Source organism: Paroedura picta, chromosome 2, assembly GCF_049243985.1.
Source record: "Paroedura picta isolate Pp20150507F chromosome 2, Ppicta_v3.0, whole genome shotgun sequence".
NCBI classification, from domain to species: Eukaryota; Metazoa; Chordata; class Lepidosauria; order Squamata; family Gekkonidae; genus Paroedura; species Paroedura picta.
In genome coordinates this window covers 71,289,130-71,559,729 of record NC_135370.1, presented here as the reverse complement: position 1 = coordinate 71,559,729, position 270,600 = coordinate 71,289,130, and the positions used below count along the sequence as shown (strand labels likewise).

General features: G+C 43.0%; 1 protein-coding gene across 1 annotated transcript; it reads left to right on the top strand.

Annotated features, from left to right (window-relative positions):
- The first annotated feature begins 27,271 nt into the window (after positions 1-27,271).
- On the top strand, positions 27,272-168,205 carry LOC143828879 (uncharacterized). Its single transcript, XM_077319041.1, has 4 exons — positions 27,272-27,365; positions 167,631-167,717; positions 167,837-167,956; positions 168,090-168,205. The coding sequence occupies exons 1-4, from the start codon at positions 27,272-27,274 to the stop codon at positions 168,203-168,205; spliced, it is 417 nt and encodes a 138-aa protein (XP_077175156.1).
- The last annotated feature ends 102,395 nt before the right edge of the window (positions 168,206-270,600 follow it).

Below are 270,600 nucleotides of genomic sequence, written 5' to 3'. Positions count from 1 at the left end.
ATCATGGGTCAGAAATTTTCACAACCACAGAAACTCAAACCTGTATTCAGGAGACCGGGCCAGAAAAACATAATGTGGTCCATTTGCCCCAAACCTCTGCTTATCAGACTGAGAGCGATCACAGAGATGACAGTGATATCTATATATAGGGAATATATAGGAAATATATTTGTGTTTGCATAGAATGTAGACTTGTGGACTCAGACACACCCCTGCATTCCAAACAAAGGCTCAGGGAAAACAAAAGGCTTACTTCAAAGTAAAGTAAAGAGCGTCCAGCTCTGTGAATATCGCTAAACACCTCCTGTGCTTCACTGACAATAATGAGTCACACATTTCGACTGAGATGGGCCTGTTTAATATCACTGAAGACATGACTCACAAAGTTCAGATCAGTTTTGAGGAGGGGGCTGCTCATGGAATGCACAAAGTCATCCTAGATAAGTTCATACTAATACAGTGTTCTTACTATGGGTTCTCTGGTTCTGGTTACTGCTTTGCCATTCTTGCCTTTCTTCCCCCTGCAGAAAAGTCTCTGGAGTTTTTGCCTGAAATCCAGTCCTCCTGTCTCTCACCTATTCCGCCCCCGGCACTCAGCTGTAAAAATATCCCACACTGTAATGGAGACCTGAAGTCCCCAGTGCACACCAACAGATGTCTTGATGGGTGATGAAAGCTGGGACTATGGCGACGCTGGTGGAAATCGGCTCAGGTGCTTAGTGCCGTCATACATCAGCCTTCTGATAGCTACTTGGCTGCTGGCAAGGAGCTGCTTACTTCCTGCAACTAGAAGTGAAACTTGAGGCTCCCTGGTGGGGAGGGGGACTCTTTTATCACTCTGAGCTATGATGGGGACTCCAACAAAAGTGGATCCCAGGCCAGAGTGCCATTTCGTTATCTCTTTGCTCTTGTACCAGTGGACAGAATTTTTAAAATTCAGATGCCTCTCTCTTCAGCACATTTTCTTGGATGCTGATTTCTAACGGTGCTTGTTTCCAAGTGACTCTTGTTAGGATACAGCTAAAACATTCCATTTCTGTAGCAAGGCAGGGACATGTTCTGCCATCCTTCCTGTTCCTCCTCTGACAACCGAAGCCAATGCGCCACCCCGTCTGCTTTCCTTATGTTTGTCCTCAGCGCTCTGAAGTGTTCATGAGTTACAGTGTGGTCCTGAGCACAGCTACAACCTTCTCAGCCCATTGACTTCATGGCACTTTGCTTTGGAATGCACTGTTTGGGCTGATCTGGATTGCATTTCCATTTCCATTTCAACATGTTCAGGATTGGATTGCCATGCTCATAAAGAATGTCGTTTGCTTTGTGGCTAATTTTATTTTAATTCATTTAACACTCTAAATGCCATTTGTTTGAGAGCTGACACTGGAAATCTTATTCCCTGCTAGGGATATAAAACAGGTTTAACAGGGCCACTCAGTAGTCCTTCCAACCAAATAACATCATTGAGCACCAAATAGGCACAGGGTTAGAGTCAGGATGGAGCCATTAGATGCACTGCTTCCTAAAAGTACTTCGCACTTTAATTTTAGCCCAAGGGAATCACAGAATCTCCTCCTTTGTCTGCTGTGAAGGAAATTTCATGGAGGCTTTTTATGCACTCTCCAGAAATACAGTGTCACGCTTTCTGGTTGTAGGAGATGATGGAGCCCAGCTGTAGGCCACTGCAAATCAGGGTTATAAAAAGACTAAATTTTAAAGGATCAACATTAAAAACTATATATATAACCAACTATCAGTCTTAAATATGAAATAATGGAGGACATCGGCATCATTCTCTTCCGTATCATTAAGAATGCTGTGGGCAGGGTTTCAAGAGCTGAGGTCTGTAAAATATCTTCTTAATAGACGAGGACTAAGGTCAGAAAGATGATTTTCAAAGATAAATTTCAAATTTGTTTATTGTTGCTTACTTACTCCCTCACATGCACACAGTTACTTCAAGACACAACAGAACAACCAGGCTTCGTACTCTCCTGTTGACAGGCCACACTTGCCAGAAGCACTCCAGAACTCTCTCTAGATGGCAGTGATTCTAACCTTGGTATTTGTGAAAGGCTTATTATTAAGTACCATGGAGAAGAAAGCACACCAGCGGCATAAAATCAACAAACAGGGCAGCTATATGGTAACCACAAAGCCCTCTCAGGACAAAACAGTCACATGACAGCTAGCAAGAGCCAAACTGGAGAAAGAAATATATAGATAATATAAAATATTATTATTACATCTGTAAACTGCTCAGGGAGTGGTATAAATAAAACAGTAAGGCTAAGGGGGGTGGGGGGTGGGCTGAGTCCAGGATAGAAATAGGGGCCAACGATTGGCCCCTTGGCCCTGGACTGACAAGAATTCCAGCCAGTCAGGTGAGGGGCCAGTTGGAAGATGCCTTCCGATTTGTCCCTCACCAGGAAAGACCAGAGTTCCATCCAGTCCCGACCCTCCCACCGAGCCCAGCCAGGGACAATCTGGAGACATCATTGCCAGTCTGCCCCTGACCACCGCAGGGAGAGGAGGTCAGTAGGGCTGCCAAGGGAGATGAAAACAGAGGCTTGGACAGGATGCACCAGCTCTTTTAACCCCAAGGTTGTCCTAACTGTTATGCCCAACTGTGCTCCCTCCCCCCTCCCTTCAGGCCTGCTGCAAAGGAGCCTTTAGCAGCCTCTGACTGAGGCGTTTCTGAGAGCAACGCAGGGGAGTCTGAGGGCATGGGTGGGAGCATTCCTTTTGGGGGGGGGGAATTTCTCCTTCTGCCAAATGGCTGACAGGGAGGCCACAGAAAAGCCTCTTCTCACTTAAATACTGCTCTGGCCAGGGATTGGACACAGCCAAGCCATGCGGATTTCTTCTTTGCAACTCTTTGCAGATTTAAGGGCATTGCACAGCGTTATTCTGCAGACAAAACTGGATGCTGTTGCAGAGGTTCTTTTGTCTCCTGTTTCATCTGCACATCAACCTTGTGCAGTAGGCCTCAAGTCTTTCAATTCAACAACAACCTGTGTGGGAGGCCTTAAATGTTTCTTCTCTACCACAACCCTGTCCAAAATAGCCCTTTTTGCCTGGGGGGCTGATCTTTATACTATGAAGATGAGCTGTAATACCAGGAGCTCTTCAGGCCCCACCTTGAGGTTGGCTACCCCTGAGTTGGAAATATTCCTTGAGCTTGGGAGGTGGGACTTCAAAATCGTACAATGCCTCAGAGTCCAGCCTTTGAGGAGGCTGCGGGTGCGCTTCTGGGCCTGGGGGAAAGGCCACGCCGCTGCCCAAAAGTACACCAACACCCATTGTATTTACAAGTACAACAGGTTTGGTCCCTAACCATAACATAAAATGCAGCCCTCCCCCCCCCTCCAATCTCTACTGTGATATTAAATCCTTTTAAGCCACAGTGAACTGAAGAAACAAATGATGGTCTGACAGGCCAAATGGTTCAAGTCAGATGTTGAATGTGCTTTTTAATCTTACTTTTTAAATCTTACTTTCACTAAACAGGAAACTCACAACTACCTGCCCACGCACAGTGACCCCAATCTCAATCCCAGATGATTACTCCCACTCCCCAAGAAACCCAGAATCCCTGGCCTCCTGACCCCAAAGCAGTGATCAGTATTTCCCGGGGCATGCAAGATTCAAGACTCTTGGCAAACACCTTAATGCTCAGCCATTCTTCCCCTCCCTCCGTCCCTCCCTCCCAGCAGGATTCTTAAAACTCCAGGAGATGTTGCAGATCCTCTTGGGTCTGTTTCCACATAAAGCAAACTGACGGTTTCGTCAGGCCAACTGACACTGGGATAGACTTTCCTCTCAGAGGTCTGTGATTATCCTGTGGATGGAGGAACTGGCCCCAAAGGATGCTGTGAGGCCCCCTTGGAGGATCCCTCCTTGGACAGTGTTGGTCTCTCAGGTGCTAGGGGAGTTGAGCCCTTGTGTGCAGAGGCTGCAGACTTGACATGGTACTTCCTCATCAAAGTGCAAGACCAGGGCCACTCAATTGTCCACCCTGATGAACGACAGAAGGCAAGGCTGAAAGGAAAGGGAAAAGGCTCTGGGCAATCACAACTGCTGTCAAGTCAAAATAACTCTCTATCTTGGCAAGAAGACGGAGCATCCCTGCCCCAGGGCCAAAATCATGGAGCTACAAGCTTGTTCCTTGTTTAAAAATCTGTTTGTTTTTTAACATTCTTTTATGTGTGTGCATTTACTTCAGAGACTGTTGCCATGTAACTTTATGTCTCTTTATTGTGACGCAGGGTTCACCGTGGGCTCAGGCGGGCAGAATTGCTTTAGGATGCTTTGGGCTGATCCTGCGTTGAGCAGGGGGTTGGACTAGATGGCCTGTATGGCCCCTTCCAACTCTATGATTCTATGATTCTATGATTCTATGTTAGTTTGTGCTTGCTAAAAACAAAAATCACCCCCCACATACACACACACCCAAAAGAAATCCCTAAACAACAGCACTTACTACATAAGATCCAAATCCCACAAAAATCATTGCAGAGTTAGGTGCTTTGGTAACTTCATTTCAGTTTGTTTTATTTTTTGGATCAGGATTTTGTTTCTAGTTTGTTTGCTTTCTATAGCAGAAACCTTCATATAAAGAAATCTACTTGCTTAGGGGGGAGAGCCATTTCCCTTGGAGCAGGTGGTGGTGGTGGTGATCAAATTTGTATGCATAGAAAAATTTTGATGTTGGAAATGGGATCCTGGGATAATAGCTTTAGGCCAGACCAATATGCAGTTCAGTCATAAAAGGATCCCCTTCCCTGAGAGAACATGCCTCAGGTAGGAAGGTGTCCAATATGCTACTGGGGATGAGCAGACGGCTAGTACGAGTAGTGCCAGAATGAATGAAGCGACTGGGCCAAAGCCGAAAGGACGCTCATTTGTGGAAGTAACTGGTGGCGAAAAGACAGTCCGATGCTGTAAAGATTTGTATTCCATAGGAACTTGGAACATCAGATCCATGAATCAAGGCAAGGTGGATGTGGTCAAACAAGAGATAACAAGACTGAACATCAACATTTTAGGAGGTAGTGAACTAAAATGGACAGGAATGGGTGAATTTAATTCAGGTATACTACTGTGGGCAAGAATCTCTCAGAAGAAATGGAGTAGCCTTCATAATCAATAGCAGTCTTGGGATGCAATCCCCTAAATCAGTGGTTCCCAACCTTTTTATCACCGGGGACCACTCAACGCCGGGGACCACTCACCGGGGACCACTCAACGCCTTTTACTGAGGCCCGGTGGAGGGGGGAGGATAGTTTACTCCTCTACTCTCAACCACTGCCCTAACGCTCTCTGATCACTATGGTAATGTTTAAACATCCCTTCAAAATAAGATACAGACACGCCACAACAATGAGCATAAGGAACATTTTATTTCCATGGAAATTTTAACTCATGACAATGACAAATCAATGGGAACCCTGAGCTTGTTTCTCTGCAACGAGATAGTCCCATCTGGGAGTGATGAGAGACAATGACACCCGAAGTGTGTTGTAAAGGGCCGGGGGGGGGGGGAGGAATCCTTTGGGGCCCACCTCCAATTAGTCAAAGGACCACATGTGGTGCGCGGCCCACAGGTTGGGGATCACTACCCTAAATTACAGAATGATCTCAGTTCAAATCCAAGGCAAACCATTCAACATTACAGTAATCCAGGTCTATGCCCCAACCACTGCTGGTGAAGAGGATGAAGTTGACCAGTTCTATGAAGCCCTACAACACCTTCTAGAAGCAACACCCAAAAATGATGTGCTAATCATCATGGGGGATTGGAATGCTAAAGTAGGAAGCCAAAAGATAACCGGGATAACAGGCAAGTTTGGCCTTGGAGTACAAAATGAAGCAGGGCACAGGCTGGTAGAATTTTGTCAAGAGAATACAATGGTCATAGCAAACACTCTTTTTCAACAACCCAAGAGACGACTCTACATATGGACATCACCAAACGGTCAACACAGAAATCAGACTGACTATGTGCTCTGCAACCAAAGATGGAGAAGTTCTATACAGTCAGTAAAAACAAGATTAGGAGCTGATTGTGGTTCAGATCATCAGCTTCTTGTTGCAAAATTTAGGCTTAAATTGAAGAAAGTAGGGAAAAGCACTAGACCACTCAGGTATGAATTAAATCATATCCCCAATGAATATACAGTAAGGTGACAAATAGATTTAAGGAATTAGATTTGATAGTCTGAGTGCCTGAAGAACTATGGACAGAGGTTTGAAACATTGTACAAGAGGTAGCAACTAAAACCATCCCAAAGAAAAAGAAATGCAAGAAAGCAAAATGGCTGTCTGAGGAAGCTTTACAAATAGCTGAGAGAAGGGAAGTGAAAGGCAAGGGAGAAAGAGAAAGATAGACCCAACTGAATGCTGAATTCCACAGACTAGCTAGAAGAGATAAGAATGCCTTTTTAAGTGAACAGTGCAAACAAATAGAAGAAAACAATAGAATGGGGAGGACTAGAGATCTTTTCAAGAAAATTGGACATATGAAGAGAACATTTCATGCAAAGATGGGTATGATAAAGGACCAAAATGGTAGGGACCTCACAGAAGCAGAAGAAATTAATAAAAGGTGGCAAAATTATACAGAGGAACTATATAAGAGCGAACTTAACATCCCTGATAACCATGAGGGGGTAGTCACTGACCTGGAGCCAGACATCCTGGAATGTGAAGTCAAATGGGCCTTAGGAAGTCTGAGCAACAATAAAGCTAGTGGTGGTGACAGCATTCCAGTTGAACTATTCAAAATCTTAAAACACGATGCAGTAAAAGTGCTACACTCAATATGCCAGCAAATTTGGAAAACTCAACAATGGCCACAGGATTGGAAAGGTCAGTTTACATTCCAATCCCAAAGAAGGGCAATGCCTAAGAACGCTCAAACCACCGCATCATTGCACTCATTTCTCATGCTAGCAAAGTTATGCTCAAAATCTTACAAGCTAGGCTCCAGCAATATGTGGACCGTGAACTTCCAGAAATACAGGCAGGATTTCAAAGAGGCAGAGGAACTAGAGATCAAACTGCCAACATACGCTGGATGATGGAGAAAGCTAGGTAATTCCAGAAAAACATCTACTTCTGCTTCATTGAATATGCTAAAGCCTTTGATTGTGTGGAGCACAACAAATTGTGGCAAGTTCCTAAAGAGATGGGAATACCAGAGCATCTTATATGTCTCTTGAGAAACCTATATGCAGGTCAAGATGCAACAGTGAGAACCGGGCATGGAATTACTAATTGGTTCAAAAGTGAGAAAGGAGTTCGGCAAGGCTGTATACTGTCGCCTTGCCTATTTAACTTGTATGCAGAGCACATCATGAGAAAGGCGGGGTTAGATGAGTTACATATTGGGATCAATTTTGGGATCAAATTGGGATCAAGATTGCAGGGAGAAATATCAATAACCTCAGATATGCAGATGATACCACTCTAATGGCAGAAAGTGACGAGGAACTAAAGAGCCTGTTGATGCGGGTGAAGGAGGAGAGTGCAAAAGTTGGCTTGAAACTCAACATCAAGAAAACAAAGATCATGGCATCTGGCCCTCTCAATTCCTGGCAAATAGATGGGGAAGAAATGGAGATAGTGACAGATTTTATTTTCCTGGGCTCCAAGATCACTACAGATGGGGACTGCAGCAAATAAATTAAAAGACGCTTGCTCCTGGGGAGGAAAGCTATGGCAAATCTAGACAGCATCCTAAAAAGCAGAGACATTACCATGCTAACAAAAGTGCATCTGGTCAAGGCTATGGTATTCCCAGTTGCAATGTATGGCTGCACAAGTTGGACCATAAGGAAGGCCGAGCATGCATGAATTGAGGCTTTTGAACTCTGGTGCTGGAGAAGACTCTTGCGAGTCCCTTGGACTGCAAGGCAAACAAACCGGTCAGTCCTAGAGGAGATCAGCCCTCACTGCTCCTTAGAAGGCCAGATCCTGAAGATGAAACTCAAATACTTTGGCCCCTCTTCCTGGAGAAGAGCCTAATGCTGGGAGCGATTGAGGGCAAAAGAAGAAGGGAACGACAGAGAATGAGGTGGCTGGATGGAGTCACTGAAGCAGTCGGTGCAAATTTAAATGGACTCCGGGGAATGGTAGAGGACAGTAAGGTCTGGAGGATCATTGTCCATGGGGTCGCGGTGGGTCAGACACGACTTCGCACCTAACAACAACAAATACATTTTACTAGCAAGTTTTAAAGTAACTTTTAATTATATATATTTATTTTAATTATATATATATATATATATATATATATACATATATACATACATACATACATACATACATACAGGAACCTCTTGTGGCGCAGAGTGGAAGGCAGCAGAAATGCAGTCTGAAAGCTCTGCCCATGAGGCTGGGATCTCAGCAGCTGGCTCAAGGTTGATTCAGCCTTCCATCCTTCCGAGGTCGGTAAAATGAGTACCCAGCTTGCTGGGGGGTAAACAGTAATGACTGGGGAAGGCACTGGCAAACCACCCTGTATTGAGTCTGCCAGAAAATGCTAGAGGGCGTCACCCGAAGGGTCAGACATGACTGGGATGCATTGTATAATTTCCTCTGTTATATGCCTGATGCAAACCATAATAAAATTTCTATTCTATTCTTATTCTGCAGTTCAGTCTACAACTGTAGCCACTAGTGGTGTAATGAAACCCTCTTGACGTATGGTGCTTCTATTCCGATTCTGCACAGGCGGAAAAGGCTGAGAGGTTGCTCATAAGGACGAGAGGCTAATCCCTGCATCCACATAATGTCACTGCCAGGCTGGCGCCCTCCCAGGCCTGCTGTGGATTGGGCCCTCAGTAGCCTCATGCTAAGGGAGTGTGGAAGAATCTACATTCCCTTTTTCATTGCAGGGCTACTGAGGGCTCGATCCATAGTAGGCCTATGTAGACATTAAGAGCTGGGCACTCCCCATCCTACAGTGGCCAGGAGTGGGCAGAAAATGTCCCAGTCAGCTTTGCGATGCTGTGGGGCGGACCAGGGCCTTAAAAATCTTTTTGCAAGAACCTGCAAAATAATACACACACCCGCTGCCGCCCCCCCCATGGCAGAACCCCATTGGGGGACACATTTCAGTGGCTGACCAGGTGTCCTGCTGAACTGTGTCTTCCACAGGGATACAGAAAGCTGCAGAGAATGGAGCTCCACAGTAGCTTCAGTGCCCCAACTCTCATGCAGGAGCACAAATTGGAGGCGGATGAGGTGCCCCAGGCCAAGTATTCCCCCATGTGGGTGCAGGAAGAGGTGGGGCAACCTGCTATGACTAAAACTCCAGCCTGCAGCCTGGCATGAAGTGCATAAACGGTCATATTGAGTCATGCCCTTATGGGACTGACAGCACTTTAACATTCCAAGTGCTGATGTGACAATAAATGAAGGGGTTAAAATTCCTCACTAAGTGAGCAACACGCAGCTCCAGACATTCTGATTGGCCAGCAACAGCTGAGATGGAAGCTGCGTGCACCTTAGCTGAACATTTGCTCTGAGAAGAAATTTTAGTTTCTGCTAAAGGCCGAAAGCTGATCTACACAGTGTCTGAAGAGCTGGGATATATATTTCGGCAGAGGGAATTTGAGCAGTGAGGTGATACTCAAAATTCAGACCAAAAGAAGAGGGGAGAATCTAAGGAGAGAAGGAAGAGCCTTGACTAGTTAAAAAGGGGAAATCGGTGGTGAGGATTTCCATAGATGTGTAAGAGAGAAAACTTGCTTCATTCTCCTCAGTCATCAAAGCAAAGTTGGCATTTCTAGGAAGAGAAACTGGAGGTAGTAGTGTATGGTACCTGCCTTCTGAAAACCAGGGACAGCACGGGACAGTCAGCTTCATTTTATAACAAAGAAACCATGCTATAAAGACAGCTCAATCTCAGGGAAGCAAAGTGTGTGAAGGTTCTTCATACTTTGGTCTATCGAAATCTGTATTTGTTTACTGTGATTCACAAAGACATTCAGGGTCTCAGGCAGAGGTCTTTCACTCCCCCCCCCCTACTATTTGGTTCTTTTATATGAAAATGCTGGGAATGGAACCCTTCTGCATGCAAAGTAGGCGTTTTACCACCAGGCCAAACACCCCTGCCTAGTTAGTGTGGCTGTTGCATTTCATCCTGATCTCTTGATCATTGTACCTCAGAGTTACCAACCTCCAGGTTGGGCCTGAAGGTGTCCCAGTATTACACATGATTTCCAGGCTGCAGGGAATCAGTTCCTTTGGAGATTGCAGTATCTTTGAGGGTCAGCTCTATGACATTATGCTCTATTGTTCCTCCTCTTTCTAAATCCCACTCTTCCCTGGGTCTACCCCCAAATCTCCAGAAATGTCCCAGCCCAGAGATGGCAGCTGTACCCCCAGGTGAATTTTCAAACACAATTGTTATCAATTACATTTATTTCCTGTTCATCAAAAATACACTGCAATAGTAGACTGGATCCTCAGTGCCTTGCTCAGCAATTTAAAGCATATATATTCTATGTTTGTATATGGAAACATGGTTATGCCTGCTGGCTCTTCTCTGAACATTTGCTCTCACAGTGGACTGTTCATAGCAAGCAAGAGGTGTACAAGTGTTTGTACACAGGTTTTGCCTTGCAGGGGCTAATAGACGCACCCAATAATGACGCTGCCACCTTATTTCTTTGGCATGAAATGGCCACAGCCGTTTATTATCAAGACAAGGTGGCCACACATGGAAGCGGATATTGCCTTCTTGTGGTCAGCCGACCACAAGGCAGCCCCAATTGTTAGCAAGTCCCTCAACGGGTGATTTTGTCTGGAATCCTGCCCGGAATTCCTGCTAACATACGGGAGGTGGCCCCATGCAAAACCCGCTGGGCGTTTGCCTCTAGTGGGTATGCCTGCCACCCAGAAATGCGAGACTTTAAACTGGCTCAGCATCCACACGGCCCCTTATGAGAGCCCCCATCCAGCATATAGGCCAGCGCACAAGCTTGGCCCCATCCACAAACTTCCATTTCATTTGTATTCATAATATACAGATTTCTGCTGACATCTGTATATGTGGATGTTTCGAGGGGGGGGGGGGACAAGCAGACACAACCCTGCTTTCCTCTATGGACATAGAATGTCCATGCTTTCAGTGTCTAAACTGGGCTATTGGTTGCAGCATATGCACATGGGTGAACAACACATGGCAAAGATTTTGCGGTCTACTTTACAATATATTTACAAGAAGCTCATGGGCCCATCTGCTTCAAAGCACAGAAGGAAGTAACAATAAAAATTAAAATTAATCCCTTCAAAATAACAGTTGTATGTACTGGAAAACATATTATTTACTGATTTATTTTGCTTTTTAATTTTCATGTGGCAGAAAAGGCTGCTGTACTCTTCCACAGCATATGCAGCAGAAGAACAGAACCCCCGTTCAAAACTAGCCTACAAAAATGTTTTGATACAAAACTGATTAATGTTAAAGGATGTTCTTCTACTTTTTGCTTTTATTTTGCAAAAGACTATAAGTGCATAGCAACCCCCCCACCCTAATAACTGTTATGAGGTTTTCAGCACACAAGGGTCTAGTTTCAAAGGTTTTTGTTGTTGTTGTTTCCCTAGCACACAGAAGAGCTGTTCTGTTGTGCTCTGCTGGAGAAGCAACCACAAAAGCAGTTTCTTTAATTTTGAAAATCTATTTATAAATCTCAAAGGAGTAAACTTCCTTCTTGTGCAAAATCCCCTGTCAAGTTCCTGAAGTTCTCCTTTCATTCCAGAAAGCAATTGGAACAGAACCTGAGTCATAATGGAACTGAGGGCTCATAAACAGTGGAGTTGATGAAATCTGCTGATCTCAGAAACGCTGCAGATCTATTCAAAGGGCATTTTAGAGTTACCAATCATTTATTTAATGAATTCTGATATCTTAGCTGGGGGCAGGGAAAGGTCAAAGGGTGGAGCTTGGCAGACACCAGTGGGAGAACTCATAGGACACATTATCTGTTGGTTCCTTGCCTGGGGCTGGCATGTTAGATGGACTCAGTCTGTACTTGCATTGTCCAGGGATGTGGAGGACTTGCACTGTCAAATCAGTGGGGCAGTGCTGGGTTGCCGCAGCCCATCCTGCTTCGGCTCAAGAGCACATGCTTTCTTTTGTTCCATGCTGGAGAAAGCTCTGCATAAGTGGTGATTTGTCACCAAGCTCAACAATGTGGCTCCTTTCTATACATGCGTGGGCATCACAGGTGAAGCACATGGTGCTCCTGACCTATTATTTTTAAAAGAAAGAAAGAATAACTCCGGCAACCAGCATAAACCATGTTTTTTTTGCATAGAAAAATATGGCAGCTGCCCAGCCCAGAAAGCAAACTATGCAACCAAGCATTTATTGCCTTTCCCCCCCTGGCAGCCCTATGGGCTTTGTGCCACTATGGAGCATAATCCAAGATATAGGGCTCAGGTTCAATAATTTTACCCTGTTTTTTTTGTGTTTATTGTGGGGAAACGTTCATCTTGGGGTTGCCCATCTCCAGATCGCACCTGGAAATCTCCTGATATTACAATTGAACTCCCATTCCCCTGGAGAAAATGGCTGCTTTGGAGGGTGGACTCCTCTATGATATTCTAGCCTGCTGAGCCCCCCAGCTCCAAACCCTGCTCTCCCTAGGCTCCCCCCTCAAAATCTCCAGGAATTTCCAAACCCAGAGTTGAAAACCTGAGTTCATCATTTCAGTAATACACTCCTTCACATGCAGCCCGCTGGGTGACCTTGGGCTAGTCAAAATTCTCTCAGGGATGTTTTCACAGAGCTGTTCTCTTACTGGTCTCTCAGTTCCACCTAACTCACAGGGACTCTGTTGTGGGGAGAGGAAGGGAGAGGTGTTTGTAAGTCTCTTTGGAAATTCCTTTGGGTAGTGTAGAGCAGTGGTCCCCAACCCCCGGTCCGGGGACCGGTGCCAGTCCGTGGATCATTTGGTACTGGGCCATGGCTACTCCCCGGCTGCTGCCTCGGGGGCTGCCCTGCCACTCTGCCACCAGTTCACCTTTGGTGCTCTCCAGTGCTCGCCATGGCTGGGGCTCCCCCTCAGCGTGGCACTGCGCAGCTGCTGCTGGCAGCGCCCCCCAGCTAGCGGTGGGAAGTCAGGGGCACCGGCAGGAAAGCAAATGGAGCAGGGGCTCAGGCGGCAGCGGCGACGTCCCTTGGCAAAAGACTACCCCCCCCCCCGGGCCTCAGTAAAATTGTCAAGCGTTGACCGGTCCCCGTTGATAAAAAGGTTGGAGACCACTGAAGAGCACAGTATAAAAACCCAACTCTTCTTCTCAAAATCTAGTAACTTTTTGTAGCTGAGTTCCAAAGAGTCTGGCTACTCTAAGTCTTCCTGTTTGTAACTATCTGAAATAGGGTTGCCACCTCCTGCCAGTCACTTGTGGGACCAGCCAGCCGGAGATGAAGGAGAACTTACTGGGAGCAGGAAGCGAAGAAGCAGGAACTAAAAGTGACATGCCTACATCATCTGAAAGTGATATAAACATGTCAGTGAGGTCAGGGTTGAATCTATGGTTTGTGGGCAAAACCTCGATGGTAGAATTAGCTTTCTACCATAGAGTTCTGTCTCCAAACTGGAATGTGTCCCTCTCTTGGATGAACTCTGAGCTCCCTTTTGCTATGGAGAGCTTCTTTCATGGGTGGTACTTGGGAAATCGCCACCTATTTTCTACTACTGCCACCTATTTTCTTCTGCCCTTTCCCTGTGCTACATGGTCAGCTACCCACTGCAGCTTGCTAAAATTATCCAGGGAGCATTTTCTGATTCACAGACTGGTGTCTTCCGTTCTAATCCTTTGTTCTCTCCTCATAACCCTGAGGTTACTCCTAGTGGCCATGATAAGAGGGTAGCAAGGCCTTTTCCAATTAGTGGTGAACCGTCTGGCGTGCCCCCAGTACTTCCATATGCTCCTAAGTATATGGAACTGCTCTGTCTTTGACGCAGCTTCTCAATTTTATTTTATTTTATTTGCGCTTCCGCAACCCACTTGGCATGATACATTATGGGCAATGGCAAAAGAAAAGAAAAGAAACAGAGTCACTCTTTGCAGCATATTGTTTCTTCTTCTGCTGACTGCCACATGACTCCCATCCATTTCTGTCAGGGCAATCAGCCAAGCCAACGTTCTTCTGGCCACTGACTGCAAATTTAGCAGCTGAATGAGGGACTCTCTCTACACTCCTGTTCTCAGATACATTTTTTCCAGCCCTGTCATACTTCTTCCCCCTTCCTCCATTTCCGACTGCCGCTTTCTCCATCACTGTGAGGATTATGGTGGGTAACATAAATGAAAATGCCCTTGAACCCAGAATGGAATTAGAAGCCCTCTCACCACCTAAGAGGAGGCTATCGTTCATTTTGGATGATGGAGGGCTTTGAAGGTGAAAGGTAGCACCAGAGATCTGTTTGCAGAGATCGTGCTTACTTGTAGCACTGCAATGGGAAATCCAGTGGCACCCTCGTGTTGACAAATTAATAGTAGTACTTTGCATAGAAGGGGGCTTTGCCAAGTATGGACATTTGTCTAGGATCCACCAGGCAACTCTTGCATAGAATTACAAATGCTGTGGCTGTTCACCTTTTGCAAAACAAGAAGCTAATCATTATTTTTTGAAGATTGGTTTAATTTCATGTGGGCCTATTTGTGGCTGTTTGACGGGCTGATTCACCGTATTTTTCCCTAACAGTGCAGTTTAGCACATAACAGTAGAGATTTCTCCTGCAGCATTGGCCCTTATTCTTTCCTTCTGTGCTTTTTGAGTTTTTTTCTTTTAAACCAGTAATGTTATTTGCCATTGCAAGCTGACATTTGAACAATGTATTGTCACAACCACTAAAGTCTCCACTTTTGTTTTAAAAGTAGATCTCTAGCTCTTTTAATTCCAGAGCTAAAGGGGATAGGTGAACAAATTTACGGTTTTAACTTTGCAATGGAAAGGACTACAGATTTACTTTCCCTCCTCCAAAGGCAGCATATAAATTTGATAAGGGTAAGCCTTCAGTGATTTTGGCAACTTAGAATCATAGAATCACAGAATCATAGAGTTGGAAGGGGCCATACAGGCCATCTAGTCCAACCTCCTGCTCAACACAGGATCATACCAAAGCATCCTAAAGCATCCAAGAAAAGTGTGTATCCAACCTTTGCTTAAAGACTGCCAGTGAGGGGGAGCTCACCTCCTCCTTAGGCAGCCTATTCCACTGCTGAACTACTCTGACTGTGAATTTTTTCCCCTGATATCTAGCCTATATAGTTGTATTTGTAGTTTAAACACATTACTTTGCGTCCTTTCTTCTGCAGCCAATGGAAACAGCATCCTGCCCTCCTCCAAGTGACAACCTTTCAAATTCTTAAAGAGGGCTATCATGTCCCCTCTCAACCTCCTTTTCTCCAGGCTTAACATTCCCAAGTCCCTCAACCTATCTTCATAGGGCTTGGTCCCTTGGCCCCAGATCATCCTTGTCGCTCTCCTCTGTACCCTTTCAATTTTATCTACGTCCTTCTTGAAGTGAGGCCTCCAGAACTGCACACAGTACTCCAGGTGTGGTCTGACCAGTGCCGTATACAATGGGACTATGACATCTTGTGATTTTGATGTGATGCCCCTGTTGATACAGCCTAAAATGGTATTTGCCTTTTTTACCGCTGCATCACAATGCCTGTTCATGTTTAGCTTATAATCCACAAGTACCCCAAGGTCTTGTTCACACATGGTGTTACCTAGAAGCGTATCCCCCATCCAGTAGGCATGCTTTTCATTTTTCTGACCCAGATGCAGAACTTTACGCTTATCTTTATTAAATTGCATCTTGTTCTCATTTGCCCATTTTTCCATTGTGTTCAGATCTCGTTGAACTCTGTCTCTATCTTCTGGAGTATTTGCCAGTCCTCCCAATTTGGTGTCATAACTTATATAAATCAATCAGAAAGTAATGCAGTGTCTAAAAAAATCCTAACTTTCAGTGTTTCTTTAGCTTCGTTAATAATGCTAATTTGTTTCGAATGAAAGCACTTTTCATGTGTGTGTGTTGTTTTTTGGGGGGGGGAGGGGAGCAAATCTGATTGGCAGACGTAACAGTCATCCACTGCCAATCAATCAGATCTGATGAACAGCTCACATCTGATTGTCTCATTTGAACACAGTTAATTTGATTTTCAAGCATGTTCCATATGAGATTCACAGCTGTGTCATGAGTAATGAACTCAGTATACAGACTCTATAGTGAAAAGAGACCACAAAGCCTTGGGCGGGAAGTTTGTGGGAGCAGTTCCTCCTTTCCTTCCACATTGAAGGCTGAAATAAAAATTATCATAAAATATATTTCTTCTGACCTGATGTCTGCAAGTTGTTTTTCATAGCAAAAGAATGACAGGTCTATTTCTCTAAATTGCTAGGAAGTTTGAAATGGAAAATGTACAGAAAAAGTTTTCAAAAACACATACTGCTATTGGCTACTGAGATGCAGAATAATACACAGGGAAGAAATAAGGTGTTTCTGCTTTTAAAAAAGGATCTGTTCCATGAGGTAAAAGACATGAAAAAGAAGAATTGCTGTTATTTGACAAAAGGTAAGCTGCTTTCACACAAAGGTTTTTCCCCCCATTTGGCACTAAAATGTTTTTTTTGGGGGGTGGAGGGGGTATTTACACAATGTTGTCCACTAATGGTCCACTTTTTGTGTTTCCTCCTGATTTGTTGCAGTCTTTCCCAACTCAATTGTTACAGTCTTTAGAATGATAATACTCTAAGTGTGTTTCCATTCAAGGTGGACAGGAAGGCATGCATTTCTGCATTTCCTACTCCTGCCACCATCAATACCATTTTTCTTGCCTCATGCCCGACCCCTCCCCCCGCAACTGGCAACTGACATATACCTTTTCCCTTATATCTCAGCAAGGAAAGGAGCTAGAAACTCATACTTTTTTTAAAAAATGAAAAAGCTGGAAAATCAGAAGATCTAGTAGAAAAATATGTGAACTCCTGGATTTGTTTCTAAAAGTCCTTCAGTGGCAGGGAAGAGGATAATGGCTATGGAGGGAACTCTGACTCAAGGAAAGTACAATGAAAACTGTGGTATGTATGGCCTGTTGCCAATGACAATGTAGTAGAAGCCATGAACCTAAAAAGGTCAACATCAGGGAAATGAACTTAAGCCTATACAGGGTAGAAGCTACATGGAGACCTTTTCCGCACCAGGAATACAGCCCGGCACAGTGCTAGCCTGGTTACGGGGCTAATTTCTGAAGCAGAAATTAGCCCCGCAACTGGACGAGTACTGCTCCAGGCTAGATTCCTCGTGCGGAAAAAGTCAGGAGAATTGCTGCTGATGAGTAGACTTTTATACCCTGCCTACCTCTACCTTAAGGAGTCTCAAGGTGACTTACAATGGTCTTGCCTTCCTTGCTCCAGAATTCACCCTGTAAGATAGGTGTGGCTGAGAGAGTTCTGAGAGAGCTGGGGTGCGTCCAAATTCTTCCAGCAGACTTCAAGTGGAGGAGTGGGAAATCAAATCTGAGTCTCCAGATTAGAGTCCACTGTTCTTAACCATTTACGGTTGGCAGATCCCTCCTGACAACTGGTAGGGGATAGTAGGGACTTACCAGGAGGAAGAAGGAGGCTAAGCTAACATGCAGCAACCTGTTTACATCACTGCTCATGTAGAATCATAGAATCACAGAATCATAGAGTTGGAAGGGGCTATACAGGCCATCTAGTCCAACCCCCTGCTCAACGCAGGATTAGCCCAAAGCATCCAAGAAAAGTGTGTATCCAGCCTTTGCTTGAAGACTGCCAGTGAGGGGGAGCTCACCACCTCCTTAGGCAGCCTATTCCACTGCTGAACTACTCTGACTGTGAAATTTTTTTTCCTGATATCTAGCCTATATCATTGTACTTGAAGTTTAAACCCATTACTGCGTGTCCTTTCCTCTGCAGTCAACGGAAACAGCATCCTGCCCTCCTCTGACAACCTTTCAAATACTTAAAGAGGGCTATCATGTCCCCTCTCAGAGTGATGTGACCCAGAGTGATGTCAGGGATGTTGAGACAACACTTAGGTATTTGGGCAAACACTCTATGGTAAATTTGGGTTTTACCATAGAGTTTTGCCTAAATACCTGACCGTCATTTTGACAGTGTCAATGTGATGATAACACTCCCTCTTTTTTAGAGTAAGTTCTCCCCTCCTGGCCAGCTGATCGGTGGTGGAGTGGTGTGCATGGTAATGGGGGACCTTTGCCCTCACCAGAGGATGGGGTCTGGCAACCCTACAATCACTACATTATGATGACTTATTATCTATCCCAACAATTTCTTTATTTTAGCTAAGGGAATGTTGCTTTGCGGACTGTGCCATTATTATTTTAAAAAATTCTAAAGCAGGAAATGGAGAGGGGGGATGTGTGTGAGGGACTGCAGGGACTGTCACACATTTCTCCTTCTACATAGGCTTGCCCTGGGTTGCTGTCCGATGTGAAGCATGACAGGAAGTGGCAAATCCAGTTTGGGCGATTTCCCTCATTGCAAAGCAAATCTGGTGAAAACTCGTGCCAGCCCCTGCACAGCCTTGGGTTGCTGCCGAGGTCATATCAAAGCAGCACTTAAACCTGCCAGCAATGAGAGGCTGTCCAGGAGCAAATTCCTCATGTGGAATCAATCTAAGAGTACGCAAGGTGGAAAGACAGCATGATTTGAATAGAATCAATAATCTACTATATAGCATCTCATTTCTAAACAGATTATCTCTTATGCCTCATCTTTCTAATATAGATAATTTTGAATTTAGAAGGCCATTTACATTATTGTGTTACAATGCTCTTTCTTCAGCATGGGTAGAGGGAAAATTTAATAAGCTTCACCCCAGGAACGTACCTGTATATGTCCTGATGGTAACATTGAGAACACTGAACAGGTGATATTTGATCGCTGAATTTACAACCAATTGTGTCAAGAACTGCTGTATTCCATGTTGACTGACTTAAGGGCTACTTAAGGTAAAGGTAAAGGTATCCCCTGTGCAAGCACCGAGTCATGTCTGACCCTTGGGGTGACGCCCTCTAGCGTTTTCATGGCAGACTCAATACGGGGTGGTTTGCCAGTGCCTTCCCCAGTCATGACCGTTTACCCCCCAGCAGCAAGCTGGGTACTCATTTTACCGACCTCGGAAGGATGGAAGGCTGAGTCAACCTTGAGCCGGCTGCTGGGATCGAACTCCCAACCTCATGAGCAAAGCTTTCAGGCGGCTGCCTTACCACTCTGCGCCACAAGAGGCTCTTCAAGGGCTACTTAAACACAAGCCAAATTAAAGGAACTCCTTTCAGATAAAAATAAGAAATTATTATTGCCAAATTTGCAAGATTAGCAAATATATATAAATATAGAAGGGCTTAGCTGAACATGTACAAAGGTTAGAATGGATCTACTGGATTTATGAAGTATTCTGGGATTTTTAATCAATCTTATATTGCATTCTGCTGTTATGTATTTTGTACTGTTCGCCGACTGTAATTGATTTAGAAAAGAAAGTTATTTATTGTAGCAGAACTCCATACTGAAATAGGAAACTTAGAGAAAGGATTCTACCTGTCTTAGCTAAACTAAGATGACAAGAAATTGCTGAGAATACATCCTGCCCTTAGCAGTTAGAAAGAGAGAAGGAGGAAAAGGAGAGACTACCTGGAAGGAAGGAACCACTAAGGGTACCATTCTGGATAAACAAAGAGACAGAAGCCAAGTAATCAAGCAAGCAAGCAGCAAGCAAGCTGTATGGCCCCCTCTTAAAGCAACAGTGTATTCTATATAGGGAACATTTCTCATCTGATTTTTTTTGGGGGGGGGGGAGGAGATCCCCAGTCCTTCTCTTCTTACATGCTTGGGCTTTTTACCTCAGCAGTTACAAAGGGTGTTCATGTGGTTGCAGCCACCAATTCCCGATAATGGATAGGTCCAGATGTTACAGCTATATTCCTCTGTTACTTCTCACACCCTGTATAGAACTGTAACTGTATCCAAAGTATTTGCTCATCTCCTTCTCTATCACCGTCTTCTACAGCCAAGTTTCTCAAAATGGGAGGGTATCACCCCCAGGGAGGCATATGTGCAAGAGTTTATCTCCAACTAGGTATACATATGGAATAGCCAAGACTGCAGAGCAAGTCCGATGTTCATGTCTGGGACTATGAATAATGAAGAAAAAACCAACACAGTTCTTTCTTGATGCTTGAGCTCATGTCTCAGTTGTGAGGTAGACACAGAGGCCGTGCATGTTTCAGTGCAGCCAGACTGTGTAGAGATACATTTGACTTGCATCCTCTGGAAATGCTCTGACTGTTCCGCAAGATTGATCCATTAGGGCAAGTGAAATCATTCGACCTCTTGATCACATATATATGCCTGTCATGCCTGGCTGAAACCAGCTGCTACTCTTTTTTACATAGTGAAATGGAGCCCTGGCTCCAGATACTCCCCATTCTTCTCCACACTGAATCCAGATGTTTGCAGCCCAGCTATGGGTCTGAGTATGCTTCACTTTCTCATGGAAACAGTAACATCTGCTGAGACATTGAGACAAGGAGGAAGAGATGAAAAGAGAAAAAAGCATTGCACGCATAACTTCAAGACCGCCCATAACATTTGCAGTAAAATAACCCCTGCCTGCGCCTGCGTGTTTCTCTCAATCCAGCATTTAATACCAAGGGTCCTAGCTTGTAACACATCCTCAGTGCTGCTGATGCCCCTGTGTTGAAATTCCACAGATAAAGGCTAATCAGAAAAACCATTATTTTTGTCTATCCAGCCACCAATAACAGATTTTAATTATCTTCTTGGCATTGGGCCAAAGACTCTTACACGTGCGAAGAAGAAGATGCATAAGAAGTGCTTTGGTCAGCTTGATCTAGTATGATGAATGAGTCTGGTAATGGTAGCAGTGGGTAAGTTCAGTATCCAGAGAACAGAGAGCATGAGAGGCACTCTTTATCCTGAAAGGAACAGACAGTGGTTGTAGGCTTCTTGTACGTGACGAGCAGGACAGTTGTGTCTGCCTGCAGTCTCTAGTTGTCCTCCCACCACATGATTATCCTTGCTGAGGCTGTGGCAGGGGAAAGGGATTAGAGTGTCCTATATTTGGATGGAGATGTTGCAAGCCTTCTACTTTACAGCTCTCTCTGGGATTGGGTGGAGGGGAGAGGAACTTCTTGTGTGGCTCTATGCAAGGCTTTAAATTAATGCTAGTGATGCCCTAGCAAAACTGAGTGCTCATGAACAGAAGGATTGCGTCACCCTAGCAACCTCCCCACTGTTTAACTGCTACTACTGTTGGAACCGTGCCAACTATGATAACGTCTGCATACATTGTTCTAATGGTAATTACTCCATGGCTGGCATTTGGAGAAGCTGGGCTCTAGGGATGAACTCTAGAAGTGCAGCCATCTTGTGTTGTAATTTAGAAAGGGAAAAGCCAGTGTGATGGCGCCATAAAATTAACAAACATTGTGGTATGAGTTTTGTTGTTAAGAATTGATTTCATCCAGGGCTCTCAGCAGGAGGAAACTGGTGTGGAAAATATGATTAAAAATGATTGCATACTGAAAATAGATACTTTACGCAACTGTGATGTAACTGATATTCAGCCATTAGGGGTCAACAACTATAGTGGTGTAGCTGGGTCCAGCCATATGACTCAATCTTTGCTGGCCATCCCTCTGTTTATACCACCAGCACTAGCTGTGTCTGAGCAGTAATGGCCTCAAAGAGCAGTAACAGGGTCACTTATTTTAGAGACAAAGGGATTAGGACAGAGAGTTTTGTTCTTTTCCCTGGAGCAAAAAATAACTGATTTTTTTTCTGAAACAAAACTTGGAACATATCTCAGGTTTCAACTTGATTTGTTTCCTAGAGTTCATGCAATATTTTTCCCCATGTAAATAATCCTAGACTCCCTTGCGTGTGCTCATTGGAACATATATGACAGGCAGAAATGAACCTGACAATCACAGCTAAGACGGGGGGTAGGAGGCACACCCACTGGCATGCTAGTGCCTGCACCTCCCTCTCCCCCGCCGCGGTCCGTTACCGAGGGCTCCAGGGCCCAGTACCAGTCTGCAGCCCGGGGGTTGGAGAGGACTGCTCTAAGGCCTTCACAGAGACCTGTTTTAGCTGGATTTTATAGTGTTATATAGATTTTAAGAAAGGCAGAGATCAGGCAGGAGGGAGAAGACAATGGGATGATCAAACCTTCCCCAATTTTCTAAGCAGAAAACAGGGACTTGGAAGTTTTAAATGCTAGAAAGACTCCAGTAAGGGGATTCCTGAACATTACCAGGAGAACCATCTTGGTGTAGTGGCTAGGAGCCCAAATTTCTAATCTGGCGAGCTGGGTTTGATTCTGCGCTCCCCCACATGTAGCCCACTGGATAACCTTGGGCTCGCCGCAGCACTGACAAAGCTGTTCTAACCAGGCAGGAATATCAGGGCTCTCTCAGCCTCACATACCTCGCAGGGTATCTGTTGTGGGAAGAGGAAAGGGAAGGCAACTGTAAGCTGCTTTCAGGCTCCTTCTGGTAGAGAAAAATTGCATATAAGAACCAACTGTTCTTCTCTGACCTAAGATGACCTGGTCAGAGGTTGGAAAGATAAAAAGTCCTGGCAGCAAGGAGGAAGGCCTCTTTTGGGCTGAGTTCATCAGAACTGACTGAACTCTTTACTGAGGTCTGAGCAGGCAGCCATTGGCCAAGTGGTGGCCTGGAGAGTTGAAAGAAAATTCAGGGTAATAGAACTTCTGTAGAGATCTGTAATTTCTCAAGCTAAGTAACCTATCCTATATTTTAAGATGTAGTAAGGCATATATAGGAACAGGGACAGAGGATTTTGACATTTCTTTTGTAATCTACTCTGTGCTAAAGGTATGTCTGGTAGGGTATTTCCGGTTTAATAAATGCCTTATGACTTTGCATACTGGTAGTGATCCTCTGTGCCACAGAGACCTTTACCATCTAGGGAGCTCTATGAAGGGGGGAAGGGTAGTAGTTGATAAGCAGCTGTTCCTCCAAGAGTGTATGGTGGTAACCAGGGATTGAGACACAGAGAACTTGAAAGAGAAGCTGGGAATCCTGACCCTCTCAGTGGACAATTCCATACGAAAGTTAGGTGGTGGTGGCAAAGTTACCCAAGAAAGAGAGAAAGAAGACTCTTCAGGAGTTGGGAACCCACTGGAGTGGGCAGGATGGAATATATCTTGCAGGCCAGAGCAGATCCATTCTGCCATAATGTCTTTCATTTTTAATGGTTATTAATTGGTTGATTTTAAATATAGTGTGGCATTTTATGTTACCATTTTGAAGCCATTGTAAAAAGGCAGCCTAGAACTAAATGAGCAAAGCATTAAAGGTGCTGATGGTAATGGCAGATTACTTAGGTCATCAAATGGGGATGGAAGACAGCCAATCCAAAGCCTCAGGCTCTGCCCCTATAACAGTTGGCTTTGTCTTGAGGCCTTGGACAACCTCTAAGGTGCCCACTGGGTGTTAACTTTCCTCCCTATTGAAACAATTCACTATCTTACTTGCTTTGGAGTTAAGAGGGACAGTTACTCCCTCCCTGTCCTGCTATTCAGACATCTCTTAGCAATGGGTGACAATGCTGTGGACCTCTGGTCCTGTCACCTGAAAGCATCTGTGTTGCTAGTTCATGGCTGCATTCTGCATTGGGAATGGGCTCCTTGCATAAAAATCACATACCGAGCTGTGTGGCAGGAGACTGAATTTGAGTCTCCTTGCTGTCTTCCTAACAGTTCCTGACAGTTAGAGCAGTTTCCCAGTGGGGCAGGCTTCCTCGGGAGGTGGTGGGTTCTCCATCTTTATTATTGTTGTTGTTATTATTATTATTAAATTTATATCCCGCCTCCCCCCGGAGGCTTGAGGCGGGTCACATAAAACCAATCCCCTAAAACAATAAAAGCACAATAAAACATAATACAATTAATTACAAAAGTTAAGACAAGAATGGCAGCAAGATTCAATATAACAAACCCAATTCCACAACCCACTAAGAAGGGAAAGGGAGGGGGCAGATGACAGACGCAACCGTCACATTTGTGAGGGGGGCTAGATCTTCTTGCTGCCCGGCCTCAACTGAAAGCTTGGCGGAAGAGCTCCATCTTGTAGGCCCTGCGGAATGATGACAATTCCCGCAGGGCCCTCAGCTCTTCCAGGAGCTCATTCCACCAGGTCGGTGCCAGGACCAAAAAGGCCCTGGCCCTGGTCGAAGCCAGGCGAGCTTCCTTGGGACTTCTTTGGACATTTTTAAGCAGAGGCTGGATAGCCATTTGACAGAGAGGCTGATTCTGTGAAGGTGTAAGGGGGTGGCAGGTTACAGTGGATGAGTGATAGGGTTGTGAGTGTCCTGCATAGTGCAGGGGTTGGACTAGATAACCCATCTCTATGATTCTATGATTCTATGAAGTGACTCATTTGTGTTTTTTCATCTCTGCCTAAAATCTCCTCTTTACAAAGGACAGGGCACTGAACAATGTTTTGAGATTCAAATCTCTCTGTGTCTGTAGTCCAATATAAGGAACATGACTCTGAAGCAACTTACTTAGAAGTAAATCTCAGGGAACAAAGGGACAGTAGCTTTTAAATGTAGGGTGAGTGATGGCACCTTTTGTATTTCCTGTGCCTGTTTGAAATACAGACCTACTTTACTTGGCTATAGTACTTGCAATGATTTTAAATGCCTGTTTACCACTTCCTTTCGTGAAGGGATAATATTCAGACATGTGCATAAACAATAGGAGAGGCTTTATGTGTCTTTGGTAATGTTGTGCAAGAAAATGCCTTAAGGATATATCCAGTGCACACATTCTTATGCTTTGGAAACATTTGCTAATACTTGAGCACGATGAAATAGATCCCTTGAAAAATCTGGTGCCATATTTATGGGCTAAAAGCACAGTTTTTGCTCCATCAACTGAGAAACACAGACTACTGGGCCTGCAGCTGCTGCAGCAGCCCTGTGGTATGAACAACCGAAGACAGGAGCATAGGATAGCACAATGGCTGTCTGTGAACTTAGGTATTTGCAACAACAACAAAAAAAGGACTCTTTCAGGTTCAACAGAACCTGATTCAGACCAATTTAAAGCCAACTGAATCAGCAGATTCAGATCTGGGGCTGTCTGATTGGTCCCATTAAAGTCAATGGGAATTTTCACATTTCTGTCTTCTCCATGGCCCGGGGTGGGGTGGGGGTTTGAGTTAGAGGTTCCAAACTTTCAGTGTAGCTTAAGAACCCACTTCTCTAAAGACCCTCTAAAGACCCCCTCCAGGCGGTCCAATTGTCTCATTGTATCCTGATGTGGAAATAGGTTCTCTGTTCTACTCTTGTTCTATTGGATACAATGAAGGCCAGAAGGGGGCACCCAGTGGATGCCCTTAGAACTGGACCCTGTGATCCAGTCTTCTTGAAACTTGGGGGGGGGGGGTCTTCAAGCTACACTGAAACTTTGGAGCCTCTAATTCAAACCCCACCCCTTCCACCCGGCCATGGAAAAGATGGAAACATGAACTTTTAACAAAGTAGAGAGGGGAGCAGGAGATCTCTCACTCATACACACAGATCTGGCATGCAGATGCCACTCTCCAGGCAGGAGATTATGGGAATAAACTGGAATTACAGTTTATCTTCACACAGAGCAGTTTCCATCAACTCCCCTGGATAAAAAGGGATTCATGCCAGAGCAGGGGAGAACTGTGGCTTCATACCTGAACAATATTTGTGTGCCAACCTCCAGGTGAGAACTGGAGACTCACTGAAATCATGCCACAGCAGCAGAGCTTGCCTGAGTTTTCCAGAGAAGAGGGGATGCCTGTTTACTGACAAGGTGTGTGTATGTGTGAGTGTGTGTAATCTCGCAGCACACTAGGAGTCCCAAGGGGTTCCAGCCTCCAGGTGGAAATGGGAGACCTACTGAAATCACACCACATCTCAGAACTCCAACACAGAAGAAACCAGACAGACACCTTGTTACCCTGGCAAGGCCTAGCCATGTGACTACACACATGGCAACAGTGCAGAAGCACACTGCTCAACCAGCTCAGCAGTGGGCGGAACAAATCAATCATGATGTCTGGCATTGGCATGAAAAAGACAATTCATTTGCCTCGGGCAAGCCTCAGAAAGGAAGGGGGGGGTTGTGTCATGTGGACACCTCCCTCCTCCTCTCTCAGCAGGATCAGCACATGCACCAACCTTTAGCGCCCCAGTGGAGGAGCTCTGGGTGGCCTAAGCGCTGAATCCATGCTTCCATCATCACAGGCTTCCATACTCTCCCCACACAAAAAAAGAACAGTTAAAAGAAAGTTGAGGTGGTTTTTACAACCTCTCAAAATGGCTTACAATTTCTCTTCCTCTCCCCATGCCAGACCCTGAAAGGTTCCTGGAGCTGAGAACTCTCTGACAGAACTGTTCTGTGAGAACAGTTTTGGCAGGAGTTAGACCCAGCTGGCTGCACATTGAACACTGGGGAATCATACCCGGCTCTCCTGATCGCAGGCCACCACCTTTACCCACTGCACCAAGTGCTCTTCATAGTCATTCATCCGCTATCCTCACCCCTGGCTCCAACAACGTCCTTAACTCCTTGGGCCCCTCTGAGGACCCATGGTTTCTTGCATTTCTTGCAGCCTGTGGATGTTCAGCTACCTTTTGTGGAAAGCACTGTGCAGACCTCCCTGGTTGTGAATTGGTTTCACGGATAAGTGTCCCCAGTTTCCAAATGTAATGCTTTGGAGTTTGGCCAGTGAGCTCACACTGATAGACTAGCGATCTGTGCAAGCATAAAAGTATCCCTATTTCTGTTTCTCACCCTTCTAGTTCTGCTTACTATTCTCTTCTCTTCCAGGGTGCTTCAGCTTGCTTTGGGCTTGGCTTTGTGGAAAAGAAGTACAGATCTTTGAGGGAAGGGCTTCAGTTGTAAAGCCAACAAGCCTTTCCAAAATTATGGATTTTTGTTGAGTTCTCAAACACCAATGCAAATATTATTTCACAAATGAAAAATGTAATAATGGAAAAAGTCTCTCTGCAACATATTATCCCATTCTTTGCTTCTGTCAAACAGATTACTAGCTGAACAGGAAAAGGGAGCGCCTTCCTTGAGATCTCCCTTCCCTAAATGAAGGGGGAGGTTCCTTGAACACAGTAGCTGCGAGATTGATGTCCAAGGGTCAATCCTGCATGAGCAATCAGAACTACTACATACAAGGGAATATGCTCCACAGTGGCAAGGATAATCCATTGCCAGGTGCTGATAGCCCCTTGCTTGGTCATGGTAAGTGTCTTGGTTTTAAAAATATTCCCTCACCTTCCTCTTACAGTTCCTCCCCAGTAGCATATGTTTGCAATTGCAAACTCACATCTAGCTTATCCTAGGAAGGGTTGGGTTTTTTTTTTAAACACCTTCTGTCATTCCCCTCTGCAAACTCCCCTTCCCAACTTTATTTTGCGGCGTTGAAGTGGTGTCCCATTTTTCAAAAGAAGAGTTGGCCTCAGAACATCAAATTGTGCTCTAAAATACCAAATCTAAATATACTACCGAGACAGCAGACAGGTGAGTTAATCCCAGGTGGGAAAGAATAGCAGTGAGCTAATTTGTTCTGGAGACAACAATAGAAGTTCTGCTGCACACCCTTCTGGAAAAGCCAGTTGGGAAAATAAGAAGTAAGCCTGCAACTGCTATAAAACACTAAATTGGGGTCATTCCCTTTTAGGGGGCCACACTGGAAGATAAGCACATGTGAAGCTCACTTGCCAAAAGGATTTCATAAGAAAGCAGCACTAACAGACAATTGTTTAATGAGCAACAGATGGTCAGTTTCATTTAAAAAGTTGCCTTAACATTCCAACCCCTGCTGTATTTAAGTAATAGTTTTAAAAAATGAGATGCCCAGAAGATCTGACACTCATCAGGGTTTAATGGCCAATGCTTTGGAAAAATATAGAGAAGATAAATGCCTGACTCCCTTCTGCTCAGTTCCAGCAGCTGTATATTTTTGTCTCACTGGGCTGAGTTGAGCCTTGTGCATTTGCTTTCTGCAACTGTGCCAACATTTTTAAAAAAATTCCTCCCAACTTGTTCCTTGCTTCTTCCAAGGCTCATCACACAGATCTGTGTCAAAGGGGACATTCCTTTTCAGGTGAGGAGGAGGAATAGACTTCATTTCCTCCAGAATCTGTGGGTAAAGTGGGGGTTTTGCTTGCTTGTTTGTACAAGGGGATGTACATGTGCAAAGCAAGTGGGATTATTATTATTGGATTTATTACTCGCTGTTCCCGGTATGCTGGCTCATGGTGGGTTCCAGCATTAAAAACCCCACAATAAAATATAACTATCCCCAACTAAAATCATTCTAAGGCCAATGACCAATTAACCTTATCAACTGCCTTCTTGTGTAAATGTTTGGGAGGGCATTTGTGAAGTGGAGCTGATCTGTAGTGGGATTAAGGTCACCTTCATATGGAAGTGGAGAGTGGAGAACTGCATTGCATCATACCTTTGTAATCTCACAGTCTGCTTTGCTCCTCTTTGCTGCTTATGGCGTCATTTAATTTGGTATTACTAGTTTAATTGCATTGGTACTGACATTTAGTTTTGAGTTCCTAGTTCTATTTCATCATTTCTTTGGTTTTAATCAATAGACCTGGTCACCACAGGACAGGTCCAACCCACCAGATGCTTCTAAGGATGGACCTAGCCTCCAGGGTGGGACATTTCTCTCTTGCTTTCTCTCAAGACTCAACTATGGCTGGGGGGGGGGGAGAACGAAAAACTCCATCAGGAAGCCCATGTGCACCTGTCCCAGCCCCAAATGTTCTCTCCAGCGGACAGGTTTACTGTGTCTTGTCTATGGAATTCCCCTCAGGAAGCCAGGTTTACCTGTATGGTTGCCTGGACAAAGTCAGTTCCTGTGGCCAGGTCTACTCTCAGGAGGTCAGGTCTAAGTGCTTACTCCAGAGGCCACATCTATCATGCCTTGACCACAAAAGTCTATGGACAAGAGACGTCTCCCTCTGACAAGCTTCCATGGGAATTCCTAGCAACCAGGAATATCTGCCATGAGCTGCTATGGGTACAACTGAGCTTGGGTGAAAAGTTCTCCCCACTGTGGGAGACTCCTTTGGGGAAGACCTGATCTCTGGTGGCAAGGTCTACCAGTAATGGATTTCTAACAGATAGACCTAATCTCCATAGCACAGGTGCACCCACTAAGGCTCCTGTTAGGAGACATGTTTGCCAGAGTTCTACCCCTCAGAGATCTCCAGGTGCTTATGCCTGGTATTCTGGAGAACAGGTCTCCCCACTATAGATTTCATGAATGGGGCTCCACCTTCTCCCATGAGTGGGCAGAAGAGTGATGAATTTAGACAGTTTTTCCTCCATAAGGTGACTGAGACTAAAAGTTCAGTTGGAATTCAGTAGCTTGGTGGAGTTGTTGAGATATCCAGTGCAACTAGAGAGGTCCAGTGAAGCTAAGGAGGTCCTGATAAACACTGAGCCTGCAAAATGAAACTGGACATGACAAAACTATCAGATGTGACAATGATAGAGATGAGGTGGAGTTGGACAAGAACAGGGATAAGGCGCCTGAGGAGATTGTGGAGGTGAGTGTAGATAAGGATGTTAAGTTGGGAAAGGTTGCTAGGATAGAAAGGGAGATAAAAGCAACTGAGGTGTTTGAGATGAAGAAAATAGTAAGGATGTGGAGAAAATTTTATTGAAGGATAGTTTTGATGATGGATAGGTAGTGGAATTTCCTGAGGCATCTCCAGTGTGCCCAGTATATAAAGGACATTTTGGCAAGTTCAGGGCTTTAGCAAACCACATTAAAATAGTATATGGAGGTGGGGTAGTGATATATAAGTCTAGGTCTTATGAGTATAAAAGTGGTAAGGTTCAGTCTGTGTTTATCCATTAAAGTAAATGTAAAAGCAAGGATATAAGAGAGGTATAAGGTGCTTTTGGATGAGAAGATTGTGAGCTGTGGTTTAAAATGAAGAGTGGATTATCACAGCATGGAACATATAGGCATCCTGTAAAAGGGGGGGGGAAAGGAAAGAATTGAAGTGATTAAGAGGAAAGGTGAGCCTAAGTGAGGGCAATCTAAGGTATGTTGGACTCCCACAGAGGTTATGAAATTAAAGGAACTGGAGATGAAATATAGAGGTCAGAGGAATAGCCATGTGTTGATAAGAGTAGGACAAATAAACAGATATCAGATGAGACTAGATTTGTTAAGAAATAAAAGTAGGAAAAGCAAGACAGAGGAAGATGTACAGATTAATGTGCACAATATTTATGCATTTGGAGTTCCAAAAAATTATTCTGGGATGCCTTAAGTACATCTCACTGCTTTTCAAGGTACTATTATTTGTTTAATACCCATTGCAGCCTGTTCCAAGATGTTTCAGAAGTAGTTTGGCCTTGGTTAATAGAGGTGTGGAAGTTCCACTTTTTCATTTTGAAAATATTGTCCTTGGGCGATTTCACACCAACAGTGCCATTCTGGGCTGCCCCTGGTACAGGGCTGTGGAGCTGCAGCGTGCAGAGTCCCTATGGGGGACACATTTCAGTGCTGGATCATCTCCAGTGTGGAAATGTATCCCGCAGGAGGCACATTTCAGCAGGACACCCAATGTCCTGCTGACGGAAGTCCCCCTGGGAAACACAGTGGCAGTATGTAGGGTGTGCCCAAACTACTCAAAATGGCAGGTGTTGGAAAAAACTCAATTGCACACATTTTCACATTGGGCTGCCCTGAATTTGACTGTGTTAGACCCCGCTGGAAAAGATGAAATTCGGTTATCTGGGGATTCCTTCGCTGTGAAACAAGTGAGGGGGCAATTTAGGGTTGCTCCTGAAGAAGCAAATTTTAGTGTGGAAACAGACCTTCAGTGTGGAAACAGACCTGCAACACAAAAAATGGTGATAGCTACTTGGGTAAGGTGGATGGAATGCTGGGTTGTGACCTGGTCAGGTGGGGTTTAAATCTCTGGTAAAGAGATTATTATCTCCCCATCTCTAAAATGGGAATGGTGGGCATTGGCTTTACAGAGCAGTAAAAAAAGGAAACAAGTAATTTATAAATTCCAGGAAAGTGCTGCATGAATATTGCCTAGGATGTAGTAAATCAAGGATAAAATGAGTAAAAGAGTACGAGAGAAGAAAGGCTAAAGCAGACCTGACAAAGAATTTAAATTTTGTGTTTATTTACTACAGTTAGCTCTATTTTGACATCTTTAGTGGATATCACTATATCTTTCTACAATACTTGTACCTTTCTGCTATTATTTATTATTATAATAGCTGTGATTCCCAAAGTTGCAGCTAAGTCAGATTCTGTACTTGGGAGCCAACAACCTCTAAGGCACTTTAGAGACCAAGGAATGTTTCTTAAAATCCCATGTATAGAGCACTGGAAACTCACTGGTTTTCACATACAGGTTTATTTTAATGTAGTTTTCTTCCTTTCATTTCTTCCTTTGCCATGCCAGAGATTCTGGTAAATTTTACACAAGATCTGGTCTTGATTTCTGTCACACATTTTTGAAGCATATTACATAGAGGACATGACTGTGGTTGAGAAATACCATCCCGCACCATTTATGTATACTTATTCAATTTTTGAATAGCTGTGAATAAAATACTTTCCGTTTGTCAATGGAGTTAGGGATGAGAGAATAGCTGGTGTAGGAATGGTGTGGCATGGAAATTGATGCTCCCCACCACCACCCTTTGCTTCATGTGGCTTTCCTGTAACCTAAATGCCATCTGGCTAAGAAAAGGACTGCTCAGCACACAGTTCCATTGAGTAAGAGGCAGGCTTTCCATGCTGGGCAGAAATAAAATGAGGACAGGAAGAGGACAACTTCTGTGTTGCCTTGAGTAAATATGAGTAGCCTAGGTGAATCTGCTGGCTTAATTGTGGGTAGATGTGTTCTGCAATACAGTTGTAACTCTTTTGCTGATATGAGTGGCAGCCACAAGGTAAGTCTGGTAGCTCACTCGGGGCACTGATAATAATGTTTGCTGGCTTTCTTGGGCTGCACAGGGAGCTATTGCCAGGTTCCTAGCAGTTCAGAAGAAGAGTTGTTATCTCTGACCCTGAACATCAGATGTGTAGAGCCAGTGTGCCGTAGTTGTTTCAGTACTGGACATGGATCTTGGAGACCCAAGTTCAAATCCTCTCTCTGTCATGGAAGCTTGCTGTGTGACCTTTTGCCAAGCGTATGTTCTCTACCTAACCTGTCTGACAATGTGTTGTAAGGATAAAATGAAGGGTAGGAAAACAATGTAAATCACTTTGGGGTCTCTGCTGGACAGAAATGGAGGGTATAAATGAAATAAATAAATAAACAAACAAATGTCTAGAACTCCAGCATTAGGAAAATAGGCAAGAATGACTGTTAAAAAGGTGGGAACAGTCATTTTCCCTAGCTATCCTCCAGTTTCCCTCATTTACTATGCAGTATGCTTGTAACTTTAATAAGCAGACAACAGAAGTGAGGAGCAAATGTAGAGGATCAGTCAGAACTACTCTCTGTGTTTCTCAACAGGCTTTCTTGACTGCCTTGGAAGGTTTTCCCGAATGGGTAGGAGTTTAGATGATAGATGGATAGATTAGTGATATGATCATATATGGCCATGTTGACCCACCCCACTTCCCAGAATGGCTAATGATGGGCCTGGAGGGGGTGGGAATGGGAGGGGCCCCATGTGGGGCGTGTGCACAGCTATGCGTTCTAACCATATTCTGCACAATCATGACACTTTTAGGGTTTCTTGAGGCCTAAAGAGTGCTAAAAAAGTTGTGAAAGGCTGCACAACAGTAAGAATTTTAAAAGTTCTGTCTGATGTTCCAGATGAGAGTGGTATCCTTGGGCTGTCTGGCATTATGAATCAAATGTTATTCACAAGCAACATAAGGAAGGACTATTTCTTTCTTATACCATAGGATAAGACAAGGGCAAGAGAGTTGATGGCCTCTTGGTATCGTAATATTTTCCATTCCAAGCAAGTTATTTAACTAAAGCCAGAGCCAAATCAAAGCCCTTTCAGAATTCGTCACAGTGCAAAGCATTGTCCTTCTGGGTTCCAGGATAAATGAATTTCCTTTGCTCTGGAAAAGGCTGAACCACACCCTTTTACTGTAGCTGTTCCAAGGTCAGCTGTCATAGGGAAGAGAACACCAGCAAGCAAATCTCATACTTCAGCTTTCTCATTGGGCCAGTTTCTGGAGCCCAGATATCCTACACTCCATTCTCCCCTCACCTGCAGATGTAACTTGCTCCTAGGAAATGGTTGGCAGGACTCAGTTCAAAGTGAAGCAAGCAAAGTCATGAGAACAGAAAGCTCTGGCAGCTGCAAAGGGTGAAGAAGCAGACAGCTGCAAACAAAAGCAGTGTCAACTCTGTTACTGGGGCTTGTGAGATAAAATGTCAGCAGAAATGAGAGATGAAAGAGAAAATGACACTGATGAAAATGTCTCTACACCGGCTTTGCTGTATTAGCTATTTTATATTGCTCAGTGGGTTCCTGTTTCCAGTGTCTAAACCTACTTAATATGCTTTTGCTGTCTGTGTCACACTTAACATTTCTTTTAAGCCCTAGGGCTACTTTACATACCAGCTTTAGTTTATTTTTGTACACCCGCTGCCTGGTGTTACTTTGGTTATGACACTCCATTTAGCACAGTTTTATTAATGTAGATAGTTTATTTTTGGCACATGGGGAAAGCCAAACACTGGGGAGAGGAGTGATGGGGGTACACAATAGAAAACCACAGGATACACAACATGTGTCGGGGGTGGGGCTGCCTATGCTTATTTTAATAATAACTGATAGAAGAGACCATTATGTTCCACAATGGGTTGTGTATAAGGGTCAGACCTGAAGAAACTCCATTAAAAGAAACACAATCATTTTCCATCATCAAAGAAAGACTAATGCTTTTGTCACTGTGTTTTCAGTAACATATCATAAAATCATAGAGTTGGGACATCAAGGGTCATCTCGACCAACCCCCTGCAGGACACTCACAACTACCTGCCCACCCACAGTGACCCCGATTTCATGCCAAACTGATCCGTCCACCAAAAATCCAGCCTGTCCTGGAGGAAATTCACCTACCATCCCACAACAGCAATTAACAATCCCCTGGGTATCCAAGGAAGGGCCACAAGAGACAAACACGGGCACATCCCTTCCTGCCCACCACTCACATTCTGCCTAAGTTCATAAAATCAGCATTTCTGTCAGATGACTACCTAGCCTCTGCTTATTCATTGCAGTGGAGCAGCATGCTTAGTTTTCCCAAGTTCCGAAGTTTGATTCAAAGAAAATTAGTGCTAGGAGCAAGGCTTCATTCTTGCCCCACCTGTCATCTGCTGACCTGAAAGAGTCTTAATTGTACATTTGGTTCATTGGGAAAACCCATGAATATTCCAGAATACATATGAATTTCTACCATGAGCCATATAGTACCTTTAGACCAATTTTGTGAGGAAAAGAATACAGAGAAGGGGAAAGGGAAGTCCCATCTCTACATGCTCCACATCCTGGTCCAAATCAGGTAACACACAAATGGGAATTGAGGAAAACCCACAACTCACACCTAACCCTTCTAGTGTAATCTGTAATGTGTGCATTAAAACTTTGAAGACTGAACCTTATAGTCACCCTTATTTGTTCTGAGACAGGGATGGCCAAACTGTGGTTCTTCAGATGTTCATGGATTACAATTCCCATATGCCCCTGTCAGCATATGCTGGCAGATGTTCATGGGAACCCCTGTTCTATGCAGTCATGGGAACTTGAACTCTTGACAGCTCATATCTAAAAAAAATTGTTGGTCTCTAAGGTGCTACTGGATTTGAAGCTGGCTCCTTGACTGCAGCCCAACATGGCCATGCTCTGAAAACATCCGTCTGTATATGACTACTGTACAGGTAATGAACGCAGGTAGAAAAAAGTACATGACTGGAGTAATTAAAACTTGGCTGTGGGCTTTCATATAATGTACCACACTGGGCTTCTTTACCTCACTTTTCAATTGATTTAAAAGGGTGCAATTAGAAGAGTGTGTTTGCATTGCTAATCACCTCCCATTAAGATTAATAGTATTCTTTTATGGGTGGGAGACATTTCGGGGCCTGTTATTTGATTTTGGTTTTAACTGTAAATGTTCTTAAAAAATTAGTGTAAGCCACCTTGAAGTATAGCTTGTCTGGGAGTGGTGGGTAATAAATTAATTTTTAATATTTTATTATAAAAATTTAATAAATCAATGAAGCTGGATTTGATCCTGCATGGTGTTAATTGATCATCATCCATCACCAGAACAAAATCAACCAGTATATGAAGAATGGGCTACCATTCTTATATTAATTCACTCAGATTTTTCATGGGACTTTTTGTCTGACTAGTAGTATTAGCATTATTAAGAGAGTGCAATTTCAGAGGTGAGTGAATCCCAGAATCTGGACTGAAAACCTTGAACAGGGTGTGTGTTTGTGTGGGGGTGGTCCTTCAAAGGCAAAGAATTTGCAGAGTGGATGCTGGTGTGCGATGGAGCTAGTTTGATGACTACTACCTTAAGATACTGAAGGACTAAGGCATGAGCGAGGGAACATTAAAAATATTGGTGTCATTTATCTTAAGCTACTTATCGTTGCTTAAGAATATTTAGCATTTTAGGGGACCTACTTATCGTTCTGAACTTGTGAAAGATCCAAGTGATTTTGTGAAGTGCCTTTGGATTTGTTGGGAAAGACATTATTGTTTCGGATAAGACTGATTGTTTTGAGGTGAGGCGGGGGTATAAGTGAAAGGCAAGGTGCCGGTTGCAAATGGGCAAGAGATTCCTTGAACCCGCTTGTCAAAACCATAGAGTGAATGTAAATATTGAGGGCAAGTTAATGTGAGTTTGATCACTACCATTTGTAGTAGAGCAAAGAAATCAGATCACTTGCTTCAGTGTGTTAAGATTATTGCAGGAGCCAGGAAAGAACAATTTCTTTCTCTTAGCCACAAATTTGCAGTCCTGTAGAATTGGCCAGGTGCTTTATAGAGGATTACTGTCTTCCTCCAAGGCATTAGGAATTGGCTGCAGCCACAGGAAGGATAACAGACGAGCTGGACCAATAGCCTACTCCACGATGGAAAAGCCAAAGTTTGGTATAGGATAGGTTCCCACATTTTGTCATTAAAACAGTTTTGAGAGTATTTTGATAAATTTACTGATCCCACAAAATCAGTTTAGGGGAAACAGCCCTTCCTTTCATCTGGCTCTCTACCAAGTTGCATGCAGCAAGCCAAGTGAATGACCTCAAACATCCCAAATCCCCAGGCTGGACTTTCCAGAGTTCATTTCTTTCTTAACCACAAGACCATGCTACATTCATTTCCCAAGGGGAGGTAGCATATGAAGGATTAAGCTAAACCGACACAGCTCCTGATGGTTTGAAACATCTCTTTTGCAGCAACAGTAGGGCTGTGTTTATGTTTCTAGGTCATCTTTAAGAGTTCCAGTTTAAAGAACATTAGCAATTCTTAAAAAGAGGACTTAGTGCTATATAGATTTGTCTTTTCCCTTCCTTCCCACTATTATCCACAGCATTAACAGGGTCAGTCACTCAGAATGAAATATAAATTCCTTGGCTGGAAAGTATCCTAAATTAAAGCTATCTTTAACTCTTGCCCATAATTTAATTAGAAATGTGCAGTGTTCAGTGTTAAGCTGTCGCACGTGCAAGGTTTTGTCTTGGAATCCTTCAACTGCAAAGGGTGGTGACAGATTCAGATGGATGAGAGAAGAAGGGAATTGCACACACTGTCCCTGCTTTCAGCTGCCATCCATTCAGCCACATCTGCAAACAGGCCAGTGTGTGTGCATGATCTCTCTGTACAATCTGTAACCACTCAAAAAGCAAGGTTCTCAGCTGCACTATACATTCAGAACTCATAAAAGGCAGGGTCCAAAGTTACAAATAGACTATACACAAACACTGGTATATATCACTAGACTATACACATACGGGGGGGGGGGATGTCTGAATGCGCAGAGGACAGGCCAATGAGCACTTTCTTCTTGGTCAATGAGTGTATGAAGACTATGAGAACAAATTGTTTATCTTCTAGAGATCTGGATTCTAAATTGAGGTGGTTCAGCTCATCTCAGTTCTTAGACATTTATTTGTTTGTTTGTTTGCTTAATAATTTGATTTCTAGACCGCCGCTCCCAGTGAACTGACTCACGGCGGTTTACAGCATATATATCTTTAACCGCTCCTGTGGAGCGGATAAAATAAAGCCCTAAGGACTAATGGGGAGGCGCATGCCTGGTTCCCCTTCCTGGCGTCCCACCATCGCCCCGACCCCCTCCATGCATCTTCCCCTTCCCATGCCTCTTTCACCCCTCCTCGCGTATTCCCACTTCCGTATTGCCCCATCCGAAGCCAAGTCGGGTCACACCTTCCCGGACCCCCTCCTACACGAGGCAGCCTGCTCCCACGGGGATTGCACTCCGCCCACCCACTGTCCCGCCGCCTCTGCAGCCTGCCCCGGACTTCTCATGCTGCACTGTCGTGCCGCTGATTCCCCACAAATGCATCTGGAGTGGAAGGGTTTTGCTGTGTGTTTGTGTGTGTGTGTGTGTGTGTGGGGGGGGGAGTTCTCAATCCCACCTTCCTGCAAAGAAAAAAAACCCATTCAGCCCCACAGTGCTTTGTGAAGTGCTGTGGAGTCAACTAGGGCATTTTTTGGAGGTGGAAGATGAGCTAGGCCTAGAAGGCTCTTTCCTGTGTGCATGGGCCTGGCTCAGCATGGGTGCCAATGGCACCTGCAGCAGGAAAGAGAAGCTGAAAAAACCAGCATTCCCTTGCTGCGGGGCACCAGAGGCCCTAAAGTGGGCCAGGACAGGGAAAGGGATGGGACGGCAGTGACATCATGCATAAGTGGGGATTAGTCTCATTGCCATGTGAGCGCAGGCCGATTTTCTCGCCATGCCTAATCAATCTCAGTTACACAGTGAAGCTCCTTGTGTTCTGATGGAAACTGCTACCACCAAAGGGATTTTTAAAAAAAATCATCATAGACAATGATCAATCAGAAGCCTAACTGGCCCAGACACCCACATGGCCCTAGCTAATTTCTAAAATCATTTGCTGGGTACCAGGAGAGATGTCAGTGGGCATCATTGGGGAACCCTCGTATAAGAAGCGCAGAGAACCATCCACGAGTTCGCAAGTCTGTGAAGCAGGTTAGGCAGAGAAAAACCAGCTTGAATCCACTGGCTGAAAGCTGCGAAGGAGCTTCTGACAGACCCTGACTGAGGGGAGGGAGGTATTTCTGAGAGCATCTCAGGGGAGCCTGAGGGCCTTCCTTTTGAGGGTGGGGAACTTTCCCCTTCTGCCAAACAGTTGCCTGACAGGGAGGCCACAGAAAAGCCCCTTCTCACTTAAAATACTGCTCTGGCCTAGGGTTAGACACAGCCAAGCCATGTTTCTTTCTTCTTTGCAACTCTCTGCAGATTTGAGGCCACTGCACAGTGCTATTCTGCAGATTAAACTGGTTCTTTTGTCTCCTGTTTCATCTGCACAACAACCCTGTGCAGTAGGCCTCAAGTCTTTCAATTCAACAACAACCTGTGTGGGAGGCCTTAAATGTTTTTTCTCTACCACAATCCTGTCCAAAGTAGCCCTTTCTGCCTGGGGAGCTGATCTTTATACTCTGCAGGTGAGCTGTAATTCCAGGAGCTCTCCAGGCCCCACCTAGAGGTTGGCTACCCCTGGGTTGGAAATATTCCTGGAGGTTTGAAGGTAGGACTTCAAAATTGTACAATGCCTCAGAGTCCAGCCTTCAAAGAAGCCATTTTTGCCTACAGTTGGGAAGGAGTGGTGCAGGTGTGTCCCTCCTGGGCTATGGGCTATGGCCAGCCCTTCCCAGCAACTGTTTGTATTCTGGGGCACAGACAGGCAGACCAGAATCAGTCCTGTGAGTCTGGAAAGTGCAGGAAGATATAAATAAATATTTACAGCCTGAAACTGTAAATAGTGAACAAGTAAATGGCTGGAGACACATGGGAACTGACTTGACTTTTTCTAACCTTGGCCTGGCAAATAAAAAACCAGTATAAAAAAACCTTACTAAGGTCAAGACTGCTGTGCACAGAGAGTCTTCCTCTTAGGGTTGCCAGCTTCCCTGTGAGGCACTCTACCCTACCTTCCTCATTGGGAGTTTGCTATGGGGAGAGGAAGGGAAGATGATTGGAAAATGCTTTGAGACACCTGAGGTCTGCTGGGTCACTGCAGCCCATTCCCAGTTCTCTCAGACCTCTCACAGCCCCACATAACTCACAGGTTGACTATTGTGGGGAGACGAACGGAAAAGGTGTTTTTAAACCGCTTTGAGACTCCTTTGGGTAGTAAATAACAGGGTACAAAAATCCGTTCTTCTAAGGAGCAACCATGAAAGAAGCATGTGGGCACATAACATTTTATCAACATTGAAAAAATGGAAAAGAAGGAACAGGGTGGACACCTGTGTACTGTGACTACCCCATATGTATTAGGGCAGAGGGGCATTTCGGCGTCTGTGGCCTAATTCACACAAGAAGGGAAATGACGCAGAACTGGGGGGCATTGGTTGCCATGTAATCTTCCCCTAAGAAGAGTCTCCTGTCTGCTTCTCCCTTCACATATCTGAGGACATGGCTCTGGAAAGGTCATCTGTAACCACTATGCCACAATTGCCAAAGGTCAGTCCTCTCCCACACTCAATGAACATTCCACACCACAGGTTCTTGACACCCATATCTCCACACCCATGCCCTCATTTGCCACCACACCACCACAACCTCCCACACAACACACACATTCAACCCCATGCCCTTACAGACTGGCCAACTCCTCCCCTTCCTCTTCCCACTGCCAAGCTCTAGTGCCCGTTGTATTCTTGGAGACAACGGGCTTTGCCCCTAGTAATGTGCATAATTCAAAGCATATGAAGAATATCCTGCAGGGGGCATAGGAGGAGACGTATATTTAGCATAGTTAGAATAAGAACTTCCTTATATTTTTCAAATAATCACCTCCATGTGGAGTCTTTTGAGCATATTTATTCCCAGTTTGCTCCCAGAACAGACTAAATAAGTTAGACAGTTAGGTCTCTCTCTCTTGTCTTTTTCTATACAAAATTGTTTATCTTCTAAAAAAACTATTTTTATTAAGCAGCTTGATGCTTTGCTCTCTTTGCATGTAAACTCTGCAAATCTGCATCTGGAAGTTATAAGTCTCACATAAAATGCAGATTTTCTTAATATAATTCTGTTCCAAAGTATACAGTGCTTAAGTTCAATCACACATGGTAAATAGTCACATCATACTGCAAATCTTTTACATCAAAAACTTTCTACAGGAATCAGTGAGAAATATGTGGAAATACTTTAAGATAAGTACAAAAAACAGATAAAATATTCTTATTTCACTTCTGGGACAAACCCAGAAGTGATATTAATCCATCACCTGATGAGAAGATGGGGAAAAAATTTAAATCACCATCAAGTACTATAATGCTGTCACCCCCATGTCCCAACCCCCACTGTGTGGCAACACTTTTCCTTAAGTCTGAACCTCCTTCTTTGGTAGGCTCCTGCATTTTTGACTACTCTTTCTGGAGATCTGCCCTGCCACTCTCTGAGATCTGAGGACATCAGCTAGCTAACTACCTAAAACATTAGGAAGCTTAGCTAGTCACTATCTACCCAACACTCATTTTTGTTCCAGCTTCAGAAATGCCTCTCCTTTAAAGTTATTTCATTCCAGCCATCTTTATGTACAGAGAGGATGATAAAGGTCTGTTATATATGCACAGCTTGCAGATTTTCACAGTAGCCAAGTCATGAAGCTTCGATTCGAACTCTGTGCTTGCATTTTGCACTATTCTTTCTTCCTCCTTTTTTGTTTCTGAACTGTGGTGTATTTATACTGCAGCCGTAAAAAAAGAAAAGAAAGAACTTTTCCAAACTAGAGAGGAATGTTTTTGCTTTGTGCAGTTGCTCTATTGCAATTGAGCAATGGCATAATGCTACATCTTTCCATTCACGTTCCCAATGTTTGTGCATGCACTTTAGTGTTAATTCCCTGAATGGATGCTTTGTTCTGTGCTTCTTTTTTTGCAACTATTGACTGTTTTGCCTTGAGTTTCACTCCTTTGCACTTACTTGCTGGTCACCATCTTAGAAGTGCTGATGTGTGTGACCCACTAATTTAACTGCCATATCCTTAAAAAAAAAAAATTCTGGGGCCTTGTTCCAAGAGCATTTCCAAGAAAACTGCTTTTTTAACCAAGTCACTTTATAAGAGTATGTTGAGGCTTACTATTGAGTTACGCCTGCTAAAAGATACCTGAAAAAAATGAAAAAATGCTCTGTTTAAAAGGGAGGGAGCAAACTGAGGATCCCCTGAGACTTGAAATTAATTGCCTATATTCCTGCTGAAGCCAGTAGTTACTCTATGGATAAAAGGGCAAACAAGAATGCCTTGACTGAACTCTCACTTTTTTCAAGCTAGCTACTCGACCAGCTTTTATCAAAATATCCCAAAATATAAAATGTGAGATTCTCCTGCCCAAAGTTGCCATAAAAAAAGTCTGTGCCTGATATCAGTTGCTTCCCTACCTTCACTTAAAAGATAAAGAAACATCCCTGTTGCCACAGCTTGTCCCTGTAGTTTTTAAGGGTTTTGTGCTCCTCTAGGTTTGGGTGGGAATGGCAGCATTTGGCTGGATGCATTTCAGACCTCAAGGATTGCTCTGGAATTCATACAAGCTTGTGAAAATGGCCAAATATCCACAGAATGGGCCTGTTTGTAGACAAGATTTATAGTCACTTTTGGTCGAATATGAGAGATCTTTTATAGGCATCCTCACTTTGTCAGAACAATTAGCCCAGCTATCAAGAATCATGGCATTTGATATGAAAAAAATTCATGGCTATATTCATCTGAGTGAGCTGTGAGTAACAAAAATGCTCAGATAAACAGGAATCTCAATATCAATATGTCTCATTCTTAACCTGGCCCCAACTGCAGATACTTAAATCCATTTACTGGGGCTATGGAGAGGCAAAACAGATCTTTTAATAAACTTGAGAAAAATCTGAAATCTTTAAAAAAATGAGAGAGGAGTTAAAAAACATCAAGTGATAAAAGGAACTCCTGTACCTTCAGTAAAGAGCCAGTTTGCCAGTTTGGTATAGTGGTTAGGAGTGTGGACTTCTAATCTGGCATGCCACTTTTGATTCTGCACTCCCCCACATGCAACCAACTGGGTGGCTTTGGGCTCGCCACAGCACTGATAAAACTGTTCTGACCGAGGAGTAATATCAGGGTGTCTGTTGTGGGGAGAGGAACGGGAAGGTGACTGTAAGCCGCTTTGGGCCTCCTTCGGGTAGGGAAAGGCGGCATATAAGAACCAACTCTTCTTTCTTTCTTTCTTTCTTTCTTTCTTTCTTTCTTTCTTTCTTTCTTTCTTTCTTTCTTTCTTTCTTTCTTTCTTTCTTCTTCTTTCTTCTTTCTTCTTTTAAATGGATGCCCCAGTGGCATCCACAAAAGTAGTACTTTCCATTTAGTTTTCATCTACCTGCCTACATACCTACCTGTCTGTTTGTCCATCTGTCATCTATCATATATTTGTTTATGTTGAGGTTTATTGGCTGTCACTCTTGGCCAGGCTGCCTTGCAGCAGGTTACAATCATGATAAAATACAATCTAAAACAATAATAACCCTAATTTAACACCCTCCTGAAATATACTACAATAAATTTTAAGAAGACAGCCAAAAAAGATGTTTCTCAAACAAGCAAGTGAGAAAGTGCAAAGACTGATGGAATCGTCCAAGAGGGGGAGAAGAAGAGTGGGGGAGGCAGTGATCTTCCTAGACTTAGCCCCAACCAGATGCCTGGTGGAAGAGCACTGTCTTGCAGTTCCTGCGGAACTGTGTTACCTCTGGTTGGGTCTTCAGCTTGTCTGCGAGCTCATTCCACCAGGTAGGGGCCAGGCATACTTCATGGGGGACTGTTTTTGTCAGTACAATGCTGTAGAAGAGGGCAGGGTTCTTTCCATGAATGTTTTGGTTTTTAACAGAGGATGCATCAGAACCATGCTCAGCAACAACCACATGCATCTTGCATGATTCACCCAGGCATGGCTATTTCACCCGGGCCTGGAGCCAGATTGCTGTAGTGGTTAGGAGTGCTGACTTCTAATCTGGCAAGCCAGGTTTGATTCCCTGCTCCTCTCCCACATGCAGCTAGCTGGATGACCTTGGGCTCGCCACAGCACTGATAAAGCTGTTCTGACCAAGCAGTAATATCAGGGCTCTCTCAGCCTCACCTACCTCACAGGGTGTCTGTTGTGGGGAAGGAAAGGCAAAGCAATTCTAAGCTGCTTTCAGACTCCTTATGGTAGAGAAAAACGGCTTATAAGAACCAACTCTTCTTTTATTTACTACAGTAGCCACTACACAAAAGCCAGTGTGGTGTAGTGATTAGAGTTTCAGACCAGGAGACCCAGGTTTGAATCTGCAGCCTGCCATGGAAACTCACAGGGTGGCTTTGGGCCAGTTCTTTTCTCTTTCTAGCCTATCTCTCAGAGTGCTATGAGGAATGCAGGGGAAGAGAATGGCGAAAGCTGCTTTGAGTCCCCATTGTAGAGAAAGGCAGGATATAAATGGAGCCAATAAATAATAAATGTGGATAAAGATGGGTATGGATAAAATGTAGGTTGGGAAGGACAGAAGGAAGCAAAATACAGTGAGAACACAAGTGCTTTCAGGAGGAGTGAAAGAGAATATATTGTAGGAAGAGGAATACAGGGGTATGTACCCACCTCCTTGCAGGTTTCCCACCATGCAACTGGTCCTTACTTAGCCATGACTGTGCAATTTGGAAGGGGTGCTATGTGGAAGGAAGAAGCAAATAAAGGTAGGTTGACTGGTGTAGATGAAGGTGGAAACGGGTTGCCCTGTGAGTCCTTGCAGATTCCTCACCATACAACTGGCTCTGGCCCAGATGGCATCACACAACTTTAGCCAGTCTAGCCTGGCAACTCAAGAGTTCTCCCAAGCAGAGAGGAGGGAGAGAAAGCTGAAGTCAGGGGTGCAGATAAAGGTAGATTGGCTGGTGGGTGGAAGAAAGCTTGGAAGTGAGAAAGGATATGGAGTCCTTTGTACAATAGGAAGTAGTGGTATAGAGAAAAATTAGATGCCCTCCACACGTTCTTGTGGCTCCCACTCTTGTTTATATATATAGGGTTGAGCAGGACAAAAGTGGGTGATTGTAAGGCTTGAATAAGACATGCCTGATTAAGGGTTTGCTGCAATAAAACTGAAACATTAACTGTGCCTTGCTAAACAGAACTTTTCCATTATTTGAAATTGTAATTAAAAAAACTGAAAAAGATGTGTTTTTGGCTACGCAACATGAGCTTTTAGGTTAAATCATCTGTTAAGCATTCCATATGTCTGTATTGTGAGAACTGTGTTGAATTCTGAGAATAACATTTAGTCCACTAGTTCAGAGCAAAAAATATAGAAAGTATGAATTCCATCTCTACCCCATATCCTTTTTGAAGAGGGGAGAAGTTGTGTAGCTTGTCGCTGTAGTGTTCCAGCCCTACCTGTTTTGCCTGCCTGACTCCCAAAGCAGAGAATGTTTGTATTCATTAAATAAGTTGGATCACACACATTTTGGCATTTTTTTTGCCCTACCACCTGATAACTGCATTTTAGACCATCAAGTTCTAAGTGTACAACATTATGAATGACAGGTGATTGATGCTGTTGGCAGAGCAGATGCAGAGACATTTGAAATGTAGCTCTTTTTAAATGGGACATGGTGACCCAGGGGTATTTACCAGGGATATTCACCAGTGCTACACTCAATATGCCAGCAAATTTGGAAAACTCAGCAGTGGCCACAGGACTGGAAAAGGTCAGTTTACATTCCAATCCCAAAGAAGGTCAATGCCAAAGAATGTTCAAACTACCGCACCATTGCACTAATTTCTCATGCTAGCAAGGTTATGCTCAAAATCCTACAAGCTAGGCTCCAGCAATATGTGGACCGAGAACTTCCAGAAGTACAGGCAGGATTTCGAAGAGGCAGAGGAACTAGAGATCAAATTGCCAACAAATGCTGGATCATGGAGAAAGCTAGGGAGTTCTAGAAAAACATCTACTTCTGCTTCATTGACTATGCTAAAGCCTTTGATTGTGTGGAGCACAACAAATTGTGGCAAGTTCTTAAAGAGATGGGAATACCAGAGCATCTTATCTGTCTCTTGAGAAACCTATATGCAGGTCAAGAAGCAACAGTGAGAACCGAGCATGGAATCACTGATAGGTTCAAAATTGAGAAAGGAGTTGGGCAAGGTTGTATACTGTCACCATGCCTATTTAATTTGTATGCGGAGCACATTATGAGAAATGCGGGATTAGAGGAGTCACAAATTGGGATCAAGATTGCAGGGAGAAATAGCAACAACCTCAAATATGCAGATGATACTACTCTAATGGCAGAAAGCAAAGAGGAACTAAAGAGCCTGTTGATGCGGGTGAAGGAGGAGAGAGCGCAAGTTGGCTTGATGCGGGTGAAGGAGGAGAGTGCAAAAGTTGGCTTGAAAGTCAACATCAAGAAAACAAAGATCATGGAATCCAGCCCTCTCAATTCCTGGCAAATAGATGGGGAAGAAATGGAGGTAGTGACAGATTTTATTTTCCTGGGCTCCAAGCTCATTGCAGATGGGGACTGCAGCAAAGAAATTAAAAGACGCTTGCTCCCAGAAAGAAAGCTATGGCAAATCTAGACAGCATCATAAAAAGCAGAGACATCATCCTGCCAACAAAAGTGCATCTAGTCAAGGCTATGGTCTTCCCAGTTGCAATGTATGGCTGTGAAAGTTGGACTATAAGGAAAGCCGAGTGTCAAAGAATTGAGGCTTTTGAACTCTGGTGTTGGAGGAGACTCTTGCAAGTCCCTTGGACAGTAAGGCAAATAAATCGGTAAGTCCTAGAGGAGATCAGTCCTGACTGCTCCTTAGAAGGCCAGATCCTGAAGATTATACTTAAATACTTTGGCCACTTCATGAGAAGGAAGGGCTCCCTGGAGAAGAGCCTAATGCTGGGAGTGATCGAGGGCAAAAGAAGAAGGGGACGACAGAGAATGAGGTGGCTGGATGGAGTCACTGAAGCAGTAGGTATAAACTTAAATGGACTTCGGGGAATGGTAGAGGACAGGAAGGCCTGGAGGATCATTGTCCATGGGGTCGCGATGGGTCGGACACGACTTCGCACCTAACAACAACAACAACAACATTCACCAGTTAATTATCATGTGGAGTGCTATCACTGTCCACATCTTGAATGATCTGAAATAGTGCTCATCAAAAGGCCAAAACAGAGATCAATACAATTATATCATTTGCACATACAACTTGGATAAGAAGGGAAGGGAAGATGGAGTTTAACTCCATCTTTCAATGTATCCTTAATTTCCATAAAACATACCGGCCTTCCTCAGCTATTATTAGTTATTGGAAGGGAGGGGGAACAAAAAAGGAAACATGCAAACTATTAATGCCATTGTACAATCCTCAAGAGAAAATAGGTATTTCCTTTGTTGGGTTGCTAGAAACCATTAAACCAAATAAACTGATATTAACATGGAGGTTTCTTTATTCTTTGGCAAAATATGCAACCAGTCCCTCTGACTACCCCGTAGTTGATTATTTTAGTCTATAAAGGGCAAAGATACACAAGGCTCTGAATAAAATAATGTTTAATGGTGTAGAGGGGCTGCTTTCAATGTATGGGCTCCAGCTTGTAGGTAAATGGAAAATAACAGAAGACACAGACCAAGTTAATAGAGTTCTCCTTTAACAAGCCTGAGTAGGAAAAGAGCTTTCAAAGTATGGCATAGAGAATGAAGAAAAAAGGCTGGAATGTTAGTATCTGACTTAGGACACCCTAGATTATATTTTTGCCCTTACGTAAAGTTCAGTAGCAGCTTTAAAGGCCAAGTGGTTGTACTGTGGTCATACATCTCATCCAACTTAGACATATTTGCTATTGTATCCTGTGGCATATGAATGATAATACAAGAAACTTTTGGAAAACCACATGGTCCTGGAGAAGATACAGATCCATTCTTGGGTTGGAAAATGCTAGAGTGATCTGTGAAGTATTCCTTTGGGTACTGCTGCTTCTGGGAAACACATATGGCTGGTACTTGGAATGGAAGATGGAAGAGATTTGCATAGTTGTCAAAGACTTTGGGGATGAATTAAGTTACATAGAACAGCTTGAGTGATACATAACTGTCTTTGAAAAAAGAGAAATCTTGCTAGGCACTGACACAGAACAATGTGGAGCCAGAATTTTATATACCATGGAAGTGAGGCCATTGGCTTTTGCTTTGAGTGCAATGTTCTTGGCGGCTGATATTTTAAAAGCCAGAAATATCAACACAGTGTGGAAACAGTCTTTGGTAATCAGTTTGATAGTCTGTCATGCTTACTGATGATCTTTTCACACAACCATACTGCATTGGTTACTGACTAGTGGAGTCTCACAGAACTGGGAGTGTAGAGTCACCTTGCTACTTCTTCACAAGTTTTATCAAGGAATGCTTCTCCAAATTGGTCTGATAGATTAGCACTGCTTTGCCAGTTCCAACATCAGTTTATTTGATATGGCCATTGACAGCAATTTCCATTATACAAATATAAAATATACATTGACTTCTATAAAAGTGAGCGTAAGATTTGCTCAGTCACAAAAAATATATATATAATCTAACCAGTTATACATAAGAAAAATGTCAATCAAACAATGTAGTATACAAGAATATAAAATAAATGCCTGGCTATAAAAACTACATAAATGTTGACCATTGCTCAGTGTTAAAAGTTACCTGCATTCATGGATCCCTGTATAACAAAGCTTTGCTACAATGCATGAGACTCTATTGTGCCTATCGTCCAAAAGATATTTCAATAACCAACTCTCTGCATGGTGGGATAAATTTTCTAAGGGTTGAAAGCACATGAGGGGGGCACGATTAATCATTTCCTCTCTTCAGTATATAAGGGACAATGCAATAAAATGTGGGTGATTGCATTTGCCAAGGGACATATCTGCACTGGGCTTTTAAAGCTCATTGGGCTAATTAAAAGTAAACCATCTTACTCCGATTTCCACTCTGATTCTTGGTTGGGTTTTTTCTCCCATTTGCACAGCTATATTGTGACTCTGCATTCACACTACTTTTTCACCAGCATATCCAGGAGTTGATTTTCTCCACTTCAAGGAGGAAATATGGACCCACGATATTCAGATGCAGATGCCTTTGCCCATCCACCCCACCTCCAGCATGGACATTGTGCCGAGGTCTCTGCTTTTGGTTGGCTCCCAGCAGTAGCAGATGCTTTCCTTTCCAGTGCTGTCTAAAAGTTACAAGTCTTCTTTAAGTAATGCAAGAAGCAATCATACAATAAAGAATTAAAGATCAGCCCACACTGCTGGGGGGGGGGGAGAAACAGATTGCTTGGCTATTTGTTTCTTAAAGTGAGGAGGAGACATTGAGGATGAAAAGTTAGAGAAAACACCAGTAAAGACTTTTGAAATGTGTTTCCCTCCCCTCACAATAGTTATTTTAAAGAAAGTGTTAAGCATTTCCTTAACTTTATACAAGCACTGAATTGAAAGCCCTACTCCTGCTGGAAATTAGGCAACAGACCAATTAGAAGCTCAAACAGTGCCAGCTAGAGCTGTAAACAACCCCTCCCCCCCACACACACTTTAGCTAAAAGGCACCTACAAATGCTGGTACATGGCTGCCACTACCCTCAGTCAAGCAGGAAGGAGAGAGGAGACTGGCAATTGGAATGATTCAAGTGCAGAACTCAGCATCTGATTGAAAACTGTTTTGAATCTGAAAAAAGGAATGTTGCAGATCTGTTGCAAAATCCGTGTTCAGATCGATTAGAATTCAACATGATTGAAAGTGGAAAAAATTGTGAGTACAGACAGTTCCAAGCAGAGGAAAAGCCTTGATTTCATAAGGATTTGGTAAAATCTGCACTAAAGTAGTGCTGAGGGAAGGGCATTAAATCTTATCTTAATGCCCATCTGTGTTTTGGATTTGAGATTTTATGGAGATACTAAAGGCAAAGGCCTTTGTACCCAGGAATATAATGGGTGCTAGTATGCACACCTGCACTGTGGCCTTCCTGGGGACTGGCTACATGGCAAAAGCTCCTACCCACCTTTGGACCCTTGAGGCCCTGTCTCCAAACCTTAAGGAACTTTCCTGACTCAGGGGTCACCAAACTCCAGCTGTGGCCTGTGGAAATCTCTTGGAATTGGACTATAGAGATCAGCTCCCTAGGGGAAAATGGCTGTTTTGGAGGAGGGACTCTATAAGGATAACTCATTTCCAGGCTCCGGGAGATGAAAGGGCTTGCTTGGGAGGGGGGAAACTCTGTGGCAGAGATGTTGCAGGATGGGAGAGGATTTGCTGGGGATTTGCTGGAATTGCAGGTCACTTTCAGGCAACCAGGGATCAGTCTCCCTGGAGAAAAGCCCTGGCTTTGGATCCCCTGGAGGTGCAGGGATGCCAGGCTCCAGGTGGGAAACAAAGAGAAATGCTGGATTGCAGTAATTGCTAATAACAATAAACTTCAAATAATTCATAAACTTTTCACAGTTTCTTCCTCCAATGAAAATATTAAATAGATAGTAAGATTTGCTTAAAGAACTGAAAACCTTTCAGTCAGTATGTTCTTCAGTTCAGTTCAATATCAGTTGTATGTTATAACCAAACATGAAAACATTGGTTGGCAAGGAACTTACAAAGGGTTTCTATGTCAGCTTTTCTCAACTTTTTTGGCAGAGCGCTCTTTCCCTATTGACCTGTGTGTGTGCGTGTTTGCAGAGGGGAGTGCAACACAGCCCTCCGTCCCCATCTCAGGCAGCCATTTCCTCCAGGGGAACTGATTTCTGCAGTCTGGAGAGGAGATTTCATCCTGTGGGTTCTCCAGGTCCCACCTGGAGACTGGTACCCCTGACCAGTGGTGGGAATGCTAGTCTCCAGATGGGACCTGGAGAACCTACTTCTGGGGCTTCTCAAGCCTGAAGAATTTTTCAGGGAGTTCTCAATGGTAAAAAAAATTGAGAAAAGCTAACATAGAGGCAGGAATTGAGAAGCCCTCTGCAGGTTCTTTGCCAACCAATATTTTCATGTTGGATTGTAACATACAACTGTTTTTTATTTAGTCTGATATTGAACTGAAATGAAGAACATACTGACTGAAAGAAGTTTATTGTTATTAGCAATTACAGACACCCAGCATTTCTCTTTGTTTCCCCAGTGGACTGCACAGAAACCATGAAGATGAAGTTTTGTTATTGTAGAGTCCCTCCTCCAAAACAACAGAGCCTCAAGAGTCCAGGGTTGGGCAGGAGCTTTTGCCATGTAGCCAGCCCCCAGGAAGGCCACAGTGCAGATGTGCATACTAGCACCTGTTGTATTCCTGGGTACAATGGCTTTGCCTCTAGTATATAATAAAAATGGACAACTGTTAAACAATTAAGTAAAAATAACCACAATACATGCCACATAGGGTGCGTAGGAATCTTCATACAGTGGCACCAGGGTAGATGAGCATATCTTTTAAAGGCCTCTTTTTAAGGTATCTCTAATTCCCTAGAGCCTCTTGTGGCGCAGGGTGGTAAGGCAGCATCAATGCTGTCTGAAGCTGTCTGCCCATGAGGCTGGGAGTTCAATCCCAGCAGCCGGCTCAAGGTTGACTCAGCCTTCCATCCTTCCGAGGTCGGTAAAATGAGTACCCAGCTTGCTGGGGGGTAAACGGTAATGACTGGGGAAGGCACTGGCAAACCACCCCATATTGAGTCTGTCATGAATACTCTAGAGGGCATCACCCCAAGGGTCAGACATGGCCCGGTGCTTGCACAGGGGATACCTTTACCTTTAATTCCCTCTTCTCCCCTTGCCCACCATACATATTGCACGTTTCAGTGAGCCTCATTTTAGAGTAAGTTGACCAGATTTTAACATTGATAAAGTGGGACATCACTGACCGGGGGGGGGGGGGTTCTTGATTTAAAATTTGGTCTATATGGAGCAACAAAAAGTTGCATAGAACGCATAGAACGCAAAAATAGTATTGTAATATATATTTTTAATTTCAACATAAATACAATTTGCCAGGTACTCCCAGATGTCCCTCTAAAAGTGGGACAATCTGGTCACCTTATTTTGGAGGCTCATGAGCAGCGCATCAGAATAACACATCCTGTTGCTGTGGGCTTACTTCTCCACCATGGCAACTACTGCCTAAGGTAAGATATGGCTACAATTATCTAGAGCTTTAGTAGATCACTGTGGAGCAGCTCCAACATTTTTGGCTGTTCTTTTCTGATTTGTTTCTTCAGACAGCACTTAGTAGATGTCCAAATGAATAAATGAATACAGGTACAGCAACAGAATGTCTAGGGAAGGGCCCAGAGCTCAGTAAACACCATCTCCATTAAGTCTCAGGGACTGGAAAATAGCTTTTCCTGAGGGCTTGAAAGCTGCTATCAATATAATCATTGGAAAGATCATATATCCTGATCTCATTCTACAGAATCCTAAAGTTCCTTAGAAAACATATTGGGAGTTTTTCAATGAGAATACCAGTAACTGCAGACTACCATACAGGAGCTGTGGGTCATTGATACAACATCTTCTTGCCATGCAGAAGGTACCAGATTCAATTCCCCAGCATCTCAAATTTCAAAGGGTCAGATGAAAGTCCCCACCTGCGACCATGGAGAGGTGCTGCCAGTCTGACTAGACAATACTGACCTTGATAGACCAATAGTCTGATTTGGGCCACCTTCATGTATGTTGATACAAGTACAACCAATATCACCTTGCAATGACACTTGTGTACAATCCTGTCAGTATTTCCAAGCATTTCCAAGAGGCTGGCCAGTGCCCTTTGTAAACTGTTAAAATACACTTAGGTAGAGGTTTCTCCTTAGCTAAACAGTCAGTATAGACAAGATTCTTTGAATGCTGAAATGCAGGAAGTTTTAGACTATTGGACAGGTCTCTTTTCTGAGTAATGCCCTAAACCAGCTTTATATCTTTCTTCTTTTTAAGCAATAGTGGTGCAGGGTGATAAGGCAGCTGACATGCTGTCTGAAGCTCTGACCATGAGGCTGGGAGTTTGATCTCAGCAGCCGGATCAAGGTTGACTCAGCTTTCCATCCTTCCGAGGTCGGTAAAATGAGTATCCAGCTTGCTGGGGGGTAAAACGGTAATGACTGGGGAAGGCACTTGCAAACCACCCTGTATTGAGTCTGCCAAGAAAACTCTAGAGGGCATCACCCCAAGGGGACATGACCCGGTGCTTGCACAGGGGATACTTTTACCTTTACCTTTTTAGTTTCTATCAGAATACATATTGTACCAGATTGTATAGGGTCATGGTTTTGTAACTTCTGGACCTAGAGACCATGTTGCTTCTGTTGTGGAGACTCTTCCTCAACTGACAAGTGTCAACAAAAAGTTACAGAACAAAACACCTGGACTGCCCTGGGTACACAGTGTTCAGAGAAACAGCTCTTATGATAGATGACATTTGCCAATATTACAACTAGTTTCCTCAGAGAATCCTCTAGTAAACTCTTACAGACATCCTGGGTCCCACAGAGCACAATATTTAAACTAATAATATATGCTACATTGACTAGTGAGGGGCAGTATATAACTCAAATTAATTTAAAAATTAAGTAGATGATTGGATTAGCAGACATAGCTTTTCTTCTACAGATGTCCTATGATCAATAGTGCTTATTGCATGGCATAGCTCAAGAGATAACATGAAACTGTGGTATATTTTAACTTGGGGTAGTTTATGAAATGAACATTCAACTCACAGATAATTATTCTTTATTGCAAGATGGTGTGCAAGGGTGGTATCAAGAGAAAACCAGAATTTCTAGATCTATTTTGCAAAACCATAGTTAAGACTGATGGTGGTTAATGAGCCAACTGAAAACATGACTAACCCTGATTAATCTGAACACAGCCTATCAATATGTGCTATCTGAGGGAACTCAGGAACTGAAGGGAAAAGATAGCCATGTATATGGTAATTACAGAGGTAAGAAATGGGAAGATCGACAGTCCTCAGCATATTTTTTTGTCATGAATAGCAGTCCTGCTTTGCACTTGGATACCTCTTTTCTTACTTCCCAGAGTGGATACTTTCTATGTAGGGGAGACCATACAGGGGTCACACAAGCCACTTGTATTTCCCCTTTAAGGACACATAGCTCCTAGGGGATGACTGGAGCCTGACTCAAGAATGTAAACTTTCATCTCGTGGGATACATTCACAGTAGGAATTGCCAGTTTTGGCTGTGGATAGTCTCCAGTGCATCAACCCCAGGTTTTATGATTGGGCTGAGGGAGGCGGGACACTTGACGCTAGTGTCCATTTGGGCAGGCAAACCCTGTAATTTTAGGTCAACCCCAGTACCATTTGGAGACAAGCTCCCATTTCCTTAACTGCAAAAGCAAGTTCAGAGTGTAATTACAGGATTAAAGGCGTATTTTGGAGTAAAAAATGCACGATTTTGAAGAAAGGTTACACTTTCAGCCTATTTTTCAAGACACTCTCAGCCTGATTTAACCCTGTCAGCACCATCATGATTTCACATTTAACCCTGTCAGCACTCTTAATGTTTTTCACAGTAAGGGTAAAATAACTCAAGGTTAGCAGTTTTTGGCAAGAAATCAGCACAAGATGAAAGAGTTAAATAGTCTTTCCCCCACTGTATTTGTCTCATATATTCACAACCTCACTGTTTTTTTTTTAAAGGTTGTGGAAAAGTATCACAGAATATGGGTAACGTAATTCTGCCCCAAGATACAACAGAAAAGGTATTATTGTAATCAATAGCCACTTTGGGAAGAGAAAGGGTCTTTTCATTTAGCTGACACCTGAAAACTAATAGTCAAAGCTTGCAAAGTGGAGCCAAGCAGGTTTAAATTTTCAACAAAAGTCTAAAGTTCAAAGTCCTGACTTTTATTAGCCATCAGAGCAAATAGAAATAGATCCTCATTCTGACAGGAAGTCTCTGTAACAGCCGAATGAGGAGTACTCCATAATGTTTATTTGGGATCTGGTCAGGCAGAATATTTTCACACTGTAGAGCTATAATTTTTTAGGTTTAGGCCTTAAACTCTACTTAATTCATATATTCCTTTCTTTGTTCTTTCTGTCTCCCTATTACCCCTTAAAAATCTGAACCTGGCAGCATTTTGAAAGTTGTTTGAAAATTATGGACCCACTTGTGCCTGACTGGTACACTCAGTCGATGCCTTTTAATCAGTGATGTACAAACACTCCTGTATTCAAATTTCAGCTTGAGCGCAAATTGCACACAGCACTTTTGAGCTCTCAGAATATTTGCCCTTTACTGAGCATGCCAAATTGTTCTAAATTATATTGCAAATGTTTTCCACATGTGCACTCTGCTTTTTCACAACTCCCCCCATCCCCATGTCCATCCTAGCACAATTGATTTACAAAAGAGGTGCTTTCCATGGTTAGCTCAGGCTTGCTGGGGTGGTAATGGTGGTGGTAGGAAGATGCATGGCATTCCTGTATTGTATTCCAGATGCAAACATTTTGCCTGCCTGACACAATGTTTCTGTTCATTGAGAACTGACATTATGGCTTCCATGGGAGCTCTCATACACAGTTGGGTTTGGATTTCCCAGTTGGAATTCCTTTTAAACTTGTGGTGGGGTGATTCAGCCTAGGACAATCTGCCTCCCCTCCATGATGTTCTCCAGAGCCAAAACATCACAGGGACCCCATGTGTACTGAAACTTGCATTGGAACCCCTCAATGGAGCAAATAATGCCATCTGTGCTGTTTCATCTCAGGAATATGGTGTGGGGGAAGGCAAGGCCCCCATGGTGATTTTCAAAGGAGTTCCCACTGGAACACCAAGCCCAAATGTGTCTTTTCGCCCCTGTGGCAAACTTGTGGAAGCCATAATGTCTAGGAAAATATTGTAATTCTGAACATGTTCCAGAATGATAAATGCTGCTGGATGCGCAGGAGTAAAAGCAGCCTATAACTAAAGTGTAGTTGATTTTAAATGATAATCATCTGCCAATGATGAACCTGAGAGATAGGCAATCCATGCAAGTTTGTTGATACAACCTTTCTCAACTTCTTTATTGTTGAGAAACACCTGAAATATTCTTCAGGCTTCAAGAAAGCCCAGAAGTGGTGCAATTGTGCAGAATATGGCTGGGAAGCAGAGCAGTGTACATGTCCACCTGGGGCCCCTCTCTTTCCCACCCCCTCAGGTCCATCACTGGCCATTTTGGGAGGGGTGGCTAGGTCAACATGACCATATAGGGTCGTATCACCTGATAAATTTTCAACAAATTAAAAAAAATATTAAAAATTAATTAACTCCCACACATTCAGGAAACCCTTCGAGGGTGGTCAAGAACCCCCAGGGTTTCACGAAGTCCTAGGTTGAAGAAGCCTGTGTTAACATGTGCCAGCAGTGGCTCCCTGTCCTCCTGCCACGCATAATGATGCCAGCTGTGAGGTGCAAAACCTCTGCAAGTGTTATTTGCTTAGAACTGTGAACATATCATCAATGTGGCAATGTAGAGATGAAATGGACACTGTAATTTTCAAAATCCAGTTGTGAAAATGAACTTACCAGTATTTATAATAAAAAGGAGCAGATTAAGGTGAATTTAAGACTAGAACTAAGCTGTCTTCAGTATAAGGACAGCTTTGTCATTCTTTCTGAAAGAGAAAATACATCATATTTCTTCTAGTGTTCCAATTTTTCAAAAGACTGGGCAGCAAACAGTCTCCCCATTTTTGTTTTTTGTTTTGTTCCAGGTCCTAGTATTTCTAATGCTACCACATGGAATTTATATAGTGAATTTGATTTAAAAGTCATATTTTATAGGTAGTCTTTGCAGCCATTGAAGTGAAAAAAAAATGTGAGGAAAAAGGGGTTCTGCTTTATGTTCTGCCTCTTTATACTGAGGCATGCTCTAGCTTTAAAAAGGAGTACCAGAAAGGAATAATGCAAAGCATTGGTCTTTGCATACCAGGGTGGAACATGGTAGTGGTTCCCCAAAATAAAATTATAATGAAAAAGTGAGAGTGACTCTAAACACAAACAAATAGCTTTATTATATACAAAATAAGCAGGATGGAGAGTAAATTAAAATTAATGAGCTGGGTGCCCTTTTTGGTTGAGTAAAAAAGGGAACAGTTAAAATAGCAACTTCTGTGAGCTGGGCAGACACCTGTAGGATATGTTATTAAGAATAAAGTGATCTTATTTTTTGTATTCATTCGTTTGTTCGTTCATTCTATTTCTTGCATTTCTAGATTGCCCATCTCCTAAAAGGTCTCAGGGTGGCTCACAACAGAAGGATACATCTCATACAGTAAAATGATAAAACATCCTAAATGATAGAATCCTAAAAATGTGTCTCTATAAAAGCTACTTATTTGCTCCATCATTTAAAATATTCCTGATGTTATAGCAGTTTGAAATACCACCACTTTCTTCTGGCACAAATGTAATGCACTCTCTATGCAGAAGAAGACAATAGCTGAGAGTGGTGGTCCTAGACATTATATATCTTAGTAGGTGGGCTCCAAAAAGAACCACTATAGAAGTATTTGTTGGGGCTACACCAAACAGATTTCCCTTGAGTACCCAGATAAACTTCAGAATTGGTTTTAGATAAGAGTGCATTGTATAATAATATTGACCAATGAGAAAGACCCATGAGGATCAAAACGCATTTGGTCTGTTCATGTGCTCTTAGATCTGTGTAGTTTTAATTTCATTTTTAACATTATAAATATTCATTATAATTTTATATTGTTTTATAGCTCAACATTTGAGTTCCTGACTTTGTTAAGGTTGGGTTTCCATTCCCTTTTTGGTCTTGCAGCTCTTTTTTATAAACAGATGTATACATGTCTATCCAGTACCCTGAGCATTCACTGTAGCACATGAACAGGGATAGTGATGTGTTTGTATTTAGTTTTGTTTTGCATGGCCCAGTCTCAAACCACTTTTTTGATGTGAAACTTCTATAGCAGCATAGGGACAGTGAAATGAAATGGAAATAGACTATGGAAGGGGCAGGTCTAAACAATCTCCAGGGAAGCTATCACAGTGCGCGCACTTGGCTTCCGAGCCACGGCTGCTTCCCCCTCTGTTCTCCCCTAGAACCTGAGCAAAAGGGGGAAGACAGAGGAGGCTAAGAAGTCCTAGGGGCTTGCACGCGACCAGAACAGAGGCATCAGCAGCGGCGGTGTGTGAGCTCCCGACCCTCCATCACTTTTAAAACAGCACTTGGGGCTGCTGCTGAAGGCCTGTGTGCTGGGCCTGGCAGGCAACTTGGCAGCACTTCCTTCCTCCTCCTGCTCACCTCTGCCAGCGGGCAACCATCTGTGTGTGGCCAGACCCCCTCTCATCCCTTGCCTCACACCACTGTTTCCAGCTGCCTCCTCCCTCCTCGCTCTTTTGCTCAGGTACCAGGGGAGGGGTTATGTCTTGATGGCTGAGGGTGTTTGCTTCAATAGCTTTCCCCACCAGACCAGGCCCTGCAGACTCTCAAAAGTGAATAAGTTATGGGGGACAGGGGGCGGTAGTGTTCTGTAGCATGGCCATCTTTTGGGGAGATTGGGATGATGACATTTTACTTGGATCCTAATATATTCTCTATAACAGTGGCCCCCAACCTTTTTATCACTGGGGACCGGTCAATGCTTGACAATTTTATTGAGGCCCGGGGGGGTTGTCTTTTGCCAAGTGATGTCGCCTCCGCTGCCTGAGCCCCTGCTCCACTTGCTTTCCTGTCAGCGCCCCTGACTTTCCACCACCCTCTGAGGGGCGCTGCCAGCAGCAGCTGCACAGTCCCACGCCAAGGGGGAGCCACAGCCATGGCGGCCGCTAGAGAGCACCAAAGGTGAGCCAGCAAAAGAAGCTCGGATTATATAATTGGGAGGAGGGTTGAAGGGGGGGCCATTATAGGACAGGAGGTAAACCAGAGCTGCTTCGTAAGATGTTTCATGTATATATTTTATGCAAGAATCTGATTCTCACACCAATTTTTACCAGGATTTAGTAACACTTTGAATGCTTACAAAATATCCAGATTAACCTTTCTGAATACTCAGATACTTCTTTCTATTTTTATTGTATTTTTATATTAAATACTCTAAGAAAGATAATCTTGAGATTTATAATTAAGAAGAATTATTAAGTGTTTGGTGTAGTGGTTATGAGCAGAGGTTTCTAATGTGGTGAACTGGGCTTGATTCCCCACTCCTCCACACGCAGCCAGCTCTTCTTCCTGTCATTTGTAATGAGTTTCTTAACAGTTACTAAAAGACTCCCCCTTGAGGCAGCATGAGAGCATCTTTCCAGTACTGCATCATGCCTCTTCAGTCTGCCCATATGGGTTTTCATCTGCACCCCACCTCCAGACAATATTGTGTTTTGGGAGATATTTGAGATGTTTAGAACTGCTATCACGCACACATAGGTTAGTTTTTATTTGTAGTAGGAGTATAGTAATAATATAGGTTGGTAATATAAAATGATGGAGCTACTTAACTGTACATAATTAAATGTTATTTCTTGAAAAATGAATGGTTCAAATGACCCTTACAAAAGCTGTGAGATCTGTTATTTATTACTTGAAGAACAAGCTGACAGTGTTACAGGAAACTCATGTTAAAAGTCCCAAGGTAGCTTGTTAGAATGCTCAAAATTAGGTACCCTTTAATTTACTCAGAGCAACAACAAAAAATAAAGACATTGCAGTACACTGTTTAAAAAGGCTTTTCTGTTCAGCAGACATTAATCAACCTAGAAGGTCAATTAATTTGGAAATCCAGTTTTGTGGTGGACCTTACATCGTTCTTGATATGCCCTAAATATTAATTTAAGCTTATTATTTTAAGAAAAAAGAAAGTAAAAAAAAGTTTTGATTCCTTTCCCAGAAATCTAATTTTAAGTGTTTTTAATCCATTTGTGAATAATGAGTTGATAGGGTACGAATAAGAAAAATAATGGTCAAAATTAATTAAATTACTTGCTTCAACACTTGTGTTTGTATGCATACACATGAGCTGAAAAACTCTCACACACAGATGTGTTCTAGAAAAAGCTTATTTATTGACTTAAAGTGCTTGATTAAGACTACTAAAACACACAAACTGATATTGCCCAATATTCTGATCATATTCTTCTATCACTAAGAGTGTATTTTGACAAACCAGACTGAACTCTGATCACACTCTAACAACAAATGTAAAGCATATAAAATAAAAGTTTATTTTGTTTTTTGGGGTTCAGAAAAGGCCACTAATAGACTGGAGAATCAATTTCTGTTAGTATGTTTAAAAGAATCTGACTTTAGTGAATGCTTTCTACATTGGGTTGTAATAATACAGGCCACTTCTAAGGCAAGATTCAACTTGGAAAAACATGAAGCTGCCCTTCATCAGGTATATTGTTTGTCTTTGTATTGGCAGCTCTTGGTAATAAGAAATCCTTTTGACAACAAAATAATTAAACTTAATTTAAACTAGGTCCCTATTTGAATATATATAGCACCACCACACAATGCAACTTGCCATTAATGTATATTCTAATGTCGTAGGGTATGAACTAAATCTTAAAAAATTGTAAGTATTGTTAGTTAGCCTGGAATGAGCTGAAAATGATTTTTTAAAATGCTGGATCAAATGTACAACAAAAAACCTAAATATCCGGTGGGTTATATATCACCAAGGCCCGTTCTGCCTGGCAATGAGCTCACTGCCTCTGCAGCAATCTGTGTCCACATGGGGGACACATTTCAGCACCGGATCTGCTCCAGTCCTGAAATGTGTCACCTCGGGAAACAAAGCAGCGGCGGATTAGTATCACTGCGCAGAGGGCCTGCAGGGGGTTTCTTATTTTGCAAGATAAAAACCGAAAATGAATGCCCCAGTCTGTCCCATGGTGCAGCAAAGCACTGCTAGGCCGATTGGGACATTCTTTGCCCCCTCTGGGCCACATGGGCCTGCTGTGGGACATGCCCTGTTGGCCCCCACAGCAACTAAAGGGACATGGATTTTCCCACATTCCCTTATCCCGGGGCAACTTAGGGCCTGATCCTCAGCAGGCCCAGGAGGGGGCCTGACCAGTGGCTGTGTCATGTGGAAGTAGGCATTTGCCCCACTTCCATATGAACGTCCTCGTGGCCTTTTCCACCCATGCGGAATTGGCCCAAGTAGCAAGGCAAATTTTGCTGCAAACTTTGATATAACATTAAAAAATATAAATAAGATGACAGCACAGGAAACCCTGTCAATTCTCAGGCAGGTTAGTTTTCCAGCTCATATGTGTGACTGAAAAGGGACTCTTACTGAAATAATCTTTGGTTTTAAAAATATAACCAAATTCATACCTGAAAAGAGAGGACCAGGGAGGTTCAGCCATTCTTGTGCTTTTAGATCCGATGGCCCTTGCTCCTACTATAAGAGAACTGACCCTTGGGCTGAACGGGGGTGGTGGGAGTGACGGTTAGAGCACCTGTAGGATTGATTCACCATCTGTCTAATTGTGATAATTTGTAATTGCTTTTATGGGAAGTTTTATGGGTTTTATTGTATTTACTGATGTTGGACACTGCCTCGAGACCATTGGAGAACGGCAGTATAGAAATCTAAAAATAAATAAATAAATCTTTCATTATAAATTAATTATGATTGGTTGATGTGGAAACATATCTACTGGTGCAGTCAGGGAAACAGAAGTGAATATGGACATGACCTCCATCCCTTCCCCCTCCCTGACAGGAGGCCAGAAAGTGAACATGGGAGGCGGGAGCAGCAGGACAGCCTGGCACTGAGCATCACTCACTCCACTGCCACCTCCATGGCTCATCTTCCGCAGCCGGCCCCGCCACCAGGAGTGGGAGTGGATGAAGAATGTGCCTGTAAGATAGGTGGTGGAGGTGCCAGTGGAGTGAGCAGGGATCAACACTGGGCCTGGTCAGCTGCCACCACACCCATTCCTCCTCTACCCATGCCAGGCATTTCTCAAGGCCAGGGTCCCCAAAGGAGGCAGCCAGGGGGTAGGTGGCTGAGGCATTGGCAGGCTAAGCTATGAACTTGATGTTCAGCTTTGAAGATTCTTGTTCTATATGTTTTGTCTTTTTCAGTTAGCTTGTGTTTGATAGAAAGTGCGTTAAAATGCTCCATCAGTTATTCTAGCATTGCTGGTTCTTTAGTAAACCTCTGACATTTTTCATGTATGGTGGAGATTATCTCTGTTATGTACTGGTAATAATATAGTTGGTACACTGAAACCTTTTCATAAGAAACAATCCCCCCAAACTCCCCTCCCCCAGGAATTTACAAGTGAAGAAAAGGATACAGAAAAGCCCAATATTTTGGTATTTGTTTTATATGACATTAGAGCAGCCAGATTTATATTTGCAAAACCCTTGAAAAAGAAAAAATCCAACCCTAAGTTTTTTTCTAAAGTTTTTTTATTTACTTGTGAAATTGTGTGTTTTTTAAAGAAATTAAGCTTTCTCAAGTTTTGATTCAATATGAAAACAAGACTTAAATCATATGAAATGTATTGTTTCTTATCAAGGTAAATTTATTTGCTTAGCAGGAGGGCGTGTTTTTTCCTCACTAAAGGGAGGTGCAGCAATAATTTTGGAATAATTTTGGAATAACATAGGCCACAGCTTTTATTTACAACTCATCCTGGAGCATTGGCACGGCATGAGGAGGAATCCTGCAGGTACGGTCAGCCAACCGTAAAGAACCTGGTCTCAGGTGACTCCCTGGGACTCCCGCCTAGGCATCAGGCCAGAGTGGGATTCCCCTTGCCATCTGAAACCACCTTGGCTTAATGGGGATCCACTGTGCGTAAGCCTTTGTTTTGCTCCCCAGGGTGGCAGCCTGCTTGCATACGCACCATCTCTTATGGACACCCCAAACATGAGAGACTGATACTCCGACTGGTCTCTGCCAAAAATTTAGGAATCACATCTCTCCCCCGCCCCTCCCAGATGTTCATTGTGTCCTGACAACCATTGTCTAGGCAGTGTATGATTTTTATTTGCTTAACCTACAGAAGATAGCTTTGACCTGTGTGCTTGTCCTTCATCAGTTAGTGGTAAAAGCATGTAGCCATAAAAGTATTTTTCTCACACACTCCCATAGCAATTCTATTTTGCCCTTTCCAGCCAAAGTGGCTAAGTGGATGTCTGGACAGCACCCGGGGAAATTGTGACAGGCAAAAGAATTCAACATTCCAGCAAGTTAAATGCTTTGAAACAACTGAAGAGAAACATTGCTCCCACCAGCTTTGCCAAGTTTGTGTCACTAGATGGCAAGGTCAAGAAGCATCTTTACAGGGTCTGTCACCTTGCTTTCTTCCATCCCTCAGTGAACTTTGGGCAGTCCTTTTTGTTCCCCAACAAAAGAGATTTTAATTTGAAGCTGAAGAATCAGATCTCAGACAGGAAATGGTTTATAAGTCTGTGCATCTTTCAAAATTCATTTCGGCAAGCTGTGCTTCCTGACCCCAAGACAATGAAACCTCTGTGTTCACTGTGTTAAATCCCCTTTCTTCTTTCTTTTGTGTCAAAAGATGCCATGACTGCTCTTCTTGGAATAAACTGAATGATCAGGGAAAGTGAGACAAGGTTATAAACAGGTACAGTGACAATGTGATGTGGCATCACAGAAGGTCAACTGCTTCTGTGCAAAGTCTAGCTATTAACCCTTCAACAAACTATATGGAGCTGACTGAAATTAAATATTTATGCATGTGGCTAACCTGCACCACATGCATAAATATTTAATTTCAGTCAGCTCCATATAGTTTGTTGAAGGGTTAATAGCTAGACTTTGCACAGAAGCATTGGCTAACTTGCACCTGAGCCTCTTGTGGCGCAGAGTGGTAAGGCAGCGATATGCTGTCTGAAGCTTTCTGCCCATAAGGTTGGGAGTTCAATCCCAGCAGCCGGCTCAAGGTTGACTCAGCCTTCCATCCTTCCGAGGTCGGTAAAATGAGTACCCAGCTTGCTGGGGGGTAAACGGTCATGACTGGGGAAGGCACTGGCAAACCACCCCGTATTGAGTCTGCCATGAAAACGCTGGAGGGCGTCACCCCAAGGGTCAGACATGACTCGGTGCTTGCACAGGGGATACCTTTACCTTTACCTTTAACCTGCACCAACTGCAGGAATTTGTGGTCTGACCATTAAAAACATGAAAGTTTACCTCTCCAAAGAATCTAATTCAATGTTTTTGCATATACGAAGGGTTTTTTTCCCCTGTTGAAATAACTGCATTAATTAGGGATCAATTTTTTTCTCTCCAAAATTTTGGCTTTGGTTCCTTCTGCAGATGTGATTGTAGAAAGGGTGCTCTGATGGTGTAGCATTGAAGGAAAGCTTTAGCTCAGGACCACCAAGCTCATTGCTTACTCACATCCTCAGTCTGATCCTGAAGTGTGAGAGAGCTGTGATGACCAACACGGGGCATTCTGTGATGAGCCCCCTACACACTTCCCCACTCTGAAGTAAACTTTTCCCTCTCAAAAATAAAATTCTGTTCCCTTACTGTCTGAACTACCCAAGTAGTGTGGTATCTTTGTTTGAAAACTAATAAAGCTAATAAAAACTAATAACAGCCTCTTGTGGCGCAGGGTGGTAAGGCAGCAGAAATGCTGTCTGAAGCCCTCGCCAGCACCCATGGCAGCTCCCGGAACGTGGAAGAATCCACGTTCCCTTACTGCGAGCCTTCCAAGGGCCTGGGTCGGGCCAGGGCTTGGCGGTGCCCGGGATGGTGGCAACATCAGGCATCAGGCGTACGTGGTCTGCCTCAGCATTTTACACACATGTGCAAAATGCTGGGGCTGGAAAAGCCCGATACACGGCCTGGAGGGAATCCAAACAGAGATCACTCTCATTGTGTGTTCTTTAGTCCATACCAGAAAGAGGTTTCAGGGTAGACCTGGATAACCTTACCCTTCTATGTATCAGTGGAAGAGCTGCCCATGAGGCTGGGAGTTCGATCCCAGCAGCCGGCTAAAGGTTGACACAGCCTTCCATCCTTCTGAGGTCGGTAAAATGAGTACCCAGCTTGCTGGGGGGGGGGGTAAATGGTAATGACTGGGGAAGGCACTGGCAAACCACCCCGTATTGAGTCTGCCATGAAAACGCTGGAGGGCGTCACCCGAGGGTCAGACAAGACCCAGTGCTTGCACAGGGAATACCTTTACCTTTAAAGCTGGCTGTCCAACCCTGTTACTGACAAATAATTTGGCTTTTGGCTCAGCCCTGAAAAAACAAGGGACGGTGTAGGAGTGCTCTTATATTAAAACCTTTGCAGAATGTCATTTGAGACAATGTTAAGATCTAAAAAAACCCCAAGATTTTATTTAACATACAGGGAAAAGTTGGACGGAATGAGGAGATAAAACTTTGCTGAACTTAAACCCAGGCTTCAGAGAGGTTTATAGCTTTATCTTAGTGTTCTAATTTTTCTCATGGTCCTATTATGCATGGCGGCAGCCACACTGGGCTGCTGCCATTCCCCAGATATGCACAGCAGAAGGGCTCCCCCAACGCACACTGGTTGCCCCGTTGCAGCGGCCCCGCATACACAACGCGGGGCCAGAAGTGCCAAGAGTGCTCTGCTGCCATGGCATCACTGATGGGTGGGGGGGGGATCAGGGCCACCACTGCACAATGGTGGGGAGCAGCATGCTGCTCTCCCACCATGGTGGGGGGATGCCCCTCACAGCTCTGCAGAACCGCGGAGCTGGCAGGGACGAGAGGCATCCCTGCAGGGATGCCGTAGGTCAGGTGAGGAGCCAGGCCCAAAAGCCTTGCTCCTCTGATTATGCACTGGTCTAGCCTGACCTAGCCCTCGCCTACGCCCACGATGGACGCAGGAACACAGAAGAATCCGCATTTCCTTAATGCTGGTCGGGCCTGGGTCGGGCCAGGATTGGGATTGTACGGTTATTCATATGTTATGGACTGTTTCATGTATTGTTCTTATGTTCCAAGTAAACTGCCCTGAGCCTCCGGGGAGGGCGGTATATAAATATAATAAATAAAATAAAATTTTCTGTGGAGTACATCTTGGCTTGGAGGGTCAAAAATGGGAATACTGGAGGCCTATACCAAACAAGGCATCAGGATCCAAAAAGTACGCCTGCAACTAAATGGAAGTCTTGTCATACCTTAAATACTTAGAGATTTTTAACCTGCTAATTTTGTGGACTAGAGTCTTCCATATTCATATAATGGGGCTTTACTAAGCTGGTTATGAAGAAACAAAGTCATAACCAGCAAGATAAAAGAGATGTGAAAATGTAAAAAGTACAGGTAAAACATGACAAATCAATACAAATCCAATTTTAAAAGAGCACAGAGATCATTCAAAATAATGGGGTTTGGTGACCAGATAACGTCTCCCTTTTAGTTAAACTAATGATCATCTTTAATAACTGAGGAAACCCGACCTCTAGATAAGTTCTTGGGAAAGGGCTAAAATTATTGATACGTTGTCATTAAATTGTCTCTGAGATACTAACAGTGCAGTCCTACAAAGACTCACACTCTTAAAAGCTGATTGGCTTCAGTGAACACAGAAGACTGTAACTTTGATTTTTATTCCACTGTAAATCCTGATCACCTGAGATCAAGTCCTTAAAAGATAACTGGATGAATATCCCCATTAAATAGCACTGTGTTTCACAAAACTGTGTTTCTGGCATTTTAATAATACTTTGTTGAATCAGGATTGTTTTGTTTGTTTGTTTGTTTGTTTGTTGGTAATAAGACTGAATTTGACCTAGAGATTTTTTTTAAAATATATTAATATGAATGGAAGATGTGACAGAGGTAATAATTTGGGAAGGATACAAAGGCTTTTTAAGGGATTTATTTGTAACTGAAGCATTTTAAAAAAAGAAGGAATAGACAAGATCTGAAATCATAAAAAATTAAAAGCATTAAAGGAGAAATTACATAAGAAATACAGTGAAGCTACTGTGAATTTGCTTAGGCTTGCTAAACCATATCTTGAGGCTTTAGACAAAATTCACAAGAATATGCTATATGTTAAACACAAATTCTGTAAATTTGGTGACCTGCATGAAAATTATTATCCACTAGAGTGAATAATCAAAAAGCAAAAAGGTTAAAAAACAGCCCCATTTTTTTTAAAAGGTTATTTAACATCTCAAACAGAAGAAATAATGCATGAATTTGTGAAATAGTACAAGAATCTATATATAAAACCTAAAAATATTCCTCATACTACTAAAATTATTTTAATACCAGAAGAAGGGACAGATGAGACAGGAATAGGTTTATACCACTTAATTTCACTTCTGAATTATGATTATACTAGTAATAAAGCCCGCTGTATGACCAATACAGCGGGGCCTAGATACTGACAGTTTTGCGGGTGCTCCGTGGCGGGGTCCTGACGGCGGGGCCTCCCCCGGGCGGAGGTCTGACGGCGGCGGCTCTCTCGGGCTGTCTCGGAGACTCGTGGCAGCAGCAGTAGCAGCACAGCAGCAGTGATTTTGCAGTAACAGCCATTTTGAGCCGCGCGCGGGGCAAGGAACCATCTTCTTCGCGAAGCCTTCTTTGCGATGCAACGTCGCTGCCGAGGGCTCCCTTGGCTGGCGGCTTGATGCAACGAGAGGCGCAAAGCGCCTCTCGCCGCATCAAGCTGCCGGGCAGGGAGCCCCCGGCAGCTGCGCTCCGCGCGGGTAGAAATCATATATAGCTGTTCTCAAGCCAGGCTATCCCTATTAGGCTCACATTCAACCTCTTTTGAAATTAAGGCTGCCCCATTTCAGCATCGCTATTTGCATTGAAGCCGTTAGCAATAGCAGGGGTTGTCAATTCTTCATTATCATGTTTTTGGATCAGAATTTTGTTGGCAAAGTTTAGATATGCACAGTGGGGTGAAGTACCAAGTAAAGACAAAAACAGTTTCACTTGGAAGAGAAACAAACTTTGTATAGAAAGAGGAGAGAAGGGAATCCTAATTGTCTGTTCTGTCCTGCATTCAGTCTGTTCTGGTGGCAAGCAGGGAGGAAGTGTGCTCAAAGGAAGTCTCCAACTGAACTAATCAGGATACAGAGGAGATAGTTTGAAAAAATATCAGGAAACTCCTCACATAAATATGCTAGCTACACTTCTCCTCCAAGGCCCCTCATAAGATATTCCTTATATTCTGTTCAACTATGCACACTACTGATCTTGCATATTCCAAAAAAAATTGCTATATTAAAAAGTGAAAGTGTTCTTTAGGTTATGAGGCTTAGTTTGGAACTCTATACAATCTTTGGGTCTCTCTCTCTTATGGTTTCTGTTAAGACAGAATGCTAAAAATGCTTCATCAAACCTACCTGTCACCTATTAGGCTTGCCAGAATGTACCAGTAAGTCAGCAATGTATGTTATAATTGTAGGGGACTATGTGTTGATGGTGGAAATGTATAGGAACTGAAAAGATATTGAAAGATAGTAGCTATAATGTTAACAAGAAAATTAGGGGTAAATACTGTATTTAATACAGAAATATTCTTGTTGAATGACATAGATTTAATCACACGGAAGATCTGAATAACTGTTCTGTATACAATTTCTGCTGGTAAATTAGAGTCTGCAAAGATATGGAAGCAAAACAAAAATCCAATAAGAATGGAATTTATGGGAAGAGTGTGCAACTTTTGTTTTTTTTTGTCCCACCTACCTCCATCCCACTTTTCAATGACTGGACAGTTTTCATTGTTAAATTACTCCCACTGCCCTATCAAGATGAGTGATTTCAGGTTTTTAAAAAGGCATTAAAATATCAATATAACACGGTAGTATTTTAATGATAGTTTAAGTAGAATTCCCAACTTTCATGTTTAAAACAGCAAGTCTTCCCTCTCAGGGATATAAGGAAAAAGGCATATCTCCACAAGGGAAGAGACTTGCTTTTCTTTAAAAAAAAAAAAAAAAAAAGGAAGCTGGGAATTCAGAGAACCTGCTTAAACTATTATCACAACTCTACAGTGCTGTATAACTATTTTAGGGTAACACTTATGATAACAGCAGAACCCTCTCTTGAGAATCCAGTGCCTGTGGGGTCAACTCCGAAGAAAACTTAAAATAACTTGAATGTGAGTGAAAAGTCTAAGTCGAGGAAGAATAGAAGCAAGCCTTACCTAGATGCTGTTAGGAGTGGAATGTCTTGCACAAAGGCCTTTTTTGAGCACTCATGTGGATTTTCAGTTCCACGGTAACATTTCTGATATATGTGCTACTCCTGAAAAATCAAAAAGAGATTAATGTCTCCCAAAAATGGACATCTTAAGATGGAATTGATGTGCAAAATGAGTAACATTTAATTTTTATGGCTTAGCAAACAGAGTTATTACATTGCTCTCCAACTGCAATCTAATAATTAAACATTTAGTGAAGAGATCACCCACAGACCTGGCTTTGACCTTGTAGCAACACAGGTGAACGTCTTAGGCTAGTCTTGTAAGATATATTTCAGCATGACTTTTGAATACCTAAGAATAACCTTGAGAGGCTGAATTCCTGTAAATTCCTGAATTCCGGTAAAAGATCAGACCATTTAATTCAGTCTTTCCTTCTCATGTGCTGATGGGCATATGCAGCTTCAAGAAGTCCTTGGACTCTCAAGAGCAGCCTCTAGAATGCGCTGTTGCTCTATTGTACAGAGAAAAGATGGTCCCTTTTATCCCTCTTGCAGTGCAAATAGGTTAAGCAAAAACCAGAAGTAATTCATGTATTTATTAAATGTCTCGAAATACTGAATATCAAGGGGAGTGCAAAACAGACTAAAATTAAGCAGAGTCATTTACATTTGTGCAGAAGACCTGGCACACACTGTGTGTCCTGTGATAAAAGTGCATACTCAGGGAGGTCATGTCTCAGTGGTAGAACTCCTGCTTTGCATGCAGAATGTTCCAGTTTCAACCCCCAGTATCTCTTTTTAAAGGGTGAGATACAGTGTGATGAAAGATCCCTTCCAGAGACCCTGAGTAGTAGCTTTCTATCTAAGTAGACTTTTAATAAAGCGATCATCTGATTTGGTATCAGGTACCTTCACATGTGGAGCAACATAGCTATATGTGGACCGGTGCAGGCTTCCACAGCCTCTGGGGAATCTTTTACACACATTTGCTGCATGTGCTATTGTCCAGCCCAGTTCAACAGAAGGATATGTTGATTCATAGCCATTTTTTAAAAACATGAAATGCTGCTCACCAGTTATTCAAGAAATACAATGGGGAGTTGGATTCCTTACAACATTTCTCCTTCCCTGGGATCAGTGATACCTTATTTTGTACAAAAAGATCTGTGGACATACCGTGCAAGCTCTGCGTTCCCTCTGTAGGATTCAGAAACACTGTATGGAGACCCTGGTGCCATATGTCTGCATTTGTGCTGCAGGTGGCCATCTGTGACCTGTGACTGGATTGCCTAGTTAGTGATGTCCAGTTCTCTACTCATTTTATACATACTTTTTGAATTCTGAGAATGTTAATTGCTTTTAGCCTGGGAAATTGTAGGGTCTAGCTGGAAGCAACACTGGGAGTTCCATAATGCCAGTTCCCTGATTCGGCTCAAGACTAGGAGTTTAACTCTTTTTCTCCTTAGCATTGTCTTTTCCTGAATCTGACTTGTAAAGTTTGCGTTGTACACTGTGTTAAGTTTCTCTCAATGGGGTAAATGGCAGCTCTGCATGGTCATTTCACGTTAGGAAAAGATTTGGGTTTTTACCTTGCCTTACCGCTGAGGAATTCAGCCTGGTATGTTTAGTTATCCCCTCCTCATTTTACTTCAAAACAACTCTAAGAGGTAGCCTAGGCTGGGAAAGAATGGAAGGTCTCCCAGTGATTTTCAATAAGAACAGGGATTTTAACTCAGATCCCCCAGATCCTAGTCCACTGCACTGTACTTGCTCCCTGCTCCTCCAGAAGCAGCCACCTGGGTGATCTTGGGCTCAGCACAGCCCTGTTAGAAGCTATTCACATAGTCCTGTCAGAACTCTCTCAGCCTTACCTACCTCACAGGGTGTCTGTGTGTGGAGCGGAAGGGAAGGCAATTGTAAGCAGCTTTGACACTCCTTTGGACAATGAAAAGTGGGGTATAAAAAACTACTTTCCTGCTGCTGCTGCTGCTGCTCTCCTCCCTTCCTTTGCACTGTGGTCCTGAACCAAATCAGGCCACCAACAATGGCTGTTTACGAAGGGGGGGGGAGAGAATATCCACTCATGGATCTTCCACTGTCATCTAGCTATTTATGCCCTTAATTACTCATTTGATTGCTGCCCATCAATTCTGGAACGTTTTGTGTATATGTGCATGAACAGTTGAATGCTATACGCCCAAGTGGCTGGCATCTATATGGGAGAAAGCAACTACACAAAATGTTTACAAGAAAGCAGAAAAGTGACTGCAGAAGAATACACATAGTGTATTCATATCCATTCCAGTTCCAGGTTTTGTTGGGCTCTCAGCAGATGTGCCTCCTTTTCCAACAACCCATCTGCTTACGTGTCCCTTACCGTCCACTCATATGCCCTTTCACCACCAGCACTCAGGGCCACTTGTGCCACATTCATGCCTCTTCCCCAACAGCCCTGGCTGGTGCAGCTTGATTCTGAAACTGCTGGTTTTGTGATGATGGTGTGACAATTTAAATGTGCTTAAATTGAGAGCCAGTTTGGTGTAGTGGTTAGAAGTGCGGACTTCTAATCTGGCATGCCAGGTTCGATTCTGCACTTCCCCACATGCAGCCAGCTGGGTGACCTTGGGCTCGCCACGACACTGATAAAATTGTTCTGACCGAGCAGTGATATCAGGGCTCTCTCAGCCTCACCTACCTCACAGGGTGTCTGTTGTGGGGAGTGGAAAAGGAAGGCAATTGTAAGTCACTTTGAGACTCCTTTGGGTAGAGAAAAGCGGCATATAAGAACCAACTCTTCTTTAAAAGCTTTGTGACCAAGAGTTAGAGTACGGGTATGCATAGATTTTCTCCAGCAAATGTAAAGCAGCTTGAGGGATGTTTTCTGATGAGAACACACTGATAACATCTACAGGTCCCCCCCCCCCCGACTGAGAGATTGAACCTACCAAGGAATTGTCAAGTTATTGTTGAAATACTGTTCTATTTATTCTAGTTGGTATATTATTGTTATTGTTATATTGATTTTGATAGTTTTCTATGTAAATATTCCAAAATGTTTTATGTAAACCTGCCCACAGACATAGGGAAGGGTGATATAAAAATCTAAATAAATAAACAATACATAAATAAGGGAAAGAGTTAAATAGCTGCCATGCTCTCACTGCCCAGTGTTCCTCTATAATTTTGTGAAAAGAAATCCTCATGACAAATAATCACAGAAACACACACAATGTGTAACCCTATTCTTATTGGTGCATTTATGCAGTTATTGGATTTACAAAGTAACTAGATAGTGAACAACCATTTGCCATTTTGAAGGGAAAAAATTTCAACTGACAAATGCACCTTGTTCAAACCTCACTGGGAACATTTGTTTTGGACTCCTGAGGAAAAACAGATTTTAAAATCGCAGCAGTGATGCAATTGCTTTTAAATTGCTCAGACCCGAAGGTAGGATTTTATCTATGGCACAGATTTTGTGGATTTTGTTGTTGGGGTTTTTTTTATATTGTGGAAAAAGAAAAAAAGCTTCACAGATTTGAGAAGATCAAATGAAACACAAAGTCCTCAAGGGTTGTGCAGAAATCATTATTTCAAAGAGAAAGCTGTCAAGATAAAAATCACACTCTGTGTTTGCTTATCGCTGCTAGTGAGGTACCAGATTTCTTAGTCTGCTGGGAGTTATGAAGGCCAGAGGGGGAGAAAGGAAAAGAAAAAAAGGAATAGAACATAATGTGTACGTGAAATGTTGCCTATGTTCCCTTGGATGTTTGGGATATGCGTTCCCCACCATCATTTGCTTCAGCTGTTGTCCCTGTTCAGTAGCTCATCAAACCTAGGCTTTGTAGTATAGCATTGACATATTCTGTACTCATCCAAAATTGATCTCTGTTGTTGCTTAGGCAGCATGCTCATTCATCCCCTTCTCCTCACACTATTTCCAGATGGACTTAAATGATTGGGCCAGAATTCACAAAAGGGTGTGTGGGGGGGAGGATGTTGGATTTGGGCCATTTGTCACTTTAATATCAGATATATTAGGAAACCAGGAAGTCTTGTCCATTGCATCCAATGAACAAGCAGACTCCCACCTACATCTGGGGTTCGGGTTGCCAGTCTGCGACTCACTGTCCTTGCGGGAGGCTGCTCGCCAGTGATGTAATGGTGATATGACCCAGAAGTGATATCATCGCATCACCGGTGATACTCCAGCGTTCACCCAAAACTCTTTGGTTTAATCAATCCTTAATCAAGTGATGATGTCACTTCCAGGTCATTGTGACATAGTGGAATTCAGATGCCATCAATCATCTCCCATTTCCCCTACCATTTCCCCCTTTACTTTAAGTTAAGTAGTGGATGGAAGGGCCAGTGGGGAGCAAAAGGTCTCCTATGAAAGCAGGAACTTGGAAAACCTGATTGGGATGAAATTCTGAGGAATTGCACTCAAGGGATTTTTCACCCAAAATTTCAGGCAGGTAGGAGAAAGCATCTCTGTTCTATAGGCAGTTAACATTTTTACTTGTACGGCAAAATAAAATAAGTAGCTAGTCTAGAAAATTTCTGATCACTCCCAAATGTCAGAAATCATTCATAGTGATCAGATTATATTGCCAAACATTTGTTGGCTTGCTGTGGTGGATTGTTCTGTCTGTGGCCATTATTCAATGCTTTTTGACTGAACATTGGCAATACACTGAATTTTAATGGCCTGCCATAGCTCAGGGATTTGGAGGTTGAGTGAACTGGAACCTATTGACTTGCTGTTTGGCTACAATATCCTCAGTGAGAGGGAAGGCTTTAGGTAAGTACCCTTCACTTCCTCCCTATATCTCCTCTGTGACGGTGGCAGACACGTGTAACTTGGCGTATGTCTCTTTTTCAAATTTGAAGGGATGCATATGTGTGTCATATTGTAACAGTTAGAAGAAGAAGAAGAAGAGTTGGTTCTTATATACCGCTTTTCCCTACCCGAAGGAGGCTCAAAGCGGCTTACAGTCGCCTTCCCATTCCTCTCCACACAACAGACACCCTGTGGGGTGTGTGAGGCTGAGAGAGCCCTGACAGTTTTATCAGTGCCGTGGTGAGCCCAAGGTCACAAGGAGCACAAGGGAGAGTGAACTGCCAGTTCCTCCCTCTCATGCCTCCCTTCCCACCAGTTTTGGTACTGGAACTGGGAAAAGGAGTGGGGCAACAGACTGAGGTAAATGATTGGGATGTGAAGCATTTCAGCACCCCTCTTCCATGTACCTTTTACTGCTAAAGACACACCCAGATACATGAACATGGTATAAACAAGAATGATGGATCTGTCTAGTTTGGCCTTCAAATAGTGTCTATAAACAATAGTCTTGCTTCATTAATACAGAGTCCATATAGTCAGGGTATACTTCTTCATATCCCTCCCTATATACTTAGCAAAACTCTCACCCTTGATGATACTTTAAACAATTTTACTTTATCTTTTGTATCCATCAGCTCCTTTAGCTTGTGACTCCAGTATACGTTAATACTGTTGTCAATCAAGAGTTTATTATGGCCGGCAGCTAGAAACAGGATTCAGCAAGGTGTGTGTATGTTTTAGAAACTGAGTGAGAGGCAGAGTGAGAGAAGCTTACCTGCTGTCAGCCTTAATTATGTGTTGACCAGCTTTGTAGTGGAGAAGAGAATCATGTATTGTACAGTCTCTGGGACAGCAAGATGTCAGGGCTGGATGGTTTCAGGGGAGGGAGCGAACCAGAATAAGAAAGCCAAGAGAGAAGACATAAAAATAGCCTGCAGGCCTGTTAGTCACAGGCTGTGGGACTAATTGGGATACACCCACAATGCTGTTCACTCACTTTTCTGCTGAGATAGGCCCTTTTCAGCCTGATTGGCATTCATATGGCAAGGATTTTAAAGAAACGGGGGGAGTATTTTAAAATAATAATTGTAGCATGAGTCTGTCTCCTCCCTTACCAGAGGCTGAAGCATCCCAGCAATATAACTACTACACTACAGTAAAGGTTGAGCAGCAGAAGATGAAAGACGTCATATTGCCCTTGTTGTGTCTGTAGTTCTGCTGAGGATCAAGATTGAGGTCCCAGGCAGGATTGCAAGCCTGCACTGCAATTGACCAACGTGTGGTTAGATCCCATCTGCCAGTGAAACTGACCAATAGCATGCACTGGTGGGAATTTCTATTGTGTGGATTTTGTATACAAGTTGGGATTGGTTGTGGGTTTTTTCAGTTGTGCTTTGGTCCTTGTACCATAGTGCTGGGATCATAATAAAGAGCTGAAATGAACTCCCAGGGTCCTGGTCTCTGAGCCCACGTGGATCTGATAGCCCTCATCTCCTCAGCAAGAAGACCACGTGACACTTGCAGGCTTGTAGAGAACTCCAGAGAAAAGGTCAAGTTATCAGCTAGCTATGGCACCTTTTCATTTTCTTGAGGTTCATGGGTTTCAGCTTCATATAAAAGACAACTGTGAATGGAGCTGGAGGATATATTGAAAGTTTTAGAAGCAGTTAACCCTCTTCCATGGAAATGAATGGCAATTTTACCACTGACTTAGCAAATGACACCCTGTTTCACATCCCTGCATGCCACAGATGGATGCTGATCACCTTGAAGGAATTGTAGACCTGTTACCATAAGTAAATCTGTAATAAGAGCCCTGACAGGTTACATATGAAATGGTTCTCTCCTCACTCAGAAAATCACCCATCTTTTACATACCAGAAGAAGAGGCTTCTGGAAGCTACAGAGGAGGAAAAAAACATTTGGCTTTTGTGATGGAGCATGACCATCAGCAAAGGCATCGAACATATTTCAGATGCTCACGCTTAGAAATCAAAGTGCAGGGAGAAAATCACTGGGTAGACTGATTCAGTGTTGGAGGCAAGAGAGCAGTCCAAACAGATTTCAGATGGACAAAAATGGCTCTAATTGGAAAGAAAAGGATACTTGATTGAATGGCTTGCACACATAAATCACAGTAATCAGTGAGATTTTCAGCATCAATAAAGGCTTAATATAGAAGAATTAATTGTGAATATGTCTACAAAGCAGTTGGATTTGGGCTTCTGGATTCCTGGATACAGACACGTGTGTGTGCAAAGTGCCATGAAGTTGCAGCCGGCATATGTCAATGGGCTCAACAGTTATGAGGGAATTTTTGCATCCCAAATTCCCATAGTTATAAATTGTATTTTTTATTTTACTGAGTGTTGGTTTTAAATGCTAATATTGTTGTGAACTGCCCTGAGCTCACTTGTGGGGAGGGAGTGGTCAAGAAATTGAATAATAAATGAAATAACCTTTAGCCAGCTTTGCCATTTAGGAAATAAGAACCATGTTGAACCAGATCAGAAGGCCCATCTACTACAGTATTCTGATTGAATAATAGTAGGGCTGACAACTCTGACTTGAGAAATTCCTGGAGATGTGAAGTCAGTGCCTGGTGAAGGCAGAGTCTGGGAAGGCAATGGAACTCAGTGGGGATGTGGTACATTTGAGTCTCAGCAGCCTGAGACTAGGGTTGGGCACTTTGGCGTCCAAAGCAGCCATCCTCACCGAAGCAGCCAGTGCTATGTCCTGAGAAAATGTGGGGGGCGGCATTTAAAGCAGTGGTCCCCAATCCCCAGTCTGGGGATCGGTACTGGTCCATGGATCAGTTGGTACCGGGCCACGGCTCCTCCTCCCCGGCTGCTGCCTCGGGGGCTCCTCTGCCACTTTGCCGCTGGCTTACCTTTGGTGCTCTCCAGAGGCCGCCATGGCTGGGGCTCCCCCTCGGTGTGGCACTGCACAGCTGCTGCTGGCAGTGCCCCCCAGCGGGCAGCAGGAAGTCAGGGGCGCCAGCGGGGAAGCAAGTGGGGCAGGGGCTCAGGCGGCGATGGCCCTTGACAAAAGATTACCCCGCCCCCTGGCCTCAGTAAAATTGTCAAGCATTGACCAGTCCTCGGTGATAAAAAGGTTCGGGACCACTGGTTTAAAGACGTGCAAAGCAACTGGGCCATGAGAAATCTCGTGCTTCATGTACCCTTTAAATGTCCCACCTTTCTCAGCTAGTGTTCTCTATTGCCTGAGAAAGCATGTGTGTGTGTGGGTATTTAAACGGCTGATCTACCAAACAGCTGATCTATCAAGAGAGAGCTGGTGCTCTCTCTTTCCTCTCAGCCTTCCCACCAAGCAGAGCTGTCTTGCAGTGGGGAGGGGAGGCAGACAGCCCTGTGCCTGCCCTCCTCAGTGTTTAAAGAGCCAACTGCCACCTATCCCTGGGGAAGGGAGACATGGGAACCACACACCTGCCCTTCCCAGGATGTCTATGCGGGGAATTCAGACCTTTTCAGGTTCAGCTGAATCAATTTGGATGAATCTGAGCCAGGGAAGGGGACTTCATGCCCCTTCACATTAGCCTTAATCGACTCAGGCTGAATCAGAAACAGTTCAAATGTGTCCCCTGTGCCCATGTCTAAGTAGAGGTATAATATATGTGCTTGAGGGGGCGTGCCAGACTTGAGGGGGTGGGGTGGCAGGGAGAGAAATACTGAGGTCCCCTTCTCTCCCACACACATGCCTATGAATTCTTTCTCTGCCCCCACAAAAGCCTTCCCATTGTCAATGGTCCTAGCTGCCTACATTGCCTTCAGCCCGTCCCCTGATAACACTGAGATCACTGTAGCTGGGAGCACAGGCGATAAGAGCATTTGCAAGTGAAGGAACAGGGGGTGTCAGCTGTGGTGGGCCCTGGTACCCCACTTGCATGGAGAAGATTTCAGGTTTAATACCTGTTATAGCCAGTGGGGGGAAAAATCTGAGGTAACATGTTACATGATTATTAATATTATTATTTTGCCTGAGAACCTGAAGATCTTCTGCCTGTAACACAGACTTTGCTGAACTAAATGGATCAATAGTGTAATTTGGTATTAGGTACCTCTGTACATGTCTGTTTTCAAAGCAGTCTGACAAGCTCTTAGAGGATATCTTCCACCGGATGACAAGCAACAATATGCCAATATGTAAAGTGATGTTAGTTGAGTCAAAAAGAAAATCTTGACTTTAAATACTGAGTGCTGGAATGTGAACTGGCTATCATTAAGAAGGAAAGGGAACTTCTGGTCAGGGTGCTCAATGAGAATGTATTACTCAGCGAATAGCAACTGAAAATGGCAAAATCCATGGCAAGGATAATTATAAAAGTAATCTAAAACAAACCTGTAATATATTTGTACAGATCTGTGGTGTGGCCACATACGGTCACTCCATTCAGATTGCCCATATCAAATAGATATTGTAGTGCTGTAAAATATACATAAGAGGGCAAAACTGTTCACAAACATGGCTATACAAATACTCTCCTATATAAACTAGTATATTTAGGTTCTTCTCCCTGATACCTGAAATTCTGCATTGGAGTTTCAGAGTGAGTATCTCTGCAGTTCTGATCAGCTGCAAAGCCTGTTATCCACTCAAGGAAGATGTAAGTCAATCGTAAGTCAAGTTTAAGGTATTGTTTCTCACCTTTAAGGCCATTTGTAGTATGGACCTGGAGTACCTAAGGGACTGTCTCGCTGCCTATATCACTCAAAGAGCTTGACACTTGGATAATACCTGGCCCCAGGGAAGTACATCTGACCTCAACCAGGGTCAGGACATTTTCAGTCCTGGACCCTATCTGGTGGAATGAGCTCCTGGGGGAGATCCAGGCCCTGTTGGAACTGGTGCACCAGGCTTCCACCAGGTTTTTGCTGGAGCCAGTGATAACATCAATTGCCCTCCAACAGAAAAATCCCATGGAAAATTGCAATTATGGTTCTACTCCAGTAATAATAGGATTGCACTGATGACCCTGCTGAATGGAACTTAATGATAAATGTGATTTTAATGTTGTAACGTTTATATTGTTATTAATTATGTGATTATTTTTACTATTGTGCACTGCCCTGAACATGCATGGGAGGACGGTATACAAATTAAATTTGTAACTGCTCCTGCGGTATTAAATAAAAGGGTAAGGGCAATGTGGGATGAGAAAGGGCGGGCTCTGTCCAGGATAAAAACTCGGAGGGCCCAATCAGGAGGCGCGAAGCTCTGAGTGTCCATCCAGGGCCAAGCAGCCAATGCAGCTCCCCATTGGCTGCTTGGCCCGGTCTTACCTGGCCCGGCCCGGCCCGGCCGGGGAGTCACCACCCAGACACAGAAGGATGGCCATGCAGCGAGTCCTCCACCCGGTCTCTCCTCCCACTAAGGAAAAGAGCAGGGACGCCACGTCAAAGACAAGGCCTTGTCTTTGAAGTGGCATCCCTGCTTCTTTCCCGCCCCAGGTCCCTTGCTCAGGAACCTTCTGCCGGCCCCAGGCCACCTTTGCAGCATCCAGGATGCTGCGAGGGTGCCCCTAAGACCGGCAGAAGGCTGCGCCACCCCCTGCCGCCGCCACAAGCCTTTCTCTCATAGCATTATGTGATTCTCTGTATAACAACCCACTATTTCATATGGAAACAACAACACGCAATTTTTAAAAAACTGGTGCTGCAGCAGCCACGGCAAGCATACTGTGACCTGGAACTGGTGAGGTAACTGTCTGTAGAACATTCTGAGCCTCTGGAAGGTCTCCCTTTTTGACACCTGTAAATGGTGAGAACAACCTTAAAAGATACTTTGGCTTTGTATGGTTGAACTCGAGTTCTGTGTAACACATAAGCCCCAGGCTGCTCTAGCTGCAGAAACAAGAGTGATCTTTCCATGCAGATAGAGACATTTGATCTACATGTCCTGTTGCAGGATTAAACATCTTCAGAGACCCGCTCAGTATATTCATTACAACCACTGCTGAATTTATTGACAGCAAGCTTAACAGAGTCAGCTGTTGGGTCGCACACCTGGGGAGAACAGAGTCTGGCCTATGAGATTAACATGTCGGTCACCTTGCAGCAGACACTTCTGACCTTCTGACCCCCCAAACTTGACTCTATATACCCCAGTTTCGATGGAATGTAAACACAACCTGAGCCCTCTTTCCCCTCTTCTTTATATCCGCTGAGGGTGCTCTCAGAGTGTATCAGCCATTTCGTTGCCTGAAAAGTAATTATCCTCGGCTCCCACATGATAAATAAAGACCCCTGTGAGGTTTGTGCTTAATGAGGCAGAGCAACCTGAAGCTATTCTCATTGAGAAGCAGGAGTCAGGACAACCCCCCTAGCACTGAGAACCTCATTTTCCTGGGATGACGTCTCATTAATCAGCATGGCCTGGCTAGGGGAGGCCAAAGGTTGAACAGAGTGGAGAGGAATCAGTAAAAACCCAGCAAATAGCTTCCAGCCTTTTGGACAGCTCACATGTTTCATAAGGAAGAGACCTGGGGGGGGGGGGGCAGGCAGGGGGAGTCACACACTTGCAGGGGAAACAGTTTGCCTCCTAAAAAGTTAATAGCACTGTAAAGTGCTATTAATGTTAATGGCTTTTGTAAAGCAGCAGCTGCACCTGCAAGCACAAAGGTCTGATGCATATCAAAATAAGCTACAATATTTAGCAGGGGGAGAAAGTAGGTATGCTTGTTTTAAATTAAAGAAATGGGTTGATTGGCCTATTTTCTTTAAGTATTTTTGAACTATGAGCCTCAGAATATGGATTTCCTACTTTCAGAGGGCATGTTTTCATATTCAAACTATATACATTTGTGTGTGGTTTTTTGTCACTACAAATTTCCATATAAGCCAGGCTGTGTATTTGCATAAGTCTGTATATTTTTAGGTTATGAATCTTATTACCAAAATCTTGACACAGTCAGATGAACCTCCACTTCCCAGTATTTTGCCAGCCAAACTAAACATGCATTACATGAAACCACTATACACAAAATAAGAGTTATCATACCTGTGAGAATATGGTGCTGTGCAGTTGGAAGATATATATCCTATGAGCTCCAGTGTGGGGATGCAGTTCAGTAAATATCTAGTATATAAACTACAGGTTCCATTCCTGGTTGTTCCAATTAAAGGAGCTTAGATGATACGTTTGGGATAAGGTTCTGCTTAAGATGCTGAAGGGTTGTTGCCAATCTGGAAGATAGTTCTGGATTGGCCATTACTCTGACTCAACACAAGCTGCCTTATGATATATTCTTAGCAAACCGAGAATGTTCCACTGAAGTCTCAGCACTGGTACAAAGCAATGACATCTCTTCTTGCTTAGCTGGATCTTGACTCTACCACCTTACACCAAAGCAACTATAGTCATCCACTCTGGTGTTAAAGGAAGACTGTGTATTTTGAGAGCCTTAGTTTTGTTCCAAGGCCTGCCCAATGGGTCCTGAGCTTTTACCATTGGCATAGCCTTTATAGGCTAGATCAGGGTTATAGCCAGATAAATTCACCATAGAGTATAGTGTACATGTTCACATCTTGCCTTGCTGTAGGCAGATGCAGCAAGCCCAGATTCTAAAGCTGTTTAGAGTAGTGAGCAAGCCTAAGCTAGAAACATTTAGCAGGATCACAGAATGTCACTGCTCTGGCTATTGGTTCTAGCCAGGGGACTATAAATAATTGGTCAGGTTCCCGGTGTGCTGCTGTGCCAAAAGACTGCTGGTGGCCAGGAGAAAGCTAAACTGAACTGCAGCGGTGTTAGCAGCTGTTCAGCTCTGATGGGACCAGCGTGATGTCAACAGGTGTGGGCTCACCTGTCACCTCCTCCCATCTCACTGCCAGATGGGTCAGTATATACTGTTAGACTAGAATTTGGATAAATTGGTTATCTTACTGTCTCAGCTTCCTATCCGTAAAACAGCAACAACAGTATCAAGACTATTGCAAGGATAAATACTTCTCATGTTGTGTTATATAAATGTCTTTTTAAAAAAGGATTCCCTGTTGCCATATAGTGAAGTTTGCTGAATTCTTGTACTGGCAACAGGGAAATCCAGATGTCTGCCTTGGGTCTTTGTTGGAAAGGCCTATGCCAGCTGAGATAGACGGCCAAGGACAAGAGCCAGCTGTGATTTTTGCGAAGGCCAAAAGAGTTTTGGATGCAAGGAACCTATGCTAGTGTGGCAAATGCAGCATGGAGACTTCTGAGCTCAGAGAAAGTAGAGTGATGGAGTCCAGCTGCTGAGATGCCCCAGGATGGGAATATTGAATGCTCTCAGAAGAGCTGTACCTCCTGCCATGGCCAACAGCACCTCAAGGGCAGAATCTAGCGTGCAATTGGAAGGAATATCATTTGTCCAAAGGAGATAATTCTCTAACAATTTAGAAGAGAATATGAGCTGGGTGTGGGCCGAAGGCCAAATGTCTGGGGTGGCCAAGCTTAAAATCTGATTTAAGAATAAATTACACACTACACTAGAAGCTGTTCATATACTGCATAGATGGAAATGAGAAATAATGCTGATCTCTGTTTATATGACAGCTCCAACCCTAGATACACCATATTTTCCCATAAGTAGTTGTCTAGTTTTGCAAATGAAAAAGGTACCCTTTGCTGAAGCCATGCAAAGTATCTCCTTGCCTGGTATCTTGTAAATCTAATGTTTAGATCAGAATTCCCAGGACTATTTACATTTCCAATGCAAAAATATCATAGAAACCAAGACAACAGCTGGTCTTTGTTTTCATGCTTGGTATAAAAATATTTGCTCTGTTTAGTGTGTGTTGAAAATAAATTTTCTCTCAGGTACGCTCCCGACCCCCCCCCCCCCCCGAACGTTTATACAAAATGTTATAGATGTCTTTATGGTATGACTCCTCACTTTCTTGAACTAGCTGAGTATGTATTAAACATATTCTTTATTGTACTGGGCATACTAGTCATATAGTTTAAAATTACTTTTTAAATACACATGTAGCCTTTCTACCAGTTTAAGTATATATGAGTACCATCACGTTGCAACAGATTATGAAAAGCCCAGCTGAGTTTGTCTTTCCCTTCCTCTGCAGAGTCTTCCTTGGTGGTTGGTCAGATAAATAACTTGACATTCTTTTTAAAAAAATAATAGATTGTACTATTTCTTTCAGTTTACTACAACTTGCAGATACTTGACTGTGCTTAATCTTGGGTCCAAATCTTTCAAGGCAATTATGGAAAGTAAATATGGGCCTTACCCAGTTGATCCTCCACTCTCCTTCCAGTCATGGTAGTGATTTTGTCCTTGTCTCTTTTATTTCCTGCCTCCTTGTCCACTCCCCTTGTGTCTGGCCCACAATTCCTACATTTACACTACTCATATACTGGTGTGCTGCTCTTCCTGATTCCCTTTCTTACAGGACATGGCACTAGGGCCCATGATGTTGTTTCCTTCCTTTCCTTACATTGCATGGTCCAAATAGACCCTGTGTTTTCTCTCAAGCTCTAGATATGGGATTTTACCTGATATATCTGTACCTTTAGGGATACCACCTGGGGATCCCCTGGAATTATAACTCATCTCCAGACTAAAGAGATCAGTTCCGCTGGAGAGAATAGCTGCTTCAGAGGGTAGAGTCCATCACATTATACTCCACTGAGGTCCCTCCCTGCCCTAAATTCAGCCCACTCCTGGCTCTACCTTCAAAGTCTCCAGGTATTTCCCAGTCCAGAGCTGGCAATCCTATATAGTATAGATCCACATATGAAAAGTCACTCTTTATAAGGATGTGTGAATGTAGCCAATCATTTGGCTATTATACTGCACAATCACTTGTTATCATAACAAAAAATGGGGGCAAACAACATGATAAAAGTAATACCACTTAAATTAGTTCTATATCTAATATCTGGTTTAGTGGATTTAGAGGCTGGAATTTAAAATACTTGATACAGCACTTTTCTGCAAGAATTCTGGTTTTCACAAATTTTTATGAGTGAGAAGTAACCTGTTTCCAAGGTCTATAATTGCTAGCTCACTAATACTAACAGTGAAATCTGATGCAGAGTTAATCCAGTCTAAACTCATTGATTTCACCATTCTTAAACTAGAGTCCCTTACCGGTGGCCTGGCCGCCAACTACCTCCTCACCACCGACATCACGTTCAGTACATCCACCCCCCCAGCCCTCTCTACCTGCCGCTGCCCACTAGTGCCCATTGCATTCCTAAATGCAATGGGCTTTTCTGCTAGTACTACTTATAAGAAAAATGTCTGAACTTGAAATTTGACTCAGAAATCACTTTCAACTTTACTGCCAGAAGGCAGCATGTAAACAGATGAGGTCAACTTTACTAGGCCTGTCTAGAGAATTTGAATTTTGCTATATTATAAAATATTTTTAAAATAAAATTATGAGATAAAATTGAATTTTGATAAAATCCCAATCCTGCTCTGACTGTACAGCCAGGAAGGCTGAAGGTCTGAAGAAATTTCATCCATTACTTTCTTTTTAGAATGCGTGGGGGGGGGATTCCCTCCATCCTACCTACTACCATTTCAGATAGCAAGTTTATCCTCTTGTTCTGCTGTTCCATCAACAGCAGATTGGAACTTCTCCAGGTATGTAAGCAAGAAAGAGAGGAATATGCATTAGTAGTTGTTCAAGAAACCAGTGAAAAACATTCCGGCTCCCTGCTCCCTTTCCCTCCTTGGACAGTGGGACCCAAGGGCATTGGGAAGGAGGTGGGATTTTGTTTAGTTTATTACTTTCTCCTGTGACAGCTGACAAATCCCACAGGCCCAGGAGGCAATCCATCTTTCATCTGCCCATCAAGCACTTGAAGCAGACAATGACACTGCGAGATTTCTTTCTCTCGCTCGCTTTCCCCCCTCCCTCCCTCTCTCCCTCCCTCCCTCTCTCTCACTCTCTCGTGTGCTGTTTGGGACTTGGAAAAATTCAATTTCCTTCCTGCCTTCCGGCTTCAGCACAGGCTCTTGTCTGCTTTGCACCTGCTCCTTGCAGCTGCAACTTAAGACTCTGGTGAAATACTTTCTGTCCTGCCAAGCAAAGGGCTATGCAACTCCTCCCCCCTCCGACCCGATAACATTTCATTTAATATTTGCTTTGCTGCTTTCTTCATTAACACCCTTGTTCCTAGCCTCCCTTTCTCCCAGGCATTTGCCTCCTAGCCCTCATCTGTGTTCATGGTTACTGTGATCTTCTAGCATCAGTTCTTGGGGCCGTCGCAGCTTGTTCTTTCAGTTCCTTCCCATTTGCCCCCAAGGTAGGATTATGTTTCCTGTTGAGCATTTCCTAGGAGGTGCCTTAGAGTCGTGATTTCCAATAAGAAAACCAGGCCCCAGCCTTTCCCCCCTCCCCTGCTTTGCTATATGCCAGTTTGCATCAGTAACCTCAACAGTGGGACCGAAAATTTCTTGCCAAGTACCCCAAATACTGCTGCTGACTGTTTTTGTTCATCCCTCATTAAACAATGAGTGGTGGGGTATTGCAAGGCGGCAGCAATGGGAGGGGACATCAGTGTTTACTGAGTATGGACAGAAAATGACCGCATGGATAGGTTTAAGCTAATATGAGCAACCTGAACTGCCTGCCAAAAACTGTCTGTTCATAATGGGTGAGCAGGACTGGGACCCATGCCCAGGGCTACAACTGCTGTCAAGAACACCCCCCCCCCAAAAAAAAAAAAAGACTGGCTACTATCTTGTTCTTTGTGGTCTCTTACTTCCCATTCCTCTGGTAAAGGTGCCACCAAATACATAGTTAGTGGACCACATGTTTTGCTGGTTACCAGGAAGTCTACAAAGAGGGGGATAGAATTGTAGGAGTCCTGGCCACTTTAGGGACCGACGGATTTGGCTGTGTATGATTTGCATTCATATGACATCGGGGTTAGCTCTGGCTGTGTGAAGGAGGCCAGTTATCAGTGTACTTTGGACAGACATATTTCACAGTGGCATAAGAATATGTGCTGTTGTAGAACTTTGGCTTCTCCTTGGCCTGTTATGCATGTATCAGTTTTCAGTTGAGTCAATTTGCTAACCCTTTTAAATCATCCTTAAAAAAAACATTTTAAAAACATTCCCATTTATGCATGAGCTGTGATACAGCATTGGTTTTACCCCCCACAATTATGCACCTTTAAACGTTCCTGTGGTAACTCTGGGAGGGTGATGAGAGTTTGAGGAGGGAATTCCATTTCTAGGCAACTTCATTCACATTCCAACTAATGTTGTCTGCAATTAGCATGTCACTTGTAGCCAGTATATTTAAGACAGCCTGGGTCTGAGGAAATCACGCTACAAAGGACTGATTTTGGGGGAAATCACTCTAAATTGGCTACCAGAGAGCCACCTGGAGTTAAAGCAAAATTAAAGCTTCCTTCCTAAGAAAAAGCCACACAGAACACCCAGGCTGTCCTCAGGCTATTACAGGCAACGGGAGACTGAATCAAATTGCATGTTCACCTGATGGCTGACACTGAGGAAGCAGAAATCAGCAGCAGGTGCCTCGAGCCCCCCCCCCCCATACACACACACCATGGTCACTGATCAAAGGCAGAACTTTGTAGTCTCAGGAGCATTTGCAGAAGGCTGTGGAGGAAATGCATACCACAGGGTAATTTGGCTGGGTTGCCAGGGCAAATGGCATGTTCACATGATCACTGACAAAGGCAGAGTATCAGCAGCAGATGCTCGAGCTCTGATTGGTAGGCGAGGGACTGCAAGCAGAAAGGGGGAGGAGACCAAAACATGCTGACATTTATGCATCAAAAAAAGACCATTCTCAATGCCATAACACAAGAAAAGTTGCTGTAAAGATAGTTTCAGAAGCCTCACTGCTAACATGCTGCTGGAACTATGGCCAGTTTTTGCAATGGAAAAAATGAAAATAACACGATGGGTTTCACACTGTGGAAATGGTGCCATGTTAAGAATTAAAAAATAAGACGTTGTTTTTGGCAGTCTTTTTTGCGAGTTTTCTGTGATGCATAATACACCCTTGTACCCAGATCCTTCATAAGTGTGTTAATACTGCAAAAAAATCTATCCTGGCAACATTTTTCAATCCATTACTACTTTTGAACATTCAAAGCCAAATCTAGTGATAATAACAATAGCCACAACAACTTGATAGCTTGAGTCGCCTGTCTTGATGCACATCAGCTCTGTCCACAGGTTCTGTCATTTCACCACCATTTCCCAGTGGGTAATTGTTTTCCATGCAGTATGCTGAGGATTGATGTGCCTCCAGCTTCAGTAAACGCGTGCTATTGTGAGAAATGATGTTCCAGTGAATGTGAGCTATTTGACTGTCTCTTCACTTGCACTATGACTAAATGGAAGCAGCTGTAGCTGGAGGGAGGGCTGTTGATGGTTCATATCACACAATCTGGCATTTCATGGAAAGCGTCTCATGTTTTCATTTGGGAAATCTTTTTGCTTCCATGGTTGGAAATTTTGAACAAATTTAATTTTGCATCATGGGAAAAGATGCCCTGAGGAAATATTGCCCCTCCCTGGGAAGACTCAAGCCTTTTCTTGCTCTGTCTCCAGCAAGCCCAATTTGTGCTCAGATTTTTTTTCATGTTTCTACTCTACATATTTGAAACGGGAATAATAGAGAAGAAAAGAGGCTTTTAAAAAGATGATCATATGGAATAAAGGGCTTTAAAAGAGTAGCAGAAACCTCCAATCCTTCAATTTAATAAAGAACGTAAGTGTTTTTCTTCAGTGTTGCACTGAATAGTTGTCCATTTCATTTGGGGAAGCTAAAGGGGAGAGGCAAATATCGTTCCTGGAAAAGCAAATGAATGTTTTAACATTACATTCTTACCGTCTATTTTTTCTTTTCCACTGCTGCTCTGACAACATTTATTTCTGGACCATCTTCTTGGGAATAGTCCCATGGTTAATCCTTGTCAGTCATAGATCACATTGTGGATATGATGAAGTTGTACTACTATATATCCAATCAGATTTGGCTATGAGACATCACTAAGGTCAAACAACGCCTGTTCAAGAGTGAAGATATTGCTTCTTAAACTACTGCTGTTCTCACTCTGAATATTTTGTACCCGGGTCAAGAATTATTAAAGTTGATTTCTTTAAATATATATCTAATTTTAAAAATTCCTTCTTTATTAGACATATATTTAAAGAAATCAAACTAGCGACTGTTATATGGTGTTGAAGCTGGCATCCTGACAGGCAGGGTTACCATTCCGCACCCAACAATAAAGTGAAATGCTTATACAGATGCCATATTTTTGGCATTTTGTATGACATCGCCAAACCCAGCATCCATGCAGCAAACCAGTAGCTGCATCCTCCATTTTAAAGCTCTAGCTGGGGAATCACCTAAAGTGGATTCCCCAAACTATGTAGTACGAGCTAGAGGAGAGTGACCAGCAAGCCACACACCAAGGAAATGTTCCCGCCCTCATGTCCGCCTCCCTCTCCCTTCCCCCGGGGACGTGTTTTGGTTTTTCAATGTGCAGAAGTGCACATTTTATTTATGTGCAATTAAAATTTATGCTGAATCAATAAATGAATGGTCCTACAATATGTAACTAAAAGTATAGAACTCTATTCTCCATACTCTAATTTGATGTGATATCTAATGTAGTACTATATTTCTATATCTATTTTAATACCTTTTTAGGCCACTTTTCCTTCAAGTCCCTTGCCCTAGATAGATCTGTCTGGCCTCAACCAGAGCCAGGGCATTTTCAGCCTTAACTCCTGCCTGGTGGAATGCGCTGCCAATGGAGATTTGGACACTGATGGGCCTGTAAAATGATGCTCTTCCACCAGACATATGGTTGAAGCCAGGGCAGTCCAGATGTATGTTGGGCTTCCCTCCTCCCTCTCCCATATCCCCCTACCTTAGGCTTTCCCCCTGTCCTCTATTATTAAAATAACTGTGAAATTTCAAGCAAAACCTGTGTCAGTTTAATGGAATGGCAGAAAGACAGAGGACTTTACAAATTTTATTGTATTTTTAATGTTTCACTGAGGTATGGTTTTAAATGTTTATTGTTGTAAACCAATCTGAGCCCACTTGCGGGAAAGGGAGATCTCAAATTAAATTATACATAAATAAATAAGTAATCATGACACCATGCTGGCTCTAGACTAGTGGTTCTCCACCTGGGGTCACGATCCCTTGAGGGGTCATTCGGCCCTTTCTAAGGAGTTTCCAAGCAGAGGCCACGGCAGCGGCAGCGGCAGCAGTAGCTGCGGTGGCAGCATGGTGCTGGCCTTCTCTGCAGTACCTCGGAGCTCACCGAGGCTGCACAGAGGCCAGCACCATAGGAGCGGCTATGGCAGTGGCCATGGCAGCATGGTGCTGGCCTCCTCCATGCCATCTTGGAGCTCACCGAGGCGGTGCAGAGAAGGCCAGTGCCACAGTGAGCAGGAGCGGCGGCGGCGCACGTGTATGCATATCACCAGCACTGCTGTAGGGGTCACGGCACTATAGGTGGTAGAGAACCACTGCTCTAAACAAGCTTCCAACAATAGTGGGCAACCTCCCACTCTCACCGTACCATCCAACTTCTAGCTTGATGGAGCAGTTGGAGGAAAATATTGAGTATGGGGAGGAAGATGTCATGCAACATTGAAATGTCACTTCTAGTGGGAAAACTCAAAAGTGAAATCAGGCCATGTGATAATCTAGGATTTCCTGCAATCTTTATGGTTTTTACCTTAGCGACTGGTACAATTCCTAGATCATTGCATGATGCAGTGACATTGCTGATGCTCCCCTTCACCAAGCCATGCTCCCAAATACCCTAGCTCTGTGGTCCCCAAACTTTTTATCACCGGGGACTGGTCAACACTTGACAATTTTACTGAAGCCTGGGGGGGGGGAGTCTTTTGTTGAGGGATGTCGTGGCCACCACCTGAGCCCCTTCTCCACTTGCTTTCCTGCCGGCGCCCCTGATGTTCTGCCACCTGCTGGGGGGCGCGGCCAGCAGCAGCTGCACAGTGCCACTCTGAGGGAGAGCCCCAGCCATGGCGGCCGCTGGAGAGCACCAAAGGTGAGCCAGCGGCAGAGTGGCAGGGCAGCCCCCGAGGCAGCAGTCGGGGAGGAGAACAAGGAGGACCTGTGGCCTGGTACTGACTGATCGGACTGGGACTGCTGCCCTAGCTAGCTCTCTGTCTGTACTTTGAGAAGGAATATATTTTATGAAGGCTTATAAAAATCAGTATTGGTAGCGAATACAGGAATAAATTAGATTAGTCCTTATGTCATTGTAAAAGGGATTTCAAAAGGCTTTCTTCCCCATAGGGGATCACAGACCAAAGATTCCATTGAGCAAAATGTTCCACAGAAAGGGGCAATTGCAAAAAAAAAAAAGTAGAGTCAGACTTCAAAGATGTTCATAGTTGATACAGAAAAGCTAAATTAAGATCTCATTAAAGACACTGCAAAATGCAAACTTTATGCATCAATTTTGAAGTGATGATTCGATTGCTCCATCATGCTCACAGACTATGCAGCACAAGAAGAAAGAACATATGATCACTGGGTTGGTTCAGATCAATGGGACTACCTAGTCTAGGACTCGTTCCTCAAAAAAGTACCTCTATGAAATAGTCTAGGAGACTTGGGAATCATGAATAGTATGATGAATTGTATTCATGATACATGATGAACCAAACATATGATAGCCTCATCCATTAACTCACATTTCACCACAATAAAATTTTAATAGAGTGAGTCATCCCATAGTGCAGATATATGATAAAGCTCCACTGTTAATTGTCTTCAAGTTAACTCTCGTTGTTTGGCAAGAAAATAAATTGTAACAGTTCAATACTGTATTTACTAACTTCAGCTTCTAAGGGATAATAATCTATTTGCTCAAGAGGTATCAGTTCACTTGTGAAATCTGGTTTCTGTCTACGATTATCTTGCTTTTCTCCAATCACAGCTAACAAGTCAGAAAAAGGTCATATGAGTTGCTTGAGGTTGCACACAGAGTCCCTGGGATTAGAACTCAATATTTTGCTTCCTGCTTTATTTCCCTACTGAAATCCTAGACCACACAGTCGTTTCAATGTATATTGGTGTGGTACGGCCATGTGTACTAACCAAAGAATTTCTACCATGATACACTGGGTCAGTTCAATTAAAAGAATAAGGAAGTTGGCTGCACAACTAAAGCCAACAGGGTGCTTAAATTTACAAACCAAGTGTATACATTTATTTGCTTATCATACTTCTTGAAAACCTTAATTGAACCTTGAACAGTGAACTTCATATGAAGTGGGAAACAGAACATTTGAATTCTGGATAATACACAATGTCATAGTTCTGGGCTGTTACTCAGAAAAAACCTCCGTGGTTTCTTTGGTGTCTACATTTGGTCCCACTTCCCCATGGATATCCCACCATAGTATTTTAAATTCTGAATTGTTCTTATCCCCTCCTGTGGTTATTACACATTTTCCATACCTTTTCCTCACGAGATCTGAATGCTTCTCTCTACTGCCCAGTCCTCTCAGGTGTATGCTTCACTACTCATTCGTCCACCCAATGTTGCTCTTGCTGGCCATAACCTCTGCCTGTTCTTTTAATATCCCCCAACCTTCACTACAAAGTATGACTATATTATTAATTGTTTTTTATGGTAACGTTCTTCCCTCCTGCACAGCCCATTTCCTGCAAATAATGCCCCCCCCTCCTTTTCCCGGATACTGTGCTCCCAGCATGGAAGACCTTGCACAATAGTCGCTGCAGAGTAGTCAAAAATGTTTTATAAGAATATTTATTAATGTAAAAATTTACATGTACTTCTGAATGCAGCACTAGAAGGAGACTTCTCCTTTCCTAACCCTTCAGTCTAATGGCTTGTTCTGGCCACAACATGCCAATATCTAGGGATTATTTTACATTCCATAGAAAGATAATACCAGTTTGCACTATTAAAACTTCATGTGGCTGAATATGGTATCTTTCATGAAGATAATTCAGAGGGTAGTCATGTTGGCCTAGTAGTGAAATAGTCAGATTCAAGTCCAGGAACACCTTATTACCTGGAACTGTAAACAATATGAAGAACTTCCTTTGAAATCTGATAAAAATGGCTTCAGCTTTCAGAGTAAGGAAGAAAAAAGTGAGTAAAACTTAATGTGTACCATTTTAGAGGTGTAGATTTCTAAGAATATAGAAGTTAGAAAGCAAAAACTAGAATCAAACTTTGGTTTGGGGGTTTATATTGGGATTGGGATGGGTGGTTAAGGAGGGTGGGAGGGTAAAGGTTATAACTTTGTTTTCTTCTTTTATTGTATTTTTATACCTGTAAGCTGCTACGAGCCAGCTGGACTGGGAGCCGTGGCATAAAAGTAGAATAAATAAATAATATATATATATTGCCTAAGGTATAACTTTTCACCATATGGCCACACAGCAGAGGTGAAGTCCTACTCTGCACAAGCTACATAAAGAGTTGTGCTGGATACCCAACTTTGTTCGATCAGATCTAAATCAGCTCTATTTTAAAACTATTTTTAGCTGTTCGACCATGGCGGGCATCATCTCCCCATGTATCCCATCCGTCTAACTACAGACCACTTCCCAAAATGATGTTGTTTACACATTCATCACTATGCTTGAATTTCCTTTGTAATGTTTCATGGTCTCAATGTTAGATAGTGGGATTCCATATTATGGGCAAAGAGTATCTACCATTGTATTAAATGAACTGCATCGTTCTGAGGGTCTACAGATTGAAACAATTAGGCAGTCTCAATTCTATATATAACAACAGCCAGGCATGAATTCATACTGCCCAAGAGCTAGACAGATTAAAATTGTATAGATGTTTTAGATGAAATCAGACAGAGATACCACAATGGGGGGTGGATAAAGCTTAACTCTAAGGTTGTCCAAGCCAGTCCACACCCTATATCCTTTCTCCATGAAATAATCTACCCCTGCTTTTCTCTACATTTGGATTATATAGTGAGGACTGACTCACAGCATCTGAAGACATGGGCCCCATTGTGGAATTTTTGTTAGTTTTTAAGGTGCCATGAGACTCCTGTTTAGTTTTTCTGCTTTCCTCTGCTCACAGCAAGAATGGATACACAATAATGCCCTTTGAAATTCAAGCAAATTCCTAGAACTGAAATCCTTTCAGCTCCTTGTGGAAAAAAGTTAACAAAGGGCAGATAGCAAGATTTTTATTATATAATTAACACTGTTTTTGTTTTCAGAGCCACATTACTGAAATGCTTTTGGCTCTTAGTCCTTAGACCAATTTATTTTGATATGGTCTGAGAAAAATCCCACAGTCTGCAAAGGTACTTCAAGGAGACTACTAAAGGGCATGTGTTTGGAGGATTAAAATCTTTGATAAAATGTTCCAGAAGTTGATCTATTGTCCGGTCCTTGGCAATTTTTTGAATGTCCACATCTGGCCTTGATCTCAGATGCTAGCATCTGCAGTTGGACATTAACATCTGCTTCCCTCCTCCCCTTGCATTTTTGGCAGACCCTTCCAGCAAATGGCCCCTTCAGCAGGAAGCAAGTGAAGTCTTCTCCTCATTCCTTGGCTAATATAAAGTGTGGCTGGAGGGTCTGGCATTTCCTACCTGTTTGCATTAAGACAGGAGCATGACTGATCTCTGTAGGCAGCTATTCGTAGACAGGCCTGGCAGCAATGACTGGCATTGTCAAGAACCTGCAGTGTCCCACCATGTGCCAAAGTCACCCCATTTCTCCCCCTTCCCAGCCAAGACAAACTATCCTGCCTTAAAGACCAGCTGTTCCAGCTGTGTCTTCTCATTTTTCCTGCCTGAAATCCTGTAAATCTCGTAACGTGGAACACATCTCAGTCATCAGTGCAACCAGACCAATACTTTTCACCACACTGGAAATCAAGCTAGATGTTAACTTTTATAAAGATCTGGGTCATGGTCTCATTTTGGGCTCCTCACAGCCTCTTAGGAGTTGCAGGGAAGGGCTGTTTAAAAACAAAGCAAGGTCCATTTGGGACAGGAAAAGCACCATTGGCGGGGAGGACTCCTGCCTCTCTCTCCCCTCAAGTTGTCCTCCATGCTGGGGAAGAGTGATCTCCCTGTTTGAGCTGTGTGTGCAGAGAATACTCCATGTGGGATAGCGTAAACAGTGCTGGTTTGATGAGTAGAAATGGCTTGGGAGAAGCAGGAGCCCTCCTCCCCTGACATATGAGGATATTCTGAGCCCAAATGGGATCTGCTTTGCTTGTAAAATAGCCACTAACTGGAACTAGCAGATGATGAGAAAAGTCCAAAGCTAATGAGAAGGAGTGGCTGATAGTGATGGCACCACAGTTTGAAAAGGAGAAACTTGCAAAGACAAATTTATAAGTTCTCTTCATTTTTGAAAAATGAAATGGGCCAGGTCTGGTTTGTAAAACCACATTTCCCAGATGCCCTGGCCTCTGGATTGCTGCCATTGTGACATTCAAATTAGGATTTCCAGTCCCCAGTTGGGGCCTGGGGATCCTCTGGTTTGGTGCCTTTAACACCACTTCAAAGCTTTAAGAAACCATGAAAAATCTGCCCCCCCCCACACACACATAAAACAGGCAAGGAGCTGAGAGAAAAATCATGTTTATACATCACCTAGATGTGACATAGAGACATTGGTGATATGGGGGGAGGCACTCTGGATTTTGGGCAAAACTCTATAATAAACATCTAATTCTGCCATAGAGTTTGTCCAAAAACCAGAGTGTCGTCCCTGATGCCAATGTCACTTCCAGGTGATGTAGAAAACTTGCTTTTCTCCAGGCTTCTTCACTCCCTACTCCCTACTTCTAAGTTCCCCCTCTCCCTACCTGGTCTTACCTGGCAACCCTATTCAAGACTGTACAGGAGAAAGTAGGTAAACTTCTAGCCAGATCTCCTCACCACTGCAGCTGTGCTTTACTGACATTTCCAGAGCAGAGTCTACAGGCTGCATTAGGACCACCATGTTCCTAATTAAATCTTTGGGAGCAATGCAGCATCTGTATCCAGAGTTTAGTTTGGAACCAAACAAGACATTATCTGACTAGGAGAAGAGCCTTGTTTTCCAAACCCAATTTTGAACAGAACTAAGGGAAATTCATGTGTAATCCGCAGCAGCTGATAGCAGGGGGGAAGGTGACTCTGTTGACAGCTGCATCAGCCTCTATGTCTATCATATCGGCAAAACCCAAACATGTCTCCTTGGTTCTAAATGCAGCAGAAAACCCTCTTTAGTCAAGTTGTGTGTGTGTTAGAGTTGCCAAACTCCAGAGAGGCCTTGAAGTTCTCTAGGAATTACAACAGAATTTCAGTCTACAGAGATCAATTCCCTTGGAGGACATGACAGTTTCAGAGGATAGATGCTAAGGTTTGGTAGCCCCCCCACACAGAGCTCCCTCCCCTTCCCAGACTCCATCATGCCCAGATACTGCCCCCAATCTCCAGGAATTTCCCAAAGTCAGTTGGCAACTGTAATGTGTGTGCCCATGAAAACATGAATTTTACTCTTTAGATATTACAGATCACAAGATATAATAGTGTTGCCAGCCTCTGGGTCAGGATATCTTCTGGAATAACAGCTGCTTTACTTGTAAGAAAGTGGCAGCTTCACAAGGTAGACTTTATGGTCCCCAAATTCTGCCCTCCCTAGCCCCTGACCAATGTTCTGGACTTTTCCAACCCTATGTAAAAGTCAAAGAGTACTTAGACACGGGACATTTGGGAGAAATGGAAGGATTTTACATTCCTTTACTATGTATGCCTTTACTTCAAATCAACATGCCAGCTATAATACAAGCTTCCCTTCAAATGAAAACAATGTGCAGCTTTGTAGTGCCAGCATGGGATAACCTATTGGCAACCTGGCCAGAACTGATTTTTGTGTGTGATGTTAACATAGGAATTTGTCCCACATTCTACATATTTGTTGGGAATCATCAACACCAGGATAATTTGGCAGACTCTAGATGGGTGTGTGGTGTATAGGTGGCTTGTTGAGTGCTGACAATTAGTTACTCCTATCAGAAACATTCGGAATTTGGTGAACAGATGTTAAGTATCTAAAGGTAAAGGTAAAGCACTGGGTCATGTCTGACTCTTGGGGTGATGCCCTCTAGTGTTTTCATGGCAGACTCATGTGCCAGTGCCTTCCCCAGTTGTTAACGTTTAGCCCCCAGCAAGGTGGGTACTCATTTTACCGACCTCGGAAGGATGGAAGGCTGAGTCAACCTTGAGCCGCCTGCTGGGATAGAACTCCCAGCCTCATGGGCAGAGCTTCAGACTGCATGTCTGCTGCCTTACCACTCTGCACCACAAGAGGCTCTATCTACTGAAGCCTAGATTGGTGGTAACATTTTGCAAATGATCTTTTCCAAAACCAAATATGCTCATTTTATTCCATTTTACCTAGAGGCTACTCTGTTCCTAATTTCAGACATTTTTCCTGGCCATTGTCCATGGCAGTGGTCCCCAACCTGCAGGCCACGGCCTGGTGCCGGGCTGCGAAGGACATGGCGCCGGGCCGCGGCTCCCTCTCCCCGTCCCCCCCCCCGCAGTAAAAAACTTCCCAGGCCGCAAGCTTGCGGCCTGGGAAGCTTCTTACTGCGGGAGGGCAGGGAGAGGGAATCAGGGCCGGCCGCGCCCCTGTGGGCGCGGCCCGATGCGTGGGCGCGGCCCGATGCGTGGGCGCGGCCCAATGCGTGGGCGCGGCCGAGCCCCGATGCCCTGCTGGTCCCCAACCTCAGAAAGGTTGGGGACCACTGGTCCATGGCATATTCAATGTGGATTGTGCTATAGGAAGCAATTCAGAGAGGTGTGCTTAATTATTGCTGAAATCAAGAGAACTCAGATTCGCAGTTATTCTATTAAGGCATACTTACGTCTAATTGTCACTGAATTGTAAAGTTTAATCAGAATAATAATTATTTTTGTTGATAAGGAAGGAAGGAAGGAAGGAAGGAAGGAAGGAAGGAAGGAAGGAAGGAAGGAAGGAAGGAAGGAAACTAGCTACAAAGCTTCATGCAAAATCAAAGTGTCAATGTGTGACCTTTTTGATTTGGAATTTTGAGAAGGAAAGCATAGTTGATGCCTTTGGATGCAAGTCTACAGATAGTAACACTGAGAATCCATCTGAGAACAAAAATCACCTGTTCAGGTGCCAGCAGTAATGACAATGTCCCAATGACATTATTATATCATTCAGTGTTCAGGATTAGCCTCACGTGTGCATACCAATAAAACAGAGATCCTGAGGGAAGCCTGGCAACTGACTATCCAAGGGTCAACAGCCCGGGAGGCAGACTGAGCCAACCAGGCAGTCTTAGTGATTTTGGAGTCCCAGAGAAAACTCAAGGATGGGGTCCAGAATTACTCAAGTAACATAGAGGGGGTGGCAATTAGTTGTAGGGCTCATCTGTACTTCATTTGAGTCTCAGGCAGTTCAGAGGATTAGTGTTAGGTGGGGTTCCAGGCAATGCTGGTGGGAGGTTTGTAGAAGGCAATGTGTTGGAAGAAATATTTTAAAAGAAAAAAATAAAGCCTTGTGTACTTACAAGAAGTTCTTACCATACAATTCATGGTGATTTCTAGAGCTACCAAGAAATGAGAATGGTGCCTCTAGACACACCCAGGAATGTTATAGTAAGAACTTCTCGTAAGCAGACAGGGTCTTATATTTCTTTTTAATCCCCCCCCCCCGGATGATTAACTCATCTATTCAGTCCCAGTTTCCACCTACTGAACACGTGAGGCCTCCCACCATAAATAGGCAAATAGGAACCTTAGCTTTAGGGCTTAAGGGTAGCAACTTGGGCAGCTGACTGAAAGGTAGTGTAGGGCCTACTAGCATACTCCCTCAGAATGGAGCTTGGATCAGCTGTCCCAGAAACTGATCTTGACTTCCCCTTCAAAGAATATTGCTGTGTCAGACAGGATAGAATCATCAGCAAGTTAAATGTATTTTAACATTTTGTGTAGCTGCTTTTGGAGTCCTTTGGATAGAAAACTGGATTAGAAATTAATAAAATATATTAAATAAATAATTTAATTTACTTTTTCATATCACTTTTTAGCACATTTTATACTGCAAGAGCCTCTTGTGGCGCAGAGTGGTAAGGCAGCAGACATGCAGTCTGAAAGCTCTGCCCATGAGGCTGGGAATTCAATCCTAGCAGCCAGATCAAGGTTGACAGCCTTCCATCCTTCCGAGGTTGGTAAAATGAGTACCCAGCTTGCTGGGGGGGGGGGGGGTAAACAGTAATGACTGGGGAAGGCACTGGCAAACCACCCCATATTGAGTCTGCCATGAAAACGCTATAGAGCATCACCCAAGGGTCAGATATGACCCCATGCTTGCACAGCGGATACCCTTACCTTTACCTATACTGCATAATCTGTGAATGCTCCAATAGCCAATATGCTAATTCAGGAGTCTACTAAATGGCTATGTAGGTTTGTCCTTATCCTTGCTCCAGAAATTGTAACTGGTCCAGAATGCGGCAGCCAGAGTTCTCACAGCCACACCCTGGAGAGTACATATTAGACTTGCTTCCCTTTGGCCAAATGTTGAATCTACTGAGATCTCAGTAGATAAAAACTTTAAAACCCCACAAATCAACTGGCCTGGATGGGATTCCTCTCGACTTGCTTATTCACTATGCAGATTGGTGGGTAGAGGCCCTTGGACATTTGTTTACAAAGGTCAGTCAAATGGGACAAATCCACATGCCATGGCTAAATTCTATCAGAACTTCAATATATAAAAAAGGGGAAATTGATCTCCCTGGAAACTATTGTCCTGTTAGTTTATTGTCAACCATAAGTAAGCTCTATGTGAAATATATTTCTTCTAAACATACAAACTGGACTTCCAGCAATCATATCTTAGGGCCAGAGCAAATAGAGTTTAGGAAGGGATATACCAGCCTTGATCATTGCACTATCCTAACTTTCTTAATTCAGAAATATATGAGATCAAATAGGGGCAAATAATTTGCCCCTATTTGATCTCGTATATTTCTGAATTAAGTTTTTATTGAAATAAAAACAGCTTTTGATTCAGTCCCCAGAGAAAAACTGGACAAAATGAGCAAACCTAAATATTAACCAGTGCCGTACTATTTTGGTTAAAACAGCTCCATTATAACTACTGCAAAATTAAATATTTTGTGGAAAGAAATTTAAAACACCAAAATTCCTAATAAACTAGGAGTGAAACAAGGAGTGAAACAAAATCCTTGTGCCACATTTATTTAACCTCTTTTAAAATTATTTGCTCTTCCATTTTGACAAAGTTAATGATCATCCCCCTTTAGTTGGCAAAAGACCTATGTCACTTCTTTTATATGTGGATGATACAGTAATCTTGTCTAGAACTCGAGTGGGCATAATCCAATACCTTTGATAATTTACAGATTAAAAATAATCAACTAAAATAAAATTTGACAAATAAGATTATGGTATTTTCAAAGAAACGCTACAAGTTTCATTGGAAAGTAAATGGTAATCATATAGAACAGGTAAATCATTTCAAGTACCTAGGCATAAATTTTAGCTATTTTAGCAACAGATGAGCAAATCATAGAGAGAAAACCATCAAAGCTGCAAAAGGCCAAAAATCTCTTTTAGCCGAGTTTTACTATCAAAAAGACAACAAAAATATTCCAGCAGCCTTCAAAATTTATAGTGCTAAACTATATTTTAAATGTATTTGTATCATTTTATGACTTTATTTAAAAGACTTTAAATAAATTTGTTGTTGTACAGTGCCAAAATAATTCTTTGGATCCTGTATGGAATTCCAATGTGGATGGAAGTGTTTATCAGCAAATTAGGAAATATTCAACCTTCCTTTTTCAGAAATGTATTAAGATTTCCAAACTGCATGGCAAAACCACACACTTGTCACAGAACTTGGCCTGCAGGGTGTAGAAGCCAGAGCTTGGTTCCAGTCCATCAAATATTGGTTAAAAATTCATCTTCATGCCCATCCAAGTAGTTTGCTAACTAACCTTTCCTGTGGGGATGCATTTCAGTTTTGGAGCTGATCTGGTGCTGAAATTTGTCCCCTGTGGGGACACTGAAAGCTGTGCAGCATGCAGTTTCTCAATACCATACCCCAGAGTGGCACCACCAGTGCAGAATCAGCCCCAGTGTGCAAGAAGAAGAGGTTATACTAAAATTAATCTTACAGAGATTAGAATGATCTGGATGATCAGTTATTAGTTTCTTCCACTAGCAGCATATGTTCTCCTTGATTTTGGGATATTCCTTTAACATACAAAACTATGCCCTTGTATCTCCAAATTCTGGTGGCGTATCCATTAAAAAGAGCATTTCTATTAGCTTGCCTAAACATCTATCCCTCAAATTTGTTTCGAGGTAGATTCTTGCAGATTCCTTTTCAGGAGAGATATTGTTTATGTGGGTGTAACATCCCTGACAAGCTACACCACATAGTCTTGGAATGTCCTGTTTGTTCTACATCACCGCTTTTTTGCTGATTATTTGAAGAAATTAAATCTATCTGTGTTGATGATAAGCACTGGATGAAAGCTGTACTGTGAAGGAATCAGCAATAATTGTAAAAGTAACAAAGTCTTTGTTGGCAATTTGAAACAAAAACCTTTCCACTGTGGATTCTGTAACTGTAATTGTTTACATTTTAGTTTTTTATGCTTTGTCTTTTTTATGCCAATAAAGGTACTCTGACTCTGACATTTGGTTTGTGCTCCAACAACTGCACTCGCTCCCAGTTGAATTCTGGGTCACGTTTAAGGTACTGCTACTTACCCATAAGGCCAACTGTGGTCTGGGTCCTGCGTATGTGAGAGAGGTTTGCTTCTCTATTTATACCTCCCAAAGAACATTTTGTTCTTTTAATACAAACCAGTTTGTGGCCCCTGGCCTCAAACGGGTATATCTGACCTCAAACAGTGCCAGGACATTTTCTGTCCTGGCCCCTACCTGGTGGAATGAGCTCCCAGAACACATCTGGGCACTGCTGGAGTTAGCACAATTCTGCAGGCCCTGCAAGATGGAGCTTTTCCATCAGGCTATTGGTTGGGTCTAAAGCTAACATCTACTTAACTATCTATTTATGGCCTAACCCATTCCACTTGTCCATTTAGCTATTCTTCCATTAGCTCCCAATTCAGACTAACCTTGGGATAGTTTAACAGTCTCAGATGCTCTACAGAGGAATTGCTTGTGTTTTGACCTGTGTCATTTTAAAACTAATGTCACCTTATATTTTATTGTTTTGACTTCTGTATTTTACACTACTCTGTGCACTGCCCTGAGCCGGCTTTCTAGGAGGGTGGTCTAAAAATCTAATAAGTAAATAAGTGAATGAATGAATGAATGAATGAATGAGTGAATGAATGAATGAATGAATAAATGAGAGGTGGACTCAACCACAAAATAGCCAATGTGAATGGCAGATCCCTTCCCCAGATGCACACAGAAAGCCCAAGTGCAAGGGATATAAAGAATATTTTTTTAAAAACTGGGAAAGAAGGCAGTGAGAGAATAAAACCAACATTGTAGTGGTCATTTCCCATGAAACAATATTATTTTAATCTATACAACAAACTAAGTATCTAATGGCCAATTAAGAACCCCACTGGACTGGAGCTCCTATATTCTGAAAATCACTTGTTGGGCACCAGTAAAGTGTCAGCAAACACCAGGATGCCCACAGCCACCATGCTGGGGACTCATGATCTATTTCCAAGGCAGCCTCCTTGCTTGCTAGACAGAAATAGACTGAAGCAGTCATGCTATTATAACATGGCTGGCTCATCTCATGAGTGTACATGGCACTCATGGAGATCATCATTCAACAGGCAGGTCACATAGTTCACAAACTACTTGAACTTGTTCCCTTTATGCATTGCCTTCAACTTGGCTACCATAGGTAGACTTAAGAGCTTCCAAATGCAGAAGTTATTATGATAAGGGTACAGAGGTCCAGAGGCCCCATTCCAGGTTGCAGGCCTCTCAATTTGGCATGCTCTATGACAATTTAGCAATCACATAGAAAATTTTATTTCATGATTCATGAGTTTCCATTTATCAAATAAGATTGGAGAAGTGAGCTCTTGCTACAAATTTTGTGTCCAGTCCAGAGAAATGAAGCTTGTCTCTGGTGCATTGATGCAACTGTATATATTTTGTTCTTAGGACCTATTGCTCTACTTGGAGGGAGTGCAATATCTGCCCCACTTGCTAGCTAAGCTTTCCAACCTGGTTCTAACTCAGAGGATCAAAATCCCACTGGACAATATTCTTAGAAATTCTGACCTACCATGAAGTGAATGAACATGTCCAAAGCGATTTCAGTCTCACCAAGCAATGACATTTAACAGTGTTCCCAAAATATGTGCAGATGTTAAAAATGCACATAATTTTAGATAAAAGCAAGTTAAGATTAGTCCAAAATAACCAAAGTAGAAAAATGTTTTCCTTGAAGATTTGGGAAGCAGCTGAGTGAAATGTCAAAGAGAAACAGGTTTTTCATTTTTGTTGTGTTTTTGTTTTGGTTTGTATGAGCCAGCTTGTTTCTACCCACTCCCTCTGTGTTAACATCTGTTACACATATCATTTCTCCATGCAGGTCTTCTTTGAGAGATTTGTTTCCTCCTAAAAGGGAAAGTGACACATTCCTTCTCTTCATTCCAAAAAACAGGATCCAGATATATATGTAGGCTCACGAGTGATTTGGAGGTTGACTGACAAACAACTCAAATTGAGTCCAAATGTTCTCATGTTCTAATTTATTTTTAAAGAAGAAACAAAAGTTTCACTAACAAATGGAAATAGTCCCACAATAATTCATTCTGATGAAACTTTTCAACAGCATTCGGCTTAAGAATGAAGAAACTAAGGCAAGGTTTGTTAGAGGGGGGAAATGTGCAAAAGTAAAACAAAGGATTGAAATATCGGAGTGTGCATCACTCGGCAAGGTCACAAGTAGCAGTCATGGCCTGGCTATTTTGGGCAGCTGCTAAGAGCTAAGGTATGCAGACTTTAGGCAAAACTCCTGGTTAGAGTTAGGTATGAACCAGGAGAATGTGATTTTGTATGATTCTTGGTTTGTGGTATGTCTGGTTCGTGAGCCATGAACTGTCATGTTCTTTTAGGCACCAAATGAATGTCCCACAGTATGCTAGAGACATCAACCTCACAGGGAACTCCAATGGACTCTTCCCTACTTGTTTTCCAAGGTTGGTGAGGACTGCATTTACAGGGTACAAGTTACAGCATCCTGAAGAAAGTGACCTTAGGAAAGTGGCTTCTGGGGAAATTCATGAGTTTATAGAATAGACAAATAAGCTGTCATGGAATGAAAGTAATCAGTTCAAACTTAAAGGTAGAATGTGAAAATAAATTAACATACAGTATAATGAAAATGGTTAACAGGTCCCAGAGATAAATAGGGGAAAAAAGCAATTTGGATTTGTTTGTATTCACTTGACATTGAATTGCATGGGAAACATTTGGCCACAATAAAAATGTTAATGTATACATTAAGAAAATAACAGGCAAATAGATAGTCAATTGCTGACAGCAGTTAGCTGAGATCTTGCCCTTTTGCCCCCTGCCTGCCCTCTCAAGCATGGAAGCATCTAGAGGTATCATCTACTTTGAGCATTTGGCTGCCTGTGTTCACAGACCTGAAAGTGTATGTATATATATATTCCAAACTATATTGCATTATACTAGTCATAGTTGCATTGTGATCTTGTTCTAATCAGTTGTTCCAGTTTCATCTGCCAAATTAGTAAGGGGAAATCAGGTGTGTGTATTTCCTCATATTAATGTGTGTGAGAAAGAGCTTCAGGTTCCTCAGTAGGCGGTGGAATACTGGCTCATCTAAGAAGCCAGAAAGTGTTGGTACAAGCGAAAAGTAATCACTTTTATGAACAAGGGGACCTGATGCCTCCCGGTGACTCATTAAATGACTTGGTCAATGACTGGAATAACTGGATGCTGGCTGCCATTGACAAGATCACACCCCAACATCCTCTCCATACCCACTTCAAGCAAACTCCTTGATATACCAAGAAGCTACACATGAGCAAATGGGAGCTGAGATGACTAGAGTGAGTGTGGAGGAAGACTTGTAATGAAGCTATAAGAAACTCTTATAGGACACTTACGAGAGCCTGTGAGATGCCAGTGAAGGTGACTAAAAATGAGTTTCATGTAACTTCCAATGCATCCACAAGTTCACACCTGGCACAGTTGTTTAGGGTAGTTTGATTACCCTCCAGGTATGAGTATCCAGGTATGAATATCCATCTTACCTCCCTCCCCTCCCTATAATTAGTGGGGGGTGGGGACAGGCTTTCCGTCATGTTGGTAATTATGTTTTAACTGGGGGTTTTAGTGGGGATTTTATGTAACCCGCCATGAGCCAATTCAGGAGTGGTGGGAAATAATAATAATAATAATAATAATAATAATAATAATAATAATAATAATAATAATAATAATAATAATATAATTTCTTACCACTCTCCAAGATGGGCACCCAAATAGTGGCCAATTGGAAATTAGCTGTGAGGCATATGTAAACTGTTTCAGTGAAAGTCTAGCTGTTCTGCTCTGACCTTCCCCCTACACTTTATATAGTAAGAGAGTTGGAGGCCCCTTGGCCAGCTTTGGATAACTTGTTTGACAGCTTCAGGTGGCTCTCACTGATCAAAGGGAATAGGTTACTAACTTCAGTGAGACCTATCACCTGCTCGTTAGATCTCTATTCTTCTCAGCTATCCAATCTGAGTGATGAGAGAATAGCAGGCTCCCTTTGGAAGAGTATAAACCTTTCCCTGTTTACCCCTGTAAATGTGTGTGTGCGTGGGGGGGGGGACTGAAAGAAGAGTCCATCTTTGGACCTACATGATCTGACCAACTATTGCCCAGTCTCACATTTGCATTTATGGGAAAGGTGGTTGAAAGGGTTGCCACAGTCTATCTCACAGCTTTGATCCTCGATCCATTCCAGTCTGGGTTCTGGCCTGGTCATGGGGTGGAGATGATCCTAATTGCACTGATGGATGATCTCCATTGCCCGTTGGACAGAGGCAGGTTGGCACTGCTTGTGATGTTGAATCTCATGGGAGCGTTAGACATGGTAGATTTCGTGCTCACTGCCTTGCCAGTGCTGGGTTACAAGTGAAAGCCCTCTAATGGCTGATCTCTTTTCTCCAGGATTGTGGCCCAGACAAAATAGTGGGAGACAAAATAGTAGCCAACTGGAAATTAGCTGTGAGGCATATGAAAACTATTTCACAAAGTCTTATATTCCCACTGTGAGTTTCCACCCACACTTAATACACTCCCCTGTGGAGTACCGTAGGATGTGGTGTTGTTCCCTATATTATTTAATATCTTTATGCACTCTCTCACCTAGCTGGTCTGGGGATTTAGGTTTGGATGCCACCAATAAGCGGATGACAACCAGCTGTACTCTCTGATGGACAGCTGCCCAGGGACATTCACTAGTTGTCTGGAAGCAGTGATGGTCTGGCTCAAGCAGAGTCACCTGAAATTCAACTCCTCCAAGATGGAGGTCCTGTGGGTGGGTAGGAAAGGATCTGGAAAGGAAACATTCTTACCTTTCCTAGAGGGTGTGCAGCTAACAGTACTCCACTAGGAAATTAAACATGATTCTCAATGCCTCCTTCTTTGGAGGCTCAGATCATCAGAGTAGCTCAACTGGTATTTTACCATCTCCGCCAAGCTATGCTACTAGTGCCCTTCATGACCCCTGGCTACATTGATCTATGCAATAGTTATCTCCAGATTAGATAAGAAGATTAAATAACCCAAGGATTTCACTAGCCGTGAGTAACATGACTGGTGTTTAGACTTCATAATGCAGGCTACATCAGCACATGAAGTGATTCCTCTGGAGAAGACCATGGTACAGTGGTACAAACAACAGGGATGTAAAAGGCTTGCTTGCCCCTACTTGCTTATTCTTGGTGTCACTGAAGCTGAGCCAGATTTTTTTTCAAAATGTTTGTGATACAGAGAAACTTAAAAATCAAATTAACCCTCAGGCAGCATAATTTTTAGCAACTGTGTGCTCAATACTGAGAGCAGGTTACCCCTGGGATACCTTGGCAAGACAGATTTTTTTGTTAGCATACTTGTATATAATTAGGGTTCTGTAGTACCTTGATAGTGAAGTGGAAAGCTTCAAATGGAGTAGATGACAGTGCTTTTAGTGTGCTTGGACTATTTGTTTTTCAGAGAAGCTAAGCTCCTCTCAGAAAATGAAAATCTAGATAATCAGTTCTATGTTGCTTGCAAAATACAGCACTAAATCTAAATGTGAGAACTATGTGAGAAAATTCAAATGCTAAACAGTCACTGTTCTTTTCCCCAGCCAAAAAAAGGAACCCAACCAACTCATAGTGTGCACCTGAACCCATTATCCCTTCTAATGTATAAAGTGAAAATTGATAGCACATTGTACAGTGACGGATCCTTATGGAATATAATTGCTCAACAGGAACTCTACTAAAGCTATCAGCCGTAATTCACTTTTCAGCTTGCTGGACCTCCAGCCCTCAGCAGTGTTGCACCCGTTTACATTTCTTCCCATTAAGATATTTCATCAGCTTGCCCTTACATGGCTTGAATTATTAGCACAAGACTAATTTTCTTCTACATGTCAGTCCCTCTCTCAGCTACAGGGAACAATATTGTGCTAACATCATGGAAGGTGAAACTGTTAAAACATGCAGTTGTCCAGTCTGACATATATTTTCCACAAGACATAATTCTTTGCAATGCAAGTGAACACCTATCCACTAAAAATATAAAGTCCAGACCTATGTGCTATTGTGTTGGGGCTTTTATGAAACCAGACTATTCAAAGGTAACTCTGTCTCAAAGGAGATAGAGATGAATAGGAAAGTTTATGGAATGCATTCCACATAAAGAAAACCTCAGGAGAATGGTGGGGGTGGGGTGAGGACATCACAGGAAGATTAATATGGAGAACTTATTTCTGCAATGTGTGTTATTCTTTCTCTATCTGACTTGTGTCATTCCTTATAAAAACTTTGATCTGCTCAATAGAGACAGGATTATTTTTACACAGAATAACTGTATACTTTACGTTGAAATTAAAGCCATTTCGTTCAATGGGGCTTATGTCTGAGTTAGTGTACTAGTCAATACCTGATTGTCTTATACATAGCTTCTGTAATGACTATTTCTATGGCTTTGATTTATACTTTTGTTTTCTGGCTGTGAAGCCAGATCCATATTTCACACCAAACACTGAGCAGATGAACTTACTTCTGCCTAGACCTTACACTGGGGAAGTGCAGAGAATATTTTACTCAGTTTTGGTTTGGGCCAATTTGTATCACTATAGTTTTCATTTGGATCCTCCATTACTGTTACAGTACATTTTTGGAGTCACTATTCTATTTGTGTGGTGTTTACATTGCTTTCAATGGGATTACATTTTTCTCCATTCCCCTTTTGTGCCCCAATCAATTAGAATGAAATTCCCATAAAGTGGTGGGTACCCTTCAACCAAGACATACCCCTCCTCGACTTTTAGACAGGTAAGAGAAAAACTCCATATTCTAGAGGCAATTAAACCTCTACTTTACAGAAAAATTACTTTTAAAAATGAGTATCTTCCATCTGGATTCCCTTAGTTCTTCTATAACTTCCAATTGAGGGTTGTTTCAATGAATGGCTACTCCACATTTTTTGTTTTATGACAAAGTAAAATACACTTTTCCTAATTTTTTCTTCTTCAGAAGACATTCATGTTTCTTTTTATATGGGTCTCTTGGAGACATATGATGTCAGGCTTCTGTTTTTTGAGCTGATTAAAAAATTTTATAGCTTCATAAGTCTAGTCCATTGATATTAACAGAAATTATTCTGAATTGATTCACTTCATAGAATCATAGAATAATAGAATTGGAAGGGATCTTCTGGGTCATCTAGTCCAACCCGCCGCACTATGCAGGACACTCACAACCCTATTGCTCATCCACTGTAATCTGCCACCTACTTGAACCTTCACAGAATCAGCCTCTTTGTCAGATGGCTATCTAGTCTCTGTTTTAAAATGTCCAAGGATGGAGAACCCACCACCTCCTGAGGAAGCCTGTTTCACTGAGAAGCCACTCTAACTGTCAGGAACTTTTCCCGGATGTTTAGACGGAATTTCTTTTGAATTAATTTCATCCTATTGGTTCTGGTCAGATTCATTTGAACTCTTTTTGAAAAAGGCTTCTGCAGATTCAGTGGATGGCAAAAGTCATGGAAATACTAGAATGCATAAAGCTTGATATATCACTGAAAGGGAAAATCACAATACACCAGCACACATACTTTGGCTATATCATGTGATCCGAAAGCAGTGATTGTTATATTTGTTGTGATGTTCCATGTAATTACCGCATGATGTTTTATGTAAACTGCCCAGAACGATAAGGAAGGGTGGTATAAAAATATAAATAAATCTAAATGTAAAAAATGGTAAAATCGTCTGTCATGAAGATCACTTGCTGTAAGTTCTTTTAATGCCAATAAGGGCTTGTTTATATGTATGTAAGCTTTATAGTTGGTCTGGCAAATTGCTTCATTATTGAATCAGGGCTGGTCTGACCACTATGTCATGAAAATAAGTTGCACCAGGCATCATATTATCCTATTTTATTGCTTTCATTCTGCATTTCTATGTGTCATTCATGTATTAGGTTATCTGTACTGTTTCTGTTCTGTTTTATGTGAACCGTCCTGAGCCTTCGGGGAGAGCGGTATACAAATATAATAAATGAATGAATGAATGAATGAATGAATGAATGAATGAATGAATAAATACATATTAGCTTCTTTTAAATTCTTGCCTCAAGAATACAAATGTCTCCAAGGTCAACAGTTCATTTCTTTCTAATATAATTCCATCATGTTAGATTTTTTCCTGTTGGTACAAGGATTTTGTTTCCAAGATTAAGGGAAATGGTTCATAAACATGAAAAAAAAATCTTAAAGTCCAGACAGATGTATAGATTTACACATAAACATTCAGAGAATATGGTTTTCTGAATAACTATTTGGGATCTCTCAGAATGGGGGAAGGGAGTTTGCAGCAGAATGAATAGTTAAAAATTATATATACATCACATTCCTGTGTAAAAAGATGTATATCATAATACTGAAGAGGATTATGAATTTTATTGTGAATATTGCCAAGAGACTATGCAATGCTTTCTAGAACAGAGGCTGAGAATCATTTTGCTTGAAATGCATTCAGCATGTTTAATGAAGTCCAGTTCTGGCAGTTTTAAAAATCTGATTAACTATATTGGACAAATTTGAATTATTCCTTGGAAGTACTTTTTATCCACATGCTGGATATGGTATCCACCATTCAAATGTATTGCAAGTAATGGACTGTTCTGAATTATCCCACTTGCAAAATGAATTAGTGGGCTGCCATTGATGACGTGGGTGGCAGCCGTGCGTGGGAGACAGGGCACGGGGTCCACACCTTGGTAGACTGAACAGCTTCCTTCCTGCCCGCCCAGTATGTTGATGTTGGGTATCTGTTAAGGTTTCTAGTTGGTTATGTTCTTTTTGTCGCAGCTGCAGTTTATGCACCCTTTTGGCAGGGAGTCCAGTTTGTGTACTGGACTCCCTGGGGGTTAGGGGGCCTCCTTAACAAGACTGACAGATACATGAGTGTGGCCTACCCAGCTGGGAAGCCAGGGGCTCATAGCCAAGTATCCTAGGGATACCTAAATGAGGTGGATGCCTGGTGGGCCCCACAATGGTCACTTCCCTGGTGAGGGATTCCGGATGAGAGGACCTGCTCTCCCTGCTGGGATGGAGCGGGACTCATGGCATCCTGGTTCAGCCTTCCTTACTGTGCTGGGCCAACTCTTCAGGGGGGGGGGAGCATAATAAATGGCTGCAGCCATATTAATGCCAAAAGGATTTGTGTATTCATTGGCAACAATGCCACCCTGCTAATCAATGGCTTGATATGTTGTAGATCAACATTTTGTGCTTTTCCCCATTTATAGTTTTGTTTTGAACTGTGGTACAGTTGACCCTGCTTGTAGTTTCAGAGCCATTTAAATTCCATCCTCAAAAGGATTTTGCAAATGTGTCTTCAGCACAGTAACTACTGACAAATCAAAGGTGTCATGCAGCTGCCTTAAAGAAATCTGAAGTCAGAAAAACAAAAACAGGAATCACAAAGACAACATTGTGTATTAGTTTCCTCTCTGTATATTTAATGTTAACACAAAGGGTCAACCAAAACGGGGTCCTAGGTAAAATTACCCGCTTTCTGCCTGTCTTCATCAGTAGTTGCTCTTCAATATATAGTTTCCTTATAAAACTAATAATAATAATGTGTATCTGGTTGGCTGATGCTCATCACAGTATAGGGTTTTCAATAGGTGCGCTACAGGGTCAGCCGATTGTGCTGCCACTGCGCCACCCATTCTGCCTCCACACCACCTGTGCCATCACTGTGCTGCCAGAGCTCCTGCCTTGGGTGGTGGCAGCAGTATGGTGGCAGCAGTATCCACGGGCCACGTGGATGCAGCATGGGAGGTGGCATTGGTGGCATGGAGGTGGCACAGAGGCAATGCCCCTCTTAAGAAGTACTCCGGGAGGGGGAGGGAGGGCAGGAGTCCTAGGTGATTGTGGAAAGGCAGGCCAGTGGGATGGGGGAGGAAAGAGAGGAGAAGAGGGCACAATGGGAAGGAAGGACTTAGTAAAAAAACACAACATTGAGACTTAATGGAAGTTGAACTGACACAGGGGTGGGAATCCACCCCTCTCGCTGGGCAGGAAATAGATGGGGGAGGGTGGGAACAAAGGTGGGCAAAGCTGCTGAGTCTGTCATGACTTTCCCCACCATATATTCTTTTCCCTAGTTGTTCGCTGGTTACTAACCGGTGGCTCACACCTTTTATAGTGGTAAATCCACTTTCCTGGATTACCGCATCACAAGTTAAAAATGGTGAAATTGCAAGCCAGCTGCTGGGCAGCCTCTGGATGTAGGTGATATCATGTGGAGGGAGCTGAATATTTCTCCAACATTCGGAGACTGTCCAGCTACATTTTGCAAAGGTGGAAATTCTCCTTGTGTTAGTGCAGGGGTTTTTTTTCCTAAGGAAATGTGAAAAATAGATCCATTGTTTCATTATTCTGGCTGTTCAGTAGGTTGAAGATCTAGTTTTAAAGATCTTTCCCAATTGATAAAGCAAATACTGAATATAGAGCAAGTACAAAGGTATAGAAAAGCTAACATTCTGATTGAAGGTAGAAGCTGGACTACTGCAAATCACTCTATGTAGAACCCCCCCACCACCAAAAAGAACTCCAAACCATGTAAGGTTCTAAGTGCTAAAGTAATATTTTATTATTATTTTATTTATTATTGGACTTATATACTGCCCCTCCCTGACCTGCCAACTCAGGGCAGTTCACAACAATAAAATACAATTAAAACCGAACCAGAAAATAATATAGAATAACCCCAACCAATCCCCCCCCCACATTGGCTAGAAACACCACCTCCCACCTACAGTGGGGTGGTTCAAGAGGGAGCCTGATTGATGTTCCACCACCCAGCCTCAACCAAATGCTTGGCGGAAGAGTTCCTTTCTATGATTCTAAATACTTAAAGAGGGCTATCATGTCTCCTCTCAACCTCCTTTTCTCCAGGCTGAACATTCCCAAGTCCCTCAACCTATCTTCATAGGGCTGGGTCCCTTAGCCCCAGATCATCCTTGTCGCTCTCCTCTGTACCCTTTCAATTTTATCTACGTCCTTCTTGAAGTGAGGCCTCCAGAAGTACCATGAGAGTACCATGAGACAATACTTGCCTTTTTGAACTCAAAGAAGAACAGATATATTTGAGATAAACAAAGAAACAAAAAACCTCACCATTGTCAAGAAATCTCAACTTTTAAAGAAAAAGCTTGAACACCTCTGAAATACTTGTTACTAAGATCTCTAAATGTAAAATGTCTGGTTTGTATATCAAAACTTGATTTCCTCATTCCAACTAACTTTCCCTCTATGTATTGTTTATTGCTTGTTAGCAATGCCTCAGTGTCACTCTGACAATAGGTTTGAGAAAAGAGTCCTTTTTTTACTTTCCAATTAAATTCTAGAGCTGAGTTAAAGCCAAAAGATATGTCAGTGGGACTGTCAGCTTCATTTTATAACAAAGGAACCATACTACAAGGGCAGCATAGTCTGTGAGGGATCAACTTTATTATTTTGGAGATAAAATTATCTTAGAGTGGGGAAGTGTGGGAGGATCCATCATAGCTTCAGAAGCTGCAGGTTGTCTACACAGGGAGCCAAAGGTTCAGTCTAAGAGTCAAGGGAAAAGAAGAATATGGAGTGCAGTATACAAGGCTTGGGAGCCAGGGCAGGATACGGGAACTGGATGTTAAATCCATGGGTTCAGAGGTGGACACAGACACTGGAAGTGTTTTGAACTCTTTATTAAGACCCCAGCATGTTATAAGAAGTAATGAGCTAAACTGCAAACTGAACCAACCAACCCCTGAAAACCCCCGACTTATATATACAAGCAAATAATGGATCTTTCCACCAGTGCACAAGGTTGGTCAGTTTCAGTTTGAATGTACTGGATCCGGCATATGGGATCTAGTCACACATTGGTCAATTACATTGTGAGCTACAATCCTGCCTCAGACCTCGAGCTCAGTCCTTGGGAGATCTACAGACACAACAATGGGTTCCTAGCTGGAAAAGCAAACACAGGTTAAACAGGACATGGTACAAGAAGGTAGCATAGAGTGGACCAACTCACAGAGCCAGTCACAAACAAGTTTGCTTCAATACCAAGCCTTGCTCAGGGTGTTCCTTTTAACTGCCTCCTTTTGCTGACTCATACCCAAAGCTAAGGTGTTGCTTCTTCCTGGTGGATTCTTTATCCTCCTGGTGTAGGTCTTTGCTGCTTTCTATCAGCATCTCAGTCCTGCTACTGTAAAGACTCTGCTCCAGGAATGAACATTAATAACTGTGTCATTAGTGGAGAGCTCCATCTTCTCACCAAAGCTGTCAAATGCTTCTTCTTTCATCTGCACCCCACTGGTTTGGAAGAGTCTGGTGGAGACTGAGGCTCTGGCCTCTATATCCTTTCTGTCATCCCTTGCCGGAATGAACAGTCTGGCTGTAGCTGGGAAGCTTTCTTGCTTCTGTTGGGTCTGTTTCTCAACCCAGCTGCTTGGGTGGGCATTCTATTGATGTAGGGCCTAACTTCCTCCAGTTTGTCCTCTGAAGGTGACAGATGGCTGGCACATGACAATTATTCTCTGGATCCAATTCAAGATGTCTCTTAATAATCTACAGAAGTGCTTCTCCCATTACAACTCACCAGTCTTTCTTTGGTTAACATCTAGGGGCCTCTTGCAGGTGCCTGGCTCCAGGATTGCTCACTTAGCTGTCATCAGGAGAAGGGCCTTCTCAGTTGTGGCCCCTATGTTGTTGAATGCACTCTTGACTGGCATCTGTGCCCTACTGAATTTGCTTAGTTTCCGCAGGGCATGCAAAGCTGAGTTATTTAGGTTGGCCTTTGGAGGGTAATCACATTTATGGTTATGGTTATGGTTATGATTATAATTATTATTTATTAGATTTGTTTCTCTCCTCTCCCTGGAGGCTTGAGGCGAGTTACAGCATAAACCCCCCAATAAAATCATACAGTAAAATCCATAAAACCTCAAATACACTATAATACACAAAATAAAACAATAATAGTTTTAATAGTGGTATGATGATAACCATGTCTTTAAATATTTTGATTTTTAATGTTAATATTTAATATTTGTTATTTGTTTTTATATTGTTTTACCTTCTTGGTTTTAATGTTATAAGTCACCACAAGATCCTTTGTGTGAGTGGCAACTAAAATATCTAATGAATAACTAACTCAAAATAAAAATTACTGGAAATATACCACGTACTCTGGTCAGACTGGAAACAAATTGCTGGTACTGTACTGAACAAACAAGATAAACAGAAATCATGTTATGAGACTAAGAAATATTGTTTTAGAAGGAAATCATTCAACTTGTGGCCCATCAAAAGCCAAATGCTGTGTACTGGGCAGGTAAATTCCCAGGTGCCTAAGTGTCTTTTGGCTGCCAAGAAAAATAAGTTTACTGAGTGATAATGGATGACCATATATGGCAAATGGACCGAATCTGGTCTAATGACTCATAGACCAATCCAAGAGACACTGGTTCTGGTCCCCTGGTTATTCTGAGGATGTGTGAGAAACCTGTACCATCCCTTTATGGACCAAGAGATCTGATACAGATGGCCAAACCTCCTTGCCTTCTATTGCTATATGGTATTCTCATGGAAGAAGACCATTCTCTTTGCCTTGTTTCCCCACCTAGCTTCAACATTCTCGGCCTTTTTTTAAAAAAAGAAAATGTTATTTGCTCCATTGTAATTACATATTAATTTCTTAGCAATTGAATTCATATAACTACTTCCAAAACAAATCTTCTGGTGCAACTAGATTAAACTTAACATCAACATTCTGGGCCTTAACGGTTCAGAAGGATGGCTGAGGAAACAATCTTGGCTGGGTATTACAGCATATGAGAAGCACAGAAAGTGTCCCAGGCAAAGTCTGCGATGTAAGGAAAGACAAAACACATAAGACCTGCCTTCCTGGGCCAGATCCAACGCCTGTCTCATCAGGTATACAGCAGCTAGCCAGATGCCTCAAGGAAACTCACCTTTAGGAACGTAGGAAATATCCATGCCCCACTGTTAGTTACCAACATCTGATAATGACAGATACACAGAGCTTCCTTTTTATTATTAAGAGAACACAATTCCCCACTGGAACACTGCCAAGGTCATTGGAAGATGCTAGCCCTACAGATTGCCCAGATTCTGCATTTGTTCCCATGACATGTGTGGGCAGGTAAGGATCTGATGCATATGCTCAGTTTTTATTTTTATTAGCATTATCAACTCATATGGACATGCCAAATACTTACTTTTTAATCAGTTTGGTATGACGTTGTACCGGATGAATGGAAATACAGGAGCAGGGCTGAGTTTTAGAAAACAGCTAACTGGGACGCCACAAGGTGGCGAAGAAAAGAACCTTAAACAGGAACTGGTTATAGCACACACCTCTCTGCTTTGGCAACCTATCGCTCTGTCAATTTCTTAGGAGTCAACGGAGTGCATGTTGCTCACACGAAGTGAACATTGAATGGGAAATGGTGTCCTGTATGCACAGCTACAGACTTGAGCCACGTGAAATGCTGTTCTTGGAAGGCTTGTTTCTGTCTGGGAGAACTGAAGAGATGAGAAAGGAAATGTTCTGGGAAGATGATCTGGCATCCCCCCCCTTCTTCCTCGTTTCCTTCCAACTTTTCCCCACATATGCATTCCAAAAAGTTATACACCAGATAGAAGCACTTGCTGGTTGGCTGAGCACTGCACAGACCATCTGGGAACTTTAAAGCCTGCAGGATGTGAGGTGAGGCTGTGCTGGAACTTGAAGCTGAGCTGGTATCCTGTGTCTAAATACCAACACAGCTGTTTGGGCCAGGAAAGGGGAAACCCCCAGAGGAGCTAATGCAGGGTCTCTTCTTTACGGAGGAGATTATTTCTGAATTATTGAACTGTTCGTGACTTCTTGCTTTGGCCCGTGAAATGAGATCCCCTGTAACAGAAGGTAGTGCTTGTAGCTCCTGCTGCAGCCGACTCAAAGGATTTGGTTTTAATAGCCACTGGACATGTGTGTCTGTGTGCACGCGCATGCACGTAGTGAGCATTTAAATGACTCAAGATGCAATAACTGAATATATGAAGCTGTCCTTGGAAAGGAATCAATGCACTTAAAAGGGAAAAGACAGCCTTGAAGACGGCAGCTTCCCAAACAGAAACTGTTTGCTGGCTTTCAGCACTCTTCTGAGCATTCCACAGGGTGTGTTGGAAGTGTAGTGGTTTCCCTAACAGGTGAACATGACTGGTGGGAAAATTAATGTATACATAGACTGATCTTCATATATATATATATGAATACACACACACACATTCGTACACAAACACACACATGCACAATCCAGCGAGAGACAGAGAATGCCAGAGGTGATTACAGACCAGGCAAAGTTCCGATCTGCAGATCACGATGTTTTTATACTTGTGTATGGAAAACCTTGTTAAAATTCTCTCTGCTCTACATTACAGGGAGCAAATCCAGCCCCCAATGGATACCAGTATGCTGGAAGGGAACAGCAGCAAGACTTAATCTGATCTTTTGTATTGCTGCCTTAAAACATGTTTCACCCTCTTGAAAAGTGCATTGGCCAAAGAGCTCTTTTTCCTGATGCCACTCAAGGTAGTCTGCATACTGCAAACCGTTTTGACCTGATTTGGGTTGGCTTGGTGTAACAATAGTCTGTTGATTTACTGTGAAGCCGAAAGTCATGGACAAAATGGCATTATCTCCACCTGGGTAAATTCCTGCATGTCCAGATCATAGGTTGGATACACATAATTTGAAAATAGCGGCTTGGGTCAGGAGAAAGAGCTGAAGTCAGCTGATGCTGGATGAGAGACTGCCTAAAAGAGCAAATACCCCACATGGTGTGTGGGATGCAATCATGATGGCTAAAACTTGGGGATTTCTTTTTTAAAAGAATGGTTTGATTAAAAGATCCAAATGGAATGCAAGTAAATATGTTACTGTTGACAAGAGAAACTGTATCTATTCAGCATCTTACTCTGGTCTTTTCAATAATGCCGACTCACTGAAAATGGTTCTTAGGACTGCACTGAACTGCTATCTAGCTATCCAAGCCATTGAGTTAAGAACACTGTTAAGCGTAAACCCAGGGCTAAAATATTGTAACATATTAGGACCTACATTTATTTCTGCTTACTTGATAGCCCATCATGGATGTTAGAATCAACTGAAGAGATGACCTTATGCCTGATACCTGAATCATCAACTGAACCAATGTAGATTATTTGAACTATTATTTTATGCTTTCTCATTGTTTGAGCTTTGTATATATTCTGTTCCTAAGCTACAAATGTTCCTATTTCTCCCAACACACAGCATGGATGACAGAAGAATCCTGGTGGCCAATTAATTCAGCTTCCCTCTTTACTGGCATTACCAGCTTGTGTGTTCATCAGCCCAACTACTTACCTGTCTGCATTGCAAGAAGAAAAATAGCTGTTTTTTTTTTTCTGGCCTGCTTTTTACTACCTGAAGGAGTCTCAAAGTGATTTACAATCACCTACCCCTCCTCTTCCTCACCCCACTGACTGCATGTAGAGGAGGAGGATGGAATCACACCTGGTTCCCCAGATTAGAGGCCCCCACTCTTAACCACTGTAGCAAGTTGGCTTTACTCAAGCTTAAGTAAAGGTAAAGGTATCCCCTGTGCAAGCACCAGGTCATGTCTGACCCTTGGGGTGACGCCCTCCAACATTTTCATGGCAGACTCAATACGGAGTGGCCTTGCCAGTGCCTTCCCCAGTCATTACCGTTTACCCCCCAGCAAGCTGAGTACTCATTTTACCGACCTCGGAAGGATGGAAAGGCTGAGTCAGCCTTGAGCCGGCCGCTGGGATCGAACTCCCAACCTCATGGACAGACAGCTTCAGACAGCATTTCTGCCGCTTACCACTCCGCGCCATAAGAGGTTCCTCTTAGTCAGTCTTAATATACAAGCTTAGGCAGTCTTAATATAATAATAATATTTATTCTTATTTCCCACCCTTCCTAGTAGCTCAGGGCAGGTTACAATATATTAAAATAATCTGGTCATTCTGGTCATGAAGAATGGTGTGTCTGGACCCTGCATTGACCAAAATGGCTGATGGATTTTTCTGAATCCTCACATCCCATTCTCATACCTCTGCCCATCTTTGGTACACCAAGCCAGTCATCTTAGTGCCAGGATTTCGGGCTTGATGCCCTGACCCTTGGTCATGGTTCCATATACATGGTCCCATATACTGGGACTGGGACCCTGAGTCATTGGCAGGACTCTTTCTATTCATTCCCCCCTCACTGTCTGCTGATGAATGCCACATCAGGAACAAACAGTGGGCCTTTACAAGGGCTATGCCCCTCAGTTCTTTTCAATGAGCAGCTTCCAGCTGCCTCTGTAAAAGGAAATGAATTGATTCAGGAATCTATCCACCAGTATGAGGAATATGAGAGAGTGGATGAAAACTGCTGTTTCTCCTTCCTTTCCCCATTTCTTAAAAAATAGCGATCCCTTACAATTTGGAAGTTTCGTTGTCGTCACATCAGACGGCTGAAGTTACACATTTTCATCAGTTTTGCGCCATTCTTTGTTTTTTTAACAGATGAAAATCTGTGTGAGGGGGAAAGCCTCTGCCTTTATTTTGCCTCTGGAACAAGAAGCCTCCTCTGTGGTTTTGCCCTGAGTCTCTGTGTGGGCCTGAAGATTCCTGGTGGGATAAGCCATGTATAAATTGAAACAATGAGAATTTAACTTCAAATATGACACAGTGAGCAACTATCTACTGTCTTCGACACCAAGTACAATTTATTCTCCGGGGGCTGAGTGTTCTGATTCCAGTCCAAAGGAATGTCAACCACCAGACATATCATTTCCAAGGTATATTTCAGTATTAAGCAAGTACAGGGGGAAAAAAGACAATACAGATGCTTTCCTTTAGGATTTCTTTCCAAATAGCTTATGGGAGAAGTAAGTCTCCAACTTATTCCAGACAAGGTAGGTAGGAATGTCAAAAGATTGACTTCCATCCTACATTTTTCTATTCCCCCCTCCCCCCTCCTTTCGGTGTGATGCTTACATATTGTGGCTGGTGAACATTCCTGGGAAACTCTTCAAAGGCCTCTTGGTAGAAGACATGTAATTGCTATTCAGTAACCAAATGAAAATTTATATGATAATTACCTTTCCAGAAATACACCTTGAACATGCCTCGACTTCAGCCCTCTGATGTTTTTACCCAGAACACGAAAGAGGGAAAAATTATAAAGAGTGAGATCAATAGGAATTTCAGGTGGCCTGAAAACTTATTGATTCTATGTTTAGAGCTCAAACAGTGGTTTTAGTCCCTCCCCCAGAAACAACTCAAGCATTTATTAGACAAAAAGTGAGAATAATCATGCAAATGTCAAGAGAGAGCCAGTAGGGTGTAATGGTTATCATGTCAGAATAGGATCTGGAAAATCCTGCCTTGAGGTCCTACTTGGCCATGGAAGCTTCCTTGGTTCCCTTAGGCTAGTGTTGCACTCTCACCCTAACCTACATCATAGAGATGTGAGAGGAGAGAACAATATAAACTTCTTCCAATCCCCATTGCAGAGAAAGGTAGGGCATACATGGAGTAAATACACAATACAGTTACAAAAATTCAGTCATTTTCTGGACCACAGCTGGAGATTAATAAATACAATTTTTAATTGCCCACAGAATTTCTTACAGTGATGGAAGTAAGAAACCTTCATAAAAAAACCTAGTACGATCTATCATATCTGTTCACCGAGCAGGAGTTATAGGGGGTCCTGTTCCCCTTTCATTTCAGGGGATAGCTTTTTAAGAAACTAATTCTAGAGAGCTTTATTCTTCAAAGTCCATTGCGGGTAATGAGGTCAGAAGGGTGTAACGGCGCTTCAGATTGCAAAGGAAGTAGCAACATGGGAATGAATAGTTCTGCTGAGTAGGACTAAGTCTGGCTGCAAAAGGACAGAATGTCAACCAAGACCTGTGCAGAAGAGAATTGGAGCAGGAAATGAGTTGATGATTAGAGATATGGCTCTGGATTAGACCATGAAGAAAAAGACAGAAGATATGCCTTTATTATTTATTTGTATTTATTTATTATTTAAATGTATATGCTGCCTCTCTTGAGTCTGTCATCTTGGGGCATTGTGAGAAATACATTGTGAGAAATACATCTTAATCACTAAACATTATAAAGCTAAAATTGCATGCAGCCAACTCACTCCCAAACTTATTGGCCCTCCCTTGGGGTATGCCACCAAAAGAGAGAGCGAGCACTCTGACAATGAGGGCAAATCAGGTCAAATGGCAGACCCCCAGAAAAAGCTTTTACCCTGGGAATGTTTACTCATGAATATGGGCCAATCAGTTCAAATTGCACTCTTTAAATGAAGGCCAGTTAGGTCAAATCACACTCTGCCAACGAGGGCCAATCAGGTCAAATTGCATGCAGACAGCCAGGAAAAGCCTCTACCCAGGGAATGTTTACTCATCAGTAAGACAGCCAGGATAGTTTAGCCCCAATCAGGAGGGCCCTCAGCCCTGGTAGTTTAGCCCCAATCAAGAGGGAGCTCTCCACCAGGAAAGGCTAATAAGGAATCAGCTCTCTGACTCCAAATTCCTGCTAGTTTCAGAAGTTTGTTGGGTAGAAAAGGAGCTGGCTAGCTACCAGTTACCCTGGCCTCTTTCAACGTGGAGGACAACGTGAGCCACCTGCTGATGAAGCCTCTGTGTGCCATCTGGAGGAGGGGCCATGGGAGGCCCAGAAATGCCTCCCTGCCAGCCCTCTGGGACCCAGGACAGCCAGGAAATGTGAGTAAACTGGGCAGTAAAGGTCCTCAGTTTAAGCTCTTGGTCTGAAAACTGGACATCACAGGACTGGGTGCAATTGCAGCAAATATCAGAGGGGTAAAGACACTGCACAAATGGTGTGTGGGGGTTTTGTTGTTTGTTTTTGGGTGAAGGAAGCATTTGAACAATGAAAAGTTCATGGATGAACGTGTGGCAGATACAATGAAAGCTTTGCAAGGCTGCCAATATATGTGGAACAATATGCCAGTTTCAACTTCCAGCTTCAACTGGTTCCAATTGCAGCAGCCAGAATTTTAACTGGATTCTGCCACGCTGTGCACATTAAGCCAAATTTACACCAGTTCCATTGGCTTTCAGGATGTTTACAGGCTCTAAATGGAGTGCTGGTTTTATCCTTTAAAGCCCTAATGATTTGGTCCCCAAGTGCCTGTAGGACTGTCTCCAACCATATATTTCTGCCTGTAGCCTCAGGTTACCAGAAGGGGGCTTGATGTGAGACTCTGCTGCACTGTTTGTAGCAAACCCTTGAGAAGGCCTTTGTGGCAGCTGCTCCTGTGCTCTGGAAATTCCCTTCGGTTCCCTCACAACATGCTTCAAAGCACCTTCTAAGATTTACTTATCCTGGAAAGACTTCAAGTGCAAATGTTGTGTTGCCTCTGCTTTGATTGGTTGTTGTTAACTGCTGTGAGTTCTATGCCATCATTTGGGGGGAGGGGGGCGGAGGAGTTGGAGTGCTCTGATTTGATTGCATTTTATTTCATGTTTCAGGGGCATGTTTAGTCCAGAGAGGCAGCCAATAAACAAACATTTGTTTGACAGAGCAGCATATTTTACCTTAAGCCTCATTTCTAGAAAAATGCGGTTGCAACCCTAGTTCAGAAAGTTCACCTGGCCTAGACTCAGGCCAGGGCTTTTTCAGTACCAGCCCCAGCCTGGTAGAATGAGCTCCCGGGTGAGTTGAGGGTCCTGACGGAGCTATTGGAGTTCTGCAGGGCCTGTAAAATGGAGCTCTTCCACCAGGCCAGGCTGGTTAAGATCTGGGGTCCCCCCTTGAGCAAATCAGATTGGCACGACTCCCTTAACCCCCCCCCCCATGGTGTCATCTGTCTATTTGAGCTGGGGGAGGGAGAGTTGGCCGCTGCTGTCTGGAATTAGCTATGTTTTAGAAGTAATGGGGTTTCATGGTTTTTTATGGTGAGTTTCAGTGTGGGATTTATACACTGTGAGCCACCACGAGCCAGTTTTGGAGGAGTGGCAGGATACAAGTTGAATCATAAATAAACAAACAGATAAATAGAAATAAATTACCCTGTTGTTGTGTTTCCAACCATAGGCTGAGTGCTTCCTGATTAAAGAAGGTGCTGAGTAGGGCACTGCACCAGAGTACTGGCTCTCTAGTATGTTGTGCGGTTCCAACTATTCTGCCCTGAAGGCTGAGAGAGCACATGCCCCAGGCACAGAGATGGGCCGCTTGCCTTGAAAGCAGAACATGATTAAAGGTGCTCTTTATAGGAATCTTCTGTTTGAGATTTGGTCGGCTGAGATTGGGAATGTGATGCAATCATTGTTTGCAGATGATGAGGAAATCTCCCAGGTCCAGACGGATACTCTGCCTGAAATCTCCTAAGCCAGTTAAAGATCCTTGCTGGCTCTCCATTCATTTTAATAGCCATCCAGCTGGGGTGTTTTGCTCCAAGCAGTTTTGACGGGAGATGAAAAGGCAATAGTGTTATAGGAAAGGAGGCAAAATTACTGTTTCCATCTGGTACCAAACCAGACTAAAAGCTGTTCTGATAATTGAATTAGCTAACTTGCTTGGACCATATGTGACACACTCCCCTCTGCTGGAGAGAATTAAAACTGTCCCACATTTACCATCCTAATAGCTTGAGCTATGGAGAATGGAGTGGAAAGAGAGTCAAGTCAAGGACTGCTGTGACTGAACAGAGCTGAATGGACAAAAAGGACCACTGCTGCGGGCTTCTTTAGGACCAAGCGGGAGTATGAGAGGCTGAGCTTAAAATATAACTTGAGGGAGGGGAAGATTCTCAACAAGTTTCTGAGGCTCGTTCCTCAGTCTAGGAAACAATACAGTTCAGTGCCTTAAGACAATTGGTTGTGCTTCCTTTTTAATGACTTGCTATGAGCAAAGGTGTAGGTATTCCTGAGGAAGAGTCACATTTTGCCTGAAACATATGTTTCCTCCTTCATTCAGTAGCCCTGACAGAACTGGCTAGGCAAGGAGTTTCATTCTAACAGGGCCATCCCTTCTAGGCCCCGTTGACTTCAGGGGCTGTAGAAGGGTGTAACTCTGCTCAGGATGGCACAGCATCTGTGTTTGGAGCTGTTAACAGAAACTGTCTCCATAACTTCAGGTTTTGTTCTTCAGAACCACAAGGACTGGAGCCTTATTGTTTAAACAAAACGAATGCACAGATGTCTTTGCCGATTCTCTTTTAGAAACCATATATGTAGATCAAGAACAACAATCCTAGGTCCTTCAGGTAAAACATTTGATGATAAGCAAATCAGCAGCATTACGTGATGGTGAGCTCAAAAAAGTGAGCTTCCTCGGATGAAAGAGCCTGCATCAATCATTTCCAAGCCAGGTACAGCTTTTTATAAACCCAGAGCTCCTCCAGTGCCTGCTGCTTCTCCCCAGCCCTCCCCCAAGTCACATTCTTCATGTTCCAAGAGGTCATTAGCTGTGGCTGATGGACCTTTCAAAAGAGAACAAGATCAAACTCTTTTTCTGCAGATAACTCTTCCCAAGCTTCCCCACCATGACTTCCTGCTGTGATGGATGGGAATGGTCGTTTTTTAACCTTCTGGTTGGTGTTGACATCCAGAGCACAGGACAATGAATGATGACTGCAGGAAAATCCAGTGTGGCTCTAACATAGCCACTGTTGTATGCACTATGCACATATGTATGTGCCCGTGTATTCGGGCTCGAGTTCTTTTGTTGCCCCAAGTATAGCAGACCCAGGGAGTGCTGATTTGTGGCAATCAGGTTGCCTCCTCCTGGCTTCCACACTGCCACCAGTTGGAACGAAGAGCTACGAAGTGCTGTCAGTTCCTCCAGCGGTTGCCTGTGGGTGGTGATGACAGCACAGATATTACTGGGAAGTGATATCAGGCAAAGGTCATGCAAATTGCCTCCTCCAGGCCACCACTGGCTGAGAGAATGATGTTTTCCAGCAGTGCTACAAACACCTTTGGAGTTAATCTTGGGCCCAGGCAGCATGAGTATGAGAGGTGATGTGGTATATAACCTACTCCAACCAGCTTCTTCTGAAAAGTTTTAGTACAGTGGCTGTTATTTTGTACTCTGTATTTTACTACCCAAAGGAATCTTAAAGTGGCTTACAATTGCCTTCCCTTCCTCTCCCCCCAACAGACACTCTGTGAGGTAGATGAGGCTGAGAGAGCTCTGAGAGGACTGTGACTGACCCAAGGTCACCAACTGGCTACATGTATAGAAGTGGGGAATCAAACCCAATTCTCCAGATTACAGGCTGCCACTCTTAGCCACTGCACTAAGCTGGCTCTTAAGACCAAGACAAGTCAGTTCTGGGTATAAGCTTTCTTAATGCATGCTTCGTCTACATTACTGCTAATGGGAAAAAGAGAAGGCCCTGTGGTGTGTTGGCACCATGTGAAGCTGCCTTATACTGAATCAGACTATGGGCTCATTAAGTTCAGTATTGTCTACTCTGACTGGCAGCAGCTTTCCAAACTCAGGCAGAGATCTTTCACATCATCTATACCTCGGTCCTTTTAGCTGGAGATGAGCGCTTGACCATCTTGAAAGCCAGCTTGGTTAAGAGTGGCAGCTTCTAATCTGTCTAGCTGGGTTTGATTCCCCACTTCTGCACATTCAGCCAGCACCTGGTAAAACTGTTGTCACAGAGCAGATCAGTCAGATCTCTCTCAGCCCCACCTAACTCACAAGAAAGGGAAGGCAATTGTAAATCGCTTTGAGACTCCTTCAGGCAGTAAAAAGCGGGGAATAAAAAATAACTCCTTCTCTTCTTCTGCATGCCAAACAGATGTTCTACCACTGAGTCACAACCAGTCCCTAATTTGCCCTAAGCCTCTTCTCTTGGGCACATGTGGCCACTTTTGTTGCTTGGGCAATAAACTGGCCTGAGGAGCACTAAATTGACCCTAAGGCGTCCAGCAAAGACAAGTTGTGAGAAAATGATCCTAGGTCATTAAATGAGGTTATGGAAGAGGCATCTGAGCTTGTGGTGTGTTTTACAAGGTTCTCCAAACAAACTGAATAGCAAACATGGTAGAATTAGGGAGCCTGTTGATCATTGCAGCATCACAAAGTGGAAAGTCATGCCACCTATGATATCAGGAGGTTAACAAACCAACAAACAAGAAGTAGGATGAGGGGAGAGTAGGAAGCAATTTCCCCTGAAGCCACCTGTGTCTCCTTGAGGAAGCCAACCTTGACCTGAAGCCTCATTTAGAAAATGGATTAGAAAACCCTACAGAAGGATATAACATGGGGAGATTTCTGCAGTTAGCTTTCTTTTGACCCCTGCAAACACCTGGATACATAGTTTGTTCTACTGCCACTATCAGCTCCACCTTTTAGATAACATCATACGATCACCCATCTACAAGTTTTAAGGTGATTTTCCTGTTGCAGGTGTTAGTGATGCCAGGACTTTCTGGATAAGAGTCAACTACTAAATTCTTACTCTCATTTTTATCACCCTTTCTCCATCTCGAATGAGTGCATTGGGGGCGCTTTTATGGTGGAGGACACATTGCCTGCCAGTTCTCAAAGCTGAAATAATGAGAATCAAAAATTAGCAAGATAACAAAATCATGAAAATAGCACCTGCTTGAAGGCACATGCCTTTTGCAAGGACTGTTAGATAACATATCATGGGCACAGCTAACCTCTTACTACCACACAAAAACAAAGCCTGTTCATACTGGCTCATTTAACTCACTGGTTGCTAAGCAGAGTACAGCTCCAGGGATTGGTAGAATCAACTTATTCTTGGATAAGGTGACCAGATTGCCCCAGTTTTGGAGGGACATCTGGGGGCACCTGGCAAATTGTACTTATGTTGAAATTTAAAAATATATGTTGCAATACTATTTTTGCATTCTATGAAACTTTGTGTTGCTCCATATAGACCAAATTTTTAATCAAGAACACCCCCCCCCCCGGTCAATGGTGTCCTGCTTTACCAATGTTAAAATCTGGTCACCTTATTCTTGGAGCCTTCAGATATCTGGAGTGCCAGACCGATCTCACGCGTCTCTAAGGTTATATTTAGGCCCAGAAATAAACATGGGTCAGTTTTTGGACCCGAAGTGCCCTTGAAATCAAAAAAGAAAACATTTACTTCTATAGTTGTTGAATATGCAAGACCTGCAGTGTGTATAATTTAGCAGAATATAAAAGGTGTCCTGCCGGGGGCATTGGCTGAGATGTATATTTAGCATAGATAGGAGAGGAACTTCCTAATAAGTTTTAAATCATTTCCTCCAGTGTCCTGATTGGCTCAACAGGAGATTTCCTGCTTTTTAAGTGCACTTCTTCCATGCAGAACAGCATTTGAAAAGAATTACTACTGACGAGACCTAACAGTTAGTTAGGTCTTTTCTCGCCTAATTCTATACATAGTTGTTTCTCTTTTGAATAAAAAAGTATTTTATTCTTTAAGCAGCCAGGTCGTCTGTGACTGTCCCAATATCATTCAGTGAGCTTCCATGGCAGAGTAGAAATTTGAATCGGGTCTCCTGAGTATCCATTTCCTAATATGTTTAAATGGCCATTGTGATTCAGAGAAAGGGGAATTTTTTTCACCTTTTTGTGTTTCCCAAGCTCAAGGGGGTGGGGGGGGGGGCTGGTGTTTGAGGTAGAGGCACCAGACATGTAATGTATCTGCAGGAGCTTCTCCCCAAAAGAACACTGAAGTTGCAAATATATTGGACTAAGCCATCCAATTCTAGGGGCACCCAAAAAGTTGCCACATTTGACCTCCGCTATTTCTGATGGTGAAAACAGACCAGAGAACTGGATTTTTTTTCTCATAATAGGAAATAATGGAGATTGGACCCCCTAGACCTGGACCCCCTAACCCAGTGGTCCCCAACCTTTTTTAGGCTGGGGACCGGCAGGGCATTGGGCCGCGCCCGCAGGGACCGCGCCCGCGCGGGCCACGCCCACGCTTCGGGCCGCACCCGCGAGCCGCGCCCGGCGGCCGCGCCCGCGGATCGGGCCACACCTGCGGGCCGCGCCCGTGGATCGGGCCGAGAGGGTGCGGCCTGCACGGGCGCGGCCCGGCCCTGATTCCTTCTCCCCGCCCTCCCGCAGTAAGTAGCTTCCCGGGCCGCAGGCTTGCGGCCTGGGAAGTTTTTTACTGCGGGGGTGGGGGGGGGGCGGGGAGAGGGAGCCGCGGCCCGGCGCCATGGCCTTTGCGGCCCGGCGCCGGGCCGCGGCCCGCAGGTTGGGGACCACTGCCCTAACCCAGTTTTTTTGTAAATTGAGGGGTTATTTTAAGGAGAGGCTCCTAGAGCTATGCTGCAACTCTGGTGCCTTTATATCACCCCCCCCCCAAGTAAATCCACATAGAATTGAATGGCACCATTGAAAAAAATGGCAAACTCCCCCTTGAAAAGCCAGGTTTGCAGCTGTTACTCAACCAGCAGTGACCTCAGAGAACCAGGTAGCTGCAGTGGTTTGGAGTGCTTATGTCCAGCTTTGGCTGGTGTGTCAACTATGTCCATTTGTTGTTTACTCAGATTTAGCCACTCTGATCCATGTTTTAGTTACATGTATTGCAATGCACTCTACTTGGGGCTACCCTTGAAGAGGAGGCATGTGCAAGGAGAAGATGATTTGGACTGAATTATCTATAGTGTACTTTTGATTTGGCTGAATGGATTCAGCTACACTGAATCAATTTGGTTCCATTTGTCTAGCTCTTATTAGAAGTCATCAACTAAAGTTTATATTTTTCCTGGGTAGCAGAAAAATAAACATTAGCACTTTGTGGCCCTGTTGGGTACAGCACAGGTACAAAATTACTCAGCAGAATGATCAAGATGAATTTTGCTCAGATCTTGCCCTTTTGCCCCCTTTTATTGAATGCCACAAGGTAGAAAGGCAGCTGATACATGTTTCCAATAAATAAATAAAGTTAAGTTCACCTGATAATCATGCTTTTATTGTACTTCTTAATATGTATACTTTTGATTCACAAGCTGTTGAAAAGTCCTTTCAATATAACTTAAGCATGAACTAACAAACCCAGCATGAGTGTTTGGTCTTCTGAAGTGTTGTTGCAGTTGTCTGCAACAGAGAAAAGGAATCTCTGGGCTAGGCCCAACAAACAGCTCAACTATAGATGACTTCGATATATCGTCACGGTGCTTGAAACTATTAACAATCATCCTTCGAAACAGAGTGAATCTCAGCACATGGAGCTCCTTCCAACTTGGAACTCTCTGAAGGAAACTTTGGAGTCAGTTTTCTAAGGATGGTCAGTGACCGGATCTTCTCTCAGAGAAAACAAAATAATCCTTGCTTCTTCTTTTTTTAATTCAGCGCTTCCCTTTTTAATGGTTCCAATTTCTAGTCACACGGAACGTGAACTGCAGAAACAAGGAGGAGGAAGTACTGGTGGGGTGGATGGGGAGACTTTAAATGAAAAACTTCCTCTGTGAGGACTTCAAGGCTCCAGAGACTGGTAATGGGATATGGAGCATTCACCTCTAGGTCACAAGTTCCAAACTTATACAGCAGTTAACAGAGTTCAGGGGGGGGGGGGACAGATTCACTCTGTCCTTTGGTCATTACTTGGGTAGGTCTGTCTCCTTATGGGAAGATATAAAGGGGGGGTGGTATTTGTCTTTCTTGATATTGGCTGTCTCATAGACATGACTTTATAACATTTACATAACTAAATGAGTTTAACATTAATCAATTTATGTCTGAAGAATAGTTGCAGCACTTGAAAATATGCAGTTGCTCGAAGGCATTTGGTGCAGAGAATTCACAAGAGCAAATGGGTTTTAGTTGATTAAAGAGATGGATCGTTATGATTCCGTAAAGTTCAAGTGCAACTCAGAGATTACTGAACTGTGCAAACATGAGGTTGTAACAAAACATGACGAAGGAAACAAGGGGATGTTGCTTCAAATGTGGTGAGCTCCCCTTCCTTTCTACAAATGTCTTGATGTCTTTGTCTAGTGGATGTCCACACCCTCATCAGGTTTCACATGATTATCACTGAAAGGGGCAGGAGAACACAAGGGACACAAAGTAAGCTGTATTAGATATTGTGGAAGAGAGGAACTTGGAGCATAGGGCCAAATATAATCAGACTGAGCTTGAGAAATGGGCAACTTATGTGTTAACTATTATAAGGATTTTTTAAATTAAAAAAAAACCATCTCTTAACTTTTAAAGATCACAAAATAATTTACAAAATAAATCTAAAATGTAAAGAAATAAGCCATATATAGAAAAGACAGAGCAATACCAAGAAAGGCCTCAAAAGTATCAAGCCTCTAAATAGCCATTAATGAAGCCTGCATGAGGAAGAAGAATGTTCCACAAATGGGCCACGATCACAGAAAAGGTCTTGCCTCAGATTACTTCTTGCCCAACCTCAGAGGGTGAATACAAGTGAAAGAATCTCAGATGGTGGCCATTAAGAATGGGCAGGCCTATATGGAAATATGTGGCACTTCAGGCACCTTGGTCCCAGGTTATTTTGGGGTTGGGGGTCAAAATCGGGATTTTTTTGGAAAACATACTATTATTTCAGTTAGTATTTCTATTTTTATCCCACCCCTCTCGAGCCAATACAATTCTTTTAATGTTCAGGCTAGTGAGTTCTGGTAACAGTCTGGATTTCAGAAGTTTCCAAGATCTTTCATTAAGAATGTATCATGCATGATACATGTTATCAGAGCACAGAAAGCTGTGAAGTCAGAAGATCCCACACCTCCCTATCCTCATAGAAGGTACTACATGCTACCAAAGCCATCCAATACAAAATATAAGTTTCCTTAAGGAGGAGTGAAACACCAACCAATAACAGGATGGCCTTGATGTTATTAACCTTCATGTACTCCATTACTATTTTCAGACACAATTTTTATCTCTGTCTGCTGTCTCTTACATTTTTATCCTACCCTACCTCCCAAAGACAGAATGCCCCTGTGATAGTATCCTCTCTTTTACCTGGTTCAGACTTCATCTTTTTTAATTTTAAACCCTCATCTTAATATAAAGGTTTTCATTTTAATTAATAATATATTTATATTATGTGCAACTTCCACATACACAAAATGGGCATAACAACTATCTTCCTTGAGTCTTTTTGAGGATAGCGGGCTATGAATACTGCAAAATAAAACAAATGTGCCAATAGACATATGATAAGTCAACAAAACTATACAGTGACAATTAAAGAATAAAATTTGATTGCTAAACAATCTCTAGTATGGTAGAAAAAATCCTCAATATTCCAGATAACCAACTGTGTCTCATCTATACCTCAGTGTAACTTAACACAGTTCTACAGAACAAGGTTGCTTGGTGTAATGGTTAAGAGTGGCAGCTTCTAATCTGGTGAGCTGGGTTCAATTCTGTGCTCCCCCACATTCAGCCAGCTGTGTGACCTTGGGCTCATCACAGCACTGATAGAGCTGTTCTGACCGAGCAGTAATATCAGGGCTCTCTCAGCTTCACCTACCTCACAGGGTGTTTGTTGTGGGGAGAGGAAAATGAAGGCGACTGTAAGCTAATTTGGTGGTAGAGAAAAGTGGCATATAAAAACCAACTCTTCTTCTTTATAGGCTAAGAGGAGCCTAATCTGATATTCAGAGCCCCAGAGCTGTTGCATAACTAAAAGCCAGGCTGTGGGAAATCTCATCCTCCTATGAGATGGTATAGCAAGCAAGAACTGTTTAGAGGAGGGTGACTGGTACATATGCTCAGCATGAGTTATATGTCTTATTCTTTTCTCCACCTTTTGCAAATTTACTGTTACTACCCCCTTCCAGTCCTTGGTCAGTTTCTAAAAACAATAAAAATACAATTTCAGTCCGGTTTCCTGTGAACTATGCACCTTTATCCCATTCAAATGAAGAACTCTGTGTTAACCCACATGTATGAAATCCACACAATTCTTGGATTCTTGGAGCTATTGAATCTTCAAATGAGAAATCAGAACCAACAATTTCATTATGTCTCAAATTGATGTTATTCCACTCAGTAAGTTTTGAGTGCCCTGGATGACCCAGGTTGAGTCAGGTTAGCCCGGTCTCATATTTTCTTGGAAACTAAGCAGGGTTTGCTCTGATTAGTAATTGAGTGGAGATCACGAAGGAAATCTAGTTTTACTATGCAGATGCAGGCAATGGAAATTGCCTCTTTGTCTCTTGCCTTGGAAACATTAAGGGGACACCATAAATCAGTTTCTAGCTTTCCACCAGGTTTCCAATAGTGCAGGGCACCATGGGAGACCATCCAGAGCACCATCTCTTTAAATTGTTACCATACTTGCAGCTAGGGGTGGGGCTTGAATACTAAGTAGTAATAATTTATTACTTAGGTACTCAGATAAATACTTTATATATTTTTGAAGCACTTTTCTTTTCTCCTGGGAGTGTGCACTGTGAGCTGTCCCAGGTCCCGCCCATCTTGATTCACTCCTAGCTAATCTGGATTTATAATAAAACAGAGAAGCCTCTTCTAGGCCTTCTTCTGCTCAGCACCTTGTGAACTTGCAGCATTGATAGAAGCAGGACAGACACACAAATATGACTTACAGGCAAAGAACACCTCTGGACTTCCATATGTATATGGAAGCAGCATAATAACAGACATATTTATTTAACAGCTGTGGCTGTACACATACAACCAACTGCATTTTTAACTTCTGTTACTAACTATTCGAGAGGAGGAAGAGGTTGTACTCAACCTTCCCTGCTAAGCAATTGGTTGTTGATATGAATCTTTCTGAAAGGTCTCTGGTTAGAACTATGTAACACAAGATACTTTGAAGCATTTTACACGGAATCAGTGCATATCTTAGAAATTGCTACATCTACACATGCACAAAAATGTAGTAATTCCCACCACTACTACTGTGTGCCACTATTTGCTGCCACCATCAGTAGTTTTTAAATAACTAATTACTGATATGGGGGAGCCTTTATCACTTACCAGCTGAGTGTCCCTCTGATTCTGAGTCCAACCACTTAGACTTTAATGGATGTTGAACTGTCTAGATCTAGAGCTTGTGGGGTTTCATCCAGAATAAATTTTCCATTAGCGGAACTGTCTTGCTTCCTTCCTCCCACCACAGCCCACTGATCTCTGTGAAACACTGTTATTGGGAAACAGGACTCTCTGAAGTACAAATTTTATTTAATTTACTTTATACCACACCTTCCCCACGCCAATGGTCATCCAAAGTGGCTGACTTCATCTTCCTCTCCTTCATTTTATCATCTCAACAACCCTGTGAGGCAGGTTAGGCCCAAGGTCACCCAGCAGGCTACCATGGTGTGCTGAGGATTTGAACCTGGATTTCCCAGATCTTAATCTAACCACTGCACCATGCCTTTTATCCACATGAGGATGGTTGCTCTAGAAAAGTGGATTCAACCTATGTATCCTTCTATATCCTCATGGGAGATATACAGTATTTGCTGACGTATAAGACTACTTTTCCCCCCTGAAAACATGCCTCCAAGTGGGGGGGGGTCATCTTATACGCCGGGTGCACTTCAGTTGGGATAGACATAGCTGCCCATAGTGGCCCATAGCACTGTATTTTGAGTGGAAATGTTGGGGGGCCGTCTTATACGCCCAGTCGTCTTATACACCGGCAAATACGGTAGTCTGTTTCCTCTCATATATGTAAAAATGGTTTATTTTATTTTCATATTTGTATGCCACCCTGCCCTGAGGGCTCAGGCAGCTCACAGAATTATATAGAATACTTTAAAATCTGTCCAGCTAATTTAAGTTAAAAACAAAGTCACCATCTTCTCTCTGGTAGGAGGGGGTGGGATATAAAGTGCATTGCTGATGTTAAATTCCCGCTATTAAATGGCAGATGTTTTGGCAATGATCTAAAATTGTCAAATGCATTCAGTAGGGAGGCCAGATATTGTTAGGGTCAATTTTATCAGTATTATTTTATTCAAAATAAATTTATTTTTTATTTAGGTCTCAACCATACGCATGGTGGAACAACTCTGTTTTACACGCCCTACACAATTGTTTAATGTCCTGCAGGGCCCTGATCTCCCAACAAGGTGATAGATGAAAAAAAACTGGCTATGGTTGAGGCAAACTTGATTTCTCTGGGGCCAGGGATCTCGAGCAAATTCTGCGTGCTTGATCTTATATTTCTTGCAGAGGCATGCTGGAAGAGGTGGTCCTGCAGGCAGAAAGGTCACAGATTGTTTAGGGCTTTAAAGGTAAGGACCAAAACCTTGAACCTGATTTGGTCCTCAACTTGGAGCCAGTGCACCTGGGAGAGTACCAGTTGAATATGTGCTCTCCACTGGGTCCCTGGAAGGACCTGAGCAGCTGCATTCTGGACGAGTCAGAGCTTCCAAATCAGTTTCAAGGGTAGCCCTGCACAGAGCAAGTTGTAGTAGTCTAGGTGGGAGGTGACAGTTGTGTAGGTCACAGTGGGTAGATCAGATGATGACAAAAAAGGTGCTAGCTGCTGGTGAAGATGGTAGAAAGCCTGGTGGGCAACATTTGTGACTTAGGCCTCAATCAATAAGGAGGTGTGCAGAGTCACACTCAGACTTCTGATGGTGGCTGAAGTTGTTAGTTGGTCTCAGTTAAGAGCTGGAAGCTATACTGTCTCACCTGGGGCGTGCTGACCCAGCCAGAGAACCTCCATTTTAGCTGGATTTAACTTCAGATGACTCCATTTGGGCCAGTCCACTACAGCTTCCAAACAAGTGATCAATGCATTTGGGGTTGCAGATGGATGGATGGCCATCAACAGATACAACTGGGTGTTATCTGCATGTTGGTGATACTTAGGTTTCTCAGTGCCAGGTCTGATACTGCAACCACTGTATGACACCACGTCTCCTTAGTAGTGACACTACTGGCGAAACTTTCCTTAACAAAAGAAGAGCAAGATCTCGTGCCACTCTCAAAATTTCCTACAATTGTAGTGCATTCTTTTCTTTGCGGGCGGGGGCGGAAAGGATCCTGCATGAAGCTAGAGGTATAAATACCAACCTGGAAAAGATGTTTGATGAATTATTGCCTGTTAGCTTCACATGTTCTGACAATCTTATGTATGTACATATGGATAAAGTGCACTTGAATTGTTGTTTGCTGTGATAGAATAAGTATAATCTCTGAACAAAAAGGAATAAAATGCAGCCAAGGGGACTGCTTCACTATATAGAGCTATGCAGTGTCTGTTCTGTAAGGGCAAATTGTCATGAACAAAGACAAACAACATGATTGCTCATTGGGGTAATTCAGGAGAGAATCATGTACTTCTTAGTGTTTCCACACACTTGGCATATAATACAGATGTTTATTTGCTACTTTTCTCCACATGGAGGATTGGTATTAGAAATATAGCATAAGGAGATCGCCAAGATCTCCTCTTTCCCTTACCTTTGAGAGATGAAATGGATCTTTGTGGTTGGCAAGTTTCCTACTAGTGTTTGGCCCTGCCTGACTCATTTGTTGGTAGCAAAACCCGATAATCCTATTCTGTGCCTCGAGATTGGGCACTTCCTGGGCATAATTTGTCATCCCACTACCTTTTAGCCAAAGATCTGTTTTTCAAATTGCTTCAGAAATTCTTTTTAAAGTTATGCCAAACATGTCTCTATGTCCACATTTCTCTCCTACCAATGCTTAAAAAAAAAGAAAAGCAACACATAGACCGTTTATGCACTGGAGGTTTCATGCCAGGCTGCAGGCTGGAGCTTTAGTCGTGGCAGGTTGTCCCACCTCTTCCTGCACCCACATGGGGGAGCATTTGGCCTGGTTTATCTCATCCGCCCCCGATCTGTGCTCCTGCATGGGAGATGGGGCAGTGAAGTTCTCAGTGCATAAACGGTCTTAGGGATGCAGATTCAGATACTGAATAGGACAGCAACCGCAACAAGCCCATCCACAGTAACTGAATGTGTACAGAAATAACAGGTTTATCAGGAATGTAAAAACTCTAAAAGATGATCTGGAACATCAGTGGAACCAGTGGAAGCATGCACAAACCCATGGCTCAGAACTCTTCAAGTTCTTTATGTTTTGCTGCAGAAGGGACATTGCCTGTTTCTTTATTCCTATGAAGAACACAAAGCTTGATAGGTGTTTTTCAGAACTCACAAAGGCATGTGAAATTTTATAAGAAGGCTTACATCTGGGACAGAAAAGCTTGACTCTCCAACATTACTTTGGAATGTTTCCCTTAGACATTTTGGAATGAAGAAAAGAAGAGCAGAAACATATCCATAAAACTAAAGACCATTATTCTTTCTTTTTTTAAAGTGGGGGGCGGGGGAGAAAAATCCAGAGTTTGGACTGAATTTCATCCTACAAAGTCTCTTTAACATGAAAATCATGGGAAGGTAATCAATACCCCAGTTGGACAACATTGCACATTGTTTCCTGTCTGTGTTTTGACTGTCTTGCTCTAATAAGCTTCCAAACCTAACAGAAGGTCAACAAAAAGAAACAAACTTTGGGCAGCCTGGAAAGCTAGTATTTCTGCTACCTTTCCTCCTGAAATAATAAAAAATATTCAAACCACAGCTCTAGAGACTTCAAATGAAATCCACAAGAAGTTGTTTCTAAGCGGATTCTAGAGGTCGGTTGCATTAGTTCAACCACAAGCCACTGGGGTAGATAGAGGCATTGCTGAGAAGAATTTTATGCTCTGAGTTAGGCAACAGGTCTGTCTAGGTCTTTCTTGCTCGTCTGTAAAGAGCACCAGTAATGAAGTTTCCTTTCCTAACACTTACTTTATTAAAATGTATATCTGATGATTCTCATGGTGATTGAACTGCAATCTGAAAGTAGTATAATAGAAGGAGATATAGTGATAGAACGGCACATTGGAAGACCCCAGCATCCAGCCTATAATACAAGTGTGCCTATATTGGTTCTATCCAGCCATTTGATTGTTTATGATAAGTAGCTGACCTATGGCAACCCAATAGGGTTTTCAAGACTTTCAAGAGTAGTTTGCTGTTGCCTACTTCTGTGTAGCGACCATGGACTTCCTGGTGGACCTCCGTCCAAGTTCTAATCAGGACTAATCATGCTTAGTTACAGTAATCTGATGATACAGGGCTAGCCTGGGCCATACACATTTGGACAAGAAAGGTTTTCTAGTGCTCTAAAAACACCCTAAATGTGCTCTAAAAATGCACACTTGAACACCACCAACAAGGCAGAGGAGGCCAGCTACCAGTGCAACAACAACACCACTTGTCTACCTCCTAAAGGGAACTCTCAGAGGCGGGGACCAGGAAAATGCCCTGGTGTTGTCTTATACAGCATATGCATACTACTTTCCTCCACAACCAGTCTTAAATGTGTCACAATTGCCTTGGAATATGAAAAATCTGCAGTTTGCATAATTAAGCAGAATATAAAGGGTGTCCTACAGGGGGCACTGGATGAGATGCATATTTAACATAGATACAATACGAACTTCCTGATGATTTTCAGATTATCTTCTCCAAGGTCCTGATTGACTCAATAGGAGTCTTCCTCCTGCTTCCTCCAGAACAGAGTTATTGTACAGAAAAATAACTGTAGCTAGTTACATCTCTCTTTTTCTATACATGTTTATCTTCATAAATGAAACTATTTTATTCTTCAAGTAGCCTGCTGTTTTGCTCTCTGTGCGTAGTCAAACTCTGAGAACAAATGAATCATTTAAAAAATATTCACTGTCTCGAATTAATTATTTTGATTACTTGCAACCACCAATATGATTACAGTAATTCAGCAGGGGGTTTGTTTGTGCACAGTTTTTCAAAGGACCATAGGAATGGCAGTTACCAACCATGTTAGTTATTTGGATTTTGAAACACACACACAACTTTTTTAAAGTCCATGATTGTTCTACTCTAGTTCACATCACTATTGGGTGGCTGTCACACCACCAATAGCGAAAATTGCTTTGTAAATTTACCTGTAAACTGAAAGATTTATTAAATGCAAGTGTACAGTTGATAACTATGCAAGCAGAAAAGAAGGCACAAAAAATCACAATGCATGCACAAAATAACAGAACAGAATATACTATTTCAGCTAGCAAACACCACAGCTACTGTGCAGCCATAAACTGCCTCACAAGTAGCCTAGCCATTGACATTATCATAAGCGATTTATAAGCAGGCTTTATGTTGGCTGCCTCAGTGTATTAAATAAGCCATCTTGGTATAGTGGTTAAGAGTGGCAGCTTCTAATCTGGCAAGTTGGGTTTGATTCCCCTCTCCTCCACATGCAGCCAGTTGGGTGACCTTGGGCTCCACACAGTACACAGAGCTGTTCTCACAGGCTAGTCCTGTCAGAAGCAATCTCAGCCCACACTTACCTCACAGGGTGTCTGTTGTGGGGAGAGGAAAGGGAAGTCGATTGTAAGCCATTTTGAGACTCCTTTGGGCAGTGAAAAGCAGTGTATAAAAATCAACACTTCTTCCTTTATTGTAAAGATGGATTTGTTCTAACATATGACAGTTCCATTGAAAATTATCTTACACCTTACTTTAAAATGTACAGTATTCTTCACACAAAGAAAAGGTCATTTTCAGTGAACTTTGTCTGTGAATGAGATGGTGTTTTGAAATAATGGGGTAATGAGGGGATGTTTTCACCAACTTGTGGGAGAAAGGACAAACCTGTGACCACAACAGACAGGATTCAAAATGTGGCATGAATTCATCTTGGCTTATTTTGCCCTGCTTCTTACAGTGAAAGCAAATAAAAGACACAAAGTCCAGACAGCTGGGTCCCTGTCACAGATAATCACTTCCAGGTGATCCATTTAAACAGCCATTAAACATTATTAGAGTTAATTCTACCCCCCTCACCCCCAATCTCTCCCTACTACAGGAAATGTACCAATTACGCAGATTTCCGGGTTAATTAATTACTGTTATCATATCCACTGAGAAAGCACGTGTAAATTCTCTTCTCACTGATTTCCTAAAAAAACAAGAATTTAAAACAATGCTTAAAAATAGTCATACAGTTTATAACCAAAACTTCACCACTGTGACACTGGTTGGACAGTCAGCAACCATTTTAGGACTATGTAAGAGATAAGAAAAAAATTCCTCTATTTCTTTATGCTTTTCTCACTGTTGATTTTGTAGATTTATTTATATTGCACAATTTTCATATATACTTTCAACAGTGGTGTGTATCCAAATGTCCACCCACTTTATTGAACAGGTTACATTTGCTTATGTCTCTTGCTGCAGCCTACTAAAGTTTGTTGGGGGAAGGGTTGTTAATGAACCCTTGGGATGGGGTTGCCAACCTGCAGGTGAAGACTGGTGATCTTCCAGAATTACAACTGATCTCAGGATGACAGATGTCAGTTCCCAGGGAGCAAATGGCTGCTCTAGAACAGGAGTAGTCAACCTGTGGTCCTCCAGATGTTCATTGACTACAGTTCCCATGAGCCCATGCCAGCAAACGCTGGAAGGGGCTCATGGGAATTGTAGTCCATGGACATCTGGAGGACCGCAGGTTGACTACTCCTGCTCTAGAGGGTAGACTCTATGGCATTGCACCCTGATGAGCTCCCTTCACTCTCCAAATGGCTGCACCCCAAAATCTCCAGGTCATTTCCAACCTAGAGTTGGCAACCCTAATTTTGGAACAGTGCATGAGATAAACTGAGGGTTTGGTTACCCATGGTAGTGGACTTCACCCTGGACTAGAATGGCATCCTAGTGCCTCTACAATCAAGATACTTTGGACATTTGATTTGTTCTAGGCAAAAGCAAAGTCAGGCCAATAGCACAATGCTTGTTAAAGAGAGCAACAGTCGACATGTCATGACCAATGGACCTTGCTCATGAACTCTGTGTCCCTGCACAAGCACATACCTATCTTCAATCAAGACAAAGAACATCCTCCTTCCCGACAATCCTCTCTATGTCAGCCATTGCATTGCTAAAGTGCTAACTGGCAGACCCTCATAAATACTTTGTTCTCCCCAGGAACCCCCTTCATGACCCCACCATCATGCCAGCCTGCAAAGAGTTTTGAAGAAGAAGAAAAGTTGGTTCTTATATACCACTTTTTCTCTACCCGAAGGAGTCTCAAAATGGCTTACAGTCGCCTTCCCTTTCCTCTCCCCACAACAGACACCTTGTGAGGTAGGTGAGGCTGAGAGAGCCCTGATATTGCTGTCTGAACAGTTCAGTGCTGTGGTGAGCCCAAGATCACCCAGCTGGCTGCATTTGGGGTGCGCATAATTAAACCCGGCTCACCAGATTAGAAGTCCACGCTCCTAACCACTACACCAAGCTGGCTTTTTTATTACTCTCATCAACTAGATATTAGAATCTAACCCCAGATTTTTCATGTTGGGTCGCATGCCTCTTGGAATACATAGAAGGGGGAAGACTCATTAGAGGTCAGGGGCTGGTATGACTTAAAAGTTCAGAGAAATATTGTGCAGCCCTTAGCAGAGTCATACTCTTTTAAGCCTATTGACTTCAATGAACTTGGTGGTGGATGGATACTGATTTATGGCCACTTCATAGGGCAAGAGGTGTCCAGAGGTGATTTGCCATTGCCTGCCTCTGTATCATGCCCCTGGTAGAGCTCCCAACCAAATACTAGCCAGGGCCACCCTGCTTAGCTTCCAGGATTTAGCTAGCCTGTGCTATCCAGATCAGGGCTTCAATGGAAGTGAGAATGGTGTAATTCTGTTTAGTATTTCCATGAGAAAGGTCCAAATTTTGTGACCATTGCCATTGGGCTGTCTTAGAAGAAACTTCCCCAAAAGAAGTACAGTCTTGGTGTTCAAATGTAATTGCAGTGGCTAAGACAGGAGGGAAGGAGTTAAATGAGTGAGTGCGAGTGAAAGTTTAGGAAAAAATGCTGACATAAGCGCTTCCCTGTGGATCTGGTATTTATCTGTCCATGCATTAATGTACACACAAAGCTCAACGTTTCCAGGTTGATGGCTCGGCAATGTTATACATCTGCAGCGAAAGGTTAAAGAGCATCATAACACTGCTTGGAGGAGTTTAATAAATGGACCCCTGCTTCCCTCTTTTAAAGCGTTCTTTCCCAATCTTTTAAAGGTAAACTGGGAGTGGAGTAGGGAGGGGCTCAGAATCCTTAATAAGCATATCTCTATCTTATGGGTGGTGTTTAATGATCCCATCAAGGGGGACATGGGAGGGGGTGAAATAGCCTGAAACAAAAGATTCAAAGAGAAGGAAAAATAGGCTGTAAATACCAAATAAGGTAATTTCCATTTGGTTCCACAGCTTTGGCAAAAGACCAAGCTTCCACCATAGCCAATCATGGATTTGTAGCATCAATTCAAGATTAAACAAACCTTGAGGGACTACAAGTTGCGGTTTAGAGCAAGTCTGGGAGAAAAAAAGAAAAATAATAATGTGTCGATGATCCTTGTCAGGATTTTAAAATTAGCTGTCTTTGCTTGAGATCTACTTTGGGGCACAATTTTTCCAGCCTTCACAGAAGTATCAAGACAAAGCTGCACTTTTAGAAAGAAAACATCAGAAAGTGCAGTCAGTCTTTTTGAAACAAATCAGTGTCAAAATATTAAAACTAGCTACCGTCTCTCAGTTGCATGCCTTCTAAGGCCTGTTCATTGGGTAATGTACCAGAATATTAAACAAGCTAATGTTGACAACCAATGCCATTAAGGTGAAGTAAGTAGGGATGATCAAATGCCTGTAGGCTTGACCCAGGCTTTACTCACTGGGTCCAAACAGGGATCCAAGCCCACAGATAGCTGCTTAGCTGTTCATGAGAGGACAGATCCTGATCTTCAGGTTACACTTTGCATACTGGAAGGGGATGATGCAGAGTGCAGCAATTGGCCACATTCTCTCCCCCCGTTCCCAGACCTGCCACAGCGGCTTTCCATACAGCCCCCGGCAGTTTCAAAGATCCCACGGTGACATGCAAGTTGGAGTCTGTCATTGAAGCTGTCTCATCCTTGCACAACAGCAGTTGTAGCATTCAGACATAACAATCCAGATTGGTTGCTGAACTCTCTTCTGTGCAGGTGCAGAAACAGTTGCGAAGTAGGAGTTGGAGCTTGATGGACCCAGCCACTGGACAGCCAAAGAGCTCTTTGGAGCCGTTCAAGCCTTACTGCAGTGGAATTAACCTCCAGACACCTGCATCACGCTAGTTTGCCTGCTAAACTGACTTGCCAAGAGCCTTGCAGCATCCATGACGACAAGCCATACTCTTACAGTGGAGCAACATTCCTAAGCCAAATTGGACTGCTTGCCCAAACCACAATAGGCCATGATGCAATAGCACAAGATTAATTGCAGTGCATTTCAAATATCTACTTGACAGAAAATGTGGGCATCTACCAATATTTAAATAGATATTAGCCATATAATTTGTTTTGTAAACTGGAGCAATTTTGCTTTTGGGGTTATCAGACTGCACTACATTTAGATATTTTGAATTATCTCCTTCTAGCTCGAGGACTGGCTAGAATGAATATAATTTTAGGCTGCTAAATTAATATAATTGTAGGGGGTTTTATCCTGGCTTTATGTCATAGCTTGTTTTTTAGCTATTGGTTCCTCCTTTTTTTTCTTTTTTCTTTTGGCATTGTTTTGCTTTATGAGTCATCCTGAGTGGGTCTCTGGAGCAACAACTAAATATTTGTCCACTAACTAGAAGATTTTAATTTCAAATAATTGTGTAAGCATTAACTGGCAAAACAACATCACTATGATGAGAAAGTGCCACTGGTGACCCCAAAGTCCTGGGAGAAAGGCCCATATTTTTCTTTTTTTGAACTATATCTTGATTGCTGGCCATTCATTTGTGTCCATTGAACTTAGTGAGAGACACTGGAAACCAAAGCATAGCAATGCTCTTTCTAAACTGTATAAATAAACAGCCACTCATTAACAAAGGAAGCAAGAACCCAGAGGGTCTTATACTGCCCACTGCCCATTTTAAGATTACAGATTTTATTCAGGATGTAAACTTCTCTGCTCAGGGGTGGGGGATTAAAAGGTACATTGAAGCAGACTATGTGAATATAGTCTTTTCCTTGGTTCTATTTCCTTAGCCCTTTTCATATATCCTTTGTGGCTAGAATGAACGAATGGGGGTGGGATCATGGGGACAATCCGAGTTTCTGATGCATTTGTTTATTGGACTGTACATATACAGCTTACACTTGATGCATTCATTCATTGGACTGTATATATACAGCCTATACTTGTATGCATGCATATAGATTTTTTTCCTTGTAATTGGGAAACCTAGTTTTACACTGTATTTTTTTCTCATCACATGGAATTTCTGTGACATGCACTGTTAGGGTCTATAGTATGTTCCAATAAATTTGTGTAGGTAGGGGATCAGAACTTGCCAACACAATGTTTCCCTTTGAATGTACACGTTCATTTTAGCAATGCAGGAAGGGGCTTTTGATAAGAGCATTTACCACATTCAAATCTGATTAAAATCAATGAACTGGCAAATAGAAAAGTAGAAAGATAATGGTTCATATTTTTACTTTGAAGTACCATACAAAATGGATGCCATGCAGTTCCTCAGAAATAATGGAATACCTACAACGAAGCACTTCTACAAGCTCAGAATTCCAGTTTCAATATAACTTACCCCTTGGAAACCCAAAAATAATTTGTTGGACCTATGCCTACATGATGAGGTTAATAATCACAGCTCAATTTAGATCAGGTCTCTCTGTGGTTTAGATCCGATATCTCCAAACATCTTTTTGGCCCACCTCCCCCTCGTGGAAGGCAGAGAAGGCTAATATCCTTCCAGAAGCATTAAGCAAAACTTCAAACATGCTGAGACTCATGACAAAATGATAAAAGCTGGCAACTCTGAAAACTCCGTGACATTTCAGGCTGCAGCTGGGGAGGTTTCCCTGGAGGGAAACATTTTAAAGCAGTATACACAGCTGGTGAGGAATTAAAAGGGAGAAAGACCAAACAACAAACAAACAAAATCATATCATAATCTGAACTGCCTCAGGTTCACAGAAGCACATTGCAGAAAGAATTGTTACATTAAATGTGAGGCAGGAGTGATTCAGCTTCCAAGTCTGATGTTTGACACCCCTTTACCCGAGTTTTAGTTATGACCATAACAGAAGGGCAGCCTTTCTGGATCATACTAAAATCCATCTAGTGTAACATTCTGTTTTCAAAGGCAGCTGGCCAAATGCCTCTGGGATATCACAAGTAGGGCATGAATGTAACAACTCACATTTCTTTTGGAACAAAACATTGGACCTACAGTGAGGGTTTCTTTTCATAAGTGTAAAAAGGTATGTGTGTGGGGGAGCCTTTTGGTGTTGCTTCTTGACAGGCCCTCCTAGTGGGATGGTATTAACAGGATGGGAGGTACTAACTTGGATGAGCTGTGGGCAACTCTCTTCATGGACCTATATACCACTGATACTTTGGAATGGGACAGGGCTGACCATCTGCTCCCTGTCTCTGCCAGTGCTTCAATAGAGGAGAGAATCATGGAAGTTTAAGAAGAGGTACCAGCTGTCACTGCTGGTTGTCACAGGGTCTCAGAGGGAGGAGGGGTCAAGCTGGCATCTCATGACAGCTCAACTTGATGTCTGCCTTGTAGCATTGTTATGTTGTGGACAACTTCTTATTTGTGCTCTTACCACCACTTTTAGCAAGTGTGAGGTGTAGTCCTAATGGCCTAATAAACATCAAAAGCAGGAATCAAGGGGAGTTCCCACTGATCTGTCACCTCTTAATCACTGATGCGAAGACAGAGAGTCAAGAGAGAAGAGAAGAAAACTGATGATGGCAACCTTTTTTTATTGTAACAACTAGCAAGACAGCCCATTGCAACCAGGAATGCATTGGGCGCTAGGACCCAGGGGACACCGGCAGGTGCAGATCTCTCTCTCTCTCACTCCCTCATAACCATATGAGGTTATGAGGACTCATTCGTAACTGGGAATCAGGACTGGTTTGCAGTTTGGGGTTATTTTGCAGTTTGGGGCTCGTTTGCAGTTTGTCTCTGTCTCTGTCTCTTCCTCACAGCAGGAGCCATAGCAGGTAATCAGGGCTCGTTTGCGGTTTGGCAGGGTTCTCTGTGACCCAGTATGCACTGGTCAGAATGCCTACAAAGGTGGTGGCATTGGATTCATGTTGGTTCATAGATTGTAGCTGAATCATGAGCTGAACCATGAATCAAATGAAACCAGAACTTTTATTTGTGAATTGGATTGGTTTGTGCCACAAACCCAGTTGAAAGGAAGCACAGTCCTTTTCAATAGGATTTGCAAAAAGCCTGAAAAACAGCTGAGTGGCAGGGAGCATTTTGTGCAATCTTTTTAAACCTTAAAGTTTATTTTGTGCAATCCTTTTAAACTTTAAAGGGACTGCTCAACAAAGCCTGAAACAGCTGAGTGGTGGGTTGAGCACTCAAATGTTTTGCAACTTTCACCCCACTGCTCCACTGATTTTCTGGCTTTCACAGGGACATGGAGTAGTTTTGAACCCCTACTTCCGGGTCTAGCCACAAACTTTCATGAACCTCCATGAACTGCTTTAAAAGTTCATGGAAGTTTGTGATGGTAGGCCTGTCATGAAAGTTGGTTCACAAATCATGAACAAGGCGAAAATTTGTGATGAATTTTGTTTTGTTCGGTTCAGTTCATGCCCATCCCTACTCACATCTGTTTGCTACTTTCCAACACAACTGAGTTCATCACAAAATCTGCAGCATCCCTGTGTCTCAACTATTTGTCATTAAGCTGTGGACAAAAGCAAAGAAAAGCATAAGGAAATGGATGAACTGAGGCTTGGACATCTGCTTACTTGAACTGGAGAAATCTACTCCCAAGGCATGAGAGTTCACCAAAGGACAGGTTCACTGATAGCATGAATGCTTAGTCATCTGCCAGTTTGGCTCATGTCCTAGCTGCAGGTAGCAGTCATGGGAGCCAAACATTTAACACACTGTTCATCTGCATCCAAACAGCTTGAAGGTATCCAAAATAACAACCACACATGTATAGTTACATACTGCTTTGTTGCAGCTGCTGCTTTGCCTGCCATATTTTCTGCTGATGCCAGCTCCAAATTATAAGTTTGTGTGAAAAGAAAAAAAAAGTGTTCAACATTTTTTTAGTTGAGAGAAACAGCTTCATTATTCCTATGTGACATCTGAGCATTCTTCAATATCTATCAGTTGCTGCTGGGCTCTCCATACTTGTGTGTAGCTTAATACAACTGTAGTTTCTTCTCTTCCTAGATCCACAAAACAGTTTTTGAAAGTTTTACCTGGCCACAAGAGCTGGGTCTCAGAGCTTTTGCAATATTCCTCTTCTGTCACGCAGTGATCACATTCACAAGTAAAAGAAATGGTAGCTGAACTGTCTCGATGGAGGAGAAATTGGCAACCATGTATCCAATGTCAATCATTGTGCAGGCACAAAGAGAGGCAAACAGAAAGTGATTCTTTTTTAGAAAATGGCCTGACCATGACCTTGAGATGAGTGGAATAAGTGCCTTTTTCTTCATTAATCGACGAGATTAATTTGACTGATGGGGCAAGGGCAACAGTTAACAAATATAGCACAATCTAGCCATGACCCTGTGGAATAAAGTAGCTGCTGTGTGGGCATAGAGCTACTCTGCCCTGCATTCAAGGTAAAAGCCTTTCCCCGGAGGATTGGCAAACATGGATATGCGGGTCAGGTGAGGGTGTAGTGGGCTATCCAGTTGTTGTGATTTTACTGCCATCTGGAGTTTTGTATGGGTATTAATTTTACTGTTTTATGGGATTTTAGATTTTAGGTAGGTAGGTAGATGGATGGATGGATGGCTGGCTGGCTGGCTGGGTAGGTCAAGTGCTCTGAGCCAGGCAGCTGGGTGACCGAATGAGATGGGTGCCCATTGGTTACCCACCAGCTGCCTCCTGGGGTTATGAACCCTGGAAGCAAAGACCTGTCCTCCCAGCTGGGAGGAAAAAGGCTCCAGGGTGCCCTCAGAGCAAACAGGAGCAGCCAGATGGCTGATGGGAGGCTCTCACCTCATGCCATGACAACCCTACAGCTGGAGGTTGTTACAATAAAGCTTTGGCCTTGTTAATGCCAACTGGAGTCGTGTTTTGCTTGCCAATATGCCCACCTGCAAATCAATTTTTTTACTGGTGATAAAAGCAGTTGTTAGTTCAGGAAACTGAGGCTGCTAGTCACCAGATGTGCACTTGGGAGCTTGATTCTTTTCTTTCTGTTATTAATTTCAACAGGTACTGCTTCATTACTGGATTGTTTTGTATGGTTTATTTCCCCCCCTCAAATTTTTATTATCCAATTCATAAAAATACATTTAACCATCTTGAAAAGTAACATGTTAAGAGATTATATTACATTTATTTGTTGAAGAATATACAAAAAAAAATCATTGTCTCCTACTCAAAATTTCTGTCCATTCCCATTTCCCCTTATAAATCATAACCTATAGTCATAAATCCAATTTTTAAAAATATACTCTATCCATAAATTCCATTTTGTCTTAAAGTCCAGTATTTGTTTATCTTTGACGTGATTTGTCAGTTTCTTCATCTGAGCGATCGCTAACAGTTTCAACTGCCAATCAAATATAGAAGGTTTCTCCTTTAACTTCCTGTTTTTTGCCCATACTATCCTTGCCGCCGTCATCAAGTATCTAAATAACTCCCCATATTTTTACCTTTTTCATTTACCAGAAAACCTAAAAGTTAAGCTTCTGGATTTAGAGCTACGGAGTCCTTTTAAGATTTTTGAAATTTCTTTATGGATATCCTGCCAAAAATGTCTTGCTCATTTGCAGGTCCACCACATATGAAACATTGTCCCTTTTGTTTCCCCACATTTAGTTTAATTGTTTAATTTTCATAATTCTATTTTATTATCATTTCACCTTCGGTTTCAATTGAGACCCTGTTAGGTTTTTGTAGTCAGTATCTTCATAGTTTTCCATCCAAACTGGAGAACAGTCAGGGATATTGTAGCATTCCCTGAGGAATGGTCACACTGGCAAATTTCAGATTGATGGAAAGAAAGGGACCCCTATTTTTGAAGAAGAGGAGTTGTTTCTTATAGGCCACTTTTTCTCTGCCATGAGTCTCAAAGCAGCTTACAATTGCCTTCCCTTTCTTCTCCCTGATATTACTGCTCCGTCAGAACAGCTTTATCGGTGCTGTGGCGAGCCCAAGGTCACCCAGCTGGCTGCACGTGGGGAGCGGGGAATCAAACCCGGCTCACCAGATTAGAAGTCCGCACTCCTAACCACTACAACAAGCTGAGACACTGAAAAGCACCTATATTTAAGTCTCCCAGATAACGGATAAGGAAGATTCCAAACAGTAATACAGACAGTATTGTAGCCACTTAAAGCACAATAACATAAGGAAATTTTGACAAAGAAAATATGTTTGGAGGCACAAAGAGAATAAGGTATCTACACAGGCAGGCAGCAGAGGAGGAGCTTGAGGTAGGTCTGCTTGAACGAGGCATAATGTTTGGAGAGCAGAAAGCAAGTAGGGGAGTGCAGACTGCAAGGACAATGTGGCATAGCACAAGAGGCAGCCAAAGTCCCCCACCCCATTTGCTTCAGGACTGGGAAAGGTCACATAGGTAAGTAATTCTAGAGGCTACAGATTCAATTTGAGACAAACAGAGGCAGAAACTGCAGTAACAAAAGAAAACAGAACAAAATAAAATCATTTCCCACTCTGTCATAGGCTGTATAGATAGGGAATCTGGTTGAGGTTAGGGCATGGAAGATATGAGGGGCCCCTCCAGGTTAAACAAATGGGTAGGAGATTACTCATTTTTGATTTTTTTAAAAAACTGTTAAACAATTATCAGATGTTGTGCACTTTGGCCACTGAAGCAATGCGGGGGGGGGGGAGCGCACAAGTCAGCACACGCATGCAGGCACAGAATTCCACCACCCCTTAAATTACTATCTAAGAGGTAAGGGGTGTTGTGTTGTGTATGTGGATCTGCCAAGGGCTGAGCTTGAGGTCCAGGGCAGGATCCAAACAGTCATGGAAGCAGCTAATGCACTGCGAGACTTCCCACTGCAAGAGCCAATCTATTTAAATGAATCAGGCACAGATGAGACCTTTTGTGTACATAAGTTGGGGTGTTCTCAGGGGTTTCCAGTCTTCTTGTTGCTTCCTTCAACATGTACTCACCATTTAGATCAATAAAGAGCTGTTTGTTTGCCCAGTAGCCTGGCATTCTTTCCTACGAACTCACATATTTTACAAGGCTGATGTAAACCTTTACTTATTATGTGGTATAAAGCCACATAATATAACCAAATCCAAGTACAGCCCTTTGAACCTAGTTATGCATCCCTTCCTCTCCACCATATAGCTTTCCTCTAAATGGGAAATGACATGGTGAGTTCACATGTCTAAATAGGTGGTGGGTTCAGTTTGTATAGAACACTCCAGTTTTCCAGGCAGTCTTTGGAATCATATATACTTCCATTCAGAAGAAGTAGAAGAAGAAGAATTGGTTCTTATATGCTGTTTTTCTCTACCCGATGGAGTCTAAAAGCAGCTAACAATCTCCTTCCCTTTCCTCTCCCCACAACAGGCACCCTGTGAGGTAGGTGAGTGAGAGAGCCCAGATATTACTGCTTGGTCAGAACAGCTTTATCAGTGCTGTGGTGAGCCCAAGGTCACCCAGCTGTCTGCATGTGGGGGAGTGGGGAATCAAACCCAGCTCGCCAGATTAGAAATCCACGCTCCTAACCACTACAGCAAGCTGGCTCTCAAAATCTCTTTTTCTCCCATTCTAATGTATGTGTATTACTTGCCATAATTTGGCTCCTAAAATAGAAGATAATCAACTATAGTGGTGCTTCTGAATAATAAACTATTTTAACAAGGCCTCTTCATACTCTTCCTTTATTTCTTGGTTCCAATTGTAAACACAAAAATAAAAGTAGGATGAAGCCAGAATGGAATCTAGATATTGCACTGTTTATTGTATTGATTGATTGATTTTTACCCACCACTCTTGATTAAAGTTGTCTCGTGGCGGCTTACAATACAAGTCAAAGAAACACAGTATAACCCATAAACCCCATTAAAACATTAAAACATTAAAACATTAACAGTATCAACCAAAATAGGACAATGTCAAAGATGGTGGAATAACTTCCTAACCCCAACTCTGCTGTTTTCAAGGACATAGACTTTCCTCAGTGGTTTTTCCTAAATAATATAAAACAATATAAGTGAAAGATACATTCTTAAACAATACAATTATTCAAAATCTAAAAAATTACTTAATAGTGTTTTTCAAACATATGTTCCCACCTCTCTGGCAGTTCTCCAGTACCTTTCAAGTGCCTATGGCCAGAATATACTGTATATACTTGTGTATAAGCCATGTTTTTCAGCATAGTATTCACACTGAAAAAGTGCTCCTCAGCTTATATGCAGGTATATACAGTAATTGAAATAACAGCCTGCTCCCAGGCAGCCAATCATTACATTGCTTCTGCAAACCTCCTGCAAGCTGAAGCTTGCTTGCTCTGGCTGTTTGTAGGACAGCAACGGTTTGACTGAGGGACTCTGATCTTTTTTTTTTCCTTTTGCCTTCACTTCTTCCAAACTATTATTTTGGTTTCTGTGGGTGAGGTGGGTTTTGGAGGTGCTTTGGGATTTACTGTTTCTCCTAAAGTTTATTTCTTCTTTTTTTCTGAGGGGCAGTATTGTTTGCCTTTTCTTCTTGGGGTTGTGTTTCTTTTAAAAGTTGATTTTTACAGTTCTTTATTTCAATGTTCAGTTTTATAATTCTTTATTTCAGTGTTTTGTTTGGGGGGGGCACTGCAATTGTAGTTAGAGTAGTCCATTCTCCCAGTTTGGTGGCTGTTGTACGAAGTTGCCAACTTCGCGTACTGTTGTTCTGCTCTGGTTTCCTAGACCTCTTTTGCACTTACCAAGCTAGTTTACTGATTTTTCTTTGAAATAAGTATTCAAAAACATTTAATCTACTGGTGCCTCAATTAATGTAAATTTACTAGTAACTTCTGCATTTCCCACCCTTGGCTTATATGTGAGTCAATAAGTTTGCCTAGATTTTTGTGGTAAAATTAGGTGCCTCAGCTTATATGTGAGTATGAAAGCTGTCTGAGCTCGAATCTAGCCCAGTCAGGGTAACTGCACCCTGAATGGGACACCCCTACAACTCATGCCCTCGCTGGCTGCCCTCTCACCTACCCAACAGCCAGCCCGCACACCACACTGCCTGCTGGGGGCGATGCTTCTCTGCTGGCCCAACACTCCTTTCGCCCATCGACACCACAAAACAGCAAGGACTGTGGGTGGCTGCACCACCGAGCCTGTGCTGGGTGCCACCGTGTGACGCCCATTCAGAAACGGTGGCCTTGTCACCTGCCCCCCAAACAGAACACTGCCACAAAGATGCTGCATGCACCACCCTAACTCTCAAGCCACTCCTCTGCCAGAAAACGTGGTATGCTGCCTGCCCACTGGCCTTGCAAGATGGCGATCACCCCCCACAGCCCTGCGACTGCTCTGTTGCTTTTCCCATTGCGCCACGACTACCGCAGCATGCAGGCCACTCTGCCTGCCGCCTCCCCCGCAAACAACCACCCCCGCTAGCACCCCTTGCATTGCATACTGCAGTGGGCCTTCCTGCTAGTATATTATATAACTTTGATTCATTGACTGAAATACCAAAAAGAGACATTATATGTTAGGCTTGTATTAGAAATAAAATGTATAGACTTATCTTAACAAGAGCTTCACCCCCCCCCCCCCGCCCCCCATGGATAAGTAAAAACTTTTTGTTTGGATTACCCCACTTTAAAGACATCAGAAACATACCCTAGATATACAAAAAGTTATGATGGGAAAATACTTTTAAATGTTTTGTCTTTTGAAAAGCAAGTCAAGTCAATATAAGAATGCCAAATAATAACCAGTTGGGTGGTTTCTTTCTTCCTTTTGGTCTTTTGTATCAAGATAAAAGGTTATATGGTTTCTTTTTAAAAGTAAATATATTGTAGCATGTATTACAATATATCTATAATATTCTAACATTTAATGACAATATTGCAGTAGATGGCATGGAATTTGAAGCTGTTACAAATGGTAATCTAAATTTTATTAGACTTTAAAAAATTTAAGTATTCTTTTTATTTGGATATATTAGGTATTAGGGAAAGTAGAATGTTTTTGTTTTCTCTAAATCTGCTTTCCCATTAAGATTGTATTTGAAATGGGACAATTTAAAGAATTGTTATTAAGTGATAAGAATAAGGGATATAAACAAAGAACATAGCAATCAGTATTATAATACAAGTTTTAGTATATGCTGTATTATTATTTTCTATGTTCTTTTATTTTGTCTAAATAAAATTAAATATATATTCAAAATTAATTTCTGGCATGTAAATCATATTCTCAAAAGTCCATATCTTGTATTATTTTGAAACATATTCTTGTTTTTTCCCCCATTCCATATAAATTCTTTTATCTGTCTTTGCCACTCTTTCAGTCTTCTTTCATCCATGCATATGGGTAACATTTGGAACAAAGCATTGAGTTTTGGCAGCACATGCAATTTAATTGTAGATATTCTTCCAAGTAATGAGATTTTAAGTTTTTTCCATGCTAATAAATCTGCTTGAATTCAATTTTCTGAAAGCTATTTTTTAAAATATTATGGTATTGCCTAGTCATGCTTATTCCCAAATATTTGTAGTTGTTAAGAGCAGTGGCTTCTAATGTGGCAAGCCAGGTTTGATTCCCTGTTCCTCCACAAGCAGCCAGCTTACTGGACCAGAACCAGCCATAACAGATTAAAGAAGCAAATAATATCATTCAAAATTATATAAATGATAAAGATAACAGCAGCATTAATTTCTCATTATTTTTATTACCTACATGTTGAAAACTGAATTTTTAAAAATGTACAATGGTGTGTATCTGAGGAAGATCAGTATGATCAAAATACATTGGGTCTGAACTTATTGGCATTAGTGCTGTACACACTGCAATGCTTTATGTGTACCCAATAGATAAGATATTCTTTAATGATTTGTAAACATTTTGAGCTCTAAGAATTGTTTATGTTTTTCTATATATGGTTTTCTCCCTAACCTTCATGGTTCTCAGGTGGGTTTTTTTCTTTCTCTTTATGTTATTATATCTTCTATTTCTAACACATCTAATAGGATTTTAAGTTGTTTAATCTCTACAAGTAATCATTATGATTGTTTTTATGTTCTTGTTCCAATCTCTGATTTCCCCCCTGTTATTATCTTAGTTTGTTTTATTCTTTCTCACTTACTACAACATCTTTTTCATGGAGATGCTTCAGATTGATCCTGGGGTCTTCTGCATGCAAAGCAGATACTTTACCTGTGAGCCACAGCCCATTTTCAGCTTCAATGTATATTGTTGGAAACCCTAAAAAAAAGTTCAAGTTTCTGATCATATATACCAGATCTGGAAAATTTGCAAAAAAATGCTTACCTTACCATGTATACCAAGAGAATCATATGAAATGGGCTCTCCCAGGATGAGATGGAAGAGTACCAAAATCAAAACAACTGAAAAGAGTTTTTGAAACGATGGTTAAAGCCTGTCTGTGTTATACACACAGAGTATTAATTGCATTGCTCTCATTTGTGATTTCTGGACTATTGAAAGGAAGAGACCAAGCTTTGAAATGAGTTCAGGAAACTGTTTCCAGAGTATTTGTGAAATATGACTGATGTAATGAGGAAACATCAATGCAAAGTTTGTTTAAAAAAATCCGGAGAGAACTAAATGTTTCCAGTGTTTGTGGTTCAAATGGAACAGAAAATGCAATTGAAGGAAGAAGTAAGTCGTGTGCCTCTCAATCAGAGGAGACCTTTCATTCTACATTTAATCACTTACCTTACATGATTTTTGCCTCAGTTTCCATTTTGTAAAATTCCATAACTTCAGAACTACAAGAGATGTGATGATTTTCTGACAATAGGGTACCTCTAAGCACCCTCAAACTATTCTGGAAAAAAGACGCTTGAAAGAGAATAAGGAAAGCTTCCAGGAAAATGGTGTGAGGACTGTAGCATGTATTAAATTGAAAAATAGTTTAAATTAATACAATGGGGAAGGTCTGATATCTTCTTAGTGCAACAGTTTTCCTCAGTACTCTCACAGTGGCTACCTCAGCAACTGTTAGAAATCCTTCTGGGGTAGATCAAGAGCATTTTTGTAAAGCATTCTTTGTTCAATACAAGTGGCTCTGTTCCCCATTTAGCATCTGACTATGGCTAGGGAAGCGGTCATCACCTCTGCTGTTTCTGAAAACAAATGTTCTTGACTCTTCCTTCCCTTTTATTGCTCTTGGCACAATAGAAAGGTCATGTTTGACAGGCTTGCATCAGTTCAGTTCTGTCCTTACTGAATGATAAATGCAAAGCAGTCCCTACACATACACTCTCAAAACAGACAGAACACACATGCACACTTGGTGGTGCCTCAGTGGAGGAAACTTTGGGTGTTAACAAAGAATGACTCCCTGCAATTGCTTTGGGTTGCTTTGGCTTGTGTGGAATTTCAGAATCATCACGGAAGGTTGATTTATTCCATGGTCACATTGCTGAGTTTGAAGGAGGTACAAGGAAGCTCTCCCTTCCTGTTCATGAACAGCTGTGCTCCTCAGGGAGCCATCTAAAAGTTACTCAAGGACCCTTCAAACTCACCAGAACTCTATTGGATGTGGTGTTTATAACTGACCTATGCAGGCTGCCACTGTGTGGTCTGAAGCTATCAACAGGGTTATGAACAAAGGAAGACAAATGAATCAGAGAAAGAGAGAGAGAGACTGACCAATGTTCTGTTTTACCCCTTGAGGCTGCATAAACAGGCTGTCATCAGATGTAGTTTGCATATCAAACCTTACCCAATAAAGTTAATGGGACAACTTGTTGAACTGCCTTTTCCATTGGGAGCATTCTTGTTCCTTTTGTTCTACAATTAGTTTAGAGGTTTAGGCCATCATGGATGTGCCTAATATTACTTTTCTAAGAGTAATAACACACTAAAATACAACAGCAACAGCCAATTTCACTTTGTCTTCTCTGAACATAACTGTCCCAACATTCTTAAATTCTTTGCCATTTTTATACTTTGGCATCTATGTATACAGTGTTTTACTGCCCCCCCTTGGTTCCCAAGTTCACATCCCTAGTGCCCCCCTTACACACATATCTCTGGTGTTGGGTCTACTGCAAATTCAAAGCACTATATTGCCTACACTTCTTTTTGGGCTGTTGCACAGTGGCCATGTTTTAGTCTGGGAAATACATATATATATATATATATATATGTATGTACATATGTATGTGTATGTGTATGGGTGTGTATATATATATATGTATATATATATATGTATATGTATATGTGTGTGTGTGTGATTTGTAAAAAAATCATTCGTAAAGGCCACTTTGAGTACTCATTGGGGGGAAAAACAGATGGGAGAGAGAGAGAGAGAGAGAGAGAAGCAAGCAATGAAAAATCCCATGAGCAAGTAGGAAAAGGCTTTTCCAGGCTCCTAAAAAATGGAGACTTTGGGGGAGGGTTGTCAACCCTGGGTCAAGAAATTCCTGGAGATTTGTGGTGGAGTCTGGGATGGACAGTCTGAGACCCCGGAAATGTTCTTCTGCCAGAAAGCCAAATCCCACTTTCACAAGTGAGCAAAAACTTGGCATAAATTGTACAGGGTTTCTGAAGCTAGGGGCGGTGGCATATAGAAAGTCTAGGCATTCACTCTTTCAGGAGCATAAAGATCTAGTTTTAATGAATGCACCAGAAAGGGGGAGGGATAGTGTGTGCAATCCTGTTTATTATTCTGCACACATTGGATAATGCACTTTCAATGTGCTTTTGCAGCTGGATTTTCCTGGGCGAAACGGAAAAAAAATACTTCTAAAGTGCTCTGAATGTGCATTGTCTAATGTGTGCAGGATGGGAATCTGACTTCAGTACACTGTATGAATATCGGATCCTCAACTGTCTCTTCTGCATTAAAAGTCCATGAGTTGCAAAATCAGGCCTTTTCTTTTCCTGCAAGAGGAGCTATGAGATTATATTGCTCACATAAGCAGGACACTTGCAGGAGCAGGTCTTTTATGCTCACTAAGGCTGCCATGCCAGCATATTGTTAGAACTGACTCTTTGTTGTGGTTGATGGTGAAGACATAGTTGATGAGATGGGTAATGTTTAAAAAGGGCTTGACGGTGGGAAAAGGAGGCCTTGCTCTCTTCACATAGTTAATCTCCTTCTAGAAATTAATGCTGAAAGACATTCCCACATTCCTGTAAGTGAAGACAGGAAGGATGGGAAAAGGAAATGCTAGCCTACATAGAAATAGAAAGTATTCTATTGCTGTGTGCAGCAAATCATGTCTCAAATGAAAAACAACCCACCTCTATAATATATGCACACTGCTCTTCTGCACAAAGCAAAAACATTTTACCCTTCAGTCATATCCAAACCAAAGTTGAAGTGTAATTACTAATGAGGAAAATACAGACGCTATAGTGATAAGGCCCAGAACAGGATGCTCCAGCCTAGTCTGAGCTCATCACCTTTCAGAGCAATAGCAAACTGCTTCTGAGCATCTGTTGTCTTGAAAACCTCTAAGAAGTTGACATAGGTTGGCTGCATTTTCCACCACCACCATAGTGATGGGAATTAAACGAGTTCTGCAGCAATTGTGTTGCAGTGCAGGCCTTCTTTTCAATATAATGCAAATCAAGAAATACTTTCACTGCTAGTGGAAGCAAAATATCTTAGATCCCAGATCCCAGTGTTCCATTCCACTAGCACAACAGCAGCTCCTCCTGTAGGAATGACATTAACATTTATGCAGGATTGGGTTTTTTAATTGATTTTCCTCTCCTGCTGTAGATTTCCTTTTTAACCCCCCCCCCCCAATTCGTGGTGGTCCACTGACACACAGGAACACATCTTTGAAAACATAGTTGGTGCAGTAGGAAGGGGAAGTTTCTTCTGCAGACATGACTCCTCTTCAACTGCTTACTGTCCATGCTTAAGTACTCTACTAGTGACATAGAAAAGTCCAATCTTGAATCAGCTTTTTCACATAAAGTGATGTTCTGATCCCTCCTCCTCATTCAATCGGGTATATGTTTACTGTGCAGGAGAAGTGCCATGCATGTCTCTCATGTGTCAGCTCTTGAAAATGTACTCTTTTAATGTGATTTTTTTAAGTGGCAGGAAAAAAAGATGTAACAGTTTGTCATTGGAATGGAAAAATGGAGAGCTTCCACTGTTAATAGATTGGAAAAGATGTTATTTGATGTGATAAACATTTGGAAGAAGTTTTATTGTCAGGAGACTAAAAAGACCCACCCATTAACTTGGAAAAGTCAGGACCAAACAATCTGACTATTTCACTGAAATTAAACATAGGGACTTAGTCAGTGAGCCAAGGGCTGGGGAAACACGATCAAAGTCCACTGGGATTGTTGTTTGTTTGACTCTAGTCACAGCATTTCAAGCAAAGGATTGCACTTCTGAAAGCAAGTTTGGCTAAAGTACAATGAGTTTTGGTATAATTCCACAGAATTTGGTCCATTGTGTCTTTGTTAATGTGCAGATGATATGCAGTGTCATCTGGTATTGCAGTCTGTTATATTGCAGGCTGTCATATACTGGCTGATGGCTTTTGGTCTTGGTCCCAGAAAATACAAATTCTGAGACACAAATCAATTCCATGGCAAGCAGTCTAATGCCCTCTCCTCTGTGGAATCCCACTTTCTTTCTAGGCTTTTTTTGTGGGGGGGGGGTAAGGGGGAGGGATGGATGTCTCTTCCTTTTTGTGTGATATGCAAGCTGTACATCAAGGGTGGAACTTCTTTTGCCAGTCATTTGGATGTGCTTATACAGATGGCGGCATTTTTGTTGTCTCTAGACCAGGGTCCAGTGGTCTACAGATGCAGAATGAGGTGGTAGAGATATGATGATACAACAATGTGAATTTACCACTGGGCTTTAGTTGAAGGGGCCACATTTTGAACACTTTCCTACATTTTCCTGTCCCGATGCTAGGTTTTCATTTTCTGGGATTTTTTAAAGCAAAAAATATTTTTCACAAGCAGCCACTCTACCAGCTCATGATTCTGCCACCTCATTTCGCTGCAGGGGGTAGACCAGACCTGAGAGAGCACCTAGAAGATGGCAAGTGGCAGTCAAGGCACTGTATTAGGGCAATTCCTCACAGAGAAATCGATGTACAGTCTGAGTGCATTCATTCACCAGTGCTTGCTCAGCTGCTGTGGTCCTTTGTCAGCTAGCCAGCGGCTACATCAACCTTCTAATCCTCTCCCAGATTTACAATTGCCCTCTTTGTTCTTCCCAGTACATTCTGTTTGTTGCAAGGCTGACGCGCCGCCTGGGATGCGGATGCTCCACTGTCCTATTATCTTATGCCACAGCTCGTTTATGCAAAGGCCTATAAAGATGATTATTAAAAGCCCTGTACAGAATCAAAGAACTTCCAGATGGAAAAGGCTAAAAGGCTTCTTAGCTCATCTTCCATAATCATGTCCCATCTTCCCCTGGGTCTTGCCAGGGTTGTTCCCTTAACTGCTTTGTTCTGGCTAGTTTCAAATGACTCAGCTGGTGTTGTTTTAAGAGACAGTGGCAACAAATTAGGAGCATTTTCCTTATATTTTCTTTCATTTGGTGTTGCAGTTCCTCAGTCAATTTGTGCTCATCCCTGATTCTCTTCCATCCTAAAAATCCCTCAGCACCCTTACAATGCTGGTTTTATTTTGGTTTTGGCTTTTTTGCTTTGTCACGGTTCTAATAGAATCTCTACCAGAATCTCAGATTCTATGCTACACTCCTTCAAATGAAAAAAGTAGGTTTTTACATTTCCTTTTCTCCACCTTAAGGAGACTCAAAGCAGCTTATAATCACATTCTTTTTCTCTTCCCATACCAGAAAAGTCTGCAGCCACAATGACAGTGTAGAAGATGAAAAACTGCTGCTGTTGAGGTATTTTATTACCACCGTTCTTTTCCATGCTATTTGGCAAGTGGTGGCAGTTAAATACAATATTAAAACTCAAACATGGACAATTCATTATCTGCTTTGATGCTCCTACTGTGCAGCAGCTGAAATGCTGGTCTTGGACTAGTACTGGGAAAACTTGGGTTCAAGTCCCCACACGGCTATGAAGTTCAATGGGTGACCTTGTCAGTCACTCTCAGTCTACCTGAAAGGATACAATGTAGGAGAGAAGCAAACACACCTCACTGTTCTCTTTGAAAGAAGGTGGGAGGGACATTTATAAACCCAAGGACAGAAAGAGTCATAGAATCATAGAAGGATTGGAAGGGGCCATACAGGCCATCTAGTCCAATCCCCTGCTCAATGCAGGATCAGCCTAATGTATCCATGATGTATCTTTCCAGCAGGTGCTTGAAGACTACCAGTGAGGGGAAGCTCCCTGGGCAGCAAATACCACTGCAGAACTACTCTGACTGTGACTTCCCCCTCCCATATCTAGCCGATATCATTATACACATAATTTAAACCCATTGATGCAGGATTTATCTTTTGCTGCCAACAGGAACCTTTCCCTGCCCTCCTCTAAGTAACAACCTTTCAAATACTTAAAGCCAGCAAATACTTAAAGCTATCAACCTTCTCTTCTCCAGGCTGATCATTTCCAAGTCCCTCAGCCTTTCCACATGGGGCTGGTCTCCAAGCCCTGGATCAGTCATTTTCAACTTTGACTACTGAGAAACCCCTGAAACCTTCTTTAGGATTTGAGAAACCCCAGAAGTGGCACTATCATGCAGAATATGATTGGGAAGCATAGCTGTGTACATGCCCACATGGGGCTTCTTCCCTTCCCATCCCCTCCAGGCACATAATTGGCCATTTTGGGAGGGAGGGGTGGGGCAACATGAACATCCATGGCCATTTCACTTGAGAAATGTTTAACAAATATATATGCATTTGATCAAACTGATGCAGTTACTCTACACACAATAAGCCATTGTATGTATACCATTTGGTGACACTGACTGGTTTCAAAATGGAGAAAGGAGTGTGCTAAGGTTGTATTCTTTTCCCCTTCCTGTTTAACTTGTATGCTGAGATCATTATGGGAGAGAGTGAACTCAAAGAACCAAGCACTGGAATTAAGATTGGAGGGAAGGAATGTAAATAATCTTTGGTATTATGATGACACCACCCTCCAGTCAGAAACTAAGGAAGGCCTAGAACAGCTGATTACAAAGGTCAATGAAGTAAGAAATTTGGCCTTTTCTTTAATATTAAAAACAAAAACAAAAATAATGACCACTGCAAAAAACAGACATGTCACAATAACAATTGATGGTGAAGAAATCCAGTGTGTTCAAGAATTCATTTTTGTTGGATCACAAATTGATATGAGTGATGATTGCAGTATGGAATTAAAACGTCAAATTGCTTTGGGTCACTCAGCAATGATGAACTTGAACCGAACATGGAAAAGCAAGGACAGAAGCCTGCCTACCAAATGTAGATCAGTTAGATCTATCATATTTCCTAAAGCCACTTATGGCTGTGAAAGTTGGACAATGAAAAAAATTGGAAAAGAAAATAATCTATTAATTTGAACTCTGGTGCTGGAGAAGGCTTCTGTGGGTTCCATGGACATCAAAAGTCAGAAACAAGGAAATATTACAGCACATGTCTGATGTATCAATGGTAAGCAAAATCACGAAACTCTGGCTCACTTACTTTAATTTCCAGTAATGGACAATAACATTAAATGATGTTTCTGATTTTAATGTTATCTGGATAATTACCTGTGTATATATTACATAGACTAAATTCCTTTGTCCTATATAGTAGAAAGAATATGGCATAAGTGGAGAGTGTCCAATGCTCAATCAACATGATGGTGTTTGTGGTATATACTACTCCACTGAGCAACATTTGAATCCTTTTCCTAGTGTAAGGAATCTTTGTTCAACTTAAGTGGTTCTTCCTCTGATGGAAGAGCCACAAGATAGAGGAAGGCCCTTTAGACTATAGAAAGTACTCAAATCTTAAGTAAACTAAGGTATAACAGACATTATTTGTTTTTCTAGGGGACAGTACAGTGACGTGAGAAGGGCTTGTGGGTAAAATTTATCTCCATACTAACAGTGGCCATTTAACTAAATGATACCTTTAAGAATAGAAAGATGGTTGGCATAATTAGACAGCAGGTCATGATTGCAGACAACCTATGAAATAAAACCTGAAACTGGATTCATATGTGAATGATTTTTTTTTTGAGGTGCTTAACATTCTGATAAGCACTGTACAAAAAAAGGTTAACCAAAGTTCAAAAGGAAGAGAACAAAGGGCAGCACAGTTTGGACTGGAAGGCACAACCTTTTGGCCTGAAACTTATTTTGCATTCAAGATGTTTACAAAGGCATACAGTATATAAGCAGAGCTGTAGAGAGAAAAGGCACTCAAGTGACTGGAATGGAAAGCAGGGAAGTTGGAAAGCAGAGCAAGCTTTGTCCATGGACAAATGGAACTAAAGCCCTTGTGTCCCCAGTTCCAGTCATAGGAGCTAGAGAACTTATTTTTTTTACTGATAGGCAACATGTAAAGACTGGATATAGTACTGGTTACGTGGTAAGCTGCTTTAAGTTCTGCAAGGTGGAAAGGCAGCCAATACACATTGTAAATAAATAAAAACAAAAGCACTACAGATTCTTGCAAGGCATTTCTTCTTCTTTTTAAGAAAATGAAGCATCTGGGCAAACCTGTTGCTTGAAAAGAAAAATGACTTACAAGGAGATATAGATCACACACTTCACATATGGGAATGAAAACAGCAGTAAAAACATATTTGGATAACAATTATCAGGCCCCTGCTGTGGGGCATACTCTGATCTGACATCTTAATCAGGTTTACACTCATCCAATATAAGAACAGAACAAATAGCCAGGAGCTTTGAATAAAAGTTGCTCACTCCACCCACTCCAAGCAATTAAATTATTAGCTAGATACTTATGTTGATTTATGGTTTGTCCTTTTCCAAAAATTAAGCCTAAGTTATAACCATTACTGAACATCACTGATAGTAAAAAACTGATTTTGGCTGGGTTCTTTGCATGTCTCATAATGAACATCTTAGTTAGCTCAGGACAAAAAATGTCTAAAATAAAACCTTCTTACATACTAAAAAATGAAACTATTTGTCACTTTCTGTTGCAAACGTGTATGTTGCCCACACAAAAGTGCTTAGTAGGTTATTATTGCTTGTAAGGTTTCAATCCCCCTTCAAGGATCGCTGCCTTGTTGTGGCAAGGGGGCTTGCGTAGTTCAGTGAAGCTATGAGCTATACCGTGCAGGGCCACCCAAGACGGACAGGTCATAGCTGAGAGCTCTGACAAAAGGTGATCCACTGGAGAAGGAAATGGCAAACCACTCCAGTATCTTTGCCATGAAAACTCTATGGACAGTTCCAATAGGCATAACGATATGACGCTGGAAGATGAGCCCCTCAGGTCGGAAGGTGTCCAATATGCTACTGGGGATGAGCAGACGGCTAGTACGAGTAGCGCCAGAATGAATGAAGCGACTGGGCCAAAGCCGAAAGGACGCTCAGTTGTGGAAGTAACTGGTGGCGAAAAGACAGTCCGATGCTGTAAAGATTTTTATTCCATAGGAACCTGGAACGTCAGATCCATGAATCAAGGTAAGCTGGACGTGGTCAAACAAGAAATGAGAAGACTGAACATCGACATTTTAGGAATCAGTGAACTAAAATGGACAGGAATGGGTGAATTTAATTCAGATGACCATCAGGTATACTACTGTGGACAAGAATCTCGCAGAAGAAATGGAGTAGCCTTCATAATCAATAAGAGAGTAGGAAAAGCAGTCTTGGGATACAATCTCCAAAATGACAGAATGATCTCAGTTCGAATCCAAGGCAAACCATTCAACATCACAGTGATCCAGGTCTATGCCCCAACCACTGCTGCTGAAGAGGATGAAGTTGATCAGTTCTATGAAGCCCTACAACACCTTCTAGAAGCAACGCCAAAAAATGATGTACTTATCATCATGGGGGATTGGAATGCTAAAGTAGGAAGCCAAAAGATAACCGGGATAACAGGCAAGTTTGGCCTTGGAGTACAAAATGAAGCAGGGCACAGGCTGGTAGAATTTTGTCAAGAGAATACAATGGTCATAGCAAACACTCTTTTCCAACAACCCAAGAGACGACTCTACACATGGACATCACCAGACGGTCAACACAGAAATCAGATTGACTATGTGCTCTGCAGCCAAAGATGGAAAAGTTCTATCCAGTCAATAAAAACAAGACCAGGAGCTGATTGTGGTTCAGATCATGAGCTTCTTGTTGCAAAATTTAGGCTTAAATTGAAGAAAGTAGGGAAAAGCACTAGGCCACTCAGGTATGAACTAAATCATATCCCCAACGAATACACAGTAGAGGTGACAAATAGATTTAAGGAATTAGATCTGATAGACAGAGTGCCTGAAGAACTATGGATGGAGGTTCGCAACATTGTACAAGAGGTAGCAACTAAAACCATCCCAAAGAAAAAGAAATGCAAGAAATCAAAATGGCTGTCTGAGGAAGCTTTACAAATAGCTAAGGAGAGAAGGGAAGTGAAAGGCAAGGGAGAAAGAGAAAGATACACCCAATTGAATGCAGAATTCCAGAGAAAAGCTAGAAGAGATAAGAATGCCTTCTTAAATGAACAGTGCAAACAAATAGAAGAAAACAATAGAATGGGGAGGACCAGAGATCTTTTCAAGAAAATTGGAGATATGAAGAGAACGTTTCATGCAAAGATGGGTATAATAAGGGACCAAAATGGTAGGGACCTCACAGAAGCAGAAGAGATTAAACAAAGGTGGCAAAATTATACAGAAGAACTATACAAGAGTGAGCTTAACATCCCTGATGACCACAATGGGGTAGTTACTGACCTGGAGCCAGACATCCTGGAATGTGAAGTCAAATGGGCCTTAGGAACTCTGAGCAACAATAAAGCTAGTGGTGGTGACAGCATTCCAGTTGAACTATTCAAAATCTTAAAGGACGATGCAGTAAACGTGCTACACTCAATATGCCAGCAAATTTGGAAAACTCAACAATGGCCACAGGATTGGAAAAGGTCAGTTTACATTCCAATCCCAAAGAAGGGCAATGCCAAAGAATGTTCAAACTACCGCACCATTGCACTAATTTCTCATGCTAGCAAAGTTATGCTCAAAATCCTACAAGCTAGGCTCCAGCAATATGTGGACCGAGAACTTCCAGAAGTACAGGCAGGATTTCGAAGAGGCAGAGGAACTAGAGATCAAATTGCCAACATACGCTGGATCATGGAGAAAGCTAGGGAGTACCAGAAGAATGTCTACTTCTGCTTCATTGACTATGCTAAAGCCTTTGATTGTGTGGAGCACAACAAATTGTGGCAAGTTCTTAAAGAGATGGGAATACCAGAGCATCTTATTTGTCTCTTGAGAAATTTATATGCAGGTCAAGAAGCAACAGTGAGAACTGAACATGGAATCACTAACTGGTTCAAAATTGAGAAAGGAGTTCGGCAAGGCTGTATACTGTCGCCTTGCCTATTTAACTTGTATGCAGAGCACATCATGAGAAATGCGGGATTAGAGGAGTCACAAATTGGGATCAAGATTGCAGGGAGAAATATCAACAACCTCAGATATGCAGATGATACCACTCTAATGGCAGAAAGTGAAGAGGAACTAAAGAGCCTGTTGATGCGGGTGAAGGAGGAGAGTGCAAAAGTTGGCTTGAAACTCAACATCAAGAAAACGAAGATCATGGCATCCGGCCCTCTCAATTCATGGCAAATAGATGGGGAAGAAATGGAGATAGTGACAGATTTTATTTTCCTGGGCTCCAAGATCACTGCAGATGGGGACTGTAGCAAAGAAATTAAAAGACGCTTGCTCCTGGGGAGGAAAGCTATGGCAAATCTAGACAGCATCCTAAAAAGCAGAGACATCACCCTGCCAACAAAAGTGCGTTTAGTCAAGGCTATGGTATTCCCAGTTGCAATGTATGGCTGCGAAAGTTGGACCATAAGGAAGGCCGAGCGTCAAAGAATTGAGGCTTTTGAACTCTGGTGCTGGAGAAGACTCTTGCGAGTCCCTTGGACTGCAAGGCGAACAAACCGATCAGTCCTAGAGGAGATCAACCCTGACTGCTCTTTAGAAGGCCAGATCCTGAAGATGAAACTCAAATACTTTGGCCACCTCATGAGAAGGAAGGACTCCCTGGAGAAGAGCCTAATGCTGGGAGCGATCGAGGGCAAAAGAAGAAGGGGACGACAGAGAATGAGGTGGATGGATGGAGTCACTGAAGCAGTAGGTGCAAACTTAAATGGACTCCGGGGAATGGTAGAGGACAGGAAGGCCTGGAGGATCATTGTCCATGGGGTCGCGATGGGTCGGACACGACTTCGCACATAACAACAACAACAAGGTTTCAATGCAGTGTACCATAGACTGAATCAATTATATTAACTTCAGATTGATTAGAAAGTGGCCCCCTCCAACTATCTAGGCAACATATTTCTTCATTCTTATACAAGAGGGAATGTCTCCTTTAAGACAGTCCCTACGGCAACCTATACATGTGAGCAATAAACAATGTAAGGTCTAATAAAAACCTTTCTGTTTAACTGAAATATGCACTACAAAAGAACAAAACAAATTATACAAAACTTGTGCACATGTGTATGAGGAATCAGCCCTTCACAACTAGTAAAATGGTAAAATGCTTAGAGAAAAGGAGAAACACTTGCCAAATCAGAATTATCCTGATAGCTAAATCATTGGCTGGACAACATCCTTGTTTACACATATATGCTGAGTCAGTTTCACTCCTTGTTGCATATCCTCCCTTCTTCTGCTTGGAGAAATTAAATAAAACCATGAAGCACTAGGGGCTTTCCGCACAAGGACCAATTTTGCTGAATGTCTGCAGTATGCAGAAACGCTATATTTAATAGTGAAATTTCGTCATTCTGCATACCTTTAATTCCAGTGGAATATTGAAGTCCCATTAGCGCTGTATTCATTCCTCACATGTTTCTGGTCTCGCTGGAATCTCTACAAAGGAAGTGATATTTTTCCGCGCTTCTTCCCAGCCCTGGCCGTCAATCAAACAGCCAATGAACTGTTGTGTTCGTGCTCCCAAAAAGCTCCTTTCCCTTTAAAAACTGGGTTTTTTAAACTGAAACACACCAGTTGCAATGAATATTTGTTCATTCATTGTCTCAGAAAGACCTTTTTTGCTGGCGTAGGATCTGGTGCTTAATCGTTTACACGCTCTTCAAGTAAAAAAGAATCTTCCCCCCATGGGTGTGATTTGTGGCACAAATTATGGCCAGTGTCAAACAGGGGGCTATATTGTGCTTGAGAACTTTAAAGACACTTGGGGCCATTTCGCACAGAGCTCAAAGTTGCTATTTGGTTGCTGTTAGCGAAATCGCTACTTCAACTAGCGAAATGTAACTAGCTATGCCCGTAACGCACAGCTGCGGTTTTTGCGGAATTTAGCACTTTCACTTCTCGTCACTTTCGTAACCCACAGGCTTCCGGTTCTCCGTCTTTTCGCTACAAAGGAGGTCCCTTTTTAGCGCTTCTGGCCTCCCGTGCCCGTCAATCAAACTGCAGGCACACCTTTGACCTCGACCCTAAAGCCGGACTTGTCTGGGTTCCCTTTTTTTTAAAAAAACCCAGGAAAACCCGTAGCAACGCGTTATCGTCAAATCATTGGCGCCCTTGGAACGTGTTTTCTATTGTTTTCCATGAACCAGAGGTTGATGCATTGATATGTTTGATAGGTTAATCCCCGCCCACAGTACACGCCCACAGGTTACCTGCTTATATGCACCTGGGCAGACACGCGGTCGGCCTCTCTTTGTTTGTGTAGCCTACTGCCCGCAGCACAGGTTAACGTTGCAATGGAGAGGATTATTTTTCAATTGTTGGCTCAGATGCTTGCGGTGGTCCAGCGTATCCGCACCACTGTGCAGCATAGGAGGGCTGCTTCAGAGGAATACCGAGAACTTATTGCCAGAGCGATGACCAGCAGTACAAGACGTTCTCAACGGGCAACCATGGCGGCAAAGAGGCACTGGCAAGCTCTGGCAGAGGTCCGGTTCCCCCCACGGTTCTGGGTGGACGAAAGATCCTCTGACTGGTGGGAAAATTTTGTGTGGGCTCGCTGGGATGATGACCACTGGATTGCCAACTTTAGAATGTCTAGGGGGACATTTTTTGAACTCGTGGAGGCTCTACGTGGACACATGGAGAGGCAAGTCACTGGCATGCGGCGCCCCGTGCCAGTGGAAAAAAGGGTGGCGGTCGCATTGTGGTACTTGGCCACCCCTCAGTACTTCCGGACAGTAGCCCAGCAATTCGGACTCGGAGTCACTACGGTTGGCGATATCCTTAAGGAGTTCTGCCTTGCCATGGAGGCGGAATTGTTCAGCAAAGTCGTGTGCCTCGGAGACCGGCTTGGAGCGGTGAGTGTCATTCTATCCCCTTTGCCCTTTAAATTTTTTTTCTTGTTTGACAGGTCAGCAACGAAGACGCGATACACCCCACGCTGACATGCCATGGCTTATATTCTTTTCTTTCCCTTATTCCAGAGTATGGACGGGTTTGCCAGGCTTGGATTCCCGCATTGTTTTGCGGCCGTCGATGGAAGCCACATCCCTATCCGTGCCCCCGGGGGAAGCATAAAGGAGTACGGGAACAGGAAGGACTTTTGTTCTGTTCTCCTGCAAGGAACTGTGGACTTCTCCGGCCGGTTTATCGATGCCGAGGTGGGGTGGAGTGGCAGGAGGCATGATGCCCTTGTTTTCAGGGAATCCAACCTCAGGAAAGCCATGGACGAAGGGGTCTTTGTTCCAGGAAACCCCACCGCCACCATTGAGGGCGTGCGTGTTCCGGCGTTGGTGCTCGGGGACGGAGCCTACCCATTACGACGCTGGCTCATGACTCCCTACAAGCGGCCAAGGACAGACGTGCAGAGCCACTACAACCTCAGTCACTCCCGGGCAAGGAATGTAGTGGAGCGTGCCTTTGGACGTTTGAAGTCCCGGTTCCGTTGCCTGATGTCCCGACTCCATGTGCATATAGACAATGTGACTCCGCTGATCATCGCGTGTGTCATTTTGCACAACATATGCGAGGACAAGGGACATAACATCCCCTTCCCTGTGGATGAACCTGATCCTGTAGTCCTTGAGGACACACAAGACATCCCTGAAGCAAGGAGAAAAAGGATCTATGCTGAGGGGTGCAAGGTTCGGGACGCCATAGCCACCCACATCTACAGAAACAGGAGGCGTGTTTAATTGTTTTTCCTACTCTGTTGTTGAATAAAGTTTTGTGTTCTTTGTTTAACCTTGTCTTGTGCGGTTTGTGTACTTAGCCAGCAAAAAAACGGGGATTCTCTGGTACAAAAGCACTTTGACAGCCCTAAATGCTAACTCCCCACTGAAATTGACAAACACAATACGGAAGCGCTGAACGGGGAAAGTTCGGGGAGGCGGGTAGCCAGGAAGTATTGGCGACCCCTGTCAAACCGGAGGATCAATCCACTTATGTTCCAAGGAATAATTTTATTGGTGGGCAGCTTTGATACATTTAAAATAGGGGTGGTCGATCGGAGCAACGCACGTTCGTTCCCTAACCGTCATTCCGAAGATGCCGAAGCCACGGAAGGGCTCCTTCTGGCAGCGCGCCGAGGCTGAGGCACTTCTGGAGCTTGTGCTCCAATCGAAAAGTGTTGGCCGCCTTATGGCCAGCACCCACTGCCACACCAAGGGTGCTTACCTGGTGTTGGCATCAAAGCTGAGGGAGAGGGGCTATGTCCGGACCTGGGAGCAGGTCCGGACAAAATTTAAGCGAGTGAAGCTGGACTTCCTCAACAGTCTGGAACAGTGGGGGGGGATCCCGCAGCCAAGTGGGAGAACGGTCTTCCACGACCAGATGGTGAAAATATGGGAGAAGGCTGGGAAGCCCCCCCTGGAAATGAGGAGGCATATGGGTGAGTGCTGCCCTCGTTGTGTTTTGCCCTTAAACATGCATGGAATGACTAGCTGCCTCTTTCCCCTACTGTCCCCAATGAAATTCGATAAAGTATTTAGATGCTGTCAACCCCCTCTGACTTAGCCCGCCAGTACTGTAGAACCACTTTGGTTATGCGCTTAGACTCTAACTGTGGTGTGTCCACCAGCTGTGTTTCATCTCTGGTTTGTGTGCTTTTACTTATGATTTGTCTTTTTCTTTGTCCAGCCACACAATCACCATCCAAGCTGGCAAAAGCACCTGAGCGTGAGGAGGGGGAGGAAGAGGGACCTTCCACCTCAGGACAGGCTGCAGGTGAGAGTTTTATGTCTGTGAGGGAGACCCATGTGTGTGTACCCCCATGGAGCCATATGGGAGCCTGATGTGATGCTTCCATTTGAAGTGTGATCAAATTCTTTGTTTGATTTCTATAGCAGAAACTATGGAGGCAAGGCTGCGTGCCATGGAGGCCAGGGTTACTTCCTTAGAGGCTGAAGTGGCAGAGCTGAAAGGGGAGATTGAGCAGCAAAGGCAGCAGAGGGAGGCGGAAGAACGTAGGTTATGTTCCCCACTGCCCAACTCTTCTCACACTGTGGCTAAGGTCACTAAAAAGTGTATGCATGTAAACTAAAAAAATTGGAAAATATGTGTGGCACTAATGTGTACTTTTTCTCCCTCCCCACACAGTTAAGAAGAAGGAGGACGAAGACCTCTTCCGCCGCAAAGTCAGGGGGACCATGGGACGGTTGTGCAGGAGAGTGAGGGAGATGGAAGGGGCTGGGGAGGGGAGCAGTGGGACCTGAGTTTTGTTTTCTGTTTGTGTTTTGGGGTGGGGGGGTTGGGGGGGTTCCTAGTTACATTGCCCATTTTTCTATCCCTGTTAAATATATGAATTTGTTAAAAAAAAGTTGGCTTTCTTGGAGGGTGGGGGTGGTGGTGGGGGGGTCCAAGTTGCATTCCCTTATTTTTTTCCCCTGTTGAACTGTTTTTGAAAATAAAATATTGTTGTAAATTTCCTGAAAAAGACTCCAGTGTGACTCCTTACACTCGCACACCTTTCACCCCAAACTCCTAAAACACCTTTAACCTTTAAAACACCCTCCAACCTCCAACCCACACAACGGTGCCAGAATAGGCACAATCACTAGAGAGGGTACACAGAGACAGAGTCAAAAATATAAACTTTATTTAACAGACAACAGCAAACACAGATAACTAGACAAACTGGCCCAAACTAGGAGGGGGAGAACTTCTCCGCGGGTTTAACGACTCTCTTCCCGAGAACAGTCCTCCTTCTCGTTTGGGTCGAGGCATTCTGAGACGGGGTGGGTGGGGTGGGTGCTGGAGGTGGTGGGGGAGGTGTGGGTGTGGGTGGGGGGACGTGCACTGTAATCTGAGGAGGGGTGGCCGCCTCCATAACCGCGACCGCCCTCTCCATCAGCCTCCTTATCATTCGAACCTCCTCCACGCTTTCGCGTAGTGATTGGTTCGAGTCTCTAAGGATGGCACGGAATTTTTTGCCCTCCTGGGCCACGAGGGAGAGCATCGCCTGGTCTGTTGCGGCGGCACGCCTGGACTCCTCCTGGCAGTGCTCCAGGATCCTTTCTCCCACACTAGTCAGGACGGAGACGCGCCGCAGCCTGCCGCGTTCCCTCGCCAGCCTCTCCTCAGCTTGGAGAGCACCCCTAGGTGGTGAGCCGGCTGGCTCGTCGTCTTCTGAGAGGACCTCTGTTGGCAAAAAAAAAAGAGAAACAGAACTGTTAGTAACATCGAGACAGTCAAAACCCACCCTGGTGCACATGTTGGCCTTTCTTGGTTACATATTGTTAAACCAAGACTCAGAACAATGCCAGGGGAGCACATGGTTATTGTTTGTTTGCCCATGGTGGCCTTTCTTGGTTACATGTTAAATCAAGACTCAGAACAATGCCAGGGGAGTACAAAAATGAAAAGGAAGCACACAGTTATTGCACACAGACATTGTCCTGCAGCCATGGCTCGAAAGGAACAGTTCATGCACGCTCACCATCTTGTATCTGTATACGCCTGCGCACGGCAGGAGGTCCAGCCACCCCACGCTCCTCCTCCTCCTGCGTCCCGGGTATGAAATCTGAAAAAAGGGAAAAAAAACATGATTTAGGACCAAAGTGTGGCAAAGCAAGCTTCACACCCTAAAGCAGCAACGTTGAGGGACTCTCTTCTGTCTCTTAGCAGTGCTGCTGCCCTGCACAAACAGAAAAGCACAAAGCAGTTAAACCCCCCCCCCCTTATTGCAACTGATACTTACCAACATTTGTTGACGCCCCGGAATCACTGTCCTCTGCCACCGCTGCAGGGGACTCGAGGACCACCGTCCCAGGCATCTGTGTCTCTGTGGACAAGAGCAGAAAATAGTGAAAAAGGAGCAAGCATACAACCTGAACCACACAGCAAGGTCCCAAAGTAGTGGCTAGAGCACTGCAGAAGGCCTATGGCTGAGGCATGCTGCAAAACTGTTTGGGTTGTTGGTTAAACACAACCGTTTTAAAAAGCCACCCAAAGCAATCCACAAACATCCAAGCATAGCATGCGTTGCAACGAACAAAAGGCATACAATAGTGAAATAGGAGCAAGCATACAACCTAAACCACACAGCAAGGTCCCAAAGTAGTGGCTAGAGCACTGCAGAAGGCCTATGGCTGAGGCATGCTGCAAAACTGTTTGGGTTGTTGGTTAAACACAACCGTTTTAAAAAGCCACCCAAAGCAATCCACAAACATCCTAGCATAGCATGCGTTGCAACGAACACACGAGAAAACGATGCCCAAACGTCAGAACACACATTTGCTCAAAATGAAATATAAAATAAAAAGAAAATTACTTACCGGAGGCAAGGGGCGTTTGCTCAGGAACCTCCTCTGGCTCCCCAGGAGCGATGGCCATCAGGTCCAGCGTGACCGATTCCGCGGCTCGTTGCTGGACGGGGGGTGGAGGCCGAAAGCTAGACGAGGTGCCCTCGCTGGGATCCTCCTCAGCGGGTGGTTCCTCGACCGGGGCAGCCGGCTTCCGAACCACCTTAAGGCTCCTCCCGACGCGCTTCGGCCTGCCGGCTCCTTCCCCGTCTCCGTACAGCGCGCGCTGCTCCTCAAAGTAGGGGCAGGTCACCTTTTCGTTGCCGGAACCCTTATTATGGTTCACGGCACGCATGTACTCCGCCCTCATTGTCTTAGTTTTGGACCGGCATTCCAGGCCGGTCCTGTTGTGGCCCAGGGCACGCATCTTTATGGCCACTTGCTCGAAGACCTCCCTATTCCTGTGAGAGGACTGGAAGGCGTCCTGGATTTTCTCTTCCGAGAAAATCGCGATCAGGTCCCTGATCTCCGCGTCCCTCCAAGTTGGCCCACGGCCGGTTGCAGGGACGGACGAGGCTTGCGAAGAGGATTCCATGGTGCTTTCGCTAGTAGCTGAGCAAAATGGAGGTGCGAGGTGCAGGGTGCTACGGATCATATACCTTCCCGCACACAAAGACAAAGGGACTAGCCGGCTCCTGATTGGTGGAGGGCAGTAGGGGACACGCACATTGGCCACATGAGGTCACATGTCACGTTCAAAATTCCTCGCGCGGGAACAGGATCTGCTCCTAATGGCCAGATTGGCGCCTTTTGTTTGACTTCTCGCATGCGCTGATTCGTCCACACGCGGGAAGAGCAGTTTGAACATGCAGCGGGAGCCATTTTAGTGAAATGTCCGCCATTACAAAAACAAATGCCGGTGTGAAACCGAGAGCAAGTGCAGCGGTACGCGACAGTTCCCCAATAATATTCACCAACCAAAGCATAAATCAATAACATGTAACTGGCGAACGTTCGTTGGCATGGTCAGCGCACAGTTTTTTAAAATGAACGGTGGACGGCGACTCCGCTTGCCGGAGGTCTAGCCGCCGATGGAAGGGGTTGTCCGCACCCAAGCACAACCACGCACCCGGAACCACACAAAGACCCACTACATATAAACCGCCCCTCATGCTAGAATCATTTGTATTGAACCCCTCTAAGGTTAACAGGAGACTGCGAGCGGCGAACGTTCGTTGGCACGCTCAGAGGAAAGTTTTTTAAAATGAACGGCGGACGGCGACTCCGCTTGCCGGAGGTCTAGCCGCCGATGGAAGGGGTTGTCCGCACCCAAGCACAACCACGCAACCGGAACCACACAAAGACCCACCACACATAAACCACCCCTCATGGTATCACCTCGAATCATATCTATTGAACCCCACTAATCTAAACAGGAGACTGCGAGCGGCGAACGTTCGTTGGCACGCTCAGAGGAAAGTTTTTAAAAATGCTCCCCGTACGTTGACTCCGCTAGTACTGGCCGAAGGTAGACGGGGTTTTAAGCTTTGGGCAAATGTTTGGAACGTGACGGTGTGTGCCACTGTGCTTTTGAAAAACTATTGTGGTGTCCGGGCAGAATTTCCGAAAGTGATCGTGCTTGAAAGCCAGTCGTTGTCTCGTTGCCTCGTAGATCCCCGCTCGCTCGGAGAAAAAAAATGGCGGACAGTTCGCCGGAAGTTAGGAGGAAAGGCTCGGGAGGAGGGACTTTGAAGAAACCGCAACAATGGTAACGCACAAGTCAGTGGCGCTATTGTCGCAGATTGGTTGCAGGAGTGTATCGCTATCCGGAGGGTGAATCCACTTTTCTGGATTCCCCTAGAAGCGCTACAACGAAGCGCTTTTTGCGGTTCGGTTGCAGGACTGTTGCAGATTGTGTACGACGTCGTGGGTTATGGCAAATTTGTAGCGTTTCCAATTGGCAACCATCCTGCTACTTTGAAGCCGTGCGAAATGGCCCTTGCAGTAGGGAGCTTTGTTTTACTGTTAAGCACTTCTGTAGACGGACTTTAGCCGGAGAAGCCTCGTTCGTTCGTTGCTTTCGCCGGTCTAAGGGGAAAAAATGGCGATCGCGATTCTAGAAGTTTGGGGGTGAGAGCGAGGGAGGGACATTCTTTCTACCACTACATTGAGAACGCACATGTTTTTTTTGGATGTTGTTCTCAAGAGCGTAGGGGTTTTTGTAGGGGGAATCCACTTTTCTGGATTTCCCAAAAAGCGCTACAACGAAGTGATTTTTGTGGGAGTGTTGCAGGAGTGTTACAGATTGTGTACGACATCATGAGGAACATTGAATTAGTAGCATTTACCAAAGGTAATACTTCTGCTACATTTAAGTCATGCGGAATGGCCCCTAGAATAGCTGTAAGGTCAGAATTTTTAAACTATCATTTCTTATGGAAACAATTTGGTTCAGATAAATAAAATATTACTTGAAATTCCAATGTTTTCTATTGTTAATGGTCTTTCTTAATTTACAGTTCAAGTTTTGTTTTAATATTTTATATATTTATTATTTATTTATTACATTTATATACTGCTTTCCGCTCAGGGCGGTTCACATGAAACATAGGAACAATACAGAGAAATCAATAGCCATGAATGACATTAATAAAAGTAAATAACAATAGAATGAAAGTACAGTAGAATAGTAGAACAATAGTGAGAATAGTAATTCATAACTGTAGCGTACTGATGGACCCATGGTTGGTTGGTTCAAGTGATGAGTTTCATAGGAGGTACGCTTGGGGGCCCAGTGGATGGTGTTGGTTCTAATCGACCTCAACCAAATACCTAGCAGATTTGTGAGCCCTGCAGAATTACTGAAGTTGTAATGATAATAATTAGAGTAATTAGAATATAATTCAAATATATAACTCTCAACATGCTCCTATCTATAGATATTTAAATCTAGAGACTGGGAGCATGAACATTTGGGCCAGATCTTTCTACACACTTGAGCAAAGCCCAATGTTGGCAGAAAAATCAGGAAAAACAATTAAAAATAACAATTAAAAATGATAATAGCAATGGCCATAACTTTAAGAAATTAATGCCTTTTGAGAATTCAACAGCTATAACTCACTCAAGCCCAGTGATGGCCAACTGGTGATGAACTACTATTTGGCAGCAGATATTGACTTGAAAGCTATTGTAGAATAGTTGCAAAAGTCTCAAACTAGAATATGAGAAACCCAAGTTTGAATCCCCACTCTGCCATAAATAGATGACCAATCACTCACTTTCAGCATAACCTGCCTCACATGGTAGCTGAGACCATTCTGTACGGCAGCAACTGTGCTGGGCTAATGCTGGTTCTTTGCAATCCTATTCTTTCCAGTCCTGCTACATCCTATGTCTTCATGGGGACCATTTTTGCCAGCACACCCTATCTACCCTGGATTTCTGCCTCCAGACAAGGAAACCGGGGTGGAAAGATGGGAGTGGAGGCCATTTTCTTTTTTCTGTTGAGGAACATGTTCCGACACAGAAAAAAATGTCCCAGGCAGTTTGGTGGCACAGCACAGCACCGTGGAGCCACCTAAGGCAATTTGTCTCCCTTCCAGGATACCATAGTCAGCCCAGGTCATGGGGAGGAGCCAGGCCTAGAAGGCCTGTGGCCATTTCTGCACATTGAAAAAAAAATAGCATTATGCCATTTGAATGGCGTAGCATTATAAATTATCATGCCTTTGGCCATTCCTTAACTTTTTGCTGTGTCACTTTCGTCTGCTGCCATTTCACGCTTCTTACACTCCACATTGCCTGCTGGAAATGGAGAAAGTACAGTAGAATAGTAGAACAATAGTGAGAATAGTAATTCATAACTGTAGCATGCTGTAGCATACATGCAAATCTCTTCCACCTGTCAATCAATCCTGGCAACCAATCCACTTTCTCATTGTTTTAAAGGGCCTGCGATGCCCATAAATTTTTAAAAATTCAATACTCCTCTGTTTAAACCCCTATGCATCTAATCATAAATGCATAGTGCTTTTTGAATGCCACCCTTTACGCAATCATGTGTCTTGATACTTTAAAAAATAATCTTGATCCTGATTTTTTGGGGGGGACTTTAGAGATACATGCTTTGTGTCACAACGTTGGGAGAAAATTATTTCTGGTGTTACCTGCATGCTTGTCCACCTATTCATTGCTCCAGGCTGTTCTTTGTTTTTTTTAATGCACTTCCCATCCCCCGGAAGAAGAGAGAGGAAGGTGGGTGTGAGGGTGGTACATTGGAGGCGGAGGTAATGCTTCTTCACCTCCACACATTTCTTTGGCTGGTGGCCTGCTGGTCACTCTCCTATAGCTTGCACTTTATAGGTTGTGGAATCCATTTTATATGATTCCCCAACTTGCGCTTCAAAATAGAGGATGTAGAGAGCAGTTTGCTGCTTGGATCCTGGATGTTGGTGACGTCATGTGGAGTGGCTGGAATATAATGATTACCTAAGGTAAGCACTTCACTACATTTAATGGTGGCCCTGAGTCTTCCCTGGCAGGCATGTAATGCAGAATGGCCCTGAGTCTTCCCTGGCAGGCAGGTGCTGGCTAGCCTTTTTCACTCATGCAGAAAAGCTCTGAGAGGACAAAATGGATAAGGGGAGAACAATATAAAATTGTTTGAGTCTTTATTAAGTAGAAAAGCAGAATATGAATGAATTAAACAAATAATACATAAACTGAAGGCTAAGCAAACAGGTGAAGATAAGAGGATAAAATATCAATATTTTGGGTCCCTATCAGGGTGAAAGGAAGAAATGAAGAAAACAATAAGGCTGAATATTGAGAAGGAGATTAAAAGTAGGTTGGTTGATAGATGGGGAAGAAGGAAGAGATGAGAATATGTGGGGTTTGCCATGAGGTGGGAAAGAGGAGAGGGAGGATCAAAGTGAATATGAGGTACCCCTGAAGTCCTTGACAGTTCCCCACTATATTTGCATAGGTAAAATTTGATTCTTCTTTTTAAAAAGTCAGCATGTATAATCAAATTTAGTGACTTCTACTTTTCTAAAAAATAAAGTTACTACAACATCCATACACACCTTAGGAGAACTGCATAAGCCTGTTAAGTAGGGTTGGTTTATAAAAAAAATGCATATGTTAATTATCATCTGGTTGCTATTTTCACTTTTGGTATTATTTATTCTACCAACTCTGGAAAATGAGTTGCTCAAAGCAACTTCTGCTTGGCTTAATAAACACAAAGAAAAATTGCATGGCTGATCAAAACGTTGGCAAGAATATCCAGTGATTACTGTAATGTGGATAAGTGATGAAAGGGTTTTGATACTTTTTGTGAAGTTAAACTGCCTATATGCAAAATTCAAACTCCATTGAATCTTCCCATTGACTTTAAACACATCAGAATGACCATGTACCAGTTCACTCAAGAATAAGGCTCCATAGGGTAAGAAGCCTAGTGTTGATTAACAGGTAGGGAATACAGTGCTGGCTATAACCAACTTTGAGATCTCTCTCCCAGTCTTCTGCTGGTGCTGTCACATCTATCTGCTTCTTAGAAATGAAGCACCAAAAAATTAAGAAGTAGCTGCTCAGTTAAGCATCCCTGTATATTAGGAGCCAGGTGATGTCAGAGGGAGGGAGAGAGAGGTTGCATTTTTCTTCCCCCCTCCTGACGTCATTGTGATGGTGTGAAGAGATATTTGCACGGGCAATGGTGCATCCAGATGGGAGTGCACTTTCTCCGTTCAGCTTCCTTCCCTCTTTTGTTTCCCTGCCAAATCATGGGAGGCTTTTTAGGGCTTTAAGGGGGAAAATGATAATTGCTATTTGACTATGTGTAATAACATTATAATGTTCTATTGGCAACATCTACTAGTTCCTCAAATACTTTGGCCACCTCATGAGAAGGAAGGACTCCCTCGAGAAGAGCCTTATGCTGGGAGCGATTGAGGGCAAAAGAAGAAGGGGATGACAGAGAACGAGGTTGCTGGATGGAGTCACTGAAGCAGTAGGTACAAACTTAAATGGACTCCGGGGACTGGTAGAGGACAGGAAGGCCTGGAGGATCATTGTCCATGGGGTTGCGATGGGTAGGACAGGAATTTGCACCTAACAACAACAACAACAACAACAACAACAACAACAACAACAACAACAACTAGTTCCTCTAAATTCTCAGCTTTCATTTTTTAAACAAGACTCTGGCAAAGAAAAGACCTAGAGACTTACATATTTTTAAAAAGAGCTGTTAATTCAGAGGAATTAGTAAGACCTAGCAGTAGATTATCACAAGTGGGAACCTGCAAGAACTTGCAGGAAGCATTTCATTGCCCCTTTCTCCTTCCTGAAAACCTCCATAGCATCTCCCCTTTCCAGCTGCCTCTTTTTCTTCTAGGGTTGCCAACGTCCATGTGGGGCACGGGGATCTAAATTCACAACAAATCTCTCAATGACAAAGATAAGGTTTTAGAGTTGCCAGTTTTAGGTTGGGAAATTCCTGGATATTTGGTAGTGGAGCCTTACGAGGGTGAGGTTTGGGGAAGAATTGACCTCGGCATGGTATAATGCTGTATCTACCCTCCAAAGTAGCCATTTTCTCCTGGTGAACTCATATTTGGAGAGCAGTTGTAATTCCAGGTGATCTCCATCTCCCACCTGAAGGTCAGCAACCCTAATTTCCTTATGTGGAATTAATGCAAAGTGGAAATAATGCAAAGTGACATCTACATATTAATAGCAAAGTTGGCCAGATCTTTGGATACTTAAATCTGGTGACTGGAGCTGTGAACGGGCAAGACAGATCTCTGTAAAGGCCTGAAAATGACTCCAAGTCTGCAGAAAAAAAATTGATTTTTTTTAACCCAAAATTATTTTAAGAACAAAAAATGATAAAAGAAGCACTTCTAGTTTTCATGAACAAATCTCCCCCCAGTAGCTGTTGACAGGCAACCACAGTATTCCAGGCTAGGTTTCTGAGGAGGAAAAGTCAGGGGGAGCAGGAAATACTACAGCACATAAAGCCTGATCGATCACTGGTAAGCAAAATCACAAAACTCCGGCTCACTCACATTGGCCATATCATGTGATCCAACTCAACAGAGAAAGCAATTATGCTAGGATTGATCAGTGGAAAAAGGAAACCAGACTAATAAAGAACACGGTGGTTGGATACGATCAAAATGGGCATTGCTCAGAATGTTACACATCTAAAAGAAGCAGTGAAAGATCGGAAATCATGGCTGCAGTTGTGCCATAGGATCGCCAAGAGTCAGACTCAACTGAATGGCTAACATCATCATCATAACATCACCAGTATTTCTTGAGGCAGGGAGACAGGTGCCTGTATCAGTACTTAGCTTCCCTTTTTTTAAAAAGCCTGTTTTTGTCACATGATATGCTTTGATTTTAGATTATAGATTTCACTGTTCATGGTGGATTCTAATTTCTATTTTAAACAGTTGTCATGTTAATAGCATTCATTCACTTTTTTAATTCGCTGTGATTGTAAACTGCTCTGAGTTAAAGCTCATTTTGTAAAAAAGTGGCATGGAATTGTTTGAACAGGATAATCTCATGCTGTGCCAACATTTTGTGATATTTGATTTTTCATTGTGAATGTTGCCATTTGGGATTGTCTCTCAGTTAAAGTACTTGTCAAATAAAAATCAGCAATTCATTCTTTTATTGGTTTTGTGTTTGCTCTCAGCTATTGTTCTCCCTTAATCTGTTGCAACTTCAACGGAATTTTTAAACCCCAGAAGGATTTCTTTACCAAACCATCTCAACACATCAGGACTAATGGGATGTATAAGATAAATTAACGAAACTTTTTAGTATTTGTTTTACACAGCTGGATGTTAGTGAGAAACTTTATAAGCAGGGGTCTATGACAACAGCCCTTCTAAAGAACAAAGAGAAAGAAGGAAAGGTGCTGACCAAACATGGTGGTGAGGTTTTTGTTTTGTTTTGTTTTTTTGCTATTTTGCTATATTAATATGATCGGGCTTGGTTGTTTTTAAAAAAACAGGTTGTGAGGGTAGATGATGGAAGTGATGCTGGGGGGGGGGGGGGAGTGGGAGCAATGACTGGAAATGCCTGACTTGATAGCTTGAATTTTCCCATTTCTGCATGGCCCAGCCCCAACATATACCTCATTGGATCCCACATCAAAAAACAGAATGCAGATTTCTGAGCATTCCCTTGACATGGGCCAACTGAGGGGGCAACTCGGGATAGCCCTGGGACCACTCCAGAAGTGGCCTGAGTCCATGCAGAATAGGAAAAAAACACCGATGCAAGCAATTGGAAATCAGAGCCTAATCGATCATGTGGAAACAGTCTCTGTGATGTAGGTTAGGCTCATGGCAAACAGGGATTTGAACCTGGGTTAATCTAGCTCATTGTTTCATGCTGGATAAGGCAACTCATACTAAGGATACACAATTTGTAGAACAGCAGAGCTATCTACAGCAGCAGCACTCCTTGAAGAAGAAAAAGAGCCCTATAATAATTGAAAATTGAAAAGTCTGGCAACTCCTACTGTCATACTCAGGAACCAATAATCCATGATGACATTCTTTCTTTGCAGCATCTCAGCATGGTCAGAATGGAGTGAGATTATAGGAATAAAACTACTGAATTATTCAAAATACTTCCTAGTTGAAGAATTTTTACTACTAATAATGCAGTGGGGCTTTCCACGGCAAAGTAACCAGAAAAAATGTGTAGCTAAAATTAGCTTTGCTGCATTAGTCATTGCCTAATTAACTTTATTTAACTGTCTTCAAAGATGCTGTTTAAATGCATAAATCTTTGGGGCATGTAGGAAGTTCTAATAAAGGTTAGACATTTTCATGCCAGCTCTTGAAATTCAGTTAATCATAAGTTAAGAAAGTCATGTGTGCACATCTGCATGTTAAAATTTATAAAACACTACTAGTACAGATGTTGAAAACGGAAGATTTGGTTTAAGTCAGGATTTCTCAACCATTTTACTGTTGAGAAACACCTAAAACATTCTTCAGACTTGAAAAATCCTGGATAGGAAGTAATCAGGCCACACCTCCCTGCCATGCCCCCAGAAGTCACTTGTTTACAATGTGCATGGCGTTGCTAATAAAATAAAATCCAGTCACACCACATGCAACAAGTTTTGGCCAGCAAGGATATTTATGGCCAAGGCACTTCCCCTTCCCTTTGTGCCACTGGCCATTTTGTGAGGGAGGGCAGGTTTGCATGACCATATATGGTCATATAATAGGAGATTTTTTAAAAGTAAAAATTACTTTTTAAAATTATTTTTTAATTCTGTAGCTCATGAAATACCAGGATTTTATGAAACTCTGGTTGAGAAATCCTGGTTTAAGTTCTTAGCCGATTCTGCAGGAGCAGTAAAGGCTGGGGTGGCATCTTTATGGACTCAGGGTTAATCACCATGTCCATATGATGACAACACCAGACCACTGCCCTGCCAGGCCTGGCACAAATCAGGCCCCAGAAGATAAGAGAAGACAGAAGAATCGGTGCTGACCTACAGAGGCTTGCAGGGGACAAACAATGCCCTGGATAGCTTTGCAGTGCATCCTGGTGCTGTAGGGTGGACCAGGGCATTGTTTTTGTAGTGTGCAGGAAGGTGGGATTATATAGAATTGAATCCCAACATCCAACATACTACAATACCCCTCCAGAACCTGCAGAACCTGCCTGCTGCCATCGCATTTCCCAGGGGAACTCCTTTCGGCAGGACACCAGGTATCCCACTGAAAGGTGCCCCCCAGAGGACACATTTCTGTTCTGGAGATGATCCAGTGCTGAAATGTGTCCCACATGGGGACTCCATATGCTGCAGAGCATGCAGCTTCGTGGCACTGTACTGGTGGCAGCCCGGAATGGCACCACTGGTGCGGAATCACCCGTTATTCCACTTTGTTTCGAGAAGGTAAGAACTGGTTCCTTTTTGATACAGGTTGAGGTCCATTTCCTTGGTCATAACTGGCATGCCATCACTGCTGATCTAGCCCACCAGGGTTGGGCCCAGCACTTTTCCAACTAAGGCACCAAAGAAAATCGCAGGAGTTTGATGGGGCCAGCATCAGCAACATATATGGGCTGGCACTGTTCTGGGTGCCTTCTATGATAGCTGGCTGCCGCTGATGATGGTTCTTGTTGGACATCAGGCCTGGCATCAGGGCCTCTAGCAGCTAGACAGCCCATCACCTGGTTCACTGGGGAGAGGGAAGGACAGGCAAGGTTCATCCCCCTTTAAAAGAAGAGATGAAAGATGAAGAGAAGGTTTTTATACTCCATGTTTCTTTACTGTAAGAAGTATCAAAGAGGCTTACAATTACATCCATTTCCCCTCCCTACAACAGTCATCTTGTGAGGCAGGTGGAGCTGAGAGAGTTCTGAGAAAACTTTGACTGGCACAAGGTCACTTAGTGACAAAGTTAATGTGGAGGAGAGGGGAATCAGAGCTGGTTCTCCAGTTTAGAGTCTGCTGCTCTTAATCACTATACCACGCTGACTCTCGTGGGTGCCAAGAATAATGTCGCAGAGTCCTTTCTGTCAGCTTGAAGGGAAGAATGAGGCAGACAGGAGAAGGCGACTTCAGGGTAGCTGAAACCTCTCCTTTTCACAGACTGAAGCCCCAAGCAAATCTTCAAGGGAAGAAAACTAGAGGGACCACCGACTCAATAATCCATCCCCAGGAGGATATATGCTGATACTTTTCTATCTCACTGCTTAACCCCTGCTTTTACATTGTGAAGTTCACAATGTATGCATCTTAAAGCTTTTCAGGAATATACCAGAGTGCTTTCCTTTCATTATTTGTGTGTGTGTATGTGCACACACATGCAATAACAGTCATACCTATTTACTGACTAGTATCTTAACAAATGCTTCATGGGACCAAATGGGTTTGGGACAGTGAGCTCAAATAGAATCACAGGTAGTCATGTTTTGTTGAATTATGGTGACCCTGTGAGATTTTCAAGGCAAGAGATATTCAGAGGTGGTCTGCATTTGCCTGTCTCCATACCACAACTCTGGTATTCCTTGGCAGTATCCCTTCTCAATACTGACTGGGACTGACTGCTTAGAAGAAGCGTAGTTTTTGATGTGAAGACTCATCCTCCATAGTGTGGGGTGGTAACAGGGTGCCTTCCCTGCGCAGTTGAAGCCATAAGTTACTCGCACGTAGTGGGGTTTAGGGAAGAGCTCATTTTGCATGGAGAAGAGCCTCTTGTGGTGCAGGGTGGTAAGGCAGCAGAAATGCTGTCTGAAGCTGTCTGCCCATGAGGCTGGGAGTTCAATCCCAGCAGCCAGCTCGTGGTTGACTCAGCCTTCCATCCTTCCGAGGTAGGTAAAATGAGGACCCAGCTTGCTGGGGGGTAAACGGTCATGACTGGGGAAGGCACTGGCAAACCTTCCCGTATTGAGTCTGCCATGAAAACGCTGGAGGGCGTCACCCCAAGGGTCAGACATGACCTGGTGCTTGCACAGGGGATACCTTTACCTTTACCATTTTGCATGGAGGCAAAAAACATAAAATTGTATCCACTCTACTTGCATAATAGTTGCTGTCCTGTTCCCTATGTGTGCTAGACATGCATCCTCCTTGGGGGGGCCTACTTCAGATTTGCTTTTTGCAGCTACTGCCCTGTCACCTGCATCAAAAAGGATTCTCTTCCCACCCCTTCCCTTTTCTTACTCTCTCTCTTTCTCTCCCTCCCTCCACACACACCTTCCTTTTCTGAAAAGAAACAACTGCCAAAAGGAGCTCACTTGGAAGAGGCCCACATCGGAGCTCTGGATACCAAATGTCAGTGCATGGGCCTGTAACCACTACATGCAAGATTCCTACAGTCTCTCTTCCCATCCCTTGATGTTTTGCATGCAGATATGCAATGTGGGCCAGTGAGTAGCTGGGCCAGTTTTAAGCCTGTGTGTGTGTGTGTAGAAGATGAATGAGTAAGAAAAGGGAGAGGGTAAGAAGAGAATCCTGGCTGTGAGTGATGCTGCTGCTGTGGCTGCAAAAAGCAAGGCTTAAACAGCTCCCTCAAAGGCGATGGACCATGGAGGCAGCTTTCATGAGACTCTGCTCACTTCTTCAGATCTGCTAAGGAGCACCTTACAAACTAACAGAATTGGTGACAGGGTAGAAGCCCTAATGTCTTCACATCATATCATGTGAGAACTGGATTCTTTTTCACAATTTGTTTTTATACCCTGCTTTTTTCTAGTTTAAGGAGACTTATGATCACATTCCTTCCCTCTCCCCACCGCAGACAACTTGTGTGGTAGGTGGGGCTGAGAGAGTTTTGAGGCAACTGAGACTCACCCAAGGTCACCAGGCAGGCTTCATCCCAGCTTAGCTTCAGAGAACTGACGAGATCAGGCAAGCCTGGGCTATCCCAGGTGCTACCGTACTCAAATCTAACTGTTCAACTCAAATAGCTCCCCAAACTGTCCCCCCACCCACCCATGGCACATTCCTGAGATTTCAAATGGAACTAAGATCAAAGACCCTTTTCAATAAGATTGCAGAACATGTAGTATAGTGTCTAGTAAGAAAGAAGCCTATCTATATCTTCCATTGCATTAGCCAATGAGGAAAAACAGAGTTAAAGCAAATGCTTGCTATGGTTCCCACAAACAACTTCTGTTATTGTCAGAGAATAAAGAATAATTAAATAGCAAGGCAAAAAGATGTTAACTCTGTTTTTCCCACAGGCTTTTGTGATAGTTGTCAGGGGGAAGACACAAATAACATATTTCATAATTGGCAAACAACTGACATAATTGACAAAATAAGCTGGTTATATCTGAGGAACAGGAACGTGGCAATACTAGGAGAGGGGTGGTTAAAAGTTTCTGCTCAGTTGCCATATTTTCCCTCACAGGATTAAAAGCGATCTGATTTTAAGAGGAAAAACAGCAGGGGAAATTTTAAACAGTCACTTGCACTCTGTTCCTGACTGCAGCCCTCAATGGTGTTTTCTTTTAAGTGAAAAACTGTACTATCTTCCATTTAAACCTGTAGCTTGTGCCACCAAGTAGCTAATTGGCTTTCTTTCTGTTCCGAGAGGGTAAAAGCCCAGAAAAACCCAGAGGGGAGCATCCATCATCAGATCAAGAAACAAAGAGGCAGGCTTCAAAAGGCACCAAACAAAATTATTGTTTACTGAAGCATTCCTCAAACCCTTGTTCAGCCCATGCTATCTTTATCATCAAGAAGTTGTTTAAAAATATAATCCAGTGTTTTAAAAGTATAACACTAAAGTAATAAGGTACTTAATGATAATGGAAGGCATTCATTGACTTTCAAATAGATCTACTACGAATGAAAAACCACATCTCTCTCTCACTCTCTGACCTTTACTGAACTTGTGTTGTGCCATGCTGCTGCCCAGTTTTTGGCTCAGGGCAGGTTGCCCAGCCTCTTTCTGCTCCCAAACGGTGGAGAATTTAGCCGGCTGCATCCCATCTGCCCTGGATTCGTTCTCCCACATGATGCAGCTGAGACGGCGAGGTTCTTCAACACTGCGGGGCAGCATGGGCGTTTCCCCCCCCCCATTTGTAAGAACTTGCGATTAAATTGTTATGCAATCACATGTTTTTACAAATAAAAATATTCTCCTGACAGTTCGACTTTCAGAAGGTATGTGGGACACATACCTGCTCTGGGGCTACATCGTCATGTTCCCCTACCTTCCTCACAAAGACACACACAGAGACACCCGTATCCCCTCCCTTTGACCTCCTTGGTTCCTCCCTCCCTCCCTCATAAACACGCACACACACAGAAACTCCCTTCCCATCCCCATGTTTCCCCCTTACCTGTTTTTCCCCAACCTCCTCCATGCTTCCTTCCTCCTCCCTCTCTTGCAAGCACACACACACAGAGACTCCCTCCCCTTCCCCTCTTCCCCTCTGCCATTTCCCCCTTTACCTGTTGGTTTCCCAACCTCCCTCCCTAGGAAACACACACAAATACACACAGACTCCCTCCCCCCTCACCCCTCCTGCTTACCTTCTCCTCTGCCACTGCCTCAGCAGTGGGTCACATAGCACTGCCTAGGCTCCCGGGGCCTGTGCGGTTGCTGGCTGGGTTCTTCTGGTGCACTTTGTGGATGCGACAATGGACATCACATCTATCTACATTTCCATTTCACAAGGTGTGCCAGATGTGTCCCACATCAAAAATGCTCTAGGCAGCTCTGCCATGCTGCACTGAATAATATAAGTATAAAGGAAATACTGAATAATATAAGAAAACACCCATTTAATCAGACCAAGTGCAGCATCCTATTTCCCACAGATGATAGCAAGATGTACTGGTTGAGAGATGGGATGGCATAGTGGTTAAGAGTGGTGGTGTCTAATATGGAGAACCAGGTTTGATTCTCCACTCCTCCTCCACAGGAAGCCACCTGGGTGATCATGGCACTCACAGTTCTCTCAGAGCTCTCTCAGCCCCACCTATCTCACAGGGTTTCTGTTGTGGGGAGAGGAAGGGAAAGGTGTTTGTAAGCCACTCTAAGACTCCTTTGGGCAGTAGAAAGCAGGTTACAAAAAAATTCTTTTTTTTCTTCTTCTAGCTTGTCTATTACCTATGTTTGAATGTGCCAGCCGAAAACATTTTCTCTTTATGCAGGCTTTTAATTAGGGCAATATCATTTCATAACCTGCTCTTCATCTGAAAAATGTTTAAGCAACTCAATGTTTTAAATTGTTTTATTTGAAAATGAATAAATCTAGGTTTTAATTCTGGATTTTAATTAATAACGCCTATGATGTTTTTTGTTACATGAGCCACCTCTGACAGGTTCCCTGGAGAGGTAGCATGGAAATTTTCCCAATACCTAAATTCCAAATAAATCAACTACATAGTTACCCAAAGCACGATGTATTGTTTGGCTATAGCTATCTGTTCATAGGTATTTAAAAGAGTTCATTTAATGGAAAGACTTATCACAACCACCTGTAGATGCCTCTCTACATGTCACCACTTTGCTCTGGCTTCAGCAGACCCACTTGCTTCCTTTAATGTCTCCCTCTCCTTTCATTCCTTTGTGTATTTAGAACAAATTAGGCCCAAATTTTATTTATGCCCAGTTAATGTAGGTGCTCTAAAATAATGATCTGCAAAGATGAACCTCTACATGTGAAATCAATATACCTCTGTATGCCAGAGGCTCGGGAAGGGTATTAGCAGAGTTTGTAGTCATTCATTTCCACCCATCAACTTGCTTTCAATACCTTTTACAGCAACTACAGAGTTTGCAAAAAGCACTCATGAACTATCCATCACATGAAAGGTAGTCAGAGCATAAGAATTAAGTCACAAGCATAGAAGAAGCACAACAAAAAACAGGGAGGGGGGAGAGGGAAGTATTCAAGGAGTCCTGAGCAGTAGAAAAATGCATTATTGCTCCCCCTTGAGTTCAAATGGACTAAACATGTCCTCAGTATTTACATAAATGAAACTGCTCATCTGTCACATGGAAGGACCATTGAGGTCTTACCTTGCCTTTTAGTTCCCAGGGGCTTTCCCTTGGTTTGTGCTTAGTAAAATCTAGTAAACAATGTATGTTCTTCAAGTTTTAGGATAGAGCTAGGCAAAAGTGCTTAACCTGCTGGAGAGGCCAAGTCAGCTTTAAAAAGGAAGAAAAGAAATCACAGCTATTGATCACTCCCTGCACTCTCTCCCAGAATTAATGTTCAGTAATAATCACCTGGAGAATGATTGTCAGATACTTCCTTCTCCACAACTTTCAAGGGAAACCTATCTACTACTGAAATTTGGGGCATATGGCAAGTATGCACGTATTGTATTTTGCTGTTGTTCCCTCTGTAGCAATATGGAAAGTCTCCTGCCACACCCATGTATAATTTCCCTTCCCCATCGCCTCCTGCCCTCATTGCCCTTTCTGGTCTCTCATGTCCTTTATTTATACAGAGAGATCAGCATTTGGATTGTTCAGTCTGAACTTCCTGCCCAGTGTTTCAAGCTGGGTCTGACCGAGGCACAAGGAGGTCAAGCCAACAAACTTGTAGGAGGTCACAGCATGTCAGCGGATGAGGATGAACTTATGACAACCTCCTGGGTGCAGATGGCCTTAGAGTCCTGGGTCATACCATCCCCCTTGGTTCCACTACTCACATTTCGAGATACCTGTAAGTGGATCTTGGAAGGCTGTTTCTCACTCTGTTCCACAGTCATCACAACATCCTCCTCCTGTTCACTTGTGCCATCAGCACCCAACACAGCATAAATTATCTCTATCTATCTTGCTGGCTTGTGGCTGTCTTCCCTGGCAACTAATATTTCAAAAAAACTCTCATAACCTACCCTGTTTGAAGACACTCAGGATTATAAATATGACCCCCCCCCATCAACCCCTTTACTTTGGAATGTGTTTCATCTCCAGCCTATGCAACTTTACCCCCTTCTTCTGGTGGAGCCTCAGTTGAAAGCTCCACTTGTTTAATTTGGCTTTTAATTGACTTCATCCAAGGCCTAAGGATGCCCTAGCTAATCTGCTGTTGCTTATCTGGTCCACTGCTTTGAAGTCCGAGATAAAGTGTCATGTAAAGTGCCTCAAACAAATCATTCATGTGGAGCAGGCACTGAACTTGACTTTGCTGAGTCGGCTGCTAGTTCTAGTGAAAAACCTACTAATGGTTTTTTATAGCCACTAATTGGCTATGGGGCATCAAGCTTGGCTGTCTTTTAAGATACTCAGAACTTGGCAGGTAAATGGAGAAGAAAATGATCCAGAAAGGGGGGGGGGTTGTGGTTAACTGCATTTGTTCTGAGCAAGAGTTGTTAACCTTTTCCATGCCAGGTAAAACATAACTGAAAGAAAATATTTCTCAGTTCGAGCCAATGCATATTGTCTAGAAGGAAGTCATAGATTTCAGGAGGATGCCAAGCATTGGACTATGACTATCTAATTATATATATATATTTGCTTGGAAATTCTGGAGTTAGTAAACTGAGAATTACTTGATTATCTTCTTGTACTGTTTGAATATTTTAGTTATCATGATCTACAGTTTCTGTGGAACACTTCATAATGATATTCAACATTTATATTGTGCTTTCAAGTGTTCAGAGTGTTTCACATACATTATCTTCCTGCTGTCCTTGTAACGCAGATAGACAGGGGCAGACATAGACATGGGCCATCCCCCATGCTTAGGGGGGGGGGAGTCCACACCACCCTGCAGCTAATTGTCCCCACTCCATTGCTTCACTGAAGTTCCTCATTTGAAGAGAGAAGAGACACCCAGTTGACCAGCCAAGAATTTCAGCTGCACTGTGAGGGAAGAAGGACCCCCACCACATTGGTGAAGAGATTATGTTGTGTGGAGGGGCTCCTTGTCTGGTCAAGCAACACACAGCTGGCTAGACAGGCAGGAAGGCAGGGTTGGGAGGCTGGATCTTTATTCCTTTCTCTGTACTTTGGGGGTGAGGCTAGGGAATACCCCCTGCAGTGATTCTGGGGCCCCAGCCTGAGTTCTGCCTGCTTGAGAGCCAGTTTGGTGTAGTGGTTAGGAGTGCAGACTTCTAATCTGTCTGTTGTGGGGAGAGGAAAGGGAAGGCAACTGTAAGCCGCTTTGAGACTCCTTTGGGTAGAGAAAAGCAGCCTATAAGAACCAACTCTTCTTCTCTTTTTACAAACACATTGCATGTTGAGAGGGTGAAAGACTGAGGGCCATTTCGCACGGCTTCAAAGTAGCACAATGGTTGCTATTTGGAAACGCTACTAATTTGCCATAACCCACGACGTCGTAGACAATCTGCAACAATCCTGAGACCAATCAGCAAAAAGCGCTTCGTTGTGGCGCTTTCAGGGGAATCCAGAAAAGTGGATTCACCCTCCGGATAGCGATACACTCCTGCAACCAATCTGCAACAGTAGCGCTAAAGACCTGTGCGTTACCATTGTTGCTGGTTCTTCAAAGTCCCTCCCCCTGGCTCTCTCCTCCAAACTTCCGGCGAAGCGATCGCCATTTTTTTTTCTCCGAGCGAGCGGGGATAAACGCACCGGCGAGCCTCTTTCTGTTTAGAGGCTTCCCTGGCTTCAGTCCTTCACCTTTAGTCACTAAGCACAAACCACTGAAAAGCCCGTTTGCTGAAATAAAGTCCCTTTATTTTTTACAAATAAATTCAGCCGAAAATCGGGACCGTGAGAGGGGGGGGGGGGATTTTTTTTTTATCACTCGAGGCAGCGTGCAAACGATCATACAATCAAACAACAGCTCACATTAGGCAGCTGGATGGGTCTCTCCGTAGCAACGAATCTACCTAGATTCGTTGCTATGGGTCGTTTTTTTTTTTTAAAAACCTTTCTTAAAGGGAAAGGGGCTGTTTGGGAGCATGCTAACGGCTGCCCATTGGCTGCTTGACGGCCAGGGGCGGGACGAGCTTGGCAATAGCGCTTCCTTTCTAGCGATTTCTGCCGAGACCGGAAGCCTGTGGGAAACGCTAAAAAACGCAACTGATTCCACTACAAAGGCAGGTATGCATAATAACGAATTCCACTATTTTAAATGGCGATTTTTCATTCCGCAAACAATTTGCAACAAAGATCCCTGTGCGAAAAGGCCCTGAGTCACTTAAGACCAGCTAACTTCCAAAGCCCTATGTGGTCTGAGACCTCCATATCTGAGGGACAGCCTCTCCCATAATGTTCCCTGGAGCGTATATACTCAGCAAATACCAAGCTGGTGACCCCTGGTCTCAACCAGAGCCTGGGCCTTTTCAGCCCTGCCCCCAGCCTGTTGGACTGAATTGCCAGTTGATATCTGGGCTGTGACAGAACTAAGTTGTGCAGGGTTTGCAAAATGGCACTCTTTCACCAGACCATGGTGATCAGAATTCAGTTGGGCCTCCCCTTTTCCTTTTTACTCTCTTTATTTCCATACTATGCTCTCTTTCCCCCCTTCCCAGGGTACCACCAATGACTGACCAGCTGAATGGTGGATACAGGTAGATAGGAAATTGGGTGAGGGTTAGGTATTAGTGTTGTTTCTAGTTTTGTGGTGGTTTCACTGATGTTATTGATGTTTATTTTTATGTTGTGAATCATTCCATGTCCATTTGTGGGGAGGGAAAGTAAATAAAAATAAACAATGAGTTTGGGAGAGAAGTGAGTTTCACAACTCAATCTTTAATTAAAGACTCAAGAGGTTTGTTCAAAGTGAATTTTGTGCTAGAGAACTGACTAGAATAAAATAATAAATCAGAATGCCTTTGACAGGCAGGAGAGCATTGATGGCTCCAAAGAAGACGCTTACCACCTTGTAGGTTGGCATAACCGTCCACAGCTTTTTATTTCAACCAAACTTGGAGTGTTGGTTGGGCATAGGGGAGAGCCTGTTCTGTGGTCATCCAACCACACCCACGTCAGCTTCCCTAGAGGCTGCCCAAGGATTGCCCCCCTTCTTCCAGCCGGGAGAATGGACTCCTTGGCCCCTAGGGACCTACCAGGGAAGTGCCCCACCTGAGTTACCACAGGGTGCGCACACATCCATTGGTCCAACCCTGGGCCACCCGACTGCATGAAGTCCCACCTTCTCCACGAAGGGTCAGGATCTTCATGCCCAGCCACCTCTTAAGAGGTCCCAGCCTGGGGAGTCGGGCCACAAGCCGTACTCCCACCCAAAAACTCAGGCTCCTCCTATACCCTCCCACCTGCTGTGACAATAATTGATGCATGAAACCGTAACATGACCAATGCAACTGGTACAACTGTGTCCCCTAGGGTGGGTGGGTGGGCAAACCTCCGTCAAGCGCTGCTCGGGTGGCGAAGAGGCTAGGCTAGCACACATGGCACTAATTTATAGCCCGCCTCTTTGCTCCACCCCCTCTACGGCTGTCCTCGGGCCATCCTCTGCATGCCAGCCGGCACGTCAGAGCCCAGCGCCTCTTCCTGGTGCGCCAGCTCCTCCGCCCATCAACGGGCAGCTCCAGTGAGTCGGGGCCTTCTTTTATCTAAATTTATGGCATTTTCATGAGCCAATTTTAGAGGGGTTCTTATTAAAATATGTTTATGTTTCACACACACACACACACACACAATGGCACACATATTATAGTGTGGGAGAGTGGTTATGTGCGACACTAGTTAAATGCACAGCATAATTCTTGCAGATCTCCTTGTGGGCATCACTCTAAAATAGCACGACATTGCTGGAAGGAAGAACATAACTCAAATTAAATGTTCTGTTAAGCTTTTCAGGAATGAGTCACTGATGGAGCAAATACAGTCCAGAGAATGCCAGAAATAGAACATTTCTTTACCTCATGAACTGCACATGCCTAAGTGCTGCTGGACACGTTCAAGGAATGATTATTTCCAGAATAATTTGGCAATCAGCCATCATATAAAGGTCTTTTATATTAATTCTTCTTGCCAGTATAAATTTAAAAAATACTCTAGAAGGTGTTAATTCAATCCCCCATCTGGATATGAGCTAAAGGCACTGACTCATGGCCTAGCCCTCTTTCAGGTGAATAGCTATAACAAATCAATATGCCCAGAAGTAGTGTCGCTAGACCATGAACTCCAGTGATAAATTATCCATACACCAATCAAGAGCAGATTCATTGTGCTCCCTATCTTGTTTTATAGTACTCTGAAGGAGCCTTGAGTGTACTTAAACTAAATATTTTGCTTTGTCTGGTATCCTTAAAGTAGTTACTTAATCAGAAATGGTTCCACTGAGTCCAACTGCTGTGGACAATCTACATGGCAAATATTGTCCAAGCCAAACATCCTCTCCTCTGTAGCTTTCATCATATGCAGAATAGTTTCATTTTAAGAAGCACATTACCTACAGGCACCAACATGGGATACACATGAATGCACATATGCAAACATATGTAAGTATTTCTTTTCCAAATTAGTGATTAAAAACCATTTTTTTCTACATAAACAGTAGAATTCTTAACAAAGTAATATCCTTCTAAAACTGGGGTAGTTGTGTTTAGGATTGTACTGGAAACCTGCTAATACAACAAGGATGTTGTGATTCATCTGGAATTTTGATCCAAGACCAAATCATAAAAAACTGGATGCATGTTGGTTTTGCCTGATTGTATCAACAGCAACCGTCCCTCCCCTGATTTATCATAGCTTCCCATACCAATTGCCAGCTCCAAATGAGTGTTGATTCCTCACACTTACAATCAGCTGCCAAGGATCCTTTCAGAGTGAAATAAACCCCATAAAGATAACCCTTAGAGGAGGCCTTTTTGGACATGATATAACTTTGCCAATTGCCAGCTTTGCTCTTTTTCTAGTCTGCAGACTGTTTCTATGAACTGCTATGGACGTTTTCTTGAAAATGATAAGGACGAAGAAGTTTAGAGCTGTCACTATTGTTCTCTTTCTTTCTTTCTTTTGCTAATCCTCACTCAGATGGACAGGATTTTGCCAAGGAAGGCCTAGGGCACTCCCTGAAACAACTTGATGATATATTATATCAACTCTTATTCAGTTTCTGTCATGCTAAGAGCCCAATTTTTCCAGACGTTGATTTGGTTGGAAGCTGCCATTCTTTTATAGCTATTCCAGGCATAACATGGCACATTTGGAAATGGTAGGGCTTTTAAAATCCTAGTTATGACCAGAGAGTATAGAATCTCAGTGTTCAACACTGAGAATCTAAACTTTCTTTTCACAAACAAGTTTCTACTACTTATGACTCTAATATCAAAACGAAGAGAGGGTGAACAGAATTGGAGAAGAGCTGTGGTTCAGTGATAGAGCACCTGCTTTGTACACAGAAGATCCCTGGTTCAAGCCTTGCCATTTCCCATCAAAAGGATAAGGTAGTAAATAATATAAAAGAGCTCTGCTTGAGACCCTGGAGAGCTGCTGCCAGTCTGCATAGACAATACTGACCTTGACAGACCAATCACCTGACTCAGTATAAAACAGCTTCACGAGTTCATAACAGCAAGAACCTCAAGCTCATGTCCTTTACATCAGCTTCCCTGTCACTATTTCAACCCTTGCTATAATTTCAGAAGTTCCAGATTTGCCATTTGTCAGAACAAGCAGCTATTATTCATGGCTATGGGACTGGATTGCCATAACGTGCTTCATCTGTGGCTTGATTTTGGTGGGATTGATTCATTGCAACTTTTGAGGCTCCTCCTATCTTGAGGTAGCCCCAAATGTCCCCTGATATCCTGTTCCTGGGAGAAGCAAAAACACCTGAAGCAGGATTTGGGGTGGGGTGGGGATTTTGAGCTGCCACAGTAGAGAGAAGCCACAAAAGCAGAATTGATGAATCCGGTCCAGTTACTAGTCAAACACCTTGGTTGCTGCTGAGTGCAAGTCTACTTTCTGATGGGAGAAGTTTGTTGCACATATATTATGCCAGTTTTGCAGTTCCAGTATTGACCTGTGCCCTCTGGACACAATTTCATCCCCCCCCCCTAGTCCATGGGCTCCTGAGGCAGTTTTATATCTAGTCCATTGGTTCCAGTTTTATATCTAGGAAGACTTTACAGCTTGAATGCATCCTAAGTAAGTGAGTGCTTGTCCTATTGTGACCACTGGGGATACTTGCAGATGTGTTAAATGGATTTAAACAATTGTTATGGTACATTTCTTTTAACATAGAAATAAGACTCTGGTCCATTGAATGGGCTAATTAGATGGTTGGTTTGGTCAACTGATGAAAGAACTTCTAGATTTCCTGGAGAATAACCACTCTTTTGCTCAAGTGGTGCCTTATATCTAGTATCTCAATCACCTAGTGGCCAGGGTTTGTGTGCATGTAGGGTTGTCAAATCTCGCCTGGCCACCAGTGTGGGATGGGAAGGTAGAGCTGCCCAATCCAGGTCAGTAAACTCTTGGAGTTTTAGGAATGGAGCCTGGGAAGGACAGGGACCTCAGAAGGATACAATGCCATAGAGTTTGCCCTCCACAGCATTCATTTTCTGCAGGAGAACTGATCTCTGTAGTCTGGAAATGAGCTGTAATGACCCTCTGTATTTGAATGCTCACTCAACCATGAGACTTGTTGATTTTGGGACAATCAGTTGCTTTCTTCATAGCTTGCCATACAGGGTTGTGGTGAGGCTAAAATGAAGGGACTATATATGCCCCCTCAAGCTCCCTGAATGATGGATGGCATAAGCAATATCATTAGTATTATATCACTTTGACTAGTAGAATCAAAGGCATCCTTCCTAAGATTGCTTGTGGATAACTTGAGCTTTGCTTTTGGCCGAGCTCTGGATACTCAAACTCTCCCTGTCTCCAACTGGCCTGAATAAATGAAACTGGGCTGGCCTCTTTTCACACTTGCAAATGAGGCAACTTATCCTGTCTAAATGATTTGGATTCTATAAACAGCTCACTGCACTTCAAAGGGTCATTATCTTGCCATAAAGATCTTGTGAAAATGGCACTGTTTTCCAAGGCAGACGTCACTGTGGGTTCAGCACTTGGCACTGTCCCATTTGTGTATCATTAAAGCTGAGTAACAAACCAAACAGAACTTTTCTGTTGAGAATCTTGGAGAGATGGCCAGTTTCTTACCATATCACAAAAAAGGACAGCAAATTTAGTCAGAACATACAGTTTCAGGTGTTTGTTCCCCAAGGATTTATGTCTGTTTCAGAAAGTGGGAAAGCCCCCAGCGCAGACTGGAATTGCCAAAGCTAACCACTTGCTTCAGAATTCAATACCTTTGCCAATGGGCTGCTCAGAAAAGTGATCTAACCTAACCTTGTGGGTGGTTAGGGGTGCATCCTCCCCAACCCCAGAGTTACTCGCTAATTTTTTAATGCCTGATTTTGCAGTGGTGTCATTCATAGATTTATGTAGCGACAGCAAAAAATAAAACAACGCAAACCTCAGCTTTCCTGGTTAAATCATGACATCTGGAAAATCAGTTTCCCATCCCAGCTGGAAAGACAAGCTGATCCCTATCTAAGTTCTGAAACAAATAGTGCCACAGATTCCTGGCTAATCGATCACTTTTCAAAGGGGATCTTGCCAGATGCTAAAGATGCCCCAACACCTGTGACTGCCAGAAGGTGGGAGTGAAGGATAGGCCATGGAACAACCATATCTGCCCTGTTACTTTTTCTTCAGTTTCCCCTGAAGTATCCAGTACCATTAAAAAAACAGAAACAACAAAATTTTGGACTTGTGGACTATTCATCTGACTAAATATGGAAACACATGTCCGTACAACAACAAACTATACAAAAAGCACAAAGAAAGGGAGATTTTTGTGAATAATTGCCTTTGGGTTAAACATTGCCAGCAATTGTGACAAGTGGAGAGAGCACAGGAAGAATATCCATTTTTTTTTTCAGCCCTGTTTGCAGTAATTGCTTTCCCCTCCTGTCTTCTCTTTCCTGGCACAATCTCAGGGATCAAAAAAGCAGGATTCAAGTTATGACAGTATAATGGAGCCAATCAGATCTAGTTACTTGAAAACATCATGAAAACTAGTTGTCAGGCAACCAGCCCAGTGATTCCACATGTGCCACACTGTGGTAACTCTACCACTGCTATGTCTTGCAAACAACCCCCTCCCCATTTTGCTAGCACCTTAAAGGGTGCTTTCCATTGTGAGAAGCAACTTCTGCTTAAGAACTCAGAACTAGCAAAAATATATTGTACTGGTAGTAGACAGGTTCAGACTGAATACAATAGTGCCTAAATACCTCCATGACCTTTCCCCCAATGTCTTCTAAAATGCACTCTGTGTATCGTCTCCTGCAGACCAGTGGGCCACTTCTTCATTAGATCCATCTCTTCACTTGGGGTGGTGGTGGTGATGGTGTTCAAGTGGACAGGCATGCACAGTATTTCCAGGAAGTTTACTTGAATGTAATCCTCTGTTTCCTGGGATCTGTCAGGTGATGAGTTCAGAATTTTGACTTTCAATAATGGTGAAACCTTGGCAGTAGTTCCAGAGTAATGGGACTCAGAAACTTTCTCATCATGTGTAGGCTTGGACTTGTTTTTCTCTCTGTGGTAGCAGAGATCCTATATGAGGGCCCTGTTAGGATCTGAGGATCCGTGAGTTTGGATACTTTTTTCCAAACTGTCATTTGGCAGTGGGTTCAACTTCATCATGTGCCCACAAACCAGCAACCCACAATCCATAGACTGCCATGATCTTGCTGTGGACATGTTACTATACTCTGTAAACTCAAGATCTGTGAAAAAGCTGCATATTAATCTTGGAATTCCCAGCCATGAATAAAGATGATCACTGTAGGTGATAGGAGAATATAGTATCAAAATAATTTAGGCAACAAATAGAGCACCTGTCACCAGGTATGAATATATGAAAAGCCTTGAGTTCACCTGAATCCAGTTTCCTCTTTGAGAAACAGAGATACCTGTGACCAACAATTTCTTTTAAAAAAATCTGCATAGTATTAGTATTAGTATTAGTATTAGTATTAGTATTAGTATTAGTATTAGTATTAGTATTAGTATTAGTATTAGTATTAGTATTAGTATTAGTATTAGTATTAGTATTAGTATTAGTATTATATTTGACTGGTTGATGGTGTTCTGCAATTGAAGATCTAGCCAAGTTATTGGGAATTGCAGAGTTATCTTCAAAGGATTCTTGCTGTTCCAACAACAGTCTTCTGGAGCTGAGCTGGTGTCATTTGCTCAATGCCTGGAATGTCCAAGTGTTTCTTGAGACTTCTAGACATTGGTCCAAGGGCTCAAATGATAACTAACATGATAGTCACTTTCTCCCAGGGGAACTCTAATGCTATGTTGTAATCTTTTCCTGTTCTTTCTTTTGTATTCTGCTGTGTCCTGGGATTGCAATGTCAATTATCCAAACCCTATTCCTCATTTTTTCCCTATAACTGTGACATTGGGGGTGTTATACTCTGGCTGTTCATTTGTAATTGGAAATCTCAAAGACATTCTTTCATTATTCTTCAGTCTCTTGTCTGGTTTGTGCTCCCATAAATTTCTGGCTGTTTGGTATGCCATACTTCTTGCAAAGATCCCAGGGCAATATAGCTGCAACTCTATCATAACATTCTTTATAGTCAGTTTGAGCAATTTTATTGCAGGCACTGACCATGTAGTTGTCTTACAAAGACAACATTTGCTGTCATCACTGGTCTTCTCAATCTTTCAGATACTTCTCATTTTGAGTACTTTCTCTTGTTCAGCTAGAATGAGTCCTTGTTTCTTCATATGTCCATTTTGGAGCCACTTCTAGGTGTTCTCATTATCAACGTTCATCTATGTCTTTTAAGTATTGCCCATGCAAGTGTTTTCCTTCCAGTTGTCAAAGTGTGTTTTGCTTTCAATCTTTAAGTTTCTGCAACCTTAAACAAATCTTCCCTGTATACTTCAACCAGAAGCTTTTCTTTGCTTCTTTTTTACTTTCCTTGGTGTAGTAATTCAGTGCTCATTTTTCTTCTTCAACTACTTAACTTTTAGGAGACTTCCACTTTCCTAGGCCTTAAAAAGCTTGGCCGACTCTAACAAGCAAGTCTGTGATTCATGCAGATATGCATGCAGTATAGTTAAGGGGAACTGATAGGGTTAAAGTGACAACAATGGCTTAAAATCAAATACTTTTGACTCAATAGAATAAGACTGCTTTTGTCCATTTCTGCTAAATATATTCATGAGAGACATCTTGAAATGCCTTTTTTGTTCCTTTGCTCTTTAACCTTTCAAGCCAATAAAAATATATCAGTTTTCATTTGCATTACCCTGAACAAGGAAGGCATCTTGACATAAACACACACCCAAACACATCTTGTTTTAATTTGTGATGTGCCACAAGAAGGTTATTTAATGTACAGTACTAACATTAGATACACACTTTCAAACCTGTGCATTGAGACAGGAGGACAGAGTCCCAATGGACTACAGCAACATCACCTCCCCACCCACCAGGCCTATAATGATTACAACTGGAGGTGTAGTTGAAACAGGGTAATGCATCCCCTCTCCCCCAGATGGGTCACTATGATACATGCAAAGTTAGCCCTCTCATCCAGAACTAACTCCTGGAGGGTGTTGTTTTGTATATAAGTGGCCTAACATTTAAACGCAAGATATTATAGCACAACAGATTATATCATCATCCTGGCTGGAAGAAGAGCCAGAAATGAAGAGCTGCACAATCCACAGCATATAGAGTCCCCATGGGAGACACTGCTGGATTATGTCTGGCACAGAAATGTGTCCCATGGAAAACACATTCCAGCAGGACACCCAGTGTCCTGCTGAAAAGAGTCCTTCCAGGAAATGTGGTGGGGGCAGGTAAGTTCCACTGCATGGGAGGGGGGCAGAGGATGTTGTAGTTTGCTGGATGGTGGGATCCCACTTTCTTGCAAATGAAACAAACAATGCCCTGCCCCCCCCTGCATTGCCAGGATGCATCATTAAGCCACCCAGGGCATTGTTTGTCCCCTGCAGGCCTCTGTAGGGCGGGGAGGGGGCCTGCTATGGGACAGACCCCATTGGACCCTGCAACACCAAAAGGGAACATGGAAAAATCTGTGTTCCCTTAGCGCAGGGCTTCTGGGGCCTGATCCGCACCATAGCCGGGAGAGCAGTGTCCTGGTGGCAACGTCATATAAATACAGAAATTTGTCCTACCTCCACATGGTTGACCTTTCAGCCTTTTCCGCCTGTGCAAAATTGGCCATAGACAAGCTATTCCAGATGGCTGGTATACTGGTTTACACAGGATAAGACCCAGTTTCTGAGAAAAAGGGGGTCTAACAGTGGATAACATTGAATACACCTTGGTGGTACACAGATTAACATGGTGAAAAATGCCATCAAGCTGCAACCAACTCGCGTCAACCCTGTAGGATTTTCAAGACAGGAGACATCCAGAGGTGGATTGCCATTTCCTACCTGTGCAGAAAAGGGGCTTCCCTTTCTTGGGGGTCCCCTATCCCAGGGGTAGTCAACCTGTGATCCTCCATATGTCCATTTGCTGGCAGGGACTCATTGGAATTGTAGTCCATGAACATCTGGAGGACCACAGGTTGACTACCCCTGCCCTATCCAATCACTAATCAGGACTGATCCTGCTTAGCTTCCAAGGTCTGAAGAGATCAGGCTATCCTGGGCCATAGATTCATACTTAATATAAAAACCCTATGTGAACAGGACAGACTTTGCTTCCTGACAGAAGACAATGGAGATGGTATTAAGCAGCCCTCCCTCAGAAGAATCCGACTAGATGTAGTGGTTGAGAGCGGCAGCCTCATCTGCCTCATTGGGTATCTGTTGTGGGGTGAGGGAGGGTAGGCAATTGTAAGCCATCTTTAAACTAGTAAAAAGTGAGGGTACAAAATGAAAACTCCCTTTAAAAATTCAAAAGAAAAAGAGCAAGGTAGCTTGATTTTTTCCTGGCCTATGTTTTTCCATAATTTTCTAGAAATTTAGAAGCAGGATGGTGGTGGTAGCTTGAGGAACAAATTCCTTGAATACTGTGAAGGATAAAAATGGTTTTAAAAAGTTACTGCTCCTGAATAGTCCCGCTAAATGAAAGATAACACATTTCATTGGGTTGGCTGGGATTGTGGCCTGTGTCTTGTCATTGTAAATTTACAAACTAATTATTTTCATTTATATGCACATTCTAACCATCCCCAAAGATGTCTTTCTTCCTTGGAAAAAAAAAGTATGACTTCTTGGGCCTATTGCCTGTGGGGTTTCTTTAGTTTTTTTCTTTTTAAAAACGGCATAGTTGTGTGACTTTTCAAGAGGCATAATAAAAAATGTTTTATTTTGTGTCCTGCAGGAGGCTTGGGGGGTGGGGGCCGGGGGCCGGGCAGAGACTGCCATAAATGTCGCTGGTTGGTTAATGATGGAAAAGTTATCAAAAGGTTCTCCTGTGGTGCTAATGTTCCTGGGCTTTCTGAGGCCCAGATGTCTCCCATGATGCATTCAGGTGCTGCAACACTGCTTGTGAAGGAACGTGACAGTGGGTTTAATTTGAGTTGGGGCTAAGATACAGCCGAAGGCCATTAAAGGTGATTTAAGGCAGGTGGGGCTGGAGCTGTCAAGAGTGTTTCATAATGCAGTGTTGTTCTTAAAAGTATCATTACCCTGGTCTCAGATGGACCCTTCAGAGGATTTACAGCACTTGCACAAGCACCAAGCTGTAAATCAGGGCACATTTTCCACTTGCAGTGCCTTCCTAGCTAGAAATATCTGGAAAGTGGTATGCGCTTTCAACCACATAATGCTTGCGTGCCTTCTGAAAGGAGGCCATACTTAGAACATCCAAATTGGAAGGGTGTGATGGTGGAATTTGGAGTAGGATCAGGAATCTCCGGGGGCTTAGCCTTTATTAAAGACTTGTCAGGCGTGGATTAACTATTAGGCTAAGTAAAGCAACAGGACATGGATTCTGCCAAACTGGGAACTCGGCTGTGCCCCTGATGCACTCATCTGGGAGTTTTCCATTAGGAAGAGTGTATTATCTTTGCTCTCGTTTGGGTCTGCTTCCTCAACTCACTTGTAGGAAAATTTTTGAATACTAGTAGTTGGCCCAGGGACAAAAAATCAGAATATGGCCATTATGGCAGAAGTTTCATTGAGAGAGAGAGAGGTTGTGTCTACGTGGTGCAGTATGGTATGAACTTACTTTTGTATATGTATGTCAACAGAAACAGGAGTATGGTTGGCTCATGGATTAGAGGAAAGAGAAAGGAGCCCAGTTCATAATAAACACACGTCCTTCTGTCTTTTCATTCAGCCCAAGAATAGCAGGCTTGCTCATATGCCGTTACACCGGATTAACTTCTAGCTGGTTACTCTGTCTCAGTACCAAGGTGGTAGCCAACAACCTAATTAACATTTCAGAAGACAGACTCTGAACCACCCTTGGCTCCTGCACAAGGCCTTTGACTCTGATTACTCAGCGCTTCTTGTTCATGATTGGTTCTTATAGGATTAACAGGGCTGACTGTTCAAGAACTGCCTGATGGTATCTTTTGAAATGCTCCTCATCTCACATTTCTCCTAGGAATTTAGAGTTTGGAATTAGCTCGACTAGTTTCCAAAATGGAATTGATGTATTCTTCATTTTTCTACTCTTATTTCCCAGTATTGTTTAGAGCATACCCCAGGTCGAGCAATTTTCTTAGCTCATAAGCATTTCCCCACTTATTTTACCGGCATGGGTTTGCATGTTAATAAAAATCTGCCAAGGAAAGCATCTGCAATATAAGTTGGGCTGTGTAAGGATTCTTTCTTTGTCATGTTTTATCCATGTGCAGAGGCACATGTGCAAATCGATAAAACACTAAACAAAAAGAATCTGGATGGTCATACACATGGTCATGTAAGGGTTGCTCTTTTGCAATACATTGGTAATGTGTGTGTGGAGATGCAGTGAATTTGTGTTAAATACACAGGATGCAATTCTGAAATTAATGTTCAGAATTCTTGTAAATTCAAAATAGATCTAGGAAGAGTTTAGTGCAGTGCAGAGAGAAATTGTGAAACAACGAAAGAACAAAATGGGGGAAACCCGCTCATCCACATCTATTGATTGAGCAGCTTTTGGAATCCTACTGTGTCATGTTTGTTTGGGCTAGGAGAGATAAAGGACCCTGCAGTTAATTCTCATGGACTTTGTTTTCTGTTTGCCATAAACAAAAGTAAATAGAATCTACACGCTGACAGTCTCATTGCATATATGTATTAATAATGCAGAATTATTTTGATTATTCGTACACGTAATCATTTTGCAGCAGCTGCCTGTAAATCATCAGCCTTTAAAGTAATATTTTAATTGACAAAATTTGAAATACGTATTTTGAGGGCTGAGTATACTAGCCAGAGTGACAGTGAAAGTGGCACTTGAAAGTCACATTTGATTATATCAGTGCTACCGTTCCTCAAGGTTCACTTTTTGTTTGTGTGCAAATCAAAATGACTATTGATGGTTTCCAAAAATGAATTTAAATTTAATGTCTGGCATATTCAATTTCAAATTATTTATCTATTAAGAAGATATGTGTGCCCTACTTTTTTCCTCAACGAGTACCATTCTACAATGTCTTTCTCCTTTCCTCCATTCTAGGAACATATTCTGTCAAGTAAGCTGAAAGAGAGGGTGTCTGGCACAAAGACAGTGAATTTCCACATGGAGCCCTGGGCATCTCCTGGAATTACAGCTCAACGCCAGACTTCAGAGATCAGTCCCCTGGAGAAAATGGCTGCTTTGGAGGATGGGACACTATACCCTACTGAGGTCCCTGTCCTTCCCAGGCTCCACCCCCAAAGTCCCAGGAGTTCCCCAGCCTGGATCTGGCAACCCTAACTAGTCGACCAGCTCCCCACTTTATTATTCCTTATGTTTTAACTCTCAGGCTAAGGTGATGTTTCCTTATTCACTCAATTCCTAGAAACTTTCAAGGTAACCAAGATAGATTAGCTGCCCCCCACCCCATCCCAGGTTGGTCCATAGTTCATCAAAGGCCAAGCCCAGCTTTCTCAGGTCCAGCACTGAACCTCAGTAGCATTTAAATCAATCCTTCCCTATTTCAGGCACAAAATCTCTGACCCTTTCTATGTGTACAATGCCTGACAAAATGTTCAGAGTTTTAAGTCCACTGTCTGCTTCTGTAATGGCAGCATGGCTAGCACATTAGAAGCATTATGTACTACCACTGAGGATGCAACTGTGCCCTAACAGAGACAAAGGAAGGGGTAGGGGAGACATTCTTGCATTCTGTTACTGCCATGTAAATGTCTGTATTACGTGGCCAGCTTGGGTCCCATGTGCTGAATAATGCCAGGGCTTTGGTGAACACACTCGGGGGGTGGGGTCATATTTCTTGCTCTCTTAATATGACCAGATTGCTTCCAAATTTTGGCTGAGTCTCTTTTTGTCTACTCCCATGTCCCCACTCCCACCCACTTCTAATTCCCCTCTATCCCCTTTCTCAGAAATGCAAGGGGCTTATTGCCAGCTTAACAAGGGAAGAAGATAATATTAACCCAAGGCATTCTGGTTATGCTACTTTTCACAACAGGCTGGTTCCTGCTGTCCGCTCAGAATAAACTCCAATGAAATGTTCTTTCTCTACACTGATTATATGGATAAGCCTCAGCATGTGGATTTGTCATTGACTGTGGAGATAAGATAGAAATGTAGTTGAGGCTGAATAAGCTCTTCTGTGCACTAATAATTGCTTTAGAATTGTGCTGAGGAGAAAGAATGGGGGACTTGGTACACTTCTTAAATTATAAAATAGGCAAAAGAGCTTTAGAACAGCATACATGATGCTGTAAGGTCAGGGATCTGGAATATTTTTCCCTAGCTAGACAGATTGATGACAGTCTATTTCTCATACCAAGATAGTAGACAGAATAAGCAGGCAGACTTTTCTCTCAAAATCCTGAATGCTATCTGAGGGCCTGATTCTAAGAGCCAGCTTGGGGTAGTGTTTAAAAGTGGTAGCTTCTAATCTGGAAAGCTGGGTTTGATTCCCCACTCCTCCACATTCAGCCAGCTGGGTGGCCTTGAGTCAGTCACAGTCCTGATAGAGCTGTTCTCACAGAGCAATCCTGTCAGAGCTCTCTTAGCCCCACCTACTTCACAGGGTGTCTTTTGTGGGGAGAGGAAGGGAATTGTAAGCTGCTTTGAGGTTCCTTCGGGTAGTGAAAAGTAAAAACAACTCTTCTTCTCACTTGCTTCCAGTTGAGATTCATATAAGATTTCAAACTCTCATTTTTTATACAACAGGATCTGCATTACCTGGACAACAAGAGTCTCATCATAAGATACAATGAGCACATGTTCAGTCTACGTCTAGTATACAATTTGTGTTTTCTAACCATACCCCTCTGAGTTCTCTGTTTCCAAAGTGACAAGCAGGGCATGAAAGAAAGAGGCAACCCCTGATATGGACTATTACTAGTACCTGCTTTTCAGTAGTATATTACCTCTGATCATTTTGCTATCATAACCTACAGTCATCCTATTTAAAAAGGCACTTAAGTTAGGGACCACTTGCCTCCTTATGCCATTCACAGGGTTCTTCATTCTGCGAGTAGGAATTTGCTGCTTGTCCCTAGCCCCTGGGAGGTGTGCCTGGCCTCAACAAGGGCCAGGGCCTTTTTGGTCCTGGCCCAACCTGGTTGAATGAGCTCCTGGAAGATCTAAGGGCCCTGATGGAGCTTTCCATGTTCTGCAGGGCCTGTAAGAAGAAGCTCTTTTACCAGGCATTCTGTTGAGGCCGGGCTAGGAAGAACTGCTTCCTCCCTGTGTGTGCCCTGCGTGGGCCCATAAAACCTGCTGGGACATATCTGTAGTTGTACCAGGGGGTATTTGAGGCTGTTGGATGTGGGGGCCGGGGGGTTGGAACAGTCTAGTGGCTCATCCTGCTGTTGTATTTTTACCACCATCTTGGATTTTATTGGGGGTTTACTGTTTTATGGGATATTAGATTCATGTAAACCACCACGAGCCGGTTTTCCAGGAGTGGTGGTCTAAACATTTGAAAATAAATAAATAAAATAAAAATATAATGCATCATTATTGGATGAGGGAGACTTGTCTTGGCAATAGTATGTGTGAAAAGAATCTAGGGGTCTTAGATTCTGAACATGAGTCAGCAGTGTGACTCGGCAGCTAAAAAAGGCAATTGGAATCTTGGGCTGTATCAAAAGAATTATAGTGTCCAGATTGTGTGAGGTGATGCTAACATTTTACTCTACTCTGGTTAGACCTATATTAGAGAACTGTGTTCTGTTTTGGGCACCACAATTGAAGAAGATTATAGACTAGGCTTTCTTTTTTGTGAAACCCTGGAGGTTCTTGATGGTCCTGGAAGGGTTTCCTGAATAGGTGGGGTTAATTAATGTTTATATATTTGTAAAATTCCCAGGATGGCCAGTGATAGCTTAGAGGGGGTGGGAAAGGGGAAGGGCTGCAGGTGGCCATGTATGGACAGCTGGACAGGTGGACAGCTATGCTTTTGACCATATTCTTCACAATTATGTCACTTCTGGGGTTTCTCTTAGCCTGAAGAATGTTTCAAGGGCTTCTCAGTGGTAAAGAAGTTGAGAAAGGATGACAGAAATACTGATTCTGTGAACTCAGGCAGATAGTAAGTGGGTGGGCAGAAGGGAATGGGTCAGTGCTTGGTTCTTGTGGCCTTTCTTGCATGCCCAGGGAAATGCTGATCACCACTTTGAAATCAGAAGGTGAATTTCTTGGATCCTATCCCCTGCTGCCAACAAGAACTATTCCCTGCCCTCTTTGTGACAACCTTTCAAATGTTTAAAGAGAGCAATCATGTCTCCTCTCATCCTCCTCTTCTCCAGGCTGACCAATCCCAAGTCCCTCCACCTTTCCTCATAGGACTTGGTCCCCTGGACCTATATCATCTTTGCCGCTTTCCTCTGCACCTTCTCAATTTTCTCTATGTCTTTTTTGAAGTGAGGTCTCCAGAACTGCTTACAGTACTCCAGGTATGGTCTGACCAATGCAATATACAGTGGACTATGACATGTTGCAATGTTACAATGTTGATGTGATGCCTCTGTTGATACAGCCCAAAACTGCATTCCCTTTTATTGCAGTATCACACTGCCTGCTGATATTTAGCTTACAGTCCACAAAAATCCCAAGATTTTGTTCACATACACTGCTAGTATCTCCCATCCAGTATGCATGTTTCTGATTTTTGTGACCCAGATGTAGAAATCTGCACTTCTTACTGAATTGCAACTTGTTCTCATTTGCCTAGTTTTCTATTATATTCAGATCTCATTGAACTCTATCTCTATTTTCTGGGTGTTCACTACTCCTCTCAGTTTAGTGTCATCTACAAATTTAAGGGGGATGAAAATTAATGGACTCAGTACCAGCCCTGTGACACCCCACTGCTCACCTCCCTCCAATCTGATGAAATACCACTGACAGCTACTCTTTAAGTGTGGTTTCTAACCAGTTTCCTAGCCATCTAGTCGTATGAAAATCCAGTTTACAGTCCTCCAGTTAGGCCATCAGAGCATCACGGGGAATGTTGTCAAAAACCTTACTTAAATCCACAATCTAGGAAACCTATCTTTGTTAGATGTCTGAGCTGCATGCAGATACTATTCACAGTTTCATACCTCACGTTAAACATTTATGTTAGACAAAATATACTCTGTTAAATGTCTGATAAGTATCTATTCCACTTGTATTTTTAGACTTTCTTGCTTCACCCATGTTAATCACTAGAGAGGATTGCTGGCACAGAATAGATGCTCTCCCACCCAGCAACTGGCATTCAGATAAATACTGCTTTCAAACATGGTGTGTGTATCTGGGAGGTGGGGTATTCAGATATCATGGCTAATAGCTAATGACAGAACTCTATGCCTCCCCTTTTAAAGCCATCTGGGCTAAGGTTAGTATATATTCAATTGGATGAGTGTCAAGTAAGTAGGAATCATGTTCAACTTAATTCTTGGCATCTGTAAAATGGGTGTCAGTCCTAGAGCTTATAACACTGGACTTGTTTGGCTAATGTGATATAGTATTTATACTTTCTTCAGAAATTGAGTTGAGAGTGATTCATGCTTGATTTAGAGAGTGTCTTTGGTCCAGAAGCAATCTACATACTTCAGTCAGTACAGAAAACCCCATTTAGAGACAAACCAATGAAAACAACAACAGCGACAAACCTGGTGCCATCGCTGGCAGAGTTACACTCTTTTAAATCTATGGAAATCATTGTTGGCAGTGTTAGAGGGCAATCCCATGCCAGCCTACTCAGAATCTTACGTCTATTCAATGGGACTTACTTCCAGGAAAGTGTCCTTAGGGTGGCATTGACAGTATTTACATACTGAATTGTATGGATCACGATAATTCAAAAAATGCAGGTTGCAAAATGATCTCATAAACTTCTGCTTTTTGATTGTTGACTAATTAAATCTGGACTAAGACATTAAAGATAAAAATTATTAGAATGACATTTTTATGTGTACTACTATTAATTCCAGATATTTCTTTCCTTTTAGGGGTGGGCAAATGCCCCTTTTGTTGCTTTGTGTATTTATTGATACTTTTGTCAGCAGATTTGATTTTCCATTATATACTACTATTATTTATTATTATTTTCTATTATTTACTATTTACTTTGTTGGTTCATTTGACTTGCATGCACACACTGCGTAGTTTTTATATACAATGTAGACAGTTTAAGGAAATCATGGCGGCAGTTGTGCCATGGGCTCTCCAAGAGTTGGACTCGACTGAATGGCTAACATCATCACCGTCATACAGTTTATGCTGTTGTACTGGCACACAAAAAGGCATAACAATGCATACATTTTATGGTGGAAAAAATCAGTGCAAGGAAGCTGAAAACAGCATGAAAAATACAGCGTTAGCCTTTAGGTCAGACAAGGAAGAATCTAAGTGGGGATTTTTCAGGTCAAATCAGCAAGGACTGAAAACTGGAAATCGTCATTTATTTTTTCATTAAAAATATAACTCATGTCATGTGTGTGTGTGGGAAGAGAGAAAGATTCTTAGCTATTTAGGCAAGTCTTTGATCTGGTGTGCTTTGCTCTGAAAACAAGGGCAGCACGTGTGGAACTTGGGATGTTGTGAAACTGGATCACCTTTTGGCAAGACTTTGGGGTTAGGTGAAATACAGACCCTGTTTCTCTAGGACTTCAGCTGATACTTCTTCGTGTTCATGATTAATAGAGCAGAAGGTAGACTATTAGGTTGAATATAGCACATGCATAAATGCAAAGGCTGCCATTCACAAACAAAACCATTCCTAGGAAATGTATTAGCTCTTGTAATTCAAACTTGTTCCAGTGCCATGGAGCTTCCAGGACCTGGCTACAGCTCTAACACCTCTGAAGTACAGACAGACAGCAGACCAAATCAAACCCACAGCCAGTAAGATTCATTGCAGGTGGATGTAGTCCCTGAAGAGCCAGACAGTACAATGACCCCTCAGTCCCCCAAACCTGATTTGGCAATAGCTGCCAGCCAGTTCACCCTCCCTGTTTTTAAAACCTCAGGATTGGTGCAGAAGGAAGAACAGAAGAGAGCTGCAAGACAGAAGGGATAGTGCCAGATTGGTAGCATGGCACAGACTCCACATTAGTCACGAGAATGAGTGGTTACAGGAGCAGGACTGAAGTGGCAGGCAGGTGCTTAGCCTGATGTATAAAAGCAACAAAAAAGGGAGGGGCTGGTGCAGGTGGTGTGAATGCTAGTTTCTGATTTTGCAGTTTGTATTAGTGATTGACTCCCTGGATCTGTGCTCTGGAACACTTCTTTTAGTTCTCTCTTTGGACTTAAAGCTATGTATGGGTATCTAAATTTTGTATGGGATTTTAACTATGCTCCTCACTTCTGCCTGCCTTCACCTTAGACTGTATTTCTGATCTTGGACTGGGACTAACTGGTGCTGTTTTTACCTGGCCATTCAGGACATGCAATTATTCTAGTCAGCTATACCAGAATATTATTTTGTCAAATTCACAGCATGCTTATCCTGTAAGGAATCAGGAAGGTGGCACTGTGTTTATAAATACAACTAATACAGAGGTTCAGTTCTTATGTCAGAGTAAAGATGTTCAAAAACTCACATGCTTTCTCTGTTCTTCCCCCCATGAAAGCTAAAAATATCAAGCTGTGGTTAGCAGTAACCAAAGTTACCTCAAAGCTAGGATTTGTAAGTCCCCTTCAAACTGTGGTTTCAAAACAGCACAAAGACACACTTTGGTTACTATTAACCATAGTCTGGCCAATCTGGAAGCAATATTTCTTTCAAAAATGCACTGGAACTGTAAAAATAATTTTTAAAAAATCACCCAAACTTTAAAACTTGATTTTTAAAAAAACCTATCTCATTCTTCCTTTTGGCAGAGTCCATGTAAATAGAAAATTCTACTGCGTGAAGCATTGATGACTTCTGGTTTATGTCCTGCTGACTGAGGGCCACAGGCAGTACTTTAGCATGCAGTCAAAGAAAATGCAGTTAATACTTGAGGCCTAACAATGATTTGGTAATCAGTAAAATGTAATGAGCTACATCTGTGATACTTTTATAGAAAATTTGCAAGGGCAAACTCATTTTGCTTCAGGTTGGGCAGAGTTAGGAAGCCTCTATTTACTTGCCCCAAGGTTCGGAACAGGTAGTGGGTCCTTGTGGCACGTCAAATATTATTACACTGACCTTGAAACCCATCTTATAATGTTACCATTCCTGTTGACTGCAAAGTTATTCCCATAAATTCTATTTTTATCCTGTTAACATGCAATGGATACTGTTGTATTGAAGATATTTTTGTCTGTGGTAAAATTTCATCAACCAGTTTGCACTCACATGATGATAGTTTTACAGCAATGCTGCTGAGATAGGAACTATAAAACCATGGCTTGAAATGAAACCGTGCTGCAAAGAAACACGTTTTTTTAAAAAAAATACTGGATAAAAAGAACACGGTTCATGCTGTGGTAGTTACCCATAAATGCTGAAAGTTATAATGTTTGCAGATGGGGTGGCTCAGGATAGGTACTGCCAAGGAAGAGTGAGTTTTATTGTTTTGGACTGAATTTTCAAAGCTGTTAATATAATTGCTTTCAAAATGCCCCCACAAACAAAAGTCTTTAAAGAAGCTACTTAAAATTAAGTGGAAATATCATACTTTAATCTTTTCAAAAGAAACAAAAAATTGGGGGGAAGAACTATTTTTTGTACCCTGCCTTTTACCTGAAGGGCCCTGACCTGGATAGCCCAGGCAAGACTGATCCCATCAGATCTCAGAAGCTAAGCAGGGCTGTCCCAGGATAATATTTGGTTGGGAGACCTCCAAGGATTTGGATGGTAGTTTCGCCAAGGAACACTAGGGGTTGTGATGTAGAGGCAGAAAATGACAAATCTCTTCTGCATGTCACTTAGCACCTGCCAGATAATTCTCACATCTCCTGGTTACATTACAAGCATACCATATATATGAGAAATGTGACTCACAACGAGCTTTCCTTCCTCTTCTCACGCTGTGAAGTAGGTGAGGCTGAGAGAAATCTGAGAGAACTGTGACTAGCCCAAGGTCACCCAGCTGGCTGTATGTGGTGTGGGGAGTCAAACCCAGTTCTCCAGATTAGAGGCCGCTGCTCTTAACCACTACACCAGGCTGGTTCTCTCAAGCTGAAAAGTGCTCTGTGGTAAGTGGTCCATTGATGATCATAGAATCATAGAATCATAGAGTTGGAGGGGGCCATACAGGCCATCTAGTCCAACCCCCTGCTCAACGCAGGATCAGCCCTAAGCATCCTAAAGCACCTCCTTAGGCAGCCTATTCCACTGCTGAACTACTCTGACTGTGAAAATTTTTTTTCCTGATATCTAGTCTATATCGTTGTACTTGTAGTTTAAACACATTACTGCATGTCCTCTCCTCTGCAGCCAACGGAAACAGCATCCTGCCCTCCTCCAAGTGACAACCTTTCAAATACTTAAAGAGGGCTATCATGTCCCCTCTCAACCTCCTTTTCTCCAGGCCGAACATTCCCAAGTCCCTCAACCTATCTTCATAGGGCTTGGTCCCTTGGCCCCAGATAATCTTTGTCACTCTCCTCTGTACCCTTTCAATTTTATCTACGTCCTTCTTGAAGTGAGGCCTCCAGAACTGCACACAATACTCCAGGTGTGGTCTGACCAGTGCTGTATACAATGGGACTATGACTTCTTGTGTAGTGCTACTAGCCTGGAGAGATGTTTACATGGCTGAACCAGAAGTACTATGCTGTTGCCTGCTATGAAGGTAGACTGATTAGGTACCCATAAAAACTAAAACTACCCTCTGTGGTCTACAGAGAGAACAGATGATGCTGTAAAGTGGAGAGAGATGCCATAATTGAGAGCAAATGGACAGCTGCCAAGGAAAAACTCCAAAGATGACAGATTGGACATGAATAGCATTTTGGTGATGGATTCAGCTAGGGGTGGTACAACAATGCAAAAGTTCCCTCCTGCTATAGGAACCCTGAAGCTCAAATGGTATTTAGAGCCCTGAATGGTAGACAAGTTACTGGGAAATCAATCCATCCTGGCTGTACTTTGCAGTTAGGAAGTAATTTTCCTCCAGGCCAGATTGGCCCAGGGATCCTGGACTGGTGGTGTTTTGCTGTGAGGATAGAGCAGGGGTCACTGAGGGAGTGAGGGGAGAGGTAGTTGTGAATTCCCTGTATTGTGCAGGGGTTGGACCAGATAACTCTTGGTGTTATGTTTCTATTTGGACACTGTGATCAGAAGATTCACTCTGGGAGGAAAACCAGGCTCCCTCTTCCCCTTTCTGTGTTGAGGTGATGGCTGCAGTTCATAAAGTCTTGGACAAATGATAAGAAAAGAATTGTCTATTGTAGGAGGGAAGAAGAGGCCTTATTCCTTATCAGATGAGGATTTCTCTAAGCTCCTCCTTCAGTTACAAAAAAAAAAAAATCTCACATTTTCACCAGTAACATGGATATCTGAATATGATGGTGATGGTGATAATTGCCACTTCCTTTTCCACATTCAAACTATATAAATATGTTAGAGTTGCCAACTCTGATTTGGAAAGCTCCTGGAGATTTGGGAATGGATCCCGGGGAGTATGGGATATAAGAAGGGGAGGGACCTTAATGTGGCATTATGCTAGAGAATCCACCATCCAAAGCAGCCATTACCCCAAGGAGAACTGATCTCTGTTTTAAGGAGGAAAGTTGTAATTCTGAGATCTTCAGGCCCCACCTGGAGATTGGCAACCATAATACATGGGAAAGGACTTTCCAACCATTAATGTACCTCACATAAAATTTGGCCTATATGAGAAGATGCCCCCTTTCTGTACTACAGTTCTTGGTTGTAATCATTCACCTATACTGAGATGTACCCCACATCCCTCTGCTTTGAAATTGACCAGTTATGGTGATTTAGTAACACCTAAGAAACTAAGCTATCCTAAAGGAAAGAGGGCAGTTCAGAAATTTTGAATTCTTACCAAGGGAGTGCTATATTAATTATGACAATTGCTTGCAAATTGTTACCTTTAGTATCTATTGTATCTATTGATGTTTAATTTGCTGTTTGGTTCTAAATATTATAAACAGTATCTTTACGATTGTGGGAACCACCCTGAATGCAAGAAAAGGTAAAGGTAAAGGTATTCCCTGTGCAAGCACCGGGTCATGTCTGACCCTCGGGGTGACGCCCTCCAGCGTTTTCATGGCAGACTCAATACAGGGTGGTTTGCCAGTGCCTTCTCCAGTCATTACTGTTTACCCCCCAGCAAGCTGGGTACTCATTTTACCAACCTGGGAAGGATGGAAGGCTGAGTCAACCTTGAGCCGGCTGCTGGGATGGAACTCCCAGCCTCATGGGGAAAGCTTTCAGGCTTCATGTCTGCTGCCTTACCACTCTGAGCCACAAGAGGCTCTTGAATGCAAGAAAAGGAGACACACAAATCTGGAAATCAACCCACCAATAAGTTCTGGGCCCCCAATACAGAATATTAGCAGAGAAGTGGGGAGAGAAATGATATTTATCAACTAACACATGAGGAGATTTCCAGAACTGTGTTTGAGGATGTGAGTTAAGCCTGCAGTGCTTACAAGTGACCAGCCTGGGTTGGTGGCAGTGCTGATTCATTTCTGAGACCATTTCATAACAACCTGTTGCAGGAAGACTTCCTATTATGAGTCCCCCCCCCCAACTGTCAAATGCCATTGAATTATGTCTTCTTGTTTGTGTATCATGTCACTCAAAACTCATGAAATTGTACCTGGCTATAGTACTTCTCTTAAAGCTGTGTTTAAATTTGGTTTGAAACCTGTTGAATAACTCTCCCCCAAGGCAATCTGTTTCAGTAATCAGTCCCCTTCACATGGTGATTCTCAGACTGTCGTTAAAAAGCACCCCTAAATCAAGAATACAGTGTCTGAGCCTTCCTAAAGGTAGCTAAAAGGTAACTTGTTTACTGCTTCTAAGCCCTGGGGACTAAAATGTTTCAGGGAAAGGTTTACACTCAGAGGTCATAAGGAGAGAAAGGACCTTTTAAAAGACCCCACCTCCCAAGTCAATCAGTGTCAAGTTTCTGAAGTGCACAGATTTGTAGAGAATGCCCTTAGTCTATTCCAGACATATGAGTGACTGTGATCTGGGGGATCACATTCTTTATGCTTTCTGGATACCAGTATTCTCTAGCCAATCTGCTTCTTCTGGTTACCAAACTGATACTCACCCATATACTATCCATGATCTTCAGTGCATACTGGGATTCCTAGACAATTATACTTTTATCACAAAGGCCTTTCTTTATTTACAGTAAAACAACTTCTTACCAGCACTAGTGGCCCATCTTCCAAAGGATCAGATCTGGGAAGCAACACCGGTCCCAACTCTATCCCTGTATCCATTCAAACTATGTAATAAGTGCCATCGTTGGCTGGCAATGCCACTCTTCTGGCTATGCAGGATAAATTAATTAGTCTCTTTGCAAATAAATAAATGGGCAGAAATTTCACACAAGTGCTTACATTCTGTATTTGACCTAAATGTTATCTTCCTTTACCAAAAGAACACTAAAGCAAAATTAGAATTCATGAAAGCATTCCTTAACCACCACTGGTGTTAATCAGTTCAGTAAGAAGAGAGATACTATTACTACCAATTCCTGATATTCAGCATGTGTAAAAGCACTCAAAATAGCCACTCTTGCATTTGATGGATTTTGGCTTCCTTCCACACATTTCCCCCCAATAGGCAAAGTACACTTCATGCATTTCATCTGTCTGTTGAAATGGGCCAAGTATCACAAAATCTCATGCCACAATAAATCTGTTAATCTTTAAAATGCCGTGATCCTCCTTTTGGGGTTTTACAGTACAGTAACAACACTAGCCCACTGAATAATGTTATATATCATTCTTGAGAGTAGTGCCAGCCACTGAATTTTGCCTGAAGCAAAATATGAAGGAAATTTGGAGATTCCTGCTTAAGCAAAGCATCTGAGGAATTTTTAGGGGAGCTAAAGGAATTTCCGTAAGTCCTGCAAAACTTCTCCATGTTTTTGCACTGAGCATTTGATATTCCCCACAAAAGTCTTTCCTTATTGTTACAAAATTTCTCCTTAGCTTTCTGCTCTCTAAACATTACCAAACATGCTTCCTTTTTTTTTCCTTTTTAAGTCTGCAGGCTCTGAATCACTGTGATTCCTCCTGCTTTTTCTGCAGTTCTTCTTGAAAGTGGAGAACTTTAGGCAAGGGCCATGTCTTAACCAGGCCTTCATTCAGAGGTGTCAGAAGTCTGGAATCTTCAATTTTCTTCAAGGGCTTCATTTTCTCACTGAAGAGAGCTCTCTTCTCTTTAATTAAGCAGAATTGACCCTAAAAAACTTGAGGGATCTCAGTCTGCTAGTTCAGGCATGTTTTCCCTTCACTATTCCAGTTTGGAGAAGATAAAAATCAACACAATAGGATATAAGTCATTGCTGGTTTGCCTATTTCCATAGTTTCCCATTGCCTTGCAGGGGGATATTGACCGCCTAATGAGAATGCCAGGGCTGGGCGTTCTCTCCCACCAGGTCCCTGTCAGCATTCCTCCCCCGCAGCGGCAATGGCCCCTATATGTGTCTTGGGGGCTTTTTGCCTTAAATTGCCTTTCAGGGCACGGCACAAGGATTTAAAAAAAGGTCCAAATCAATAAACTAGCAGCAGTGGTACCATTAAAATAATAACAAAAGTAAAAACCAGAAACATTTTACAAGCTACTGTTTAGCATTTAAGCTGTAACTCAAATATAAACTAAATATCCAACATTAACATTAATAAGTAATATCTGACATCTAGTCCAAACCTCATGTTTCTTGAATATACTTGGAAGAAATTCAATGTGAGATTCCTTCTTGGATTTTAGAACTTGGTATGCTTGGACAAGGGGATGCCAGATTTTTTTTTCTTTGAAAATAAAACACTATTATCAGGGTATGTACTGAGAACATTTTATTATACTTTCAAATACAGGCATCAGGAGACAATTTTTTTAAAACTGCAACTGCTTAATTTACCACAACTGCTGCCTTTTTTGTGTTCTAGATATCTGGGACCATTTTCTGTGCACATATATGATTCTATTCAATGCATAGCCAATTCAAGGGGAGGGGCTATGGCTCAGGGACCGAGCATCTGTTTTTCATGCCAAGAGCCCCAGGATCCATCCCTGGCATCTCCAGTTAAAAGGATTAGGTAGCAGGTAATGTGAAAGGCCTCTGCCTGAGAATCTGGAAAGCTGTTGTCAGAATGAGCAGACAATACTGACCTTGATGGCCTGATGGTCTAATTCAGTATAAGGCAGCTTCATGTGTGAGGATCTCCTACAGAGCAGAGCAGCCATGGGACATAACGCCACAAAAATTGCATGGATCTCAGTCATCCTTTGCCTCCGTAGACTCCACACACACACACACGATTTTTGGTGAGTGATTTTTGTTTCAGTAACAATTCCTGGTTTTCTAAATCTGAGATTATGAACAATGCAAAACAGAGTTTTTTGAATATATTTTCATCTGATGCATTTGGTCATGTACATCCCCTTTTATTATCCATAATTTATAGGCACATGAGTGCATAAGTTCAGTATTGATTTGTCTTATGGGAATTCTGAGCTGGTTTTGTTTAGGGATGGGAACAAACCAGTTCATGAATTAAACTTTATGGCAAATTTTGCCTTGTTTGTGGTTCGTGAAGTCAAGTTTCCAACTACACCCTTGTTTGGATTGTGATTCTATTCTAGACATCAGTCCTGTTGAGCTGACATTGTCATAATGATACTGGTTCTGCTAGACTTGCAAAAATGTCCCCCTCCTTCAGTTTCTTCTGCACAGATTATGTTCTGCTGTGCTTTTATTGCCATTGCTTTTTTTTTTTTTGCTGTCCCCACGCTTCCATTGGAAACAATGGAGGTTGGAGCACTTCAAGATGGAACTTAGACCTTCTAAATCCTCATGAACTTGGAGGACAGGTAGAGGAAAGTCAACCGGATATCCCATGTAAGCTTGTTGTCTCTAGTTTGCACAGGATCCATTCTAGGTACTTCTGAACCTCCTAAACCTGCACTTGTCAAAATGACAGCCTGTCTGAAACCACTTTCCTGGGTGCTGTAACCCAGACTTATTTCTGGTGCTATCACTTGGATCTCTAACTCCCATTGTCACCAAGGCAATGGATAGCCTTCATTGTCATAGTTAGTATGTTGGATTAGAGCTAGGGAGACCCAGTTTCACTCTCCCATTCCTCACTGTATCATTCCTCCCATTCCTCACTGACCTTGAACCAGCAAAGATTGTTATGAGGGAGGAGGATAAAATGGAAGAGGGGAAACTGACAGATGCTGCAACGAGTTCCTTGAGGAAAAGTGGTTAGCTGGGAAAATAATATAGAGCCAGATATTAGGGACAAAATAAAGATGCTTTGACTGTGAACTTTTCAGTGCATTTGCATGAATGCTTTGGGAGAGAAAATGTTGAATGAGATGTTCAGTTGAATGCCCAAAGTTCTGAGCTATATAGGTGCAGAATCTTTGGACCCAGATAGCAAATGTTGTGTCTTGTCATTTAAACTTACAAGTGTTTTGAGGAGAACAGTGTTACAAACACACAAGTTTACCAGTGACAAATGAAGGTGTGTTGCAGCTCTGTGCAAAGTCATTATTTCCTCAAAGGAAACAAAAACTAAAAGGGCAAAAGTATTGTGCAGGGGGTTGGCCTAGATGACCCTGGATGTCCCTTCCAACTCTATGCTTCTAAGCGAATCCTGTTTACTGTTTCCATCACCAGAATTCTGCATCTATACTGCTGCATTCTGGCTGCTTTAACATATTGCATGCCTGGATTATTATGGCATCTTTGGAGCAGGACTTCAGTCCTTTCACAAAAACCAGGAACTGGAAGCTGCTTGAGTTAGTTCTCCCGTGACAATGGCCTTTGCAAATGTACCATGCAAGCCTGTATAATGATACACTGTGCAGGTGTGTTGCACCCTGGAGGGTTGCAGCTGGATTCCGTTAAAATCCTACCCTCAATGGCGCTAGATACCTTGCAAAGATTGGCTCTTAAATGCTGTGCAATCCATCTGCTGTAGAAGAGTGCTGGCCAGTGCACCTGGGAGCTATTGGAAGTGACAGACCAACAGGGGATGAAATCTGTTTCATTGTTGTAACGCAGTCATGCAGGGAATCCCCAAGTGGTAGGTCATGACCTACCAGCAGGTAGCATGAACTTTCTAAGTGGGTCACCAGGCCCCAGGTGTTGAGAGAGAAAGGACGTCACATTGGCCCCACTGAGGTCTTGTAGTGACACACGATACAAGCTGAAAAGTTTGACTCTCTCCACACAGTGCCAATGCTAAAGCTGACATGCATATTCAAAGACCTGTTTTCCATTGCTAAACAAAGCTGTTTCTGTTTGGGGGTTTTACTATAATGGGTGTTGTTACAGGGTATGGCACAAGCAGCTAATGAGAGAGACTGAGAGTTCTCAGACAAGGTATTGGTTCTTGCAGCAAAGCTTAAAAGCTTATAAAACTACTTGGTGACACTCACGCTGGAACAGAGTCATGTGAAGGAACTGCTGGAATGTGCCTTCAGATATTAACTGATCAAAATCTGAGCTGAATAGATCCCATTCTCTCTTTTTTAACTGCTTGCTTTCATTTTAAACCTGCAACAAGTTTCAATTTAGACAATCATTCTAAAGTACTCCTTATTGAAAGTAAAGAATAAGAACAAGTGAAATAATTATAATAAAAAGAAACAAAGAAACTTTAAAACAACAACAAACGGCCCTGCAACATTGGTTAGAAGCTTTAGCTGGTGCAGTGGTGTCTCCATAGATGGACAGAGAGAACACAACCAGCTAAGTCTATAGTATTTTCCCCACCTATTTATTTTGGTTTCTGAGCCCTATGAAGTCAAAGTGCTGGTGCTCTGCTCACTTTGTCAGGAAAGCTGTCTGAACACATGGCCTTACTTGACATCATAGCAAGTAATGAGTAACATTCAGCCAATGCTGACCTCCACAACCTTAAGAACATAAGAAGAGATTTGCTGAATCAGACCAATGGTTCATCTCATCCAGCATCCTGTCTCACACAGTGGCCAACCAAGTCCATTCAAGGTGTGAATAGACCACAAGAACCTGCAGGCTTTCCGGCAGCTACAGAAACTGTCCCCAAAGCAGATCCGGTGGGTGGAGTTTTTCTCCTGGTTCGCATTTACACTTTAATATCTGTCAGGCAAGCAGAACTTTCTGGTCAATACCCTGTCACACCTCCCACAGCATGAAAGCAGGGCAGAGCTGTAGGTAGACTCTCACCCACCCACATGGGCCTCATAGGAGCAAACGTAAAGTAAAGGAGGCAATAGGCCCACTGTTGGGTGCGGATGGACAAACTCTAACGGAAGATGCAGAGAAAGCAGAAAGGCTTAGTGCCTATTTTACATCTTTTTTCCCACAGGTTAAAGGGTTTAGGCGCATCTAGAGATGGCCATAGCCAAAGGACAGTGTCTGGGTGGCAGGTTAACATGGATAGAGAGGTTGTCGAGAGGCATTTAGCTGCACTGGATGAGTTCAAATCCCCTGGTCCGGATGAAATGCACTCGAGAGTACTCAAAGAACTTTCCAGAGAACTTGCACAGCCCTTGTCCATCATCTTCGGGACCTCTTTAAGGACTGGAGATGTCCCGGAGGACTGGAAGAGAGCAAACGTTATTCCAATCTTCAAAAAAGGGAGGAAGGATGACCCAGGAAACTACAGACCAGTGAGTCTGACCTCTGTTGTGGGGAAGATAATGGAGCAGATATTAAAGGGAGCGATCTGCAAACATCTGGAGGACAATTTGGTGATCCAAGGAAGTCAGCATGGATTTGTCTTCAACAGGTCTTGCCAGACCAACCTGGTTTCCTTTTTTGACCAAGTGACAGGTTTGCTGGATCGTGGAAATTCGGTTGATGTCATTTACTTGGATTTTACTAAAGCTTTTGATAAGGTTCCCCATGATGTTCTGATGGATAAGTTGAAGGTCTGCAATCTGGACTTTCAGATAGTCAGGTGGATTCTGACCTTGTTTTCTCATTTTGCACATGGTGCCTATTAGAATTCAGTTTTTGAACTTTCTGGCAAGGAGTGAAGAAACAAACAAAGTTGCCTGTTGAACCATAGTTCTGTCAAGGTCAGTAGTGTCTACTCTTTCTGGCAGTGGTTCTCTGGGGTCTCAGGCAGAGGGTTTTTTGTTTGTTTGTTTGTTTGTTTACCACCCTCCCTGAAGGCTCAGGGTACTTTACATCAAACAGGAACAATACAAATAACTCAGCTTATAATAGTACGATACCTAGCATAATTCAATACTAACATGCAGGTTGGGTAGTAATCATCTTTAACATCCATTAACATCCCATACTACCTACTGGGGACCCGTAAGCACAGCAGATGCTTTACCACTGAACAATAAATCATACCTGGCGCAACAAAGACAAATGAAGTGGTATCAAGACCCTACCTTCTGAAAATACTCAGAAAATGTTCCTTTTACACATGATTTTGCAAACTAGACATTAGGGGAAATTTTAAAAACTGAACATTAAAATTCTCAGGAATCCAGATAAGGGTTTAGAGCTGGATAGATTTCTTTACATGCAGACCAGAAGAAAACGAATAGCTTGCTTTATTGTGAGTTTTTTTTTTAAGTCCAGACTCAGGGTCTATGTTTTTACTTGTTAAACATCTTAAATTGATTCACTGTAAAGCCTGTGCCTCTTGAAACCCTGGAGCTACTTCTCCCAAAGCTTGCAGACATGACATTCTGGCCACTCAAAGCTAAAGCTCCTTGTTTGGAAGAGTTATATGAAGCTGAAAGAGAGGAATCCATCACTCATCTGAAAATGACAGCTCTTCTGAGCATGAATCAAGCTGAAGTAACCCAAGCAGGAGGTGTCAGAATTCGAGCTGAGGATGTTAAAGATGATTAACAACTGGTGAGTTATGACTGGCAGGATCTGTGCATTTGAGGAACGGTCTATCTACAGAGCAACCCAAGCTTTGCCTGAAAGAAGGGGGGGGGGGGATACAGTGTCAGCAGTGGAATGATACTCGGTTTTCAAGAGCTTTGGCCAAAGCATCCTAGTAATGTTTTGCAAAGGCGTCAGCTCCAAGATGGCTCCTGCTTTTTAAAAGAATTCTTCCTCCAATGAGAAGTACTGCTGAATCACGCCACCTTTCCTGCTACTTGCTGCTCTTTCACCTTTATGGCTATCTAGGCCATGCAGAAATTTGTCATCTAATAAACATCTCTTAGGACCTTGTTTCTTGCAAATCATCTGCCACTACTTACTATTACTACTACCACTACCATGACTACTATGACCACTAGCAGCAGCTATTTAAAAAAAGAGGAGTTGGTTTCTATGCCCTGCTTTTCACTACCCGAAGGAGTCTCAAAGTGGCTTACAATCACCTTTGAATTATTTATATGGGTCAATCGACCGAATAAACATACTGTACAATCACCTTCCCTCCCTCTCCCTACAACAGTCACCCTATGAGATACGTGGGGCTGAGAGAGCTTTGACAGAGGACTGCTCCATGAAGAAAACAGCTCTAACAGGACTGTGAGTAGCCCAAGGTTACCCAACTGGTTACAAATGGAGGAGCAGGGAATCACACCTGGCTTCCCAGATTAGAAGCCGTCATTCCTAACCACTACACCATGCTGGTTACTGGTTGATTTGTCCCAGTGATGAACAAAAGGACTTTCATATATATATGAAAGGTCTTTTTTTCAAATCCCCCTTCCCCATTTGTCATGTGCTGCCCTGTAAATCCCTTCTTTGTCACAACTTTACTAATCCTCTACTGATGTGTGATGTGCTTTATGGAAGATCCGTAAGCTGATTAAGGAACATTTATAATCTTTAATACCCAAGGAAGCTAGGGAAGGGTTGGGGGAGAGATCTGGTCTTGACAGTTCCTGGGGGGGGGGCGGTGGCATTACATGTGAATTAGGCTATAAAATGAACTGAGGCCTATACCTACTGCTATCCCTCCAGTTACCTTTACTGTCTTTTATTTCATTTGCCATCATAATGTCAAGCTGTCATTTTGGATCCATCATCCATTCATAGATACCATGCTGTCACTTTCCTCCATGAATTATAAACTGTAAAGGATAAGGAGCCAACAAAGGGGTGGGGAGCCCAGTTGGCATGTATTCTTCACACTCCAGAACTACAAACGAATATACTTATGGAAGGCTCCTTTGAATAACATTATTACTTGGCCATGCAGAATTTATCATTGGGAACATGGATCAGTGGCAGCTGCGCATTGAGGACCTGCTCATGGGTATGTAGATGGCAATTCATGGCCTGATTCCAGCTCCTCCCCCTGCAGCCCTCCTTCCTAGAGGCAGCCCCCAAGGCCTGTCTTGCTAATGTGCCTATGGTAGTGATTGCTGGACATCTGTGGCCTTCCATGTTTCCCTCAACTGGTCCATGGTGAGTTGAAGCCATGCTTAGGCAGTGTGGAAGGTTGCCTCCATCTATTTTGCACTGCTGTTTATGTTCTGCTTGGCATGAGCTGATGCATTTTAAGAGATGGGAGATGCAGGTAGGGCCTGGCACTGTATGCCCCCCCCCTCATGTTCTATGTTCCCAGTCTTAGATCCCTATGGCTGCCACCCTATGACTGGTTGGTTCTCCCTGTCCACCTGTGATGTATATGCAATAGTGTGGTTGCTGAGGATACCAGCACAGTCATAGCCTGTGTGGCCCCACTGCAGAGGGCTTTACCTGGTCTCTGGCTTGTGTGGTTTCCCCTAGGGACCAGGCCAGAAGTGCTGTTGTTGTGTCAGTGCTTGACTGCTTCTGCCATGGCAGCCCTCAGTATTGTACTGTAAGTGTTGTCCTTCCATCACCCCACCATACAGAGGTGCAAATGAACACATTATGCTGGCAGGGACTGGTACCTTGCTAGACATCCCACCTTAGATTTTACCATTTATATGCACCTACATATCTGTACCTGATATGTGGTAAAAAATCCATTGCACTCCATTGACTCCCAGAATTTTTTTCCTCTTGAATTTGGATCCAACCCTCCCCATGTGTTCTGTGTTTCCTTTGAAAAGGGGTTGTGTGGCCATATCAACATGTACGTCTTCATTATAACATCATAAACATACTTTTTAAAAACTGGAGGTATTGTGGGGAACTTCATGGTTAGCATCATTTCAAAGGTCCCCTGGATACTCCAAATCAATAATTATGATGTATACTAAATCTAGCCTTAAGTACTTTGTCAGAGTTGGAGCCTTCCCCTTTTTGCACATGATGTTATAACTTAATACTGTAAAAAAAGAAAACACACCAGGAGCAATTAGGGGAGGGCGGAGAGAGAATGAAGAAACAATAAAATATATGCCATCAAAACTTATTCACCCCCCCAAAAAAAAATGGAAGGAAAGGAATTTAATGGACTGGTAATTGCACAGTGAAGAGTACATAAAAACCTCACTGCCTGTGTTATCCCAACATTACAATGTTGCTCTGTTATAATGGGGGAGGGATATGGATTTCAGTAAAGCTTTTGATAAGGTTCCACATGATATTCTTGTTGACAAGTTGGTAAAATGCAGTAAGGTAAAGGTAAAGGTATCCCCTGTGCAAGCACCGGGTCATGTCTGACCCTTGGGTTGAGGCCCTCTAGCGTTTTCATGGCAGACTCAATACTGGGTGGTTTGCCAGTGCCTTCCCAGTCATTACCGTTTACCCCCCAGCAAGCTGGGTACTCATTTTACCGATCTGGGAAGGATGGAAGGCTGAGTCAACCTTGAGCCGACTGCTGGGATTGAACTCCCAGCCTCATGGGCAAAGCTTTCAGACTGCATATCTGCTTGCCTTACCACTCTGCGCCACAAGAAGCTCTTTTTAAATGCATCCTAATTATGTCAGGTGGATCAATTACTGGCTGGGATGAACATGTCAGTGCCACATGTTCATCCCACCTATTACCCTCCCACTCCCTCCCTTTATCCCCTAAGCAATCCAATTTAAAGCATAATATTGATTGCATTACCACACAAATCCATGCCCCCTCCATTGTAATAGAGCACCATTGTAATGCTGGGATAACAGATGTCAAGAAATATGAATTCAGGAGATTTTCACTGGTAAACTGCAAGTTAAGACCTGAGGAGGAAAAAACATCAGTGTAAAGGAAGGTTTGGAAACCTTGGGGGAGGCGATATGAAACTCAGATCTACTGTGGGGGGATGGGAATGGTGGACTAGGACCACTGTGGCAGCAGTCTGTAAACACCTAGTTTCTTTAAATGAAACAAAGTCTGTGCCAGATGAATTGCATCCAAGGGTACTAAAAGAACTTGCAGATGTCATCTCTGAACCTCTGTCCATTATTTTTGACATTTCTTGGAGATCAGGTGTGGTGCCAGATGATTGGAGGTGGGTAAACGTTGTCCCCATCTTCATGAAAGGGAAAAAGGAGGATCCAGGTAACTACCAAACCATCAGCTTGACATCTGTAGCTGGCAACATTGTAGAACAAATCATCAAACAGTCGGTCCTTGAGCAGCTGGAACTGAGAGCTGTGATTTCTAAGAGTACGGGTTTTGCAAGAACAAGTCATGTCAGACCAACCTTATCTCTTTTTTCGAGAAAGTGACTACCTTGCTGAATCAGCTGAATGCTGTGGACATAGTTTATCTGGAATTAAGTAAAGCTTTTGATAAGGTTCCACATGATATTCTTGTTGAAAGTTGGTAAAATGCGGTATGGATCCTAATTCTGTGAGGTGGATCGATAACTGGCTGACAGATCATACCCAAAGGGAACTTGTTAATAGTTCAGCATCCTCTTGGAGAAGAGTGACAAGTGGCGAGCCCAAGGGATCTGTCCTGGGGCCTGTGTTGTTCAACATATTTATAAATGATTTGGATGAGAGATTAGAGAGGGTACTTACTAAATTTTCAGACAACACTAAACTGAGAGGGGCAGCAAAAACAACAGAAAGAATGATCTTGATAGGCTTGAGCTAAACTAAATAAAATGAAATTCAATGTGGACAAGGGTAATGTTCTGCATTTAGGTAGGAAAAACCATATACACCAATATAGGATGGGGGAGACTTTTCTTGGCAGTAGTATGTGCAAAAGGAATCTAGGATTCTCAGTAGACCATACATTGAACATGAGGCAGCAGTGTGACTCGGTGGCTAAAAAGGCAAATGGTGTCCAGATCATGGGAGGTAATGGTACTGCTTTATTCTGCTTACTATTCTTTATTTGGCCTTACTTGGAGCACTGTGTTCAGTTTTGGACATCACAGTTGAAGAGGGATGTAGAAAAACTGGAGCATCTCCAGAGGAGGGCAACAAAGTTGGTGAGGGGTTTTGAGACCAAGACATATGAGGAAAGGTTGGGGGAGCTAGGTCTGTTTAGCCTGGAGAGGAGATGACTGAAAAGGGATTTGATAACCATCTTTAAGTATTTAAAAGGCTGCCATGTAGAGCATGGAGCAGAGTTGTTCTCTCTTGCTCCAAAGGGACGGACCAGAACCAATAGGATGAAATTAATGCAAAATTCCATCTAAACATCTGGAAGAATTTCCTGATAGTTAGAGCAGTTTCTCAGTGGAACAGGCTTCCTTGGGAAGTTGTGGGTTCCCCATCTTTGGAGATTTTTAAACAGAGGCTGGATAGCCATCTGACGGAGAGGCTGATTCTGTGAAGATTCAAGATTCAAACTAGTAAAGTTTCAAGGGAAGGTTCAAGGGGGTGAAGATTCAAGTCGATGAGCTATAGGGTTGTGAGAGTCCTGCTTAGTGCATGAGGTTGGACTAGATCAGGGGTAGTCAACCTGTGGTCCTCCAAATGTCCATGGACTACAATTCCCATGAGACGCTGCCAGCGTTTGCTGGACTAGATGACCCAGTAGGTTCCTTCCAACTCTATGATTCTATTATTCTACTCCCATGGAAAGGTTTGCATTGGTTGATTATTTAAGAATACTAATTCGGGGGGTGGGGGTTGCTCTTGTGCAGAAATGGGCCAAGAGATACTAAACACGTTGTTCCATCCGAGCCTTCAATGGCAATAAGCCTTGTAGTATGTGCACATTAAAAGAGAATGAGCCCTCCTCATGCACTTTTGTCTTCTTGTCAATACAGATTCTGCTAGACTTAGCCCTGGCAAGCAATGATGGGTGAATTTAGAAAGACATTCCTTAGCCTCTGCATGAAATTTACAGCCCGCTTTTGGAGACTGCAAAATCTGCTCCCACCCTCTATTGCTGCAGTGGATATTATTTATGAGCTTATAATAGTCATATGGCCATTCAACTCATGTGACTTTCCAAGTGTCAATCTATCCATAAAACAGACCAGGGAGGTGATGTCCCTCCAGGCAGCTGGGAGCTTACAATTAATATGGTAAGCTCCAATGCCACAGTGGGAGGAAAATCAGGTTTATTACTGCCTCCAGCTGAGCAGAACCTCTTATTGTTTTGGTATGTACTGAATGCATGGTGGAAATCCTGGAATGGAATTGAAGGAGTTCTGTGTTAAAATTTGAAAGCTTTCTAATTTCTTTTCCCAATGAAATACATTTCCCCACAGTCTCATAGTCATTTATATTTAAACTAGAAAGTATTTTCTTGTTTGCAGTGACATAAGTGAAGTGTTTTTAAAAGCATGTCTGATCTTTGGAAAGCCCTCTGCCCCATTTGGAAAGCCCCCTGCCCTTGTACCTAGGGAGTGGTGGTTCATTTTGCTATTTTGTGGTAACAAACATATAAAAAGACCTCTGCTGGATCAGACCACTTGTCCACTTATTCCAGTATCCTGTCTCCCACAATGGCCAAGCAGTTATTCTGGAGGGTCTGCTTCTGTCTCAAGGACTAGTTTTCTAATACCATTTTAGACTGCTCAGTTTTTGTTTTATGCTGTTTTATTGATTTTTGTTTTGTTGTTTTAATAGTGAGACACATTGGGCAGCTCTTAGGAGAGGGAACAGATACATATTCTAAATTAATTATAAATAAAAGACCTACACAGCAAGGTGATACACAAGAAGAGTTTGCCAAGTGGGTAAAGCTGCAAGTGGACACATCCCCACCATCCTTCCCTGTCCCCTGCCCATACTCAATGAAGTGTTTGGGTGGAAATGGGGGTGAGGGGGTGGCATTGCACAATGCCATGACATCACTTCCAGCTAGAGTCCTGAAGAGCTCTTGGCATAATGCAGTAATGCTATACGAATTTCCCCCAGTCTTTATGGTTTTTACTACAGAAATCCCAAAGTGTTATCACATTGACACTTGACTCTTCCAAGTTCCTAACTATGCTGGTTTGAAGTCTCACCTAGCTTAGAGTGGAACTACATGTGTGGCCTGGCTCATGAAAATTTCAGCAGCAAACCTGTTGCTTTTTTAGTGCAGAAACACACAATCTTCAAGGAAGACAGTTTCCCCATTGGTCATGGCATATCCTTCAGTAAAGAAATAGGAGCATTTTGACAAAGTAGTAAAGTATGAAGGGAACCCAATTTTCCAAATGTTGAAAGAAGAAAGAAGTCCACATATTTATTCAAATGCTCACCTACACCAATTGATTTCTATGTAAGGCCTCTGTCATTGCTTAGAAATGTTCTGGATTCAAAAGCAAGAGAGCCAGCATGATGAATTGATGAAGAGTGGTGTCCTCTAGGCTGCAGAACCAGGCTCAGTCCGCCACGTCTCCTCCACAGAAGTCAGAGGGGTGACCTTGGGCCAGACACAATTCTCTCAGACCTCTCTTAGCCCCACCTGTCTCACAAAATTTTGATTTCTCCCATTCATTTGCATACTTTCTTTCCCCTCTTGGTTACTGATGCTCATGTAATTTTGAAAAGGCCTGTGATGCTATCTTATGTGCAATTGCTTTGAGATTATTTTAGTTTAGCATTTTACTGATGTTTCTATGTGCTCCAGTACATTTCTAATACACCATGCAAAAACAATCTTCACTTTCAATGTTTTATTTCTGAACATTGCTCTTGAGTGTATTTCTTGGGCCATTTTGAAGTTGTGGTTAAGAGTGGTGACTTCAATGCTCTTCGGTGTATTTCTAGAGCCAACCTGATGTAGTGATTAAGAGCAGTGGCTTCTAATCTGGTGAGCTGGATTTGATTTCCTGCTCCTCCTCCACAAGCAGCCAGCTGGGTGATGCTGGGTTGGCTCCGTCTGTCAGGGCTGTTCTCACAGAGCAGTACTGTGAGAGCTCTCTCTGCTCCACCTATCTCACAGGGTGTCTGTTGTGGGGAGAGGAAGGGAATGTAATTGTAAGCCACTTTGAGACTCCTTCGGGTAGTGAAAAGCCTTCTTCTTTAGGTGTTTTATGTGTCAGATTTTGCATTTTATTTTAGAATTTATTATTATAGTGATTGGTTTTATTTGATGACTTGTATGTTATGAGGCAACTCAGGTCCTTGTACCCAAAAGGATAAATGTTTTAACTAACAGACTGCAATAAACTATATATGTGCAGCATTGTATTTGGAAATTTTAAAAAATTGATGATTTGTAATGCATTAGTTCCACTTCAGAAAGAAAACCAAGATATTTAGAATTCCAGAAACACTGGAACAATTCAAATGAGAAGCATATCTGGAAGTATCAGTGACATCTGGGTCCTAAAACACAGTTTAGGCATTCCTTTTAACGTTTCTTGGAGCCTATTGTGATGCCCCAGCTCTCTGCTTCCCAGTCATTCTCTGCCTACTTCTTTCTGTTGACCACTGCAAAAATCTTCCTTTTGAGAGGCTACACCACAGCCCTCCCTGCAGACACTTCCTTCATACCAGTATCTGTAATCCAGCTGGCAGTAATTATAATGACATCTCCTCCCCTAACTGAATGGAAATTTGGCTCCTTTATAGTTCTTCTATTACTCAACCACCACTGCAGATAACCCTTCACTTATGTAGATTCTTGAGAAATACATTTTTGAAAGCAATAAAAGTCACGCCATCCATATGTTATTTACTTTGCAGTGTGTGTGCAGTATCACCAGGAGATTCTATGATTTAAGATTATCTGGCAGCCAGGCAAGTGATGTTTAGAGATTGCATGCCTCTGTGTTATGACCCTAGTATTCCTTGAAAGTCTCCCATCCAAATACAAACTAAGGCTAACCCTGCTCAGCTTCCAAGATGTGACAAGATCAGATAAGTCTGGGCCATCCAGGTCAGGGCATGCCACCTATATAAAAAAGTCAAACCAAATTTCGAGAAAGAAGGTTCAGTTGGAAAATAATATTGTGAATCATCAGGAAAGGGAGTGAGGATGACCCTCACATTACTCTATCTGCTGTTAGCTCCACTTTGACTTAAAATTAATTAGAAATCTAGGTTTATCAGAAAGTTGCCTAAATACTCTGGATAGTCTACAAAGTTTTCACTCTTGGATCAGAATAAGAGAACAATTTATTTGCCATGATCTGGATAGTCCAGGCTAGGCTTATCAGGACAGATCTCAGAAGTTAAGCAGGGTCATCCAACAGTACTTGGGAGGGAGACCACCAAGGAAGTTGACAGTCACTACACAGTGTCAGGCAATGGCAAACCACCTCTGACTTTCTCTTGCCTTGAATACCCTATGGGTCCCAATAAGATCACAGAATTATACAGAAGGAAGGACCATACATGCTATCTAATCCAATCCTCTGCTCAATTTAGGATCAACCTAAAGCATCCAGGATAAATATCTGTCCAGCCACTACTTGAAGACTGCCAGTGAGGGGGAGCTCTCTGTGACACACTTTACTTATACACGCACACAAGAGATTTATTTCCTCAATTTATGAATAAACTAGTTGTGGTCAGTTATCTGCTGCCTTATTTAACAGGATCTGCCTGGATTCAACAAAAAGTCAACTCATTGTCTTATACTGCAGGAGATTTGTATCATACCAACATTCCTTCTATGGGGTCATTTCTTAAGAGCCAAATGCCCATTTATTTTTTCCCCCATAGTATGTCCATTGATGCAATTTACAAGCTTACTCCAGATGAACTGAAGTCTTAGAAAGAACAGTACTCTGGTAGTGTGAAGTTTTAGACAGAAGTCAAGTGATGAAAGTGTACACTGTCTCTTGCAGTTCTGAAAGAACCAAGAGAATCAGCCCAAATCCAGTCATGTATAAGGCCAGGTGTTTGTTCACTGATGTTGTCAGGTCAACTGTAGGGCTCTTGGGGCACCAGACAGGATATTCAGCACTGACATTTCATTTCATCAGTCCTGTTCCTGCCTCCCTCTCTATATTAAGAACATAAGAAGAACCCTGCTGCATCAGAGTAATGGTCCATCCAGTCCAGCATCCTGCTTTACACACCAGCCAACAATTTCTCTGGAGGGCGAAACAACAGGGTATAGAGGCTGAGGTCTTCCCCTGATATTGCCTCCTGTCTCTGGGATTCAGAGGCTTAGCCCCTCTGAATGTGGAGGTTCCCCTCAGTCACTATGGTTATTAGACTTATCCTCCATATCTCTAATACACTTTTAAAGCAGTTTTTTCCCCTGTGTCCATCACTAGATCCTCTGGCAGGGAATTCCACATTTTAATCACTCTCTGTGTAAAGTTGTACTTCTTTTTGTCCATCCTGAACTTACTGCTCATCAGTTTCATTGGATCCCCTCAAGTTCTAGTGTTTAATCAGTAGGTCTAGAATGTTGTCTCTGGTCACCTCAATTGGGATCAGTTCTTCAGACTCCCTTCCTGAAAACAGGGCTGGCATAGGTGTGTCCCCCACACTTTCTACAGTGATCACAGAAGAAAAAGGTAATTGAGCTTCTCTGCCATCTCTCCATCTTCCTTTAGCAATCCTTTGATTCCTCTGTTATCCAAAGGTTTCACTGCTTCTCTGGCTGGTTTCCTGCTTTATATATATATATATATATATATACACACACACTAGGGACAAAGCCCATTGTATCCAGGAATACAATGGGTGCTAGAGCATGGGGGTGGGAAAAGTAAGTGGAAAGGTGTCCAGTCTGGAAGGACATGGCTGCAGAGGTATGTTGTGTGGGTTGTGGTGGCTTCGCCGGGAATGAGGGTGTGTGAGTGGAGAGATGTGCGGCAAGAATGTGTACTCAGGCTAAGTAGCATGTGGAAGAGGACTGACCTGTGGAAAGTGTGGTGTGGCTGTTGTCTGCATCAGAGAAGGATCTCATGGTAGATGACATTCTTGGTCACAATGTGGTCAAATTGTGGGAGGGGCATTCCTTGCTCTGGTCCAGGGGTAACATGGACCCTGAGGTCTGTGAAATGTCTGATTCATAACATGGCAACATATAGTTTGCTGTGACTGAAGACAGGCTCCTTCAGATAGAGGCTGACTTTTTCAGGGTCTGGCCCTGAGATTTATTGATGGTCATTGTAAATGCTAGCTTGAATGGGAATTGACAGTGTTGGAGGGTGAATGGGAGGTCAGGATCTTTTGGGGCCTACTCAATTTGAGGAATGAAGACAGTGTCACCAGAGGCAGAGCTGGTTGCCATACGTGCAATAATCAGTGTTGTCCCATTGCAGAGCCCTTCCTTGGTGTTCAAGTTTCTAAAGAAGAGAACAATAGCACCAACTTTTAGTGTGAGGTGATGCAGTGGCATCCCAGGGTGTCAACAAGTGAGTTTTTTGGGCACAGAATTGCCTTGTAGGCAAATGTGTCGGAATCTGCTGGGGTTAAGTGATCACCAAAGTTGTCATGAGGAAGGTCACAAGTGGGGATAATGGGTTGAGGGACCTCCATCATCTAGTTTGGAAGGCCAGGAATTATATGGTCGCCGTTCCCCACATGTAGGAGCCAGTCACTGAAAGCATCATCATCTGCTCGGATATAGCAAGTAAGCCTGAAGATGGTGAAATGTCTCCAGAGAGGGTGCCACTAATTAGCGGCCTCAATTGTGGCCTTTTGCCCCAAAGACTAAAATGATCAGAAGTGGCTGTCACTAGCTATCTCATGATTTTTCTTTACACCTCAGAAATACAAAACCTCATACCTCTAGTTGACTCATCTTTACTAGTAAAGGATAAGAATTAGCAAATGTTAAAAGTAGACTGACACATGACTTCTGCATTGATTTCTTAAAATGTATACAGGACCCTGATATCTGTAATCTATGATGCTGGATTTGTGGAAGGTTGACAGTTTTGCAGGGCTCATACATCATTTAGAACAGTGGTCCCCAACATTTTTATCACCGGGGACCAGTCAATGTTTGATCATTTTACTGATGCCTGGGCGGGGGGGTAGTCTTTTACCGAGGGATGTCGCCACTGCTGCCTGAGCCCCTACTCCACTTGCTTTCTTGCCGGAACCCCTGACTTCCCGCCACACACTAGGGGGCACTGCCAGAAGCAGCTGCACAGTGCCACGCCAAGGGGGAGCCCCAGCCATGGCGGCCGCTGGAGAGCGCCAAAGTTGAGCCAGCAGCAGACTGGCAGGGCAGCCCCTGAGGCAGCAGCCGGGGAGGAGGAGGAGCTGCGGCCCAGTACCGACTGATCTACGGACTGGTACCGGTCTCCGGACTGGGGGTTGGGGACCACTGATTTAGATTATTGATGGTTCAGGGGTTATAAAAAATACCAGGTCAATTGCAGGGAACTGCCTGGTTTGTGGAGCTGTAGTAAAATACTGTTTGTTTCTGGCAGCCGTAAAGAAACTCCATTTGCTTCCTTCACAACACCCCTGGTATTGGTCTCAAAGGGATACATTCCAATAATAAATCTATTCTATAATGAATTGATCTTTTCACTTCTCTCTCCCAAGCCTCTCTAAAAATCAGAAGGGCAAACTGCAGGTGCTAGGGCTACAAGTGATGGCCAAACTCTCACAAGAGAAAGGAATGTGAGAGTCTGGGAAGTCTGATAGGACGTGTGTGACCTGCCCTGCTAATTTTAGAGGTGCTTGGGAAGAAGGAGATGAGGAACATTGCCTTCTATGGTTCAAGGGCAGAGCCAGAGGCACAGTAGAGACAAGGGCAGGGGTAGTAAGGATGAGAGGCAACATTTGTCCCTGAAAAGCTGCTCCCTGAGCTGATTGCTTCTCTTCGTCTCATGGAGGAAGAGGCCTTATCCATAGATGTATTCCTCTCAGTGCTAATTTAGTGGGACTGCTGCATTTTCATGGGTTTGTCACAGTGAAAGCTGATATTTCAGACATCATGACTTAAAAAAAACACCTACCTTGGGGCTGGAGGGAGCTTCATTGAAACAACCTCCTCTGTCCCAGCAAATTGCAGGAGGATAATGCTGTTTAATGATAAGATAAACATTTTTCATGCTGCCTGAATGGTGGTTTAATTGTGGGTGTGAACTGCTATACAAAAAGCCCCCACTTGTGATTTAGCCATCGTTTTAAGATTAATTCCCCCATAATTGAGCTAGAGCCACTTTTCAGGAATACCAACCCTCTAAGAAAGCCTCTGCTTCTGCATCTAGATTTATTAAAGGACAGCTGGTCCACAGCTCTGGCACTGGTCATGAAGCAGTGAGTTCAGTGCATTACAGTATCAAATTTCCATTGCGTCCAGTGGAACTGTCCATCACTTCCAATGAAAACCTAATATCTTTAGAGAAGGTGGGTGCTATTGCTGGAATAGGTGGGATATCCCACAGTATATCGTATTTCACATTCCCTGACCTTGGAAAGGATGTTTAAATTCCATCTCTGGCTTGAGAAACCCCATCCAAACTCTTAATCAACATGATGGAAATGCTTCCTAATGCAACCGTTCTTGCCTTTGGAAACATTCTCTTCGACCATCCTCCCTACTACTCAGTGACCTCTCGTGCAAGGGGGTGATAAAATAAAAAAAATGCTGTGTTGCTGTTATTTGAAAGTTCAGGACCCTATATTTGCAATGCAAAAATCTGTAGTTAGATCTTGTGCCTCTTGTATAAACCCAATCACTTTTATGTTTATAATAGAGGCAAAGCCCATTGTACCCAGGAATACAACGGGCGCTAGGATGCACACTTGTACTGTGGCCTTCCTGGGGGGCTGGCTACATGGTGAAAGCTCCTGCCCACCCTTGGACTCCTAAAGCCTCACCTCTAAACCTCAAGGAACATCCCTGACCCAGGGGACACCAACCTCCAGGTGTGGGGTGGAAATGTCCTGGAATTGGACTCTAGAGATCAGCTGCCCAGGGGAAAATGCCTGTTTTGGAGGGGAGACTCTACTACGACAACTGATCTCCAAGATCCTGATGAGAGGGCTTGCTTGGGAGGAGGAAATTCTGTGGCAGAGAGGTTGCAGGATGGGAGAGGCTGAGCTCTGGGGATTTGCTGGAATTGCAGGACATTTCCAGACAACAGAGATCAGTCAGCCTGGACAAAAGCCCTCGCTTTGGATGCCATGGAGGTGCAGGGATGCCATACTCCAGGTGGGAAACAAAGATAAATGCCGGGTGGCAGGAATTGCTAATAATTCATAAATAAGTAGCAACTCTAGGTTCCAATTAGAGGATAGCATCCCCTGATCAGGGGTGCCAGCCTCCAGGTTTGACCTGGAGAACCCCCAGAATGAATGCTCCACACAGCAGAGATCAGTTCCCCTGGAAAAAAGGACTGCTGGGGATGGGGATGGAGGGGTGTGTTGCACTCCCCTCTACAGAGAAAGAAAGAAAGAACACAGAAGACAAAAGCATTCCTCCCTTCTGAAATTGCAAACTTCACACAATCACCTCTCCATGTAGGACATATCTGAGAGTCTCCATCCTTGGATTGCTCTAAGAAGCGATTGACCAGAAGGTCCACATTTAAAGGAAAAGAATCCCATAACAGTCAATGAGCAAGTAAAATACAACTCTTCTTCTACTGGGAAGGTGCTACTGGGAAAAAGTGTCTCCCTCCTTCTACATTTCCCTATGGCCTCATGGCGCTTATGTGCCCTGTCTATACTTTCTCCATCTTCCATGCCATTGGTCTCAAATTTGCTTTGTTGTGATGGTCTTGGATAGACTGCAGCAATACCAAGGTGGTATCCATATGGAAAGGAAATCTTCCCAGTCCCACCCACATCGGCCTTATTTTCCCTGCTGCAATTGGCTTTGATGCCTACCCCAAAACATTCCTTCCTTTTCAGATTGCAAACCTCACATGACTTACTCATGTGTAAACATTCCCAGGGTAGAGGCTTTTCCTGGCTTTCTGCATACAATTTGACCTGACTGGCCCTCATTACAGAGTGTAATTTGACCTAATTGGCCCTCTTTGCAGAGTGCATTTTGAACTGATTGGCCCTCACTCATGAGTAAACATTCCCAGGGTAGAGGCTTTTTCTGGGTGTCGGCATGCAATTTGACTTGATTTGCCCTCATTGGCAGAGTTCTCTCTCCCTATTAGTGGCATACCCCAAGAGAGGGCCAATCAGGTAGGGAGTGAGTTGGCTGGACGCAAGTTCAATTTTATAATGTTTAGATAATGTATAGCCCATCAGGCAAAATCTAATTAAAATTATGTGAAAAAAACAGAGTAGTTGGCTTCTCAAGCAATACAAATGATCTCAAAATTAAAAGGCACAAATCAGCATGAACTGACAAAAAAACAACAACATCTTGATGCATCTCTTACTTTAGTGTGAAGAGTCTCTTGTGGGCCAGTCATCCTCCCGAGTTAACAAAGGGAGAGTGGAGAGAAAGCTTTTAATGGGCTGCAAAACAGGTCTTGCCTGGAACGTCTCTCTGGAAGAGGCCAGGAACCTCTGTTTTGGGACTGAGTCTATGTATCCTGTTCTACATTTACAGATGGAGCCAAGTGGGACCCATGTCTTTCTCACAAAATTATTTTAGCAGGTGATCCAGTAAGAAATCTTTGCATCACACTTGCCTGGCAAAAGCCCATGTTAAGCTCGTCTCAGATGGATGCCACTCATCATCTTGCTGACCCTTATTACAGACACAGAGCCACATGAATTCCTGCTTCCTGATCAGTTGATTTACAGCTGATATTTATCTTCTGCAAGTTAGGAATATATAAAACAGCATTTCTCCCTATGCTATAGCCAAGATCTCCCTCTACATCAGCCTTTCTCAATTATTTTTACCATTGAGAAACCCCTGAAACATTCTTCAGGCTTCAAGAACCCCTGAAAGTGATGTCAGCAGGCCATACCTTCTTGCAACGCCCCTGGAAGTCACATGGCACCAGAAGCACCATCGGACACTCTCGCCAGATGTGATGTCACCAGGCCACTCCCACAGCACAGGAAGTGACAACATCAAAATATTTTCAGAAGATTTGTGAACAGAACCATATATGAACTCTGCCTACTGGTTTGCTCTTCTCCACCAAGGGGAGCCTGAAGAAACAGGGCTGGGGAAAGCTTATGTCACTCCATTGTCCCCACCCCTGGGGCAGGCCTATGCCATTCCATCACCACCAACCTAATGCCAGAAACAGGGCCAAGGCAGTCCTATGATTCTCCATCCCCCCCTGCCCCCACAATTAAGTTAAAAAGTTGCTAATGCTTATTCTATATAGTATACAGTTTGGGCCCAGAGGTGGGCACTTATTGCTACAACTCCAGCAAACATCTTCCCAAATCTCTGGTTGACTTTTCCTGTCAAACTCTGTGAGGCAGATGGTCCTGCCTTTGAAAATTAACTCTTTATTAGCCATGAAACCTTTATTGTGCCTACTTTGCCTCGTTAGCAAGGGAGCAGCAAGGGAGATGCCATTGTCTTACAAATCCCCAGCATTGGTGCAGATCCATAGTCGTGGAGTGGCTGACAAGGTCAATGCCCCTCCTCAAATTTTCCCTGCTCCCTCAGTGCTGACCAACTGCCCACTAACCTTGTGGTTGCTGGTGGAAGAGGAATGTGCCTTGCAATGGGACATTTGGGGGGGGGGGTCATGATTTGCCAGGGGTCTTTTGTGGGCAGCAGAAAGGGGCATGTGGATGACTCCCAAATCCCTCTAAGCAGTGTCCCAGGGGGTTGGGCTGGCCATGAGTGTGGGTAGGGCAGACTGGTGCTTGTGGAGCAGCTGGACTTGGCTGTGGCTTAGAGCAGAGTGTATGAGCAAGCAGTGCCACAGCTATGCCTGTCCCTGCCTACCTCCTCTCTAGAGAAGTGCATGCCCTTGAAGGGCTGTTTTTAAGCTGTTTAAGCAGCTGAGCTGTACCTGTGCTCACTAGTGGCATCAAATGGCCACTGGAGAGATAGCAGTGGGAAAACCCCAAGTACATGCTCTGGGGATTTCTTTGTTTAAGATGACCTTCTGCCCTCTTTCTTCAAAAAGAGAAGCTCCATGAGCTTTTGTTGATGAAAAGAGCAGCCACTATTACGCTCAGCTCTCTCCATCTGCTGATGTGTGGGATATAGTTGCAGTCTAGCCACAGAGGCTTGCAATGTGCTGCTTTTGTAACTACTCTTTAAACTTTTGTACTCTGCTTCCGTAAGGAGATTGAAGTAGATGAATTTAATATATATTTGCAAATAATGTTTCCAATGGAGATTTCTCTTTTTTTAAATGTCAAAGCACTATGAGTCTGGACTTGTACCTCATCCACAAAGGTAACTAATAACTGCATATTTGAAAACACTCTGTTACTCTTCAGCTCTATTCTTCTGGAGGGACTCAGGACACAACCAAGTTCAAAAGTTCCAACAAATCAAAACCATATATTCTCCCATATGGCAGCCACCCAAGGTGGGAGTCCATTTTCCCATGGCATTACCTTTTCCCTTTGGGAAGAATGCCCACTGCTGCTTTCTCTCCCCTCCCCCCCCCCCCGCCCAGTGCCTCCAGATTGCCTGACCAACCCCCAATTATCCCAGACTCTGGCTCCCCCACCCAGTAGAGTGAGGAAGCGTGCCAAGGCCTCTTAACCTTGCAGGTACAGAAAGAAGGAAGCATTCCTAACAAATATTTGGGGGAGGGAGGTAAAATTGGGTGGGACAGCCAGAAGAAAGCACTTCCAGGAAGTCTTCAGGCCTCACTTGGAAGATGGCCATCCCATGTCGGTCCTGACCTCCCTGTCTACCTAGCCCTCTTCAAAGTGACAACCTTTTAAATACTTCAAGAGAGCAATCATGTCTCCTTTCAGTCTCCTCTTCTCCAGGCTAAACATTCCCAAGTCACTCAGCCTTTCCTCATAGGGCTTGGTCCCTTGGTCCCAGATCATCCTTGTTGCTCTCCTCTGCACTCTCTCAAATTTGTCCATATCCTTTTTGAAGTGAGCCCCCCCAGAACTGCACACAGTACTCCAGGTGGGGTCTAACTAGTGCAGCCAAAGGAGATTTTAAAAGGTCAGTGCTAATGGACCAAAATCACTGCAAGATGAACAGATCCCCTTAACAAAGTCTGTTGCTGAAACGTGTAGGAGATTTTTTTTTTTTTTTGGTGGGTGGGGAGGGGATTTTAACTGAGTAATAAAATATAGTTTGCCCATTTTGCACCATCAGACTTGGCTTTCAATCTCTCTCTCTTTTTAATCTCTTAGCAACAGAAGAACCTACTATGGAACTAGTCAGCCAACACTGAGGAACAGGAAATTCAGCACAGTGGGAAGCTACTAAGAACTGCCTCTTCAGGGATCTACAGGGTGGCCATGGCAGTAGATCTATACATTTATGTATTCACACTCAGCGTAACTTCTTTGGCACAGAAGTGTTGTATAAAATAGAAACAATAGTTTTGAACTTCATTCTTCTTTCATTTGCTAGGCTCTGGCTAAGGCTGTGGAAAGCCTGACCGAAAATTTGTTATGGGGAAAGGGGAGTAATTGCAGTGGGAACTGATGACATTTTAGAGTCTGTGTGAGCCAAATGTGTAACAGCATCAAGTCCATGAGATCACTGAGAAGTTGATAATGTGTTATAATTTCATAAAATAGTATAAGGAATCCAATGATACAATATAATTTGACTAAAAGGCTGGCTATAGAGAACACTTCATCTGAGAGGAGGAAAGCTTCATCCACTGAGTCATGGGTGGGTAATGCTGCATCAGACATCAAATCCTGAGTTTCCACAGTAAGATCAAGTACATGAAGATTATTGAGACTTCTCTCTTATCCATGCATAATGGCAACCATCTGCCTCCATGTTGCCGAGGAGAGAAAAGTCTTCTATGTTAGTGGGCGAAATCCAGATCGTCCTAGAACTTCTCATTGTAGAAATTTAAAAAAATGATTTTATAGACCTGAGAAGGAATGGGAGACCAATGTTAGGGAGTATTTTCATGCCTGCTGAAAACCATCCTTCTGTTGACTTGGATGGGAACACACAGAAAAGGATATGAAATGTATGGGAAAGTCACCAGCAAACCTCTCAGGGCTACCTATCGGGAGAGAAAAAAAATCACTTGATCTGCAGGATCTGCCTCATGCCTAACATGGGGTCCTTTTTAATTGTTGTTAGATTTCATCAAATAATTTCTGATTCATGGTGACTTTATGAACTAAGGCCCACCATCCAGCTCTATCTGCAGTCATTTCTTTAAGTTTGTGTAAGGGCAATCCACTTATGCCTTTAAGACCAACAAAACTACCCACATTAATTTTTCAGGGTGCCCATATGGTGTGCCCCCCCCCTTGGCCATTTACTGGCTACTGGCTGAGGACCCACATTTTGATTGAGAAGGCCTCTCTCCTACTGGGGTTTGGGGTGTTAGGTACAGTCAGGTCTCTGAGCCAATCTGTCTCTTTCCTCATTCTGAGCAGAAGGGATTAGCTACTGAGTTCTTTTATTGAGGACCCGCATTTTATACTTTTTCACTTTCGATTCTGAACCCCTCCATTTCATGAGAGTGAAAGTGGGTGCAAAGGGTTCTCACCATGGGGAGAAGACATCCTCCACCTACCATGTCCCCACAGGCCCCTGTTCCCAAAAACTAAACTAAAACTTGTCCCTAACAAGACATCGCCAAAAGTCTCAGAGTCTCATTCCCCTGATCTTGGGGGGTCTTCACAGAAGACAAAGAACTGTTGGCATTGCCAAAGACAAGTGGTTGTTAATACTCTTTGGAGAATTTTCTGACAGCAGTGCTTCAGAGGAGAGATTGTAGAGGACTTTGCAGTAGGGTGAGGTTCTCTCTGCATTTGGTATGTGTAGCTTGCAGACAGTCCATTCTTTACATGTTTGAACTTTATTCTGACATTTTCTCCGAAAGCACTTTCCTGGCTTAACCTTAGTCTTGTTGGATTTGCAGTGCCACGGTGGTGCTGGTTTTGGTGGGCTTGCAACAATGCTCCCCACCTTCAGTTTCTACTAAAATATTTTCTGATTTTACCTAAGTCAGCTGGAAATAATGGAAGATGGGGGCACCTTCTTTGGGGGGGGGGTCTGTAACTTAGACCCTGTAGGCCCAATCCTAACCAAATCTGGAAGGTGTATAGAGGAGAGTCAGCCTGAGATCCCCTAATAGTTTGGTGACTCTAGCATGGGTTGTGTGTGTGTGTGGGGGGGGGGGCTGTTCTAGCATTTCACAAACTTTACAAACCAAACTGATTAATCTAGCACAAAAAGCTTGTGAGGTGAACTGTGCATGACACAAACCTTAAATCAAATCATGTTTTCCCAGTTTGTGCCAATCTCTCCTTATAAATAGGAATGCATTTCCTCCTTGCCATTTTGCGTGAGGCAAATGTTTGTCTTCATTTACTCATAGTGGTTTGATCACATAGAGCTATATAAACTGATACAGGGTGTTGTGAATTCACCAAGCCACAAGCCCAATGATCCCAGATTGGCTAATATCAACAAGAAGTTTATAAAACATGACACCAGTAGCACTAAAACAGCTGCAGAAGTGAAACAGACAGTTATAGAAAAGCATCAAACAGTTAAAGGAGACTTTATTCCCCCTCCCAATGCTATTTTCAGGATGAACATTCACATATACAAACACTCAGTACAAAAGTGTAATGTAGTGAAATATATAAGGCCTGTGGTATTATTCTGGCAGCACACAAAAGCTATAATGGCTGTTATTAGGAAGACAGGTTGGATGAAAATGAGATTAGATTATGGTGTGAATGTTATATTCTGTGCAAACATTTATTCAGGCAAGTAGTTTTTTAGTTACACTGTGACCTGAGTCAGATAAACAACAAGGGTACAGCATTTGGCAGAGATGGTGAATATTTGTACAGTATCTGAAAAGAAAACAACTGATCTCTTTGTCATACAATGCCCCAGAGTCAGTGTCATAGCCCATAACTGACCTGTTATTCCAGATGTGGTTAAGGGGGTCTTTTTACATTAGAGGTTATGAGCTCCCATTGCAGTGCATTGGCAAAAAGGGGTAATATGACCCACAGATGTATTACCAGGGGAATTATGATTACAGACTGAGTGATTTTCTGTCTGCATACAATATTGTTGAAAATTTAAGGAATAGCTGGGTGCATCAAAGCTATGTTATAAAACAGGAAAGAAGACATGGGGCAAAAAATGACAAGATAATTCAAATAACAGAAATGGAGTGGTAAAGAATGCAATGTATTTATTGCATACTGAAATATGTTACATAAATATGGTGTGGAATTAAATTATAAGCACAGTCTAAGCCCAGCAACTGCCTAGTCTAATCACTAGGTTTCACTACAGCTGTGCAGTCTGAATTCCTCCTTGGAAGGTAGTCCAAAGATTATGAGAGATGAAGTTCTAGATCTGTTGTGGGAATAAAAAATGGATAGGGCTCCAGGTCCTGATGTAAGATAATTGATCTACTAACCTGTATCATGAAATTCAGCCACTGTGTCGAAATATTGGAACATAGGAAATGTGACAGCAATTTATAAAATGGGTCTAAAGGAAGTTGCAGACCATTCAGCCTAACATATGTATTATTATTATTAACAATGATAACAATAATAACAATAATAAAATTTAATAGTCCACCTACCTCCAGGGACTCAAGGTGGATTACAATAGCAATCTAACCCCCATAAAACCCCCAATCTTTAAACCAAAAGACCAACAATTATCTTAAGTATAAGATGGCTATAAGAACCCTCCTACCTCCCCACAGTCATCACCAGGGGGTTCACATGTTGGTATACTGCAGTGTGAGGGGGCCATTGATCTTAAGAACCTGGTATGCTGCCCTATCTGGCCGTACCCAGTGGCAGCTGGGCAAATAGTGCTTGGGCTGCAGAGCCTAGCCAGAGTCCACACTAGAGCAAGGTCAAAAGTCCAGTCTGAGTTGATAGGCAAGCAGAGTTAGGGGTGAGACAAAGAGTAGTTGAGGGAAAGCCAAGGTCAGAGTCCAGAGAAACAGATAAGCCAGTCCAATTACCAAGTTTGTAGTCCAAAGCCATTTGCCAGAGTTCAGGGAAGCTGATAGTAGTCTCAGAAGTTTTCAGGGACAAGGAATCCAAACCGGACAGGAGGGTCTCTGCATGGATTGCATCCACACTGAAGAGTTGCTGCTGTCTCTCCTAAAAGCAGCCCAGCTAATTGACTGCACCTGGGAGAGGACTCACTCATCCTCCCCAGGAGCTATCCCAGCTGGGCCCCATCTACTTTGACAGTGTGCCTGCAGTCTCTGACACCTTTGGCGTTCAGCAAGCACCACTCTTCTGCTTCGCCTGCATCGTTCAGGTGAGCTGTCAGGGCTGGAAGGCATCTGTGGATGCACCAAAGATGCCTCTTGGGAAGAGCCTGGTTGGCCTATGCTGCTTTCCTCTGATGCACATTCAGAGACCCCTCAATTCCTGGCAAATAGATGGGGAAGAAATGGAGATAGTGACAGATCTTATTTTCCTGGGCTCCAAGATCACTGCAGATGGGGACTGCAGCAAAGAAATTAAAAGATGCTTGCTCTTGGGGAGGAAAGCTATGGCAAATCTAGACAGCATCCTAAAAAGCAGAGACATCACCCTGCCAACAAAAGTGCGTCTAGTCAAGGCTATGGTCTTCCCAGTTGCAATGTATGGCTGTGAAAGTTGGACCATAAGGAAGGCCAAGCATCAAAGAATTGAGGCTTTTGAACTCTGGTGTTGGAGAAGACTCTTACGAGTCCCTTGGACTGCAAGGTGAACAAACCAGTCAGTCCTAGAGGAGATCAGCCCTGCCTGCTCCTTAGAAGGCTAGATCCTGAAGATGAAACTCAAATACTTTGGCCACCTCATAAGAAGGAAGGACTCCCTGGGGAAGAGCCTAATGCTGGGAGCGATCGAGGGCAAAAGAAGAAGGGGACGACAGAGAATGAGGTGGCTGGATGGAGTCACTGAAGCAGTTGGTGTGAGTTTAAATGGACTCTGGGGAATGGTAGAGGACAGGAAGGCCTGGAGGATCATTGTCCATGGGGTCATGATGCTTCGGACACGACTTCGCAACTAACAACAATAAAAACAGGCGTTCCACTTTTATTAGGCAATGACTTGACTTTGCAGACAAAAGGCTGCAGTTGTCAGGAGCAGGCCTAAGGCTTCAGAAGGGCAGACATTACCAGCCAAGCAACAGCCTGTGCTAGCCAAAGGGTGTCTATGGTCACATACATTCCTTTTGCAGTGATGCATGTGAGGGAGAAGAGTTTTCCCTTCCGCCTAACTGCCTGGAGATGAGCTGTACTTCCAAAGGATCCTCAAATCCCGCCTGGGTCTGGCATCCCTAAGCCTCAGTGGGGTACAATGCTAGAGAGTCATCCCTCCAAAGTAGACATTTATGCCTAGGGAACTGATCTTTATATTCTGGAGATGAGCAGCAATTCCAGGAGATCTTCTGGCCCCACCTGGAGGTAAGCTGTCCCTGATCTGGAAATATTCCTTGAAGTTTGGAAGGGGAGCCTCAAAAGGGTATTAGGCCTCTGCAGCCACCTAACCAGTCACATAGCACCTCCTTGCCTATTTCATGTCAATTAAACTTTCCAGAGAAGAGGTAAAATTCCCAGATTGGTATAGGTTCATGTTCTAGAATTCTGCATTTCCTAGGTGTGCATAAACATGACTTGTGTCAGGACTGCCATGCACAGAGAGACCTCCTCTTAAGGTTGTCAGCTTGTAAGTGAGGCACTAAACTCATACCAAATCATGAGCTAGTGCCCTTTGCATTACAGAACACAATGGGCTTTTCTACTAGTGTGTGTGTGTTTGTATGTGTGTATACACACATACATGTACACATACATATATAACTCCAGCATCATTAGGGCTGAACTTCCTTTCCCAATGAGAACCTCTTGATTATACCTGATTAGAAGACACCTTTTATACAAATAGAAACAAAAAAAATTGTCATAATTATCACATCACTCAACACATGGTATTAAGTAATCCATATCAAATGATCATTCAGATCTGGTAATTAACCATTGGCCTAGATTTCTCATAGTGTGTATATAAAGTAATAATTTGCAGGCTTAATCAAAACCAGATGCTGTTATAAAACATATGCAGATTAGCAGAAGTGATGCAGTAATTGCTGGCTCAAGGTTGTACATGCTATCCAATCTAATCAGTTCATGCTTCAATACAAAAAATCAGGCCACCAGCACTTGTGAGGGGGGAGCATAGAAAACCACATGCTTTCTGCTTGTATTACAGTTATCTGACTAGTATATATGTGCAGCTTTGAGATCTAACCATCATATCCTTGGTGTCCAAGCAAACCCTGCAGGAACAAGTAAGCAGTTATTTGGGATCAGGGATCCAGACTGATGGGGCACAAAGACCCCTCCCCTGATTTCATTTCAGTATCACTTCATTATTTGTCCTCTCGAAAAGGCAGAGACCCAGAGTGTCCAGCTCTTTGGTAAAGTGGAGTCTTGAAACTTACAAGGCTTACTTATAATTGTGCAGTCTTGTTGACAGCTACTGTCACAACCCAAGAAGTACAATCCACAGACCCTCTCATAACCAACAGACAGGATTCCTGGGCATAGGAACAATACAGCAGTTAATCTTTATTAAGGAAGAATCAGGGAGCATCAGAAGAAAGTCAGTACAGGCCAGATGATTGTCAAAGATACCATTGCCTTGAAGGGCTAGGGCAGATATCCATCCATCCATCCATCACTCTGCCTTACAACTCAGGGTGGTTTATAATGAAAAATGTAGAAAAATTGAGGTACAATATAACTTTTTGGTGCAATACACAAACATTCACAAACTTATAATATGTATATATTAGCGATCCCCAACCTGTGGGCGGCGGACCACATGTGGTCCGTCGACTAATTGGAGGTGGGCCATGAAGGATGCATTCTCCCCACGCCCTGGCCCTTTACTTCATCCCCCCCGGCCCTTTACAACGCGCTTCGGGTGTCATTGTCTCCCATCACTCCCAGATGGGACTATCTTGTTGCAGAGAAACAAGCTCAGGGTTCCCATTGATTTGTCATTGTCATGAGTTAAAATTTCCATGAAAATAAAATGTTCCTTATGTTCATTGTTGTGGCGTGTCTGTATCTTATTTTGAAGGGATGTTTAAACATTACCATAGCGATCAGAGAGCGTTAGGGCAGTGGTTGAAAGTAGAGGAGTAAACTACCCCCCCCCCCACCAGGCCTCAGTAAAATTGTCAAGCGTTGAGTGGTCCCCGGTGATAAAAAGGTTGGAGGCCACTGGTATATATAACTTGTAGCATAACATTTCTGACATTAAAGGGCATTTTAACTTTACAGATTCTGCAGCTATGTAACTGCATAACTGTTAACTGCAATGACTGTGGTTTTCAGTCTTTGGGAGTATTTTCAGGTTCCGCTAAGCACAATTTGGTGGTGGAAGGGGCCCCTGTGTCTCTTTGTTTTCATTGGCCCTGATTGAAGGCTTGGTGGAAGAGCTCCATTTTGCAGGCTCTGCTGAATTGTTTTAGTGCTGGTGGGGCCCTGATCTCTTCTGGGAGCTCAATCCATCAATGGGGACCAGGATCAAAAAAACCCTGGCTCTGGTCGAGGCCAGGTGTGCTTCTCTGGGGCTAGGAGTCACCAGCTTTTGGCATTTGTGGATCAAAATGTTCTCTGAAAGATGTAGGCAGAGGTGGTTCCATGGGTACTCAGGGCTTAGACCGTGTATGGCCTTGAAAGTGATTACCAGAACCTTAAGCCTGTTCTGGTATTCAACTGGTAACCCCTGAAGCTGTTGGAGCATGGGCTGGATGTGCACCCTTCAGGGTCTTCTCATGAGGACCCTGGCTGCTATGTTCTGCACCAGTCTGACATTTGTGTCAGGGATAAGGGTAGGCCTGTGTAGGGTGAATTTCAGTAATCCAGCCTAGAGGTGACCATTGCCTGGATCCCTGTAGCTAGGTGTTCTGGGGCCAGGAGGATGCTAGTAGCTTACCTTGGTGCAGTTGGAAGGACCTTGGCCATGGTACTCTTGTGATCTGTTCCTCCATGGAGAGGGAGGCATCAAAGATGATACCCAGGTTCCCGGCTGAGTATACTACTAGTAGCTGTACCCCAGAACCCTGCCCCCCTCAATGTGCAGGAAAGTCCATTCCCACTGTGGCCCTGTTTGATCCATGAAGGTGTGAAATGCAAAGACAGTCTGTTTGGTGCCCAGGTGCCAAAACAATTACACAGCCACTACACAGCATGCTTACATTCTAAGAACAAGCGATAAGATATTACAATGACAAACCCAAGTTCTCTTCATCTGAGGGTCAGGCAAAGAACAAAGATACTAGTTGGGAGGGAGTAGTTGCAAAGACTGACATGGCACATGACAGCTACATCTAGTTCTGTAGCATTACAGAAAAATTTGAGAAAACAACTAACCTCCAGCTTCTAGGTTATTGTGGCTGAATTATAGACACAACATTTCACAGTTATACCCTCTAAAGGGAAGCCTGGGATTTATAATGGAACCCAAGACATTTTGACCAATGTACCTAGCAGGTCCTTTAGTTTGTACAGATGAACAATAAAATAACAAGACAATAGCATTGCAAAAACAAGGAAAAGGGGGCAGGAACATGATGGAGACAATCCTAAGAGACATTATTAATTTTTTTCTGGAAATTTTGTGGGCATCAATTAAAGCATTAATTAAAAATGGCAGCACAACTGAAAATATCCAGAGGCACAGATAAAGCAACCAAGTGTAGAGTAAAAAGCTTGAGAAGTGGGAGGGAAATCTATTATCCCCCAAAGGCATGAATGAATGGGAGGGCTGGTGCCTTTGATACCATAGACATCACCCGTGAACGTCTCTTGGGAAGACATTCCATAGGCTGGACTTCACCTCAGAGAAGACTCCATCTATGATTGACAGCTGCTTAATTTCTGAAGGTGGAGAACCCAAAGAGTTTCGGACAGTGATGAGGGTATGGAGGAACTCATTAAATTTGTAGAAGACACCAAATTGGGAGTAGTAGTGAACACCCCAACAAGATCTGGACATACTGGAAAAGGGAGCAAAGGAGAACAAGATGCAATTCATTAAGGAGAAGTTCAAAGTTCTTCATTTGGATCACACACAAAAATGAAAGCATGCATATTAGATGAGATGGCTTCTGGGTAGCAGTGTGTATGAATGAGAACTTCGTGTACTTTTGGACTGTAAGCTAAATATGAGCAGATAGTGTGATGCAGTGATAAAGAGACAACAGAGACATCATATCAAAATCACAAGATGTCATAATCCTGCTGTATCCCACGTTGGTCAGGTTGTCACTTGTAGGAGGGTAGCGAACACTTCCTGTTGGCAGCAGAGGATAGGACACACAGTAGTGGGTTTAAACTATATGTAGAATGGTACCTGCTAGATATCAGGAGAGAGAAAACGACTCCATCAGAGAACTTCAGCAGTGGAATAGGCTGGTGAGGCCCCCCTCACTGGCAGTCTTTAAGCAGCAGCTGTATAGATACCTATCTGGGATGCTTCAGGCTGATCTTTCATTGAGCAGGTTGTCTCCTTCCAATTCTGTGTCTGGAAAGCTGCTGCACAGCTATGATCTGAATTCTTTGTAGGTTGTATGTATGTTGGGGGCAGACGTTTTTTTATTAGCCCTGACAGTTACCAGATGCAATTTGCCTAGAGATCACATCTCAGAATTAATTGATCAGAATAGCCATGCAGAGAGCTCCCTTTGGAGCCATTTAGGTGCTCACTAGTGGATCAGTTAGAACAAATAATGTAATATATCAAGTAGCAAATTGTCCCACTTAAAAAAAAAAAACTTGATTTGAAATTTTCTTCTGTTGGAGCAAAGGGAAACAGATTTGACTGTACTTGGTACCCCTGTCCCCCCCCCCCCAAATCCTTCCTATTGCAGAGTAGGAAACAGCTGTTGTCCCCAAGGACAGATAGATTTCATTGACTGATGATTGCTAATTGACATAACTCATGTATATGGATTTTTTAACCCAAATATTAAACCATAAGTATCTAGCAAAGAACTGCAACTAACTAGAAAACACAATTTAAGTCAGTCTGTATAATTTCCGACTTTGGCTTGAGCTCCTCTTATTAGATTTCAATTTGAGCAGGTTACTCTACATTGGGGAGAAATGGTTCAGTCAGTTGCTCCTGAATCTGATACAGAGATGCAGTTAAATGATTTGTTTTCATGGGGGGAGGGAGTCCTGTTGCTTTTCTGTGAGTTCCAGAAGTGACTTCTGCCGGCATAACCTTTATTCTATAAATAAATCTGTGTGAGTTTAAGAGTGGAATGTTCCTGTGAACTCAACAAAATATGTGCAATTGCAATCAGAAATTTAGAGATCATAGCGCCATAATACTGTGAGATCATAGAGCCATAATATACATGACATATTACTAAGATACATGACTGAGCTTCTTCACAGTTTAGCAAGAAAGAGGCATAGCAAGAAAGGGACATCATGCTTTAAAAATCAACGACATTCCAAAGTTTATACATTGTTGTACATTTTTAGATAATGAACCACATTCTGAATAAACCAAGATAATGAACTGTGCTCAATAGCATGCAAGCTAATGATACCATGTATAAAAATTAAGGCTTTCCCATTAGAGGTAGTTTCTAGGTTATAAGACCACCTTTAATGGAGGAACTAGATGGCCTGGTGGTCTCATCTCACAGAGGGAGAGGGGCTGGGTCTCAGTAGCAAAGCATCTGCTTAGTGTTCAGAAGGTTTCTGGTTTGAGCCTTAGCATCTCCAGCTAAAAGGATCAGGTGATAGGTGATGCAAAAGACCTCCACCTGAGACATAGGAGGGCTGCTGCCAGTCTGAGAAGACAATACTAATTTTCATGGACCAGTGGTCTGATTCAGTATATGGCAGCTTTATACGTCCACGTACCTGAATCATCATTATCATCACCCAGTTTACGGGTTACACCCCACAGGACATAGAAGAGGCAAGAGTGTAATATAATAGAGAAGGATGGACACTGAGAAGACCTAAGAGGTCCTTCATGCTTTCCATCATCATCATCATCATCATCATCATCATCATCATCATCATCATCATATTTATATCCTGCCACTCCCACAAAGGCTTGTGGTGGCTAATAATAAATGTAAAAACCCCAATAAAACCCTATAAGACAATTTAAAAGTCAACACCCACCCAGTCACCTTGCAGTCTCTTCAAGGTTCTGTCTATTTGTGGGAGAGAGTACTACTGAAACATCCATGATATCTGTTTACTGGTATTTAAGATAAGTAAAAAGGAATGGGAAAATATCCTGGTGGACAAGTCTTTAAAACAGTTTTAAGCCGCATGCTGTTTGTACCCATGTACTGGATGCCCTGCAGTTTTCCTGGGCTAAGAAAAGCAGCCATTACCCCAACAAGAAAAGACAGTTCATGATGTTCCCCTTAGAAAAGAGCTACATTCACATCTATGCAACAACCCCCTCCCCATTTGATGCTGCCTGCCAATGCCTTTCTCACCTTCATGACTGCTTCCCTTTAAAGGCCTTCAGCTCCTTGCCCAGCTTTTTCCAGGAGAAAGTAAGGCCATGCCTGCTTCCAGAAACATAAATAACTGTGATTCAACAGTCAGCCTTTCCCTCAACTGGCCTTTCTCCTTACTAGGCACAAGCTATGAAGTCACAAACTTCAGGGATCTAGTGGTAAAAAGGACTTCTGGTTTTTAAAATATATTTACTCTGCCTTTCTCCTCAAAGTGATGTATGTCATTCTCATCTCCATTTTATTATATGACTAGGGGCAAAGTCTGTTGTGTCCAAGAATACAACGGGAGCTAGAAATTGGCAGTGGGAAGAGGAAGGGGAGGAGTTGTCCAGTCTGTAAGGGCATGGGGCTGAATGTGTGTGTTGTGTGGGAGGTTGTGATGGCATGGTGGCAAATGAGGGTATGGATGTGGAGATATGGGTGTCAAGAACCTGTGGTGCGGAATGTTCGTTGAGTGTGGGAGAGGACTGACCTTTGGGAATTTTGGCGTAGTGGTTACAGATGAGCTTTCCAGAGCCATGTCCTCAGATATGTGAAGGGAAAATCAGACTGGAGACTCTTCTTAGGGGAAGATTACATGGCAACCAACTCCCCCCAGTTCTGCGTCATTTCCCTTCTTGTGTGAATTAGGCCACAGACACCAAAATCTCCCCCTGCTCTAATATACATGGGGTAGTCACAGTACACAGGTGTCCACCCTGCTCCTTCTTTTTCAGTTTTTCACTGTTGATGAAATGTTATGTGCCCACATGCTTCTTTCATGGTTGCTCCTTAGAAGAACAGATTTTTGTTTACTACCCAAAGGAGTCTCAAAACGGTTTGCAAACAGCTTTTCCATTCATTTCCCCACAATAGTCAACCTGTGAGGTATGTGGGGCTGTGAGAGGTCTGCGAGAACTGGGAATGGGCCACAGTTGCTGGTAAGGGCTGGCCATAGCCCATAGCCCAGGAGGGGCACACCTGCACCACTCCCTCCCAACTGCAGGCGAAATAGGCTTCTTTGAAGGCTGGACTCTGAGCCATTGTACGTTTTTGAAGTCCCAGCTCCAAACCTCCAGGAATATTTCCAACCCAGGGGTAGCCAACCTCCAGGTGGGGCCTGGAGAGTTCCTGGAATTACAGCTCACCTGCAGAGTATAAATATAGGGCTACTTTGGACAGAGTTGTGGTAGAGAAGAAACATTTAAGGCCTCTCCCACACAGGTTGTTGTTGAATTGAAAGACTTGAGGCCTACTGCACAGGGTTGTTGTGCAGATGAAACAGGAGACAAAAGAATCAGTTACGTCTGCAGAATAACGCTGTGCAGTGGCCTCAAATCTGCAGAGAGTTGCAAAGAAGAAATACACATGGCTTGGCTGTGTCTAACCCCCAGCCAGAACAGTATTTTAAGTGAGAAAGGGCTTTTCTGTGGCCTCCCTGTCAGGCAACTGTTTGGCAGAAGGGGAAAGCCCCCCCCCCTCAAAAGGAAGGCCCTCAGGCTCCCCTGCGTTGTTCTCTGAAGGAAAATGCCTCCCTCCCCTCAGTCAGAGCCTGTCAGAGGCTCCTTCACAGCAGGCCTGAAGGGAGGGAGGGGGAGCACTCTGCAGCCTCCTGCCAGCTCTGTCAGGGTTCTGAGGCAATTTGCAGTTGGACATGACAGTTAAGACAGCCTTGGGGTGAAAAGGGCTGGCACAGCCTGTCCAAGCCTCTGTTCTCATCCTCCTTGGCAGCCCTACTGACCTCGTCTTCCTTTGGTGGTCAGGAGCAGACTGGCAGCCACGTCTCCAAATTGCCCCTGGCTGGATGGAATTTTGGTCTGTCTTGGTGAGGGGCCAATCGGAAGGCACTTTGCACCTTCCGATTGGCCCCTCTGCTTGTCAGTCTGGGGCCAAGGGGCCAATTGTTGCCCCCCCCATCACGGACTGAGCCCACCCCAACACCCCTTACTGTTTTATTAAGAGGGGACAGATGTAGGTTAAAATGAAAGTGTGTGACTACCCCAAGGTCACCCAGCATACTTCCGTGGCAAAGTGGGGATTCAAACCTGGCTCTCTCAGATTCTAATCAGACACTCTAGCCACTACACCCTGGCTCTTTGCTGGTAATATTTCATCTGTTTTACCTGTTACTCTCCAGCATTTATCTAATCAGGAAAGATATGTCAAGAAGCCTTCAACATTCAGCAGGGTTCCTTTCTGCATGCATTCTTTAGCTGTCAATGCCCATTAAACAAACATCTCCAACTATTAGCATTGCAGAAGTCCAGCGAAAAATTCATATGACTTAGCATGGTAAATAATATAGTGACAGAGTACTATTATGTCCGGCTATTTAGAGTGGAAACTCTTTGCTACTCTTCATTAAATAATGCTGTTTAAGAGAAAGCCTTTTATCCTATTAGTTTAAATGGACTGGGTTAATGAGGCTGAAGTACTAACTGAATATTTTTTAAAGGATACTTCCAGGGTTGCATCTGTGAACAGCCCATCATTGTATATGAAGTTGTACAGTAAAAAAAGAAAAGGCACCAATGGTAAGTAGGATCAGTTCCTGGCACTGGTAGGGGATTGGTTTACATGGATGCAAGTCCTTTTCCAACTCTATTATTCTACTCTTTGATTAATCATGTGGGAAATCTTTGACCAGGAGCTCATACAGATAAACCTCCAATTTGCTGCTATGTCATTCATGTACTTATAGCTTCTGAATGCATATCCATTTGTATGTACCTGTTGCATTTTGAAGCATCCAGAGAATCCTGCAAATGAGGGGAAAGATTTAGAGAAAAGGAAGCCCTCCTGAGAATCAAAAGACCAGATGATTTTTGCATGAGACAAGCCACTGATCCATTTGTTAAGTACAAGTAACAAAAGAGCAAACAGATTCGTCAAAGGAAACCTTAGCAAGCCCTTCCACTGGCACGCCAACAGGCTCCGCATCATTCTGCCCGGTGGTGTTTGTTGTCAGATTCTGTTTCACTGGCTCCCGCCACCTTTTTCCTCTCTGCCCTCTGAGACACATTTTCTTTTCCCCATGTTGTGCTGGAAGATTATATTCCTTGGTGGTTCAGAGTGACAAGGATGAGGAGGATGGTGAGATCAAAGGAGACTCTCTGCTTTGAACAGATTATTCCTGGCCTCTGATCAAGACCTGTGAGGACCAATCCATCCATCTTACTCAAACAATGTTTCAAAATCTGGTCATCCAACTCCTTCCATGGAGTTTTCTTCCTTTTAACTTTATATGGCACACAGCCTTCCTTGATTTCATCTCCTTGAAGCACAGGGTTTAATTCTCTGCTAATATGCATGAACACGCTCACAACTCAGTCCCAAAGGAAGTGCGTGCATTACAGTTATGCTGCACATAGTGAACTCTGCACAGTGTGCTGCTTGTAACTATGATGGCTGCTCTTAGCCTCATTGCATCTAACCCACAACAATTCTTGGCATTATACTAGCTGAGGGATCGTTGAGCCACATCCTGACCTTGCAAGTTTATCTTCAGTGGGGTGTGTGTTTGTTTTAGAGTTTTATTATCTTCCAGATAAGAATCTCAATATGGATTCAGCCCTCCTTTGTTCCTTACTAAACAAGTTTCTGTTTTGAGATGAGACAGAAAGCACGGAAATACAGAACTATCCAGCTGGACGAGACCTATAGATTGTGTCTAATCCAAATGTATGTCTTGGATAAGCCAAACCCAAAGCTATTCATAGATTACCATCTGCATTATATGTTATCATATACAGGAGTCACCAAGGTAAAGCATACCAAAAGTATGCTTCACATTGTCTGTAAGATAGGACAATGTTTTAAAATAAAGCAGGATGTGATAGATTTGGACATTATGTTATAGAGGAACGTGCAGGCCAAGAACAGCGCCCCCCTCCTGTCCAGAAGAAAAGAAAAAGCAGATCTTTCTTGTCATCAAAGCAAAAGCAACAGCCTCATGGCTACCTTTTGTCCCCTCTCCCTTCCCCAGATGTCTTTAGGTCTTTAGCACATGTTAATATACCAATCAGCCATGTTCATTTATGTTTTGTCCAATGTGTAGATGGAGCGGCATATCTTCCAGAACTTGAGAAATCTGAAGCCCCAGATTAAAAGTCATCTTTCTATACATTTCAGTTTTAAAATTAGCAAGGCTTCTTTAGTCATTCTTAGAAAATAAAGTTTCTTCATCCAACTTTTATTCCCATCATAATTAGAAATATTCTAAATTCTATGCTAATAGACCAATAGAAACATTCTCTTGATCTCATGCTGTCTAGTTGCTAACATGAAAGTATGTCTTCTAGTCATTGGCTATGGATAAATTATGCTCATAAGCCCCTTCCTACTAATTGTTTTATTCTTTTTCTTCTCTCAGCAAATGCAACTGGAGTTCTATTGCCCCTGCCACTGTCAGTCCTTGCCTATTAACAGGAAGTTCGAAGAGAATAACAAGAAATAATTCTTCCCTCTATTGGCAATAACGTATGGATTGAACTGATCCTGAGGTGCATATCCAAGGCTCAATACAAGTAGGTCTAACATGAAATCAGTATTGTTAGAACAATTATGTTTGAGGTTTATAGAGCAATTCTATGTCGCTACTCTAATCTAAACCGATTGTTCATTTTCTACTAGCAAAGCACTTTTGCCAGTCATTTGAGGCTACATCTTCCTCATTTCAATTCCCTACTGATAGGTGCTACTCTACCACCACTTCAAGGAAAGAGGTAGCAAGCCACCTTCATTTTGTTGGACCCCATCATGGTTTTTCTGGATTCACTTTATGCAAACCTCCACAAATTGCTATCTAGCAGAGTTTTAGTAGACCCCGGGCTGATCTAGTTATGGCTGCAGCCCAGCTACCATTTTGAAGGAGGGATAATCACAGGAGAGACACAGTTCTGTTTCTTTTTCTAAACTGGAAGTTGAGTATATTTCATTCCCCATCCCTTAGCTTTCAAACATTTTCATTTAGGAGTTTCTATCCCTGTTGAGAAAGTGGAAAGATGTTCCAATTGCTAGTCATCATTAGGAGAATTTTAAAACTGACTTTATTTTAAGTAATAATGCAAACAGTATCCCGCTTAAGGAGTAAAAATAAGTTGATTGTGAAGTATTTGCCTCTAGAGGCCCTAAGAAATCTGTTGCAGATTTTGACGAGTCTTTCTAATATTTTCTGACATTTAAAAGAACACAGAAAGCAGCCTCATGCCAGATGAAAGTGAGTAGAAAGAGCCAGTTGACGTTCATGTCCAGTTGGATGAAGACAGGCTACTCAGATTCCTTCCATTTAACACATGGTTAGTCATGAAATTGTACAGGAGGGGGAAAACACAATAAAATAGCTTTAGCACAACAGCTGAAGCAAACCTTTAGGTAACTAAGTGTCAGATGGTAAGTGCCCAGAAATCAGCGGTTCCATTTCATGTACTTATAGTTTTAAGGGTTTTCATAAACGACAATCCCAAGAAGCTTAGCACAGAGCAGAGTACCAGAAGTTACAGCTGAAAGAATGACTAAGCATATGCAAGACCTCTTTCACTTCACAGCCTCAATGGAATGAGCAGCACTTCAGGAAGAAGGCCCAGTAGCATCATTTTTACCATCACACTATCTGAATCACTTCCAGAGCTCAGAATTCCTAACTTCATATATATATTCCTTTCCTTGTGCTTGGTCTTCCTTATATTGGTTTAAGTGACCACAAATAAATGTCTTTGAGTGGTTGGCCTTCCACGTGCTCAAGCTTCAGAAAGGTGGCTACACCTATTTCAGTTTCATCCACGAGGAGGGAAACAGACTGGATTCCCATTCTCTTGCCAGTTGCCATTTATAGGTAGGGAACCCTACCAGGAACTCACTTTTATGTATATGTTAGGAAAAATGCCTATCCTGCAGGTGCCTGTGTACAAATACATAGGAAAAAGATTGCATAGTAGAAGTACTCTAGATGTGGACCATGTAAAGAAATTAGGGATGTGCATTCAATATATCCTAGATTGCATAGTAGAAGTACTCTAGATGTGGACCATGTAAAGAAATTAGGGATGTGCATTCAATATATCCTAATTGTATATCCAAACACCTAATTGATCTTTCCCAGATATTTTTTTCAGCATGATATAAATTGGAATATTTATTTGGCTATGTGAAACAGCAGTCCGTTTGCTGCATGCAGTTTGATCCAGATCATCTGGATTTTTAAAAAGATAGTCATCTGACAGAAATGATTTTATGAACTTAGGCAGATTGTGAGTGGGTGAGCAGGAAGGGATGTGCCAGTGTTTGTCTCTTGTGGCCCTTCCTTGCATACCTAGGGAATTTATAATTGCCGCTGTGGGTCCTCCAGGCTACGTTGATTTCTGGAGATTTTTGGTGGAGGGATCACCTGGGTAGGAAATTGGGGTCATCAGGGATAGACAGGTAGTTGTGAGTTCCTGTGTTGTGCAGGAGGTTGGACTAGATGATGCTTGATATCTATTCCAGCACTATAATTTTATGATTCTATCACTGCATTCATTTGATATGCCTTTTCTTTTCTTTAGTGATATGTACATTGGAGAAAAAACACTGTCTTAATGTGATCACTCCTATGTAAGCATTAGGACTTTTACCATTCACATTAGGACTTTTACCGTTCACATTATGTCAGCCTTTTCCTTCAACTGCATGGGATATTAAAGGACCCCATAATACAATCTTGGATGGGCTTCTTCTTCATTGGGATTGTTGAAGCACAAACCTATACAAATGTCTAGGGAAGTCCAAGGCATTCACTGGAATTTATACATCTTGTATGTGGCCTTGTTCTTTCACATATTTTTAAAAAGCAGTTTCTTTAACTGTTTTCTGGATTTTCTCATTTTTTTAAAACCCTAAACAAGAAAATTTCAGTAGGCTTAGAGGATAGTAAATACTTCACAAGAAATTATCCATGCATCCCATCCTTCCTTTCCATTAGCTTCTTATAATAAGCATGGGGGTCCATGATGTTAGGACCTACCAAACAGTTTCCATATATTAGTTTATACTTTGGTCCTCTACATCACTCCTCCTTCAGTATCAACCCCTATCATCAGATCCTCCCTTCTGTACAACCCATTTTCAGCAAAGATTTCACTCTCTTGTCTGCTTGGACTCATTTTCTAATGTAAATAATCTCTGCTAACTTTTGGGTGATTATAGTTCAGAGGTTTAGTGAAATAGGTACAAAACTGTTTCCAAATTTTCCAGTCTGTGCAATATGCAAATTAGCTGGTGTTCAGCAAAGATGCAGGCCTGAAAAAGTAATATGGGACAACCACTAGGTGGTCTGTGGAGATCTCTTTGGATTACAACTGATCTTCAAACAACAGAGATCTCTCCCACTGTTGAAAATGGCAGCATTTGACAGTGGACTGCATGGTATTATCCCTGCTGAGGTCTCTACTAGGGCTGCCAGGGGAAATAGCAAGAAAAGAATGAAACAAGAAAGAGGCAGTTAGATTATGAAAGAAAAGGACAAATAAATACATCAAGGGATAAATAACTTGGGAGACTTTTAAAATGGTGAAGAGAAAGGGGCATGCCCCAGTTATTTGTGGATGAAATTATTTTACATCCCTGATATTTACTTGGAAGTTAGTACATTTCACCCAATCATTATGATTAGAGTGACTTGGATTAATAACAATATATCTGCCTGGCCTTCAGTGTTTCTGGAGACCTTGAGCAAAGCTATGAAGGCTCCTGGGTCTAGCTAGGATTACCAACTTCTAGGTGGGGCCTGGAGTTATCCCAGAATTATCACAGATCTATTGAGATCAGTTACTTTTAGGGGACCCAGCTCCACAGTGGCTTCTGTTCCCCAATGCCACTCTACTAGCTAGTAAGAGAAAATGGGGAAACTCTTTGGCATCGCTATGTCACAATAATACTTCAGGGTTTAACTATAGAATTTTGGTTGACTCACAGGGCTATTCCACACCAGGATCTATGTAGCAAATTGGTTGCGGAACGAAAAAACACCATTTTAAATAGTGGAATTCATCGTTATGCATACCTGGCTTTGTAGTGGAATCCAGTTGTGTTTCTATCGTTTCCCACAGGTTTCCGGTCTTGGCAAAAATCGCTAGCCAGGAAGCGATATTGCCGAGCTTTGTCCCGCCCCTGGCCATCAAGCAGCCAATGGGCGGCCGTTATCATGCTCCCCAAAAGCCCCTTTCCCTTTAAGGAAGGTTTAAAAAAAACACACACGTTGCAACGAATCTGTGTTGATTCATTGCAACTGAGAGACCCATCTAGCTAGCAGGTGGTGTTTGAGCTGCCGTTTCATTGTTGCCACGCTCCCCCCGAGTGAAAAAAAAATACCCCCCCCCCGCACAGGCGTGATTTTCGGCTGAAAATACAGTGAAGAATAAAGGGAAAATAAACCAGCAAACGGGGCTGTGTGTTGCTTCGTGCTTGGTGACTTAAAACAGCTCTGGGGAGGGACTGCAGCCAGGGAAGCCTCGCTGGGTAAATGAAGGCTCGCTGGTGTGTTGATCTCTGTTCACTCCGAGAAAAAAAAATGGCGATCGCTTCACCGGAAGATCAGAGGAGAGAGCTAGGGGGAGGGACTTTGCAGAAACTGCAACAATGGTAACGCACAGAAGTTTCCCGCTAATGTTGCAGATTGAGTGTAGCGCTTTCCGGAGGGTGAATCCACTTTTTGGGATTTCCCTGAAAGCGCTACAACGAAGCGCTTTTTGCAGATCGGTTTCAGGAGTGTTGCAGATTGTCAACGACGTTGTGCATAACAGCAAAACAGTAGCGATTTCAATTTGTAACCATTGTGCTATTTTGAACGAGTGCGGAGTGGCCCACAGAATTGCAGAACTGGAAGTAGCCATACAGGCCATCAAGTCCAACCCTCTGCTCAATGCAGGAACAAGCCTAAGACATCCAGGATAAGTGTCTACTGCTTGAATACTACCAGTGGAGGGGGAGCTCACCACCTCCATGGGCAGTTGATTCCACTGCTGAACTACTCTGACTATGAATCCCCCCCCCCCCCGATATTGTTCTCCATGTAGTGTAAACCCATTACTGTGGGTCCTATCCTCTGCCGTCAACAGGAACCTTTCACTGCCCTCCTCTAAGTGACAACCTTTCAAATACTTAAAGACAGCAATCATGTCCCCTTTTAACCTCCTCTTCTCCAGGCTGAACATTCCCAAGTCCCTCAGCCTTTTCTCATAGGACTTGATTCCCAGGACCTGGATCGTTCTCATTGCTCTCCTCTGAACCCCCTCAATTTTGTCCTTTTTGAAGTGAGGCCTCCAGAACTGCACACAGTAATCCAGGTAGGGTCTGACCAATGTGGTATACAGTGAGTTTATGACATCTTGCAATTTTAATGTAATTGATTTAATGTAGTTGATACAGCTGAAAACTGCATTTGCCTTCTTTATCACTGCATCACACTGTCTGCTCATATTTAGCTTACAGTCCACTAATACCCCAAGATCACTTTCACAGACACCACTACCCAGAAGTGTATTGCCCATCCAGTATGCATGGTTCTCACTTGTGTGACCCAGATGTAGAACTCTGCACTTCTCCTTACTGAATTACATCCTATTCTCATTTGCCTACTTTTCCAGCATGTTCAGATCTCATTGAATTCTATCTTTATCTTCTGGGGTGTTTGCTACTCCTCCCAATTTGGTGTCATCGCAGATTTAATGAGGAGTCCCTCGCATCCAGATCCAGATCACTGATAAAAATGTTGAAAAGTACCAGACCTAGTACTGAGCCCAAGGTACTCTCTCTGCTACTCACCTCCCTCCAGTCTGATGATATACCATTGTGTTTTTTTAGCCAGTTACCTACCCACCTAACCATCTGAAAATCCCATCTACACTCCTCCAGTTTACCCATCAGAACATCATGGGGAACCTTTGTCAAAAGCATTACTGAAATCTAGATAAATAACATACACTGAGTTTCCACAATCTAATAAGTCCACCACTCAGTCAAAGAAGGAACGAGTTGGTCTGACAGGACCATTGAAGATCTGTTGGAGACTCCTATAATATCATCTCAGCATGATGATGTCATTCCAAATTTTGTACCAGAAGTGACCTCATACATTGGTGCAATGCTGAGCCCACCCCCCCACCCCAAATTACTCCACTGAGGTGCCAATTACAGCTTGTGAACCATCTTGGTGTAGTAGTTAAAAGTGGTGAACCTGGTTTGAGTCCCCACTCCTTCACATGCAGCCAGCTGTCTGACCTTGGGCCAGTTCTTTCAGAGGTCTCTCAGCCTCATCTACTTCACAGGATGTCTGTTGAGAGGAGAGGAAGGGTAGGCAATTGTAAGCTGCTTTGATACTCTTTTGGGTAGTAAAAGGTTATGGACAAAATCCCAGCTCTTTTTCTACAGCTGCCAATCCTAGTTCCCAAGGAGGAAATATAAGGTTGTGCTCCATGACATCATATCCTTACAGAGCCCCATCCCCAAACTCCTCCTCAGATATCTCTCTTAAATGCCTATAAATTTCTGCAGCTGGAGTTAATTGTTCAGCATACAATGATAGTTGACACGGGGAGAGGAATGACAGGCACTAATGCACTGGCCCTGCCCTCCATTTCAACAGGACTCCCAGTTTGTAAGGGAAGTGTTCATGCGCATACACCTCCCCCTCACATGATCAGCAACATTCAGAAAGCAGCATCCCTTGAGCATGGAAAAGTAGAATATGCCCTATTGCAGAATGCAGGTGTGAGAGTAGGGCAAGGATGCTTCCGTCTGCTCGCCTTCCTGACACATTCTGGAGAGAATCTCAGGCGAGATTCCTGGAGTGACACCATCAACACTACCACACACACATCCCATTTCTCTCCCTCTCCTCAGATAACTGAGAGGTATGGATTGGGGCTGAAGGCTGGGGGTTACCTGCCTCAGGCAAGCAAATGGCAAGGCTGAGATCTGGCAAACTTGATTTCAAATCCCTGCTTTATTGTGAACTCATGTCAGCCTTTAACAGCCTCAGTTCCCCATCAGAAAACCCGTGATTTTTAACAGCTTGCTCCAGTGCACTGTGAGGATGAATGAGTTTAGGTCTGAAATGCAATTTGAATACACAATCATTTACCATTTAAAATCAACACAGCTACAGTCTTGCAATATTCCTGGAACTGGCTTTGCAGGCAATCTCGTGGCCGGTGAAGTCACAGGTTTTGACTTCAGCCAGAACATTCTGTTGCATTGCTAATCTATTTTGTTATGATATTCCCAGATTCAGCAGGCACCAACGAGCAGAGTCTTGAAATTTGAACTGTACACTCTTTACAAAATGTGTTCTCTTTTTTCTGCAGATGGCTCTGAAGTTTCCTGTCTTCCATTAAGAACATGGGACATTCCTGTTCCATTCAAATCAAATTTCATTTTCAATTGAGAACTGGCCTTCAGCTGATAGAGATTTTGTTTCTTTTAACAGGCTGAGGATTTCTAACCGCAGCGACCACCATCGCTCTCCCCCACCTCTTAATCTGCCTCTGGCAACCTGTAAGAATAATAAGCATTATGTTCAGCTGCACAGATCAAAAGCCATTTGATTGCAATCATGCATCTTTTATCAATCTGATCCTCTCTTCCCTGCCTCTCTTTATGAACTCAAAGAATGGCATATTGTCAAGTGGTATAAAAACAACATCAACTGAAGGGAGTGCTGGGCATGAAAAAAATAAGTGCATGTCAAGTTACTTCTCAAACAAGGGAGAGAACTGTAAAAGAAAAGGCTTCATTGAACCCAATTTTGACAAAAAGCAAAACAAAAAATCTAGCCCAGGTATTTTGGTCCTGGTTGAAGTCTGTTCTCCATGGTTTTTTAGGGCTCAACTACATGTTGGCTGCAATGAATGGCTTTTGAAAAATAAAGGAGTGCCCAAACAGGCTCAAAGCCCTGCTGTGGAGGAAGGAAGGATTCCTGTCCCCCCCCCCCCCCCGGGCTGCTTTTGTTTGCTGAGATAGTGTTGGAAGGGGAAGGTATTTTCATGCAGCAAAAGGAGGGAAATAACCTTCCTCCAGTGCTGTTTCTGCATGGGAAAATGGCTCAGGAGGGAGACAGTACCCCCCCTCCCCACATACGCACACCTGTGTTCCATGACCATTTGAGCTGTCCTTTACTTTTAAAAAGCCGTTCCCTGCAGCTGCCGTATGGCTGCAGTGAACCTCGTCTTCCCAAACTCAGGCCTTTAAAAAACCAGAACATGTAGTTTGGTCTATAACAGAACTAGAATTTGGAGGTTGCAGGAAAAAGTAAGACAGAAATTAGTCAAAAAGAGTTTCACTATGCAAATCTTATGGGAAGATTTTGCATTTCTTGTCATGCTATCTCCATCTTCAGGCTATCCTCTCTGAATTTGAGTAAAATGAAAATCTATGGTGAATACCAATAAGGTAATCATACCTCCAAAGCCCACTGTTTTAGAATGGACATGGTGCATTTGACAAAATCACTCCAAATGCATCCCTACTAGTTATATTATATCTTCCCCAGTTATTGATTTACTTCATTTATACCTCACTTATCTCCTGAATGGGAACCTAAAGAGGTTTTCAACAGTCTCTTCTCCATTTTATTCTAACAACAATCTTGTGAGGTAGGTTAGGCTGAAAGTGTGTTACTGGTCTAAGGTCACCTAGCAAGCATCCATGGCAGAGTAGAAATTCAGTCCTGGGTCTGGTACTCTAACTGCTGTAGATTGATACTCTCACTGCTGCATTGTTAATTAGATGTATCATTGGCTATGGCTTCTAATATTGTCCATTTCATAAGGTTTGGATGTATTAAAAATCAAGCAACATTTTCCCCAGAAGTTCTCTGAACTGGAATGTTAAACAAATGATAAAACATATCACATAACTAATTTCAACTGCTTACTAGGCACATACGGAGAAGTTTTGTAATTTTGACCCCTTTACTTTCAGTAAATGTTTGACTGTGAAAACTGTGATCAGATAACCCAACTAAGCTGTTGGTTGGTATCTTGGTGGGCATCTTTTGAAATTCTGGCAAACCACTTGAAAGTTTCTTGCAAAATCATAATATGGTTCTTGCCCCCCTCTCAGGTAGTAAATCATCTCTTGTTTCTTGATGCATTTATATATAGTGGAGTTGTGGTGGTTAAATTTTCAAGCAGATTTCCAACATGGCTGGCACAGAATATGGTTGAAATACAGATTACTAAAATTCTCCCAGAACCCAGCCATGCACACCTGAGCGTGCCGGTCTCAAGCCCAGGTAAATGGGGAGGGTTAAGGAAAGACCTGGTAACTTACCTTGTAAAAAAAAATTTGCACCTCAGTGGAGTAATTTGGGGGGGGGGGGTACAGCTGTCAAATGATTTTGATATAGAGCTCAGTGGTGAGCCCCTCATGCCGCAAGGTACACAACAAGTGACTGGGGAGGAGCAAGGACCTACAGCAAGTAGCCCTGGATTTTATGACATTCCTGGGGCAAATTCAGCAGGAACTCCAGGTGCTGATGCTGCCAGTGGTGAAAGCAACGGTCTGTGCTTTATGAAGATGCACCAGATAGCAACTTGGAATGTTAGAGGACTGACTGAAAGAAAACTGGACATTTTCAAGAGAAATGGTCAGGTTGGACATTGATCTCCTTGATATCAGTAAATTACATTGGACAGATGATGGTTTCTTTCAATCCAAGGATTTTATTATCTACTATTCAGGACACAACTCCATAAGAAGGAACACTGTGGCTTTCATTTCATTGCAAGCAAAAAATTTTCTCCAACAGTGGAAAAATGTCTGATGATTAATAATCGAATCATGACAATTCTAATTTGTGCCAAACTGATAAATATCACAGCTGCCTACATATACACTCTGACAACTCATGAAACAGAGGTGGAAATTGAAGACTTCTATACCACCAATCAAGACCCTTTAAAACAAGTACCCAAGAAGGATGACCTTTACATCAGTGGTCCCCAACCCCCAGTCTGGGGACCGGGACCAGTCCGTGGTTTAATCAGTACTGGGCTGCGGTTCCTCCTCGTCTGCCTCCCCGGCTACTGCCGCGGGGGCTTCCCTTCCACTCTGCTGCCAGCTCACCTTTGGTGCTCTCCAGCAGTCGCCATGGCTGGGGCTCCGGCTCGGCATGGCATTGCGCAGCTGCTGCTGGCAATGCCCCCCAGTGGGCGGTGGGATGTCAGGGGCGCCGGTGGGAAAGCAAATGGAGCAAAAGACTACCCCCGTCTGGGCCTCAGTAAAATTGTCAAGCGTTGACTGGTCCCCGGTGATAAAAAGGTTGGGGACCACTGGTTTACATAATGGGTGGCTTTAATGCAAAAGTTGTCACACAAGCAGAGAGAGACATTCCGGACAATTTTGGACTTAGAGAAAGGCATGATGCAGGTGATTGTCTGGCACAATTCTGTCATGAAAATCGGTTTCGCATCACAAACACTTGGTTCAGATCAGTAACACGAACCAGTGTGAAGGGTTTTCCTAATGGCTCCTGAATCAAAAAGCATAAGGTTGCTTTGTGAAGCCACTGTTTATATATGTTTTGGGGGAGGGGGCTACATGATGTAACCCAGGTGAGGTATGAGCACTTGCAAATGTAAGCAGAGAAGTTCCTGGACCTGGATTGTCCCACAAAGCCCAAGAGAAGGGTTTTCAGCATTCCAGGATTTATGGGAAATTGTTGTCATGACTCATTTACAAAACACAAGGCTTGCTGGGGGCCATGGAACTCCAATATCTGTCCTGAATGTGAGAATTAAAAATCAGCTACAGGACAAATAGTCCTTATTTTCTTTATCTTTATTCTCATGGCAACAAGAGAGTGGATCTGAGGTGAAACATCTGGTTTGATTTGGGTGAACAATATTCTTCTGCCTCTGGCCTCCTGTCTATTAACTTTGCATTTCTCTTTTGCATATGGAGTAGAGGCCTCCCTTGACTTAAGGGGTGTTGTACCATCTATTCCTCCACCTACCTTTCTTCATCTTTGTTAGCATGGAGTGTGTTACAGGGCTCAACGGATCTATCCACTTCATTCAACTTGTTGATATCTGCACCCCAAATCTCAGTTCAAATAACTCTTAAGGCACCTTACACATCAGAAACCATTTCAATGCACCTGTGTTTACTCACAGGTGACAACATGAAAACAATTTGTCATCTGGGACATATGGCATTGCAGGCTGTGTGTGGATTTTGTCAGAATTTCAAGGGGGAATCTAGATTGTGCCAGCTCTTACAAGCCAAGGGGAGATAAAGTAACCTCTCAAAGAAACATGTGGTCTACAAGTTACAAAAGAGAGATGCTATTGAATGTTGCAGCTGGAAGTGATGTCATATTGCTCTTGGATTCAGCTGAAATTTGCTCCCATGTTTGTCCCATAAATGTCATTATGCCATTGACATGATGGCGATTTTTGCATTCATTGTTTTCCCCACCGGCTTGCCAGGCAGTTGTGTAGAGTAGGAGACCTGACAGCCCTAATAACTTCTTAGACAAATGACAGAGTAGGATTTTACTGAAACACGGAACTGATTGAGGTGTTTACTCATCCCCATGTGAAACTGATGTCTTGAACAATAGAAAAATGCCTGAAAACAAAAATAAATCTAAACAATAAATTTAGCCACTTCCTGGATTAATTAAGACAATGCTGTGCAAACGAGGGTGGAATCTACAATACAGAAGTTTTAAGAGCAACTGTCTTAGGGTCTAGGAAAGAGTCTCTGGATCAGGGCTGCTGTTTCGCTCATCCCAGTTAAAAAAAATCAGTACTCTTCAAAGAAACATCTTTGGTATGATGTCGACATTTTTCTTGTAATATTTGAAGTTGACATTTGGTATTGAGGAGCTGGATAACAATCTTGCTAGAATCTTTTAGCAATGAATAAAGGATCTCTGAATGAGGATTTGATTAAGATTTAATGCAGAAAGTTATTATATGTTAATTAAGTACTGGATATTGATTGAAACCACATTTGAGAAGATTTAATGGCTGCATAACATCCTTGACAGGAATCTTATATATAGCCACAGGGCCACAATAAACATGTTCCCAATAATTAGCATAATCCTATTAAGTTCCTATTAGAGAAGTTGTCAAATTTATTTAGAATACACACGCTAGCACCAGCCAGAGTGGGACAAAAGTTGCAATCAGCTAATGTGGACTAGTTCTGATGTTCCAAACTTGCCACAACTTGAAGTGTTCTGAGACATGTTACCCTTAAGATAATAATCCTCAAACTGTGTAACATTTTGCCCACCTTGTGATCTTACTAAGTTTATCTGCATACTAGCTATTGAAGATAAAGCCCTTCATGGCCTTGGCCCCTCTTATTTATGGCACCACTTGTCTTTCTACCCTCTGTGGGACAACTCTAATCATGTCAGCAAAGGTTTCTGCAATGATAACCTTCAAATGAGCAAAATCAACAATGGATGGTTGTGGATTCCACCTTGTGGAATGGCTTACCAGAAGAGATCAGTAAAGCTCTAACTTGCCCAGCATTCCACAAACTATGCAACTCATTTATTTCTCAAAATACAAAAAATCTAGGGAATCCAATGAAACGGATGGACTTGGGGGTTCAGGATGGATAAAAAGAAATAATACTTTACATAGAGTAATTAACATGTGGGATTCACTGCCAGAGGATGTAGTGGTAGACACAGGAAAAATAGCTTTCAAGGAGGGTTAAATAGATTAACGGAGGAGTGGAGGCAAAACCCGTTTGCCCAGAGAAACAACGGTGCGGATGCATACCTGCACTGTGGCCTTCCTGGAGCTGGTAAAAGCTCCTGCCCACTCCTGGACTCTTGAGGCCCCACCTCCAAACCTCAAGGAACATACCTCACCCAGGGTTTACCAACTTCTAGGTGCGGGCTGGAAATCTCCTGGAATTGGAGGTCATCTGTAGACTATAAAGATCAGCTCCCCAGCGAAAATGGCTGTTTGAGGGGGGGGGACGACTCTAATGACAATTCATCTCAAGGCTCCTGGAGATGAAAGTGCTTGCTTGGGAGGGGGGGGGACTCTGTGGCAGGATCCCAATCTCCAGTTGGGCCCTGGTGATTTGCTGGAATTGCAGGTCATTCCCAAGCAACAGAGATCAATCCCTCTAGAGAAAAGGGATACTTGGGAGGGGGGAAATCTCTGGCTTTGGATCCCATGGAGGTGCAGTGATAGCAAAGTTTGCTGGAACTGAAAACGTTTCAGTCTGTTTGTTCTTCAGTTCAGTATCGACATAAATAAAGAGCATGAAAACATTGTCAAAGAACTTACATAGGGTTTTCTCAGTTACTGCCTCTATGCCAGCTTTTTCAAATTTTTTACCATAGAGAAACCTCTGAAATATTTTTCAGGCTTTGAGAAACCTCAGAAGTGGGATCTTCAGGTTCCAGCTGGAGGCTAGGATGCCTGCCACTATTCAGGGATGCAAGTCACCAGGTGGGACCTGGAGAACCCCCAGAATGAACACTCCAGCCTACAGAGATCAGTTCCCCTGGAGGAAAGAGCTGATTGGGACAGGGGGGTGCTGTGTAGAACTTCCCTCTACACACACACACACAGGGAGAAAGAGAGAGAGAGAACAAAGAAGACAAAAGCATTTCTCCCTTCTGAAATTGTAAATCTTATTAACCACACAATCACCTCTCCATGTAGGAAATCCCTGAGTGACTCCCTCCTTGGATTGCTCTGAAAAGTCATTGGCCTGAAGGTCCAAATTTAAATGAAAGATGTATACCATCTTCCTGCAATAGCTTCTTCTGCCTGTGCTGTAACTACGTCTCTTTAAGTCAATAGCAATTTAAACAGCTTGGTGCGGCTTCTCTTGTGTGAGCTGGATTTGATTCCCTGCTCCTCCACATGCCAGGTGACCTTGGGCTAGTAAAAATCCTGTTCTCACAAAGCAGTTTCTCTAAGAACTCTCTCAGTCTCACTTACCTCACAGGTGTCTGTTGTGGGGAGAGGAAGCCACTCTGAGGTGTAAACTGCACGGAGCTTTTATTCCAATCCCAGGTTGAATCAGTCCCTGTTGTCTACATGGAATACGATTTCCGTTTTGATTTTGGGCAATTTAAATTTTCCTTCTACAACAAGCAGAATTGATCTGGAGCGACCCTACCTTTATTGTGCAATATCTTAGAGTGCTTTTAAACCTCAATATTTTAAGATTTGGATTGAGAAAGCAGGCTATTTTGAATCTGGGCTCTCCTCTGTGGTAGAGACACCCTGATTGGCCAAAGGTGCCCATGTGACACACTTGCCTTAAAGGAGAAGCCCCTAATTTCTCTCAACTTCTGTCAGTCTTGGATTTTTTTCTCCCTCTGCTGTTTTCCAATCCTCTCCCACCCTTCAAGAAAAGAAAGAAAGAAAGAGGCTGTGCTTGGCTCCCCCACCCTTCTGAACTACCCTAACCACGTGCAGAACACTTTTCTGTTTCAATGGGGAGGGGTGGGGGAAGTGGAAGACCCGAATTCAAATTGCTCTGAATTCAACATGATTAACAATGGAATAAACAAACTAAGTGCAGACTCTGCCTGAGACTCTTTTGGGTAGTGAAAAGCAGGGTATAAAAAAATAACTTTTCTTCTATTGGGAAGGTGCTATTGGAAAAAAGTGTCTCCCCCTTCTACATGTCCCTATGGCCTCATGTTCCACACTTTCCCCATCTTCCATGCCATTGGTCTCAAATTGGCTTTGTCATTATGGTCTTGACAAGACTGCAGCAAGACCAAGGTGGTATCTATATGGAAAGGGAAATTCTACATCTTCCCAGTCCCACCCACATCAGCATTATTTTCCCTGCTGCAATGGCCTGTGATGGCTACCCCCAAAGCATTCCTCCCTTCTCAGATTGCAAACCTCACATAACTTACCCCAGAGGTAACTGCTATAGAGGTAATACACATAGAGATGTTAATATTAGTGGACCCCTATACATTTGAATTTATGCAACCAGTTTGGGATTGAATTATATACCGAAGAAACTATATGAAATTAAGTTATTTCCAATAATATTATTTCCAACAAACATTAGAGAAGATTGAGATTACAATATTGATAATTCACTGATGAAGGAAGCGAAAACAGATTATACCTGGGAATTCATTTTGAAATTGCTTTGAACATTTTGATAGTTTGAACATTAAATCACTTTGCCATCGCCAGTTTGAGACTATTTTTCCTTCTATTGTATCACGAATTATGGGTCTTCACCTGTTGTATGATTTAGAGGTAACATACTTTCAGGACAAATTTTTGCTTTTACTATAGAGCAAAACACTTGACTTAAAAACAACAGATACTTTCATTCTGTTGCTGGAAAAAGGGGACGGAGCAAGATATACATGTATGCAACCTGACTGGTCAAACAGTGGAGTGAGGATTAATTCTGGGTTCTAGGAATATTTCTGAACTAGGAAACAATTGGGAGGTTTCAAAGTACAGAATGTGTATACCTTATTAAAGAGGATAGAACCCATTGATGGTGAAAACACAGCTGACATTACCAGCTGTATGGCGGATCATAATCACCAAAGACTGCTTGAAAAACAGCAGCCTTGCATGCCCTGCAGAACCTAGGCATTAATTTCAGTTCATACAACAAAGCCATGTTTTATTTTAACGACTAGCAAGAAAGCCCATTGCAAAGCGCTAGGGGACACCAGGAGGTGCAGATCTCTATGTCTCTTTCTCTCCCTCTCCCTGCGTGTCTCTCGGTGTGCCTCGCAGCAGGAGGAATAGCAGATAATCAGGGCTGGTTTGTAGGAAGGAAGCAAGACTGGTCAGCAGCTTGGGGCAGCCTCTCTATGTCTCTCTCTGCCTCCCTGCTCCCGGCAGGAGCAATAGGAGGGAACGAGGGCTCATGTTCCGTCTGGCAGGGCTCTGTGTGTCTGTCTCTGGTGTGTCTGTGAGGAATGTAGCTAGTGTCCAGGGAGGGAGGGCGGGAGCTGTAGGGGCAGGGCCAATCAAGGTGTAGCCGTATTCCAACTCGGACACCCGGACACGCTCACCCCCAGGCTGTTTCACAAATATATAGAGGAACCATGGATAAGGATGGTTAGTTTGTAAAACCAAAATCCAGCAGATAGATAACCAGTTTCTTTGACAAGTGCTGAGTTCAGTTTTGCTCTGAATCATAGACTAATAGAGTTGGAAGGGACCTATTGGGTCCTCTATTCCAGCCCCCTGCACTATGCAGGACACCTCTGGTCAGGTGTCTGCATGTGTGAAGGTGTCACTAGAGGACTAAGTCAGGACATCTGCTTTCACATAGTGGAAGCCCATTTTGGGTTCGGGGAATAGCTGCTATACACCATTTACTAGTATATCCTGGTATGCAGGCCAGATCTAGGAAAGGAATTTTTAAAATCTGCTATAGAAATTCTGCTGTAGAAATTTACTGGAAAGGAAAAAGGAAGAATCTTCAGATTCCTTCCAAATACTCAGATTGAAGCAGCCAGTTCTTTTGATTTGAGTGTGTCTTCAGCTTAGATATTTCCTACTTTGGGGCCAAAGGTCCTAACAGAGACATGTTTCGTGTGTACAAGTTATTAACAATGTCTTTTGCTGAATTAACAATTATGATATCTGCATTTAAGACCATTCTAGTTTTCAAATATTAGAAGTTTTCAAATATTAGAAGTAAAATGTCCTGGTTAATAGTTCAACTGGAGTTCTAGGGTTAGTGTACCACATTTTTAAATTGTAACTGGTTACCTATCTCTTATAATATAGACAAAGGCCCTTCTTTCTTACCTGGTCTCTTTAAAACCCCAACTTGATCTTGAGATCCAGTGTGGTAAAGTGGTTAAAAAGTAGCAGATTCTAATCTGAAGAGCTGGGTTTGATTCCTTAACCTTCCACCATATGCCCACTGCTAGCTTGCCAACTTCCAGGCCCCCACCTGGAAACCTTTGGGAAGATGAAAGAAAGATGGGATGAAAGAGAGAGAAAGAGACAGAGAAAGAAAGAGAGCAAGAAAGAGGGAGGAGGGAAGGAAAGTATCAGTTCTTCTGGAGAAAACAGCTGCTTTGGAGGGGCACTGGCCCTCCTACCCCCACCTCTATACAACAATGTCTACACAGGTCACCACTGAGGTGGGTTGCCTCTTTCCACCCCCACCCCCACTTCTCCCAAAGACCAGGCAATTAATGGAAGGATATAGGAGGGGCTGCCTCCTTCCTACACACTGCATCTCCCAAAGGCCAGGCCAGACAGGGAAAGTTGGGCAGGGGTGGGCTGCCTCCTTCCCATCCACCACGATCTTGCAAAGGGCAGGCCTGACAGGGAAGGTTGTATGTGTGTGGGGAGGACAGGCTGCTTCCTTCCTATTCCCCCACATATCCCAAAGGCTGGCTGAGGCAGGAAAGGCTATGGGGGCTATCTCCCAAAGGCCAGGTTGAGTAGGAAAGGCAGTGGGAGGCAGGCTGCCTTCTTCCAATCCCCCCACATTTACCAAAGGCCAGACCAAGCTGGGAAGCTGGAGCTGCCTTCTTCCCACAACCCACATCTCCCAAAGGAAAGGCTGTACAGTTAAGGCTGTGTGTGTGTGTGTGTGTGGGGGGGGGTTGTCTCCTTCCCATTCCCTCACTTTTCCCAAGGGCCAGGCTGGGTGTGGAAAGCTGCTGGATCCCCAGCCTCTCTGAGGAGATGGAGGATGGGGGAAAACAAAGAGCACTCTGGTGGCCAACTGCAGATCCATGGGGAGGTGTTGTGAGCCCAGGTCCAGTTAGTGAGTACTCTTCAGAGGAAAAGCCTTTCCAGGAGCTTCCAGCTTCACCTGAGCCTCATCTTGATGAGAGCTTAGCCCTGCCAGCTATTCAACAGGCAGAGAGCTCTGACCAGCAGGAGGGAATGCAACTGCAGACATAGCAGGACTTAGATTTCAAATTTGTTGCAGAAGCTCCTCTTTCTTCTGCCCAGCTTCCAGCTGCAGCTCCCTGCCTTGTCAGCCCATCTGGCTCACCAGAGCCAGTTAAGCAACACCAGCTTTTTGCTGGAAGATAGCTCCAGTTTAGAAGGTACCACACAATGTTAGCAAGGCAGTTGCTGTAAATCATCACAGAGTGAAGACTGTGAGGTTGTTGACAGTCTATATTATCTTGAGGCTGGGTGGCCTGGGTTACAGACCTGCTCCTTCTGCTGATGTTCTGGGATTGCCAGAATATACCCTTGAATCTCTGGACTGAGTTAAGACATTCATTGCTTTCGGTCTGTCCCTTGGCATTCTGTTTTTGAAATACTGATTCTCTCTGCCTTCCTGTCAACTCATCTGTTCTTCTTTCCTGCAGAGAGCTGAAACCTGAGACCAACACAGCTGGCTTCCTTTCTTCCATGGGGGAGATGGATGGTGGGAAGAGGCTGAGGATGGGGCAATTTACCACCAGCAGGCTGGCACATCTTCCATCTGGCAAGCAAAAAGAAGAGGAATAG

Excerpts from the sequence above, each read along its gene's own strand:
- LOC143828879 (XM_077319041.1), top strand. The coding sequence starts at position 27,272 with ATGAGCAATCAGAACTACTACATACAAGGGAATATGCTCCACAGTGGC. Across the intron at positions 27,366-167,630 it reads TAGCCCCTTGCTTGGTCATG|CCACACAATCACCATCCAAG; the intron begins GTAAGTGTCTTG and ends TTCTTTGTCCAG. Across the intron at positions 167,957-168,089 it reads GCAGAGGGAGGCGGAAGAAC|TTAAGAAGAAGGAGGACGAA; the intron begins GTAGGTTATGTT and ends CTCCCCACACAG.